The 288,358-nt window shown below is 37.9% G+C and overlaps 1 protein-coding gene across 1 annotated transcript; it reads right to left on the bottom strand.

Annotated features, from left to right (window-relative positions):
• Positions 1–85,570: 85,570 nt before the first annotated feature.
• Positions 85,571–231,696, bottom strand: ZNF804A (zinc finger protein 804A; the record flags this gene model as incomplete). Its single annotated transcript, XM_080347139.1, has 4 exons — positions 231,257–231,696; positions 120,926–121,069; positions 91,269–91,399; positions 85,571–88,856 (listed from the first exon to the last, which is right to left on the bottom strand). Exons 1-4 carry the CDS (start codon positions 231,365–231,367, stop codon positions 85,571–85,573), a joined length of 3,672 nt encoding a protein of 1,223 aa, XP_080203265.1. The 5' UTR covers positions 231,368–231,696.
• Between the last annotated feature and the right edge of the window lie 56,662 nt (positions 231,697–288,358).

The raw sequence follows: 288,358 nt of genomic DNA, 5'->3' as shown, positions 1-288,358 counted from the left end.
GTTTCTGTATTTATAAAAGTTTGAAAGTCATACTGGTGGAAGCATTTAGGTGCTACAATGGTTCTGTACAGTCTTTTTTTGCAATCTGGGAAGAATTAAGGATATGATACAGTGTATTGATTATGTGATTGCTTCTTGAGGGGATGGAATTTTAATTCCTTTAAAAAGCAGCAGACTTATGCTGTGACAATCTCCTTGGGCAAGACGAACTCTCCCTGCAGTATCAGAAAAGCTTGAGTGCAAGCCTGGGTTGCCTGTAGATCTTTCTGACATGCTCGATATCAGAGAGGTTGTTTGGGGAAGCTGCTTGTTTGCTTTCTTTTCCAAGATAAGCAGTGGGTAAATCCTTTCATGGGGTATGTGTATACATGTGCACATACATGTATATATAAATGCACTTATAGGTTTGTCTACAGGGAGTGATAGGAATATAAACCAGTAGATAGATGCATTGACACCTTCAGCAGGCTGTTAATATAAAATGATTTTGAAGCATAGCAACATCAATTTTATTAAGATAGGAGCTGGTATCCTCCTTTGACCAGATACAGCTTTGTAACATTTGGGAAGAACAGACATTTGTAGATACCAGTCTTCATCTGTAGCTAAATAAATGTTAACCCAAATACAAAACATGAATACATTACACAGCATGAAGAAAGAGAAATAAGTATGTTTTATTGTTAATTTAATGTGAGTAGCATAAAGAGAGCTAGAGACAATGTATGTCCTAGCTGCTTAGTCAAAAATTAGAACTGTAGCCCCACTAAGGCCATTAACCTAACCAGTTAGCTATTCTTACATTTAATACATAATATGTTTGAGATTATAACCTTAGACTGAGTGGTGGCACAGGTATAGGTACAGGTATATGACCATTTTGTTCAGCTGATTGTACTGCTAAGCCTTTCCTCTGTGTTCTTAGCCTTTTTCTTTGCTTACTTTTATTCCTATTTATACCTCAAAGGCCTACTAAAGATGTTATTTTCAGCAATATTTATCTTTCCTTACTGTTTAATTCTTCTAAATATTTATAGATGGCTGTATTCTCACTCACTAGGCACTTGGCTAATCTATAGAAATTTATCTCCTTCTGTAATTTATTCCCTCCAGCCTCTTGCCCAGTTACACATAACTTAATACAAATTAAACATGCTTCAAACCTTATCCATCAGCAAACCAAGAACAACAATTCATCTTATTAAAGCGTGGTGGTTTAAGCCAAAAGAATGGAAACCTGAGGTTTTCAAGAGGAATCAGGAGAGGATTTGGCAAAGCAGAACAGTCGCCCGTTCCTGCACTGATCAGCCAGAGCTCACGGCTGCTCGTTTGCCCACATTTCAGTTCTGTTTGAGGCCTGACCGCTAAATCGAACACAGGTCACACAGATGGGCTGTTAAGCATAAGATGCCCCTGAGCCCACAAAACAGTAGATCAGAGGCCCCAAAAACCCTGTGTGGAAGCAAATGTATAACACAGAGATGCATTCGATGACCGTTGCTTATGTGGATAATCTTAGAGAGCTGATGGTGCTCTTCTGCTTGGGGGCAACCTGGAAGCTTTCTAATGATTGAGAGCCTTTAGATTTAAACAAAACAAAACTCATTGCAATGTGAATACAAGTACAGAATTCAAAAGCTTTCCGGAATATTTTATTTATACTCTATTTTGTTTCTTTATCATCAGCAAAAATAACTGTGAAAGGTATTTGAACTTTATGAAATATTTTGTTATTTGTTTGTGTGTTGTTTTTTCATTTGATCGTTTGGTTGGGATTGTTTTGGGTTTGTTTTTTTGTTTTGTGGGGTTTTTTTACGTGGAAAGCTTTGACATATATACGTGGATTTTAAAAGCCCAAACGTTTTCTCATTTAAACAGATTTCCTGAAGGGGGGAAAAGAATAATTCACTGGTTTTTGCTTGCAAATATCCTGTGCAGGAGGATATACGTAACAGAATGATTCATGCTTAATTATTAATACGTAGTGGCTATCAAGCTTACTTCTTGAGATTATCCCTTCTTAGAGTATTTGGGCTTGCTTTGAGTCGGTATCAGTTAACTGTGCTATAAGTAAAAGAAAAGTTAAGCTGCTTCTTGATATTTAGGAGCAATGGAGTAATGTCAATGGTGTAGAAATAACATCTGTGTGCAAAATCCCTGAAATCAACAGAAATATTCCAGAAAGCTTTTGTGGCTTTGGATCAAACCTGTATAAGTTTGGGAGAAAATTTGCATTCACATCCATTTGCCCATGCAGATGTCTGTTCTGTATTCAGAATAAACAATTGCACACATCAGCAACTGTTTTCACTTGCAAATATGAATACTGTGCATATGGATTTTATAGGAGCTTTATGGAAATAGTCCCTTTAATAACATAGCCAGTAGCACCTCCTGTTTCAGTGGTGTCATTCTAGAATGATCGTTGCTGCCACAGTTGCCCAACAGTTGTGAAATCTTATTTCTGAAATTGCATGTTTGTAGCTTACCTAAAGTCGGCTTTGGAATGGAGCAAGACAAAGAAATAGGGGTTCAGTGATGAACACAATGTATGAGGTTAAAATCTTAATGTTTTGTTAGGTTTAATAACTCTTTGGCTTAGCCATCTGAAAAGGGTCACTTAGTCACTCTCAAGTCAACCAAATACGTAAGGTATCCCCAGAAAGACTTTATTGACAGTGGTCTAAGATAGGCCCATAAGACATCTGGTGGGTCATAATTCCTTTCAGAGCTATTTATCCTCCTCTGATTTTCTAGAAGACCCAAGGGACATAAATGCTGCCTTTCATCTGGGGATGAACCTAATAATATTAATTTCCTCTGATATACTTATTTGTATAAAATATTTTTCTAAGATCAGCTGGAATAGACCGAGTAAGAAGGAGCTCAAGAGAGACCTTACTTTGACGTGGCCTTTTGTTATCTTTCGTTGCGATATAGGAAGCTGAGCCTTGCAAAGTTTATAATTGTAGTTTTTTTTGACATTGTCACTTGAAAACAAATTTTGCCTTTTAGATATGGCAATAGAGAAATCCTACACCACTGGGAGATCATTAGAAAGAGACAGCAACTCTCTTGAATGAGCCTTCTCCCCATATCTCCCCGTCAATCCAGGGAATGTGCAGTTTGCTGCTGGCCGGTGCCAGGGAGCAGCTCGGACGCCTTTGTGCACCTGGGTCACTGATGGGGCTGAGTGAGCAGGGAATCACTGCCGCTCTGAGGCTCCGGCACCAGCGTGCCCAGACCAAGTGCTCTTGTTGCTTGCGCTAGTGGCTGGAGGCCAAGTGACAACTGAGCCCCTGTTGTTTATAAATATGTTTAGCTTAGATTCAAATCCATAAATATAAAATAGTGTTTTTTTCTATATCAGCTCGCAGCTGCCATGGTTGAAATCCCCGATCAGCATGCAGAGGTTATATTTTAGTTTGTCTGTGTAATGCCTTCTATCCACAAATCAGAACAAAGAGGGGCTTTATTTATCATTTACTCTCTCTGCTTGCTGGAAGCACAGAGACTGCACTGCATTTGTCACAGAGGCTGACAGAAAGCACACAGATCTAGGTATTGCTTGTTGCAGGCAGACGTGTGCTGCTGACAGCACCTGAGAAAAATCTCCAGGCTGCTCCAATTTTTCATACTAGCCGTGTTCAGCGTTCAGTGGCACAATTGCAGCAATTTGGTTTTGTTATGCAGAATACACAAGGATGTTTAATTTCATAACGCTTGGAATGCCTGATTATTTATATGTCACTGTCGTGGAGACACCCCCAAAGCCAATTTTAGATGGACAATGAGTTCCAAAACAGATTTTATTCTAGCCAGAAAAGTGTAGCCAATAAACTGACGAGGGACAGGGTTTATGCAATTATTTAGCACTCTGACAACATAAAATACAGATTCGGATATCAGTTGAGGAGACTATTGGGGTACAACAACATAATAATAATGAGGATCCACAACGTGCACGCATTCACAATAAACAAAACCAGAGGCGTCTCACTCAAGGGTACCCAGAAGAAATAATCACTTGCCTGGGTTAGGCAAGGGCTCACTCTAGGATATATCCAGCAAACAACCGCTAACCACAGGAGGAGGTGAGGCACTCTCAGTCCCGCAAAGTCTCCTTAAACATTTTCCCAGTCTAAGGGGAGGGCTCCAGTTCACAGACCTGATGCTCCGAGCAGACCACTCCAAGGGGGTCTTTGGCGGGGACCCTGTTTTACAGCCTGGTCAGATCTGGCTGTGGGCATTACAACGTGGTCCAGAAGCTTCTCAGCTTCTCTGGGCACCTCCTTTGTTGAGGACCCTGTCAACTGACCAAGGGTCCCACTCCTCCTGCCACCCCGCCGTAGGTAGGTGAAGTCACCCTGCCCTGGGGTGGGGGAGGATGTGTCTGTCAGCACTTTGGCCCACCCTAGATATGTATGTTGGGACAGGTGACAGGTACAGTGGGGCACAAAAAGTGCTAAAACAGCCATCAACTGCCCTGTTGAAGGCTCCAGTTATCAGGGGGATGTACAACTGCCACAGTAACATCTTGAGGACTGACTGGAAACCTTTTTATTCATCAGGTCTAGCCTAAAATTTATGGAAAACTAATAGGTGCTCTTCAGTGCAAAAGCAACCTGAGCAATTATGTTGTTTCTTTTATACAAGGGGCTCTCAAATGACATATGTTATGCAGTCTTTTATCTCGCCAGTCTGCTCTGATAATAGAGGGTGTTAAGGGGGGAGAGGTGGGGAATCTCTGCTGCCCTCCATTCTCACTTTCTGCAGTGGGTCCTGCTGTTAGTTTTGAAAAAATTGGCAGCTGTTGGTAGAAAGTTACTGGGTTTTCTCATTCTGTTGTATCTGCCTATACCTGTCACTTCCTGAAAAACTGAAAGTTGGTTAAAAAAGCACCAGGGAGACCAGATGCAGAAATTACCACAGATGTGAACACTGAGCATCAGATCGCTTCAGATGGAGGGTTTGGTTCGACACTGGTTGAGAATGAGTAGGCATTGCTAGGCTCGTGTTCTTATGGTGTTTAGTAAATGCTGTGTTAATCTTCTAATCTTTGGGTAATTTTTATTTTTCAGCTTCTTTTTGCTGATAATAGTAATCATAAGAATACTGTAAGTGTTTAGGTCAGATTTCCTTTAATTCTAAATACACTCAGAACTCAGATAAACTTTCCACAGGCCAGTTGCGTACTCAGTTCAAATAAATGGATTATCACCTTATTGCAGTCTTCGGCCTCTCTAATACTTTTTCATTCTCAAATCTATCAAAAAGTAAGTCTGAAATACATGTCACTGTTGTCTTACTCTGAAAATACTTTGCAAGACTACCTATAGTTCTCGTCTCTCTTTGCTAGAGATGTTGATAATGGAAGCACTGAAGGGTAAAATATTTAAGAATGCAAAAACCCTTTGGCAATTCCATTGTGACATTAATTCAAAATTGCCAGTAGCTCAATGGATATGGGGATAAGAGGGACCTCGATCTCCAAGATACATCTCTTTGTAAGGCTAGGAGTGATGCTCTGAGCTTTTCTAGACTAGTTGTAATAATATGCTGAACCCTTCCTAATAGAAATTTGACCAAACTATTTTTGTTTTCCTCCCCTAGAAAATGCTCTCTGATTGTATCTGCAAACGTCCTGTACCAGATGGGAAGCCCACAACAAGAAGCGAAGAGCCATTTTCCTGCATACCCTGTACATTATCTGCCTCTTGAGCGGAACTGAAAAGAATAGGTAAGGAACTCCACCAATGAAAACTGCAAAACAAACTTTGGAAATAGTTACTCTTGTTAGTGGTTCCCATTGATGTAGGAAATCACGTTAAGGACTGTCAGAAACATCAGTGTCAAGGAAAAAACCTTGCCATTCTTCTACTTCTTCTACATTTCATTCCATCCTGTAAAGCTCAGGTGAGGCTTTTTTCCCTTCTTTTTTCCCTTCAGTTTTCTACACTTTTCTGAGCATTTCAGCTTGTGATCATTTTTCCCGCTTTTGTTTTCTTCTGTGTATGCTTTAAAGAAAAAAGATGACGCCTGATTGAAAGCATAAGCTGTTATTAATTACAATACCATATAAACTCAGGGTTTATTTAAGGATTTTCTCTATTAAATTTGAGAATGTTGATGATTTTTTTTAATACCATTTGAACAGCTTAGTTCAAGTAGTGCACAGGATTGCCATATGTATTCTGTTTGTTTTCGGTATGAATTGATACTTATTTTAGGGTAAAAGGTTTTGGATTGATTTCTGTTGTCTCAAGTAGTAGCTGATGGCAATATTATAGGAGTGCCTATATATAGTGACATTAAATTTTCAGGTGTTTCACTGTGTCCATTTCTGACTTTATGAAATACTGCAGTATCTGTTTCTATTACTTTTATGTGATACGTTAAACTTGGCAAAAGAAATAATCTCAAATAGTTGTTTTTTTCATATATATGCTAGTTTTTAAAACCATAAGCTTTTAAAAATCTAGTGGAAAAAAACTTTGAAATCCCTGTGCATTCAGAGGTGAAGTTTTAATATACAGTACAAATTCTGTTGCTCAGTTTTGCATCCAAACCCCAGAGAGAAGTAGGAATTAGATATTCGTACATGAAAAATAGTTTTACCTATGTTTGTTGTCATCGTTGACAGCTCGGATTGGTATTTTAATTTTAGACACTCTATTTCAGTCTTTGAAAAAATGAAAAACACAGAGCAAGCCCACATTTGTAATTCTGTTTCTTTAGCTTTTAGGGATTGTTTTCCTTTGTCTTCCAGGCTGCTTACACCTTATTAAAACTTAAGGCAGTGGTAGTGTCTAATATTGTACAGTAATGTAGAAACGTAAAGTTACAGAATTTTTTGGAGTCTTTGTCTTGCAGTCTACGAATTATTGTCATGTAGCAGCATTATTTCCTTTTGAAGTTACTCGTTTTTCCTTAAAAATATTAAGAAACATCAATTTTGAAAGTATAATAAAGAGAAATTATTATAGGTTAGAAGTTTAGATACTCTTAAATACAGTCAAGTGTTCTGTGAGAACTCTAGACTTACCACTTAATTCTGGAGACGTGAAATTATTCAGTGCAGGTCAATGGTGTTTAACAGTATCACTGAGGTAGATTCGCACAATAATTTAGAGGATGATCACTAATGAAAATTCCAACACAAAAAGTCATCGTTAGTTGTTTGTGGGTAACATACACATTCATTTTTTTTATTCGTTCAAATATGGTGATGATCTTTAAGTGTAGCAACGGTCAGGGTAGTCGTTTGTTGCCAAAGAAAGACTCCCTACATTCTTAATGGATAATTTGTATATAGTGTGGTGTTTGTATCCAGTCAAAGATCATTGCTCTCCTGGGGCTAAAACCTGTGTTAAGTGTGGAGCAAAAGGATAACACCTGTGGCAAAGAGTTTACAGTTTAAATATCTGAGCAGAAATGCAGTACGTTTGCTGCTGCATAAACACAAGATGACACAAAGATCATGCAGTGGCTTTTAGTATTTATATATTATTATATAGCATTATAGCATTTCAATAGGTCTTCTCAACGTGTATATTGTAAAATCACCTAGCTTTCCTTTTGAGGTAAATCTGCAATGTAAACTTTTAGGTCCGTCTGCTGTTTGACTTTGTCTGCTTACAATTCTTGTTTAAAACTCCAAGGCAGAAGCACAGTAGGGGATCTTAAGAGGAAATATTTGGGATGTAATACTGTTTAAAATATTTATTAGTGATTTGGGAAAATCCTCTGTGCATGGGAAATTTTCAACTGATGCTATAAAACAGAAGTCAAGGCTGTGTTTGTTTATAAACAGAGAACCAAATGCCTTTCAAGTGGTATAACAAAAGTAATAGTAACTTAAATTAACTGAATATGATACTAATATCACAAGATGTTCTTTAGAAAGTCATGTCCTCTGGCACTGTGAACAAGAACTTCTGTACATCATCACGTGGATGTGAAAGAAGATCAGGAAGAGCTACTGCAATCGGTCACCTTTATTGGTTTTCTGTTTATGGAAAGGACAGTGTATGTGTTGAGAAGTGGAAAAGATCTGGAAACTTTTCTAGGCTTGTTTAGATAGCCAAATGTAAGGTAAGCAGCTACAGGAATATCTTACAATTACATCAGATTAGAAAATATCAAGATTATTTTTGTTTAAAATACTGGTACAGAATTGAATGGATATAGATTGACTGTGAATAAATTTAAACTTTGTATAAGGAGAACGTTTTTGACTACTCAAAGAGTAAATGACATTGGTAATGCCTTCAGATCTATAATGCATTGGTGTTTTTTTGTTGTATACTGTGGCTTCATTTCCAGTGCTTTGCTTTATTATATTTCAAGCCTGGTCTAGATAACATGTGGCATCTTTGGGCACAGAAAGTAATATGTATATCTGTATGTGGCCTTGTAGGAACTCCAGGACAAGGACATCTGAAAAAAGGTCAGTGGCAGCAACTCCAGGAGATGGTCTGGATTCCTCCACTGAGAACAGCAAAGGAAAGGAAGGACAATAGCAGTTTTGTTTTTCTCAGAAGTGTACTAGTTTTTAAAATGGTAAGCTTTAAAAAAAAAAATCTCTTTTATCAAGAGACGTAGTAGAAAAAAGCTTTTAATATCTGTGTGTTTGGAGGTGATGTTTTAATATAACTACAGTTTCAGTAGCTGCCCTGTGTCATGATAAATTTTTTTGCTGGCCTGAGTGTTCCTTTTTTCTTACAGCTTTTTTTCTTTTCTTTTAGAAGAACTAGTAGTCCAGAGGCAGGCAGTCTCGCAGTGGACTTAGTTACACTTGAAAAACATGTGCCAAGTTCCATACAGGAGAAACAGAAGAAACGAAGATTACCTTCAGCTGCCCGTAAGTACTTGTGCTTTGTTCTATCTCTGGACCAGAGTCTGTATAAAGCAACATACATACATTCAATTTGTACAAATCCAGCCGTTTCTCCCAAATGTATGGATACATTTATGTGGTAGCATCTAGATGCTTTTTAGTTAGCAGCTTTTTGTTTTGTCGTTAGCTCTGACAGACATTGCTAACAATTTGACTGTGATTATGTCTGCCATGTGTACATTTATCAGGTGGCCCTTTTTTTTTAGTGAAACAGAAAGATGTAAAAGCATTCTAAGAATCACTGGCTTACTTGAAATGCTTTGAGTGTATATTGGTTTCACAAGAGTCCAACCGATCTGTTGATTGTGAATATATCGCCCTTCAAAAGCAGCAGCACTGCTTGCCAGGATAGAATGCAGCAGTGATGCGGCTCGTGCTCCTGATCTACCTTCCAAGGAGCTCGCTGTAAAGAGAAATCTGAAGAAGCTGTCTGGCCTGTGAAAACACCTCAGGGGATCTTGTTCTTCTGCAGAGGAGCGTGATTGATGTACGTCTTAGAATGAACATACTGGACATGGTATGTGTTGTCTGATTTGTCAGTAAATCTTCAGATGTTGAGCTGCTGTAGGGTCAGACTGTGAGCCCCAGTTATATCAGAGTTATCATAAAGGCCTTCAGGCAATTTTATTTTCAGGGAACTGTTTGTTAGAAATTATACTGTATGATTCATCACAGGGAATACAAATACCACAATTACATAATTATCTGGTCATTTTAAAATTGGAGGCATTATACCAATAAGATGCATTTAATCAGGCATGGAAATAGGAACCCTCGTAGGCTTGTGCCTACGTTAGAAGCACCAGCTGTAGTGCGTGCTGTGTTTTATGATGGGGTCACATTTCTCCAGTCAGAAAAAGACTAGGATTGACCATGAATTGTCGTTCTGAAATAAATGCTTAAATGGTGCATAAAGACCAATCATCCACCAAAGTTGAACTTTATACTTCATTTCTGCGAACGTGTCTGTCTCATTATTCATACCCAGAGATAGGTTTAATTTAAACATTGAACTTCAAAAAAAAATGCAGGATTTGGCTTCCATGTCTTACAGATGCCACAGGATGCAGTAGCTTATGATCTTACTGGATTTTTTTTTTTCTCCCATCATTTTACGTGTGTTGACATGTTTTGTGAAGTGTCTCCCACCTCAGTTTCTTCTAATAAATGAGATGATACCTTATAAAAGATACCACTGTCCTTCTCAAAAAGTTAATGCAAATCATTCTGTGTGGCTCCTTTATTCCAGGTAATGATTGCTTTAGAAGTCAGGTTGGCTGCAGGTACGCACCAGATGACACACACTGCATTACGCACCGGCAATATACACAGCAACATGGCAGTACAATGAGCCAGAATCAAACTCCACCATGCTATCGTTTGGACTAATCAATGCATATGTAAGTACTGAACCTAATTACAACTTTGGTGCAGGAACTGGAAATGTCAGTGGTGAATTGACAGAAAGAGAGGGAGAGAGAAGAAGAAGAGTGAGTATGAGACTGCAAGACTACCTGCACATAAAGATCAGTTCAATACACACACCACCTTTAACGGAATCCTTACACCATTTTACTTTTACTTTATTTGCATCATTAACTTCTATACATTAATATTTACATAATTTCAATATTCACGGCATTTATATTATATTAAGATACATTAAAATACATTATATATTCATATTGTTTCAATTTAAATACATTTCAAATTCATACTATTTAAATATCCTACTCATAATTCATATTTGTAACTTTTTATAATGCTTTTAGAGTTATGTTTGCTTACATATTGTATTTATTTCATAATAAATTATATATACTTATTACTTATATATTTTATATATTCCATATATATTACTTATATACAAATATAGATATGTAAATATTTATAAATATATAGACATATTATGTAAATTATAAAAGTATATATAAACTACCTATCTTAAGTGATAATAAATATATAATTATATAGATGTTGACAAATTATCATTACATAATTAAAAATCACATACATTAAATAACTACACAATAATAAATGAATTACATAAATTATTACATATTTGGTTTAATTAAATATTATTATTTTTCTGATGCATATTTAAATATTATTTAAATAACAAACTTATTTGATGAAACAGCCGACAATTCCTTCACAATGGCTCATAATCCATATGTGGGTTTTGGCACTACTGTCAGGGTGATAGATTATTTAGTTGTCTTGGCATGTGAGGCTCTAGTGCATCGCAGAGGAAGCACAGACTTAGTTCCTCACGTGCAGAGTCCTACAACATTCTTTTAGGATTTGACATAGTTCCTTTCAAGGCTGTAAGGTGTGCAAATGGTGCTGCATTGCATTTTACATTATCATAATGCAATCCACAACTCTAATTAGCAGTGTTCATCAAGTTCACAGTACTGTGCTTACTGCCTCACTGCCAGCTTTCTTGAGTGCCCACTCTGGTTTCATAATCTCAGCTTCCAGGTCATGCAGCTGACATGCTGTGGTGCCTTTTCCATCACCTCTGGTGCCATCATCTTTGCTCCCTGAAGGAAGGATTGAAACAAAGAAAGAAGAAATAGAAAAGCCTCCTACTCACATCACCATAACTGAATAAAAATTAACAAGGTGAGATTATTTTTTCTTACAGACATACTCTCAGCATGAAAATATGTTTATGCCCTTTGCTCCTAATAGGCACAGTTGCTCAGTTGCACCAAGACACTTCACCACCTAAAGTCAACAAGTACCACTTAAACTTTCTATGAGGTTGTGAGCAAAGACATGTACATCTTTAAATATTCATATTTAACCTGTTATGTTGTTAAAAAAATGGCAAAGTACATACCAAATTATTACTGGATAAAATTTACAGTATTCTGTTACTATCTCTGGACTTTATCTGAGCATAAGTCTACACTTATAAAATAGTATTGCATAAGTTACTTTTTCATGTTTGAGAAGTACTTTGATACTGTAGTGATGAGTACTGCAGAGCAGGGGAAGCACGAGATAGTTAACAGCTCTGCCTTCAGAGAGAATTTCAATAGTGTACAGGAAATGAAGCCTGGAATCACTCAGGAAGCACCCTTCCATGCTTATGTACGAAGAAGGGACTAAATTAAGAATACAGAGAACCATAATTGTGCTTTGTCCAACCTCAATAATCTGTCATCTTTAACAGTATTTGGTTATGTTTTCCTCTATGTAAAGATACACACCTGTATTTTCTATATAGTTTATGTCACAATTCCAGTTAATAAAGCATATATTTTTCAAATTCAACACGGTACTTTATGGGTTGTGTCTCTCTGATTTGCAGTACTTTGAGGTTGATAGTTTCATTAATTGCTCTGGATGTTAACGGTCATTTAATCGTATGCTGTGTAATCCAGCAAGCGCTATTTTGTAAAGGTTAATTAAGCCTTTAGGCAATTACGATCTTTACAAAATTCCCCGACCTTTGTATAATAGCTTGTTCCTCTCAAAATTGCTATTGACAGTAAGTGTTTCACCAAGGGAGGAAAAAAACCTCTGCCTTTGTAACCGTTGAGAGCAGAGATGGGGGCAGACAGCAGAAGAGACTGAAGTAAAAGGCATCATTAAGCTTTTCACAATATATAAGCAGAAAGAGCTATCATTACTTCTTTAAAACTGTCATTTTGAACATATTAAATCCCTTTGGAAAATAATAACAATATACAATAATAATATATATTCATTTCAAACTTTGCTAAATGGAAGCTGGATAGCATTGATAGCTGAGTAGCAATCTAATTTTTCTAGTCCAAAGTTCTTAATGTTTGCATTTCTATTCTGCAATACAATCATAAAATTTATTTACTGCTGCAGCTTCCTGAGTGGTGTTACAGGTGTATGGGACCTCTGTGAAAATATTGTCACAAAATACACTACTAGCTAAAGGAGAGAGTAGTGACTATGGTTTGGTTGCTTAACAGACACTGCTATGAAATGGCTCTTCTTCAGTTAAGAAAATGCCTTTGTGGTGTAATTATCTCCTACCTCACTGGTGTTTCCCAGCTCTGTCAGTCTGCCAGAAAACCGGTTTCCTGTAAAAGCACTTGGAGACCTTTTCATTCTAAACAGCCTTGGGGGCAGCTCAAGTTGGAGTTGGAAGACACTGTATGACAGGAATTCCACTTGGTTAAGGTTTTTTTAGTTTACAGCTGCAAACGAGAAAAAAGAGTGTAAAACAGCCTGCCAAAATGTTCCTAGTAAAAACTCTTCATTAGAATATACTGATTTGACAAAACTATTCAAACACAGGCTATTGAGAAACACGTTATGCCCTCCATTTCCCCCGCCATGCTACTTGGGACAGCAAATGTTTCAAAAATTGGTGATTCTAAGCCAGAAAGCAGTGGAACACACAAAACTTTCTGTGAAAAGGGAAGCCTGAGTCCATCACCCTGTGACACGTGGTGGGGCTGCACAGCTCTGGCTGCCTGGGGAGCTGGATGTCCAACAGCTTCATACCTTGTGAGCAAGCAATCTGGATTTTCATATCCTTATCTCTGTTTGCAAGGCAGAGAAGCTGTAGTTTTAAAATACTACAGTTTCTGCTGTCTTTGCTTCTGTAAAATATATGGTGTGTATGTCCCAGGTTAGCAGAGCTAGCTCATTGCCTTCAGAAGTTGGCTGAGTGTTCCCTCGGTGATCACTGTCAAAGGTAACATTTTCACACCATACACTCCATTCCTGCTGGACAGAGGTTTCTTCCAGAGCTTCCTACACAATAGTTTTCAAAACATATATTTAAACTCTTTTAATTTACAAAGGATCACAATTAGTCAGTAACGCTTCATAAAGAAGCCAAGCATTCTGTAATAGGCAATTCCAGACTCAGTTAATTTCTACTGCTTTTTAGTATTCAAAGTTAGCAGATATTACTGAGTCAATGCCAAGTCATAGGCTCTTCACAGCTTTGAAACAATACAAGATAACAAGCAAACCTGCAAAGATTATTTCTGCTAGAATGCAACTAATAGATTTTGCTTTTTTAGATCTAGTACTGTAGAGATGATAATGCTTTCTTATCTGCCTCAAGACTGACCTGTTCTGACACGTTTCCGAGTTGGAAACGTGACCTCTCTGGACACTCATCAGCTGGTCAGACACCGTGAAGAGGATTTCAGATCCTAAAGCCTTCGGCTCTGTGCTGATTGCAGAGGCATTTCTGGGGAGATTAGTGTGTGAGCTGCAAGAAACAAGAGACTCTCACCCTCTGTAATTTAGGGCTCTGCTCACTGCAGAACAATGTTAAGATTTCTTAAAGAGAATTGCGACTTAAAACAGTTTGGTGGTGGGTTCACTGTTATTTACTACATGGGGGAAATATGCCCAGCCAAACACCGCTTACCTTCTCTCCAGGAGCCTGTACCCATTCACGAAGCAAACTTTCAGGTGCCTTCCCTCTCTGATAGCCATTTGCTCTGGCGTCTATGTTTAAAGCTCCAGCGGCAAACTTTCAGGAGATGCCTGATAACCGTATGCAGAGCATACTCTCGGGAAGCAAAATTCTTGGAAAAAAAAATGAAATTTTAATGGAGTAGAGTAGCAGGAGGGCTGGCTCAAGCTGGGTACCTGTGCAGAGGTTCAGCCCAAGCATAGGAAATCATAGACTCAAAGCGGGCTCATCCAGGCTGTTGTATTTATAGAATAAAGTGGTTGACTTGTAGTCAATTGCATACAGTAGGAAGAGTATGCACGAGACTCCCTGCGCCCACAAGTTACTGGTGTTTATTGTCCGTTCTGCTTACCTGTGGGTCTCCTGGAAGGAGTTCTTGGCCTGGCTGTGGCTCAGGCCCTTCCCTCCTCTGGAGCCTGGACCAAACCGCTGCTGGTTTGGCTGGGGGGGTTGAGTGCATCCACCATACCCTCTATGCTTTATACCTAGAGCAAACATTTTCAAATAACATCACTATTTTTTTCTTATTAAAAAAGACCACTTGTGAATTTTTCCAATAAAACTTACTTCATACACAAGGTGAAATATAATCTTAGAAGATGAAAACATGCAGTTTAATTTCACCATGCAGCTTTTTTGGTAAGATTTTTTTTCCTCGGGAAAAAGGTAACCTCAGGTTGAAGAGACAGTTCATAAATACGTACAGCTGAAAACCTTAAAGCCTTCCACCTTTAAAAGTATTATTTTTGCCTGACGCACTAATCTGCCTCTGGAGAGCTAATCCTGATCTTGGCATGGTCACACACGCATAAGCCATTAGTTTTTTTTTCTTGAGGAGCACAAGTGACGAGTGGCAGCTTCACTTTAATGGTAGAGCTCAGAGTACAGAAGAAACTGGATTCAGAGCTCTGCAGTAAAGATAAGACGACATCCGCTACTGCTCTGTCTTCTTTTTCTGACTTACTGAAAAGTGGCCCTACCTGTGCACTTTTTAAACCACTGTCTCAAAAGATTTCTTGCTGTATTTTGCATTTCTCACGTACCCATGATAATAAAGGCTCGGCTGCAATGAACAGGACACGGTACCTTCACTTGCCATTTCACAATCGCCGAGAAGCTGTCAATGTGGAGCTCACCTTGCTTCAGTGCCCGGTGCCTCTGAAAGAATGGAGATTCCTCAGCTGAGAACTGTTTAATATAGTATTTATTTGGTAGAAAAAGATCTGAAGTCTGTGTAAGCTTCAATACATTTGCCACTTACAGTTTCTCCTTAAAACTCAATTCCACTATGAAAAACAAAATCCACTTTCAGAACGGCTAGGAAATTGTAGCTTTTATAGCCTGCTACTCCACAGAATTTTCATCTGGTTGCCTTATGTCTTCTGTTACGCTGATTTGTTTTAATCATTACATAATAACTGATATTTTCTTTGGAGCAGGTGATATTTTTCTTCTCTCTGGGAGACAAGTTTGTGAAGGGAGTCAATATCTGTTATTAAAGAAACTGACAAAGGTAGGATCAAAAAAGCTTTCAGGCATACAAGCTGGCAGCAGGAACATTTTTCTTGCATGTGCTTTTATAGAGAAAGCCTAAAACTTGAATAGAACCTCAGGAAAGTACTATAAAAATCGATAGAACTATAAACTGTGCATGATTCAAATAACGTCTTATATCTAGACTGCCACTCAAGAGTCTCCTTAGACTATGGATCCTTTTAAGGCAAAGAAACCTACTTGGCACTGATTACCACTTCATGATAACAAGAAATTTACTGCAAGACAGTATCTTATAATGGCATTTAGTAAAACAAGAACATTTTCCATCTAACTGAGCAGAAATGTTCAGAGACCTCACAATTTTATTAATGTATGAGTACACATGTATGTTACAATTTAGAAGAAGTGTTCTGAGGTAGTTTGTGATACTTTACTAGCTTTACTGGATGCCAAAAGTTAAAAAAAACCCCTGGTGATATGCAGACTAGTGCCACAGAAAGCTAAGCAATCGTACCAAACAGTTAATTGATTTTTAAAGAGGATGAAAGAGTGCTACATCTAAGTTAAAGGAGTATTTTTCTTATTGTTGTATAGGACTTTAGCAGATTAAGATATGGTACATAAAAGGCCAAGTTACCTCCTCTAAAAAAAAAAAAGAGCCAAAGTGCTCTCAAATAAACAAATAATGTAACATAAAAATCCCAATTAATTGCAAGATGATGTACTCGAATAGCAGCTAAAGCAAGAGTTGTGTTCAGGTTACTGCCAATCCAGAGGCTGCACCTGTGAGAACAACAGAGGCCGAAATCGAGCAGGCAGAAGAACAGGTGAAAGAGTGAGGGGGTCAAAAGAAATATTGCATAGCCATAAGCTAAATAACAAGATTGCAGTTTTTTGCAGCACTGTGTTAAAAATGCCATTGCTACTTCTCCCTAACGCTTCTGTACTCGCAAATATCAACATCAAAACCAGACCACTCAACTGTCTGACTGTGATCTCTGACTTTCCGTGCTCCTCCTGTTTCAAAGCCCTGTGGATTTTGGTTTGTTTGATCCAGTCACAGAGCAAGCAAATGGAAGCATCAAAGATTTTTGCTTATCTCAGAAAGTAAGAACAAGCAAAAAGAAAAATGATTGATAAATTAATAGCTAATATAAAGGAGAGTATGATAAAGATGTATATGATTTGAAGATTTTAGGGCTTAACTTGTTGTTGCAAAACTTACAGATCACCACCTGCCATGACTAACACTATCATCTTAATAATCCATTGCTAGAACTATCACATCATCATTATTGAACAAACTATAAATATCCATTTGTAACAATTGCTGTGGATTTGTACCTACCTCTGCCGGAGAGTTCATTGTCCAAAGGACTGTATTAAAGTTTGCAAAGGAATGCTGCCTCTTTATTGCCATCAATCAAAGACGAAAAGGGAGAGCTGTAGAAAAGAAATGATTTGAATAAAGAGAACTACACAAATGGCAAAACCAGATTTTTTTTTTTTTTTTTCCCCCAAGAGAGAGTATTACAGATAAACTGAAGGAACAGGAGAAATATACAGTTTATAAAACTGTACACTTCAAGTTTATCTCATGCTGTGTTGCTCTCAGTCTCTGTCACCACCTTTTCCAAGTCCACCCCTCCCTTAGCAGGAATTGTATTGTGCACTGCCTTCCACTTTCTTCTGCCTAAAAATAATTTCAAAGTGAATGCTATTAGCAGAAGACTTTTTCCTCCTCCCTACAGCTATTACAGTTGTTCTGGCCCATGTTAACACAAACTGTGAAAGCCAAGTTCACCAGTTAATGCTAGGTATTAACAGCACTTTCATATTTGAGTTTTAATTTTTTTCCTTTTATGTGGGACATTGGCTTGATCCCATGAAATGACGTGGCTAAATGACAAATGACTGATCACTTCTTTACCACTTTACCTTGAGCTACAAGTAATAAAAGCAATTTATGGACCCGGAGAATTCCTAGGATAAATCTGATACTTCTACAAAGTACCACACATAGTTTCTCAAGAGACAGCTTTTCCGATATAGCACTAGCAATTGTGCTTAGCTTTATGAAACAGTCAAATGGTCTTACATGTTACCTATGTGAAGTTTGCAGTACAAGGAGCTCCAAGGTGGTAGCAACTCTCAAGAGTTTAGTCATCCCATTCATTCCTATTTTAAAGTCTTAATGGAGTTGGTCTTTTTGTTTATTATAGGTTATCTAATGTAAAATACTAACATTAAAACTTTCTAAATGAGGTTCATCTGCTTGACACTTATACTTGCGCATCTGAAGAGTGATCCAAGCTTCTGCCGTGCTGAAAGAAGATGCTTTTAGTCCTTCTCCGTAAGCCCCGATGAATTAATTGCTCTTTCTGCCGTCCCTGCTATTTTTCAGGTGCATGTATTATAGCAAGCCTCCTTCCAGCATGCTGGTCCTGTTACTAATACTAAAGTCTGCTTCCAGAAAACCAGTTCCATGGGGAATTTTGGTAAGAGATCTTGTACTCCATGCTTTCTGTGCTGATTTAGACTGATCAGATTTTGTATCAATTCTCAGGGCATCACAAATGCTTTCTGAATTTTTGGATAACCTTGAAAAGGCTGTTTTCTTTCATCATCAGTGGCAATACTCTTATGCCACCAGAGCCATGCATTTTTCCTGGGCGCCTAAATGTACATTGTGCTTTGTCCGCTTTACAGAGAAACATGAGAAGCAAGAAAGCAATGGCTACACTTAGTGGATGAGGAACCTAAGTTCACAGGAATCCAAAGAAATGTATTTATTAAACTTGGTAGGATGCAGATCACACCCAGACTGATCAATGGAGTAAGTGTGATCACACTAGAAATATTTGCTAAAGATAAAATCTGAAATCAAATTTCTAGAGTGCTAGTCTGTTACTTAGCACAACTTCTATTTAACAGTCACATGAAGTCTGATCACACTAGTTTGCCTCCCCAGTTCATAAGAATTAGGAAATAAGTGGACAGGAAGGGTCACCTCTCCAGGCGCAGTCAGAGGTATAAGAAAACTGTGGCATAAAAAGCAGCCAATGTAATAAGATCTGAATAGGCTGCAAACTACTGTGTATAACTTCTGTTATACTGTATCAAATCCCAAGATCAACAGGGAAAAGACAAAAAAAAAAAAAAAAAAGTCAACACTGAAATAGTTCAATAATACTGAAAGGGCAAGTGGAACGTCGTTATTTTTGTCTTACAAAAGCACTATAGCTGAAAATGATAACTACAATAATGCCAAGAACAGGAGTAACTCTCACAGAGGTGATTGTGGCAATCTCTCCCAATTACAGGTCAGCTATTCCGTTCAGCCCATCTCCACAGAAGATTAAAACCGAAGGCTGGAAGGTAGAAGTAAGAAATCAGACTTCAAATCTCAAAAGTGCATCGCTAACCACTCATACCAGCCTGACTTTGGAAACAGACTTTGACATATTACTTGGAAAATCTGAGTCTCCTACAGCACAAAGGGCGGTTCTTTTAATGCTTTGTTTCAAACGAATATGTATGAGCTTTAGATCTGGGGTCCAAAATTGTTTGTTTGTTTGTTTAGAAATATAATTTGATCAGAAAAATAATGAGAGAGGTTCGAACTGAACACAGCCATAGAGCAACCCCTGGGCAGAGAAATAGTTTCTGTAGCACCATATAATTTGCTCACCAAAAAACCACCATCCACAGCAGTTAGCATAGCACTTTAAAACTGCCATTACAGCAGTCATACCTGAAGAACCAGTTCTTTACCTGAAGCTCACTGTGTAGCTTCATTCAAGATCTCGTTCCATTTATGGCATTTTACAATCAGTTGTGGCCTCTGAACAGTTCAAACCTGTAAGGCAAAAGTACAGACCAACCAGTCAGACACAGATTTCACACTCCTAAAATGACCACAGAGAGCTACATGCTCCTGGACCTGTGTATTACCAGTTCTGACAGCGATTAACAGTGATGGCACGTACAGAATCTCCTTGCTGAGCTAAAGCTAGAGGGGTTGTTTGAATACCTTCCCCCAGCTCCCCACCACTTGCCTGAATGTGCACTTCCTCTGGAACCCAAGAGGAAAGGGAAGAGGGAAGGAGGATTTTCTTGCAAAACAAACCTGTTGGCAAGATGGGGAACAAGATGATTGCGAGCATCATCCTTGCTGTAAATCAGTCCCACTTTTGGAGCCTCTCATGAGAACAGCCGTAAAAGTAAATTCAGGAAAAAAAAAAAAAGTATCACAATATGTCTGTCTAGATTAATTTCAGTTGAAACAGACATATTACATTTAGAAATAACTCCAGCTTCTTAAATAGTAATATAATTCACTACAACTTTTCTGGTATGTGTTTGTACTCTTCAGGAGTCTCATTTCACTTTAGGCCTTACTGAACAGAAGGTATTTTAGTTAGACTTTATTTAACCAGTACTTTAATAACACACCCTATTTTTCTACAGAATACAAATCCTTTTTTCGTGACCACACAATCTGTCTTCACTCCCATCCTCCAAAATCCCACTCAGTCCCTCAGGAGAAAATTCATATGGGATTACGGAGCTGTGTGGAGATGTCACCCTGGCTGCTGTCACAGGAGCGGCAGCAGTACAGTCCCATCCATGGGGGTCTTCCCTACCAGTAGTTGTCGGTGCTTTCCAGCTCATACTGTGGTTCTGTCCCATGGCAACTACTGTGCACATCAAGGGATGTCCTGGGTTGGTAAAGACTGGCAGAACACCTATCTTTGAAAGGCAAGTGATAGCCTCTGCTATTAGAAAGTCACAAAAGGAATCGTGGTCATTTAAATGCACCAAGTGAGTTTTAACTGCAGATTTTTTTTCCTTACTATTTGGATGGACATAAATATTCCAACCACAGCAAATGTGCTAGGTTTGACTTTAGCTCTATTTCCAGAGTGATGAACAATGTTGTATAAATAAGTCCTCCAAATGCTGGAAGAGAGAACACCACAAAGGCACTACCCCCCACACAAATTAGAGACATTTCAAGAAAGCATTCACAGCTCCTAGTTCCCTTGTAGTGAATCAACAAAGATAAAGCACAGTAAACAGATAGACTGAAAGCAAAGTGCTCTTCCAGCTCCCTTTCAAGACAATATTGACTGGCTGAATCTCTCTTGCCATGCTAGATTTCCACCACAGATCAGTACTTTGTCATTTTGTCATCATTTGAAACATTGTCATTTTAAAGTATACCATAGTCACAAAGAAAGTACCTGATATGTCCAAATGATGAAACACCAACTCCTGCCAGAAACAGTAAAGTGGCAACGCTTATTTTCTGCATCATTTCTGTATTACAGAAGACTTATTTGTAGCTGAAAAATGTCATGTTAGCAGCCCAGAAACATTTGCAGCCTTTAAATCCTCCCTTTTCCCGCTCCCCTCCCTGTGCTCTCTCTTGCTCAACCAGGTTTAAAATCTGATGGGAGCGGAAACTGCTGGAAGTTTTATTCTCTGTATTTTTTTCCAGAATTTCCTCCAAGTCATTTGTGACTATTTAGCACATACCTCAAAGAATTATGTAGTGCACCAGCTGCAAAAGCAGTACAGATTATACAGACTGTGAAAACAAACAGGTGTTTGTCTCATCATCCCACTGAACATTTGAGGGATGTCTGGAACAACAGCAGCCCATCATCTGTGGGGAAAAAAATACACCTCATTGCAGACAGACTTGGCACCAATGGCACTTTAAAGCGAGCAACAGGGAACGTGTGCTCTAAGCATAAAACGAGAGCATGATTTTACCCCGGAGCATAAGATCAAATACGCATGCTATTGGGTGACTGAAAACAATCAAATAAAAACAAACATGAATATTCAAATGTTTGTGAGCATAAGTACAAATGGAAGCGAAACACTTGGTAGTGCCAAAGGATTGTATAGGTACTAATGCAGGATTTTGTTTCACCCGGGAGGCTTTCTTTTTTTTCAGTTGTCTGAACTTGCCAAGTTAATGGTTGGACTCGATCTTAAAAGTCTTTTCCAACCTAAATGATTCTATGCACCAAAGTTATTTCAACTGGTTCTTAAAAATGTTGGTAAAAGGCTTTTATTTGTTTACTATGCACTTACAAATCACCCAACACCAAATAACTAGAGATCTGCTACGTGAATTGCAGGAGGCTATTTTTCGCAAATTCCTAAATGTTTACATTTTTAAAAAACTTTGCGAGGTCTGTGAAAAATTTTAGGCATTTGTATGACATTATACACACACACACACACACACACATATATATATATATATAAAAGCAGTTTGGTTCCAAGAGACATCAAACAAGACCTAGTTTAAAAGCATATGCCCAACTTACACTTCCCTCATGAGGTTGCTATTTAGCTCTTAAAAAGATATTTTCTGCCTTAAAAAAAAATTCTCCTTTGTTAACAGGAACATCCCGCTAGTTTTTCAAAGGTGAACATGGCATTTCCCCACTTACCAGCTTAACAAGGTGACAGGCTGGTTACAGGCAACACTGAGACCAGAGAGGCCTCATCTGTCAGGTCACAGTCTGTCCTTAGAGAGAATAAAACTGTGCAGGAGGTTCCTGACTGAATTCATGTTTCAGGCCATCATCTCTGGATTATAGTATAATAAATTCCTCAGCAAAAGGGAAAAGTAGTGCCAAACAAGGGCTGTAATACTCTGCAAGTAGTTTTGCGGCTGGATAGTTTTCTGTGGTAATTTTTGAGAAGTATTGCTACAATGGACATTTGAATACTAGTGAGTGTTCCTTTGTTTTGCTTTTATGTCCCCACCAATCATAGTGATACAGAATAGCCCCTTTAGTGGAAAACTACGAAGGGTTTTGTACTCATCAACACTGTTTTATTTGATTTAGCAGACCCAGAACTAAGGCTATTTGATAAAGACCTCTGTTTTATCACACACTTTGGAATAGCTTGTATGCAGTCAGCACAGATAGTGTTTTTAGAAAACACTACAGCAAGCTATCGAGCAAACCTGTGCTTTGATTTCTGGGTGACATGAAGCCACCAAAGAGACCATCAAGAAAAACATTCTGTATTTCTGAAGAGAACTCATGATGTGAAGCAAGTATTTTGCTTTTTAACAACCATTGCTAGGTAGCAACAGCAGATTTTCTAATTTCCCAGGCTGCAAAGAAGCTTTTTTTGACATCTGCTATTTGTTGAATTCAACTTGCAAAAGTAACTCCTTTAACAGATACCACATCAGGACACTAAACCTTTTTCACTCAGCATTACTCTCATCATGTAACCACTACAGTTACCAAGAGGTCTTCTGCAGTTTTATGCAGCCTTTCAGCATTAGCAATTAAGTGACACACATTAAAAAAAAAAAGGTGTAATATGTTCCATCTCAGTTGTCATCTTGATAAATTAAAAAAAAAGGACTTGAGTTTATCAGTATAAAGAATTTGCTTTAGCTTTGAAAATGTCAGTGTGGTTCTTTTTTGTTCTTGGATTTTTTAACTTTATTTCCAAAATGTGGACGTCAAAGCAGGAGTTACCATTTCAGTATCAAGAGTGTTAAGACATGCATTGATATTAGTTTTTGCCATCTCTCATACATAGCAGAAAGAATGAATACTGCAACAGGTCTGGAAAGAAAATTCCAAGGCTGATTAAGCAGCAGTAAAGCATCACAGAAGCATGTACAGTATTATATATTTAAGGCTCATGTGAATTGCATTTTTAGTGTTGTTTATCTACCTTTCTCACTTATCATCTTTGCTTTAGTTTATGTATCAGAGATCTGCATTCTGAAACGCTTGGTCTGGATTGCTAATTTGTACTATTAATAGGTACTTTTAAGAAAAAAAGCGATAAGCATAGTGATATTTATGTTTCAAATTCTAATTCAGTGCTTGCCAGACAGTCCATTAACATTTGCAAACCTGACAAGGTACTCCCACTTCCACAGAACACTAAGGATTGATTTAAAACTCTGCTGACTGAGCAGCTAGTGCTCAAATCCATTCCAGAGATAGAACTGGCGTGTTAGATTTAGTATCTTCAGATAAAAACACAGAGTAAATGGTTTTATTGTTGGTATAACCATCACACCACTGACATTTTTATTACAACCTTACGTACTTAGCTGAGGAGAAGAACTGACAGAGGAAGAGGGTAATTGAATTCTTGCTTATGACCGAGTAGTCTTGCTTTTAAAGCATTGATATATCTCTACTAAAAAAAAAAACCAACAAAAAAAACCCCACCATCCACTCTAAAACAGAAGTGTCCTCAGTTTTTGTAATGCCTTTGGAACCAAAATATCACAGATATTAAAAAGCTATAAATACGAAGACATTTTAAAAGCCTCAGAAGTAACCAGGGACACCAGTTTAGAGCACTTAGGGTTGGACAGTCACTGCTGGAGGGTCAGCACAGCAGTACAAACTGCCCTTCCCACCCACTTCTTAAACTGCATGGCAAGTCCTTTCTTGCTATAAATTGTCAGTAGGTGTTTACCAGCCATTAACTTAAAAGTCGCTATAATTTCTCAGCGTGTAATTAGCGGTGGTGACTAAACCTGAGCAGGCGTCATCCTGTCAGCTGTCTCAGATCATGGATGCAAGGCACCTCTCCCTCTCTCCCAGTCATGACAATTCATTAGTTCTGCTGCTGGAGAGCAGCTGTACCATTTGAGATTTAATTTATTCAGATTCCCTCAAAATTATTGCTGAAACGTGGGAAGATAAGTGATTTGATGAGGCTATGTATTTACTGTCAGATAACATTATAGGTTGGATGTGTGGCCAGAAGTGATAGAAGATTATGTGTCATGAGAAATATTGCCCTTTTTAAGGTGAAAGATGAAGTTAGATGAGGCAAAAGACAAAATGCTTTAACACGTCAATTATGTCTCATATTGTAATTCATAAAACACGCCTAAAAAGTAAACTGTGAAGAACATTAAAATTTTACCTGTCCCTGCTCATGTATTTAAAAAAAATCTGTTCAAAGGATAAGAACATATAAAATGCTCTGCTTGTTTCATAAGTAGGGTGGAACAGGTAAAATCCAAATAGACTTAAATGCCAAGCTAAAAGCAATGAATCAAGAATTTAGGGATTTAGCTTGTGCTCTGAGAAAAACATCAATATGTATCTTCTGAACAGACCTGGTACTAACCTGAAATACTTAGAAAACTCAACCATGTAACTTGTGTCTGTTTTTTTAACCCCAGTGACAACACCCACTCCTGTATATGGCACCATAAAGCCATTTCAGGGCGGAAGAGCAGACTGCGGGGTACTAAGCAGCTCGGTCCCATGAATTTTCATTTTCTTATTTCATTATTATAATATAAGAGAAGACTGGCCACACTGAGCTAGACCCAAAGCCCAGCTTTTAATTTCAGTAACTGCATGTCTGGGTTCTATTCTGTTTCTTTTACAATATATACATTCAGACTTCCTTCTGGCCCCCAGGACAGACTGTAACTGAGGATGATACTCAATTCCTTATAATGATAAATTTTCCTATAGATGTGACTTAGTCTTCCACCCATCTTCATCATTCAAATATATACAGATATTGAGTACACTGATATTTTTCCAGCAATGAAATGTCATAAACATTGACAACCTCTTCATGGTCTTAAATCCAGCATTCTGTAGCCTGACTTCTGGAGTTTAATTTGCTGTCCCAGTGCACAGTAATTTCTGGTTATCTATGTCTTAGTCTTAAGCGCATCTCAAGATGAAATTTTGGCAGGTTGTCATGTTTGTTAAGAACAGGTGCTCTGACTTTTCTTGTGGTTGTTTTTTTTTCTATCTGCTCTTTAAAACTGGGCACTCCTTGTGGATGTATAATCTCTGGCCATCTGAATATGTAGATCTTTTTATCCCGATTTTTATATATACATGCACAGACATTCATTTTAATCAGGGAAAGCTAAGATGAAATACCAATAAAAGCACAGTTGTTAGGCATGACATTTCATTTATGGATAGAGCTGAGAAGATTAATGTCTGAGCCAGCAGCCTGTCCATTACTACCTTCAGCTCCTGGGGAATGAAACGTCATGTATGACAACTCATTCCTCACTGCTCATGAGAAATTCTTGCTGCCATTTCATTCTATCGCCCTCTATTTATCTATACAATAGCATTAATTAAACCATGAAATCCAGATAATTTTAAAGAAGGAATTCTGCATGATCCCTTTTCAGGGTACATTTGTATGTGTGCATTTGCATATTTGCTTTACATTAATATTTTAAATGTCTTTAATGTGTAACTTACAGGAAGGAAGTTTAGCTCCTCAGGACTCCGCTTATTGAAAAACTTCAAAGCAAATGAATGTACCTGTAACCTGGATCCAACTAAAAAACTGAACTAATTCATTCCCTTTGAGTACTTTATGTGGCAAGGCGTGTTTTTATGTTTGGTTCACAAACAACTAGACGCATTTACTGATGGAGTTTTCCCTTCATATTATGGTAAGCTACCTTTGGCTGGATACACCGGATTTATCAACAGAAACAGCAAGGTGGTACTTCTCATTAGTTCACCTGGCCCAGTTAATAAGAGCAGAAGGGAGAAGCAAATACTAACAGAGTCAGAACAAAGCGAAGATTAAGTAACTGAAAATACTGAATGGATAGCTTTGATAATATATGCTTTTATAAATAAGGCAGAGAATTTATACATCGTCTAAAAAGAGTATAGAATAACATAGTAACAGCTTTGATTGGAATCTATCATGGTTAAAATACCTCCTTTCGTAGCAGCTCTCTTCTTTTGAAACCCATTCTGGAAACTGAGTTAGGATGGATCTGGCCAGAGAGCCCACTGGTTCCAGTTAAAAGCAAGTGCAGCAATGATATCATTCCTTCTCCCTCCAGGTAGGTCCCACAATTTCAGCACAGTATTATCTCCATAACACAGTGATGTTATTCCATTCCACCCTGCCTCCAAACAGCCAAACTGCTCTATGTTCAATCAAAGTAGTTATTAAAAAAAAGTTTTTTACAAGGTCTTTTTGAAAGTTCAGTGCTGCAAAACATGATGTTCTGAACATGCAGCCAATGAACACTGAGCCATCGTTGTTTGTCTGCAATTTCGGATGTCAACAGTACCAAGAAGATTACCCATGTTACAGAGAAAGCTTTCATGAAAAAACAAAAAAACCCCAATCAAACCTAGTAGACTGGGTAGAGAACAACTCTATTGCTCTCCCCACCTCCAAGCACCTAAAAATAAACATGTTTGGGCAGTGTAGAGAGAGAAGGAGAAGAATTAGAGTAAACAGAAGAGAAGGGAGAATATGGGTGAAAGTAAAGGTGAATTTATTTGCAGACATCAATGCCAGAATGATTCTTCTACTACTGAGCTGCGAACTGATTCTAAGTGTCTCAGGTCACTTTTTATTTTAAAATCTCTCTGTTCACACTGTTAAATTAATTTCTTGCTATTAGTATAAAATGAGTAAATATACTTTTTAGAGAAAAAAAAAGTATATATATACACACACATATATATACATGAAGTACAACACCTAGAAAGGAAGAAAAATCCATTTTAATGCCTGTTTAAACAGGACAATGCCTTTTCATTTTACCTTAGCTGAGTATTTAACTGATTAAAAAAATGCATTGCTTTAACTTACCTAGCACATACGGATATTCCTAAGAAGAATATTTATTTGCACAACAGATTAGAAGGAAAACAAAACCTAAGCAAGTTTGTTTGGGACAAAAGTAGAATATAGACATAAAGTAAAATTATTACATGATACCTGAGGTACATGATACCAGAGGTGCTGGGTGTTTTGAATCATTGTCCAGGACTGCATCCCTTATTTGTAGCTATTGTCCAACCAACAGTGACAAAATCCAGCTTGTTCAAAATATATATACTCATTTGCACTATACAGCAATAGGAAAAATATCATCCCTGCCTTTATCAAATGTTATTTCTAGCAATGTTTTGTATATTTTACCTAAATAGTTCACCAAACACTTTCCTGCTGTCTAGCATGCATTAATATGATAAGACAACTTGACATTTTTTAGGTTTTTCAGAATGGGGAGCTTCACATGAGACTGGCTAGACTTTGGAAAGTGTTATTATAGACAATCACTGCAGAATGATTTGTTTACAGTGAGAATGGGCTTTGATCTTTCCTCTTTGAGGAGATGCAGCGGCTTCTACCACACAGCTTTTTTTCCACTCAAGCACATTCTTCCTGCAATGCCGCAATGGAAGACACTTGGCAGACACTTCACATTTGCTTCATTTCTTGTTACTGGAATTGTCTTTGGTAACAAAAGAGAAACTCAATGCCAATTTTTCCACTAGGAGTATTTGTTAACTCCTTGGACTTCATGTTCTATGGATTTGGAAAATTCAGGGTAAGGGTCTGTCTGACATACAGGCATTTCACCATAAAAATCTCATCATTTGCAATTCTTGTCACCTTGAGCAAATAATGAGGTGGTTGTGCTGAAATGGTATGTGGTATGTATTTTGGTGTGTATAGAAGTCAACACATATAACATCTCCCTGGAGAATTAAAGAGAGAAGGAAAATGATAACTCTAGGGAAAAGCTATTAACACAGGGAAATCATAAAACAGCATGTTGAAGAAACTTTTCTTTTTTTTTTTTTTTTTAATAAATTGATGCACTACCTGAATTAAAGAGAGCAAGAAGTCTCTGCTTCCCACCTCACGTCTGCACATCAGAATGAGAATTTTCAGAGGTGGAGTGACTGTGCTGGCAGCCTTCCAATCACAAATGTCAGCACGTACATTCATCATTAAGTTTTCTACTTTTCAGTTAATGTGGCAAAAGCACATGACACAGTGACTCTCTTTAATATCCAGTTTTACTATATAGGGAACACTGTAGAGACAGACCAACGCATTTACAAAAATAAGTCAGACTACCAACAACATCTGATATATCAGATTTTTTTTTTCCTTTTATAGAAATACCTGGAAATTAAATGCAAAAAGTCAGCTAAATAAGGTAAATAAAGGTGGGGTTTTTATTAGTATTCTTTGTTAGAGCTATCATTGAAGGCTGAAGGTTCCTTCCTATAGTTGTAGCACTGCAGCAGTATTTCCAGCTTTTTGCTTCTCCTACTGAAATGCCAAGCCTCAAGAGGGCACATGCAAGTGAAGCAGCTCTGCTTCTCCTCCTGAACAGCAGTGAAAGAGAGACCAGTAGTATGCAAGACAGCTCTTTGCAAAATTGCATGGTTAATGCAATTCCTCTTCCTATCCCCTTGCTCCAAATAACTTTTTCTAACAGCATAATTATCTGTACTTAATATATATGTTCATTGTATGATGACTGTGAATAGCACTATTCTGCCAAATACCACATATAGCTGAGCTTTAAGGATTACGGGGGGGTAGGGGGAAATAGACACATGCAACAAGATTCTCTCTGGTTGCCCCATTATTAGTATTTTTTGGCCAGGCAGGCTGTGTATGTAGCAGTTCCCCATGAAGTTCCAAGTCCAGAACTGTCTCAATGCCCAAGCCGCCAGCAAGAAAACAGTCAGGATGATAGAAAGGGGGGCAAAACCAAGCTCCTGTGATTCTGAGCTACTTCTTCCCGTAAGAAAGATGGATGAGCACAGTCACAGCCTAGATAAACCATCCCACCTCCAGTCAGATGACTGGTGTGCACCTAATTCCAAGACACTTCTGGTCCCACTATTCCAATGGCATCAATCTTAGCATTCCTGCTGCTGCACAGCCAGCACTTCTTCATTGAAGTATCACCCACCTCACCAGCCTAACAGCTGGTGCTGAGCCCACTGCCATCACTGCTGATATTATCTACTGCTATACTTCAACACTGGAAACTTAAAGCCTATTAAGAGTCCTCAGGAATTTGTACTGTTTGTGAAGAAAAATATTTAAAAAAAAAATAAATAATCAAAGCACATGTCACTGATCCCCACAACAATACACTTTTACCTATGCCCATCCACTAGACCAGGGGTGTCAAACTCACTTTCACCGGGGCCCACATGAGCCTCGCAGTTGCCTTCAAAGGGACAAATGTAATTTCAGGACTAAAATTACATTTCTACAGTCCTGTTTTAAAAGGTCTATATAAACTAAATCAAATAGATTTAAGTCTTGCATTTTTGAATGCTACATTTGGGTGTAATTAGCAGAAGTAAATATTTGTAATAATCTACTAGATGTGAAACTGGTTTTGAGAGCAATAGGAAAGTAAAAGGCTTTCAGAATAGAATCAGAAATGGTGTGTGGCTTCTTTCCACTCTATGGGAACACAATAGCACTAGTTTCACCAGTTTCGGTAACACTGGTGGAAACGCAGTAGTTTCCACTCAATAACTGCAATTACATATTAACTAAAAGGGGATAAAACATTCAGATACTCTTACGCAGCCTTTAGCTTTTTTGATACTTCTCTCCTCTCTGACCCTCCAAACTGTTACACATGAACACCTCTTCTCACCAGAAATACCATAGAAATTACAGCATACTACTCCTCCACACTTTGCTTGCGCAACTTGAAATATTCCTGTTAGCACAAGCAGAAGAGGGAAATGCCGGCATCACGTAATAATGCAATATAAAGCTAGTAAAATTATAAATACCTTCCATAAAAACAAACAGAACAAAGTCATTTTAAAAACTATGCTCTGCTCTCTTCTGCAAGGTGCATTTGTTCTGTGTACAGAGAAATCCCAAAAGGCGTTTTCTCTAACCATAACTTCATTGTAATAACTAGACAGTGTGATGCTGTGAGAAGAGTCACTATGCTAGTGTTTTTAAAGAAATCTGGAAGTTATAAAACTGTCAACTTACTCTTTCTCAAAACCATTGCATCAAGACACCCTCACCAAAAACAAACCCACAATTTCTTAGAATTTTTTGGGGTACCCGCTTCCCAGTTGCACAGGACAACCTGCTTGCAAATCTGAGACACTGTTTGTATCACCCTGCAAATCTCTCCTCTCTCTTTCCCAAGCCTGCAATGATTCACCATTCCAGTTTTTTCCCTGACCCAAGATAAGATGCTTTTAAACTTACCTAACTACGAACATTATTATTTCTAAAGCTTCTTCCATGAAATGGGATTTTTTTTGTGGTTAATCAAGCCATCAGGTCTCAGAAGATGCAAGTGTCACTCTCATTCCTGCTATACGTTTTCTGAGAAACTGTAGGGAAATTATTTGTGTTTGTGCTTTTGTTCTTTATTAATTAAAGTGAAATAATAACACTTCCTTTCTCTGACCTTTTGCACATTTCCTCTGAATTCTGTTGCAAGATATACAGTGCACATACTGTCTCTTATTATGTGTAAATTCAGTAGCTATTGAAACCTTTCTTTCAGTTGGGACCTCAAACAACAACTGCAGAAGTGATGATAACCTACAGACGTTTCATGTGGAAAAAATATGTATTTTTAAATACAACATGCTTCAGCTGTGAATTTTTAAGATAAATGAAGTATAAAACAGGTATTTGAATTTGGTGCTTTGCAACGCCACATCATCTTGCAGGCATCCAAGATTAAATTTGGAAATCTCACAGAATATAACATTTTTTCTAGCAACCAAAGTGGCATTGATTAACTTATGCATTCTGCTTAAGTCCTTAGAATTTTTATAGGCTATACACATTATTTCTAAGACATAATCTTGAAGGAAGGGACTTTTAATATATGAATAGCACCGGTCCTCTAAAACAAAGCTCATAGACAACAAATATTTAACATGTGACCTACAATTATATCAGGGCTGATTTGCTAGGAAAAAAAAAATAAAAACGAAGAAGCCCACAGGCAGAAGTATCCTCAACTTAATCCAGAGGCATTAAAAAAAACAAACATAAATCATAGGACATATTAGAAATGAAAGCAAAGACTCACAACTCTTCTGAGAGATGCACAGGACCATTTCAAAGAAAAGGTGATTTTCAAGGATAGGCTGTTAGAGCTAATTTCCTGATTTCTTCCCTCACCAAGTATCTGAGTGCAAATGTTAAGTACTAACATTTCCTAGGATCAGCTGGAGTATTCTCTCAATAGACAGATTTTAACCAGGGAACAACATTTACTATACATCAAGGAATAAGCGAGAGTGGTGGTAAACCCTAGATTAACCCCCTGTCTTTAAGCACTTAGATTTACTGTACTTTAGACCTAGTGTTGTTATACAGAAGGCCACTGGAAAGCTACATGCCCATGAGCATGAACTCTGACAGATTAAATGTTCTTTAGCATTGTCTTGTACTACTGAAGAAATAAAGACAGTCTGTTAGGGAACAGACTGTCTTAGCTTATTGAATAAAAGTGATGTGGTCATAACTTCACCAGTAAGCAGACGAGGAGAAGTCACTGTTTCTGAAGGCAGTCCTTTGCTGCCTTACACTGATAAGCTAAATAAGGAAAACCATTTTTCCCCTCTCCTCATAAAACAGACTCATCATTTCCTTTTTCTTTGTTGCTCCTGCTTTCACCTTTGCTTGGATTCAGTCTCTTTAGATATGAAAGGCATTTCAGAAGCATCCACAGTAGTCAGCAGTGTTCTGCTAGTATAGTGCAAAAACAGCTGCAGTAAACTGATTTTAATATTATCACGTTTTTATTGTTTAATAAGGCAAGTTATTATTTCTTCTAGGTACCCATGAGCAAGAGGCCTCTTGTGAGTGAATGCACGCACAATGTGGATCCTCATTATTCTTATGTTGTCATACCCCAATAATCTCCTCAACTGATATCCGAACCTGTATTTTATGTTGTCAGAGTGCTAAATAATTGTATAAACCCTGTTCCTAGCTTTTGCTAAATGTGAATCCCAGTTTCTAAAGGTTCCACCACCCAGTGCCTTTACTGTAGTTTTCAACAAACCATTGTACCTTTCAATTTTCCCAGAGGCTGGTGCATGATATAGAATATGATACACCCACTCAATACCATGTTCTTTGGCCTGATTGTCTATAAGACTGTTTTTGAAATATATACCATTGTCTGACTCAATTCTTTCTGGCATGCCATGTCACCAAAGGACTGTCTTTTCAAGGCCCAAGATAGTATTTCAAGCTGTAGCATGGGGTACAGCATATGTTTCCAACCATCCGGTGGTTGCTTCCACCATTGTAAGTACATAGTGCTTACCTTGACGCATTTGTGGAAGTATAATCAATCTGTCAAGCCTCTCCATACTTGAACCATCGCCCCCCATACCATACAGGCTTTAACCATTTAGCTTGTTTGATTTTGGCGCAAGTTTCACATTCATTAATAACCTGTGAAACAGTGTTCATAGTTAAGTCCACCCCTCGATCGCGAGCCCATTTACATGTTGCATCTCTGCCTTGATGCCCTGAAGCATCATAGGCCCACCGAGCTAGGAAAAGTTCACCTTTATGTTGCCAGTCCAAGTCCACCTCACCTACTTCAATCTTAGCAGCTTGATCGGCTTGCTGGTTGTTTAGATGTTCCTTGGTGGCTCGACTTTTAGGCACATGAGCATCTACATGATGAACTTTTACACAAGCAGGCTCTCTAGCCGAGCAGCAATGTCTTGCCACAGTGGGGCAGCCCAAATGGGTTTATCCCTGCATTGCCAGCTGTTTTTCTTCCATTGCTGTAGCCACCCCCACAAAGCATTTGCTACCATTCATGAGTCAGTATAGAGATAAAGTATTGGCCACTTTTTTTGTTCAGCAATGTCCAAAGCCAGCTGGATGGCTTTCACTTCTGCAATTTGACTAGATTCACCTTGTCCTTCAGTGGCTTCTGTAACTTGTTGTTGCATTTAATTTCAGCCATAATTTCTTCCCTGTAAAATCACTATAACTAATAATGTATATTTCTAAAAAAAACACCCCTGTAAGTAATAATATACTATGTATACTTAAATACGTATATGTATATGTGTATATGTATGCATGTGTATTTATATGTGTAAAATTTGACTTGACAGTCAAACAACAGTCCTCAACACCTTTCCGTTGGCTTACAGATTTGAACCAGAACCCTGAGAAACTGTAACAGCCAATGACAATTCCAACTTCAAATGTAGTGTTTGTCAGAACACCCTTGAGGAAGTATGGAAGTTTTCATTAATTCCCACAGAGGGTACACAGCCAATTTAGCTGATTCACAAGTGTGTCTGTAGAAAGAAGGCTTCAGGCAACGTGGGTTGCAGCAGTGCATCCTTCTTCATGAATATTAAATTGGTTCAGGTAGATGTTTAGATTTCACTGGACTATGAGGAAGTTTTTGTGATTCATTGTGAGACATAAGAAATCCATATGTAAAGCTAAAATGGTATCAGATGACAATCTTATTTATAACGATGGCTGTAGTATCATGTCAACATTAAGTAACTAATTTCTCACTCTGTTTCCCTCTGAAATTTTTTGAGATTTAACTGATAAGTCCCCAGCTGTAATTTTCAGCTTCACTGGACTGTTATGGATGTTCCATTTAAAAAAGAAAAAAAAAGGAAGTGTAAACTGAAGTCTTTCTCCTGCAGCTAAATGGTGCGACTGATTGCATTCAAACCTTACAAGCAGTCCTCAAATGGTGATCTATCATCTTTGTTGGATAAAGCAACATTAAAAAGCCACCATCATGAGCAGAAAGAATCTGTGTATATGTATATTAATATATGTTTGCATATATTTACATTTTATGTTATACTGCTGTGTCTGCATAATTTGCATTTTAGCTATTCATCCTCTGAATCACATTCTTGGGTGAATGTAATTAAGAACTTAGAATCTGGGAGGAGAAATAACATCTAGTCTTACCTGCTGGAACTGCTTTGTAATCTTACGTAGATGTTTCTTTTTCTGTCCACTTTTCTTAAAAGCTTAGAACAAGCTTAAGTTTGAGATCATTCAAAGTAAGTAGCTACAAAGATCCAAGCTACATCATAAATCACTGTTGATTATTGGTTTTTATATCCCAACCAGTAAATTGAGTTTAGTTACTTGTGAGCAGGGTACTGTTAGAACCAACTCACACCAAATTGCTCATTTAAAAAATACCATTGCAAATTGATAAGGCTAAGGTTAGAAGAAACAAAATTGTTCTGCAGTGGCAATTAACATGTTTTTATACTAAAACCTAATTTTTATATACCTGTATTAATGTTATTTGGCTTTTGTATAAGATTGTTCGAATCTCACCTTAGAAATATACTTATGAAGTATTTCTATGATTATCAGAATAATTTTTAAATCTATAATTTTATACACTTGTAACAGAGCCATACTAATTCCATTAGCTGTATCCCATATTTCTCCAACATCAGCTATTTGTGCCTCTGTTAATTAAATGAATAAACTATTCAGTTCTGAGGCCCTTTTCATTACATATGATTCATTACATTACAGTTTTTAGATGAATGAAACAGCAGCAGAAAGGAAGGGAATTCTACATGTCCTTGCTGATGGTGTACTGTAGAGATTTAGATATTGTGCAACTATCCAAAGCTTCAGCCAATGGTTTTTTCTAAGCAGAAATACCTCCAAGTACTAATATACTAAATTCATCTACCATTGTTTAAAACAATTACTGTTGCTTTTTAGGCCAAGAAAAAACAATGGATGAAACAAAAGCAGTGTAACAGTACAGGATATAATAGAATAATAGTGACAGAATGAGAGGTTTGCAGAAAGGTGAGGAATTTTTAGCTAAGATACAGAAAAGATTACACATAGACATATATTAATTCCTCTGTGGAGCTGTAATAACTCCCAATGTGTAGTTTGGCATTTTTTCCTCTATGAAGTTATATATTGCTTTTCAAGGTCAGGTAGCTGTATTTCTTAAAATACAATTAAAAAATGCCTATATTGTTTATAGCTAATTGGTTCTGGAAAACTAGCAACATTTTAAGCACACCTGGCATGTTCCACTTACTCTCAGCAGAAGGCCTACTACATTTTACATTCCTTCAACATTATAAGTTAATTACTGTGGAAACTCTACATACACAGGCTGCATTTGTTAATAAATATAAAACTAAATGTCTAATGTAAATTACTGATATGCTATATTATCTCAGCTTTCCTGGAGAGGTCCTCAGAAAAATTAGTTTAGTTTTGACAGTCAAACTTCCAGGTTTTTATATCATAGCTCTCAGTTGGACACAATCAGGCATATATATGTTAAGCTTTAAACAAATTTTCCTTAAGCAAATATAATCTCTTTGAAACCAATCCATGCATGTCCATATTTTGATGGTTATATGTTAAATTGCAATTATGTTGCCCATTTTCTTGCAGTGAAAAGGCTAAAGATGTTCACCATTAAAATATATGAATTTATAAAATAACTTATTCTTTAAGCAAACCTATTAATATACCTCTCAGAACTAACTCACTTTGTTGCACATCCTCCACTACCAGTCACACACTTGTTCGAAAACCACATACATTTAAATCTCACTAACCTCTAGGTACGATACGCTGCAGCAAAGTCAGAGTTAGATGCACAGCGGTTGATGTACATACCACAGCATGGCAATATACCTGCATTTATATATGCACACCACAAGGATGGTGCGTGCATATGAGCTTTGAGATACTACACACTTTCCTGCCAGTTGCCTGTACTAAGAATTTCATACTCCTAAAGACACTAGATCCATCATCCTGAAAATTGAGGTCTTAGATGCCCAACATACACATTCCAGTTATTTTTATTTTTTTTAAACAATATTTTCAAATAATTACAGCATCTATCTAAACAGTTCACATCCCAGATTAAGTTAGCTAAACATATCTGTCAAAGATGTTTATGTGCCATCAGCAGTACCCAGTCATTATAATACCTAGCCATTATAGAGAAACAATTACTAGAAAGAATCTAAATCACTATTAGAGCAATCTCAAAGTACAATGTTGTAATTACAATTTGAATCTCAAATACAGAATATAGAGAGTTATATGGCTCTCTGGGACAACTTCTGCTAGTCTTAATGCCTTCAATTTTTGTGGGTTTTTTATTAGAAAATAGCGTTTTCTAATATTTCTTTACCACACTGACATGCTGCAAATGCATTTCTACAGGCTTAATATACAATGCTATTAATATATTTACACTTACTCTACATATTTAGAGAGAAAAGCCCTGGATATAATCACATGAGTGTTATTTCTAAGCTGGTATCTTTTTGTATTTTATCTGTGCATTCCACTGGAGCCAAAAATCAGCAGAGAAATAAATCATCAACACTTTTTGACTACATCTTCAGGCTCTGTCAGTTTGCTTGAAATATATTAGATCATCCTTATTGATAAGAAGTAGTCTATCAAAAGACCTCTTAGCCCTCCTGTCATGTTTCCCTTCCCTCCTTTTGGTACAGCTAAGCTTAATTTTGTCTGCATTTTTCCAAAAAGCCTCACATATAAACTTCATTGTTCACACACTGAAGGCTACTCAGAACTGTGGATCATTACTTTGATATAACAAAACAAATGTTAAGTATGCCAATCTTTGTCGTCTTCTAGAAATATTATATTTTAACTGGTGTTTTATAGTATAAATATCATTGATTCAAATGAGAGATTAACTACTGGTGCACAAATAACAAGGGTTTGATGAAATACCAAGAAATACCCTCTTTATGCCCTGCTCTCCAGGCTGCAGGTTTTAATTTGCTAAAGATAAAATCGATCCTTCTCTGGCTGTCTGGGTAAGAAGCCCTGTGGAAATGTTCTTTATACCAGGTCAGGCTGATGGGGGCGGAGGGGCGAGTTATCCTCCAGCAACCAAACAATTAGAGCAGATATTCTACTAGAGTAGAAGAAGGGGTTTGGGGACTTCCCTGTTTTACCACTAACCCTTGGTTTTGGTGGGCTGAATGTTAGTTAAATTAAAGAGAGTTTTGATGCAGGCTCTTAGCCAAGATGATTTTTAACTTTAGCTCTTAAAACAGGTTGGTGTCCTTTCCTCTCAAATTAAAATTTGTATGGAATACAAATACAAGGAAAAGTTAATATCTAGCTATAACAAAGAATGCTGCAGTAAAACAAACAAACAAAAAAACCACAAACCAACCAAACAACAACAAAAAAGTGCATTTTTCAGCGCATTATTGATAATCTGTTATTCCCTGACTGTTATACAGAAGTACCAAATACAATGGCTACTTTGATGATTAAAACATTTCTTTGGAATCTCAACCTCACACAGGAGTATTTATTTGGGAAAAGTGACTGGTAATCCTCATGACAGGTTTATTATTCACATTTCAGTCTTCTCACAGCAACATACCAGCCTTCCTAATTAACAAGCGAGCAAGCAATTCAATTTCTCCAGTTTAAAACACAGATGTTACCAAGATCTGTTGGGAAACTTCCAAGCATGCTTTGTTCTGCCAGTTTTCCTAAGTTCTTTCTCTAATTTTAAAGGCGTTCCAGTTTTCCAATTGTTTGGTGGGGTTTTTTTATCGTTTGGTTGGTTTTTTGTTCTTGTTGTTTTGGTTTTTTTACGCATGATCAATTGACTGTTCTCTGACCAGCTATATTTACATTTATTTCTTTCATTCTCTTCAAAGAAACTAAAAAAACCCAACAGGTTTGGCTTTTTCTCTACCCATGTATGAACAGATATTCTTTATTTCTGATATATCTGATTTGTCATGAATTAAACTCTGGGGATACTTCCTGATGCTTCCCTCCCATCATTCACCTTACCATATAGTTAATACTGAAGAACATTCTAGCAGTTTCCAAAATTCATTAGAATCAGCTCTAGTATCTTCTAATGACAATACTGCTAGTACTGTTTATTATTCCAGCTATTCTCTTTGAATCAAATTCCACACACAGATGTGGTGAAGGAAACAATAACTTAGTTTTCATTAACATCAAGTGCAGCACATACATTCCTGCACACTCTCAGTAACCCACTCAGAGCTTCAATAGGGAGTTAGTAACTGTGTAATCTATAGCTGTTGAATCCGGTATCTGTTTGATCTTTTACAAGTGTTCCGTAGTCAAACCATACCTGCAGCATGTCTAAGAGATTCAACACAGACTGTTCATGCTTTGCATGTCAAAATGTGTGCACATTAAGTCCAAAACATCCAACACACAGTGCAGCAGGCACAGGCTCAATTTCTGATTTATTTGACATTCGCTGTACATTACACATCAAGGTATTTTTGATCGACAACTAATCAATCCATGCAGCAGTTAAGTCACTTAGAGTCAGTATCCTTCAGATTTGTAGAATTTCTATTAGAAAATACTTTATGGAGCAACAGTGGGAAATACTACATCATTTAGTATTTATGGGTTTATCTCCAAAAACCTTGCAATAAAATAAGATTATCTCTTTCAGAAAATCTGGCTACTGGAGAGAGATTTTTAGTGTAATTTACAAGGAAGTTGCACATTTCTGAAAATCTTGTCCTAACAATTAAATTGTTAAAGATGCAAGCAGGGAAGTCAGAAGAGGGATTTTGCAGCAAAAGCTAAGCGTATAAATAATAAACATTTTGGCAGCTACAGAACATTAAAAAAGGAAAAAAAATGCCACACAACTTCTGAGGCTGGCTTGTCCCCTTCCTTTCATTAACAAGGGTGAAAAATATGCTCCCTAATTGGAGAATTGTGTGATACATGACAGCCTCACGGCATGTGTTGGAATGAATGTGAGCAAGATAGTCTGGGCTCATTGCAAGGACAATTGACAAGGCTGCACACATAAGTAACTGATAAACACTGACCACAAATAAAGCATGGTATATAAAGTATATTAGTTTCCTTCCAGCTGTACGAGCAGTTGTCACTTTGTGTGGATTTGGAAAGACAATCAGGAAGTGTACGTCAGACAGAAATGGCACTTTTGAAATTGAAGCAGTAATAAACTTTGGTATTTGTCACTGTCTTATTCATAAGCACGCAAGACAGATCAATTCTTATAAGTCTACCAAGCTACGAATTGGGAACAATTAGTTTTCTGATGTTATTATTATGTAATATTATTATCAATTATTATATAAATACCCTAGTACCACTGTACAATTAAATATCAACCTAGCCCAGAAAACCTTAAGCAGTACACTAAAGCACAAGAGGCTTTGAAGTATATTTTCTCACATGGAACAGTATTTCTCAATTCCAAATTTTTTTCTATTGTCAATGATCCTATGGCACACTACTTTCACCCCTTCTTTCACAGAAACTCTGGAAATAACAATTTTTCCAGCAATATAGTGAAGATATAATATATGCAAAGTCTTGTGAGACCTTAACGTAGTTTGAGAAACTATATAAAGGAAAAAAAAATGTATCCTAGAAAAATCTGATTTTACATTTGCTTATTAAAAAAACCCAAACACAACACTTTACAGCTATTTAGTACATCTATTATATTTATGGCACTTGAAGTTAATGTTCCAAAAAATACATTTGTACTTTCCCCTGAAAGTGGTTAGTATTGTTCCTGACATTTGCTGTGAGAAAAATTAATTTTAAAACATCAGAAAGCTATTGAAGTTCTTATTTAAACATCCAGTCTAAGATATTTGGACTTTGATAAAAAGACATATGAATCTCACCCCAGTTCCCAGAAGCTAGACAAGGAAGACTATAGGTTGATGAAGGAAGTTTCAGTCACTTAAATACAGAGTTATGGAATCTCTGAAGGAAGAAGAGAGGCTGTCTTCAAGAGGATACAAGCCTGTCTACATGGGTGCAATGGATCCTGAGATCTAGCCATTATGACCTTAACTTGTGCATTCCTAGTTTATGGTACACATACATAAACAGTTGTTCTTCTGGACTGAACAACACCTGTGATTGTCACATTTCCTGTTATTTTCTCTTTCCATCAATATCCTAACAGTAGAGAACAATTTTCCTTAAAGATCAGTTCAGTTGAAACATGTTTCCTTCACTTGAAAGACTATATTTCTTATTTTTTCTATTATTTAGCAGGCATATCTCTTCAAATATTTTTTCCTAATATTCCAGTTTAATGCCTTGCAATGTTCAGTATATTTTCATCCATTTACTACATGATGTGCATCATTTCCATAGCACTACAATAATTCAGGAGGAGCAAAAAAAAAACCCACACAACCTCAAAAACCCAAGGATAACCTTAAACAAACTCCCTTAAAGCCCTTCTGAAATACCCTGAATTTTTGTACTATATGCAATAGACTTTACCTGGTATTAAGGAATGTCAATAAAGCAGGACAAATTAAAAACAAAATGGAAAATGGTAGTTTTAAACTTAAAGGCAGACAATTCTAATGCTTTGAGCTTCAAATAAGCTGTTTACATTTCCCAACCCTACAACCCTTGGTCTTCCACATACCAAAGTGCCTTATTGAAGCTGTTTCATTTATCATTCCTGTGTCCACATCTCTGACCTTATTCCCAACAGTCAGACACAAAACAGCAATCGTGCCCCCTCTAAAATCATTAGAGGCTTGAGTTTAATTATTGCTTGAATAGCTTATCAAGAGTCAAAGACTTCATTATTGTGGAGCACAGGCACTGAGGAGACAACAAGCTACATTCGTATTACCAAGCCCAGTCCCAACTACTTGTTGTGAAAGACTGAGCTACAAGCCTTGACAACTTCAGCTTGACATGAAATCTGTGTAACAGCCAAGTTTGTCATTGATTGAACATCTTTCACAGAATAAAAGGACTCTGATTATCTTGGTTGTGCCAGAGGCCTGAGAAACCATGGCTGTTTGTACTTGCTTCTACTATTATGAGTTTGAGAAGTGTATGTGGAATACACTTTACCTCTAAGTTAATCCCTTCCAGAAACCAATGCTTCGATCCTTTCCACGCTCTGCCAGAAGTTTAGTTTAGCAAGTCTAGACATAGCCTATACCATTTTTGAGCAGGAATGGTTCTGTGCCAGCCTTGGGACAGCAAAATGCCAATTTGCTCATAGCTGAAAAGCCTTAAGCTGAATCAATATAATTTATTCAGACCAGTATAATTTATTCATTACTCAGGAATATGTGATTTTGTGAGTTTGCAAGCCAAAGGAACCCAGGGACGCAGTACATATTCGATTGCTGCCTTTCCTTGTCTTTTGTGTTGCACGAGAGCAAGCCTATCTAAACTACTTGAGGGCACCTCTTAGTGCTTGTGAATAGGTTGATAGGAGAGCATGAATGTGTAGACACAATTTGCTTAGAAAGTTAAATCAAAAACATCTTCCATGCAGTCTCTAAGAGAATTCTGTTGTCTTAATCATGGCATATAGAACAGACCACTAGAGAACTATTTGCCACTCTCACCTTTCCCAAACCCCACCAGCTTACAACTTTTCCCTTATGTGTTTTAACCTCTTCCTGACTGGTGACAGAGCAGATGCTGGTAAGCATGCATCTATCTATACAGAAGTTACAATGGCAATAAATACGGGCCATAGGTCTTTAACTATACTCAAAGTCTCCAAGACCTGGTATAAAGTAAGCCACACCCCTTAACCTTATAAGCCAAGGTTTTAGAAACAAAGTGCCAACACCAGACCTATGGGTTTAGTATCAAAATACATAAACCACTTTGCAGCCCTCAGTTATCCTCAGGACATTATGATTGCACATACCTGCACAGGTGATGTATTTTTTTTTCTTATAATGTACCTACATTTAATCTCTTTCACTAAAAATCTGTATAAGGAGATCACCTCAGGAACTACATCCATTGGCTACCCAATACTTCATTGCAAAGAAAGCTGAAGTTAACACTAGCCGTCTATAGAAATTTTAGTAATGTTCTTAAACATCCCTGCAGATTTAACCAGTTTTATCGCATTTCTAGACAGAACTGCTTTGTCATAGTAGTGACAGTTTGGGGAATAAACCTGGATGCAAGCTTAAATTTCATTTGGTTCTTTAAACACTAGTTGTAAATATAGATGTCATTACATTTTACATCATGGCATAACAGGTAGATAAAATATATTAAAAAAGCTACATCTCAAAACCACAACAGAGCAACCGAAGGAACATCAATAAAACTCCTCAGAAGCAGATTTTTTCCATGTGGGATCTTTGTACCAACTTTGTTTATACAGTAAAACATTCAAGCACACTAATGCAAGCCAAACAACCAGGCAGGACAGTGGCTCTTTCTCTGAGGGAAAGCCAGCCTGGTTAGAAAGGAACTTTCTTCACAGGGCACAACAGTTACCTGTGATTTGAAGTGTAAACAGCCTTCAGCAGAAATAAGTAAGCATTTGCCGGCTTTCAAGATTAACACAATTTCTGTATCTGCATTTTAGAGTTTATTTGCAGGTGTACATCTTCCTAGAATCCTATTGCTAGCCCTCTTTCTGAGCACCCCTTTGCCCCTGAATAACAGTTGAGGTGTACCTGTGGAGACCAAAATATTCATTCTCTTGTACAAGTGGCTGTAAGGCAAAACCTCATTGCAAGAAGCATTACTGCTGTCCTGCCACCTCTTAGAGCATCCAGAACTAACACCGAGCATCTAACACCATCCTGACACTCGGAGTTTTACAATAGATACAAGGCAGCATCTGGAAAATTTATGAGCAGTTTAGTTTCCAAGCAAAAAGCCACACAGTATCTGATAGCACAGTCTGTGCATTTAAAAGCTTTCACTGAAGACTCTGCTCCTCCTTAAGAAAAACCACGCATGTCCTGCTCATTCAGAAATACAAGAATTGCAGCCTCCCAACATTTCATACTCAAACAGCACTCTGAAGAAAAAGCTCATATACTTTCCTACTGAATCAGATTCATTTCAGTGGGTGGGAATTGAACCTGCATATGCAAGGCTTAAAAGTGCTTCAGGAGGGAAAACATTGTGTAACATATCAGATCTTTTGATTTTTCCTATACAAACACAAATTATTTTGAAATACTAAGCCATTAAACCCCTTCCACACTAATACATTACTTAACCACACTTCATTTGAATTCACTACAGGATTCCAAATAATTCATATTTCACCTAAGACAGTGAGCTGTATTACAGAACTTACTGAATTGCCACCAACCATTACCAAGTAAACATCCTGAATTCCAAGTGGAGATTTAAAGTCTAAGCACTTTGGTAAACGCAACACATGTTTGTCTTGATTAGTGCTCAGGAAAACCACAGTATATTAGGTCACCCCATTGTTCTGTTCTTAAAAATAGAGGCACTAACCTCACAGTTGGAGCTCCTGATCCCGGTGAGCAGCATGGTGATGGTGACAGCAACAAGACCCATCAAAACTCCGGTGATCCTCAGCAAAGGCAGGGTTACAAGCCAGACCCAAAGTCAGTCCAGAAAATCCAAACAATAAGTCTGGAACAGGAATGGAAACAGATATACCTAAAACAATGCAGTCTAAGTCTGAGCCTTCAGGCAAAAGCATGAAGGAGCTCCTGGGCTGACGGGCAGCAGGTGTGGGTTGAGGACCAGGTGAAGCTGATCAGGGCAATAAGTGCCTAGTGCTGCCCTAAGGGCAGGCAACACATCACTCCTGATTTTGTCTGACTCCCTTTTGAACCTGATGATTCTTTCCCTCTTCAGCCCCTGCATTTGTCCAGTGTAAAAAGGCCTGTGCAGGGCTGGACAGACTACTGGTCTTGCCATATGTAGTTCTTTTCAAGGTGAGTTTGCTTTTTATAGCTCTGTATGTTGTTTGCATTTGCTCTGTGCCAATTCAAGTGCAGAAGTAAATGCACAAGCACATACTGGGCTCATACTGCACTTGCACCTACACAAAACTGCTTCTTAAATTGCTACTAATGTACAATGTCACCCTCCTACTGCATGCAGGGCAATCATCTGCAGCAGTAATGCACAGACAAGACTTTTGCATCATGTTTATGACTACAGCTCTGTTATTCATGTCCATGAAAGCAAAAATTGATGAAAAATACTAGAGCAAACATATTTCAATTCAGAATCCAGAGTGAGACCTGAATTTCACACCCACTCTCTAGAAAGTAACTTGTGTATCTAGGTAAACTGATGTTCCAAAATAGCTTGAAAGTTCACTTTTTGAAACTCAATTACAACACTACTGTAGCATCTAATAAAAAGAGGTGTAGTAAAATACTCAGCTGTAGAAACCAGAGGGATAAAATACAATTATATTGCATGCAGTGAAACAAATAACTTTAACGTTTTGACTAACACAAAAGATCATATTTCTGTCACACATCTGGGAATTATTATTAAAGAAAGGATCTAATATACACATGTACATTCCCCTACAGAAGAATAAAAACTACCATAAAAAGAATTAAGCCATTATATTCCTTCTGCTCCACCTCAAATGTGTCTAAACAGGAAAAAACTAAATTTGTTCTTTGCCTTAAAAAATAATGAAGAGAGAAAGCAAGTTTTTACTCTGTTGAAAGAAAATAAGCTTTTACAAGGTTTCCTTTTAAGCAGACAGTATTTCAGAAGACAGAAGGTGTATCACTTCCTTTTGTTGTTATACATGAATATATTCTGCAGCCTGTCAAACATCTAAAGCACAAGCTAGGTTTCTTAAAACCCTACAAGGTTTACTGATTTTGAAAATTCTTACAGATATTTTTTTCTGAAGAGATGAAGATCGTGAAAACATGCATCAGAGAAAATAGATCAGCCAGTTTTCCAAATGAAACAGTCACAAGCCATGCGAGTGAAAGGATGAAATAGCATCAAACTTCACTATGGCAATGTTGAAATTCCCATGGTCTTTAAACACGGAGAAATTGGAGACACCTTCCAGACCACACAGTTTGGCCTACTGCATGTGAAGAATGGAAAATACCTCTAGCAAAAATAGCCAAATCATATTATTGGTATTTTAAATTTGTGATGCATGTTTTTCAGCGTACATTTAGTTCTAGAATTACATAATTTAAATATTCAGCTTTAATAACATGTCTGCACCTGCTTCAGTGAACTTCAGATCACATCTTCTGCTTACTAGGGAAGTCTAACAAGTGCTCTCTGTTCATTGACCGAAGGGTTTCCTTTGAGTGTGCGCATGACAGTGTGAGACAGATATCAATTAAATCAGATATGATTCTTGCCAAGCATTGACATAAGTTAGTGATAAAACTGACTTTAATTCCGTTAAAATTATATAAAGGATGCAATCCAATCATTTTAGTGAATCATTTTTATCTTCCCTGAAGAAAATATTATATTATCAAACATGTTATGCATTTATGTGATGACTTGATGCGTTTTAGAATGGACTCTATTCATCAGTAACATCTAACTTCCAAGGGTTTTTATATCCTACTGCACATACTGTAAGTACTGAAAACATTTCTAAAAGCTGCCTGTGTGCTGTACATCAAGCTACAGTCATGGCTACTTAAATTGTTTTATTAAGCTGTCATGGTTTAACCGAAGCTAGCAATACAACCACAATAGCCACTCACTCTCCCTCTCTCCCAGCCGCAATAGGGGAGAGAATCAAAAGGGAAGGGAGAAACTTGGATTGAGATAAACACAGTTTAATAAAATAACAAAATACTAATACACAACTAGTAAATATATAAATATGTAAATATATATATATAATAGAAATAGAATATAAAATATAAAATCAAATATGCTCAACGCAATTCCCCACAAACTCTGTCCACAACGAGCAGCCAGTCCCAGGAAGCAGCACCCTGGTCCTGAACAGCTGATTGTGAAGAGACAAAAAAGTAAAAAGAGCAGAAAGGCCCAGAGTCCTCTGCAAAATGGCAAACGGCTGAACTAAATGTCCCAAACCGAACCCCCCCGGCTCCAACAAAAAGAGCGAATAAAGAATGCTTGAGAGAGACTGGAAGATCCCAACTCTCCTTAAATGTGCAGTATGACACTAATGGGATGGAATACTCTTTTGGTCAGCCTTCCTGGCTGCCTCACACCTGTGGACAGAGTACTCAGAATGTCCTTGGCTCTCAGACCAGAGCAATTAAAAACATTGACTCTGTGCTGGGGTGTTATCTGCTTGTTCTCAAACTAAATCCAAATAATGTCTGTGCTAGCTATGAAAAAGAAAGTTTTCTAACTGCACGAGGAAAATTAACTCATTTTCAGTCAAACCAGCACATAAGCACACCACATACATTAATTAAAAAACAAACAAACTGAAAAAAAGAGCTGCCAAATCAAATGTTTTTATATTTATGTGTTTTCCTGTGTGCACCCTTTGCACATTTGTGTATAGAAAATGTATGTCTGAAAACGTTGCCTGTGTCATTTTTGGCCATAGCATGGCACATTGGCAACCAGTATGGTCTGCTACATGCTTCATTCACTTATATATGGTGTCTTTGCATATTCCAAAGAAAAGTGCTACAGCAAAGATTTCTGTAACTAATCAGTGTTACCAAAACAGTGTGAGAGGCAAAACCACAAACCTCAAATCTTGCTTCGTTGTACATTGTCCTTAAGACATCAGACTAAAGCACTTACCTTGTGTTGGTTCTGAAGCAGCTATAATGCTTGAGATGATATTTCTGTCATCTGTTCATCAGTTAAGACAAACTGGCTGATTTTAAAAGTGCTCCTGCTCTATTTCCATAGAAACAGCAAACAATACATTTGATTCATTGCTGAAATTTTTGAGGGAGTACGTGGGTAAATCATGACTTCAGAAGTGCGAATGAACAGTTTTAGGAAGACAGTCCAATAGCATTTTGGGTTATGCTTGTTATGATACTTTATCACTAAAGCTGTGTAAGGAAGGCTTTGGGGTTTTTTTTTTCAACTATTGAATTAAAAATAGACTTGCTTGAGAGGAGAAAGAGTTGAACTAGTGCAGCTTTCTTTACTCTGATGAAATAATACTAATTTTGTTCAGTTCAATCAGTGGGATGTTTAGCAAAGCTTCTGGCTTTCAGGCTCACGGAAGAAAAGCGGTGAAGGGCAGAAAGTGGATTTTAACCTTGCATTGAGCTCTACTTCCCCGCTAGACTGTACAGGATATCCCTGCGAATGGGTATCCTGCTTTGTTCACGTCACATAAAAAGTCACAGAGGACAAGGGACTGAGACCAACTTCCCAGTACAATACCCAGCGCAATTCAAATGGCTTCTCTGATAACTTGCTCCATACCTTTCAGAGGGACTGAAGTGTGGCTAACTGGCTGGTAGTTCTCCAGATCCTCCTTCCTTCCCTTTTTGAAGGCAGATGTTATATTTGGGTTTTTCAGTCTTTGTGAAGCACCTGCAGCTGTCACAACCTTTCCAACACTGGAGAGCAGCTTTGCTGTGATGTTTCTGTCCTGCATCACCTTCAGATGCACCCCATCTCCTGGGCTTATATAGGTGCAGCTTACTGAAAGAGTAACAGCAGTGAATGATGTTGCCAATTCTGGATATTTTATAATGGGAAGCACATAAAGTGATTCTTACTGTCTGGAAACAGGTTGTCTTCTCAACCACAACCAGCTTCTGGAACTTTTTCAACAGGCGCAGAAATGGAATAGCATCTTTTTTTCTTTTTTTGTTATCTGTTAAATTGCAGCACTTAAAATGTCTCATGATTTGGAAGAAATTTTCAAAGATGAAACCAAAAAAATTAAATAAACATGCACTTCGATGCAACATGCTGGGCGTTATAGATTGCCAGGCTTTACCATATCCCACACAGACATTACCACCCACTGTGGTAATTTCTAGTTATGGAATCTCATTTCTGAGGTTCTGAATCATCAGGTAAATATGAGTCAGAAAAATATTGCTGTTTTAATAGACACAATCCACAAGAGGGTGGGGAGCAGAGGAGGAAACCTTTTATTGTTACAAGTAACATCTTTCTTCATAACTACCGAGATTTATTTGGAAAAAAAAAAAAAAAAAGAAAAAAAAGAAAATTGTTTTCTTTACTGAGTGAATTTATCAGCAATTTGTGTGTAGCTATGGCAACTTTCACAAAGTATGAAAAGGAAAAATGGATAAAGCAGAAAAATAAATTTGCAGGGAGATTTGGAACAAATAAAACTGAAATTTTCCAAAATCAAATGCATTTGCATTTAAAAATTATCCCTCTCAACAGGAAATTAATGCTCTGCCAACATCCTGGTTTTTAGCCTACAGTCTGTTTTTATAACTGGAAACCTGTCAAGGAAAAGTCAGTCTATTTTCTACAGCAAGAGAGAAAGAAGAGCTTCAATAAGATTTTTCAGTGCTTACAAAACCAGGCTTTAGCTGCAGATTTAATCCTATAATCACACACAGTATGCAGACAGAAAATGTTACAGTGTTTACTTGTAGTTGAACTGACTGAGAAAAGTGTTACTGTTAGGCACCTGCCTTATCTTAAGAAGCATTAAATCTACTGGATATGATGAAATCTATTCCAAAGTCTTTATCAAACACTGTGAAAATCAGCAAGATTAGTAACATGGCAATGTCACCATTTCACTAGTCAAGGGTAAAAGGTTCTTGGAAATGGGAGAAGCAGAGAATATTTACTTCAATGAGTAACCTCAGAAAACTTTGACACATTCTGCTGGACAAGCCTGGAATGAAGATGCCGTTCCTACAGCACAATCCTTTTGAATACACTATCTAAAACTTTGCACGGCTTTCAGCGCGCTTTGGCCCAAGTCCCAGATGGTGCAGTCATTCCCGGAGCTTATGCTTTGAAACTACTGCCCTAAACAGGAGCTCAGTCTCACACCATGGTGGGTGCCAGCTAAGGGAGGAGGGAACACCTGCTCACCTGCTGACACAGAGTGGGGACAGGGTGCGCTCCTCCAGCACGGGCAGCTGATGGGAGTGGAAAGAGGTGAAAGTCACCTTGTCACCAGCAAAGACACATGAGTGGCACTCAGTCACTATGGAGGACTTGATGGGTTCTTTATGTGCATCATTATGTGTTGTAGCTGAGTCAGAGATACTTGGTGGTCCAACATCCCCATCACCACCACTCGGTGTTCTCTCATGTTCCAGGATCACCCAGTGTGCTGCACAGAGATTGCTGTTTTCTGCAGCTCATTATTCCCCATTTCCATGCTATACCAGCATAGCTGCTTCTAGGTATAGGTAGTTTGTTTGGGAGTTTGTGTTGGAAACCTACTATGTCTTTTATAACTCCGAAGCAATTTAAGCCAAAACATACATCAAAAAAGCCCAGCTTTTTGTCTTCCTGTTTGGGAGGCAGTGGTGGCATTATATAGTCACCAACATGTTCACGTTAAAAGTCAGGGATCTAGCAATAGAAGAAAATTCTGAAAGCACATAAGGTAGATGTGCTTAAAAACAAAAACAAACAAACAAACAAAAAAACAACACCACAACTAACAGAGATAAAAATAGATACATGTAAGATGTAACTAGGTTTGTCAGGGGAAAAGGTAAGGTAACAGACCTTTGACGGAAAGACTTAATGTGATTTTTTTTTTAAATAAGGAAGGACTGAGCAAGAACAGTATGTAAAATAGAACTCATTTGTCTGAAGTTTAAAAAAACAAAAAAAACAAAAAACAAAAATAAAGGGACTTCAAAAATGAAACAATGCTTTTTGACAAAGAGAAAATTCATGTCCAATATGACTATGTGTCAGACTGGGGGCCTTTTAAAAGCATATTGCATCTGTCTGGCAATGAGCGTATGTCTTCAGAAATCTATAATGTTAGACGTTAACCTTAAAAGCCTAGGCTTTTTAGTGGATACTTTATATTTTCATTCCTTCCAGCCATTGTGTGCTTGTGGAAAATGAGCCAGAAGAATTAAATAAAATTTCCCTTCTTAATAGCAGCTCGAGCGGTAATTATTTCATTAAACAGAGCCCTCCAGGGCTGCTGAAAACACGATGCTGGTTTCAGTTCGAAAAGGCACGGCTGCTCCTCGCCCTGCCGGCTCCACTGCGATGGGGGCACTGTACCCCTCGCGTTGTGCTGCGTGGGATTGATAGCGAAGCAGGCAGCGCAGCCCCCTGCGAAGCCAGAGCTGAGCTGTCATCATGGCTCATTGCCAAGCAGTCTAGTAACGGATAGTGCATCTCCGGCATCTCCCAGTATGGCACAGCGCATCAGCGTGCATTAGATCTGCACTTCACAGGGCTTCAGAGGAATGGAGTTGTGAAGCAGATTGGTAAACTTCTTTTAAACTAATCACAGAGTCTGGCTGTAATCTAATAGCACCCACGAGTAACCTTGCTGGATAATATTCTATGCTGTGGAATGCAAATGGAGTTGGTATCAAATAGCAAGGCCAGATGAGGAGATTTATCGATATCTTTCAAGAGACAGAGAGATTGTCTGTGTTCACAAAGCACCATTTGTAGCATGCAGTCTTCATAGAAGATGTAGGAAACACACTGGTTTGAATCTGTGGGGATTTAATACTACATAAAATCATTCCTCAACTGACTTCAATAGTAATAGCAGTGATGCAATGATTGCACTTCTGGCTAAAAGTGATACCTGCACTTTTGCTTCATTTATGTATAACATTACTGGACTATTTTTTTTTTTCTGAAAAGCTCTTAAGAAAAACTGAAGAAGTTAATCAAGTTAAAAATCAGTATATTGAAAATCTAATGAAATAATAATCACAGTTTTTTTTTTTTTTCTAAAGTGGAATAATTTTGATGTTAAATGTGGAACAAAAACATAAGTAAAATCCACAGCATACGAATAAAATTCCTTACAGCTGCATTGCCTTCTAGCTGTGCAGATCTCTCCACTTCTGTGCCACTGTTGATATTTTTTGTTAAAGACTGCTGCATCCATATCCAATATTCATGTAATTAGGTCTTTTGACTGACTTCTCCTATCCTGGAATTGAATGAACAATTTTATGTCATAAATTCCAGCTGATTCAGTGAGTGGTGAAAAGGCAATGATTTTTTTCCTATTCATCTAGAAAGCTCAGGAGATGACTCTCCTAAAGATATTTGGATTGTCCAATGTTGTATTTTGAGTTTGAGGTACCCACTGCACTACATCTTGGCAGGTACAAGGTCCCCCAAAAGCTGTTTTATTTGCCTCTGTTCCTTTACTTTGACATGTGAGTAGCAACAAATGTCAGCAAACTGAGGATGTTTGTGATGCTATTGCAGTCACGCAGAATGAGGGCTCCTATTAAAAAATACAGCGCGTGTTGAGACATACAGTCTGCTCTTTTCAAGCTATTGCTTCTTGGCACCCATGAAGTCCTAGTGAACTACTCCAACCAACCCAGGAACGGGAATGAGCCATCCAAACAGATGGCTGCAACTGCAGGCAGCCAAGAGACCACATTTTCTTTTTTTTTTTCCATGACATGTGAGTGTTGACAGCATTTCCAGACATAAATCCAAATGGCTGTCAGTTCTGAGCTTCTTGTCTAAAGGGGATATGCCAGCGTTAATCTACCTCTGAGACAGATTACCCTTCACAATAGAAAATCTTCCCCTTATTTATAATTGGTTTACTCTTAACACTTGCAGATCTCTCCTTTCCTGAGCTGTTATGTAGTGGGGTTTTGGATGCCTCTAGCTACAGTTCACCTCTGAGGTGGGTGGATCTCAAGAATGAAACACTAATTTGTATATGATTTGGGGCTTTGATGTTTTGCCTAATACATAGGGCTAATCACTAGCTAGTATACAGGCAGAGGTATTAAAAAAGTTTTTTGGCTTTATGCATGTTTACACACAAAATAAAATACAGACACGTACACTTCTTCTGTGATTACAATGAATGATTTCACATTTGGTGTACCACTGTTACATACTATCAATGTTGTGTAAGGTACTTACGACCAGGAAGATTCTTCATTCTCAGCCAGGTCACAATAGCATTGCTGCACTGGTTTTTCAAAGATGATGCTGATATGTGTAATAGGAGCACATGACCTGTCAAGATTTAGTGATGAACTGTCAACATCAGCAAAGTAAGGCTTAAGGCACAGCCAGTCTACATAGAACATGTGGAAGCTTTCCAACAACACTTAATTAAATAGAGTGGTGAACCAAGTTTTAAAAAGCTGATTTCAGCTAAGTCCACATACCGATAGCTGCTCTGGCATTGCCCTATACAAATAAAACTATTAAGAAAATTAAAGAATGCATGGAGGGAATGGTAGGGGACTATTCCTAGTCTACCTCAATACACAAATACAGTTGGAGGGTGTTTGCAATAAATCAGAGATAGAATGTTTCCATCAGCTTTACTTTGCACTTACCTTCTCTATTAGCTCACATCAGCCTTTAAATAGCCTTTGTTTATGCATTACGTCCTGTGGTACAGTAAATTGCCACAGCCTTCAGCATCTCAGACCTCAGATGAACCCTTGACAAGGCATGGTCATTCCAGAGAAACAGTTCAGCATTAATTAGAGAAATGTGCATTAAAACTCTCAGTACAGTTAGTTCCATCAGATGAAATGAGCTTTCTTTGGATCGCAGGCCAATGGCAGCCCACAACAAAGCATGTTATAAAGCTATCTTAAGATCGATTAAATGAAGATAAAAATCTATACATTGCATTCTAATTTTCTTTTCAACAAAGGACAGGTTGATTTGAGAAGGCCTAAAATGCTTTTATCCCTGTTGCCCACGTGGCTTCCTTCATCCACAGAAATACTTGACAGTTGTTACAGAAACAGAAGGGCAAAGCCTTCTAAAAATTCATGTTGTGTTTCTTCCTCAGCTTCATTCCCTGTTAGTGAAGCCTTTCGTACCTCTTGGGGATGACTAAAGGCTGAGATACTTTAGCTTGAGGTACTATGAAGCATGGAGATGGAGCTTTGGTGTCTTCCTTCATTCCCAGCTAAGCTCATGCACACACAAATAATTCATGTACCTTCCTCTACTCAGGACTGAAGTTATCCCTCTGTTCATTTGCCATATTATCACAGTACTTAAAAAGCTTTATGACTCTGTTTACAGAAAAGACAATCATTAATAAGAGGCCTCCTGGGTTCTCCTTTGGAAAACACTTCTGTCGAGAACCCAGCAGATGTTTTGGCCTGTTTGAAGGACAAGGACTACATGCATTCATTTCCTCATCTCCAGGAGCCCACCTAAGAGCTGGGCTTCTGGCAGAAAAAGCCTTCACCTGCCCAGAGGCACCACGTTTTGAAGTGCCATATTGGTTTCACAAGCTTGCCATGGACAATTATATTTTCTCCTGTGGATGTTGGAAGCTAAGCACATGGTCTGCAAATTCAACATTAAAAAAGAAGTATCTCATATAGGTTATCAGCAGCTGCACATGAGGTACTCATTTGAAATTCTCCCATAATTGTAAAGAGCCCCTTGAGAAGAACAAATAAGCCCTGCCACGTTTCCTAATCTTGCTACACTAGTTACAAAGAGAAATGTTCACTCCTAATGATGACACAAAAGCTGCTGTAAGCTTTTCTCCTGCAACGCTGCTGCTTATATCAGCTATTATTCAGTTATTCCATCCAACAGCGGAGAATCATTTTTGTGCTTTTCATTCTTCCTCCCAGAGGGCAACAGATGTAATAACTTATTCCCTGTCTGGCACATTAAGGCTTGAAAAATTAATGCAGTGCTGCTGAGATTTCCACCAAAGCTTGGAATTTCAGTGAAAAAAATATTAGAGTAATAAAAAGCTTATTTTAAGTTTGTTAATGTACTTGTCTGTTTTAATAGCTTCCTGAGGTTGCCACAAAATAAGAATTCCAGTGACTAATCTTTTAATTTGCTTCTAAACTATTACTCTGCGGTCTCATTGAGACCTCTCTCATTTCATAATTATGATATACCAACTAAAATTTAAACACTATTATCAGCTGTATTATATTGAAAAATAATCAATTAAGAATATCAAATGAATGTAGATACGCTAACTTTCAATGTTTTATCAGGCCTCTCACAAAAAGTCCCTGGTCACATCCCCCAACAACTTAATCAGTCATATATTGCTCAGTACAGGTAGCTTATACTTTATAACCAGGCATATCTATTCCTTCAAAAATGTTGTCCAGTTACAAAGCTTTTGCAAAAGAGTGTAGTTAAAACCAAATTTCACCTGTGTTTTATTGCTTTTTGCTCAAACTGGCCCTTTGGAAGCAGTGTGAAAAGCAAAAATGGCACTTACTACATGAAGCTCACCTGAGGTTCTGATAACCGTGACACAAGGCTTGCAGCATAAAATCAGAGCCCATCTAGTTGAAGATTTCGTCACAGAATGTCCAGGGGATGTTGCAGAGAAAAATGCATCACGTAATCCTTTGGAGAAGTACAGGAGATGGGCTTATGTAAGTAAATGCGTTTTCCTCTAAATTAGCACTATCTAATCATTCATATCATACACCTTCAACAGGCACATCTATCAAACTGGCTACCTTTGCAGATAACAAACAGACCAGTATGAGGTGATTACAGCGAAATAAAAAGCCAAAGAGTAGCAGAGTTTAAGAAGGCTGAGAATGAAATCAGAGCTGTGAAATACTTCTCCCCCAAAACTAATGCAAGTTTTTTTCCTGCTCTCTCCCAGATCTTCACAGTAAAAGAGATGAAAGAAAACCTTCGATTTAGACTTTATCTGTGCAGAAGTCAGCTCTTAGTGTCAGAATTTTTACCCAGAGTGGAAAGCCTCAGATTAAATATACAGGTTCAAAATCTATTAACAGTTACAGGAAGAGAAAGTCCCCGGCATTTTCCCTAGCACAGTAGAGCATTTGGTAATGCTACTACTTCATGTTTTCTAAGTTTGCAAGCATGGGAACTGGCATTAACTACACATCATATCAGGCTGTCCTTTCACTCCTACATACAGCCACTTAGGTCCCTTTACCTTCTTGGATAGAAATCCTCACGTAATTTCTGCTTTGTCCTCCAGGTTGCTGCCTAGTGTTAAAGAGCGCAGATTCATATTTCCAGTCTCTGACAACACGTGTTCCTTTATTCCACAGAGAGGGATCTCTGTTTCCTTAAAAGCTTTGCTGATTCAGGCTTCCTCATCTCGGCAGATTTCAGTTCAGAGTTTGATCTATCAGCATCAAAGCCATCCTTCTGTTCAGACCATGCCTCAGCGATCAGACAATAAGCAGCAGTAAAGTTTCAAAAGAGGCTAGTGGTTCCCCAGGAGACCAAAGGCAATTAATAACATGTTTTTCTGCAAGGAGCAGAGCTAATGAAGCCTGATTTCCTACACATCTGAGCTATTCATCTTCTACCCTGTCTGTAAATTTTTAACTCAGTTTCGACTGTAAACTGAGCTCTTCTGCCTTATGTCCTGCCTGTCTCACCTGCTGATCCCCCCTTCACCCAATTCTTCCTGTGGCAAACAGTCTTCTTTGACAGGCATCCACTTTCCTCTTGTTCCTACCAGAACCTCCATACAGTCCCGAGCTTCCCCTGTGCACATTTCTTCAGTTCATCACCTGCAGGACGACACACACTGTGGCTCGTCCAGAGCTGCGTGGGTACTCAGGGGCCAGCAAACTGCTGCCAGGCAGGATGAGTAATGTTTGCACCTTCAGCAAAAGGCGCATTGAAGCATATGCCAAACTAGCAATTTTAATGAAAACCATAGGCACTTCACAGCTACGAGACCTCAGTTCAGCCAGAGTTGCCAAGTTTGGCTAAAATAGGCAAATAAATGCAGGAATTATCAGGAAGCATTACACAAGCGAGACAGAAGGAGCAAGAAGAAACAGTGTGAGGCATATAATTTCCGCAAAGGGTCTAAAATATACATCCTTATTTTCCATAATCCTCTCAGACATACCACATTTACTAAACAGGACTATGGCTATCCTGTTAATTTCTGCTTTTTGTGATCAACTAAAATTGAGTAAACAGATGTTGCCATTCTGATCAGATCATTTCCACCTTTGTATTTAGTCCTCTAAGTACAAGAATTATGGAATTGCATCTTTCTCTGAGGGGAGAAAACTTCCAGCATGCTCACCATGTAAGCCCTTTTGTTCACACCATTTAGGAGATCTCCTTAGAACCTAATTAGTTAACTTATATTATTCTTTTAACTTGCTATTAAAAAGATGATAATGCCTTAGATTTAAACCAGCTGATTCCAGGACCTGCAGATCGCTATGTTTCTTGAAGATGAATGGAAATACCATTAAAGGGAAAACAGTTTGTTTATTTCAAACTGTGAACTAGTTCTAAACTGAGGGGCAGAAAAAAGATACATCAAATGGCTTCACTAAGAAGGAATTCAACAGTAACTTGGACAAAGAATCAAAAGAAAACCAAGGTGACAGAAGAAAAGAAAGCAAATATTAAATCATTATTTAGTTTATCTCAGTCATATCCTAAATTGACCTCTATCTAGTGCAAAATTGCACTACATTAGTCATTGACTGGTAGCTCTTGTATTAGTAGAAAGTAAATGCCTGAGAAGAGAGAGATTATTTAATTTTCAAGACAGAGAGTTCCTGCAAATGAATTTGTTAAACATCTGCAAAGCGAAGGAGAAATATTTCACAGCAGCAGTGATGGAAAAGCTCTGACTGAGGATTTACAAACCATGTGTGAAACTATTTCATACAGTTCTTAATCACTAGCTTAAAAATCAGCAGGCTCTCTGAATGTCACTGGTATCAAGGTGAATGTCACACATACTGCAAAGGATTTTTTTTTAATTGGCGGTGCTTGCAGTGGATATGAGCGATTTTGCAGGCTATCAGAAAGGTGCAGAAAATGTAGAAGTGATAGAGCGCCAATGTTGCACTCATTGCAGATGTACCTTTCACAAAGCATTTATTGAAACACTTGAAGATCTGCAGAACATTTTGCTTTAACTGGAGGGAGGGAAAAAAATAAATATACTTTCAGAGTTAACCCTCTCCAAATGTGAAGAAAACAAGTCTGCAAAAATGGAGAGGGAAGAGATGACAAAAAGATGAAAAGGAAAAAGGAGATTAAAGCAATTTACAGTGTTCTAAGACAACACAGTGGAGCTGTTTGTGACAGACTCCAAGCAACCCCCTTGCTCAGGCAGGTCTGCCCAGAGCAGATCTCACAGGATGGCATCCAGGCGAGGTTTGAACGTCTCCAGCGACCAGAATGAGGAGTTTCTGTTACAAGGAGTTGCCATTACAACAAGTTGCCGTTACTCCATGTTTAAATCTCCCGCCATTGCCCTGGCAATGCCCAAGGCCCACAACGCCCCCCAACACAATGCCTCCTTCTGACTAAGAATCTCAGCGCCCAAACGTTTCCATAAACCTAAATCAAGCAAGGCCACTTCTGTGCAACACCAGAATATCCCTTAAAACACTCCCGGACCTGGTTTGCTCTGGTTAACCCCCCACGGAGCACAGCGGGTTACAGAGACCCAGCTCGGTTCCTAAATCAAACAGCACTCAGGACCAGCCACTGGAATGAATACCTGTTCAACACAGACTGGCTTTGAAATGAAACCAACGCTGGTTGCTTTTGAAATGGCACCAGCTTGTTTCAAGGACTTCTTACCAAAAATAATAATAATTAAAACCAAACCAAAACAAAAACCCCAAAACAACAAACAAACAAGAAAATATTAACTGCCATTTCAGTTGTTAGGATAAGGTGACTGCAGTTTTCACCTTCTCCTTCTTTTTCCTCTTTAGAATACATAAACCAAAAAATCTTTAATAATGTCTGTTTTCACAATGCAAAACACAAAAATGTTGCCTCAAATACCAAAACGGATATGATTCCCACTTAACATATTTCAGAGGAGACTAAAAGTCTTTGGAAAGAGTAACTAGTTGTACAACCAATCATTTGCAATGTACAGAGCATTAGGATATAATTTATGTTTATTAGACTTTGTAGGGTGCAATAAATCATTGTTTTCATTTGTAGAGCATTATTACAGGAGTGATTTAGCTGAAAAAAATCTTCCTCATGGCCTATAGGAGTGAAAGGTTAATGGCATAATGAATTCATATAAAACAAATAGTAGACTTTCACCATCCTTCAGCCAGCAGGTGGTAAATTAGCAGGTAATAAAGTGTGTATGCAATCTGCATTCACAGGCCAATAAATAATATTCAGGGGCTAGTTTTACCTGCTCTGGTTGATTGTACATTAGTGGGACCATATAGCTCCATAGCATCTAGGAACAGTACAGAGAGCAAAAGGGAGCTGATTTTGCAATAGCCTTATCACTGATATATGTCAGATATTACCAGAGAGGCATACGTAGAATATTAAAGCAATGCTCATAAATTCCACATTGCACTGTAATAAAGTACTGCTTCTATATGTGGCAAATACACACTCCTGTGGTCCCTTCAGCTTGTGACATTTAGTCTGCTACCCTATTAATATTGGTGGCATTTCATTCTGGTAATGGAATAGCTAAGGGGAAAAAAAAACCAACAACTTAATATGCCGCACCACTCCAAAGGCCAAAATAACCCCTGCCTAAAATAATATGCTAGTTCTCACTGTGAAAGTTATACATATTATCAATGTATTTCTATGAATGGGCATTAATTTTCCATTCAGTCTACAAGGCTTGTATAGTGTGTTGATGCTCTCCAGCTACAAGAAATACTGGTACATTGCAGAACAATTAAATCAAAGGGTTGGTTGGTTGGTTGGTTTTTTTTAGCTGTGATTGTATTATTTGATCTAAACACTCTCAGCTTTCCCTTTCCAGTATGAGAGGAGAACAGGCCCCCAGTTAATTCCTTGTTGTTGTCATTGATGGTTCTGTACTACACATATCGAGATGCAAGACTTGTGGTAAGGGGTATTGCAGTGAATCCCAATGCTGAAACTAATTTAAACTGCATTGTTAGAGTTTGTTTTTCTTCTCTATTTCCCAGGGAAAGAAGCATTTTCTGATAGGTAGCTGGAGGTTTGGGATATTTGAAATCCTTTCACCCTAAAGATAAGAAGACTAGTCAGATGTCTGTGGCTACTAGGATGTTGCTCTCTTTGGCCTGAACAGATCATATGGTGACTTTTGATAACTGCATTCTGAATTCCATGTACCTTCTAACGTAATCAGCCTCAGAGGTTTGTTTATACTGTAAAATGGAACTGCTAAATTAAGCCAAGTGGCATCAACCAAACAAGACCCTGGGTCTCCTCAGGGCCCCATTGGTCCCAAAATATAATTACTGTTTGCATTTGATATTTTTTCCTGAAAACTACCTGTAGGATGAAGCCTGCACAGCAGGCAAAGTGGTGTTTTTCTAGCAGGTGGAGGTGGCAGAGGAAACTAAAGCTGCTGGGACAGTGCTGGGACAAGTGGAAAGAATCCTCACCACTGCCAGGCTTCCTGAGGGCACCCCAAATTGCTCCCCAGAGTTATTGCAGAGACTGATACCAGACATCAGTCAAAATTACACGATAATTGCAGAGCTTCCTCTTAAGCCTGTATGTTTATGCTTAATTTTAGTAACTGATTTTATTACATTCAGGGCAGTTACTTCCGTGTTATTTAAGTTTATAGATATCTCCTGAGAGAGGAAAAGTTAATATTTAAGCTCTTACCATTATCCCAAATAACATTCTCATTTGTAAGCTGATGAAAAGAAACAAAGAAGCAAATAAACCAATCAAAAATCATATAAATCAGGCCCCAAGTATGTTATTTCTAGCTTGCATGAAAACTTTGTGTGAATAAAACTTAAAAAACCTGCAACATTACTATTATCCTCCTTATTATGGTACTCGAGTGAGGGTATGAAAAAAAATTTATTTCTTGAAGTAATAGCACACCACAAAAGCAAATAATGCCACTATAGTATTATTGATGTCATTAAATTGCTGTTTCAGTGGGCATAATAACTGCCCTGTGCAACAACTATAGGCAGATCAAGGAATACCATGAGTTAGACCACACCTTGTTTGTTTTCTTTTGATTTTAGTTTGATTTTTCCATCACTCCAGCCTCAGTTTAATGTTAAGCTTATGCTTACAACAGTTTCAGTAAACAAAATGGCTGCGTCCAGAATATGTGGTACCTGTAAATTGGTGATGCTTTTTGTAAAGCAATATTTACTTACCCAAGGAGGTCAGGAGGAATTATTATCTTTCACTCTCTGGCTTTATTGTTGAATGGGTGTCTCATTGCTTCCATACTCAGATCAGTGCAGATGCTGCAATGAATAGTGGCTTTAGAAAGAGTATTTATCACTTTCAAATGGACAACATATGACTCAGCATGGGAGTTCAGGGCTTTTATCAGGTGATAAAAAGGGACGTTCAGGAGCCCTGCTGGGGCACAGACATGGCAACCAGCTTCACAAAATGCTTTGCTCCTGTTCTGCTTTAAAAGCACATAACTGTTGTGACTGGTGTAAAAACCAGATAAGTAATTGCAGATCGCAGTGTTGCTTCAATTTTGAACAATACCTTTTCTACCAAGGCCATGCAATACATTTTGGGTGGATATTTTTGCATGTATTTTGAAATGGTTATAACAACCTTTCCCCTTGCATTTACCTTATGATTTTTTCACACCTCTTTCATGCAGTTACTAATTTTTGTTGCTATTGAATAGTTTCTGCCTGTGTGCAATGTTGGAAAACCATTTTGCAGAAAACAAAAACCCAAAACACTGAACAGAGCACATTCGTTATGGCATCATGCAGATATTAAGATCACATTTCTGTTAGTCCATTGGTTGCAATTCTAAGACCCTCCTGCATATTGCTTTTTGAAACTATGCCTGACATCTTAAAATCAATCACAGAGCCTTTCAAACTAGAGCTGAGGCCAGGGAGGCATTTTGATGCTGCTGGCTGGACACCCTGCCCGCAGACACGTGCACCCACTTGGACAAGGCTTCCCGAATGTCTCCCTGCACTCAGCTCCATCTGCTGCAATGGCAAAGTGCCCGCTCGCCCAGGATGGCGCCAGTTTTGCTCAGTGCCAAGCAAAATGAGTTTAGATGGGCAGTTTGCGAGCGGTATCTCTTCTGTAGAAAGTCCCTCCTCTGTGAGGGCACTGACACACAGGTGCCAAATGCCGCTTTATACTTGATTGCATCTGCTGGTACTTCCATGCCAAGAGCAGAGCACCTAAATGGAGATGGTAGCAGAGAGGAATCTATTTTTATGCTTGCCAAAAGACAGCCCGTGCTCAAACATAAAGCCATTAGAACAACACAGGATATCAAACTCAGTGTTAAACTGGACCACAACCTCAGAAGAGCCTGTTAAGGCTAATTCACAACTGATGATGGCATCAGGACACAAAAAAACATGAGGGAGAAAAGGTCCAAAACAGTTTTGCACCTGCCCGAAGAACTATAAAGCACTTGCAACTGTATTACATTTCTGTGTTCTTTGATATGTTTATAGTGGAAGAATTAAAAATGTTTTGTTAAGTTGAATCCAATTCAAATGAAAAGGTGCATAGAAAAAAAAGAAATCAACAGAAGCCTCACTAGAAATTCCTTAATCTGTTCTCCATTTACCTGCTTCATTCTCTTAATGGGCCAACATGTTAAATAGTTGGCTATTCCAGACCTCATAAGCAGAAAAATGTAACTTTCCTTTCCTTATAAGGCACAAGATTACAAATATTTAAAAAATTGTCTTCAAAATACAATAGGTGTTTACTGATTTTTTTTTTCCTGCAGCTTCCCCCTTGTCTGACCTCACTAACTGATAAGCTTCCAGCAACCATTTTTTTCCCCTCAGAGTCTATAAATCATAATGGATTAAAAGTGTTACTTCATTGTAGTTTTTGTACCGCAAAAAGAGGTTTCTGTTGCATTAGGAACTGTGCACACACACAGAGAAACAAGTTCTCCCATACAGAGCAAACAGTCCTGCCTAGACAAGGGTCAGAAAGGTGTCTTAGGTGCTACTCATCAGCTCTCTATTCCCACCACCTGAGATGGGTAAAAAGACTAAAACAGAGAAACATGTTGCCTCTAGCTTGCTACTTACTTAAAAGGTTGTAAGTTGAGGAAATTCTACTAGTGTTTGTATAAGAACAATACACAAACATTTAATTATTACACTCTAGACCAGCTGATCTCTTTGGGATGGTCTGATTGCAATACTCAATAAACTCTTCACAGTTCTTTCTCTTTCTCCCCTTCTTGTCCATTTCAAGAGGATGGCCATACTGAGTCATGGCAAAGGCTCACTCAGCCCTTGTCTCTCTCCTCTGGCAGGGGGCCCAGGGGACTGTTTCAATAAACACAGATCAAGATGCTTCCTATAGTGCCCTATTGGTGATCATACATCTAAGTATTTTTTTAGTGGTGGTGGTGTTCTTGTTGTCAAGCTTTTCGGTCTAATTTGTCTTTAGCTAAGGTTTTCACAAGTGATTTTTCACAGCAACTCTTTTTTAACCGAGGAAGCATATTATTTTGTTAACACTCCATATTTCAAGAAGAAACCTTAATAACATCTCTTATTTTATTCTAGGTGTCTGTAATATATTTAAAATGTTTACATCTTCTCTGAAAAAAGCATTATCCTATTCATAGATTAGGTGGCAAGAATGTACAGAGGCAGCCAGAGCACAGTACTCATAATTTTCTCACCTAAGCTGCTTATGAAAGTTGTGTCTCAAGGAATCAGACCACAACTCATGATGTTACTGCCAGAACACACCAGGAGCTCCCCAGGCTGAACATCAATAGACCCCCTTGGCAGAAGAGGCCATTCAGGTTCATTAGTGTCTCTTCTGGACTACTTCTGGCTGTGCTTTCTGCTCTGCTCATACTGAATGGCATTAGTTGTTCATTCAGGGAAAACGTTTCTGTCATTTACTGAGACTTCTGTAGTTTCATTGTCTTTTTCAAGAATTGTCCCTGGCTTTTTCTTGTGCTGATCCTGCAAATATGTAAGCAATTTTCGCATATCCAAGTCATTCCCCTGACTCCTAATAAAGTTGTAATTCTTCTTCACTCTGTAATTAGGTAATTTTTACCCCCTCAGCCTCAGATACACCCAACCTGTCTCCAAAACAGCTTTGATCCAGTCCAGTTTTAAAATCTGTTTCTACAACCACATCACATCTGAGTCAACTGCTATTCAACTCAATGGGAATATTAAAAAAGATCTTACTGGTTTTACCAAGAACTGAATCAAGCATATGATCTTGTAACTGCTGAAAATCCTATTGCAAACAGAAAACACATCAGTGCCTGGCAGCCCAGCCATATTTAAGAAATGGTCAAATATTATTTACATTTAAAAAGGTATAGCAGTCCTATTGCTCTCAGAAAGACTTTATCACATACGTAAGTTTGAGGATAAGATGACATATTTTCCTGAGTCACTTATACATATTACAACTGCTTCTAATTACAATAATTTGTAAATATGGCTTTTTACTGTGTACTATTTGTTACAAATGTTGGATTGCCAATAGCTACCAGCATTTTTCTGCTTTCAGTATGCTGCTTATTTCATCAGGACAGACTGTGCTGCTGTTTTTATTCTCCAAAACAGCCTGATTTTATAATTCTATTCATTTCACACCTTGCAACACAGAAAATGCAGAGGTAATAGAGGGGAAATCCTTTAGCAATCAGTAAAACGACTGGAACTGAAGTGATGTGTGTTATTTTCTCAAGCAGCAATAAAGCGCACATGATTTTCTGAGGGAGCTACAAGTCACTGTTTTTTACAGTGACATGCCAGCATATGCTCACGTTATCATTTAATAATATGGAAGACAGCACTCACCATAGCCATCACAGAGCAAAATACCAGGGAGACAGGTGTTACAGTACAAAGTAATTCAATGCAAAATATGTGTAACACACACTGTTGATGTTAGAAAGAGATTTTATGCAGACATACACAAACGCTCATGAATGTACATACACGTACAAACACACAGTCTTCAGAAGAGTGAAAAAGCACGTGGTGTACTTTTACCTGGAACATGATGGAAAGTTTAGGCTCTGAAAAATAATTCCAGTAATGATTTTGTAGAATCTCATCTTTGTGGTTTCATGATGTTTACTTGGTCACAATGTCTACTACCTCAGTATTCACTGGTGGTGATACCAAAAACCACCTGTCATGAATCCTGGTACAACCCATCTTCCTCATCTGTGCATGGCAGAGAAGATATGGAACGAAAGAATGAACAGTGCGTGAGTTCTCCAAACTGAATCCAAGATATCCAGAAGAAAATACCAGAAAAAACATCTGAAACGTGCAGTGGGAGAGAGCTCAGGTCTAGGTAAATTCATGAGTCTTAAACAGCTAGCTGAAAACACAAGGGAAAAAATTCCCCAAGACAGAAGATACAGAGCAAGAAGAGCATCATGAAGGAGAAGGCAAAAGCAACCAAGACTTGGAAACTCTACTCCAAAACTGACCTTATTTTAAATTCCTGACCTTATTTTAAATTATTTTGCTGAACTTTTTTTTCAAATAAATTTCTCTTCATGTTGCACCATACAAATATATTTAAAAAAATCCCTGGAGAACTTCTATAGCTTATAAAAAATAATGTCATTTTCCTACGCAAGCTAACTTTCTCAATGTTTCATTTACTGCTTCAATAAATGCTCAGACTGCAATAGAACAAGAGTTTTTAGAGTAAAATATATGCTAAGGAACTGGTTTACAGTTAGTATAGGAAGTGTCTCCGTAAAATAATATATAAAGAAAGGATGAAGATTAATTGCTTAATAAAGCATAAATGATTAATAAACATTTAATAAATTCAATCATTAAACTAATTATGTTTGCATAAATATTTAATACATGTTTATTAAGATTTAATAAACATTTATTATTTAAATTTATAGTGTTAAATAAATTGATTCCTAAAAGCTCCAAAATGGTCATACAGCAAACATGCAAGAATACAAAACTTTTGGGAGAAAACCTTGTTATTTTAGCAGTATTTTGTAAATAACCATTATCCCATTTTTTCTGGTAAAGGCTCTTGCTTTAAAAATGTCCAAAAATGTCATATGTAGAGAGAAAAAAAGCATATACTCTAATGACTTTGTGCCTTATTTTTTCAGGGAAGGGCAAACGCCTGTAGGGGCCTTAGGGAAGGCAGGAAACAAATGGCATCTTTCTTTTCATATAATTGTATACCCATGTGCTTTATGTAATCAAAATGAATACTTCAATTTGCTACATATTTAGCTGGAGGAATAGAAGGCATATGGAAAAAAAAGCCCCAGGGGCAAATGATCTCACTCACCTGGAAAACAATGTGTGTTAATAGAGTAATTTGTTAATTAAAGATTCTAAGATGTCCACCAAAGCCATTTATTTCTGAATTACCACTTCCTAGAGTTAAACAAGATCCTGAGTAAAATGTAATTAGAAACTTTATTTTTTCCTCTGTCTGGGTTGTTTCTGAGTGCAATCAATTTGACAAGTATCCCAAGAGTTACCTCAGCAGCAGATGGTCTACGTACCAGCCCAATCAGCACAGCACACCAAGAACAAAAAAGATAAAACAATTTCACGCCTGCCGCTAGAGCTCTAAGATACAGTGTTGTATTGAATTATCTTCAAATTAAGCTCCTTACTGGCAGTAGAACACAAAACAGGGATGACTGCAGAAGACAAATAAATACTCATTTATAAGACTCCAAGCACAGTGAAACTTGGTTTTGGGGGAATGCTTAAAACATAGGTGATGTTTTTTCAGCTCACTGAAGCAAATGTGAGAACATGGCCATAAAGATTTATCCAGACGCAGGCTCCCCTGATACCTGGAAATACTTTCCATTTCAACTATGTGGCAGCTCAGCACAAAACCGATAGCTGATTTAAAAAACAAAACAAAACAAAAAACCCAAACAAACCACACCAACCCAAAGAATTACTGTGTTCCTCATTGAGAACACTAGTAACTGTGTTGTTTGGTCTTGTTTCTTTGAAAAGGAACAAATACAAACCACTACCTTGCCTTTGCAGCAGTAATACCAAACAATTGCATAAGTAACCTACAGATGTGTGTTATTCAGGAAAGTCCTAATTTCCAAGGCTTTCCAGAGGGCTTTATAGGCTGCTCTGGCTGGAACAGGGAAGAATTGTTCTGGTAGGAACCAGCCCATTTGGCTCTGACTCAGGTTGCTGCTGTTGGCTGTGCTCCTCGGTTTAGACCCCTGTGTGGTACTTGGTTCTTCGTGCTCCCTGACGGATGAACTAAACTTGTACTGCAGAGTGGTGGGGGACTGGGGGCGATTTCCAAAAGTCCACTTCCAGGGGTAAAATGGAATAGATTATTTCAGTTGGAAGGGACCTATGACAAACACCTAGAGCAACTGCAATGTTGTAGGAAGAAGGAGCTAATAGGCTGCTAAGACAGTGGGGAACGGCATATTGCATGGTACGGTTACTCCTATCCTTAATGGAGGAATTTGGCCAAAAATCTTGGAAGACAATGTTTGAATTATAAGTAATTACAGCAGAGCTTCCTTTTGGCAAGTTGCTAAGAGACGAATTTAAGATTTCAAAAGCTCCATTGTCTGGTGCCCAGGAAAAAAAGGAAAATGTATACCAAAGAAAACACACTGTGTGTATTGTAATTAGTCTTAGCGATTTCTCAGACAAATGCATCAACGACAAGCTATTCTTATTTATGGACTCAAAAATGGTGTAAATATTGTTTATCATGTGTACTCTCTTACAGCAGGTGTTGGTCAGTGGTTCTTCACCAGTTTGTTTACAAGGGATTGTTCCTTTAATTAATTAAAGGTTGTTCCTTTAATTAAACTCACAAATTAAATGTTATCAAATTTTACAATTGTTTTTAAAAACAAAATATTATATTTGTATTAATATGCTCTTTACCATATATTTATAAAATCATATTTGTCTTTAGTGATTAAATCATATAAATACACATTTTAAAACAGAAAAACTTAATCTGCCATTTTAAATTTTTGAATCAAATGCCTGTCATGCATCAGTCAGAGAATGTACTATGAACGTGAATCTTCATCAGCACTAATCCACTGAAAAAACATTTTGCTGTAGTAAGCATTTAAAAGAGAGTAATTGAAGTTGACCTGTAAATAACACAACAGGAAGGTTAGTACTCTAGATGCAGCATGTAAGACATGATAGTCCAGGAAGACGTGGTATATAATGCTGTTCTGTATGCCAGATAATCAGTATTTCTGAACAAAAATGACAAAAGCCTCGGCATTTTGGTAGCAAAATGCTTAATATACGGGTTGATAGTTCATATTCCTTCTGCTACTGATACAGAGGCTTTATCTTTCTGTGTTGGCCATTGTGTCTGAAAGCTCAGCAATTCTGATATTCCCCCTCTCTTTCTGTAGAGCTGCTACATTTACTTTTGTCATTTGGCCTGTTCAGCCATGGGGAACTTTTAATACTGGTTCACTTTGTAGCCCTGAAAAGTGTGGGTTTTTTGCAGAGGAGAGCTTTATTTTTCCTAAATTTCCTGGATATTTTATCATACCTTTCTTGACTTCAAAGAAAAAAATCCACAACACACATCCAAGCCTCATTTTTCTAACACTGGCAGTCAGATAGAGAAGTGATTTAAGAATCCACCAAACCCACCAGCTTCTCTATATCAAAACTGCCAAAGTTATTCTCTGTCTTTTCTTGCACTCTGCCAAGGTGGCTGCCCTAATGCCCATTTGGCTTCTGACCGTGGCTAAACAGAAACTCTTCACCTGTCAATCCCACCACCTCTTTTAACTAGGACAATTTTTCTTAAGCCTGCTGTGGCCAGAGAGAATATATTTAGTGCATAACTGACACATCAAAATAACATGCTGAAGGTTTCAGAGTTTCTTTCCAGAAGGCAGACCAATATGCAAAGAGGAAATATTTTATTTTAATATCTTTCTCTGAATCTTCACAAGGCATTGTCAGCTACAAAATAAATAATTAGGAAATGTGCTTCTGAAAGGTTTTGTGAGTCTGTTTATGTATATGTCCATGTCCCAAGCAAAGACTTGTCTAAAACAGTGTTTATAAACATGATAAAATATATTTTGTCCATTTCTGGGGTTCTCAGAGAAGACTAGAGATATTGATGATATATTGATGAGGTGAGAACACAAATTCACTATTTTTATTGCTCAGCAAAGACCTTGTGGAAGTCTTTGCATTTCAGTTTTTGTTTTGGGAATAAACCCACCATCTGCTGCATTATTTCCTCCCTACAATTGCCAGCTCATGACAAAGTAAATTAATTATTTAGTTTGTATCACCATCAGTGTCTCCCCCTGATACAGATTGCAACCCTCCCTGTCCACAAAGTAGTGAAGAGTTTGCTATAACACGGAGCTGACCAAAAGCTCTGCTGTTATGGGAAGAATAAAAGATTGAAGAAGTGTTCTCGTGCTTATAGAAGTATTCTGTCACTTTGTCAGGACAGGAACAAAGGACAAACTGCTCTAGGAAACAGAGGAGGGCAGAGTTAATGGATTTTCTAGTAATCTGCACATTTCCTTGATAAGGAGTTGCAGGGCCCATTGCTGCAGAGATCTACAGAGAATCCCATCGCATGCTGCCAGCTCAGCAACCTCTGTCTTAGATATTTGTGTTGCAAAGTAATATTTGCAAGTTCAGGCAAAAGTCTAAATGTATTAATTTTGCACCAAAATGAAAAGGCTGAATACAATTACCTCTTCTAGAAAACTGATGTATGTGCAAACTAAAATAAAAAAGGAGAATACATTACCGGGCTAAAATGAATCGGTTAATTCCAATTTCTTTTTCTAAGCTGTTTATCAGAAGGAAATGCACCTAACATTAAATACATTTTCTTTTGTTTCTATGTAGAAATATTTTTAAAGGCAAATCTGACTGAAAACCACAGAGCTTACTCCACAAACGTAATCTGTGAACAGTACTTTGGAACATATTTTAAGGCTACAAACAAACTCTATGTGGCTGCTGGCAGAGCAGTCAGTAAATCAATAGCTGGCAAATCAATAATATAATCTAATGGGACTACGAGAACAACTCAAAACTTGAGATGTTGAACCAAAGTCCAGAATGGATCTGCCACTGTAACTGAACTGCATCTTAAATTACTTGGAGGAATGAAAGAGTTCTGAAAACCTTTGACCCATTCTATTTGAGGGAAAACAACTTAACTGTAAAATAATCAATAAAAGTAATGATTTCCTCAACCTCTACAAGTGAAAAGGTTTCACTTAATGTAGTGAATAAATACATGCCATAATTGTGGGTTGTTAAAAACAAATCAACTCTGGATGAAATCTACAGAGATTAGAAAATGTCGTTCTCAAAAATAAATGTAAAGCATTGTAAGAAAAGGGTAAACAAAAATATGATCTACTCCAACAATGCACACAAGGAAGGCTGCTTAAAGTTACTGGTAACTATCCAAAAAATGAAAATTCTCACATTTTATGTCTTAGATATAGACACCTGTAATTATTTTGCTTCACAGTGCCACAAATAATTTTTATATCAGTGATAAAAGGTGAGAGAAAATACAATTAGAGTTGGATAAAACCTTTTTTAATTTGGAAAATAGTCTAGGATTTGAATGACACCCACCAAAAGTGTGACAGGGCCTAACAGAGATGCTGACTTATCTCTGCTCCAAGCATGAGACTAAGCTGTCCCTTGTAATCTCACTTCTGTTTGGGCTGATTTTTAGCAGTGTGCCCCTAATGAAATCACTTGGATGTAACACTCTTCCATGCAAATTGGTGGGTTGGCCACAGCTCTGCCTGACTCTTGGAAATCTCTAAGGATGAATGCTCCACCACCTCTCTGAATAACTTCTTCTATTGTCCTCTGAATTAAAAGATAAATAAACAAACAGAGCTTCAAGCTTCAATAGAAACTTTCGTTGAAACTGTCAAAATGTTCAGACTTCATTCTCAACATTTATGGTCAATTAAAAATATATAGATTTAAATATTTTTAAAATAAATTATTTAAAATAAAAATTGAATTAATTACAGCTTTACTAAGTAAAATATGTTTTTTTTAAAAAAAACATAGCATTTCAAAAATCAAGTTAACCTTCCTCTCTAAATGATATCATTCTGCACTGCTGAGCAATGATTGTTTACATTCTTGAGTAATGGTTTTACATCACTCCAAAGATAAAGGCAACATGAGGGAAATCTAGTTTTTCTCACATGTTTTGGAACATTTGTGTTGAAAAACACTTACTGATTCACTGGTATTCATCTTCTGATACTTAATTATAAGAAATATATACTATTTACAAATGTTTCTAATATATTCCAAAATCCACCTGACCTATTTTATCAATGACAAATTTTAACAGCTTAAACTAAACCACCACTAGCTATCTAGTACATTACAATTCACATTCTAATATATATAATGACCTGGCTTTTCAAAGAGATTTTTCTTTAAAGTCTTAACAGTAAGTTACTCCATTCAAATAATGTAGAAGATGGGACACAAATGTAACTGCACAGAATCAGTCATCCTATTTAGTTCTATTTTTCTTCATAATTGGAAAATAAAGTGTTACTCTAGTATGAATGCTATTACATTAGGAAACAAGTCAGGCATATATATGCAATTTGCTTTATAGGTATTTCATGTATGTATTCTTTTGAGGTAGTTGTGCTGCTTTTAGCTGAAAGTTTTAATAATTTGTGGATTTAAAAATGATGATCTTTTGATTGAAAAAGTTGTAAAAAATGTGTATCTAAACACAAATCCATACACATATTTTATCTCATTTAGCATTCCATTATCACCACGTAATTCAAGTAGGAGGTAAAGCCCTATCACACAGGTCACCAGATATCTAGAAGGAAGTGTCAGTAATTTGCTTAACAGTCCTGATTGATATGTAAAATAAAAGCCATTTACTAGAGATGCCCATCACTGCTTGTTCAGGCACCAAATCCATGAGCAGCCTCACTAAGTTTGTGACACAATTTATGAAGGAAAGTGCTGCTTATAGAGAACAGAATTATTACACTGTAACCCTAAATAGCTAGGAGGAAACACATGAAATGTTACATAAAATGTTCTTTACTCATACATGAAGTCTACTTACCTAAACGTGCTCGGTACAGAGCTTTGTTAGACTTCAGCCTTGCACAAGTCTTTGGCACCTAGTGAATACAATTTCTAGGCATTATTTCAACTGGGAGTTTTATTATGCTACCGGTATTGTGTCTGTATTATGAAATTCCCAATGTGAAGCTGAATTTTAGGGAAGTCATTTAAATGAAGTTATGCTCCTGGCTACACGGTCTATAATGGGATGGGATTTTGCCTTATGAGCTGCCATGATCGACTGTTGTTTTCCTGGTGGCTTCCCCATTGTATCACCAGGACATAGGTGTGAAGGAATTGCACACAGTACAAGGGGGAAGAAAAAAATAAACCTCTGAAAGTTCAAACAACAAGCAAGACATGAACAGCATGTTACTGTAGTATATGAAACCAAAATTTGGGCAAGGATCAGAAAGGATCTAGACAAAAAAAGTGCAACTAAGAAAGGAGAGAAAGGAGACTATCCACTCAGTTCCTAGAGGGAATGGCATTCCACAGTGAGGATGCGGCCACCTATCCCAGTACTCATTCATTAGTTAAGAGAACATGCACTTGAAACGTTTTTTGTAGATACCCCATCTTTTATATCTGGAGCTCACAATTGCAACTGTGAATGTCTGAATAATAGGCAGTGTGCATAACTAACAGGGGTAGGATCTACCCCCTGGTAAGGCATGTTGCCAGCTAGCGGGTTCTCTGTAACTGAAAACCATTGATTAAAGTGTTCAAAATGAAAACGTTCACTTATAGTGTAGTCTCTTTGCAGACCAGAATTAAATTCATAGCAGATGTGATTATGATCACTCTTCTAACGCTCAAAAACAATTAAGGTTGCTGCAAGGGAAAACATTAATCATGACAGAGCAGAACTGATGGAGAATAGAAGGCAACTGGCATGAAAAGCCTGCTCAGATCTCATCAGCTATGCAGTGTGCACAAGCTGACAAGCTGTATGGATCCTGTAAGAGCAGGTTGTAGCAGAAAGACAATTATGCGTGTCACCTCTGAGCTATGCATTTACATACGGCTAGAAAATACTTGTCTTTTCTCAAGGTAAAGAGGGGTTTATGACTTTTCTGGATAAAGCTTTTGTTTCCAAATATCTGCCTTTTAAATATTGCACAAGAAAGTAATTTGGTAGTGACATCAAAAGCTACTTAGTTAACCTCAAATATTCTATGTTCTGTTTAGAAGCTTCCTTGTATGTACCAGTCCTATGGTAACTGCGTGTACTCCATCTGTCCCATCACACAGCACCCACCTGAGACAGCAAGATAAAGTGAAATTAGGTATCACGTAACTAAACATACTTTCCCATTCTTTCAATAAGACCTGATATAAATGCATTTACAGTTTTTGTTTTCAATCTGAAAGAAATTCCTACACAAGAATAACCTATTGCATATATGTAGAAAATTACTGGTCATCCCACTCACTGTAAACAGAAAGACTTCTTCAAACATGTGCAATTAGTTTCTAGTTTTGTATAGACCACACGACAATTTGAGAAAAAAACACACACAAAAAAAAGGTTGTGTGACATACCAAAAATGAGTGATTGATTTTTTGGTAAGATCATATAGTTTGATATATTGCCTGTTTAGCAGCAAAATCCAGCACAGTATCTCTGAAAATCTGCTGTCAGCCTGTCCTTTCCTACACTGTACCTACAGAAGCAGACTAAAATGAGTTAACAGTTACTGAGATCCATCTCCTACTGATTCAAGGATCCATAAGTTTACTCATAAAATCCAGTTTCATTTAAAAAAAGACAACAACTGATTATTGTGTTCTTAGAACTACTGGCTTGTCACATGACATTGGGTTTACTGCAGCTTTGGTCTATTCTTACTAAACAGAATTTGGGATGAATGGACAACTCATTGTATTTTCTAATTTCTACTAAGCAAGCCCAGACATAATTCAAGAACTGGATTTTGCATGTTTGTTTTCTCATTAAAATATACATATCTATCACATGTGCCTAGGGATCTATTGTTGTTTGATTTTGTTATTTTCTGCGGGTTGTTTTCCCACATCCATTTTTCTTGCTCCATTTAGAAAAAAAACTGACCTGACTGTAAGATAAAGTGAGATATCCATCTATGGAAAAGAGAGTTATTTACAGTTAGTAAGAGTAGAACAGGCTCTTACATAAAAAACAACCTAACATTAAAAATGGTCTTAAATGTCTTCAGACTACATATTAGGTCAAAATCAAGCACTTCCTATTATAAGTGCATAGCCAAAATGATGGTTGAATCACTTACAGACTAACTGAAACACTAAAGAAATATATGGACCCGAATCATTCCCTCAAGTCCCATGAAATGAGGAGCGCTTTCTCAGATGCATCATTTACCTTCTATGCATTTTATTATTCAAGCTGAGCAGAGACAAAGACCCAGGTTGTGAAAAATTGATTTAAAGTTGGACAAGTGGCAGTGGTGTACATTGTCATTCCAAACCTCCACAGTGTTTATGGAGCTTGGCCAGCATTTACAGTCTCGTTAGAATCCGGGACCAAACGGAGCTGCTGCAGAATGCTGCCCTGTTGCTTCAATTACAAGGACTATCCTCTCTATTTCTTTCAGAAATTACTTCAATTTGTGTAAAAAATACACTAAAGATTTATTTATTTATTTTTTCTGAAATAATTTCTGGAATAGAATCAATTTGTTGTTATAGTATTAAAAATATTGTATCTTTTTCTTTTCCTTGCTGGAAAATGTAAGAAAGTCATCAGTTAATGAAATGTATTTCATCTACTGATCAACTATGTTAGAAAGTAAGTGTATTCACTATAATAGAAGGTAATTGCAATTGTTCCAGTCTGCTAAAGGAAGCAGAGAGAAATTATTTCTGTCCTAAGTCACACACCATGTTTGTGACCGAGATAAAAATCGAATCTATGGCCCTTCGTTTCTATCTTCAAGTACATTCTGCTCATCAAAATATCAGGATCACAATATTCAGGATCCTGCACATGTTCCATTGTGAATATCCAGGGCTGTCTGACAGTAACAGAAATTCCTTCCTAACCACCAAAATGCACAGCAAACCTCAGATGTATGCCAATGGGAAGAAGGAAAGTGGTTTTGTTTTTGTTTTCTTTTTTTCTTTCTCCCTCTGCATTCTGCAATGCAAAATGAATCATCAGAAAGAAAGGTAAGGTTTTAGTCTTCCTTTTTGACAGCTCAGGTAGCAACAGCTTTAAAATACACTAATCTGACAGGAAGTGTCACAAGACACAAAGTTGATATGAAACAAGATTTGTATTTAAGCCCCCAAAGAAGCAAAAGTGTTGTTTTTTCTTTTTCTCTCTCAAAAAATATCTCTTGGGATAAAGAGTCATTCTCTTATTGCATAACAGAACAAGCATATTAAAATTTCTGCATGACTTGAAAGAAAAAAATGTTATTGAATATGAAATTAGTTCATTATAACAAAGAGCAAGAAAAAGCCAGCTCTCAAAATTTTCCCTGCTTTCAAAGAGAGAATGAATGTGCAAATTATTGCATAGACTTTAAAATAAAACCAATAGATCCATGTGTTTAAAATTACCAATCTCATTTACTATAAGCAAAATTTGGTATGGTGAGATTTCCCAGGAAAATAATTGGATGAGATCCCATTTATGGTTACTACTATACAAATACTAGCACACAAATACTGGGATGCATATACAAATGCTTAGTATGCTAAAACTCCAAGGAAGTGGCCAAGCCTGTGAGGCATGATTTTCTCTTTGTGGAAAGAGAAACTTCAAAACAGTTCTTATACAGACTCAGAAAGAGCATCCAGAACTGTTTAAGGGCTTCAGAAATTCCCACCAGACTCACAAAACTGTCAAACGCAGGCCCAGCTCTCAAGTTTGCCATGAACATCGTAAATTCATAATCCAGACCTTGGCCTGAGATTTCTGAGCTAAATCTTCATAGAACCAGAAACTTACTGACACAGACTAGTTCAAGCTACAGATATATATTCAGAGCAGCTCAACCAGCTACACATATTGTAGGTGAGCACATGTGAAATTGCGATTTCAAGTCAAACCAGCGCCTACTTAGTACTACTTTAACAGAATATTGAAAAGCAAAAGGCCCCTATCGTAGTATTGTGTAGTTGTTATCACATAATAAGAGAGTCACACATCAATTACTGGAATCATTAATTCAGTTGTAGAGGTAGGATGCATATCATACCTCTGTGAAAGAAAAATGAGCAATAATTTAATAGAACAGGCAAAAACTATTTGAAGCTTAATTATCACAAAGCAAACACAAATATCACTATGAAAAATAATTAGTCTGACACAACGCTAAACCAAAATGGTCTGTGTGTATTGTAGGTACATGAAACTATAGGAAAAATGGAACACATGTAAACCAAAAGCATCCTGGCTCACCTGGTACTTTGATATGTTTGTTTCTGATGACCAGAAGCAACCTGTTGCAGACGAGCACTCACTGGGAGAACATCAGTAGGACACAGAACTACCCAGCTGAGCGAGCTGAGGGATACTTCACTTGCTGAGGTTTGCAAAACAATATTTCAGTCACTATTGAGTCGTCCGTTATTATCCATTTCTAAGCAGGAAAGAAATACCATCTTATATTTTATTCAAAAACATATGAAAATCAGTTGCCTACATTAGCTGAGGCTCGGAGGGTGCAGACAACTTGTACCATCTCTCTGCAAACCTGCTAGAGGTCTCTTTTCACCATACCTCACCATTTTTCCCACCTCTGCCATGCACCACTGCTCCCTCCTTGCCCTGGTTCTCCCCAGCAGGGCTGGTGCTCTGCAGATCCTTTCCTCAGTTCTCAAATCTCAGAAGCCACACTCCATCCTGTCCTGTCACCTAAACCTGCTGAGTCACCCAGCACCTAACCGAGCAATCCCAAACTCCTTTCCATCTATCACCCAGACTCAGACATTTACCACCACAAAGCTGGATTTTGCCTCCCTATAAATATAGGCCAGAACGATAACAGTAAAGGTCAACCAAACCACTTACCTGCACTAGGGCCAGCCTCAAAGGCTATTAAGAACTCCTGATAATGTGAGTTCTTGGCATTATGGCTTTGGGATAAAAATATGGATTTATTTGCACATTATTTGAATATTTTTTATTTCCACTGTTATTAAACTGTAATGAATTTATTTGTTTATGGAAGTGTGCACTGCATGTCTGGTACTGTTTTATAATAGCTGGATTTACAACCAGACTCTGATTTCTATCCTAGACATCATTAAACAATTTATTTTCTGTGATAGGGGAATGTGCTCTTGGGCAAGAGCTCTCCATTAATATGAATTATTAATATTATGTATATAAACACATTATGGATTTAAAAGATGAAAAGAAAGCTTGCCAGTTATTCCATGGGGCTTTCTCCACCTATGAAGCCACTGAATTCCAGAGAGCTGTCTGCTGAGCGGTCACAGAAACAGAATCCCTGATGACCACTAGAATTTTGCTTTCCTGTTGCTAAAATTATATACAATGTTTCGGAGAAATATTATCTGGTTGGCAATATCTGCTTAACCCTCCACTACTTCTTCCTGCTATAAGGTAATGTTATCAACTGGCTGATAGTTCCCCAAATAACCATGCTCCCTGGAATGGGGTCTCAGCACTGTCATCAAAATGCATATAGTTTTATTTTAAAATATATTCCAAGAAGGCTATTTTTGTAACTGCAGCATTTGAGAAAATTGTGTCATTTTTAGATGTTCCTGCTGACGCATCTGCTTGTGATGTGTCAAATCGGATCTATCAGCTATGTTAAGCTTCATAACCCTGCGTGATAATGAAAAACGGTGGGAAGAAGCAGGTTTGATACTGTACATCACACTGTGACACAGCAGCAGAAAAAGTCTAAAACATTTAAATCTCAAAATCTCTAAGCCAGGCAGCTGCAGTGGTCTGCAGTCATGTTTCTGTACAAGTTTGCTCCCCGTGAAAAACACTCTATTAGGTGTTTGCTCCTTAAACCTTTCCAGGTAATTAGTCCCTGTGGTACTGCAGGATCCACATAGGCTAATGCTACACAACGCTGCGTCAGGACATCCCATCACCTGGTATCCAGAGGTTAAAAAGTAAAGGTCTTCCTGAGGAGAAGTGAATACCAGGAGGCAGGGGGGTTTCTAGAGATTAATTACCACTACTCTCTGCAGGCTTGGGTAGAGTTTATCAAAGCTCTCTTCAAAAACCCTTGCAGTAGTGCCCCCTCCCAGCTGGCCTCCCTTCTATCTCTTGGCCTTGCCATCCAGCTCAATTAATATTGCCAGGTTCAGTCCCACCCCTGCTTTTTTTCTCTCTCTCCAAAAGTACCTGCATGTTTTTCCGTAAAAACATTTTCTGTTGTCCTTCAAGGCATTCTTCAGAGCAGCAATTACTGCTGCCCCTCTGCACACCACTCTGTGTCTCATACAGCACCACCTCTCAATAACCTGCCGCCCAGAATACAGTCACATTTCCAGTACTGGACTGGTGACTGATGGGACTGGCTTACATAGATATTGTGTATCTAAGGATATTTTATATTGCATGTAAAGTATTATTAGTATTTGTATTATTGCCTTTACTGCTCATTATCAGTTTCTTACCTGCAAGAATTCCCTCATGATAGCTTTGTGATTGACATCCTTTATCTCATCCCAACACTTAGCTTCTATCTACTCTGCTTTTTACAACCTGAATAGTGTTTTGCCTTTTTTATGAATCAATAATGCATTTATCACCCACATCGTTTAGTGGGAAATAAACCACAAAATACCTGGCACCCTAGATTAGGCTTACTTTTATAGCTCCAAGCCAAACCTAGGCCCACCACATGAAGAGAGTCTTGATCGACCTCTGTCATGGGCAGGCAATTGTGCCTTCATCCAAAGGACCCAAGGAAACACAGTCTGAGATCTCAGTCCTTCTGCTAACTAAACATGAACCCAGCAGACAGCTGGTGGGCATGCACAGAAGCAACACATCTGCATGCTACGGGCTGTACCTGCTCCCCTGTACTGCTGCTGGCTCAGTGACCTTGTGCCTCCCCATTCAGAAACCGGACTAACAGCAACAGAACAAAAGGAAGGTCCTCCACTCTCTTCTACCAAAATATCTAGTCAAATGGGCATCAAATGATATTTGTGTTTACGAGTGAAGCATAATTGACTTCCTTGTCTACCCAATCACTGGCCAATTTCTTAGGAGAGTCCTCACTGCCAGAAGTCTGCAATGCAGAGAACACAGTGCATCCAGGGCTGATGGGCATCTAACGAGACAGTAAGGCATCTCCATTTTTTAAATGTCTTTTTCACTAAAACCACTTTGCCCTAATGTTTCTACTCGCGTGTTTCTTTCAAATTATTTGTATTTCATTCCGAAGTAGATAAGGACTGAAAAATGAATGTCTGGTAATTTTGACACTCCTTCCACTTACGACAATATCTTTGCTGGAAAGAACGTGGTTAATCCTCCTCCATGTTCCTCTATGCCCAGTGGTGGGTCACCTGGTGATGCTAGAAGAAAAGACCTTCCTTTTTAGTTCTTTTGCAGAGTGACAAATTAACAGAAGGCGTGAAGAACACAGTGCAGCTGCACCCAGCGACAGAGAGAGCAATGTACTTACTTTGCACGCTAAAGGTTCATTCTAGTGAGTAATTTCTCCAGAGAGAAAAGTGACTTTATTAAGAGCAAATTGTATGCAAATCTTCTCTCACTATCCTGTCTTTTTTTTGACAATGATGGATTGACAACCCAGCAAGCAAAAGGCATGCTAAGGAAAACAGCACTATTAATTTAAGTGGTAAAAAGATACAAAATGCAGTCAGGCAATAAAAAGCAGGTGAAATAACTTGAAGCAAGTTTCTGCCACCCTAGAGAGAAAAAGATGGGTTTATTATACAATAATAATTTTTTTCTCTTATTCTGTGTCAATATTTCTCTCTCCAATGGTTTCTTCTCTTCTACTACAGACATTTCAGACAAGCTATTCTTAATACTACTTAATTACAAGTGCAAAATTACATCTAGAAAAAAAATAATCCTGTCCCAGTAACCTGGTATGTACATGCCAACATACACATGCACACCTGAGTATGTAGGTATACGGATAAACACTAAAATGCAAAGAAACTTCTTTTTCCAATGACAATTCCACAAGTAAAAAATATTATTTAGGCATTGACAGATTCAGATTCAGGCATTATTAACATGAAAGAAGACACTGGATTTTCCTGTCATTTTTGCCCACACTACAGTGACATAAAAGCCATATATAATAGTTTGTTACAGACAAGGAGGTTTCAGGTCAAATTACCTAAGTTGTTAAATCCAAATTACATTGCAAGAAAAAGTTTAGACCTGAACTGGGCTTCACTTTCTCTATATTCACAGTAGGGCAAACATGGTAATTTAAACGTATCTTTCTTAGATTTATTACAATATAAAAGGAGGATTCTGCTGTCTTGAAGTAGAACTTTCTGAGTTTTAGCCTAATTCTCCCTCCATATTTCACCAGCCTAATCAAGTATATGACTGCTCTAGAAATGCAAGAGATCTCTTTATAACATGTACAATTTTAAATGTGCAATACTTACTTGCTGTTTCTCATCCTTGAGAAAGGTACACAGGTACTATCTACAGTTCATTTAAAGGAAAAAAAAATCCATTTTCAAAAGTACTTTCATGTTTGCTGTTTTTTCTTCAGGAAAAAAAATAAAGAAAATAATTTATCTTTAAAGATCGTATTCATTGCAAACAAACATCACTGCTGATTTAACAGTAGCCTTCTTTAATTAACATAAATGATACTATAGCCATCATGGATTCACATTTGAAGTTTACTTAATTATAATGTTTTTTTTCTCTAGATGTACTTGCACATTTCCACCTTATCCCAGCAAAAATAAAGATCACGGATACATTATTTTACCTAAATATTGTAATGCATGTAGTCCTACTTACTAAAACTTCTAAATGAACCTGTACAGGTAGAAAACTCAATGTTTTCATTAACTTTTTTTCTTTGGTATCAGAATAGAAGGTGCATGTATGTGTTTGTTTCAAAACACTGATGATATATAACAGAAATTTTAAAGATATACCTTTACAGTCATTAATTACACAAATATCCTCACAACAAAAGAGGTAAAAGGCTGATTTAAAATGGATTAACTTTACTGGATTGTGCTCCTTATTGTACCTTATGAAATTATTATTCAACTGAAAACAGCAAGTATTAGAAAGTTTTAATAAATAAAGAGCCCTAATGCTCCGAGTCAAAATAAATCCTCAGTAGTATTAATATTAATGGCAAAGCTTCCTCAGACTTCATTGGTTTCAAAATTTCACCACCAGGTCAAATTTCAGGCTCAAGGTAGAAATTCTCCCAACTTTTTATAAAATCCATAAAATAAAACAGAAACTTCAAGCAAAATAAGATGTCTTATAATTCTTGAAGTTGATACACTATTTTTTCAGCTAAAAGTAATAAAAAAGCCTGATTGTATTCATAAATATATACATTTCAATAAACTCTGATAATCTTACCAACAGAAAAAGAGAAAACTTCATAGTGTTCCTGAAGTAAAGGGGAGAAGAAAAGATGTAAAATAACATACAAAACCATGCCTGTTGCAAACTTTAAATCTAAGTGAACTATAAAATAACACACCCATTTAGATAGTAAGCCATATCAATTTAAAAATATCAAATTATCTTTATACAGTAAAAATGTCTTTACTTTTGATAGAGTTAATATAGCTTTGTAAAATTTTACAAGTAGACATATTGCATAAATATTTGTACTGCTATATATATACAAGTCTTTAGGCTATGTACAGTAATGAATATCAGACAATGAATGTATGGACTTTAGAATGTGTAGACTATGAGCACCATAGTAAAATACTCAGTAAATAAAAATTTACCACCTTAGTTACAAACAAATAACTGTCTTCAAAATACATTCACATGGTCATAATGTATTGCCTTAATCTGGGAAAGTTAACAAAAACCTTAACAATGCAACAGGAACAATTTTTGGTTGGTACAAATAAATGAAATTCCACCAAAGTCAGAAGTTGTACATTGATTTACACCAATTAGGAGTCTGGCCAAATAAACTGGAAGCTGTATTTTAAAGGCAGCATATCAAGTAAATATTATCATAATCCAAAAAACGTATTTTGAGAAAAATACACAATTATAGAAAATTAACTCGACAGAAAAGTCATAGCCATGTTGTATATTGCGTAAGTATATTATCATGTACAGTAATATATTAAAGATAAATGGATGTCCCAGAAGTCTTCAAAAGCTTAGTGTGAATACCATATCCAAGTGAGTTTTTAAGAAAGTAAAAGTTTATTAACTAATAAAAAGTTAAAAATGCAAGTAAAGATGTCCTTTCTTCACAATGATTTCATTGTTGTTTCATTACACCAAACGATAGAAACATTCTGACTTAAAAATATTCCATAAAAGCTGCTTCTTTTACCCATGTTTATGATCGTTCACTCTTGTAGAATTGGAAATCTGGTGTTTTCTCCCCAGCTTGCATAGCTTCTAGTTTGTGAAGGAAACCAAATAAACAATTTGATTTTTTGCTTGTATTAATAGCAGTAAAAAAACTCCTACATACTTACAGACAAGATAAGAGAGTCTGATTACTCCAAACTGCCCGTAACAATGAGAGATAATTATGTTCCTTAATGCCCGAAAGCTCCTCTAGACCATTACTCTATAGTTCACATTACCTGAGAAATGGTACTTCTTCCAGAAAGTCATAGTCTGGACAGACTGCAGCTTTCCAAGGACCAAAAAAAAGATACTCTTCTCATCTCAGCGGAACAGATTAACTTCAAGCATTTCTCTGTGGAGCTGTTCTTAGAAATCACTTAATAAAATCTATAACCTCATTTAGGTTTAGGTCTAAAGATTAAATTCTTGCAATTGAGGTTTATCACTTCTACTGTTTAGACTGGGAAGACAGCCCAATAATTATAAAAACTGGCAAACCGGCCAGGAGTACAGGCACACTAGATATGTGTACATTTGAAATTTCAAAAGTAAATTTATTAATTTTAAAAATTTAGTGGAATTTACCTAGAATGACAAAAATTCTATTACTTAGTGTTTTCAATTATTTTTATTTATAGACTACCAAGTTAATGAATAAAAATACACATTTAATCTAAAATATCAGATAAAAGATAAAAAAAGAAGAATTACCCTTACACAGCTTATTCAAAGTTACATATTTAAGAATAAAGCAGAAACTCAAAAGAGTAGTTTATTCAGTCATTTAATTTAGCGTGTTCAATTTAAAACTAACTTGTGATTTATTTTTATATTGGTTTTGCTTTTACATATGAAGTTACACATACAAACAGTTCTAGCACTAAAGGCAATGTATTAGAAAATTATTACATGTGATGGCTATCAGTATTTTAAGTAGTTTATACACTATCAAAAAGCAATTACAGTAGATAAGAAAAAATTATGCAATGTCTTAAATGTGTTTAACAACTTAAAATAGAAAAAAACGTAATTTAAATTGTAAGAAAAAAGGTAACGTGCAAAGCTGTTTGGACATGTTTTTGAAAAACGTTGACTTCTAAATTAATAGATGGGATTTTTCAATGAACGTTGCAATTGAAAACCTGAGATTGGCAATTTTAAATCTTCTGCCAGATTAAAATGTATGGATATGATCCCATGCAATCATAATTGTTCTACATGGTTTATTTTTTCAAGCATACTGTTCTATAATCAGGTGGATTTTGTCTTTGATAAGATATCAGAACCCTGGTGACCATCTACACTGACTAGCACAAAAATACCAAAGCCAGCACAAGTCAGCTGAGATGGGAGATGAAGGAGCTACCACCCACCTTGCACCTTCAAATAGAGATTTCCACGCTTAGAGCTCGCTTGGCACCTGCGTATTACAGGAGGTAGTGGAGACATACAGATTACGCTCTTGAAATAAAGGAGTATAAAGTCATTTATATGTTGTATTTTTCAGGTACCAGACAAACTGAAATGGGCATTCACCTGAAATAACAACTAGAGAAAAAATGCCTTATTTACGGCATTAGAGGGACAGATGCTCAGCAACATCCCACTCTGTGCCACAGCCTCAGGCAGGGGCTCTCCAGAACCTGACTGCTCATCTGCTCCTTCTTATTGACTTTTTGCTTATTAATGTAGTTTAGCCCTTTGTAACTGCATGACACGGAAAACTCACATCCCTGGAGCAGCTGACACTGTAATCATAATGGCAAGATGCTCTTTGCTATAGTTTTAATGTAATATTACAGTAAAACTTGCAATATTGATATAGGTAAGTTCTAACGCTATAGACGCAGAAAATAATACCCAGATATATATGTTTTAAGATATAGTATTAGTCCTCAAATGGATAATGTCTTTAACTATTAATATGCAACGTATATTAATAATATTCCAAAATTACTATTCTTTTAGTTCAACTGTATATGTTTTTATTATACTATATAAAAATATGGAAAGAAGTAATCAATTGGAGAGCTAGCACCTACCTTTAATTATTGACGGCCTACCTCTAGCACTAACAGTCATGCTGCAAATCCTTAGCTTCACTCACATGATTACATATCATTTTAACTCAAAGAGATGGCTCTGTCTCAGAACCACTTCTGGATTTACTCCAGACCATCACAGGTGTGGGCGTGATCTGTCTCATACTACAGCAAACGGGAAGATTTCCCGGGCTGAAGCTGGGCGAGGTTCAACAGCAAGAAAAAGGTTGCAGAGGTAGGGAGAATTCTCTGAAATACAATTAGAAATAGTGGCAATATATTAGCATTACTTAAATTTCTATTCTATGTTATTCTATTGATTTACGAAAATGCTGCAGAAAAGCAGGGGGTGAAGAGAGGTAAGAATTTGAATAAAACCCTGGTGAGTTCCCCATGTGAAGCTGTTCCTGACCTCCCCTCCATGTCTATGTGCTCTTGCTTTCGTCATGTATTGCACAGGCACCGAGGTCCTTCACCCCGGCAGACCTGTCCCCCACCTATTCACTACAACCAATACCTCCTTCAAGTCAAACTGCTGTTGATATCTTCCTTTCCCGCCCTCCCCCCGCCCCAATCGCTGATGTTATTTTTGTTACATTGTCTTGTTGTGGTTTAGTATAGAAGGGATTAGCTCCAAAAGTCAGCAGTTTGCGCACATACTCTTAAGTAGGTAAAATTTGTCACAATGACATCAAACCGCTAACAGAAACAGATCTGTTACCCTTTCTCTCTTGCTCAGTGTGACAGCTGCCCTCAAGGTATTAGCCTCTCAGCCTCCCTGATAAATCACTGACGCGTAGGAAACCTGATTATCCCAACATAGCAGGGGTTGAGGATGCTATTCAGCTGCAGAAGAACATGGAAGAACAACATCCATGAGGCTTAGAATGAAAGATTTTTTATATACTTAAGTAGTTAACAAAAATTTATTGCAAGAGATAGTTTGTCACTAGATTTACAGTTTCAGATAACATAGTACAAAACATAGTGCATCGGCTTTGTCTAAACATTAAATAGGTGCAAATACACAAAGATAAAAAACAAAAAAGTGAATACTTTACAACATAAGTTATAGAACTATAAATATATTTTATATACATTATACATATTCTAAGACATGATTTTCACTTATATATAGAGTTCATATTAGTATCAGGCTATTCAGTGCTTTAGTTATGGTATAGGTCTGAACTTTACATGAATGTTTGCATCATTATACTTACAGTAAATGCTTCCCAAGAAACAAGGGATTTTAACCAGTTTATCTCACAGAACCGCTTTGCAAAGCTGAGGGGACTGTAGAAACAGCAGGACCAGTTAGCTGAAGGCTCCTTCTCCCATCCCCGAGAACCCGTCCTAAAAGAGGGGCTGCAGGGGGATGACAGCTGGGTGGGGGGACAGCAAGGATGGGAAGACGGTGTGTGGCAGCGGGGGAAACGCCAGCTGGGTCGGGTGCAGGACAGAGGGCGGCAGCAGTGGCAAATGTGGTGGGGCAACGAAAGCCACATGTCCCCCTGGGCAAAGCCTTGGTCCTACTGGTAGATGAGGTAAAGGTGCTCTGGAAAGAGCCGGGACTTGCGAGAGGAACTGCTGGTGTGGCTGGAGAACCTTCAACGTACTGGCGGTGGCGGCGTTCTGCTGAAGGATGGTGTGGTGGATGGTGGTGACAGAGGTAGAACACAGTGGCGGCTGCAAGGGTAAGGGCTGCAGCGGGGAATTCGGGGGCTGGATCGCCAGGGGAGGGAAGGTGAACTTCACTTTGTTGGCCAGCATGTTTTGTGGTATGATCTGCTGATATGCCTCGGATGGGAGATCCTTGAATTTTTCGTGGTTGTCTGGAGGGAGTATCAATGCCTGATCGGGTAGGGTGAAGGGGGCTATTAACTGCTCCGTAGTTAAAAAGGTATGACTGTTTACATGTGCTTCTTTGAATGGCAAGGGTGGTGGGCTGCTGAATATGGCAGGATTACACTGTACCCATTCACTGGTCACCTCATTGATTTTCTCACGTGGTAGAGACTCAGCCAATTCATAATGGCAAAGATAAGATTTAGGAGGAGCTTGTTCCAAATGTCTGTTAGGGAGAGGAACTTTGTAATGAGCTTGGTTTTCAAGACAGTTGCCATTTTCTTTTTTCTTTTCATCTTGCAGAATGTCCTGTGTGCTGGCAGGTGCCGGAGCACCGTGCTCAGGAACAGAAGCAGAAGAACCTGTGATGACATCGGAAAATGTGCTCGGAGAGCTTTCCAATGCTTTGCATGCCATCAGTTTGCCATTTTCCACCACATTTGAACTATCAGTTTCTAGAGATGCCTTGCTCTCCTCCTGCTGCATTGTTTCATCCATACCTTTTGCACCATCAGCTTTAGGATCCACTCTATTTTCCTCTAGGCTTTCTTGAGTCAAGAAGTCCCCCAAAATATTTAATATAGAATTTGCAGAATTTTCTTTGGAAGGTTTGGTCTCACTTCTTGCATTCCTGTCAAGCAACACATGATGGATTCTAGTTTTCCTTCTCCTGCGTTTCCCTCTTGACTTGTGATGTGCATGTAAAGTATGCACTTGCACTTGATACTTCTCTGCTGCTGACTGTCCATACGAGCTTTCATCCGATGAAGAGGAATAGGTATGCTGTCTCCGCTTGCGGTGGGATTTTTCATGTTCCTCTGTCAGAACGTTGTAACCTCTCTTTATGGACTGGTTTTGACTCAGACTCTTCTCCTCACTGCAGTGTCCTAAACATTTATGCTCAGGGCTACAGCTTGACCTCCTGACTTTCCAGCTACAAGACATTTTAGGGCACCTTAAGAGGGGCCTCCTGGAGATTGGAGCCAGCTGCTGGGACTGTCTCCGAGAGCTGGCTTTGCTCTTTCTGTGCGATTGCTTACAACCATGGTGTTGGCTGCTATTTTTTGCACTCCAAATGTCACACCAGCCTCTGTCCCCATGCACACGGTCTGATGCAGACATCACTCTCTTATGACCATTTTCGATGCCGAGTTTTTGATATGACTGCTGTATCTCATCTGTAGTGAGCCAGATATTCCCCACATCATGTCTGCACCTCTCTAGGTTATTCTGGAGGTTCTGATATTTATTTTCGTCTCTGTAACTGATTTCTTCTTCAGTCACTGAGGACATCTCAATTTCTGCCACTGTTGTGTTCCCACAGTGATGATGATGACAATGACATAATTTTCTTCTCCTTTTCCGTTTTCTACTTTTGTGAAGCCATTTTTCATGGTTTTCTTTGATCCAGATTTTGTTATATTTCTCATCTGTCACAGTGTTTTGTTCTAAGTGATTTTTAGATATGTGATACTTCTCTATTTTTCTAATCCTGAATGACTCATCCAAGGACACTTCATTTTGATTTTTTGCAAGATCACAATTTCTGATGAGGGAAACATCGCTTATAAGGGGTATTGTATAGTTGCACACATTTTTATTCATCTCTGTTTCATGATCACCACACTCTGAACTAGGTTTACTTGTAAAATCTGAGGCTATGCTATGGTTGGATTCAGTTTTACGGTGCAAATGAGGTATGTTTGCCTGATTCTTGGGCTTCTCTTGGCTGTCACTCATTCTTGATGACTTGAAATCAAAATATAAAGGGTTACAGCTATAAGAAATCGATGGGTCTGTACTTGTGTAAATTAACATTTCTGATGGCCACTGAAGAATATTTGATCCATGTTTGCTAAGAACAGGAAAAAAGGGTTCACAAGGTCTCTTGCGCATGTCTGGTTTACTTTGTGGGGATCTGGTATTAGCTCCTTCAGGTGGCGATGGAACTAATGCATCTGACCCAAGCTTTTTTATTTCAGGTTCAGTTGTGGATGAGTCACTACTCCCATCTTTATCATTTTCCTCCACAACATCCTGCAGAGATAAACAATCCTCCACAATCTCCTGCACAAGATCTCCGTTCGCCTGCAGCTCGTAACCGCTGCAGTCCAGGGGCAGGACCTGAGCACTGCCCAGAACCGCGGGCAGCGTCTGGTCCGGCAAGTCTGCGGCACCTACATCAATACCACAACCATCCACGTCCGAGGACACCAGTTGCTTTGAATGGGACACAGGAGGAGCTAATACAGGACTCTCTAGCACCTTTTCTTCACCACCCAGGTCTTCTGACTCCTGAGCTTCAGGAGCTTCTGCTGTGTCTATGCATTTTTCCATCAGTGGGTCAAAACAGTTATGTTTCTCCTCAGGGCACAGGACTATTTCTGCTGCTGAAGGAGACTGAAGGTTACATGCTCCTGGAACAAACCTACTTCTTCTGCTAAATCCATGCTCCATAGAGGTTTCGTCATTATATTCATAGAAAACAGCAGCCGAAGACTCCAGTTTGACTACTGCTTTCTTAGGAAAAGCAAAAGAGAACCCAACTCTATGCCCGTGAGCTCCTTGAACCTGATCTCCACATTTGTTAGCGTCAGATTTATCACTACATGCATGTCCAACAGTGGAAGAAATGACAGAAGTTACATCTTTACAATTCTGCGCATCATGCACTAAAGTACAGCTGAAATCCTGCTTGTTGGCAGAATCTATGGCAGCGCTTTGTGGGATATCACTGCAATGATCTCGCACAGTCACTGTAGTGGATTTAAACATAGGGCCACTTCCAGGAGCACTAGGAAGGAAAGCAAAACTCGGAGTCAGTACCTTTCAGAGAACAGCAGACATAACGTTTGGTGTTACATTGGTATCTGAGAGATTTGTTTTAAGGAAAGAGGAAGCATCTGTGGATACATAGATTTAGAATATTAAAAAAATGACATATTTTATAATAAGATGAGGTAACTAGTACAAAAAAAAAAAAAAAAAAAGAAAAGATTAGTGAATACTGTGGCCCCACTTCCTTCATGTGAACTTGTCAGCTGAAGGGCTAATGTTCCTAACAAGACAGTTCACTTTTCTTAAACATACTGGCTGGCCTAAGAAAAGACTGTGTATCTCCCTAGAAATCTTGTTTATCTTCCCAATAGATCATCGTGGTTACAACACTATTACAAACAGCAGAGGTTTTACATTCCTTTGGGCTATATAATATAGTAAAACAGAGAGCACCTCACAGACCACTTCCCTCTCAGTTATCACCTCAATGACTGCTGCTCTGCCCACGGGCAATCACCCAGCAGCTCCCATCCTATTTGTGTTCACAGACCAAACCGCCGCAATCTCAGCAATTTCTTTCATGGAAAAATAATATTAGGGAGAGTATTTCAGCTGACAGTAGTGCAGCAAATGATTCATGCCTCTTGAGAAAAAGTTTATCACTGTCTACTTCTGTTCTTCATTTCATGTCCTCTTCCCATCTGTTCTATTTCACTTAATAGGAAGCAAAGAGAAGAGCAAAACTGTTTAAGCTGCAGATTTTCCAGGATCCACAGGAACTGCTCAGCACTAGGAGTAACAGACCCATGGTAAAACAATTTTTTTTTTGTTTGTTTTAACCAAATTATTCTGTGTTACAGCACTGAACAATACTAGATGATAGGTCATTGGGAAAACTTGCAAATGTCGTTTAGGACCCCCAGATGTGCTGAGATAAAGAACAATGAAGTTAATCTAATGGGTTTAGAAATTAAGGCAGAGGTTTTATGAGAAAGGAATTCCTCAAGAGAATTCCTGCCTTGTCCAGTTCTTCATAAATGTAAAAAATATATTAAAATTCCACACACAAATCCTCTCTTTAACAGAGTAAAATGGTGACTTCTACAAAACCAATCTAGAAAATACCAGTTTAAAATATCCTGTGTGTCTGTCTGTGCCACACCTCTAAGCATCCAAAGTGGTAGTAAACAGCAATTCTTAAATAGAGAATTAAAGCTCAGAGATAAATTCTCCTTTAGGAAGTAGAAGAAGGATATTAAACCAACAACAACAAAAAAACCCAACAATCAGACAGACAAAACAGAAACAACAGAAGCCCACAAAATCTGTGATCACTAGCATGGAAAAAGGGAAACAATAAGCTCCTCTTTCTCCTGAAATATGATACATCCAGATTTTGCAGTATGTTTATGGGGAATAATACCAAATACCCTCAAGTATTAAATGTGGACAGTTAACTGACAGATGAGAAAGAGTCTCTACATGAGTTATCATAAAAAGATACAAAAATTAAAATGAGGTGTCATGTTGCTCATGTCAAACAGACTTCCCCACATTCACATCCCATCCACCTGCTTAGACAGACTTTGTCTCAGCATGCTGCCCACCATCCAAACTATGGAGAAAGAGACTACCACTGAACAAGAGCTACAACTTGGCTGGATTTCTCTGGAAGATCATCTGATGAGATGAAGTCTGGATAAAAACAAAACATTTGTGTTTGAGCATCTACTTCTTTGCTTTTTCCCCCTGAGATTCCACTGTGAAAAGCTGGTATATATATATTTTCAGTGGCTTGTCAGTGTTACAACTGTGTCATATTTAAGTGAGAATACAGTTATAACTAGCAAGCTCAATATTAACTTCAACAATATGCCTAGATGTGATACTAAAATGTATGACTAGCAAGGAATCACTTTTGCAGAGGGAGGTAAACACTCTGTTGAGCTGGCGAAAAGGACCACTTACCTTTTAATATTAAAAAAACAGCTATTGAAATCTAGAACTAGATTTCTGGATGCTTTCCCAGGCGAGCAGTTTGAAAACTAAATTGCAGAGATCTGTTACATCCTAGAAAGACAGACTGTGTTCCTCACCTCATCAATGAAGTAGTGTCAGCCTGCAAATGCATGACCTACTTCACTCAGCTTTCAACCAGTGTGCCTGCTTTTATGAAATATATATGAAACACATCTTTTTAAAACTAAAAATACATGTCATTTTAGCTCCACTGAAAAAGCAACGTTAAACATTCATTTCTGCACACAGTGTGAATCAAATTACTGTACGCGTACTGCTTCAAAATGCCATAAAAACATTTGTGGGGCTCCAGCCAAGGGACTCCAACAGCCCCAGGTCCCACAGCACCAGCTAATAATGGAGGGATTATTTTAAAGCAATTTTAAAGTTTCAGCAGCTAGGCACTTACCACGTTGTCTCTTTCCTTAGCTCGGCTAGCTTGTGCAAACGTTGAAGGGCTTTTTCCTGTTTCCTTTCATCTTTTCGTGACTTAGATGCTACATTTCGAGCGAATTCCCTCTGTTTCAGTTCTTTCAGTCTCTGCAAGACATAGTCATACAACACACACAAAAAACCCAGGGATGATAAACATTTATCATGGCAGTTACTTTCTGGTAAGCACTCATGGCATGAATTATTTTTCAGCCTAACCAAAGTGACCTATTCAATACACTCATACATTTCAAGTGAATAACTGAAATACACAGAGATGCTTGAAACAGGCTGGCTAGGTTAGAGATAACCTAGAAAATTTTACAGTAGCTTTTGTGATTAATGTAGACCAGCCTCAGTAAGATGAGGCAATGTTCATCCAAAATTTTGCTCATGCCTCCCCTCCGAAAACCTCCCCCACAGTCTGACTGCTCTCTGAAATCGTAATAAAAAATAATGAGACCACTTCAGGTATTTTTCTGCACAGCTGCTCTGTAGCCTGTTGATCCCCCAGTCAGTATGAGCCTTGAGTTTTTCTACCCAAGGGCATAGCATTTGCCACTGCTGAACTCCAGTAAGTCCCTGTTAGCCCTTTTCTCCAGCCTACCAAGGTCCCCCTGGACCTGCCCTGCCACGTTATCAGTGTGGTATCACCTGCAAAGCTCCTGAGAGCGCACTGTCCTGCCAACCAGGTCATTTCCGAAGATGTTAAAGGGTCCTGACCCAGCGGCCATCCCCAAGGGATGTCATGGTCTTTGATTTTGCAATGGGAAGATCTTTTGGGGAAGAGCTTGTTTCCTGTTCTTGCTGGTGTCTCACTGAGCAGTTACACAGACACTGAGGTTCGATCCACCATCTCATTCGATTTCATCTCCAGCCTGTTTCTTTAGGGGGAAGTTAAAGTGTACAGCTTTGATTCTCCACATGAAAAGGGGATTTTGTTTTCTTTATATCACAAAAGGACAGTGTGCAGAGACCTTCCTAATCCTTCATGTCAGCAAAAGGTATTCCTGCAAGTTCCAAACCTCATCAGTGTACTGCCCAATTGCTCAGTGTGTCCCCAGTGTGGCTCACAGTCTAGATGACATCAGCCTATGAGATCATAATCTGATGATTCTGGGCAGAACTCAGTAACCTGCCAGTGTTTCAGTGTCTGAGAGCTAACAGCTGGCCATGCACAGGGCCCATGCGGGTTTGTAAAAGCAATAATTCTAACTTTAAATTGCTTGAGTGGTATTGAGAGCTCTCCCTTTACCGGTAGGCACATGTTGGATACACATGTAACGGAGTCAGTAGAACTTTATAAGCATTGTTCTCTTGCTCCTTGTCAATTTTTTATCGTGCCCCTTTCTGTGATTTTTTTTTTTTTCCTATATACAGAAAAATATCTCTCATTTAACATCATTCATGTACGCACTGAATTTGTCTTTGCCATTTTGGGTGATGCTAATGCTACCTTGGCAGTCCATTTTATGCCAAGAAACATACATGTAGAAACATGCTGAGAAAACAAACACATGCTTGAAGAAAAATGAGCACTACTCTCTTTTCAATTTATGCATTATTTTTCCAATGACTGGATATTCCTTTGAAGACATCCTTGATAGATACAGAGAAATAATTTGAAAGATAATCACTTCTTCTATCATTTATATTTCATAGATAGAGTTATCAAAATTTGTGCTAATACACTATAAGGTTATAAATTCACTCAAAAGTACAACAACTTTTTTCCAAGAAAAAAGGCTTGAACGTGAAGCATCATTTTCATTTAACTTTTCTTAAATCTGTGCATCCCTGTTTTCCTAAAGATAGTATGATGCTGACTCTGCTGCCCATCAGCCACTTGTGAAACTCTACGTATTTAATTTCATAGGTGACTTCTGAGTCATCAGAATATCAGAGAAGAAATTAAGTTTCCCTTCCCCTCCCCATCCTCCAGCCCTTGGCATTTAAAGACAGGATTTCTTTCAGTTTTGTAGAGTTCAATAATTCTTCAGTTTTTTTCCCCCTCAAATGTGTAAGGAAAGAAGTACACAACAAAGCCAGAGAAGAGAGAAAAAAGGCTGTTTTTTCACAAGGTTAAAAAGGAGAAGCTGAGCTGTATACAAATTCATAATCATCCTCCAGCAGCAGCACTTTACTGTAATTACTGGGATGATTATGATTACTGATTTGATTCTGACCAGATTTTGACCCCTTTTCTCTTACTGCTGAAAGCTAGCAGGGCTCCACACCATCAGGAGAGCCGAAGTCAACACGACTCCAACGTTTCAGGGTGCAAGCAGGGTCTCTCACTGGGAACAGGGACAATGCTGCTAAACGAGGTTTTATGTGATCTTGGAGGCACAGAAGATGTGTTTCATGTCTATCATTGCCAACCAAACATCATTCTACTGATCTGAGCCTCTCGTCAGCTGGATCAGTCATTATCTGTTTAGCACATACCAGTTCTCGTACAGAAGAACTGCTCACAAATCATAAGCAATATAATTGTTCTCCCTGATTGCTACAAGTGGGTGTCAATGTGTAAGACAGAGGAGTCCAGCGGTTTTGTGTGCGTAGCCTTTGTGTCAAATGGTCTGCTCTTTCTGGTGACTCCCTCTTTCCAGAGCTCCCCTTCTGTCAGAGTTCCTGCCAAATACATCGACCCTTTCTGTACAGAAAACTTTTCTTAACATAATATGAACCAGTTATACAACATTATTTTTTTTTTTCTGTTTACAACTCATATCTCAGTCTTTTTCACTAAGAGCTTTATCATCTTCAAGGATTATACCTAGGTAACTCCTGAGGACTTTATTCAGCACATAACTATGAGCAGAACTTTTCTCAGTTGTAAACCATAAAATCTGTATCTGGTGCAAGCTGGTTTAAGACCTGATTAGGCAGTTTCCAAAAATACTATTTCCTATGCATAAAATTCAACTTAATGGGAAAATGTGTGTCCCCATTTTTGGATACTGTAGTTATTTGTCTTTATTTAGCCATCTGATAAACTATCATCACCTGCATTCCCTTATGGTACTTAGTCGTGATAGTGATTGTTGGCACTATGTATTAATAGTATAGCTAGTACTGTATTTATACAGCCTTATACTTGCATTTTGTTGGTTTTGCTTGTATTATGCAAATGAAAAGGAGTTGTTATATGTAAAATGCCATTAGCCCATGCATTCTGAGTATCACGAAGCCCCCACAAAACCTGCTAGAAGTAAATGACAGGAATAAAGACACAAGTGTACTTTATTCCTAAAAAGTATTTTTTTCTTAAGATTTTAGTATTTCCATGTGGTAGAGCTATTCACCAATGCTAACTTCAGTTGTTAGTTTAATGCCTGTTATGTGTGTTTGCTTCCATGGATCAGTAAGCAAATAATTAGCAGGCAGTCATACAGTTTTTGAATGCGATTCCCTCCTGTATTTTGTTCTCCTTATGAACCAGCTCAAAACATGTTCCTACTAAGCAAGCAGAGTTCAGCAAACAGTTCACAATGAATAATTAAATTGCATTTCTCCAAGAGAATTAAGCACCTTCATCGTTCTCCTGATACACTGTACTGCCAATAGGACTGTGCAGAGCATGGACCACCGAAGTGTCGCAAATGATTTCCTCCAGTCCAGAGCAATGGGAAGCCTGACCCCGGTTCTCCTGCCTTGCGATGGGATCCTGTTTTCACTTGGGCAGAGGCCGGATTATTTTAACAAACCTAACTGTAACACTGGGCCTGAAGCAGAAATATGCCACCTACTTCTAACAAACACAGCCAGGAATCGTACGGCGCACCCATTACATCATGCTGAGCCTTATGAGGTACACAAGTCCAGAAGAAAAGGAAGGCTTTACCAGCTCATATATAGCTATGCATGGATGAAACTATACATGAGTCCAAAGTCAGGTGTGGCTGCATTTCACTCAGAGGCACACAGCTCAGGTATCCTCACGCTTGCTGTGGAAGATTCCCATCAGAAAATAATAAAATAAAATAAAATAAAATAAAATAAAATAAAATAAAATAAAATAAAATAAAATAAAATAAAATAAAATAAAATAAAATAAAATAAAATAAAATAAAATAAAAATAAAATAAAATAAAATAAAATAAATCAGATAAATCCTAAGTGGACTTCCAGTGAGACCCCATTTCTGGTTACTTCACCCTTGTCTACATTTCCCGTTTACCACATTAGACGGTTAATTTCAGCATGCTGCTTTTCAAAAAGTTCATGCAGGGTTTCCTAATTCTTTCATGCGTTTTGTAATACAGGAACCACAAGCCCAGATCCTGCTGCAGGAGCCAGGTGCCTGAATAACGCTGTGGGTCAAAGCCTCTCAAAAGCAAAGATGTGTTAGGGCATTAAGTGTACTTGTTGCATCACTATCATAAGCCTTCTGTCACCTTGCAAAGTGGTAGTGTTTTTTTTTTTCTTTGCTTTAAACTCAAGATTTAATCACTTGAAACACCACCACTTCAAACTAATAGGTCTTCCAAACATAGAGGAAACATCAATTAATAAATACGCCCAGGACAACTAAAGAATGTAAAGGCTGAGCAGTGAAACACAACGTACCTGAATATTATAATATTATAATACCTGCCCCAACCTCCCTCTCCCCCCAATCCCAGCCTCAAATAATTTTATACCTCAAAACATATAATTTAATGTTATCAGAACTGACTCCGATGAAAAACAGTGAAACTTTGTTAAAAGTTTAAGAAACTGAAGGGGAAATCACAACAAGCATTAAGACTGATACAGGCTCTCTCTGTAGCGTTGACATCCCACATAAAAACCAGCCATCCTCCCCAGCACAAAGAAATCATCTAGCGACTGTGTATTCAGAGAAACTCTCATAAACTACCCATGCAAAGCTTATCTCCCTTGTCTAGGAACAACTTTAATAGGGTCAAGAACCAATCGGAACAGTTTCTATAATAGCGGGAGCCAGAAATATGCCTGTCAAGGGATTTCAGGGCAGTACAGTTCAGGTATTATCATGCTAATTTGCTTTTGACTTGAGATTAACAATTAAATTACGTGCAAGTTTATGATGCTGAAAATACGTAGACCATAAATTCATTTTCTGATTAATTGAAGTATAAAACTACAGAATTTAATACCCACATCATTAAATTTTGCTTCTTTATTGTCTTTTTTTATTTTATTTTATCAGGAAAAGTGACCATATTCCCAGCAGTCATTGGATCATAAATTTATGCTATTGTTAGCTTTTAAAAATAACTCATAGCCTTTTATTGCTCTCTATGAAATATCTGAAGCTGCAGCCCAAATAGCATAAGAAGGTTACTGCTACATATATTGAGCATTAAAATAGCAAGTGTTTGTGTTACATCTTGAAACTTTGGTCATAGCCCTTTTTCAAGTTAGTCCCTTCTGAAGCATCAGCTGTAACAGAATCACAGCTAATGTGGGAACCTTTGAGAAAGCAGAGAAGTGATCAAGGAAAGATCCCACTGCATAATTCACTCCTATAACTTTACATAAAGACAACCGACATACTGTCGTGTCTATACCGCGCATACATAGAAAATGCAGCTGCTGCTTAAGTAGCACAAGGACTGTGAGACTGTAAAGGAAGGTGAAACTCAGTGAAGTAATTGGTGAGGAGTTAAACTGCTGAACTGCTGCCAGCAGAAGAGAGAGGACGAGGAGGCTGCAATGCTGTGGCTACAGGCATTGGTGATGGTTTTGGTGAAGAAACTGCCAGAGCAGGAGACCAAGGCACAAGTCTGCTCCTCCTCCACCTTCCCACCCAGCAACAGCAGCATCAGGCTGAGGCCACGATGATGTGGGATATTCAGTTCTACATGCGCCTCCAAAATCCAGCACGAGCTTCTCCAGCTCCTGTGCTGACTATTCTCCTTTTTCACCCTGAAAGAATCTGAAGTCCATTGCAGCTCCCTCCTGCCCTTCAAAAATTTCCTGATTACCTAAACATGGGCAACATAGGTTGGTAGTTCAGTGCTGTTGTGGAAGTGGCATAAAAGTGGCATTTGGATTTATTTAAAACAAATTAAATATTTATGCTCCCTAAATCTGAATATTATATAAAACATATTTTTAATTGTCAATTAAGTTTTTATTTGGCTTGTATTCAGTTTTGTTTTGTTTTTAAATCTAATTACTGTTTAATACAGGGATTAAATATGAGTATTTCTTAGCACCCGGTGATTATTCTTGAAGCTATTCCCCTTTCTCTGAATATTACATGTTGATATACTCCCTGTTAACTGAGATGCTTTATTACTTCTTTATGTGAATTATGGAATGACAAACAGAGCAACAACATACTCGTCAGATAAACACTTGTTACACCAAATAAGATTAGTATCCTTTTGCAAAGAGGATTGAGCTTAATCAATTATAAATAATGAGTGAGTAGATCAGAACTCCTGTAACACCTGTAAACACTCAAATGGGGAATGTAACATGCCATTTGAAGCAGAAAACGTTCGTTACTTAGATGTGAAATACACAGTATTTCCTCTGTCTTTGGTGGTCTGTGCAGGTGTATATATTTTACTGTTCTGCAACTGGAGACCCCTTGACTTTACGCAGCATGACAGGACAGCATCTCTTGTGCTGTGGTCTGCAATTCTACATACTTTTCATGACCATACATTTCATATTATTGAAAAAAAAATTCCATCTGTAAACGTTATTAAAAAAAAATAAAAACCCCAAGAAAAAACTATATATAAGAACTTGCCCTGTTAGTGCTACAGGCCTTCCTTAGCAGAAGTTAAACAAGGCATGATATTTCAACACAAAGGAGAAATGTCAGGGTTTCTCAATGAAATTAGTAATTCAACCACTCAAATAAGTAGACTAAGGAAGACACTAACACACTTTTTTCATGCTGCCAGTATGGAATTAATTGTTATATTATGTTCCTGTAATAGAAGAGGAATGGGGGAATTTTACTAGCAACCTACAACCGCTTGAGGGAGAGTTGCACAGCAGATGGAGTCACTTCTTGCTACTGGTGGGGAAAACTCCCTGCTAGGGTGGTGTGTTACCAAGGGGGCTGTGGCATCTCCAACCCTGCAGAAATTCATGATATGGCTGAAAAGAGCCCTATCTGACTCAGTGATCTCATGTTGGTGACCAGGAAGCCAGTGACTCCTTCCAAACACTGTTATTATGATTTCTGTCTTATGAGCTAGCTCATCTCCTCACTTACCCATGTATAGATGACAGTGGCCACTCACTTTGGCCTTTAATAACACTGATCTCCTGCTGTCTTGTGAATAATTTTCCACTTGTAGCAAATTATAACCTGCTTCTAACTCCCTCTGCCTATAGCACTGTGCATCTCGCTTTAAGCTGCAAAATTTAAACCTTTTCTTAAAAACTGAGCACTCCACAAATTTGCAACAGAACCACTTTTTATATGATCAGATATGGAGCTCTCCAAATGACAAGGAACATGCACATTGTGAACAATCCTTTTCCTCTCCTATTTCTACCATGAATCGCAGCCATACTCTCCTGATGGTCTTTTAATATTAGAAGAATTCTAACACAGAGACACATAGATATTAATACATGCAGGATTTAAAAATAGCAAGTCCTCAGAGCCCACAATATTGCTGAATAGGTAGATTCCGTTGAGGTGAAACTATGCTCTTTTTCCAGCACTGTCAAGAGCATCATCCCAAACTGAGGAGAAAGTGGGGATTACTTACGAAGGAAAGGAAGTTTAGGATTGTTTAACCTGCCCATCATGGACCCAAAGGGAGGTGTGTGATAAGAAGATGAGATTCTTCATGATTAAGGAGTTTTTTATTAACCTTAAATGAATTGATTTATTAAATTGAATTGAATGTCCTGAGTTGGAAGGAACCCACAAGGATCAAGTCCAACTCCTGTCCCTGCATATGACAACCCCACAGTTCACACCATGTGTCTGAGGGTGTTGTCCAGTCTCTTATTGAACACTGTCGGGCTTAGGGCCATGACACCTCCCTGGGGAGCCTGTTCCAGTGATCCAGCACCCTCTGGGTGAAGAACCTTTTCCTGATATCCAACCTAAACCTCCCTGGCACAGCTTCCTGCCATTCCCTTGGATTCTATTGTTGGTCACCAGAGAGAAGAGCTCAGCACCTGTTGTAGCTGCCATGAGGTCTCAGCCTCCTCCAAGCTGAACAAACCAAGTGACTTCAGCTGCTCCTCATACGGCTTCCCCTCCAAACCCTTCACCAACTTCCCAGCCGTCCTCTGGACACTCTCTACTAGCTTAATATCTTTTTTATCCTGTGTTACCCAGCCCTGCACACAGCGCTGCAGGTGAGGCCGCACCAGTGCGGAGCAGAGCGGGACAATCCCCTCCCTGCCCGGCTGGCAGCGCTGTGCTGGATGCACCCAGGACACAGTTGCCCTCTTGGCTGCCAGGGACACTGTTGGCTCATGTTCAACTCGCTGTCGACCAGAACCCCCAGATCTCTCTCCACAGAACTGCTCTCAAGATCTCATTGCCCAGCCTGTATGTACAGCTAGGGTTGCTGTGTCCCAGGATCACCTCAGGGCTCAAAATGGCAGCCGGAAGTGTGGCAGGATCACCTCATGACAAAGACAGATCTTGCCCCAGGTGCAAAATCTGGCACTTGCCCTTGTTAAAAGCAAATGTTCACAAACAACTGTAACTTGCTTGCGAGCACACTTGAGCATTGCACAGTAGTTTAGTTTGTTGTGTAGCCTGCAAAAAAGAACAGCTGAACCAGATTTAACATGCAGTTCCTAAAAAAAATATATGAAATATATGTATTACACTATACAACTGAAAATTCTTCTTGAATTGAAAAGTCTTCTCTACTTTTGTAATACAAAAACTGAAGTTATTTTATCATGAAACATAACTAGTTTTTGAGAAAATTTCATACTCATATATGAAGCATCTTTTGTGTAAAGTGTCTCAATTTCAGTTAGATTTTCCTATGTAAGCTCACGTGGAAAAATTAAATGAAACTTCAGCTTAAAATGAAAATGAAAACAAAATGAAAACTTAATTCTTTCCAAAATCATGAGGAAAATCAGAATGTTAAATACTTTGCACACTTGCACCTGTAAGATACATAAAAGCTAGTTATCTTTGATGAAGTTCTTACTAATTACTCTTGATTAGGTGACTGAAAAAGATATATGCTGGAGCAATAGAAGGAAAAGTAAATCTTTCCTTGCTTTCTACTCTTTATAATGCTTTTCCTTCAGAAATTATCTGCCGGAAGCATTCTTCATTATGTGCTGATTAATGCCCTTCCCAGCACAGCAAACCTCATGTTTCATTTGACATTCTGGTGCCCGTGCATCTTCTGCTCCTTTTCAGCATGCCCTGCTGCAGGATTCAGATAGCATTGTGGCTTACAGTTGAAGAAGGCTCCAGGACTTTGACAAATAACAGGTTATGGAGCATAAATTAAGACTTTTGTTGCTTTTGTTTTAAGATAACTATGTTTTCTGAAGTTGACTAAATGGCTGTGGCGTTGCCTTTGTGCAATAACATTGTTTTAAGCCTACAGAATTGCTGAGCATTGCATACTGAATATTTCACTATGATAGCTACTAACCACATGTATAACAACAGCCTGATCTTATTGCAAGCTGTAGGATATTTTTTGTTAGCTTCAGCAAAAATGAGCTGAATATGCCATAAATATTAAGGCCAAGACCAAAGAAAACAGCACAGAAATACAGAATTAGCATCTCACCTATCAAATTAATTTCACCAGATAATGAAAAGAACATAAAGCTGACACACGCTGTACATCTGGAGAAGTGGCTACATATGCTAATCTCTAAATTAAAGGTATTTATTTTAATGACTCTAGGCCTAATTCTACTTCTCTTGAAGCCGATGGAGAAACTACCACTGAGTTCAGGGACAGCAGATTCACCATGGGAATTTTCAGCAACACTTAAGAGAGTTTCCCCAGTCACAAAGGTTAAAGACAAGACTGGTTCACATCACTTCTTTAAGGTTCACTTTACACCCACTCCTGCACCATTTAGGAATCTAATTAAAAAAAAAACCACATATGTAACATGTTAAATACTGTCAAGAAATGGTTGTTCCAATAGCTGCTGGAGAAAAGGGCAATGCTGTAGGCAAAAGGGCTCAACTCCACTTTCTGGGAAGACAAGAAGGCCACAGGTCCTCTTGGCTGCTCCAGAGGGACAACCCAGCACCGACTGTGTCAGGTAACATGTGTCGTTCTCTGGTCCAACGGCATTATCTGCCACTGTCCTTTTGCTCCAGCAGTGAAGTTTAACCACCCAGAATACTCTTTCTGAGCATAGCACATCAAATATTTTCAAGTCTGACAGTTCTGCTGCAACCAAAATATTCATTCAGTGAGGCACTGCCTCCTGATACTTCAGTCATTGAGGGCTAAATGTTGATGCCTGCTTTATTCTCTGGCCAGTTATGAGAGCTCCACAACATCCCATCTAAACTCTGTCTGGAAAGCTCCAGATTGGAAAAGTCGCTGTTTGAGCAGCATTCATCTTCCACAAATCATTTTATGGGAGCAATGACTTCCTCACCAAGAACTCCTTTCAGAGAAAGGTCATCTCCACACCTCTTTGGAGAGGGAATATTAAATTTCTTTTTAGAATGACTTTCTAGTGGGAGATAAGGCCACAAAATGGATGACTCCATCAACATACAAGTGTTGGATGGTTCAGCTGTTAAAGCTGTCCTCTGATTATTTTGGAGACTGTTCTGATATTTTCTGCATGAATAACATCCTTGGCAGCTCTGAGATCTTGAAGACTTCGTCCAACAATTCTTCACTCCAGTGCCCTCCAACTGGTGTCTGTTGTGATCTACCAGAGTTCCACCTTGGTCAAAACAGTTCACTGGGTCTCCAACACTGAAGTTCTGTAGGATCTCTCTGCTATTCCAATTATTCCTTCTCTTCACTGAAGGAGGACACAACACCCTTTCTACAACACATTATAAGCAGAAATTTTTAGTTTATGTTTTCAGCCTCTTTGGTCACTGACAATTTAGGAAAAAATGCCATGGAGAATGAAAGGAACCTACCAAATCTTAAATCTTTCCAGTCTCTACAATGTGCACAATGACTGAAAAGAAGGAATTAATATTTAGAGTCAGGTTCTCTAAAGGATATTTTCCATAATCCTTGAAGTATACTCTAGTATCTGTGATGGGCTGAAGGAGATACATGAATTCCCTCAAAGTGAACTCTATTTTAATTCTTTATGTCAGAGCTAAATCACAATCACTTTCTTGTATCAGTTTTATAGTGGATCACTGAGCCGTTCAAAGCCTCTATTCACAAACTGCTGCTCAACAGCAGGATCTGGTCCTTGCCAGAGATTATAACAGAACCATGATAAGCTTCTTCAAATAATATATAAAATTTGACCAACAAAAACTGACACAAGAATGGGCTTTCTCAAATTTTGACACATATCTTGCAGCCACGGCTAACTGGCACAGACAAATCCTTAACCGAACCCTTAACACTATTCATACAGCCTCCTCTGAGAAAAACATAAGATTAAAGAAAAAAATTAACATATATGAAGACTGCATCTTGCAAGGGAAGATGAATTAATACTGTAATTTGACCTACATTTTCATCTTCAACTATGCAAATGAAATGCGTTGTAAATTAACTTTGATAACATACAGCTAACATTAACATGAGTAGTAGATGTTGGTAGTAAATGGTTATGAGAACACATGTCTCTATTTATGTGTGTGTTCTATGGCATTATTGCTTTTGCAGACTGAAATATTAGTAACTGTAGAGCAAGGATGTATGTGTCACCACACTGTGTTAATAAAATATTAAGTTATCAGTAGAGCACAGCTTGGAGGCTGCTGGGGGAAACTAGGACTGTAACACAGACTCCAAAAGGCCAATACAAGGTCATAGCAAAGGCCTTGGATGTGGAAGGAATGGGATGATACCACGGTCCCAGGACTATAAACAACTCACTAATGTTTAATTACTGCTTGCTAAAGGAATGCAACTTTATAATATGCAAAAAATTTGGGTTTAAGAGATAAAAAGAAAAATCACCCAGAATACGTAAGACACACTATATATAAAGCAAATTTCACTACAATATGCAATTTGTAACCACTGGAGCACATATTTTTGTTAGTCAATACATTAAAATATGATCCCAAACAGACCTCAGAGCGAGGAGAAAGCATCAAACTTCACCTCCTTCCTGGTTAAAAGGAAGTAGAAAACACCAGTATCACCATCACACTCCCCCACATGAAAAACCTCATCATGCCCTTTTCTTCTCAGGAGGACCATACCTCTGAAAAAGGATCAGACACCAGGAAAGCCTACATGTATCTGTGTCATCAACAGGAATGACCTCCTGTAACTGGATAATTTGGACTATAAGCACGAGCAGCACTGTAATTGACCTAAAGATAACTCTTTCAGTAGGCTGCTAGGACTTCAGCTATACTAACAACAAATTCTTGGCTTTGCACATCAGGTGTGTTTGGTTGGTTGTGTGGTCGAGTGACTCAGCCTGGAGAACTGGCTGAACACATGACAGAGTTGATGGTCAGCATAGCAGGTCCAGCCTCCTGATTTATGTAACCCAGAAGCAGTTCACAGCAATATTCCCCTGCCTCAATCACACACCAGCCTTTCAGGAGATAATTTGCCCTTGATTAAGAATCGTTAGGAAATTAATGAAAACAATAATTAACTAATAATGTAAAGCTTATTATCAAATTGAAACATACCCAAATCTCAGTCCACATTCTTAAAGGCAGAAAGCAGTTCCTAAGGAAAATTGACAATATCCTTTTTAATATTTTCTTTCTGAAAACAACAGCCAGGATAAAAATACATCCACTCTCACAGTATAGGTTCTGATCAACAGGTGAGCATTGCATGAGGAAGACAGCATGAAGCACTACCTATAGTGCTGAACTCTGAAATCTGAACTGCTATATGGTCAGGCTTTGATGAAAAGAAGAAAAAGGAACCCATAAAATTCTGTCTATCTGACACATTAATAACAGGGGCAATTAACTAGGTGGACCTTCTGTATATCTCAGCAGAAGACAGATTTAAAATGTCTATACTCATTGTGAAGGTATTTCTGGATAAAATGCTGTCACAGAAAATGGAAAATAAGAGCAGAAGCTTTATCATCTCAAGGTCAATGTAACTGTTTAAGGAATTTAAAGAAAAAAAAGTGCCTTACTCTCTTTCCCTACAGCAAACCCAAAGAAACGAAACTACTATGCAACTACTGGCAAGAGCTATGCCTCACTTCTCTTAAAAAGACCAGAAAAAATAATCCTATTCTGAGAACTCTCAGCCCTGTAAACAAACTTCTTACCTCAAGCACTACCAAAGCATTGCTACAGCATTCCACAATTAATACCTATTTACAGATTCTCTACTTTTGCATGAGATTTACCCTGTTCCATTGAAAGAGGTATCTTTCGTTGGTCTTTACCTTGGCAGGAGACCCATCTGGGTGATCACCATATTTTTCTGGTTCTGAGTTGTTTTTATAATTTTGTCAGCTACACAAATCTCTTTCTTTCTAAAAAATCTTACATGCGTTTTTAATGAAGAACAGAGGAAAACTTTTCCATAAATTTGGGTTCAAATTTCTTTATCTACCTCTATTCCTATGGATAGCTATAGAAGTACAGAAGCAAATAATTACATTTCCTTCTATCCCACCAAAAATGTGGCTGTTTTCTCCACAAGTTATCTCCCATGGAAACCTAGATATTTCAGATACTTGTCTTCAGCCTTCGCAACTTCCCTAGAAGTAGATTTGCCTTAAAATGTTACTTCTGCCTTAGGATTTCTACACTACTGTTCCAAGGTCTCTTAGCAGTATGCTGTAGTACCATTTGAGCTGGGATAGAAAAAAATAATCTGTAAGAAACTTGTCTTTCCCTGCCTGTCTTTTCCTCTCTACCCGCCTCTCCTTATTTATTTTTTTTCTTCAAAATTGCCACATAAGTTGCTTAGGGAAATTTAGAACAAAACAACTTCATACAAGCAACACTTTTTTCCGTCGTCAGATCTTGGATATATTGTTGGAATTCTCTTTCTTAATGGAATAAAAGTGACTCATCCTTTATGAAAATATTGAATCCATTCATCAAATTATCACCCCACCAAAGTGTTTCTTGCCTGCTTGTGTAGGATGCAACTACATCAGCACAGAAAGACTCAGAAAGCCTTAGAAAATTTCTCAAGTTCCAAAGCTTAGAACACTTCCGAAAAAAAATCACTTTTACCTCTAACACAAATAAACACACATCAAAATGTCTTCTATTTACAATAAAAACATGCAATTCAACAGAGAATGGCATTATTGCTATTATGCAGTATATAAGCTGTGAGACCTACTGTCCTTACCGATGTGCCACAAAACCAGGCTACATCAGCAAATAAATGATGGTACTCCAGGTGGTGAGCACATTTGCAGTTGGGGGAAGGCATCGGCCAAACATGCTTCACACAAAGACAATCAGGAGATCCACACACGATCGCTGGCTCTGGCTCAGATTTACTGTACAGCCCCAGTTGTGAAACAAAATAGCCTATACTTCAAACCCTGCCTGTCAGATCGCGTTAGTGTGAAGCAGCTGCCATGGAAAACATTGAACAGTACCAATACTTGATATCGTTTCTGATTTGAGAATATTTAGAAGGAGCTGCAATCTACATGACATATGTCACGTTGTTTTCTCTTATTGCAGAGGCACAGAGGTGCTTATTAGTGAGGATTAGTTATAGATCAGAAACGTCATAGATCATTGCTAACGTAAGGCAGGAGTATGGTTCAGCTTCATCTCTCAAAACATTTTTGAATGATGTGACAGACAAACACAGAACTTCCTTCAGTACCATTTTCCGTTTTGCCATCCTGCAAAGGCAGCGCCAGAGCTTGGTTTGTGCACCAAAACACACATGTGGACTTGGTAGGACCTTCCCGAATTTTGAGGAATCAGGTCCCCAGAGAAGCTGCTAGCAGGCAACTAAAGCACTTTCTTGATCACTCTGCCCAAATTAGAGCAATTTGCATTAAGAGAAATAAGTTGCTAAAAGATCACTGACGATGGAACTAAAGTAGTATCTACTTACTTTTAATAAGCTGGTTGTAACAGTTATATGGTGTTTTCTATCCTCACCAAATCTTACTAATGTGTAGTACTTTATAGCACAGGGATAAACTGAGCCTTCCTTGAATTAACATCTTATGCTGGGGTTTTAGCACTTTTGTCTCTAAAAATTAAGAGAGGTAATCAGATCCTAGGTAAAAAATTGCAAATAATTATCTTTGTGGAAGAAAACCAGCTTTTATACTGATAGCCTTTCAAAATGTATACTAATGATTGCACTGAAAAATGAACACTAAAAACAAAGTATGAGGACTGCTTAAGTAAAATTGCACATTTTTAGTACCTCTTGTATTAAAATATCAATATTCTGTAGCTTTAAACTTCAAACTCTGATACACTTGTGTTCAACAGGTGAAAGTCGGTGAAGTGTAAGAACAAAATCACCGAACACGTTTGGATACTTAGCTTTCTGTGAGAAATTCAGAGCCTGCCCTGAGATACTGCATACACACAGCTGCATCTAACACAAGCACAAGGTTGGTCTCTTCATCAAACATGTGTACATTTAAGCAATGAAAGTCCACAGCGCTTCATACTAGTGAAACCAGATCTAGTGTTTCCCAAAAGGCAACAAAGAGTCCTCGTACAGGTAGCAGCCTCACACTCTTATAAGCAGATATGTTAGCACAGCTTCACCTTGCTTTCCTCTTTTGACAGATGTTGTGGAACGAATCTCCTGTGCCTACAAAGAGTACACGTCACTTTGATGATGTGAACTCTCACTTCTGCCTGGGGCAGTATCACTAACAATAAATCATTCTGTTTGAAGTTTCTGCTGACCCTCAAGACGCCAGCTGGTGTCCTGTACACAGCACATCTGCAAACTGTGTCCACATTTCTGCTCAATGCCAAGAAAGCGTTGCCTCTCCCTCTTGGGAGGAATTCACAGTGTTACAGAGGAGTTTATCCACCAGCAGCAAATAAATGGCCAATGGGATGTAAAATTAAGGAAAGATTAAGTCATGTTACTTTTCATGCTTATTCACATTTAAATTAGTTGATCCTTCCTCTTGTACAGCTCCTCAACTATTTTTAGTCTTTTATAATGGCCCTCTGAATTGGATTTACGATGGAAATATCTTCCATTTTCTCATTCTTAATCCTAAAGATAATGGGAGAACATGGGGAGATAATAATCTTTTCTAAGAACTGGTCTTTCTAGTCCCTGCTCTTCGGGAAGTCAGAGTTGGCAGCTTGGTTTTCCAGGCTGAGCCCAAATGGAACGTGAAAATGAACCTCTAATTACTACTGATTTTTCACTGTTGAAGATCCTGAACATAATAAAACTGTTAATTACACCATCTTAACAGAGGCTATTATACTTCAGAATCAACAACCTGAAGAGGAACAGTTTATTGGCCTCTCCCAACTACTGTGCATTCTCCACATTATCGTACCTTCACCATCTTGCAGGTCAGGGGGAGAATTCAGATTCAAGGGCACATCAGAGTAGCCATCGGAAAGACAAAACAAAACACCACATCAAACCAAACCACATCAGAGTCTCCCAAATAATATTCTGCTACCACATTTTCAGCAAGCAGAAGCAAAAGCATTGCCTTTACCTTGCATTCCCCCTCAATGGGATCTGATTAGTGCTGAGGTAATTGCACTGTTCATCTGCTGAAATGTAACCCAAATGCAGAAACTGGTGACTCAAGTACTCACATACAGAGAGTAGTATTTTTCCTTACCCAAAAGCTATGTCTCTGACAGCTACGAGTTCTACAGTGTAACAATTGCTTCTTATTCTTTTCCAGGTGCTGGTGTTGAGGACTACAGTCATACCACGCTGTTCATCAATGAAACACAACCCCTCTCTGCCTGACAGTGGACACCGACTACACCGAAGGGTGAGGATGGGAAGAGAAGAAGCCACTATCGTCAGCTGAAGCTGCAGGGGGTATTAATGTAACAAAATCTAATTACCTGCCTGGATTTTGGCCAGTGCATAGCTGGAGTTACCACACTGTCTCCTAAGGAAGCAGTCCTGGAACTGCAATTATCGGGGTGGTCAAGGTCTCGGTTTTATATCTTGAAGGAAGCAACTCTGGCAACGCAATTATATTGCTCCAATACCAACTCAAAGGAAAAAATGTCACCCGTTGAAGCACCATCAAGTCCTCTAGCACATAAATGTTAATTAGTGCTCTTTTTTTAGAAATTACGAGATGCTCTAGTCCTGCACAGTGTGAGATTTGATGAGATGAGAGCACTGGGTGGTAGAGCTAATAAATCAGTTTACTGTACAACCTCATTTCTTTAATGAAGAGCAAATACCTGAGACTTGGTAAAGCAAGTGCCCCAGGCATACACTTGCAAACTGAAATGCTGGATTTAATTTTTTTTTATTCTTTCTGTGACCTACCACTAGTCATTAGAGAACGCTCTCCTGTCAGGGGGCAACGCTAAGCATAAACTTTGATGTCAGAATTAAAAAACAGAGAAGAGATGAGTGGCAAGGCCATTATGGGAGAATAACCAGTAGAAGTACAGTTTTCATAAGGGAAGAACTTTTAAAAGCTGACAAGAGCTGTCAAGGTGTCACGCCAGGAGAAGAGCCAGCACAATTAACATATACTAGGCTTCAATCTACTGGGAGGGAAAAAGCAGGATCTATTTTGGACAATTACAATTTAATAAATGGAAGTGTCAGTTCCTCTGCAGAGCACCCATTAAAGCGTACTAAAGGCCAACACCTTTTATAGTTTCTGTTATGGTAGGCAACACACTGCCATTATTTTATATTTCAAGCAATTTTATTGTCAATGGCAGCAGTTACAAATGTAAAATAAAATATTTTCCTTAGCGGCATACCAGGCAGTTTACTTAGGAGCTCCCAGAAGCGACTAATATTTTAGATTTTCATTATGAATACTGTGTATTCTATTTTATGTTATTTTTGGTTTTCCAAAGCACACAGATGTGAATGAGTGCTTGACGTGAAGCGCTCAGGCGGGCACACCATACCACTTGACATCCCTGCCCTGGGGGGTGAAAGGCACCTATTCGGGGTCCCTGTTGCTGCAGAGCCGAGCACATTCCTGCATGCCTGCAGTCACTTCCCGCGGGAGCGTTAGCTCTCCCTTCAATAACACAAGGGCAGACAGGGCATTGCTGCCTCCCTGACCTCACTGGCTGCTCTGGTTTCCCTCACTTCAACTCCCCACTTAATTCAGACCTTGCACAGCCTGCAGGGCCATTAACTTGTTTGTGTGAGGCTTACAGAAGCTCAGAAATGTCCTTCTGCTTTTTTTTTCCTTTCACTTCAAGAAAAGAACCCAAATCTCAGAACAATGAAGAGCTGGGTTGGTTTCACCTGCAGAATCACTTGCCCTCTGCAGTGGACCAAGAAAAGATATGTACACTGCTTGAACCCTGTTATCCTCAGTTGCCTACTTAACAATGAATTACAGATCAAATATCTCCAATTCAGACAGTAACTCAAGGGACTTGCAAAGGAGTCAAACCTCCCTGTGCATACCCACAAAGGAAGGCACAGAAGCCACTTTGTAGTGCTGAGTCTCCACTGCACAACGAGCAGGTAGAGAAGCTGCACTAAAATGAGGGCACAAACCTTTATTCCCTTTAAGGGAATAAAAAGCTTCCAAACTTAGCACTTTTTAATGCAGTGTTTTCTCCTCACTATCGCTTAATGAAAATGATACGACATTATTTTTGCCTTGCTGATCTTCCTGTAAATAAAGGCAGAGAGATGAGTCATTAGCTATTCCAGCTTCCATTTGTTCATAGCCAGGCAGGTATGCAGAGCCAAAGCAAGACACCCAAACAGTGCTCAAAAAGAAAACTCGCTACCCACAGAGCCATTTGGAAAAGAGTAGCTCTTATTTAAGATGTCATCTACCATTATTTAAGTAAAGTCACCCCTCACTTCATCATTATAAGTGTGGCTATTCAACACCTACCATTATATGGCTGCCCATCTCCCACCATTGTAAATCTTATTGATCTGCTGTTATGAGAACTCTCCTCGGACAGCCACTACTACTGATTTTTTTTGAGTTAACAAAAAAAGAAAAAGAATCCTAAAATAGCCTTGCATATGGCATGTGCCTTGCAGAAATTTTGGCATGGGGTGGATGGACATCTGTTTCAGGCCTGACCTATTTCTAAGCATCTGAACACAAAAATCTCCTTGCAAATATTCCCTGTAGAGTTAGTTAGTTTGTTTGTTTGTTTGTTTTTTAGCTGTTAATACCGCAGTGATTTTGCCTGCCCCTCAGAAACCTTCTTTGCTCTTTGAGATCTGAGTTGAACTCAATTATTAATATATTGGGTCTGGCCATTTGAAGATGCTGGCTAAGGACTAACTCAGACTAGAGTTTCCACTGTGCAAAGCAAACACCAAGTGCTCAATGCCTTTCTAGGCAAAGCAGATGTGAGACAGGTTAGAAGTCAAACATGTTCGTATTTGGTGAGCACATCACGCTCACAGTTAGACTATAATAATTTATCTTAGATGGAATTTTTAATATATTTCTCATTAGATAATACATAACTTTTAACCAACTTTATATAGTAGGCTGATGCCAAGAAAATAGATTAATTGGAGTATTCCTTAGAAATGCAAATCACGTAACTATGAGCAGAAATGAGGGAAGAAGATGAAGTAACCCACATCAGTAGTATGTGTTGTGCTCACATCCAAACAAAGGAAAAAAGAAAGATTCATTAAGCAGGAAAAGAGTCTTGAGATGACACAGAAGAAAAGTCTCCTGCTGGGACAGAGAAGTGGGACTGCAAAGAGAGATGAGACAGGAGAGGTGGCAGCATCATCTATCTTGCAAAACAGAAGAAAAAGAGAACCATTCATGTTAGCTTAATGCTTGCTTAGCAAAAGAGTGAGAACAACTAAGGATGAGTTTGATAAACATAATTTTAATGCTTCATTAACTTATTTTTTAAATATTTTTTCCCATTTATGAGTTCATTTTCAAATCAATATAGCCTTCCATTTTTTATCATACCTAGTGACAGCATGTCCCATACCACAAGGCAAAGACTATTGATAACTGTAACTATCCTGAACCAAGTGCCCTGCTTCTACAACGCTCACTGTAACCCATGTGCCTTCATGAAATCCCCCTTGGCCAGGGGTACAGCTGCTTTTCTCACAGCCAGGAGAAGGACAACACGAACAGTAGAGGAGGAAGATGCACAGAGGTGAGGAGGAGAAGACCTCATCCTCAAGGGAGTCTAAGATATCTATCCCTAACCTCTGGTCCTGCTGTAACCCTTCTCTTCCATGCTGTCACTGTGAGCCTCTTGCTTTGTTTTGAGGTCTCATTGCAAATCATTTGTAGGCAGATACCTCTCTCTGTAGTTACAAACCATGTAACACCATGAGATCCTATACCAGATGTGAATGTCCAGATGCCAGTGCAAGCAAGCATTTAATAGCTATACAAAAATATTTTAAAAGGTGGTTAAAAAGAAATAATAAAAAATCAGCATTAAAGAATGCTGAGGTTTTAATTTATTTTTTTTTTTTTTAAATTTTCTCAAATTTCACTGCTAGAAAAGGGAAGGTGGGCTACAGGTGCAGAGCTACCTTTTTGTGTTCCCTCTTGGTATCATTAGGTGTACCAAGACTGCATGTTAAGACAACAGCAGGAAGTAATATCAGAGAAGGTGGGCATTTAAAAGTAGTACCTTTCACCATGAACGAACTTGAATAAATATTATTTAGTATTTATATTACAGTACACCATGGGCCTGCTGTCAGTCCTAATTTAAAAAAAAAAAGATGTTGTTGGAACAGACAATTCAAGGAAAAAGAATGATGCCTGCAAGATGGATGCACAGACACATAGGCTGCTTTTATTTATATTGTATTCTGTACACTGAATATCTTAAAAAATTAAAATAAATCATTCAACCAGAAGATTTTAATATTTTCAATCTTTTGTTGTTGGACCACTACTCTTCTGCCACACATGGAGACTTCGAGACTTTGTAAGAAACTGAAAGGTCCTTTACAGTATAATAATTCAGTTTGTCACAAGGATGTTTGTCATGAACAGTCACAGGTGGAAGTACAGTGAGAAACTAGAAGGCACTACTGCAATAACAGCATATGGTTTCCTTGAGATGAAGGAAAATACTCACCTGAATCCAAAATACAAACAGGACTGTAGGCAGGGGCACACTCCCAGCTTTCCTGTCCACTGACTTGAAATCTTAAATAAGGGCTACTGCCTGTCTGCCAATAAAGTCCAAAACAAGCCGCACTCCTGCTTGCCTAATCTGTCCCTACAAATGCTCACAGAGCTCTTTTTAAGTCTTTCTTATTTCATTCATTTGCAGTGGGAAGGTAGGGAAAGATTACATTAGGGGCTCACTTAGACCTTTACTGGATAGCTGCGGTTGTAGCCCTAATAAACAAACAAACAAATAAACAAAACAACCCACAACAAATAAAACTCACAAACCCCAAAACAAACAAAACCCAGAACAAAAAACAAATAAAAAAAGGCAAACCAAAAGAAAAGCCAACCAGCTAAGCACTGCAGCTCAAACCCAAGAAGTCAAACACAAGCACAGAAGAGGCTCTGCAGCTAAATTGTTCGAAGACTGCATTGACTGCACGTGGAAAAAAAGAAGAAAAACACAAGTTTGTACTTTAGATTTTGCTGAAGGCTCCTAGAGTGGTTTAGGAACTTGAAGACATTTCTGCATAAGCTGCTACTGAACTGCAATTAGAATATGCAGAACAGTAGGTATAGTTTCTAGTGCAGCATTGGTCTGCCTACAGAAACTGCAGGGCTAGTCATCTGCTCAAGGTACACAGCTGTTCCTTAGATGTCCCGTAAGTTAACCCTGGCTCTGCAGAGGTCCCGATGTCCTCCTGCATGCAGCATGTAGAGTGAGCAGAGCTCGTCACTTAAGGGGAACTATCATTTCCATACAGTTCGTTTTTCTCTTCACATCTCTTCACAATACACTGGCCCAGGTTGCCCAGAGAGGTGGTGGATGCCCCATCCCTGGAGATATCCCAGGCCAGGCTGGACAGGGTTCTGAGCAACCTGAGCTGGGTGAAGATGCCCCTGTTCATGGCAGGGATTGGACTATATGACCTTTGAAGGTCCCTTCCAACCCAAACCATTCTATGGTTCTGTGAAAAGGCAACATTGATTGCATTGCTACATTTTTTTCAACAGGTCAGAACCACCACTGAAAAAAGGACAAGCTCTTACTGAAAGGAATGAAGGATTGATTTTGCACGGATCAGCAAAGACTGCGATAATTATCCTAACATTTACTGTGGCTTATACTGAAAAGGTTGAGCAGTTCTTCCCAATGAAGAATGAACTCTCACATGTAAACCAGCATGTACAAGCTGTAGGGCATAAAATATAATTCTAGCAGAGCTCATAAGGAAAAAAAATATCCCAAATCTTTTTTTTTGGGTAGCAAATGGAAAACTGCAAGTGGCTTCTGCAGTATCAGGCACGGAGTACTAATCATTGACGTGCACCACTTAATTGTTTTAGCAAATTAAATTATGATAACGTCACAAAAAATTATTCACCTTGAGAGGTCAGAATTTAATATATTGCTAGAAACATATTAGTTTCTACTTCATTTAAGAAAATTTAAAACTTCACTGTAAATATCATTTTTCTCTGTGATCACTGACAGCTCAAAACCTGTGAGCTCGAAACCTAACAAAATGCTTTTCATATTATTTATTGCTTACACTTAATCTACATTCTACTTGATTACTTTCAGGACAGCAATGGAATTGTATTTGGAATTTATGAAAATTACAGAAAAGGTATTCTGTTGAACTTTGAACTTTGCAGCCATAATACCATTTAAATTAACTTTGGGAGATTGATTCTGTTAAGAAATGAATGAAAATAAAAAAGAATATTTTTCTTCCTGATAATTGCTTAAGCCGATCTATAGCCTCATACAGCAAAGTAAATGATAGGTAAACTATCATGTGATCTCCAAGTTTGTATAACACAAGTTTTTAATAATTTCTCCCCATCAAAACACTGTAGGCCAAAATACGAGTTACAATATATGTGATGCTTCAGGAATTATGTAGTAGAAAGCTAAGTTATTTCCTATCTTCAAATCCTAATTATTGGTCCATTCTTATCTTAGTGCTGAAGAGAAAAAAAGAATTTTATCTTGCAGCAGTGTTGGCCAAACAGGAGAAACCTGACAGATGCCCATACAGTAAAGCAAAGTTTAAAATTAGCCTCAAGTTCAGCTAATTTACATGCTTTAAAAAGACAAAGCTAAACTGAAATTTAGGAGTACAGTTTTAAATAAAAGAGTGAACCCCACAACAGCAGGAATGCACGTCAGTGAGATAAATATGCAGGATGTACAGAGTGAACCATGTTTCTTCTTGTCTTACTCCCTCTTTGTGTTGGTGCTGTATTCCACAGCCCGCTACCCCCTGCCCCCTGTGAAGTAACTTGCTCAATATAGATTGGGAAAGCATTAATAAATAAGCAATGGGTGGTTGAATTAAATTTGTAATTTTTTTGCATGGAAATATAACATTAGTGATTTATCAGGTTATCAGACTGATCTGGATATTGAAAAGGTCAGAAAGGAAAAGGCTGCATTAATTCAAAATAGGAAAAAAATTAAAGAATTGAGCATAAATACTAAGCTTATAAACTCAGATGGGTAAGACTATTGCTGTGTTAAAGAACAGGACCTTTGTGGGATCAAAAGTGTCAGTGCATGGGGTTAATATTCTGTTTGCAGGCTATTAGTCGGACAAATAGGGTATTTACTCCTCTACTGTAATGATATTTGTTCTAAAAGCACCTTTTCAGAAAAAATAAGTAAACTAGTTAATCAAATATTATTACAGAACAGGATTTCCCCAACATGGAAAACAGAAAATGTTGTGCAGTATCTTTTCTGTTATAATTACTAAGGCAGAAATGTTGTGATAAGTCTTTTTTGGTAATGAGAAAACAGAGTGTTAGTTCGCCACAAAACTGGATTTTTTCACAACCATAAATCCTCACCATGGCCTTCTTGTCTCTTTTGACATCTTAAACATCCCTCCTAGCCAGGCTCAGTGCACAGAAAGGTCCAGCAAAATCATAGAACTATACAATCATTTCAGCTGGAAGAGACCCTCAAGATCATCAAGTCCAACCATATAACCTAAGTCTAGCACTAAACCATGTCCCTAAGAACCTCATCTAAATGCCATTTAAACCCCTTCAGGGATGGTGACTCCAGCACTGCCCTGGGCAGCCTGTTCCAATGCCTGACAACCCTTTCCGTGAAGAATTTTTCCTACTATCCAATCTGAAACTTCCCTGGTCAACTTGAGGCCGTTTCCTCTTGTCCTATCACTTGCTACTTGGCAGAAGAGCCCAACACCCTCCATGCTACAACCTCTTTTCAGGCAGTTGTAGACAGTGAGAAGGTCTCCTGCCAGCCTCCTTTTCTCCAGGTTGAACAGCCATGCAACGTGATGCCAGGTGCATGGAGCTGCAACGGGGCTGCTCATGGGTGCAAGAGGATGGGACCCAGCCAAGAGCAGCAGGACTCGGGCTCTGCCTCCTGCCCCCTCTCCAGCACGTCTCATCACACAGAGCCTGGCAAAGCCAGACACACAACATGGAACAAGCGCTGTCTTGCTCCGCATGGGTCCCCCTCACCATTACTCTATCAGGAAACCAACTCCAGCTTATCCACAGGAAGGGCTACACTTAAAACTTGAGAAGCAGAAGTTTTAATATTCCTGTTTTATGAAACATCCCCAAAACTCTGACTATATATCTTGTTAGTTTTGCTTATTAAGCAAATCTCCAGAACATTTTTGAAGCTTTTAAGGTTTTATTCTGTACTACAATAAAGCTCTTTATTGACATACTGCTCTAGAAGACAGTACTTTCTTTGAGAACCAGTATTTCTATATTTCCGAGATGTTATACAACACGTTGCCTCTGTCTTAGTCTGATTCAAACAGCTCCAGTGGGATCCAACCTGCAAAAAGCAGGTCTGGAAAAAGCAACATAAAATACTGTTTGCTCTGGGTAAATATTTAATTTCTTTCACTTCGCAATTTTCTGAGTATGTGCTGTATTTCCCTTCAAACTGATATAAACTCTTTGGCCATTCCAGAAACTGCAGACAGCAGGTGAGCAGAATCACCACGATGCCCGGAGCTGACCTACTCTGCAGGCATCTAACAACCAGAAGCGATGGCATCTTCTCTTTTTCAAGAGGGAATAACTCTACAATGAGTTTTTTTTTTTTTTTAAAAAGGCTCTAATGATGACTACAAGGATTTGCTGCTTTGCTTCAAAGTTGCAGAAACAAACAACTGGTAACATCCAATTATCTTTCCTGGGAATACTGGCATCTCCAAATGTGCTATACTGCTCTTACTTTATACCTTATATTCTTCATAACTCATAGGAGGTACGCCTTTAGTAAAATTATGGTTTTAATATTATTGTTATGCCTAACTCCACCTTTCCACTTCTAAATTCCTCTTTCTTCATCCATATTCCATGAAATATTTATTTTAACGCATAAAGATGTTCAGAGTTTGGACTTCGGAATGGCTACATATTGATATTTTTTAACCTGTTTGGCACTGATCTCCTAACAAATTTGCAAAGAAGAAAAACATGTAGAGAGGTGAAAAATGTAGACAGGAGAAATCTGTGTCTCCAGTTAGGAAAGAAGACACCTACTAATTTAGTCTTCCTGCATAACTTGTGTTTTAGTACTTCCACACAGTTTAAAATACATTTTTAGAGCAGGGAGATCATTTTCATACAGGGAGACACACTTTGAGAAATGACCTCTGGTGCTGCGGTGAAAAATTCCTACTTATAATTTACTTAAATGATTGTATTTGCATTTCTAGATGCAAATACATTAGGACTGTTAATTTTATTTTTCATCACAGCTTTTTTTTGGTTGTTGTTTGATATTTGGAAGAGCACTCCTGGGGGAGGAAACAGCACCAAGCCCAGGTGCGCTGCCCTCACATTAGGTGATTAATCATAAGTTCTGGGATGGAGAGGAAGACTTTCAAATACAGGAATAAAACTAATTCGTTCTTGTAGCAACAAAAGTCTCTTGAGCAATGACTGATGTGGGGGGCTGAGCTGTGTAATTCAGCCTTCCTCACCAACAAGACAACTCGTTGACTCTGAACAGCCACAAGACAAAGGTCATTTGGAGCCTTAGACTTAATGCTCAGCCACATTTACCAAAACTGCAACGTTGCAAAGAACACAAGCAGAATTTTTTTCATCCTGCATGAATACAGGACTTCAGACAGTTACTCATGAGCCTCCAAATACTTAAAAAATGCTGCATAAAATCATACAGATATTTTAAAGTCCTGGGGTGGGTCTCAAAAGCTGCATTCTGTGATTTTAGACCATCATCACATACCAATTCTCTCATTACTATACTAAATGACAGCAATTCTGCCTTAGTTACATTTATCTATTGATGTCAGAAAAGTTTTTTCCATGAACAACAATCTACATTTATCCTTGAACAAAAAAATCAACTTTTATTAAAATATAGTCACGACATGACATTCTGTCACATCTGTCCTGCTGCATTCTATTGTCAATTAATTTTACTTTTTTACATGCCTGGACACTATTTAAATTGACTTTTTAAATGGGCTATAACTGGGGTTTAATTTTGGAATAGGACTTATGTTTCAAGCATCCTCAAAAGTCCTGAAAAATCATGATAGAGCTTATCTTTGGGGTAGGTCATATTTTCAGGGAAACAGGGTATAAGACACAATATATCAAAACACAACCAAAACCTGACAGTACGAGGCCCCGCGTCCAATGGAGGATAAACCCCACATAATTATAAAATCTCTATTTTAATCCTGTAAATTTTCTGTGGTAGCAACTTCTGAACCAATGGAAAGTAAAAAAGAAAATCTTCTACAATAAAATTGAGGTACAGAAGCTGTTATGACCATTTTCTCTGACAAACCAGCCCATGGCTGAGATGGTGTGATAACAGTGTGCTCAATGAAGATTAAATATGTTTTTTTCAGAACAGCTGGGATGAACTCGGGTTTAGGCAGCAGTTTCATCCATTTGATCATATAGAAACAATTGCCAGGTTCTGGGATCACTGAAACCGAACTGGCTGCATTTGCTTACAATGATTCTTGGATCATGGGAAACTTTTTCAAGTGAGCGCTTTCCCTTGCCCATCCATTACAAGCAGGAAGGTGTGATCAAAGGGAGAACATTAGAGAAAAATTAGAAACTGAATCCAAAAAGAGATCATCCGTTCCTCTCACTGAACTGCTGGAGAATCTCTGCCATTGAGGAAGGACGTTTCAAGACAAAATCACAACATTCCATAGAGCATTCAACACCTGCCAATGGCTCTAACACACTTAGTAAAATTAGACTTCTCCAAAAAGGCACGTAGTATGAAGTTCGATGAAACTTCAGCACATCTGAGTGAGCCTGCACTGCAGCATATGCTGCCTGCTCTCTTTTTCACCCAAAATATGGGAAGAGGAATGGTTTGTCTTTATAACACCAATAGAAACCACCATAAAAATACTCCAGAAGAGTTGAACTTGACGTAATGTTTTAATCTCAGGAATCAATAGTCTTATTTGCCAATGATATTACAGAAAATGATCAGTGTGTCCAAACAAACATCCATAATATTTTTTCTACTGGAAAACTGTAACCTTTTGTCTCATTTCCTGCTAGGGAGATCAGAGTTATGGACGTCTCACAGAGGAAGAGGGTGGTTTTCTGTGTTTCACTGAACACGCACAAAGCCACATGCAAACACTTACACACAAGCCCCGTACACAAAGGAGAGATAGGATCTGCTGTGTTCTGTCAGACACTGGTGCAATGCCCAGCATCTCCTGCCTAAAGCCGCCAGAAAACCAGGACAGCCATGTGAAGCACTGGAAGCAAGTCCCTAATTCAGTCTCACACCTGACCTCAGTTTCAAAATCAGTTTTTCATCAATACTTAGTAGAGAAATGAACACTGCAGCCTCTGGGTTTTCATTATTTAAAGGTGCTTCAGAGCACATTAAAAAAACCAAAACAAAACAACAAAAAACAAAACCAAAGCAAAAACCAAACCAAACCAAACCTCAAAAACCTAAATAGAGTTCAAGAGGGGAAGACTCTGCCCATAGTTTATTTTTTCCTGCCTTCCATCCACACTGTGCTGCTGGGTGACATAATGCCTGAGGAACCAGTTCCAGCTGTGTTTTAACTAAAAATATTCACAACTTCCACAACTCATAATAAATATCTATAGGATGCAATGAAGCTACCTGCTAATTTCTTATCTAATGTATCTTTCTCTCCAGTTTCTCATAAATCGCTATTACTGCTGAGGTCCATTTCTCCATAGTTCTCAAAACTAAATGTAATACTCACAAAATGTAAATCTGACAGTGTAAATGATGCTCTAATTAAAAATAACAGTGAGAGAGAGAGGAAGGTGTTTCAGGGAGAAGTGCTGAAGGAAAGAAAAGCAAATAATTGGCTTACATAATAAAGGTATAAAGCACATATAGCAATTCATCTAAGTTCATCCTGAGCAAAACTACAGGACAAGGGGAGATTTAATTAGAACGAAAAGCAATCAATCCAGATCTACTACCATTTAATTTCACCACATTAAAAAAAAAAAAAAAAAAAAAAAGAAAAGAAAAAGAAAAAAAAGATACAGAATAATTACCAGCTAAGTGGACTAAGTAGAGATTTCCTGTATGGTTATTACATATCTTTAAATTAGCATTACATATCTCTTCGGTGGAGTCAAGGTGCATTGTATTTTCTTTGGAATTATACAGTCCTGACCCCTCCAGAGACCAGGACATTGCACTGGGATGCATTGCCTCACTTACTATGTGGAAGCACTGCTTTTATGTTACCAAAGTAGGACACACAACCTGGAAGTGTGGTGATAAAATCCAGTGGTAAAAATGTAAATACCAAAGTTTTAAAGCTTACACATAGGTTATTGCAATCTGAGCAGTAAATTTTCATTTCCACTTCCTTTTTTATTTTTTTTTTTAAATATATATTCAGTGTGCTTAAGTGAAATTATAGCCCAGTTCAGAACTGTATCTGTGCAACAAAGAAAGTTTACCAAGGAGTATGTCAGGTTTCCTATCTGTTGCAACAAATGCTTCCCAGAAATCTCTTAGGTATACTGCAGTATTTCTTTATGTAGAAAATTAAACTGATAACAAGGAAATCGTACATTTACATTTTTCAACATATTTTTCATCATTCCCTGTTCTTCTTCACAACTGTTCACGTTCACTTTTTTTGCATCTCAGAATTTTTGACTGTAAAATCTCACGTAAATATTTGTGATTCCCAAGCCCGCCTGAAGGATATTTATTTCATTATTCTGCCTGAAATTAAGTTGTGAGCAGATTCCTCTTACCTGTTTGTGAGCATGATCGTAAGAGTTAATGTGATTGTCAAACTCCTGGTGTTTATAGTACTGCTTGTCACAGAGTTCACAGTAGAAGTTGGCTTTAAGGTCTTCCAGAGCTTTCGTTATCGTGTTTTTCTTTTCAGCATAATCCTGGAGGGGAGCAGGAAAGAGTAATTTTAGTTTTGCCTTTGATGCTGCAAATGGATTTTGTGCTCTGCACTTAATCATATTTGTAAACATTTACACACCTCCGTAAGTAAAAGCCTTCACATATTTGCTGTGTTACACTGCACATATTTACTGTTTCTGCTGTGAGGCTGAAGATTTGCACATTTCAATTTGCTCTACAGTTGCCAGCCCCCCTCAGGGACTCCATCAGAGGCTAGAAGGATTGCCCCCAGGTTCAGTCCAAATACAAATATTTATCATGCTGGAGGCTATTTCGAGTTAATTTTGCTCCAAGACTCACTGCTCTAAAGATCTGCTGGGTAATATACCCAAAGAGAATAAGCACAAAAGTACAAACTATCAGGCTTTTACAACAATGTGTGCTTACTAGCAAGAAAAGAAAATAAAAGAAACCCTACTGGGTCCCTCTTGAAGGCGTATACACATGAAAACATGAGGAACATTTTCAGAGCTGAGAGGTAACGAGAATCCTCCATGGCTTTGTTATTTGTCAGCCAGCATTAGAAAGACCGATGCACATCTCCGTTTACCATACATTAGCAAAAGCATTACAAACAACCTGGCTTACCATTTATGAGCAAATTACATACAAGTCATAGTTATTAATTTCCTAAATACACTGATGATAACATGGCCCATTCTGAAACAGCATGGAAATGGTCTGTCATCTCGAATTAGTTTAATAGCAGTTAAACATTGAACATATAGAACTTCAGTGGAACGATTTCTGCTTTTGACTAGACTGTCTGGGATAAAATCACACCATGAAACCCCCAAAACGTCAAATATTGTTTAAGAAAACACACTAATTCGATTTGTTTCACAAAATCTAATAACTGAGCTCTCTGGAACTGACCCAAAACTCGCCTTCTTTCTTTTCCCTTGTTTGGTTAGATTAAGATAGAAGATGATCTCATAATCAGTACACCTAAAACTGAACTAATTTTGGGGAAAATGTCCTTATGTATTAGTAGCTTTCACACCTTAGGACTCATATATTTCCAATATATTTTGGGAGTTTAAAATGGAAAAAATATTTTTATCAGATTAGAATATTTTCATAACAATGTTATTAAAAAAAGAGAGGAACAACAGTCATGCAAAAAGAATAATATCCACAAAGTACTTATTTAAAATAGTACTTCATATGTAATTCAGCATGATTGGACTGCTAGCAAACACTGTTGATTCATACCCAAACTGAAGTACTCCCTCATCAAAATTTTGCCCATTAAAAGAATTGCAAATGTCACTTCAGAGTGGTATTTTGAATACTGGCTGACATGTGAAGAATTCACACATTCCTACCACATTTTCAAAATGATGTTTCATAAAACATGTTTTATTTAAAACCAAAGTGACCTAGCACTTTATTTCAAGAAACAGCAGTATTTTACACTTGGAAATACCGTTATGCTGTATGGAAACTCTGCACTTAATTTTTGGTATCAACTAGTAAGAAACTACAGGTTTTGAACCACTTCAATTATTACCAAGATGCTGATGGAGTGGAGACACCATGTTGAGACCCTAAGGAGAAACACTCCTGAAACACTTTAAAAGTAATTCTCATACCCTACAAAAGGATGCCAACTAATTTTGCTTTTTTAATACACAAAAAAATAAAATTCTGGATTTGGGGAAATTATCAGAATTCTGAAATATTATATATCACATCTGCGATGGACAAGAGTGAATGTGATGGCTTCTAAGACAAAACAGTGATTTAAATAATATTTTTTCTTTATGTAAAGATCTCACACCATGGTGTTGCAAAATTTTGCATGACTTACTAATGTAGAACAGCACCCTGAATAAAGTAATGTAACTTCACCAGTGTTCCTTTTGACATAAAGCATAATTTTTGAACCAATATACTTATTATATAGCAGAACCTAACCTGAATGCAATTACATTCCACATGCCCAAAGCATCCTAATGGAGCAGAGACCCCATGGAAGCCCATGAACAACTTTACTGCAAAGCAATAAAATCTCATCATGATCTTCAGGTTTCTACTACTAAATTCTTTCAGCTAGGGTTCTTTATTGGGTAAGGTTAATTTTAACTCACAACATTACATGACAATTTCAAGGCAATGTAGAGAATGTCATCACATCCTCTAAATTAGACGCAAATAAGTAGAAGCAATAACAGAGTTTGATCATGTCCAACAGAGAGGAAAAACAGGACTTTTAAATGAGAACCACCAAATATATTTGACTTTAGGAACATAGGAATGGCTGTATTGGGTCAGGTCAACCTCTGAACCTGTCTAAGATTTTAGTCTGTACAAGAGACCCTTAACTAAGGACCATTCTCTTTGCATTGCTTTGCAGCTGTGTTCTGCTAGTTCCAGTTGTTGCATATTGGAAAAGGTCATAAACACCCATTTTTTAATTCCCTTTTACTGGGTTATTCACAATTACATCCACCCCCACCATCCCGTCTCTCAGGTATTGCTCTCTGAATTATGTAGCTCTAGTTTATTCAGGCATTCCTTACATCAAGGCCACTCACCACTTCTGCTTGTTCTTTTCACAACCTCTAAAAGAAGTACAGCACTATATTAATATTCTCTACTTTCTACCCTATTCCTTTTTGTAGTAAGTCTTAACATATGAATTTTTAAAAATCATGATAGAACACTAAACCAACACTTTTATAGAACTCCTTTATCACCTACATCCTTCACTGCAGTATAATATTTTGCTGGCAGGAGACATTTCTTTCCAACTACTAAATTTCCCCTGACTCCAGAAACCTCACGCTTCTTCAGTGGCAGCAACAGCCATTAACAAACCTCACAGCTGAGATACCAGCTTTGGGATCCAAGCGTAGGCAATAGCATTAACTATTAATTGTGGGCAGTGAAGTATCTATCTCCAACAGGAATACATTTGCAGAAAAAATTTCTAAAGCAGAAGTAGCATAAGCATTCATTTTTACAAAAATTTGCATTGTGTTGCACCACAAACAACCACGAAACATTAAAAACATGTAGCTTCTTCACATTAGCTCCTAAGACTACCAGATGAGACTTATTAATTTTATTTTGTTAGGAAAGATATTGAATCACTTATCCAAACATCTTTCTCTCCTAGTCCTTTCTAAGACTTCAGCTTATTGTACTGCACAGATACACACAGAAAAATCCTAAATCAAGCCCTTAATGGAGGGTGTTCAGGAGATTCCCTGCAGCCACGGGACTCCCAGGCTGTGTCAGGACTGAGAAGTTGCTGTTGCTGGTTGGCATCGGGAGCCGAGGAAAGTCTGATGTCAAGGATGGATGGATGGGGAGTGGGAACAGAAGAACATCAGCTGCTGCTTCTCTTCCTGCTGGGCCATGTCCATTGATTTTGCAAGAAGAACTGCCTGGGAAGAGGAGGCTTTTGCAAGCTCTGTGGATTTTGATGAGGGATAACTGCCCAAAAACTGACAGTAAAAAAATTTACACTCTCTGGACCTTGACAGTATTGGCCAATGGATTGCAGATAGGAATGACCTGGAACCTTCTTGAGAAGAATATTCCTGCAGTAAATTGGCAGCCAAAAAGCTTACTTAAAATGGTTAAATATGACCAAGCTTAGCCTCAATTTAATCAAGATTTGCAAGCCATCCTGGAAGTGTGAAAAGAACTTTGAATTATGACTCAGTTTGGTAATGAAACTCAGAACCGAGTGTCACTTAGTTTCATTAGGTTTTTTCCTGAAAGGCTTATTATCTGAAAGCCAACAGCTATAATTCACTGTAGCTATTTTTCATAATTTATTTGAAAGATCTCTAATAAGCAATTGCATCTATCGGCTGGCTTTATTTCTCTAAACCCTTCTTCTCCGTCCTCCCAAGCCTTAAACCTGAGCAAATGCTACATCAAAAGTCTGATAAATTGGATTAAGAGGGGGCTTCATCCACAGAGGAGCTACCTGTAACTTACCCAGACAGGACTTTCTGCTCATGTGATAAGAAAGAAAAAGAAGGAAAGCTACAGAAACACTAAACACTTCACATTGATAACTTTGGAGAGCTGAATGGATGCCTCGGTCTAGTGAATATTTTTATGGAGTGCACTTCAGCCTCACACTTCTACTGTCTGCAGAAAGGTCAACTAGAGAAAAAAGCGAGAGTGTGAACTCATAATACATGATCTACTCTATGGTGATCGCCAGTGTGAATATTCTTACTTTACAGTAAATGTGAGCTCCTTTTATTGCAGGAAGCTATTCTGCATTTACTGTAGATTTAAAAGGGTCAGGCCTGTAGTCACTGCAAAGTAAAACATCTTACAGAAATAAATCCCTTCTTCAGGATAATTTACTGGTATAGTCATCCCAGAGAGGATTAAACTGCTCTGGTCTGATCCTCTGGATTAGACCATATTAGACTGGGCAGATGTTCCAGGGTAACTTTGTTTCATAAAAAATATTTAAAGCATTTTTTTTATGTCTCAGTAACTAGGGAGGAAAAAAAAAAAAAAGGAAATTCTGAATATAGGAAAAAACATCAAGCTAATACTCTTGATTCGGCAAAACTACTCTATATAGTAGCTGTATTTACATGAAAGTATCTGCCAAAAACCACGCTGTTACCAAAATAAAAAATCAGCTAGTGCTTAAGAATACACTCTCATATATAGTCAATTAATTGCATTACCTGTGGACACAATGGATTCCTTAATTTCTGGTATATTTACTAGGTATTACAAACACAGCACAAAGAAGCAGATTTTGCTGAATAAAATGTTCAATTTGCTAACATCTCTCCTCTGCTATCAATCTTGGTATGACTTGGTAGATTTAATTCCTTTAGTATCTTCGCGTATCACACTATTACTCATGACAGCAGTCTGTACATCAGCCACTGATGCACTTGAAGGAATAAATAAGAAATAGAATACGTTAACAATATTAATGTTGTCTAGTACCAAACCCTATTATTTATAAGGTTCTTGTCCTTATCAAGGCATTTAGACCAAAGCAAAAGGCAATTAGAGGCATTGATCAAATTGCTCATGGATCTTTACAAATTCATTTCCAAGCATTGTATAGTGAGCTTCAGATTTATACCAAGTTTACAAGGAGACTGGCTGGGAAAATAAATACCAAGAATCTTGTCAGCTCTTTTTGATTACCTCACCTGAAACTTTCCCATTAGCTGGGAGATGTGATGAGACCTAAAACTTACAAGGTCATGAGCACCAGATACTATTTCCTTGATTTCTTGCTCCTTTCTGACATCCTCCTTTCAGCAAAGGAGTTTCCACCAGCAATGACCCCACAGTTTCACTGTCCTGGATGAGGATGGGCCCAAGGAAGAAGCAGTATCCTGAAGACCCCTACGTTAATCAAACATCAAGGGCTGAAAATCTCCCACCTTTACTTTCTTTTTGAGATCACCTGCAGGCAACCAGTTCCAAACAAAACACTCATTACATACAACAGAGCTAATCAGTACTGTGCTATGCGTGTACTTGAAAATGCTATTGAAAGACATGCAAATAATTATAAAACTGCTTTCTCAGCTTCCTAATAAACACACAGACAGTATTTCACATTTAGATAAACACCCTAGCATTAGGATAAATGACACAGTGAAATTAGAAGGAAATAGCAAAATTTATTCCAATTAGTGTTGTTTGCTCCCTAATGCCATCTTCAATTTTGAAACACCAAATTTGTTAACCATGTCCCTAACTAATGCCAACAGCTGAATTCCACAAGCCCTACACTAAAAGGAGTGAGACAGATGTGAACAGGGACCGAGCTGGACTTGGTGGAGAGCAAAGCAACGAAGAACAGCATCATGCAGCATTAAGACTGAATTAACTTGAAAGGAAGCTTGTGATGAGACAGCAATTTGTTATCAGATTTGCCTGTCTCATTAACTTACTTAAAGCACTTATACTGTATAATTACTTTTAACTGTGACTCATAAAATCACTTGATTGTGGGTTTTTTTGCCATTAAAACTAACTGTTGTGCATAGACCCATTTATTTATTCCAGTGCTTTAAAACCAACTTCCAGGCAGAGCATACACTTAGAAGGTGAGAGCACTGGCCACAGATCTTTGCTTGGATACTTGTATTAAGAAGTAACTCTTAATCAGTGCTGATGAGAAAGAATGTGTCTAGTTATAATGGAGAAGAATTTATCTACTCCATCTCTACCACTAGTTTTTTGAAGTCCAAACAAGGTGGAACTGAAGAAGGCTTTGCTGTAGAAAAGGAAGAAGGTTTAACTCTAGATAACATCACCTTCACTGAATGTTCATCACTGTTTAATGATAAGGAAGGGAAGAAGGAGCCTGGCATTAATCTTCTTTACTCCTCTACATTAAATAGTCCAGTCACGCACTTTAATTAGAGCATAATTTTTATTTAAAAACATCCTGGGGTTGATTTTTGGCATTTAATTTCCTTATAGCAGGCATGTAGACATCTAAAGATTTTCATAGCTACTTAATGTAATTTCACTGACAGGTAAGTGTCTAATGTAATTAGGTTCTTTGGGAAAATCAGGTTTTTCTGTTTAATTCTTCCAGTGACACACTAAATGAACTGTCTTTTAACCCTGCTGAACTTGCAGCCCTGTAGATGGACTGAAAAACCCCTCTTGAGCACAAAAAACGTGCACTGGAACAGATGTCAGTGGTTGTGCCCAGCAGCCCTCAACCTGAGGGGGTACAACCATGCCTGGTGTAAGATGTTTCAGGACCCGAGAAAGGGTGAGAGGAGTTGGTTATTTATTTCACCTCAAGATACCTGGCTGCCAATTGACCAGCTGCTATTAATTTGTAAAAGTTAAAGAAAAATTGCCAGTAAAGTTGTCCAGGGCATCAGAAAAACAGAAACTGGACCCCATTTTATAAATATATTTGATTTTGAGCATGTGATTGATCTATGGGACTGACATGCAAAGTCTGCATACCTGTACCTTCAAGATCAGAATTCTTGGTGATTACTGAGTTTAGCTTTCCCAGCTTTGGCTGCTGTGCTTGACTAATAATTTTTTTTCTGCAGGATTTTTATTGACAATGTCTATATTGATTTTTTGTTAAGTTTTTGACTCCCTTTTTTTTTAAAAAAAAAAAAAGGCAACAGGAATATAATAATCTTGGAATTGATATAAAGATGTTTTTGTCCCATTTTGTTCCTCTCAAGAACACAACTTCTACATGACTGGTTAAAATTGCACTCTGTTCTACTTTCTAACAAACCTGAAACTTTGTTATTTAAATGTAAAACAACGTCCCAAAAATGTGAGCATTATATTTGCCCTGCTGAGGAAGTTTCAAAATGTATTTTGAATTTAATAGGTCCATTGCATTTTCACAGCCCATGTGTTTGTTAGGAGCAGCTACTTACTTACTGAAGTAAGTGCTCGGGAAATCCCCATAGCTGGGTCAGTGATTTTTCTTAACAGACTCTTTTACTGATTCCTTTTTACTATGGCTTTCCAGACCATTAAACCTTTTCATGCAAATTTACTATCTTTTTATAGCTTCAGGAACCCAACAGGACTAACCTTACATTATGTGCTTTGAAGTGATATGCCACCAGCACTTAAATCCCCAGCCATTGAAAAAGAGACCTTAGACCTGGGCCAGGTCTGAAATGCTCCCAGGCAGGTTCCCATGCCTACCCAGCAAGTCCTGGACACAGGAAACAATTCCAGCTGCAAAACAGAGGATATTCTATTCTGATATATAGCTGATGGGCCGTATCAGCTTATCCCGCTGGACAGAAGTAACTCCTACACAGACGTGGTTATTAAATGGAACATATCTCGTAGGGCTGGACCAATGGACCAATTTTAGTTAAAAAAATCACCACGACAACAATAACAAACCCCCAAGCACGCTAGGAATTACTCTTCTGAATATGTATGATATCATGATCTGCATTATGGTGCAATACGATGCAGTAAATACTTTCCTAAAATTAACCCTCAGTGTTACCACAATCAGAAAAAGACTTCATCTGAACACCAGAAAAAAAAATGATGAAAAATAAAAAAGCATAATATCTTTTGGGATCTTTACATTATGCAAATAAATCTTTTTACCCAGAAGCCTAGAGAAGAAGCTTGTCTTAACGGAAAATAGAATTAAGTTTAAATTTGTTATAGAGAAAACTCCCTGAAAAAAATCCCTCTAAAATTTTTTTCTATTTTTGGTTAGATTCAAAATACTCTTCACAAGAAGTAATTGAGGGTGATGAAGATGCTCAGTCTAAGTGAAGACTGTTACACTATCTAGACAAAGATAAATGAGACTGTAAGAGCAGGGCTTTGCAAACACACAAACAAGTTTTGACGATCCTGTTCCTTCATTTCTGAGATTGTTTTGAGAGCTGACTAAGTATGAGAAGAGCCTTGCAGGAGCCCTGATTTACCTTGGCAGATCTATGCTAACCAAGTTATGAGTGACCTTATTGCAGTATTAGAACCAGACACAGCATCTCTGAGATGAGATGGGCCTGGTCTTTGTTCTCTCTGAAAAGATGATTTAAAATGTTGCAAACTTCTGAATGACCCTGGGTTAAACAAAACCAAAACAAAACAAAACAAAGGAGATTGGAGTAAGCAGAGCTGCTGCTGAGTCAGCACTCTATATACTAAATCCAGTAATTGATGACCCACAGTGAATATCTTTTTTTCCAATGACTTTTAATGATTTTTTCTTTTTTATTTGTGTAAGAAACAATTGGCAGATGGCGCATTTATGATGCTGTGACCTTCACAGATACAAAAAATTATTTGAATAGATACAACTCGTGAAAAGGGCTACCTTATGTGAATGATAACACACAAGTTTTGAAGACTTTAGGCCATGAAGCTGGATAGATAACAGTCAAAAATTTCAACAACAGGGGAAGACAGTGGAAGCTTAACAAAAACACCGTGTAAGGCTCATAACTGCAGAAAAGCCTGATTTTAACTACACCTCCTGGCCAAAGGAGAGAAGAAAAGATTTCAGTTGGTCTGATACTTTTTACCCTTGTGTTGGAAAATGGGGAGAAAACAAAGGAGGCAGCCAGGTGTCAAGATATACTGTTGGGCAAATGCTTCTGAAATTGAAAGGGTCAGATACAGAAAAGGCACCAGAAAGCATTTTTAATCGATCTCTTCGCTGTCTGCTTACCCAGGCAAGTGTCCAATAACAGCCAGCCCTGCAACAAGGATAAGGAGTCTCAAATGTCTTACGCCCCTTATTTGTACATGAGCTGATGGAAAATACCTAAAAATGACTGGCCATCACCACCAATGACATTTCCAAGGAGACTATTGAGAGTGCGTCAGGACTGCGGCCATGCTCTGCACCACTTTGCTGTGCTGAGTGACACCTTTTGCTGCAAGACAAACGTACAAAGATGAAGCATTTACCCAACATTGCCCATAATCATTAACTGTGCTTAGAGAAACACAGAGAAAATGAGACACGTCCACAAAATAGTCAAAGCTTCCTCAAATATATCATACTGAAACCCACACATTCACATAAACGATACATTTAGATCAATCCTTAGTCACACTATTCCATTTCTCTCCATTTTCTGTCCTGTCGAAAACCCTGAAGTTGAGCAAAAATGCAGAGAATGACATGTTTTCATGCTGTCAGGTAAAGAAATGAGGTTTTAAATACAATTTCAATACACACTCAGAAAAGCTCACAGCCAGACTAGAGACCAAGAAACAACTGCAGATCAATGGACTATTTCTGCCAATCTGTCAGACACTGCAGTGTCATCAGAGAGGGAGATGCTGAACCACAAAACCCACGTGAGCAGTGCTGACACACTCATCTCGACTTTTCCTAATAACAGGGACCTTGCAAAAACCATCAGGTTCAATTTGAAACTCCAGCAGGAAAAGCATTCCACGTATGTCCTGTGCTCTGTCTGATAAATGTGTACTTCTACGTTTCCAAAAGCCAATGGATCCAAAGATATTTATTTAGTCTTCACAAAGTAGTTGCTATAGGATTGTGAACTGCCCATGAGTTACAGGAGCAGCATGACCTTGAGGCTCAAGAATTCTCCAATACAACTAGAAAAGAAAAAAAGATCGGAAGAGAGAAATAATGGCACAGCACGCTAGGTAGAAACATATATCGAGGAGCCGCCAGAAGGCATTCTGTAAAAGAAATAGATTTCTTGCCTACAAGTGCTGTTTGTTTTTTTTTCCAAAGGCTTCATAATCTTGGATTATTCAACTCTTTTAAGCCCTAAGGCATCCCTGCCCAGCCAAGAGTTTTCCCTTTTTAGTTGAAAGGAACTTCAGCTGCCTTGAAGAAACAAGCTGCAGATAAATGCCCTGTGCCACAGAAACTGCTGGATACACAACAGGCTTTTCCAGCAGGAACCGTGAGTGAAACGTAGGCAAAATTAGCATTCCTGAGCACGCTAATTGTTTTTGTTAAAAAGCAACAGTATCTGCAATATTGCTGACATAGGAGTCAAACGAACAGGGTTCCAGCTTATCTACAGTTAACAGTAAACCAACGTAATTTATTATTGCTACTTATAAAAAAATCCTAAGCTGACATTCAGGATACAGAGCTTAGCAAGGCCTACTTAAAAAACTGATCTTGAAGTATCAGTGAGCAGACAAAAAGATAAATATATTCCCAAACCTTAAAGATCTTGGACTTTGTTCTTTAACAAAACAGCTCAGCCAGCAACTGCAGCAGTGGTCTGATTGCTTCTGTACCTGAGTTTTAAGTGTGGATCCTCTAACATTTATGAATAACATGCTCATGTTGTAGTCTTTTCCTCTTCCACTAGATCCTCCATCATTGTAAAACACACAAAACTTTGAGACTATTGCTTCTCTATTAAGTTAGACTGAAATGTGTTTTCCATTTCATATATGCACATATGTACATTAACATGTACACCTATTGAGCACAGCACCATAAATCTAATTTTGGAAACTAGACTTAAGATATGCTACCTAATAGCTAAAGCGATCTACTGTCTTGCTGAATTTCCTGCAGTAATATAAAATGGATTTGGGAAACAATCAGGCCAGGCTCAATTTTACAAAGAAAAATCCCCAAAGGGTATGACCCATAAAAACCAGGGAAATGAGGTAAAATCAGTGTTAGAAAAAAAAAAGTCAGCACAGTGGAAAGCCTCAGGCTGAAGGTGGTTTTAATCCTGACCTCACCAGAGAGAACTGTTAGGGCTGTCAGAGCACAAAAGTGGTGAGAGCTGGAGGTGGTCACGATGATGCCAGTCCCCCTAGTGCTCCGTGGCCCCACCAATATTCAGCCGCTTTCACAGTGGAGGCACAGACAGAACTTTTGGATCAATATTCCTGAGGGATTTTAAAATCCATTAATACAGCACAGGTTTATCACATAGAAATGTCTTGTTTCTTGAAACTGTGCTAACAGTCACAAGGAATTTTCCTATTTATTATATTTATTTGGGGCATTCAGTGAAAAAAAAAATATTTATCCAAACTGAATTCCATCATAAGGTACAATAATTCAAGATGATTAAGTTAGATTGAAGTCTTTCAACCGTTCCAGACAAGCAATTTATTTCTTCCAAGCAGGGTGGAAGGGGACTCAGCAGAGTATGCTCAAGTTGAAGTTTTGTGTTGAGATGCTGCCAGGAGGTGTCAAATGAAGACAAAGCACTTGGGGTTTTCCTTCCAACCTCATCCACAGCAATGCAGATGAAGCTTATATATATATGAGTATTTGTAATGGCTTACTTAATTTTAAGCATTGTTTCATCAATGCTTTTGGTGTATTTTTATCCTTTTGCATGTAATAAATTTTGCAAGCCAAAGTTTAAAATTATATATTTAAGTATACACATACATGTATATAAAAATAAAGCAGAAGGTAACTTCATTTATCATCATTAACCTTGCTTTTATAAACAGTTTTATCTACAGGGGCACACTAAATCAAGTAATGACGATGTCCCTGAGTACAATAAGACTGCACTGAGAGCAAAGGAGCTCGGTCAGCTCTCGTAATATGAATCAGCAATTGTTCTGTGATATCTTTAATTTGTTACAAGCTAAATCCTCTTTAAGAGTGCCTGCTGGAATCCGAAAGGTCAGACAGGAAAGTGGCATAAAATCAATATTGACAGCTTCTGTCACCCTCCACAATCTATATAGCTCTTGCTAAGCTAACTTGCTTCTTTCTAATCTTTCCGATATTTTGCTGCTTCGGTCTCGCTTATGTAACATTAAAAGAAAAAAAATACTTTTCCTGAAGAGAAAGTTGTTACTTTTTAGCACTAAAAATCAGAACATTGAGGTTTGTGCAGATGCTGCCGAGATCAAACTTGCGTTTTTATATGGAGACTATTCAACGCCATGTCAAAAAAACTGCACTCCTTTATCATCTAGAACTCTTTTGAGGTGGGTTAGCCCAAAATTTGAAAGACGGATTAATACCAGTTTGGTCCATTTGACTTTCTTATAGATCTTTAAAAAGTACAGTTCCTCTGTTTACATGCTTACAAGGGTTAATATCAAAATGCAGTGAAGTAGAAATGCCAGAAGGCTTTAGATCAAGCCTCCTTGCCTACTGTACTTTTAATTATGAATAAATACCCACACTAATAATCGATACATGCTACGTGAAGGAAAAGATTAATTTTTCAAGGAATGGATTTTAATATGACACAAATAAAAGGTCATTCTAATCTAAATCACATTAAAAGTCAAATAAATGAAGCAACCCTTTAAGTTCGATATGAGAATTTCACAGGTGTTGCAGCTGTTAGCAATCTTCTCTTATAAAAAAAAGATTGCCTTAACAACAATAATGTGAGAAAAATACAGATTTTAGCAGACAAGGAATGACAATTTTTTGTCCTTGAAAAGAAAGGGAAGGAATAGGAAGGAATCAGTGCTCAGCAGTATCCTGGTGTAATTTAGAGTCTTTCCTTGAGAATGTGAAACATGCCTATTGGTTATATTATTTTTTTCTGCATCTTCAATTTGTGTCAAGCCCCCTGTTGACCAAATGCTTTTCCAACAGGAATGGAAGGTGAAGTTCCTAACAGATGTAAATCACACAGAGCCCTGTAACACAGCATAATATGGGTAGGTTATGTCTTTTCCCTGGCTGGCTTCCTTTAGGAGTTATCAAACAATCAAAAGCATCAGAAGACTCATTAGGAGAATTACCTATATGAGACTGACCAGATCTGACACTTTAAGAGGTTAGCATTGATGGTATATGAACACTTAGATTCTCTACATATAGACCACTTCCATTTTGGAAATAAAGTACCAAAGGAGGTGGATCTAAAATTATTGCTGTAAATAACAGCTCCTGGAAGAGTGGTAGGAAGAAGTAAAGTTATTAATTCTTTCTGTTTCTTAAGCCCAAGTGTTTAACTTGTGCTTTAAATGGCAATTTAGCCACTAAATGTAAGGCTTTTAATGTTGACCTTGCATGCTTAATTTTAAAGGCAATGAGAATAGAGCAATTTAATAGAAATTCATTGACCTTTTAAAAAGCTTTCCTACACCATATTCTCTCAAAAACTGGTAAAATATTTACTAGCATGAAGCTTTTGCTTTTTCCATTAACAAATACTTTTTCCCCTGCCTACTTGATTCTAGTCATAATGTTCTTCTTTTTTATGCAACTAAATGTCACACAAATAATTATGAAACAAAGCATTTTAAAATTGCATTTAAAAGTAATAGAGTCACAAAGAGAAGTAGTAGGCAAAATAGTTCAACAGTACGTAAGTGAAAATGCAACTTAAATGGCTGTTTGCATAGTCTCAGAGCTTCCTGGCTCTGGCATTGCTGCTTCAGATTTTATTCTGGGCACCTGAGCCCTTCAGAAGGATGGACAGAGAGAATGTGACTCCCAATAGATGTCATCCCACATCCAAGTAAGCAACCCCAAACAGCCCACCCACTATCATTCACGGCCTAACCCTTAATGAAATTTTATCTAATCACTTACAAACAATTAGGTCACCACTTATGAGAAGAAGTCATAAGTAGTCACACTAATGGGATTAACAGAAGTTTCTACTGGTGGCAGGGAGCCAAATAAGCCATGCTGGGAGAAGATTCCAGCAGGAAGAAATGACTGGGTTCATTCCCACAGGTCTACAGCTGGTGCCTATACCTACTGACCTTCATAAAATCTTTTTTTTCTGCCTTCTTTTTTTCCTTGATATCTTTTGAAATAATGAAACACAAGTTATAGCATACATACCCAACACATTCTCCAATTTTAGACAGCAGGACCCTCAGACTAATGTTCTTGAAGAAAGACTTAAATAGTATTTACCATCCAAGAAAACATGGCACTTCCTTTCTCAGTTCATACATATATATGAATATATATATATATAAAATTTTTTTTTGGTATCTCTGTTTTTTAATTTCAGTGTTTCTCAGTTTTCCCACACTCAGTCAAAAAGGTTGAGTTTTGATGAGGAACTTTTAAACAGAGGAACACAGCACATACGTGGCATTTATTAGTGCCAGAAGAGACCTTACAACTTCCCTGCACACCTTGCTTACATTAACAGCCCTTGCATATATTAACATATAGCACACTAGCTCTACCACTGCACAGGAGGTCTAGAAGGCAAAGCCACCCTCTTGTACTTATTTTTTCCAGCACAAAGGGAGTAGCTCTTAATCTAAAGCTGAATGTATTGACTTTAGGTGAACAGAAAGGTGACATCAGTATCATCAGCAGGCAAGATCAATGGGAAGGCGAATAAGACAAACAATCCCATCTAAATGCAAGAGGATCACTTTAAAACCACTGTAAAATCAGATAATACTGGTTTGATTGAACAGCACAGAGGAGAAACCATGATGTGTTGGGCTAACACTTAATTTCATTAACCAATTTTAAACTGCGCTTTTCAGATTTGATTATCAACACAACTATTTGGAAACACAGGCCATCACAAAAAGAGGTACAGAAGATCTCTCCAGCACTATGTAATTAAAAGCAAACATGGATCACTTGACTGTTGAAGCCAGAACCCCCGTCAAATACAACTTTATTGAACTATAAATTCAATTTCAAATTTGCTTATTATTTTAAGATTAAAGCATGCTGTATTACACACATGGAGCTACATACTCTGAATGCAAGTGGAAAGTATTCATTACAAAAGCAGTCACGCTTCAGTGACAGTAATTATCATCTCGCACTTGTTAAATGCCACACAAAATGAGACTTGCTTCAGATGATTTTATTTCAACCAACCTGATCTGAATCAAATTAATGAAGTACCGCAAAAGTCACACTTACACAATAGCCAACACCAGCAATTGATTACTGTGTGGTCTAACTATGGCTTTTAGTACAAAAACATCAGAGTGAATACAAAGAACATCTTCAATTTCCTCCTTATTTTAAAAAGAAATTGTCCATGCTTACATTCATCATGGAAAAGCAGTTTTATAGATTTCAACTGAGGTAGCTTAGTGTAACTTTAAAGACTGTTTAAGATAGGACTTGCTCCAGGCTTATAATATTGAATTAAATACATTAATACATTGATTTTAAGTGATATCCCTTGAGATGAAATTTCTTTATTTAAAATGTACTAATATGAACACACAATCTCTAACACTACCTAGAAAAAGGGTTTGAGCCTGAGCATATATAAAGGCAATTAAACTAGCATTCATCAAGCCTCCTCTATTCATGCCGAAGCAATGGTTCTCAATAGGTCCTTTTCATCTGATTTAGCTATTTATGTTACAGGCTGCAAAAAGCTTTTTCCAAAAACAAGGGAGGAGATCTTGAGGATTATCATGCTCAAGACATTTTTTCTGACACATTTTCTGTCAAAGTTTTAAAAGAGCTCCAAGCATCCCTTAAAAAATGACAAATCACCACTATGAAAAGCTGATCAGCTGCTGAAACCCACCTGCAAAACAGCATTTACCTTCCAACTAATTAAAGCACAAAAACTTAATGCTGGATGTGCCCTGACAATCTTCATTCCCTTGCTTCACACACGTTTCTAAAGCCACTGAAGGTCCTTTTTCCTTGCAATGAATATTCAGGTAAGAAGGGGGAACTAAGGAGTGATACTCTCAGCCACAATATGTTTCAATTGCTTAGCAGAGCGCTGTTTTTTGTTCAGTTTGAATGGCAAAGAAAAACTCCTCAGCAGAACAGAATAAACTGTCTGAGGGGAATAAAAGTGATGATGAACTACAGATTCTGTCAACGTGTCTTTTAGGATATTATAACAGATTTGCTCAAAATTGATAAAATCCTTAATACTTGAAAACCCCCCCGCAAACTCACTAACCTCTGTATGAGAAGGATTTGTTGGATTACCAAACTTTTACAATGTTTCCATTTTCTTCTCAGCTCTATGTGTAGCAAATTCTATTTAGGAGTTGATATAAACATTTACGTTGAGAGGGAAATTCTTCCTGAATGGTACAATCTAAACTGAAGAATCACATCTCAGGTGAAACTTGTTCTTTGAAAGTAAAGACAGACATTATTCCCATTTTCAAGTACAATTTGTGGCTTCTTAGTCTACATATGAAGGAAATATCTGGAGAAAAACATTCAATTTCTAAAAGACTGTCCAGCCCAGACAAACAGCATTTTGACCAGTAACACTCCACTGCAACATGATGCTCACAAAACCAGCAAGCAGGTCAAAACTCTTACATGAATTTAGCTTTCTGAAGGCAACCTTAAGACCCAATTCACAGTCCATTCTGTTGTTTAAGATGTGATATTACATATATGGGAAAATAGCTGCAGTTTTGGGAGAGTGAAGATTACACACAAATATAGCACCAGGCTATAATCTGTCAAAAGTAACAACTGATTTTGTTTCAGTAGACTTCTGTGTAAGCTCCCACAGGATCGTGGAACCCTCTCAATAGTCTTCTTTAAAAGATGTGGTTGTGTTAAAATGCTCATATTTTTCTGACATATTTCTGAAAGAGCATTTTATGTTTCCATAAAACTACTGGATGCTTCTATTACTAGATAACCAATATTTCTTTCATAAAACTTGTTATATTAAAAATGTTCTAAAACAGTAAATTCCATCAAGAACTGGCAGAGCTTTGCAATCCATGCCTCCACAGCTCTCCCTGGTTTGGAAGTTTAGATTAATAATCATTTGGCTGAAAACTTGACTATTGTCCGTTTCTTTTTTTCCTCTGCTCCCCTGACACCACATATGTTTTTATACCTTAGCTTCAAGGAAACCAGGAGACTGGATATTAGAGCACAACACAGCTAGAAATTGGGACAGCAAGCAATTCCAATCTGATCATGCTGATGTCCCACTCCATTTGATGTGTTTGACCTTGATAAGAAAGAAGCCGACAGGCCACTCTCCTTAACAAAGGCACTGGTGAAATAAGGAGAACTCACCTGATCCAAAATGTGTCAGAGTCAGGTGGTGGAGAGGAAGTTGATGCACATCACCAGCCTGGGGCTGCTTGCCTCCGACAGCTACACTTGTGCTTCAGAAACTCCTACTCACCTCTGGTCATTTATTCGACATTCATATTTCTAACCAAAGCTTAAGAGAGACTGAGCAAGCATCTTGAAAGCTAAGTCTAAATGAATAATTTACTATAAGAACACTTCTTGCTCCAAAGTAAACAAGTTTTGAGATGCTTCGTGACTATCACATTACGGCTAATACATGGTCAGACTCCAGAATGTAAAATTAACTGGCACAAGGAAATGGAAAATTTGTTATCCCTTTTCTTTCTCCCTTCCCCATTACAAAGAGTAAAGGCAACAGGATCCCACACGCAAACACATTGTCCTTGCTGAGAAAGAACAGCACTGAAAGTCAACAAGCCTTTCCAAACGTAACTAGATTCCTATAAACAAGACCTAGAAAAGCACCAAGGAACCCAGGGACAGATATCCCTCACATGCCCACCCACCAATGCACCTGTCTTACTGTTTTCCAAACTATCAACTCAAAAGGCAATTTGAGCTTCTCAATAACCTCTAAATTCATATTAGCAAACACTCCACAGTAACAAATCTCTCCCTATATCTTTTATTGGTACCGCTGCACCATCTATTGTTTCCTGAGCAACTTCCAACCCCCAGATTTAGCCATCCTCTTCAATTTTGCCTTTATTTCACAGAAACAAGAGGGTAATTTCTGGCTTTAACAGTTTCCGTGATTTCTTAGGTCCAAGCTCATAAATGTCTACTGAATGTATCTGTCAACATGAATTTAACATCAGAAATTGCACCCTGAAAGTATGATACAACAGATAAGGGTGGAATCAGCACTGTGATAATGAATCAATATCATGCTCCTAGCCACGATATTAAAATACATTTAATTTATTCCCCAAAACCATCAGTCGATCAGCATATTTTCATGTCTTTTCCGAACGACTAATAAAAATGTAATTTAAATGTATAGCATGCCTTCAAAACCTCAAATTCCTCTTCACTTCCAGAAAAAGAGGATGGGCAAAATTTTTCAGTTATTCGCTTCTGTATAATTAGAATCTTCATATGATTTTTGCATTAGAATGGAGTTTTGTATCAGCTGAGAGATAAAGGGAAAATTTTATCTCTGGCAGCTACTCACGGAAGCTGTGAATCAGCTTTCTTAAATGGATGTCATACGGCCAACGTTAAAATTCATTGTGGGCTATCTCTGCAATTTTGTAAGAAAAGTCTGCTATGTCAGTCACTTTAAGAACGACAATAATTTACATATATATCGATATAACGTCACAAGGCCAGTAAGGTCCATCTGCTGAACAAATACACAGAAAAGGACAGTTTGCCTTAAAGAGAGAGATCTAAACAAACCATAGAACTTCCAGTGAAAAAGTGACCTGAACCTTCAGATACACAGTGTTGTAATAGTGAAGTAACCAAACAGAAGTTTGTCAAGAAATAAAATACAGAATAAACTTATATGCAATTTCTAACCAAGTTTTTAAAAACCTAGATAAAAACATAATTCTTGAAGAGCTCTGCTCATATTATCAGCAGTTTTTTAATGACATCTCTTTCTTTTTCAAGAGATCAGAGAACTTCTGAAGCATCTGGAGGTGGCCCCAACTATGGGGTTATTAGAGCTCTTCTTACATCATTGCTTAGAACAACATACAGCTTTTCTTACATCAGGGAGTAAAAGGGGAGTATTTTATATTAGAAATGCTATGCTGATCCTGTGGCCAGCAGTTACCACTGCCTCCTGCCTTTAATCAAAAGTTTTTAAAATAGGTTGTGGGATTGTTGCCCAGTTCTGGGATGATAAAGTGGTTTATACTCTGTTTTTTTATCATGGTCCACCAACACTTCTCAGAGCCAAAATACACAAGCAAACTAGACTTTGTCCTGTGAGGTGTTCTCAAAGGTCAAAAATTTGGTATTTGAGGCAAAGTGGTTTAATCCTCAGAAAAACACCAATCACAGATTCCATCTTTGACTCTGTAGAAAACCAGCCTTTGGAGAAAACTAAGGAACATGGAAACCCTCTCTTTGTCCAACTTAGATTACCTACAATCAGACATAAATGGTAATTATTATATTAGAGCTTTGTCATTGGAATACAGGATTTTGGGCAATACAGACTGAGTCTGACAGCCCCTTAATCCAAAGAGAAAATTGCGAACGCATTTGTCATACGCATCAGCAAAGAAAAAACCCCCCAACCCAGCCAGGAGTTCTGCAATACATCTGGGTAGGAAGGACCACATTCAGTCTTGCCAAAAGAGGAGCTAAAAAGCACTTAAGAAAGCAGGACGGAAAGCTCCCAGCCCTCCACCACAGGATGCATGTTATTGGATCAAGTACACTTTCTGTCTAGGGCTTTGGATTTTGACACCATGTGCAAAGTATCTTCATGAAGATGTTTTTAAAATATCTTCACAAAAGAAAGTGAAAAAGTCTTTCACTCTGAAAGTGTGAAGAACCTAAATTCTATACCTAATAGTTATCATAAAGCTAATACTCATCACAGTGTCCACTCTGCCTATTTCTACCTAATAGTCCTTCTGAAACACCCAAAAGCAGGTTGCAACTGGAGTTTTTGAGATAAGCTTTCCCACCCAGCCATCTGAGATCATCCTGGCCCTGCAGATCCTGCAGGCACAAAAAGAAGCAGTAATCCTTTCCCTGCCACATTCCATTTGGAGGAAGCTGGACAACAAGCCCTGAGTACTTAAAATGCAAAGACGTGCCTGTGCTTCCCTAAACATTTTAAGAGAACAGTCAATGAATGGTAAAAAAGGTATGATCAGAATACAGGCTATATGAAAAAATAAAAACAAAAAATAGGTATGTATGTCTGGACAAGGACACATAGAATCATTTCAGTTGGATGAGACCCTCATCGAGTCCAACCGTAACCTAACTCTAGCACTAAACCATGTCCCTAAGAACCTTATCTCAACGCCTTCTGTCACTGAAATGACTACAAGCTTAAGGCTTGAATGTTGTGGTTTTGTTAGGAAGGATTAAGGAAGAATAAAAGCCAATTTCATTTAGTGAGCAAATGTATCAGCCTGGTATTGGGGCTTGACATTTTGAGTGAGGGGTTTTCCTCCTCCTCCCAAAAGATCTTATTTATTTTGGATAAGAACATGAATTTTCTGAATGTAAACATTTGCTTGAATTAATTATGGTAGCATATCACAGTAGGGAGAGTATCCAGAATCATTTTTTTGGATGAGTGGGTATATTAATAATTTCTATCCATATGTGTTAACTGGTTTTAAATAGAGACACCCAAAATTAAATGATAGCTTCATAGAAGGTTGAAATTCTTCTGTGCAAAAAGGGATGTGTGTTGGTACAACAAATTTCCTTGTGGGAGAAGTACAATTAATAATTGCAACAACTCTGCTATAAAATGTTACGGGAAAAATATCTGCTTCAGTGCTGTGGAGGAGTGCAAGTGCAGTCTCATTAGTTACTATTTGGTGAAGTCACTACATCCTAAATGAAGGGTGCCCTTCACAGGTTCTGCATCAACAGCCTCATGTTATGGCTTATGCAGGACAAAAAAAAAAAAAAAAAAACAAAAACCAAACATGACCCATTTTTTCAACAGAGATAAATAATACAACAAAATAAAGTAATTACAACTTCATGGTATTGGGAGAAACTATGTTTTTTCTTCGTTCTTCACCTTTTTTTATGGGGACAACACATAATTTGGGGTAAACTTACTTTTACTACTTAACGGCTGAGCGTTTGGGGTTTTTGGTGTTGGTTTGTGGGGGTTTTTGTTTGTTTTTGTTTTTGTTTTTTTCTCTGAATGGATATTTTGGAAATTGTCCCTTCATTGGCTACTTTATGTAGTTATTGTATCAATGCTCTAAGTTATTGTTTTATCCTACAATCACATATCAGCCTTTTCACGGATAAGTCTCTAATATGATAACCAAGAGTCAAGTTGGTCCTTGTACAAATCTAAATCTGAAGTAAATTCAGCTGAGTTTCTAAAGCTTTGCTCCAACGGGAAATCACATTTTGACACCTGACCCTAAGTATTTTAAACACTGGCTTCGGCTATACCGGTTCATTTTTATCTGATTCCCAAAAGAAAAGCAGCACAAATAACATGATTAGAGCTATGAAGTCATGTCAATATGCATTGTGCTGCATTATTGGAAAACATCAATAAAACCATTTCTAAACAACTTAGACAGACAGGCAGCTGCATTTCTAACGACAAATTCTATTTTCAAACACTAAGGTCTTATTGAAGAACATATACTTAATTTACTCCACAGCCAAATGGCCTTTTAGGGTACCTTGAAAACACACCGTTTCTCTCCACTCCCACCTCCCCTTCTGCCTTTCTTTCACTCACTGCAAAATATTGAGCAATTAAGCAGGTTGCTATATTCAGTGTATCTAAACTTCACAGGTTGATAGCATAATGATTTTAATAACTACTTTAAATGTAACACAGTGACAAGTTGACACCTGAGGTTTGCATTCTGCAGTTTGATTTTTCCAGAATTCTTTTGTTATGCCTCAGGAATAGTAACATGATTAGGAATAATTTCTTGATAGTGTTTCTTATTTTTAACTTATATTCCTCACCCCACCCTCCCTTTTTTTTTTTTTCCCTCCATTATCAACATTACAAATCTACTAAGTACAGACTCTCTGGTAGGTATCAAAACTTGACTCAGCTACAAATACTCTTGCTTTATCAAAAAGAATGCACTAACATTACTAGAGACATACAAATCATCAGGTAGTCATATCCTCTGGGAAAATATGACAAGTAATACAGGTTCAGGTTAACGGTACTACAGTATTTCACCACTATAGTATCACTAAGGACCTCAAAAAGCACTTGCAGATCATGAGTCTGCCTCCATTCAAAACAGCCAGGACCCAGACCTGAGAAGGGAAGGAATCATCGCATAAATACTATTTTATATATTCTTTTTCATTTGGTTATTTTATATGGTACTTTTACCAGTTTTTGTGCATTTTGATACACCTTTGTATTTCAAAACCAGCTCATAAAATTCTGTACATGTACTGAAAACAACTAATTGAAAGTGTAGTCTTCAGAGAATTGGTATTTAGCACATTTCTGTAATCCATAGAGAAGTTTACAAAGAGTGCTTCACTACTGCATTTGAGATAAGACTGAATGGACACGATAAATTCCACATCTTAAGAGTGCATGATAAAACAGGGACTCACTAAATATTCCCACCTTTATGCAAACTTTACGTATCCATCTTTGACATTTCCCTGCCTCTGAATAGTATTTTAAAAGGTCTTAAATCCCACACTCTTTACATTGGCCAACCCAGACATGAATAATTTTGTTTGCTCAAGTAAAGTCAAAGGAAGTTGAGTACTCTGGAGTCACTGAGCACCATCTAATGAAATGTCTGGTTTGCTATGATTTTTATATTATTAATACATTTACAATTAGAAATATTCATCTGTTCATCTACTTTCTTTTCCAATATAGATAAACCCTCATTGAATTTACAACGCCAAACTTCCTCACATACAAGATCAGAATAATTTCAAAATTGTATAATAAAAAATGTAGCAAATTATTGAAGGAATACAAATGATACTCATTGAAAGCATCTTTCCATAACCTTGATTTTCATCATCCTTAATGAACATAAAAATGTAGCTGAGCAATCCTTGGTGATGTATAAGAAGTAGCTTACAAAAAACATTTTAACTCCAGAGTATGTATCAGTGTTTTTCTGTATCCAGCCTTGAAAATATTACGTCTCTGGTAATGCCAGAAGTTATCTGGAAGATACAGAAAAGTGATGAAAAGTACTTGGAAAGTACTTCTATGCCATTTTCATGTTCTAATGATGATTAACCAGGGCTCTTTTAAATGCAGTATGCAATCTGAGAAATCAGTCAAACCCACATTCATTCAAATTACACCAGGAAAAGCACAGTCTCCAAAAAGTAGCATTTGCTAGTTGAATATGATGAAACAGCCCTCTAGTTTAAATTATCTGCTTTCTCATATATTTTTTACATTTTCAAATATTCTTAATGGTATTTCATTGCTGTACTGAAAATAATCAGGCAGGCATGAATTATTGCCTTTTTAACATGTTGTAATCGACAGCTATGGAAAACACTGAAATGGCTCACAGCTTTGAGAGAAACTTGTTATTTTTTATACGATAGGATTCAGTCACCTAAGCCTAAAGATAAGTTGGTATCCTTGATACTCTAGAGTGCTGGTGACATGACAGGACCTACAATACACCTGCACTTGGCTGGAGCAGTAGCTGCTGGCCAGACAAAATATTACAGAGTGCTGAATATGACATTAGATTTTGTATTTATAGACAGTTAAATCCACCCGTATTTTTAATTTTCACTTTTGAAGTCAGTTAAAAATATTTTTGGCTCCACACCAAGTTCTTCACCTACTAAGGCTAAAAAATTTGGAAGACACATTTGTCTCAAAAAACCAACAGTAGCACAATGTCCTGAACCCCCTTGCAGCTAGGGACATTCTCTTTTAACAGACTGCTGAGTCTAGATGAATTTTTCCTGAGACTATAAAATGTCAGGCCTTGCCAGGGAAAAGGTTTAATACCTTTGAAAATTTTGCTTGAACATGCTATACACTAACCATTTATAATAATAATAATATTACCCATATAGAGCAAATATTTGCAGGTGAACCTTCCAGAGATTTTCTGACTTGTATTATATTTATCTTCAGTTATAAATGTAACAATAAACACTTCCAATAACATATTTTTTTACAGGTGAAGTCTCAAGTGTAAACTCACACCCTATGTTTTTATCTCAGAACTGCGAATCTTGGCAGTCAGATGAATTTAGAGTTTTTGCAGTGGTGTTTGCTTAAAAATGCATATGTTCTTCTGTTTAAAACAAGAGTTAGGCAACTCTTAAATTGCTCAATGATTTTGCTCTGCAAAGACTTGACTGACTGACACAAACTTCCCTGTTCCCTGTTCTTCAGAAGCAGGTGCACATCCTAATTCCATGGAAGGATACTCTCTTTCCACCTATCTTTCTACACTCCAAAACTTGAGAGTCAAGTAATATCCACATTTCAAACACTCATTTTTTGGTCTCAATGGCAATCTTCAAGTACCTCCTATTCAGCCAATTCCAGGCTATAAAATTATCAGATGAAATAAAAGTTTCTATTCACATAAATAACTCAGCTAAACACTTAACACTGATTTCTCACCTACTGTATAAGTGCAGTATAATTGTTATTTATATAATTGTATAACTGTTATTTCAAAAGGTTACAAAAACGAATATATTTTGCCTAGCATGGTGGGTAGTGTGCAGTTCATCTTCTCTCAGCTATGGACAAACACATTCAGTATATCTGGTTGCCACTGCCTATGAAAATCAGCAGAAAAAATGACTCTCTATAAGTAAAAGAAATCACCATACTGAGGAAAGAAATAACTACAAGTAAAAGGTCCACCAATTAATTTTCTTCCATCAATAAAACCTCATTTATCTGAGTGCAGTGCAGGCTCTAAGTCACAGAAGCTTGAGCTTCAGCTGCCTGGAGACTACATACCTAAATATACATATATAAAATAAATATATATATATATAACAAGTTTGCACACTTTTCACACGTATTTATTTTCTTCTATGTTTTGATGAGTCTCCAAACCACACCACAGTGTCCAGCTCCAGCACAGCATGATGGAAAGCCTTTTATTTGTACTACATTAGCATGGACCAGTAAATAAGTAGGAAAACACTGAGGACTGCAACATTCCTTGTTCTGCTGTCACATCTTTAATTTCAAGGATTTAGAATTATGCAGGAAATTAAAAAAAAAAAAATCATCACCAAAGACTGGGCCCTTCCCCCAAGCCTGGATTACTTAAATTATGCAAGGGACGAAATTGTGTTTGCTTTGCTGTGGAAAGCTGATTAATTTGTTAAGAATTCAGGCCTTAAAACACAACCTCACAAAGAAACTGTATGGATAAAAAGAAGAGTACTACCACAGTTTATTAAATTCTTCAATTATAATGTTATGCCAAGCAACTAATCATATTAGTAATTTTTAAATAAAGACACTGTATCGAGATGACAATTTCAAATGATGACTCTTTTAAGGTAAGAGTTACATCAAGAGTTTAACTAAACTTTGAAGGAAAATCCCAAGGATTTTATTTAGCCAGATTACACTGCGTTTAAGCTTCCCAGCAAAAACTTTTTGATGTAACAAGTTCTGCCTTCCAGCCTGCAACACATTTTCATTAGAAAACATTGATATCCCCATAACAAACATGAAGGAGTCGTTCAATGTCCAACTCTTGTCCAAAATTATATTTCACTGAATCACACCTGGATTTATTACTGGATCCTAGTATCACTTACAAACACAAAAAAGTATGCAAATTGAAACTAATAGAAACAAAATATGATTCAGGATAGACATTAAAATTGGATTTAAGTTCTAAATGCAGGCTGACAATTACATTTTCTACTCAGAAAAACTTTCTGTGAGGTAGCACAAGAAGATGCTATCTTAGCAAAAAAAAAAAGTGCCATAGATTTCTTCCATATATGAGGAGCTAATGATGGTGTTCCCTTCCTCTTACTGGCTACAACGGACCACTTCACCTACGCTATAATACGCTGTCTGCGCAGACACAAATCCAACGTGTTCAGCTCCTAAGCACTAGGATAACACATAAAATGGCAAGTGTAGCATCAGCCAAATAAAATCTAAATGCCAGGAAATCGCAGAGAGAAAATACATCATTTGTCATAGGTTACCCTCCTTAAATTTTTTTAATAGATTCATATATATATTTATATATATGCAGATTTTACATGAGGCATTTGCACACAAGATTAACCTAAGTCGACAGTTATGCTTTAAATTGTTTAGGCAATCTGCAGGAGGAAAAGACAATACACAGAACAAATGCAGCCTCATATTTCATAATGTCTTTGAAATTGTAGTTATCTCACACAACAAAAGTTTCTTTAACTTCATTCTATCACCTGATCAGTCTCACAAATTGACCTGGCTTCTCTGCTTTTCTTCCTAACAATACTAATATAGAGAAACTTCGGAAACTTCCCTGAGCCAAGTTAATACCTGGGGAATCAGCATATTTAATATGAACAGTTCAGTGAGTTTAGTAAGTCTCTAGATAATTGCCTTCAGCAGTGCTTCTAACTCTTCTCTTCTGAATCTCAAACATTAAGCGTGTAATTTGTATTTTGATTCCTGAAACAGTACATTCGTTTATTCCCACAGTTTCCAGACACACATTCACAATCACTATACTCTCCTGAAACAGATCCCCAAATTATAATACTGGGTTTATCTTATTTTGAAAATACATTAAAATGGAGAGAAGACAAAGGTTGTATCTGCAAACTTTGAGAACTGCATTTTTAATGTATCGGAGTACTTTATCCACTTTACAAACACCTGCAGTATCCTTTGTTGTATGCTGCACTTATGCACACTAAACCTCATCATTTAGCATGATGATGATAATTTATTGCTGATTATAACCGTCGCTAAATCAACTTAGAACTTTATATTGTTTTGACAGAAGCAGATGCCTCTCTTTGCATGAACATCCCAACACCTCTGATGTATTTGTTTTTTAAAATACTTTTGAAACACTTTTCTGAAAAAAACTGTAGACTATTTTAATCCATACTGGTTTTTAGTGTATCTCCCTATTTGGCTGGCAGATTTTTGGTAAATGAATCCCAGAAAAAATATCACTTATTATATTCAGGCTTGTGCCTTAGAAATACTTAACTTTGATCAGATGAACACAGTACTACAATTACACAAACCTAGGAATTTTTAAACTGTCTTGCTATTTGTTTGGACATGCATTCCCAGATTCTGCTTCATAAACGAGATGCAATATGTGTGCAATTTCTATATCTCAATAATCTATATTGGCACTGAGAAACACTGACCAAAATCTGCGAAGTTACATGCAAGTATCCAGTTTTTCTTGGTTGTAATTGCAAATTCTGTGGGTTTTATACACTTTCTGAAAAACTTCTCTTTATCTCTGAAATATAATTTATTAAAGGAAAGAAGAATAACCACATCAAGATGGAATAAAGGTACCTGTAATTTAATATCTTGTCATCAATACTAACACCAATACTAAATACTAATCTTTTCAAATATGTCATGAAAGATGCTGGAAAAATAATCATTTCCTAACAAAATTTATTTATCTTCCTGCCTCCTTTTTCCTTTATCTTTTTTCCTTTTTTTTTTTTTTCTTAGTAAATTTATTTAAAGAATGAGGGATTTTTACTCCCTTCCATTTTTAGATTTCATTTCCTGTAACTGCAGATCTAAAGAAAGAGATGCTCTGATTTTTCTTTAATCATGCTCTTGGCCTCAGTGGTATTCTGTCATACTGAATTATCCATTACTTCAAGTGCCTTCTCTCTCATTTTTACATGTCATGTCCTGCAGTTTCAATGACTGTTAGTTCATTGCTGGTTCTGAACAATTTTAAAACAGCCCTAAGTGCTGTAAATTGGGGGGTGGTGTGGAGTGGGAGCCCTCATTATTTATGGGGAAGGGAGCAGCCTCTTTTAGCCCTTCTACCTTTAATAAAAAACACACAAAAGTCTTTTTACACCTTCCCACCTAAAATTACCTTCAGACTTTTCTCACTTTGCACACATTTTTTTATGGACTAAAAAACCATTTGTGAAAGCCTTCTAGAGAAAACAAGAGTAAAAATATACTTAATATATCTATAAAAATGGGGAATGATAACAAACAGAACAAACTAAAGGAAGTTGATACTGGAGTTAGTACAGTAGTTCCTGCAGTACCATAAATTTTAAATTAACAGAATTTTAAAATCTAGTGTTCTTCTGTTCATCTTAAGCAAAGAATTACCATATTTTCAATAAAAGTCAAACCTTTTTGCATTTCCTTTGCTTATATGTTTTTGAAAAGAAATTAGTGAAATTATAAAAATGTTTTCAACATCATGAACCTCCAGAAGGATATCTAGATATTTTCCACCCCTGGCTTGTGTACACATGTGTGTATACACACCGTATTGTCTGAGAATAAGATACTGACTTCAGGGTAATCAATCTGCCCTGGATGCATTTTATCATGTAATTTTTATTTACTTATGTATAAAACTGCATGTCAATAGATTAGTGTAAATTAAAAAAAGAAAAAAAAATCTAAAAGACGAATAAAGTAAAATCAATTATTAAAAATTCATCATTCAAGCAACTACAATGTGCTCTATAAGCTCTATTTACAGCTCATTAAGACCTGAACCAAAAATTCTTCTTGTGTTTTCCATTTTTGCACAAAGCATTAATAAAACCTGATTCAGGTCACAATGAGAAATTAACTGTCCAAGGGGGTTTTAAGTGATTTTTCTAATGGAGAACACCACCAATGGAAAACTGCTGGATCAGCCACACAAACCTGTGGGAAAAAATATGTATGAAAATTTCTTGCAATATTGTTCAGCAAACTCTCCATCAGTCATGGCTGATGGGAATTTGGAAGTTTTGTTTCTATTCTCTGCTTTCTCCACAAGATATGAATTCTCCTAAGAAAATGTTTCCAGGAAGCCCTAGCAAACAAAAAAGTCTAAAAGAAAACCTCTGATTTACTTTTAATTAATCAATCCTTAGGGAGCAAACCCAACAATTTACATAAGAATAAGAAACTGAGAAAATTGCAGTAGAATTTGATAAAAAGGGTTGTTAACCACAAATTGTTATCTTTTAGCCTTTGTACATTTTTTTTTTCCTGATAGCAGAGGCTGCAGGAAGAAAATGACTTTACCATGCTGTTAAAAAAATAAAATTACAAAGTTCCGATTTCTGGGAAGGATGATGCACTACTTGGCCATGTTAGGTGCTGTGCATGCATATTAACCAGCATAACCAAAGAAATCAACCAAAGGACACAGTTGGTCCAAAAAGCAAAGAGAAACATAGGACAAAAAAAGAATAAAAGAATTACTTTGTTGTCACCTACCATCCTAATACCCTCTTCAGTCTTCACCCTTCTCATTCTTAGCTATCTGCTCCCTTCTTTCTACCTGTAATCTTGATATCAGACAACATTCAAGCGCACTGCTTACAGCTCACCATCTGATCCAGGCTGGGTTCTACCTCTAATTGATCATCTTCATCATTTTTAGAAGAATACTGGGATGTCTCATGCTCTAGGGAGACAGCGCTGTGTAGTAAGTAAGAACGGTCTCTAGTTCATTAGAAAATAAACCATTATCTGTTTTCAAGTTACGTCATTCTGCATTGTAAGAGTTAAAAAAAATATATATATATTATTATGCTGTTAACCATAAAGCTCTGAACTTATTCATTTTCATTCTAAACTGCAAAATAACCACCTAGGTTTTTACAGATTTTCATCAATACTTTGTACCAAGTCAGTGCCCTAAAGAACTTCATTACATCAGGCAATTTTGTAATGTCATAAAAATGATACCAAGCTAATTTGACAAGGTCTGTTTTCCATAAACCCATGCTGATTAGCAATAATTATATTATCCTTGTTTAATTCTTTATTAATTGAGTCCTTTAGAAACCATTCCATTATTTTGCCTGAGATCAATGTCAGGCTGACAGACTTATAATTATCTAGGTCGTCCAATTTAGCCTTTTATTGGCACAACATTAGATTTCTTCCCATCATCTGGAACTTCCCCAATATTCTATGACTTACTAAAAATCAACAGTAATGACTCAGAGAATGACTCAAGCACATTTTTCAGAACTCTCAGAGACTTGTAATTCAAATCTGTTGACTGCAAAATGTCCAGCATTACTATCCATTATTAAGCATCCTTACTTAGAGCTGTAATTAAATTATGCCATGCTCTCCTACCTTTCTTTTCCAAATACAAAACATCAATACTTGCCCAAAAGTTTTGATATTTCTGTATCACCATTTGAAGTTCTTCTACTTTTCACTTCTATGTTGTTACTTTAAAACTTCGATTTTCATTAATAATGAAAAAATCACTCTTTAAAGTTACCTTTACTTATATGTGTTATTTTACTATAGAATATTCTAGTACACTTGAAAAAGAATCTCTTACAATGTTGATTCAACCTCACTGTTGATTTATTTGGGGATATATTTATACACATGCATATGTGTGTATATATAAATACAGACATACACATTCCTCAGTAGCTTTCTACAGTTCCTGGATTCTGATTTATAATCATTAACATCAACTTCCCCCTAAGTTTTGGGGTGTTTATTTATTTCAGCCACTCTCCCTTGTCCTCATTGAGTTCTCTTTTTAACCACAAGTGTCACAATTATCCTCAGAAGCTGGTCTCTTCAGTGCACCAAGCAGACCTATATACACAAACAGATTTTCTAAAGTCATTCCTGCAGCTTAGAATTTAGCTAACTCATGTTCTTTTATATTTTGGTTAATTAATCCCTTTGGTGCCTAAGTCATCACTAATTTTGTCTTTGTGAAGATGAAGCATAATAAAGCATTTTCTCAAAATCAGATTTTGCAGAAGGAAATGAATCATCTACCTTTATATACATTAGATATATATGTTTCTGGAGAAGTTCAAATTGTGCTTTGGAAAGCAGTGTGATTCCAGTAACATCATACAAACTGAAGTCGTCCACAACAGTGTTTTTTTTCCTACACAGTACAGGAGGCTTTTAAGGAGCTGGCCATATTGCTCTCTGCTGGTGGTCTACTGCACAGGGTGAATTAGATCCCCATTTTGCAAATTATGTATTAGGAAAGTGGAGCTGTGAGTTATTCAAGAGAATTACTTCATAAATTATTATGAATACAGAAAAAATCCACATATTTGAGCCACCACTTCTCCTCTTCTTCCCTCTCAGTGCTATTTGAATATGTTTTCAGCCTTTCAATCATTTGAATTTTCCCATTAAGGCTATATTATTAGTAACCTGTTCAAATTTATTATAAATGAGCTATTTCATGATTTTTTATTTATTGCAGGGTCTTAACATTTGCAGAAAGACAAATAATTCCTTTTTTTCATTTCCTTTGATGTATTGATTAGCGTGGTTTTCCAGTATTTTATTGTGTTAAATTAATGTTTTTTTCTTCTTTTTCGTGTGCTCTTTTCACTACACCCTTCGCCACTTTCTCCCTTCTAAAAGATAGTCTCCTCTTTCAATATTGTACAGTAAACCTCCTTCCCCCAGGGACTAGTGCTACAACACACCTCAAATTCCATACTTTAAAATCCTGTCCCAGGTTACCGTTCATGTCAAGAATCTCTCCTGACCCATAAGACAAAAGGTCACTTGGCAGCTTTGCCCTTTTTTCCAGTTCTATCGTAGATTGGCTTAAGTGGGTAATTCACCAACATGGTAAGAGAGAGAACAATCTTGGTATCCTAAAAGCCCAGGGAACACAGAAACCTAGGAAAGGATCAGTTATGAGTTGTGAATGTGACTAATCAAGCAAGACAGATGAGGACAAATCAGATAAACAGGTCACTAAAAGAGTTCATTAAAAATTTCAACAACAGAGTGTAGAGAAGGACCAGCTGATGTCTTGTAAGAGGTGCAAGAACAGTGGTACAAGTGAAAAAACCTAAAGATCAGTTATTCCTATGTGAAGCAGTTAATGGATATGAAATGTAAGTGGAAACTGAAGTTTGATGGAAAAAAGAGTGGAAAGTGGAAGGCCACAGTCTGGGCAAGGAGAAAGTTTAAATAAATTCACAATGAACATTAATTAAAGTTTGTCTGTGCCTGCATTAGTAAATCATGTGGTGCGAGAGGAACAGATTTCAGGAGGCATTGCTTTGTATTAAACACAGTCTTCGCCCACCACTCAAGGCTGCATGGTCCATCGGAGCAGACTAGGAGGCACCCAAGGGGATGTCACTGGAAAACCACTCTGTAATATGAACGAATTCACGTCAAGTGGAGATGACCTAGAGACCAAGTTCCAGACTGCACCCCCGATCCATATGAAAATGCCTGGTCACACTGATCAAGCTAAAGGCTTGATACGCCCTGTGGTACATTGCCAAAATATTCCAAACTTGCTCTGGTCAGACATGTTTAACACCATGACAACATTTGCTTAAATCAATTTGTACTTCATAGATTTAAGTTGCAAGAAGCCTTTGAAAAGAATAATTTGCATTCAAAGAGATGCTGACATTTTCAGTCCGCTACCAAGTCTTCTGTTTTGACACTGAATTCAAGTGAATTATTGGTATTTGTAAGCAAGATACAAATTCCACAAAAAAGTTACAGTGCAGAAAATGCATCAGGTGTACAACACAAATAAAGATGGATAAATCCACAACAGCTCCTATTATATAATGGTCCTAACAAGTACCTTACATGCTTCCCTATACTACCTTCCTCTTCAACAGAGAAATACCCTACAGTATTTCTTTTTCAAAGAGTGCTCCTTTAAGACTGGAAAAATATACATTGACTGGGGAAGAAAGAGCTTCATTTTTATTTAATATCTTTACAAAATAAGGTTTGCAATGTATGCTGAGATCAACACATGTAGACAGTTCCTCCTGAATTTCAGATGCTTTTACAGCATTGTCTGTTAAGCAATATCATTGCTTATTAAGAAGCTCTACTGAATACTGTTGCTCACACTAGCAATTCCTGCTAAGATGTTTCAGTTCTCACCAATTGCATTGATTTAAATGCTGCATCTTTTCATGGAACATTGCACCTTGTGGTGGATGGATGTCCTAAGTGGACAGCAGGATGACCATGAGCCAGCACTGTGCCCTTGTGGCCAGGAAGGCCAATGGCATCCTGGGGTGTATTAGAAGAGGGGTGGTTAGTAGGTCAAGAGAGGTTCTCCTTACCCTCTATTCTGCCCTGGTGAGACCATATCTGGAATATTGTGTCCAGTTCTGGGCCCCTCAGTTCCAGAAGGACAGGGAACTGCTGGAGAGAGTCCAGCACAGGGCAACAAAGATGATGAAGTGGAGCATCTCCCTTATGAGGAAAGGCTGAGGGAGCTGGGGCTCTTTAGCTTGGAGAAAAGGAGACTGAGGGGTGGCTTCATTAATGTTAACAGATATATAAAGGGTGGGTGTCATGAGGATGGAGCCAGACTCTTCTTGGTGACAACCAATGATAGGGCAAGGGGTAATGGGTTCAAACTGGAACACAAGAGGTTCCACTTAAATTTGAGAAGGAACTTCTTCTCAGTGAGGGTGACAGACACTGGAACAGGCTGCCCAGGGGGGTTGTGGAGTCTCCTACTCTGGAGACATTCAAAACCCATCTGGACACCTTCCTGTGCAACCTCATCTGGGTGTTCCTGCTCCAGCAGGGGGATTGGACTAGATGATCTTTCGAGGTCCCTTCCAATCCCTACCATTCTGTGATTCTGTGACAAGCCTCATATTTTCCCTGGATAGAAAAAGAATAATGCATACACATGAATTATTCTATTTTGATACTAATTTGATGCCTGGTAGAAAAAATTGATTTGGACATTCGCATATGGGCACTACACTTCTCTCTTGTTATCAGTGTAGCTACTTCAAGGTTTTTTCAGGTACTCAAAAGTGCAGGGTAAGCATTTTGATACCACAAAATTCCATGTTGTATGATGATAACAAGGGCACAGGCTCAGAAAAAAACAACACTATCTCGTTAGACCACAGATAACCAAAGATAAACCAATTTGCATGCTCCAGAGATAAGCTATGACATGCTGTAAATTATCGCAGAGCAAATCATGATGTTACCAAGCAATTTTAAATTTAGAATGTAGCCAGCATAATTTATTTTGATAAAACCTAAGGCAGGAAAACTGTATTATAAAAAAGAGTACTCCTGAGAATTTGGGGAGTTTATTATTAACATATAGAGAGAGTTAGCCTTCAAGGTACTGCAAAAATGCTTTTTCTTCCTGTATTGCTTTTTTTGCATGCTAGCTAAGGGTGTGCTTTGCTTTTTGATAGCCATTTTCTGAAATGGATCTTCAAAACAACTAAAAAAGTCACCCTATTTCTGGATGGCAGATCCTACATACACTGAGATGAAAAAAACCCACTAATTCATACACAGGTAAGACTTTTGTTACAGACATTGCTTAAATGCACTTGTTTTTCGCCTGTAAATAAAAAAGTCATGAGATTAAACCATTATTTAACTGCAGAAATAGTCTATTCAGCCCCCTGAGATATACAGATCTCAATTGTTTCTTTCTGTTCTATATAAACAATACATTTTGGGCATACATTGAATTCTGCTGTTTTCACATAAAAGATATGTTACCTACAAATTATTATTTACTGTGAATCTTTTGTCTTTTCAGCTGTGAAATATTTTTATATCTTTATTCCCTGCTATTTAGAAGGCCACACATATGCCATGTTCACTTCCACTTTAACCTGCCACTGTTCCTCATGTAAACAACATCTTATTCAGCAGAAGGAGAATCAGAACTACCTTAACAGTTTTCCTGGATAAAAATGTACATGACTACATGCATTACACAACATAGAACAAGGCCTTAAGATGCATAAATCCTGTATGTCTATGCTGTAGTCATTTCAACATTAATCAGGAAGTAACTGTTTTAAAAACATTAATGACGTGGATAGGATGAATGAGGAGCGGTTACTCATTATTCTAACACAGAAACCGGTAATCAATTAAATACATTTCCATTAGACCAGCTTAAGAGCAAAAAAAACTACTCCCAAACAAACCAGGTGGCTCACCAAACAAGGTGTAGCTAAACCATGAACCTCCTGCTACAGGATGCTGTGGATGTAGAAAGTTATAGAGGACAGATTAGAAAAATTAGTGCAAAAGAAATCTGCTAAGGTTTAAAATTTGGTATGAACTGTGCCTGGCTTTGGGAAGCTACCGAGCAGAAAAGGATTAGAGGTTGGAGTTCAGAAACTGTATTTGGCCACTGCTACAGAAGGAATATTGAGCTCTGGCACGACCCAGAGCGCTCTTCCCAGGCTTTTCGGTGTTTATCCACTTTATAAAGCACTTCAGAAAGCTTAAATCATAACGTATTTACAATGTACTATTACTCTTCATAAATAATGAATACCAGCACATCACGGAGTTTTTTCTGATGATGTGTCTAAGCCATATCTTGCTCAAAAAGATGAGCTGCAACAAACCTGAAGAGCTCTCCTTCTTTTCTGATACCACTATAGCACACATCACCTGGGACTTAGAAAGAAATACAGGGCAGTAACTGACCTCCTAAAACACACAAAATTCTCCTCACTTTGACCCAGAGACATGGGCCTTTATAAGCTTTCCCAAACATAACTGACAACTTGCAACACTGACCAGAAGAAACCAAACAACTTCTCGTTTATTTGGACTTTTGGAACAAACTGTTATAATTAATAAATTAATAAAATCTGAACTTCAGCTTAATGCCAAGCTGAGAGTGATCATTCAAAGCCAGAATGTGCACTTGAACATTCACAGAATCACACTGTGTCATGTACCACATATAATGTGCTCTGCTTTGAATAAAATTGATTTAACATTAGGGTTGCCTTTAAAAAAATATAGATTTTAAAAGTCAAAGCCAAAAAATAATTCATTTTAAAATACAAATAGTGGCAAAACTTTACTTTCTCACACTACAAAAAATAAAATTATTTTTGTGATTCTTAAGTGTACTTCATTCTTGTAATGATTTTACAGAATTATTTTTATTCAAGTTGTTTCTTCCACATCGGCAGCAAAACTTCTCCTCACATATTACCTTTATAGAGTGCTGCTGTTTAAACCTCTCCCCCTCCACTGCTCACATGCAAAACCTTTAATGGGATTTAGTTAATACACTTGCATGTACTTGCTATGTGGTCTGATTGAATACAGGTCAGTGTGGAAATGAAGAGTCACAGTCACCAGGGAAGATACCAAACCTCACAAGATACCCATTTCCAGGAAATCTACCTTGCCCCTCACTGTTAGAGGCTTGACAGCTTGCAAATATTGACTTGTTCCTTTGCACCACGCACATTACTTTTTACATCATTTTTATATTTGGCAAAGTTTCTGTTGCAGTCACTCAAAATCTCCACATTTCTCCAGATTAATGCTGCCCAATTAGGAAGAAAGTTTCTACATGACTGTTTAAATCCAAAACCAAACAAGTTTCTTACCCTTCCCATTTCTGAGCCTTCTGTTTCAGTTAACGAAAAAATTGGACAGTGTCAGGGGTCTGAATTCATCTCTTTTTAACACAGACAGCTAAAATGAGAGTGCTGCAGTGTCAACTGAAAGCACATGAGCTAAAATCATCTCCACTTTTTAGATGGCCGAAGATAATTCAGATAAATCACAGTATCACAGTATGTTTGGGATTGGAAGGGACCTCAAAAGATCATCTAGTCCAATCCCCCTGCTGGAGCAGGAACGCCTAGGTGAGGTCTAACCCACTGTTTGCACAGCCCTATATTCATGACACTACGCTGTTTGGGTTTTGTTAGATTTTTTTTTTTCCTTCAGATAGATTTTTGACTTAACTTTGGCTAATTTTGTTTATTACTGAGAAGCAAACAGAACTAAGTTACACTTCTAAATGCAAAGGAAAATCTGATTTAAAGACTAATAAATCATAATAATCTCAGCTCTACTTCTGAACTCAAATGATTTTGGATTTCTTTTGAATGACAGAAAATACTGACATTAATAAGCATAAATAACCTATTATGATCTTACAAAATGGAGCTTCATGGCTTCTGCAGAAGATACAGTTGGATTTGACTCAACACATGTTATATTGCCTCCTCTTTTCCTAAATAATGTGGTGACTAGTGCTCCAATTCCTTTTTCAATCAGATTTGTGACAGTCCCTGCTAGGCACCAAAATGGCAGCTCCCACTGAAACTAAGCAAAATACATGAGGGGATAAAACCAGAACTGGCATAACACAGCAAAGACAAGAAAATACCATCTAAAATTAGATTTTGTAAAATCCAAAGTTTAAAAGGTTTTAGCATTTGCTTTCTATTACTGCATGTCTGCCAGTTTTGGAGAAGGTAAGGCAAAATTTGATACAACATCTGTTGATGCTCCATTGACCCATACAGATATCCATCATGAACTGAATTCCCTGTAATGGAACCTTTTCCTTTCTAACTCTCCAGCGCAAACCCTTCAGCTCAGTGACACTCCTGCCCAGGTTTTCTGTTCTTTTTTTCTTCACCCTCTTTAACAGCGATACCCTTTAAGGCAGCCTGAGTGCTTCCAGCTTCTTTGAGAAAGTGATTTTTTCAAAGCATTGGCCTCACGGGTACTAACATTATCTTACATTCCCTAACCCTAAAGAGTTACTCATAGTATTCTCACATTAAATACTTTTTGTTCTTGTGTTGGCTGGCAGGTCTGAAAAACACCCCACCAGCTCAGTCTCGCCGAAGTCTGGGATGTAAATTGGCAATCAGGGTGAAGAAAGGAAGATGCTCAGCAGGGAATGCTCTTCACAAAGTCCTTCAGCTCCTATCGTCTTCTCAAGAGCAGGCGGTGAACATCCAAAACATCCGACCGCCGCCTTCCAACCTGCCCTCAGCCACAGCAGCACAACAGCACAGGGACAAGGCCATGCTCAAGGTCTCTGTTATCCACAGGAACGCAGGATTTGGCCTCGAGTGAGGATGTAGCTCCTTCAGACTTCTTTTTTTTTTTTAAGTGAAGGGCAAAATAAGGCACCTTCTTGAAATTTGAGATTGTTTGAAGTGGATTGACATTTTTCAATTGAAGACTGTTGTTAGTTTCACAGCAGGCCTAATTTTTAAATTTAATGTTCTAGCGCATATAAAAAGGAAAGCATCCTAGGGGGATAATAACTTTTAGCAATCAATTGATTGCATATAGCTGCTGTTTTTGCAGGTACAAGCTCTTTAAGGAGGCTGTAAAATACAAAAATCATAGCCTTCAGATGTACAGATTATCTGAGTTTGCAAGAAAACACTAATGTCAGGACTATTTTCTGGTATGTTTTAGATTTTTTTCTTTCATAATAAACATGTCCGAGTAGACAAAGCAGCAAATGGTCATCAGGTCAGAGGGCATCACCTATTTTATACTATTACTCCATGAGTTTTGTTGGGGTTTATAGTTCTGTTTTGGTTTAGGTTTTGTTTGTTTGGGGTTTTTTTTGTCTCTGTAGCTATTTCTGAAGAAAACTTGTTTGTAATTTAACTCAGGGGAAAAAAAGTAAAGTTAACCTAGACTATTTTAACTATATAGCTCTACACAGTCAGCTGTAATCATTTAATATCCTATTAATACTACAGCAGTGAACATATCCTTGCACCAACACTTTTTTCCGTTTCCATTAAGTCCCTCACTTTTGCCTTCTTTTTCTTAAACATATATTTATGTTATACACACAGAGTGGTACACAGGGGACAAAATATTATTAAAAGTTAACAGCAGTGTATAATAAACATCTGTATCACATTTTTCATATAAAATACAGCCTCCCAGGTGGAAAAGGGATTCCTGAACCTCATCTGCAGGTTTGTTTTTACATTAAATAAATATCATTTAGAATAGTAAAAAGAAATCAAATGGTCAAAGACACCAACACTAACATTACCATGTAGTTGTAAAATATATGTTGTTATATGCAATGCACGAAATTTGGCCATTAGAAAAAAAAAAAAAAGAAAATAAACTGTCTCCTAAATCCAGATCTATTGCATTCACACAATTTTAGCACTGGTGAAAGCTCAAGTTTCCACATATACATAGATGATGATGCAATCCCCAGACCTTTGGCAAAAATTTGGGGTTTAATACTTCTTTCGGGCACTTTTAGATTCAAATAAGAATCAGTAAGCACTAATCAAAACCAAGAGATACACATATATAGAAGTCACCTGTGATGGATCTAAATCAAAGCCTGCCCCAGTGTCCTGCATTGGAAAAATGGGGAAACATGGGTACCTGCTGTAAGCCACAGATATTGTGAGAGGTGACGCTGTAGCAATGTGGTTACTCTCATTTCTGAAAATTGACTTTCAGCATCATTTCATATTTGTAAACTAGTAATTGTAACGCATATTATCCTGAAAGCTTAATTTTAAATTTGTATTTACATACACTGTGGATTATGCAACATAGACAATATACCATCTTGGGAGTGGCTGAATTCACACGATTTAGAAGCACACCGCAAATATGAGATTTGCAAGTTTATAAGAAGATTCATAAGGTTTAATGTCAGACCAGTTTTTTCCTCTTTCCTTCCTAATGTTTCCAATATTTCTGTCACAACTAGAATGAATAGGTACATTCTCACTTAGCTCTACCTGCTGCTCTTAGGCAGGCTTATAAATAAAAAAAATAAGTGACACTATAGTTCCACCTGAACTGAACTCGATAAGAAGTCTTAAAGTTATTCTAAGCAGTACCCCTGGCATGAGACTGCCAGCAATATTTCAAGATCAAAACAATACATGTATAGGAAATCTCAGCCCAGACTCTAATCACTATCAATCAGGGAGATAACTCTATGCTATTAAAAATATATTGCGTCTTTTTATTCAATTACTTCATCACAAATACATGACATAAGAGATGAACTTGCATTTAAAACCTCAAGGTTCTGGACTGTTTGAGCTTAGTAAGTATGAAATAATCAGTTGCAGATGCTCTCACTTAACATTCAGAAAGATCCCATGGGACAGCAAGATTTAATTTTATGGTCATCTGCCATTTTAATGATGTCCTTGTTATAATGCAGAACGTCTCTGTCTTACTTGCCTGGTTATACAAAACATACTAAACTAAATTGGGAACACATTTAGCTGCACTATTGCTACCTTGTATCATTAACAAGTAATATATGTCCTGGGAATACGAATTACAATTTTTGTTTGCTTGTTTGTTTGTTTTTAAGGAAAAAAAAACATAAGCCTTTGCTATTTAGGCAACATTTAAGTCTGTCAGTGTCACTTTTTTTTTTTTGCTTCCAAACTTGAATTTCATGCAACCTAAATCATCTTGTATATCTGCAATTTTTATCTTTCTGGTGCATTTCTTTCTATTTGGGATGTGATATAATACAGAAATGTTCAGACAGTGCATGTATTTTGGCTGGAAGAGCATAAACTATTTCATTTTCAGTGAGCACATTTACAATGAAGATGATCTTTTCACCTACCATTACCTACAATGAAACATGTGGATATTAAGTAGCTCTGAAAGAAACCATAAAAGAAGAATTATAATCCATTTGCACAGCATGTTACAGGTCAGTTTCTCTGCAGTCCCTATATATAAAAATCCCAACGTCTGCTGAAGATTGTAATGTAACCAAAGAGAATGAGCCAAAAAAGATGCCTCCTAAGGGTCAGTCATACATTCATGGACTGTCTTCTGTTCCCTTGCAAAAGCAAACATAAGACAATATGAAATTTTTATTGTAACATGTAACAGACCAAGGCTATAGACAAAAAGACTTTGATGAGAAGTGAAAAACTGTCATACAAATGAATGTATATTTTGTTAAGACCTAAATACTACTTGCCATACAATAATACTCAATTTGAAACTAAATAGTGGTAGCTCCTCATATTTTTGTCCAGGAAGAAATTAACACAGGAAAGGAGAAGAGAATTTATGTGTATAAAATGTCCATTTACTTCAATTTTCAAAAGTCCATCTGGAATTACTGTTCCAGATGGAATCAATGCAAAGACCAAAACTGTTTATCACCTGAAGCACCATCATTAATATATCTCATTACTACATTTAAAATGTATATAATTTTATATAAATACTTATATTTTTATATATGTATAATTTTTATATATAAATTTATATAATTTAAAATGTGTATCACTGTAAGTACCTTGTATTCTTTTTGTTTTGCTTAACTTTCCAAAAAGAAGTTATTCCTATGAAGATTAAAACTCTTTCCTTAACAGATCTTCTGCAAATAAGAAAGAAATAACCAACAATTACAATAAACTAAAAGTGAATTCTTAATTGTCTGCTTCTTCTACATTAAAGACTGACCTTTAGGATTCAGAGCAGAAAGATATTACAGAGCAGTTAGATCGTAAGTAGAAGAGCGTCCATGTTCTCCAACTACTTAGCAGGTTTTCGGAGCACAATGCCACCTACAAATACTCAAGTGCATTACAGTACACAAAAATTTATTGCAGTGGATACTATTATATCTGGTATCATTACATCCCTTTTCCACAGCCTAAAAAAGAGAGATTAAAAGAGACATACTCAGGTTCATGGACCAAGCCCGCAGGGACAGCACAGTACTCAAGGCCCGATCCTGAGGTCCCTGTTCCAAAGGAACAACTTCAGTAAATATCTCCTTGCAATGCCTCCTCTTCCACCAAGATAAAGGTGTTGTAGCTATTAACACTTCACAGATGTGTCCACATTACTTTGTAGAGCCTCTTAAGACAAACCATGACATAGTGCCTCCCAAGTCCAAACTAACAATACAAGCGGAACTTAACTTGCTCATATCTAGATTATAACAGAAAATCTCATATCACAAATGGTACAACTCACTACAAGAAACTGCCTTAAATCAACATCAGTTCAGACAAGCAGCCGCAATATCATCCAGATGTGAATCTGGGACAAAAGCAAAGGCAGAGAGGCAAGTGCTCAGTCCTCACTGGCAGCCTAGGCTTGCATGCTCCCCTCCTTGCTTCCACTGAATTTCAACACTAATCATTTTGGTTGAAAGAGACCCTAAGGATCATCAAGTACAACCATAACCTAACTCTAGCACTAAACCATGTCCCTAAGAACCTCATCTATACTCCTTTTAAACACTTCCAGCTATGGTGACTTCACCATTTCCCTGGGTAGCCTGTTCCAATGCCTGACAATCCTTTCCATGAATAACTTTTTCCTCATATCCAATCTAAACTTTCCCCTGGCACAACTTGAGGCCATTTCCTCTAGTCCTATCACTTGCTGCTTGGCAGAAGAGACCAAAACCCTCCATGCTACAAGCTCCTTTCAGGTAGCTGTAGACAGCAATAAGGTCTCCCCTCAGCCTCCTTTTCTCCAGGCTGAACCCCCCAGTTCCCTCAGCCCCTCCCATCAGACTTGTGCTCCAGACCCCTCACCAGCTTTCTCGCCTGCTCTGCACTCTCTCCAGTATTTCAATGTCCTTCTTACGATGAGGGGCCCAAAACTGAACACAGCATTCAAGGTGGGACCTCACAAGTGGTGAGTACAGTGGTACGATCACTTCTCTAGTCCTGCTGGCCGCACTATTCCTGATACAAACCAGGATGGTGTTGGCCTTTTTGGCCACCTGGGCACACTGCTGGCTCATGCTCAGCCAGCTGGTCAATCCACAATCCCAGATCCCTTTCTGCCAGGCAGCTTTCCAGCCACTCCTACCCCAGCCTGTAATGCTGCCTGGGGTCGTTGTGACTCAAGTGCAGGACCCAGCACTTGGCCTTGTTAAACCTCATACAGTCGGCCTCAGCCCAATGATCCAGCCAGTCCAGATCTCTCTGTATGGCCATCCTACCCTTCAGTAGATCAACACTCCCACCCAATTTGGTGTCATCTGCAAACTTACTAAGGGTGCACTCAATCCCTTCATCCAGCTCACTGATAAAGAGATTAAACAGAAGTGGCCCCAATACTGAGCCCTGGGGAACACCACTTGTGACCCTCTGCCAACTGGATTTGGCTCCATTCACCACAACTCTTTGGGCCTGGCCATCCAGCCATTTCTCATCCATCACAGAGTACACCCATCCAGGCCATGAGCTGCAGCTTCTCCAGGAGAATGCTGTGGGATACGGTGTCAAAAGTTTTACTGAAGTCTAAGTACACAACATCCACAGCCTTTCCCTCATTTGCTAGTTGGGTCATCTTGGGTCACTCATAGAAGGAAATCAGGTTGGTCAAACATGACCTGCCTTTCATACTTTTCTACTGGAATGAAAATGTAATTTATATACTCCTAGGTAGTAAGACTTTAAATCTATCTTTCTAACTAACATTTCAATTACATCCACATTATGGAATCCTGATCAGTTTTACATCAGTAGCTTCAAACAAACTCACTCACTTCCTGTAAAAAGTGGTAGCAAGTATTATTTACTCTACTACAGCATGTTGTTGCTCCTGAGTTCTCTTTTCACTAGACCTGATGGTAGGCACAACAGAGAATATTTCAACATTGCCATCTGTTTCCTTGGCACTTCATACCAAGTGAGTCGCTGTCACTTTGATGGTAAATTAGGATTTCCCACTAGATATATTAAGCCAGAGGCTGCTGACAGGTTGCCCTACCTCCCTCAATGCCTTCTTCCCTTAAATCTCTTGTTGATATGGAACAGTCTGAGCACTTTAAGAAAAAGCTTCTATGTGACATGTTTTAAATTTCTGATATCATCAATAAAGGAATAATATATGGTCTGAAAAAGTCCTTTTATAAAAGACTTTTAAAGTATCATTAAATTTATGACAATACTTCTACTATGTCTTATGCATTCTCACAAGAGACGTTCACAAGAAGGTTAAGGGTAATGTTTCCGAGGGAGAAGATGGATGTGGTGATTGGAAATACCAGCATGCAGGGAAGTTAGAAACAGGGAAGGGAGGATCAGCCCACAACTGCTGCTAAACCAGCAATACCGTGTTTCATCATGTTCTCCTAAATCTAGCTCCCTTCCAAGATAAATCACTATAGCTACGTTAGGAAAGTTACAGTCCCAGTTCCTCAACACTGATTACGTTCTTGCCCAAGACAATCTAATTCCTTATTTCAGCTTCAATTTTTGTAGTCTAAGATGTATGACTCTACTTGACAGCTGAGCTCAGAGGAGACCTGCAGACCTTCCGCAGTGCTGCAGGAAAGGGATAAGTAGGTACCTCAGGGAACCAGACAACATTGCCGACACATTTTTGTTGTTGTTGCTGCAAGGTGAGAAATAGAAGATCATCCTGAAGGTCTATCCAGTTTAATTCAAATAAAAATATACTTCTCAATAATTTTGGGAAAAACAAACAAACAAAACAACCAACATATATGTCCAAACACCAAAAGCCAGGCTTTTCAGGTCAAATATGTTACTGAAAATAATAAGACCATTTCAACTCCAAACAAAATACAGTGTAAGATTCCAAGTTACTTCAGGGGGATGTAGATTATGTTTAGGGGAAGCAACCAGGAAGCTATTTTAAAAAAATAAATCAACCGTTCAGAACAAGCAAACAAACCAGCACATTGGAAGGACAAGGACACGCTCTCCAGCGAAGTCTCCCAAAACAGCAGTGCTAGACCGTGCAGAGCAAAATGACAGAATCCACATGCTGAACTTTGTCCATGCACAACTGAACTACAAATAATGTTTATTACGTAATACTAAGATACCTGAAGAGAAAACAGAATGCAACACCACTGTCTAGTCTGATGCTGAGATAAATGCAAGGTAAGGATCAAACCAACACTGTTACCGAAGGTTTCTGCTCCTGACAAAACACTTAAATGAAAATGTCATAGTCTTTGACTGAAATACTATTTTCAGTCTTTCAACATATTTTCACAACTTTCTTATACTGAAAGACTCAGGAATATGAAAGTATAATAGATCTGTTTCTGAATATGCAAAATGACACAAACATACCTTAGCATCACATTATTTAACTGATCCTGAATGGAGAATTTATAGTACTTATGAATTTCAGAACACTTAAAAAAAATAAAAATTACAATTTTTTCATCTGATTTCCAATTGATACAGAGGACACTCTGACCAGGTAAAAGCATTCTGTAGTTGTAGCAGGCAGGTAAATGACTCTAGCTACATAAGTAAAAAAACCCAAACAAATGAACAAAACACAAAAACTGCAATACAGCCTTGTCTGGGCTGAGAGGAAGAGAGGGCAGCTCTGTCCTGGCAACTAAAGAAGTGTATTAATGTTTGCCCTTGTTTCCTTAGGGCATAAGGTCCTCTTTGGCCACTTACCTAGATGACAGAGCATCCTTTATGCTTTCAACCTGGAATAAACTCTTCTCAGATTTAAAAAAAAAAAAAAAGTTACAGGGCTCAATTTTTGGGGGTTATATTCCAAATTTCTACCACCAAATTTGATAAACACGCTACCTCTGAAGATTAATTGTTTGGCACTAGGGAGGGATTAAGAAATTAATTATCATGAACTATTATCACTATACCATAAGTATCAGGAGGTCTAAGTCATTAACTTGCCTAATTAAACTTAGAGAAGCTGTGCTTGTTAAAGACAAATGCAAAATATGTTTAACTTTCTGATAGATGCATTCCATCCTTCATCAGGTCTAAACTCTGGACACTAATTCCTGCCCACCTGCTGTCATCCTGCTTAGTGCATCATGTTATCCACCAACACCTCTGCCAGGAGACACATGAGCCCAGAAACATATTAAGCTCTTTCATGTTGTGGGCTAAAACTGCACTGGAAAATACTGGTAAAATGCCTGCATCATCTTTTACAAGATTTGCTTCATTCTGGTTTACAGCATTCATAAACATGAAGTGTTCCTCATAAGAACTTTTCAAGACTCAAAGTTTTTATAGTAAGTTGGGTCAAAATGGCATTTAAATCTGAACGAAAGCAATTTAAAATTTAGAAATCTTGAGTTTGCCTTCCAATAAGTTGGATTTCAGTTAGTCTCTAACACTCAAAACAAAGAAAGAAAATGCTGAGGTGCTAAAGGAGCCAGGAAACAATTCTAAAAGGAAGAGAGAAAAAAATGAAGAGGAGAAAGTTCTCCATGATCCTGTAAAGCAATGAAAAGAAAGTGAAAACAATGTTTATTATAATTCCTCATTAAAAATGTTATTTTCCTCTTTCAATGACAATAAGACATTTTAATATATAACTGAAGTTAAATAACAGTGATGTTTGAATCAGCATGATTTCAATAGTTTGTAATGACTTCAGATTGAATGAATATGATTATTTTCATCTTCACTGCTTATCACATTTTGAAATGTGCATGCATTTTCCAGTTTTCACTGTGTCTTTATCCTCCACAACTGGCAAAAGTACTTCATCATTATTAATTGTTATGTGTTTATACATACGAATGAAAATATCCAAGTTTCTATTAATATAAGGTAGATGAAAATAGCTATGAAACCCCCTTTTCAGCTAAAAATCAGGGATTCACAATAACATAGGGCACTAGGTATCCCAGATGTTTAAGAATGTCAATGTGACTGCTGGTTCATTGTTTTAAAGTTGCTTAAATCAGTATTGGAAACCTCAACATGACTTAGTGTTCTAGGAGCAAATTAATATATTTTTAATTTCTCAATATTTATTGATGAATCAAAAAAGCATCCACGACAACCTGTTTACCATATGCAGTAGGAGTCATGTTAATCTGTCACTCAGTGATTAGAGCTACTCCATGGATACATTTTGGTAAGTCCATTTCCTCAACTGGACACTTCCATCTTACAAATTCAATGCCATGAATATTCATGTCCCTGAATATGAATTAATATTATCATTTCCTTTCCCTCCACTTACAAACATCCTATGTCCTACACTTATTTTGTCTCAATCAAGAACTCTGAGAATCGAGAACTCTAACAATTCACTAACTCAATGGAGAACTCTAGCAATTCACTAATACATTGCATGCACAAATATACAAAAGAAACAATAGTATTTTACTGTGGGATCACTTTTTCCAGACTGAATTCTTACCATGATGCCTTCATACGCTTGCCATTCTCAACCAGTATTGCTATTCACAGCCACTAATATTTGTATTCTTCTTGAAACATTATTTTAAGAAAAGATCTTAACAAAATCGCGATGGTCTCTTATTCTTATTCCTCATTTCATCAAACAAAACTACTTTCTATTTTCCTGTTGCCAGCCACATGCATCGTGCCCATCAGCAGCCAAGATGTGACACAGGGAAGCATTTACCATAGTAAATGTGAACTACACCAAAATCACTAATGTTCAGATAACATTTACAATTATCTTGTGATTGCTCTGGGCATATTTTAGTGTCCAAAGAAATCCTTCCTCCATCTGCTGCTGCTTATCCTTCTTCAGCAGCAGCAGCATTACTGCATTTACTCTACATTGATGCCCCTCTTGTTCATCCTTGCTGTCCTCTGACAGCATTAACATCCCTCGATTGGGATTAAATTGTATTGCCCTATGACATGAGAAGAGAAAAACTGTGACAATAAGCATAAGAAATAGTGAGTATTTGTGGTTGAAAACCATCTAGCAAATCTCATTTTTTTCTGCTCTAAATGGAAGGTTAAGAATATTTATTTTCTAAAAATAAACTCATCTTGGAACAAAACAGATGCTCCCCAAGTTTTGATTCAGATACAGTATCATGAAGTATGTGCAGAAATTAGTTGGATTATTTAACAGACTCTGTGGAGCAATCTCCAGGCCAGGTTCTCTCAAACTGCATCACAACAAAACCATGACACTTATTGCTGCATCTCCCCCTTGTAACCAAGATGAAGACTAAGACTGAATAAGGGCAAAATTTCCACATGGAAGCCAACCTAGTAAGACTGGGAAGCAAAATCTCATTGGGTAAAAAAAAAATAATCTTAAAAAAAACCCCTAACAAACAAAAAACCCCACTTGACTTTTCCTGACTAACAATAATGTTAACTCATTTAATAAGGTTCTGACATTTGCTTTCAGAACCACCAGGGACCTGGAAATAAAGTTTAGTATCTAGCCTGCAGTCAGACCTATTATTACAAAAACCAGAGCCTGTTTCTATATTTCATAGCAGAGTTTTTATATTCAGAGGCTCTCGGTAATCTGTTTTCTCCAGCGTGCTGTTCAATATATGTGACATCCTAGCAAAATCTTTTCTAAACCTCAGTAGAACATAGCAGATATGTCTTTAGATAAGATACAATTATTACTCACAGAAAACAGGAGCAGGCAAATGCCTCTAAGCTACATAATCGCATCAAGAAACAGGACAAAGGTGGAAAAGGGGATCTGCTACTTTCTCTGATTAGAAATAGAAATATTTAGGATGCAAAGACTTATATCAACTTACTTTCTTGGACTGAAACCAACTTGTTTAATGAGGTCCTTTCAAGCCCCAGGTGGCATAAAGAGTAGGATTTAATTTAAATAAAGGTAAATGTTGCACATTTTGCCAGGCTTCTTCCTGACCATAACCACTGGAATTGGGGCAGAAAGCTAGAGTTCTTCTTACTTAAGCAGAAATTAAAGTGTAGGCTAGCAGTTTCCATGTAAGAATTAGATCATACCTTCACCTTATCTTAAAATGACATGAAAAAAGAACCACGGGGTTCAGAAATATTAACTTGGCAGAATTTGTGAAGATCCGCTTTAAAAATAATATTTCTCTATTATTTTATCTACTTCACATACTGCTCCCCAAAAATTCCATTTAGAATAAATCCTGATAATGTATTTTCTTTTATTTTTTTTGCATAACAAACACTGTGCCTCTACTGCTTTCGCCCTTGTCATGCAATTATAGGAATAAAGGTTGATTGCTGGATTTTTATTCTCCAAATATATTGGAACATTAGCTACCTGGTGAACTAAATGCCCGTGTAGTGGTTGGATTTTATAGATCACAGTACAGTTACAATTAGAAGCACATGTGGAAAAAGTCACTGATCACCATCAGATAGCATCATTAGCATTCTAAACTGCTTGCAACAAATTAAAAATGCAGAAATTTTTAAAGACCTCATATAAAGAGCGAAAGACAACATCAGGGTAAGCCTCCTCTCAGTTTCCATCAGCAATTTCCATCTGACCTGCAGCCACCAAAGTCTGCTCTGAAGCCCGAAGCTGCTGAGCTGCAGGTGACTCAATGCCCGAACTCAGGACCTCTGCTTGGAGGGTTTGCAGCTGAGAGGCACCACCGTGATGCAGCTGCGCCACTTTGGGGACCTGATCTGGAGTTCCAACATTTAAACGCTTCAACATTTAAAATTCCCTGTGGATATACCAAGTCCAGATACTGTTTGTCAGTTTGGCACATGTTTCTATAAAGTTGGAACTATTCCTCATATTAAATCTGTATTTATACCATATAATATGTTTGAATTATGGAAAGGTTGAATATACTTGGGCAATTTCTGGTAATAACTTTTAAATAGCTACAAAAGTACATAAAGTAGTATGACAAATGAATATTCTCCAGTTGTCAGATTTAACATGCAGCTACTCACATTCTAGGACAAATTTTGCCCTCAATTAAATCCATGACCTTGCTGATGCCAAAGCAGAACATCCCTCACTCACACCATAAATATTGGTGAGACATCTTGCACATGAACAATTTTCTTCTCTTCCCACCACCATCCATGAGGTGTTGGTTGGGCCTTTCAGTCCAAAACCAACACTTCTCATGTTTTTGTAGAAGTCAAGAATAGTGGACAGTGCCGGTTCAGTTCAACGTTTGCAAACATGACAGATTTTTTTCCCCAAAAGAAATTCTAAGTTTATTCAACTAATTATGTGATGTGCCCAGAAACTATTAATACATACAAATGTGGATACATTTGCCTTGAGTGAGTTTTGGTGTTAGACAATTCTTTCTCGTAATATATACTACTTATATAATGAAAAATACATTATTACATAAAAAAGTACTTTCTGCGTAACACCTAAATGCGTTAGAAAGGTTAATATGGCATTTCATAATGCACAGGCTGATGACAGAAAGTAAAAATGCTATTCTGAAAAGCAGAAATGTCAACACATCTCTAAAGACATAAAATGACAAAATTAAATGTTACCAACTGCTGAGTCTGAAGAAAGGCTTCTTGAAGTTAAAGGATGAAATTAAAAAAAGGCACAAATCATATTTTAAAAGCTTAGTAATCTACTTAATTATAGAAAGCTTTTTACACAACTAAGCTTCCAGAAATACTGTTCATTTCCTTTTTACTGCAAGAATTTCAAAGGGTGCATAAACAGAGGGTCCACAAACACTGATCATCAATCACTCATCAAGTTCTTGTAGCGATTAGTATCTGACCTTCCATACCTTTTGGTGAATTACAAATCATTCAATGGAACCTCATTTTTTGAAAGGATATTTTGTAAAATGAATCATGACTGTACATTTAATTTCATAAATAGGGATATATGTACTTATATGTAGACACACACTTCTTCATGTCCACACTGTGTCACACTATGTATAAACACATATTTTTATAGAGACTATACATCAACATCGCTATGAGTATATATCTGCAGACCAACAGGTTTGCAAACATACTACCAGATATTAAATTACATCCATCAAGTTTGCCTGATGCAATCCTCAAAGCTTCAGGAGGAGGACAGCGAAGGTGGAAAAGAAGGGGAAGAGAGAGTTACAGTTTCCCTTATGTACTAGGATGCAGGAATGGAAAATAGTTGTTTCAAGTAACCACTTCAAAAAAATTAAACATCACCAACTGTAATTAGTCCAAGCAAAAGTAGCAGTTAAATATAAAATGGGATTTGTTAATATTCTGGATTTCTCCAGTCCAGATTACAAATCTACCCCATTAGGAGCGTTTTGCAAAGCTGAGAAGTCTCAAAGGAAAGTCAGTTCTACGCTTCATCAACAGCAATAACTGGCAGTTGCAATAGCACTGTTATCCTTACCACACCACTGATTCCTCAATCACCAGCATCAAATCTCGAGCTCCTCAGGTTTTTCACTTGATGCTTTTAAACTAACTTGTCCAAAGGCTGACATTTGTACACAACAGTGTAGCCCAAGGTGTAAGGCTGCGAGGAAATGCAAAACGGTGGCTTATATTCCCAAATATTCAGACAGAACCCCACTGAGAGGAGAAGCACATTTGTTATCTCTCAGCAAAAGCTGTAGTAAACCTTTGGTACTGGCTCAGCACTGGAGCTTCCAGTCATCAAACTAGCCCTGGGAAAACGTCAGGAGCTGCGCTCTATATGTGTGTCCGAGAGGCAGGAGAGCGGTAACAAGCAGCCTGGGTTTACAAAGGGAATTCTAATGCTGCAGTCTTGAAGCCCTGGGCTACTTTCTGATGCCAACTTTGAATCACAGTTGTCCAAGAAAAGTTATGCTTTGGTTAATTTTCTTAATCATACAGATACTGTTTTCTTCAAACATGATTCATCTAAGGTGGTCAGCGGCGCTTATCAAGCCCACTTTGCAATTTTTGGGTTTTGAGAAAGTATGATGAAACAGGAAAATATGAGCAGTTTCAATTCTTTCCATGCGGCTCCTATACAAAGTACAAAATATGTTCCTTTGCACTATAATTATGACACTATAATTACTATCTTCTTAGCAGACGTTTAGGAAATGTGGAAGCCAATTTGGCACTCTTCCTTTAGGACTTCGAGTTAATCAAACAAAAAATCTCAGCCAAAGGGAACAGCCCAGTGAATAAAGCTCATCTACCTCTCCTTGGAAGCGCTCAACTAAAAATTCATACTCACTTGCTCATTTGAAAGCTCTCATAATGGGCATGGATATGTTTATCACACCGTGACAGAAATGGAGGCAGAAAGGAGGTGAAAAGAAAGAGACAAATGATGAAGGAAACGTCTCCACCTGTATTACTAGTCATTATAATGGAAAATTATAGCAAAACATTTGAAAGACAAATCTATCGTAAGATATTTAATCCAATTTGTCATTATGTTGGACATCAGAGAAAATTTCATTTCTGCAAGACAAATACAGTACGTGATAGTATTTTTAGAGGCAGACAGAATCAATTTGAAGGGATAAAGATGTGTACAAACACAGATGTCTGTGCAAGTGCCAGCATAGGAAAGGTATTTTAATCGCCTCTTTCCTATCAACAGCCATGATGCTGAACAGCTCCAGAGAGTAATAATTTTCTTTCTCCTTCTAGAAAAGCACTATGAGATGGCCCACTAAAGCACGGACAGACTTTTAAAACAACTTTTTTAAAAAAGATTTTTTGCTGTTTTATGTTTCTTCTATCAGCAGTGGCTGGGTCAGACTCTGGGAGAGGGATGCTGGCAGGATTTCAGGCTAATTGTTATTTCCATAGACAATGTTCACATCTGGTTAATATTTTTAACTTAGATTTTTCATGACAACAGTTTTTTCTTCCTAGAAAAGCAATTTCCAAGTGTTGAACTCACACAGCCCATAAGGAAATTGCAAAGGATTGCAAAGTAAGACCAGGAGCCATTCAATACTGCTGATCTAGTTCCTTCACATAACATGAAGACAGGAGGGACCATACATACACAGCCACATTTCTACAAAGACTATAATGAAAACTTGCCTCAAAATTCTCTAATGAACCAGAGATATTGTACACAGACATAAATACATGCTGCAAAGACTAACGCTTTTCTATTCAGAGGTACAGTCAGACAACTACTAGCTTTAACAAAAATTTCCCTTCTAAGTCAATAAATTTAGGGGAAAAGGATCCAGAAGTGTATTACTAACAATACAAAAAGTTTCAAGAGAAACATTTCCAAATATGGCAGAAGAAGGAAAAATTAGTTATTTCTGGGGAAAACCAAGCAACCAAACAAAAACCAAACAAAACAAAAAAACGCAACCCAAACCACTACAAATGTGAAGCAGCTCTCAGGTCACAGACATGCTTCCTGGAAGGCTCAGTGGATAAATGGATTTAGTTTACTAAAAATGTGAGTGCACGTATGATTCCGTCATTACTTAACAACCTACTGCTATTACGGCTGGCATAACTCTTGGAGACTTTTGTATTATGTAGACGAATTTCTCTTAAAAAAATCTCTGAACTGTTCACAAATACATGCATAGGTTTATAAAACAAAGTTAAGACAAAAGTTGTAAATAATACTTCAGCCACCACTATTTTCTGTAGAGAAGATGCATCCCACTTCTTCACAGTCTTTTTGTTCACAGAGATTTTTACTTAGGTCACAGGAAATACTTTTGGAAGAGATCATAGCTTCAGTGTCTGAATCTGTACATTAACAGAACCTGCACGACCTTCAACGGATTAAAGCACTACGGTCTGTTGAATGTCAAAGTGACTCATGTTGCTTCCATGATGTTGAGATGCCCACAAATTCATTCTTACTGCAAACTCCAATAATCTCTAAGCAGCCAGAATAATCCAAATAACTATTCAATCTTTTCTAGTATTTAGATGCTGCCATATGGTCTTCAGCACCTGCACCATCTCCCCATTTACTGGACACATCCCTGTTAAGCTCCGATCAATTCTGCAAAAATTATGCTTTCTGTCACTATGTACCAGCTATGAGCAACTCCAGCCACAGGTAAATCCCTGTTTAACACATTAACACCAAGTTGGGGAATTCCAGCACAGCCATGACAGTTCCTAAGAACAGGACAATGGTCATTCTCCATCTTCCAACATGCCATGACAGCTGGGGAAAGCACAGACTGAATATATTAAAGCCCAAATCAACATCTATTTTCCAAGACCCTTGCAAGCTTTCCAGCTCCTGCAGGGTCGAGAGATGTTCCACATCTACTCAGCAAAGTGGTAGATAGGCAATTGCAACAAAATTATTGCTATTATAATTGACAGAAAATAAAAGCTATACTTTCCTTCCTGCCAAAGATCTCTTGTAATAAAACAACAGACTCTGCCCTATAAATTCATCTTTCATTGGGTTTTTTCCTAGCTCTGTGCTATGGCAGCTGGTTTGCTTAGAGCAATGAGCTGTTGAACATGTTTTTAATAAGTCAGCCTAGTAGAGCAGTTTTGAATGGCTTCACAATGCACAGATGTCTAAATCGTCTGTAGAGCAATATAAATACTAAGTGGTAAAAGCAGGGACTTATGATTCTGTTGAGTCCACAAGTGACAAATATACATTTTCTCAGCATAGCTATCAGCTTTTAATTACTGTTTTAATTAGTCCTAAATAAAATTGCACATTTGTAGAGCATTAGGAATTATTTTAGACAAATTACAGGTTAATGAGAATGAAGCCTCCACCTGAACTCAGAGCTAAACTGAATGCACAATGAGATATGTAATCCCTAGCTAGTGGTGAATATGGAGAATTTGTGCTACAGAAAGTTTCCTAAACTTTCTACTCAGACTTCTACTGATCCCAAGAGAATAATCCATGAAGTTGTAACCCTACGGTACCAGGTAAGCTCAGGAATTCCACGTGCTTCAGGACACCTCTCCAAGAGTCCTACTAGTAAGAGAATAAGACCGCAGGAGGCTCTTGAATAAAAAGACGACTTTATGGCTGCTGGGGCAGCAGGTCCCTGCAGTATAAAGCTCTGGTGATGCCCAGGGGTGCTGCAGAACTGACAACCATTATTCAGGTCTCAGAAAAGAAAGATGCTTGGGGAGCTCTGCGGGACCAGTGTGGCCTCATCAGCCCCCAAAGCAAAGGCTCTTAGCCACTCTGCCAGGCAGCACTTGTGCAGGTTTGCTGGCACAGAAACGCAGCAAATCTCAGTCAAAAGTGGTTCCTGAAAGTAACTGGAGATGCTGCAACTGGCATGGATGCTCTCACAACACAACAGCATAGCAAAATTGTTTTTAAACTATAAAAAGATTTAAAAGAATCAATGAAAATCCAATAAAGAAAAATGCTTTGTTTTCAGAAGCCAAGAAAATATGCATGACTTAGAAATCAATGAAGTATTTATTCATTAAAGTGAGATTTCTTTTATAGCAAAGTACTTAAAAAATAAATGTGAAGCTTGACTAACAAAACACACATCAAAATATAGCAAACTAAATCTTTAGATTAATCAATAACATCTCCATAATATTTTACAGTTCAATAAACGTTAACAAAAGCCAACTTGTTTCCAACAACTGGGCAGGTTTATGGCACTTACTAATCAGTACAAGCAATGCCATTTGAATAATTTAATAAAATAAGAAAATGTTATCAAGCCATGCTAGGTATCATATAGTACACATATAGATTACTTACTAGCTCGTCACATCTTCTAACTGCAAGAAGAATCAACTCCGCAAAGCCTTTCCATCTTTCTTTGTTCTCTTAGCTTTATCAAACTGTGTCATTCCTAAAGCATTTTTACACACGAGCTGTGCAAGCAATCCTCATTTATTTACATCAGCTGGCTCCAGAGAACTCCAAGATCTCTCCAAGCTGTGGTACCCCCCAGCCATTCACTATGATATGCTTTGATAAATGCATTTTTATTCCCTAAAACTTGAGTCTACCTTTATCTCCACTGGTCCAGTATATTGGGCTGTTCTTGCTTTCTGTTGACGGCAGGGAAGAGAGCACTGGTATGTTCTAACATATAGTCCAAATAAAGTCAATGGGAAAATCCTTATGACTTGCCATGAGGGAAGACCTCAAGATCCTGATGGTCACCAAGCTGCCCAGCAGCCAGCAACATGCCCTGAGGGCAAAGGTGGCCAGCAGCATCCTGGGCTAGCAGATCGAGGGATGATCGCACGAGCTCCCTTCCAACCGCAACCATCCTGTCATTCACTTTCAGGACTGATCAGCTTCCAAAAGAACCATTTTTTTAAAAAGCTCAGTGCCCAAGCTGTGAACTCCAAAATGAATTCATCTATTTTAACTAATGGTAAAGCAATTGTGAAATCAAAATCTAGTACATCAGCTGCTGTAAGAGGAAAACTCAGTTCTGGTTTACAGTCTATGATACGAGGATGTTAAGTGAGTACAACCGACAGCTTCACCTCATGAACTTCAGGTGACAGATTATGAAAACAGAGAAGACAAAAATATTCATCAGAAAAGGTGACAGAAAAAAAAAAAAAAAGATTGAATTTTTAAAATAGTATTGAATTCTTTGATTAGAAGATAAATCCTTGCCTTCCTAGATTTGAAGGAAGAATTAAAACTGAAGGTGGTTATTTGTTTTGCAACTGTAATTTCCTCAAGAAAAATTTTCACAAAATATAAAAAAAATACTCCTACGTTATACAACCAACTTAGAACAAATTCCAAGTGCAACAAAACAATTTCAAAGGTTTACAAAAGCCAAAGTAATACAACCTACTGCATTCTTGAAATACCCTTCCTTCTATCGTGTCTAAGAATTTCAATATCAACTGTGTTGATCAAGTATAGACCACAATACAACTCTGCTAAAAGCTTAAAATAACTCTAACCTCAAAGTATTTAATGTATGTTAAAAGTACCAAATGTAACAATCAAGGTAGGAATCAGAAATTTTCTTTAAAGTAGGTTTTATATCAAATGATGAAATTAAATAAACTCAGTCAAGACATTTATTTATTTACTTTCCTCAGGATGCTAAATCTTATGACCAGCTCCTAAGGGAGCTTGGAATTGAAGAAAGGGGAGATGAAGGAATAAACCCATGGTTGAAAGAATAATACCGGAAAGAGAGAAACAGCTTATATTTCCTGTACCTAATGAAAACTCAAATAGAAAATAAACATAACTTCACAGCAGCACAGACTTATTGATCAAACCAAAATACTGTTGAGCTGGGTTAAAGGACTGTCTCAGAAATGTGCTAGTATGGCACAGAAGCTCATAAAACTTCCAAGCAAAAGACAAATAAATCCCTTTTTAAGAGAAGACGGTCTTAGGGAAATAATGGGCTTACTAAATCACAGCCCTTGGATTTGGCTCACACTGACGTCTTTAGCTCCAAAGATATCTAAAATTCAAATACCATGAGGAATTATGTCCTGTGTAATATTTTTCCCTTTCTCGGAAAAGATTTAGTAAGCATGACTTGGAAGATGCTCAGAACTTAAATATTATTAGTAAATTCAACATTTATCAAACTTTATCAACCAATCCTCCAATAACTAAAAGATCACTAAAAGTTTAAATCACCATCCTTAGCCATTACAGCTCATCTAAACCCCATTCATATTTTATTCTAAGCTGTAAAAACATTCAGAAGTATCCAGAAGCATCTGGATTTCAGACTTGTTACAGAAATGGAACCAAACCCACAGGGGTTCTCCACTGCACTAGAAATGGACATTCTATGTGCATTATAAGGGGGGGGGAAAGAATTTTTAATACACTGCTTACAGCAATTTACCTCTATAAATGAACTCACAAAGTAACGTTAAGTATATTAGAAAAAGAATCTCATAGATGTTTCCAAGTCTAGCTTCTAAATCATCTTTGTGGATTGCCATGGATACCAGGTCCAGAAATGCAACACAGATGAAGAGAAGGAATTCTCAAAGAATGAAAGAATCTTTAGTCTGTTGTCAAATTCAGCCTAATCTTTAGAAAAGCAGACGTGCAGACAAGGCGATACCACATTCATTTTTGTTCTGGCTTATCACTAACTTTCAAAGCACACTGTCTAGCAGTTCCACATTATAAATAATTCAGGGAAAGCCAAGTTTCAAAACCCTTGTGTTTTGAGTTCAAAATAGTTGGGTTCAAAAATAGGCTTGCTTTTTAATACTGCCGAGTCCTTACACAGAAACAGCCCGCCACCGATATACTCACATTTCTGCTGGCAAAACCCAACATGTAGCATCCCTAGGTATGCTCTGCATATACAGAGAGTTTTACAGAAGCACTTTGAAATGTGTCCAATTCAATAAAATCGGAAGAGTTTTAATTGTACTTTCAGCTTTGAACTATAATTAAGTTTCTCCTTAAAATTTTTCCACAGGTATTTTAATGTTATGAAGTGATATAAATCTATCAATATCATAATCTATTTTAAATTTCTATTGAAATCTGTTCCACAATAGGAATTGCAATGGAGAACACCCAAACCTACAAAACACTATAACCCCTAAAAACTACTACAAGTGTTGCAATAATACTTGTAATTTTGCTTTTGAAGCATGTAGATGAGCAAGAAACATTTTGGTAATTGTTTCTGGACAACAGGAACAAAGTCATCCAAGTTAAAAATCATGTCTGGCATTTTCATGCAGAAAGACTAACATCAAATGCCACTGTATGGGAACCTAATACAGAAAATAGAAAAATACTCCCTTATTCCCATAGACTCTTGTAGTATATTCTACAGAATAACAATAAACAAGACATATAAGAATTTTATCTCTTAACTAATGCTTTCTTTGCAGACTTCACATAACTTTTTCATTGTTAACCAGTATGTGTGTATATATATATATATATGTTAATAGATATAAGAATTATTATTTTTGAATCTTTGCACGACACCCAAGAGCAAGACACACTTCCTGTTTCACTGTTGCTTTTTGGTGTTTGTGGCAGCTGCCCTGACCAGGGACAGAGAGATTTGGTCCGGGGGATGCAGTCACAAGGCACCGCCGGAAACGGTTGAGCCCAAATGAAGTCCTGTCCAGATCAACTCCTCCTGGTGGCCAGGAAACCCTCAACAAGAAAAGACTGGGTGTTTCAAAAAGCTGGACCCAATTTTGAATCACAATTTCTCTGCAACCACGAACTATCAACTATCGTCTAGATGTTGTCCATAGAACTGGTGGAGGGGATGCAGAGTATTTATAAAAAGGTTACTTGATAACTCGTTAAACCATTTGTAAATTTTTGGTGTAACACATTGTTTCCATTGGGAAACACCCTCTAGTCTAACATTATTAGTGGAAGTTGTCTATCACAACATGAAGTGTTCAGCCTTTAAAAATAAGAAAGTAGGTAAACACTTAGCATGCAGAATTTAGGTAAGCTTTACTTTTAAAATATTGTCAATAAATTTGATGAACTTTGTTGCATTTGAGTGAACCAGACATAAGAAGTCTGAATCATCTCCTCTATCACCCCGATGCTGGGGTTTTTTCAGCCCTCAAATTTCATTTCAAGCTATAAAGAGATCTGAAAAACTTAAGTAGAAGAAATATTTCAATTACATACAACTAAAATAGTGATAACAAAAGTCCACTTATTTTTCAGGGCTTGGATTATATATTTATCACTACCCATAGTTTATATTTCTACAAGCATTCAGTGTGCTACTCAAAACATGTAATTATACACCAGAACTATAATTTGCAGATGTCCTTACTTCATTGAGCACAAAGAAATTAATTGCCCTTTTCTAAAGAGGATAAAAACTTCACATATAGGTCTTTAAGCAACTCTCAGAATGTTAATAATCTTACCAATATAATACGATATTATGCAAAATGATACTAGTGGTAAACTTGGCATTTCACGCTAATTATTACTCAGAAGACTGCCAGTGCAATGAAGTAGTCTCATATATTCAGCCACAGCCACTGTCTTCCCAAAATAAACTAAAACTACCAAAAATATTCAGAATACAGAACTATGTTTCATAGTGGGTCTTAGCAATACTGTAACTCCTACAATGTAATATGAACTTCAAAAACTGAATTTAAGGAGTGTCTGACTACGTAAAATCCTCTGATGGGTGGATTCTGACATCTGAAGCTTTACTTGAAGTGTACCAGAATCCAGGATTCGCCCAGTTTTCAAAAAATAAAAATGGTCATCCTCTGTATTTCAAACTAGTCCATTACAAGTCATTCATACAGGCTCATTGTTGAGCGTGATGAAGATACCTGGAAGTTGGGCAGCAGCGTGGAACATCAACACCTCCATTCCAAAGTCATATCTAAAACCACCAGGACGTGATGTGCGCTGACTCTTGGCGCACCTATGCTCCATCAAGTCTCCTGTCCTTCTAGCTATTCCAGGCACTTAGCAATTGGCTCACTTTTGGGTTTGCAAGGTAAAGTGCACGGTTTGCAGTTTCTCTTTGGCTGCAGTGTATTACTTGGAATAGTTCTCCAAGAGGTGACAGACTCAAGCACTCACAGCTTTTTTGCATTGCCCCTGAGTTTTTCTTGCATCACGAGTCCCTTGTAGAATTCATCTGCTTCCTAGATTCATTGAAGAACCTCGCTGTGTTAGTTCCAGAAGAACTCTGCTGTGGTCATCTCTCCTCTCTTTGTGCAGCCTTCCCTTTTCACCTTAATTTCACTGATATGTTTCATAATGCCTGACCCTCCAGCCAGCCAAATATCATGGCAAATCACATTACAGCCCTAAACTGGGGCTACAGCAACTTTATTTTATTCCACTTCTATTTCTGAATCACAAAGGACAAAGCAATTTTACCTTTTTACACACGTGATGTTCCTAACTCTTCTGTCATCTTAATTAGTCCATCATACACTAAGAAAATAAAACTAATAAAACTATTTAGTGGGGTTTTTGGTGTGTGGTTTGTTTTACTTACGCTATAGCTAGCTACCAAAAACTATACACAGGTTGTGAGACTTTTAATACATATATCTATATATAAAAGGAAGGCCAACTGACCTCTACATGACAGTGGGACATAACGACAGGTACCAATGGTGACATTTGGGCTTTAGCTACAGGCCAGATTAAAAATACATTCATTATTTGGCTCATGAGGACTAATTTGGCAGTGGCTAGGGGTTTTTTTTAAGATGCATCATTTAGCTTTAGTTTATACTCCTGTTCTGAGAAACTAACGCTGACTTTGCACAAACGAGATCAAATGGGAAACACAACGACCAGCCAGAGTTACAGACCTCTTCCCAGCTTCCATTGGTAATGCTTTCCAGGGGGCCCAGGCTCCATCTCTGGGGACAATTATTCAATTCTTATTCAGTCCTGATAGCATTGCACAACTCTGCTTCTCTGTTATGCGAAAAATTATTCAAGAATTAACAAACTCCACTCGCCTCTGGCTCCTCTCGTGCCGGCAGGTATTTTGGTATGTGGTCACATCTGAGGTGTCACAAACTTCTGCTCTCCCTGCTCACATGATGCACCAGGACATGAGGGTCTTTAATCATTACTCTTCCTCCTGGAGGGGATCTGTACCTAAACCCCCTGGTCTCAATGTTTCATAAAGAATCACTCAGGCAACTCCTTTGGCTCGTTGGGATCCTGCTCTGAGGAACCCCACTCTGCCTGTTTAAGAAATCAGAGGCTCCAGGACCAGTCAGGTAACAGGCAAACAGATGAGAAGGCAAAAGAAAATTAGTGTCTGTGATTCTGTTTGTGATGCTGGCCACCTTTTCCTTGGGATCTAATCTTCATGCCTCCATTACCCTCTGCAAGAGGCAAATTACTTCCATAACTCCCAGCCACACTGTAAAACCGATGTTTTCCAGAGCCCTTCAGCGTCTGGCTATGTGAAAACATACTACATTCCCTTATACAATCAGTGATTCCTTATTCTGAAATAAGTTACTACTTTCTATGAGCAGAAGTACCAGGATCTCCTGGCCAGGTTCGCAGCCTGCCAGCACAATTCCTCTCAGGAGGAATCATTATTCATCCCAAGAATGTATTGACTTAAACAGCTCAGACAATTATTTTACCACTTCATACTGTGTAAGGAAATGCTTTCAAATACAGATTTGTGGTGGCAGGAAGGTTGTTAAATGGCCATTTTCCTTTTTGCCACTTTGCTGGAGTGAGCTGAGACTGCAGATGTAGCATTGCAAAGAAAAAGTCTTATTCAACATTTATTAGTTTTGTATCCTCACTCCTTTAAAAGCTTTAGCTCTATTTCTCTGGAAGTGGGTTATAAACACTGTCACTTACACTGAGCTATATGCAAACACTGGAGATTAACCTCACTTTATTCCAGTGACTTGTAGTTTCCAAATAATTTGTTTCCAGTAGCCATGGACAGTAGCATAAACACAAATAAGAACAAGATCATTTGAAAGGAGAAAAGTCCTTTGCAAGAAATGAGAGCTGAACATACTAGGGAGAAAAAGTAAAAAGAAAAATATATTAAAAAAATCAGAGTACAGAACTCCAGTTCAAAACCTCCATTTCCATATAGCAAAACACTTTCTCTTTCAGAAAAAAAATGATTTCCCAAAGAATGAGTCTTGAGCAAGAAATATCCTGTCATTCCTGATATTTAGCCTCCATATATGTGAATCTAGTTGAACACCATGTATGGAAACCAGCTAGCCAAGTGAAAACCAGCAAAATAGATAACAGGAAAAGCTGACTGCAAACTGCCATTTAGTTCCACCAACATTTTCCATTATTTTTCCATCACTCGCAACTTTGTAAAGCCCTGCTCTCAGGAATACCCACACACACACTTTTTCCTTTTAATGCTTAGGACAGAAGAAATTTTATAGAAAGCTGCAGGACAAATGGTTTTGAAAGCTATGTAAAACTATCTTTGCAAACAAAGCTAAGGGGAAATAAGCTATTTTGTCCATATCAAAATAATGATTAGATTTCTTTCATTGGGAAAGCTCTAATCCCTTTACAGTTTAGGACTGTGATTAAAACTTCACAAGCCATTTGCCCTGGTGTTAAGATGCACTTTTTGCCATCCCTTTGGAAGCCACAGAAAAAAACAAAACAAAACAAAACCAGCCAAACAAAAACCTCACATTTCACATATGTTTCTTCCATGCTCATCAATATCAGCAACGAATTATCTGAAGGTGCCTTTTACAGTGCATACATATAGATGGTAATACCAAGAGAAATTTTTTTTTGTTTGAAAAAGAACACTAAAAAGAAAACAAAAATAGCGAGGAAGAATTCAATTAACATGTTAGCTCTTAATTCCCACAACAAAGCGACAAACAACTAAAGAGCTTATTTGAAGAAGGGCTGCTCACAGTCACTGCTGTGTCTGAGCAGGGTGCAGGAAGAAGCAGTGTTTATTCAGGAGCATCCTCCAGCACAAGGCTCGCGGGCTTCAGCAAGACATCTGAGCCCAGCACGCAGAGAGGTCTGAGGTTACCTCAGGTACATCGAGTCTGCAGGGGCCTGTCAATACATCAGGTTTATTTGTCTTATACTTGAAAGCCATGATCTCGCTCAACAGATGGGGCTAACCGGGTAAAAGGATGCTGATGAAAAGGACCCAGGGTTTGTAAGAGAATCTCGTCTGTGATCAGGAAGGCAGCGGGGATTTTCCTGCACATCCAGAGCTGTGGGAAGAAAGAGGCTTTCGTATTTCTGGATGACAGGAAAAGCTGGGCTCCAAATCTGATCCTGCTAACCTTCACTGTCAGGTTAATTGAATACAGTTAATTCTCTTGGCACAAAAACAGGAGAGTAAAAAGTTAGTCTTTACAGCTCATGGCTTAATTTGAGTGCATTCTTTTAATGTATCAAGTTTAAAAACTTTAGAGCTAGACTTTGTTTCTATATCTAGTTATTGCTGTAAAATGTGACCGATTCCCATAATCAAGTTTCTTTAACCTTTATTTTTCTGAAAACAAAGCACTGAGATGCAGAAGACATCCTAGCAGACAGGGTTTCAATTACTACTGCAGTAGCAGAGTGCAGTATCTAATGGTTTCTAGCCCTTACTCAGCAATGAGCTGCTGTGCAATCCAGAGATAATATTGACAGTGCTTGGAGAATATCTAAGGGCAACACAGCATCTCTTCTTACAAGATTTATATTCATTAGTTTTAGCGTGCTCTTAATTGGTTGAAGCAGAGGTGATTGTTGGTTGGATTCATCACCAATCTATGTGTAGTTAAACACATCTCTGGGAAATTCAGTAAAGCTGACATTCACTGCCAGCAATGCAGACAGGAGTCAGAAGCTGTGAATTCCCTCAATTTACTGCAAGATACAAAGGGGAGATCAGGTAGTGCTGATAAATCTCAAGGGCTGCTACAAAACCCCAGTCAGATGTCACAAGCTATAAACTCACAGAGAGGGCAACTCAGAATAATTCTTTCTGGGGTGAGCTGCACGGCCGTGAGTTATTGCTGCTGCAGCATCACCTCCCTGCAGAGCCAGGGGGCTGAGCAGATCCTTTGGGCAAGCAGCCATCGGACCACACCGGGGATGAAGCTCTCCAGGTACCCACTGCGAGGCTGCAGCGCATTCAGACACATGGTGCTCATCCTAAAGATGCTACAAGGCTCAACAGAGCAAAAGGCAAGATGATTCTCAAACAAAAATGAAGAGCTGAGTTGGTATCTGCAACATCCTGCTGCGACTGTCTGCGACGAACAGAATAAAATCATTAATTCAGTGCTCTGCAGTAGTTTTTGTAGTATAACAGTTATTCCCCTTCACATTCTCTCTGCCTTTTTAAACCACATTTTCCCATCCAACTTTATTTAGAAAAAGGACGAAATTAATTACATCTGAAGTAATTAGAAATTCAAAATCCTTTAAATCACTTCTGTCAGACACACAGCTTTAGAACATATTAAGATGATGTTGGGTCTAATACACTCCTCAGAAGCCTGAGAGACTAATTTATTTCAATGGAAGGCACACACGCCTCTGAAAGAAAATATAACCACTAACTCCTTTAATCCCTCCCCATCACAAACAATCTATTTTCTTATTTAACAACTGAATTGTTAAAATGTTGAGAAAGAAAGGTTCCAATGTACTCAGATGCAAGAGACGCAGACTAACAGCCTGTGTGCCATAATGCGCAGTGTTACAGCCCTGCCTAGAAACTCCTCTGCGCTCTGGCTGAGCCCTGTCCCAACAGAACGAGCTCTTCTCTGGCATAAATGTGGCTACAGATCATTAAATCAATGTGCCAAAAGAAATTTGGTACAATGTATTAAAAAACAATAGTCTTGAAACATTTAACTGACCACGAGTCTCCTAAACTCTGCTTACAGAAATATTTTCTTTAAATATTTTGTATGTACTTACTGCTGAAAAAAGGGTACTTCGCAACATGGTGTGCTTATTTTTCAATAGTAAGGATTAAATCACTTGACAAAACCAATAGCAAGTACATGGAAAATTTTATACCATGTTGCTAAAGTAAATTCATAATAAATTCCAGCTTCAGTGCCAAAAAGCAAGTTGACACATCGAGCAAGTTGAAGTTCTACTTTTGTCCCAAGAAGACATATTGATAACGCACAGTGCAGCGCTAGCAGAAAGACACTAGTAACACATGGTTTCACAGCAGATCCATCCTCCCTGCATTCTGCCTGCATGGGATGCTTTGGCCTGAGGGCTTTATACAATCAGTGGTCACAATCTGTGACCCCAGCAGATTAAAAATACATCCCAATGATTAAGGGATCATGGTAATCTTCTCTAATATGGTAAGTGCTTTCTGACATAATAGCCTGCAGCAAGTAACTTGAATTTTAGCAGATTACCTATATAAATATTAAATAATACGGAAATTGATGTTTCTGTGCAAATACACAGGCTGCAAAACAAACAGGAGTTGGACAGGTCAGAAAGAGCATTTTAGAGAGGAAATGTTGGTATATCAGTAAAGTTATCTGTGGAAAGAACTGTATTATTCCCATAACCTAACACTAGATTTCAAAGTAGTACTCTACATATGCCAAAATGGATCAACCCTCACTAAATATTTATTACACAAGTCACCTACAAAAAGCTGATCATGATTTTCTTCTGGAGCTCTAACATGAAAGACTGACAACTGTTTATATATATATCTTTTTTTCTTTTTAAGCAATGCAAAATAAAGTAGCCTAAAGATGATGCAAATCTGAAGGTGTGAGAGGACACTTTTAGAAGCCTGAAGATTAAGGGCTTGTTATGTTGCAGAGCAGTTAACACACTTGAACTTAAGCAGGGGATAATTTCTTCCAAATGAGGAAGGGAGGTGGACAGAGGAATCATGATTAATAATTATCCTAATCTTCTTTCACCAGTCCTGCACTGAGGTTTTTAACCAAATGGGATTCAGTAGCAAAGCAGGATAATTTGAGCCTATGTGCAGGGGATGACGGTAAAGAGGTTTTTGCTACATGGACTCAGACAGGGCTGTCTCGTTAAAGCTCTGAGTCCCTTTCCATATGCATTCTTCATCACCCTGTTAAGAGACTTGCTGGCACCCATCTGCACAGCAGAAATACACCAGGCCCTAAAACCATTTGGCAGAACACTAGAGGATGGTTTTTAAATGTTACATCTAATCCTCAACATCCAGCACTAGCTAGACTCTACTAGTAGGTTACCTTGAAAAGGCTCTAAAACTTGGCCTGTTTCAAAAGCATTCGGAAAAAGGGAGGATATTCACTTACAGCAAAAAAGGCAAGACCTTTTTTTGGGGCCAAGCTTGAGGAGCTTCCTCACGACTAATGAACAAGAGCAGAAGGACATGTGTAGGAAAGGTGGGATGTATAGGGTATATCCTCTTTTGGGACCCTGCATCATACTCCATCCTAAAGGCAGCATACAACAGAGTGGGATTAGGGCTATGTGCTTTGCAGCCTGAATTTCCATATTATATTATATATTGTATTATACTACATTGTATTACCATATTTTTAATCCTTCAACACAAACAGCATTTCTAAGACCTATGTTGGTATTCAAAAGGAAGAACTAAAAATGCCCTGAGGGAAAAGAACTTGTGTGTGTCATGAGCAGCACAATTCTGTGACAAGTAGCAGCAACCCTCTCAGGTACATGTGCTGTAGAAAGACTCTGCCAAAAGCCACATAGGGCTACTGAAAAACAATTTTTCACAGCTGGTCATGACTGGGGGACGGGAGTCAAATTAGAAAAGCCACACTGCATTAAAAGAAAACTGGAAGAAATGAAAAATGAGACGAGTGAACAAATGGCATGTTTCCAAAAGGTTTTGAGTAACATTTGAAAATAATCCAAATACAAGCATTTGACAGAAAAGAGATCCATTTTCGGAAAATACATCCACGAGGATGATTATTTTGAAGGTTTGACGCCTAAATGCCACCGATAACATCCTTCCCCTTCCCACGGCACAGCTTTGAAGAGGACTGACACACAGGCCAGTGACTTTGCTTTACAGCTGTAATGCAGCAGAATACACTTGTCTTAGGGAAGCAGCAAAGAGGGAACTCAGTAAATGAGTTAGATTACAGTAACAAAGACTTCATTTTCCTATATTTGTGTCATTGGACAGATTAAAAAATATTCAGGAAAAACTTACTCATGACCTTTTTGATGGATTATCTACACAGTAATTTCTACTTTAATACTTACATATAAAAAAGCTCATGGCTAAACCAGAAGTCCATATGCAAAGTACAAGAAAGTAAAATATCCAGATATCCCAAGCATACGCATAGTTTAAAAAAAACCCACCAGAATCATACCTCTAAGAGTTACACTGCATGCCTTCTTTCTGTGAGCTGCCTTACTATCATTCCTATTAGCATTCACATCTTGGTTTTTAACATTCACGGAAGTCGACAAGCTTTGCAGATTCTTGGGGCTCTGCACAGTCACCTGCCATGAAAACCAGTTTGCAAATACCTGACATAATTAGTATCTAGAGGGATCTCCACACTTAAATGTGTGAAATCCAGAAGAAATACAAAACCACAACAAGGATAAATAAATACAGAACAGGGTCAAGTCTAAATGTGCTATTTATATGAAGGCTTTCTGATGCTACATAATGGTGGTCTTCCTTCTGTTGCTAAACAGATGTTTTTAACAGAATTATGTTAGAGGTTATTATAATAAAACAGGTAATAGTGAATGTGCGGATAGGAAATGAGGGATAGAAATGCTCTGGAAATGCAGATATTCTACCTCTATCATAAAAAGGAAAAGAAGCAACAGATATAAAATACGAAGGTCACTTGTCTAGAAGAGCAGAGAAACTTGAATAACAGAATGATGCCAGAGATTTTTCAAAGATAAGGACTCCTCAGTCAGGTTTTCTTTTTCTGCAAAGTTGCAGAGAAGGACAGAGACTGCCTTTCTCCCCCTCCCCCCCCACTATAAATCAAATAGCAGGATACGTTTACAACACTCAAAAAGCCAGTACCTGGCTGGTGACTTGTGCAACGTGAATACACCTGGCTGAAAGATAAAAAACCTCCATTGAGAAAACAGTTTGGGTTTCAACTCACGTGCACACTGCTACATAGATCAGGTCCCAGGAATAAGTTAAAATACACAAGGATGCACAGAATTTGCCATGGTCTCTGCTAGTAAAAAAACTTGCAGATCACTAACTTGACTAATTTTCTTGTGATTAAGAGAATTCATTGAGATACTGTGCTTGCCAACTTCAGACTCCTAACTAAAAGGATAAGAATGCATCAAAATAAATTTGGACTAAAAGGTCTTTAAAAAGAGTGTTGAGTTTATACAAGATGCTTCATTTTTGTTATGTTTTCATTGCACTGAAAACATATCTTAAGAAAAAGATTGTAGCAATTAAAAATCTGCATCTTTAAAATCTGTTGTGTCAGTGACTTATTTTCAGACTAGTTTTAATAATTTTCATTTTCATAAAATAGATTCATTCACTTTAAAGTTTAGAAAACTGTAAGGCATCTTATATGGCAAAATTTCATAAGCTTTCTCAATAAATACACAGACACTTGGCGTTATTGTATTAAATTGTTCTTAACAGTTTACCCTTGGAGAATGGGTCAAATTCCCCAAGACTACCAAAAGAAATTTTGCATCCTTAAACAAATGAACAGTACCAAGACACCGTCTTGTTACCAAAAAGGATTTGAGGGGTTTTGTTTCTGTTTGTTTACAAAGCTCATTAATATAATCTACAAACAAGCATGTACTGAAATAAAAAATCATGAGAACTTAATGTACTATTTTTTTTTAAGTTCAATAGTATAAGAACCAGCGTTATAAAATACATAGACAAGAGCTAAGCTGGACCGTGCAAAAGGGCCCGAGATTTGCAACCCAGACTTTAAGTGAGCTGTGGCACAAAAAGAAGTAAAATAAAACTGGAATTGCACACAAACTGAGATTGTGCTATTACTTTCCTCAATGGCTTTTTCATAGTGTTTCATGCCAATACATTAACCCTCACATCATTCCTCAGAGGTGTTCTGTTAATCCCAGTTTGCTGACGAGAAAGTAAAGCACAGAATGATTCAGACCAGCAGCATAAAAACAAAAGAGAAAACACAGGAAAAACAAACAAACAAAAGAAAACAACACAAATAAATAAACAACAATGACAAAAAAAAGGCCACTGGTTATTTGAGGACCCAAACACAGATGCTTAAACATTGATTTTCATTTTTTACCCCCTGGAAGTATAATCTTCTTATGGCACTCATGACTACCATATTTTTACATATTTAGTTAGTATATACAAGCATACTCCTACATAAATGTTTGTTGCCCTTCTTTTTTAATTAAAAAATATGTTTGTCTTTATGCACAGGCACCACTGCTGCAGTCATTCACACATCGTGCCATCAAAACTCGGATTCTCTCTAACACCGGGTAATTATTGAAACAAAGAGCCCAAGATCCACACTGTACACGAGGAACAAGCTCTATGTGTTTAGTCCCTAGTACTACACTTCCAGTTAACTTGCAAAACTCCCTGCTGAAACTAAGAATTCACCATTAAAAAACAACCAACCAACCAATGAAAATGTCATTGTCAAATATAATTTCCACCAAAAGTTTTGGTCTTTCGTAGGACTTCACAGAGAAATCTCGGGAATAACATCTGCAAGCAGTTCACATATAAAGATCGAGATGTTCAAGAGACTGTCTCTGAATTTTTAATTAAATATCCAACTCAGTAATTGTAAGTATCTGCAAGGATTTTCTTTGTGATTTTGCATATTATGAAATGACTTGGAGAAGGTGAAAAGGAAATGACTGTTTAGTTTCTTCCATTATGAAAAATTAATAGGCGTGTAATTAGCAAGCCTGAGGCAGCTGTTTTGAGACCATATGTAAGTACATTGCAGGACTGTTTGTCACAGAACCTTTTGGGTACTACAAGTGGCACAGGTTTAAAAAGAGCTGGAAAATGAAGGGGCTAAGGGGACAGAAAATAAATCAGTTGGAGCTAGTGAATGAAGATCAGTCATGCTTCGAAAGGAAGAGTTAGATACAGATTACCCATCCAAAGAGAACATTTTGTTGATTCAGAATATCTTCATGACATATAACAAGTACGAAATTCAGCATGTATGCATAGAAACCTATACAGCTACTAAAAGCAACAGTAGAGAACACCGATCAATCTGAATCATTATTTTTCCCCAGGTAAATGCATTCATTCTAAAGCTAATCCAAGCAGAATCCAGGTTGCTGAAAAAAGGTCCATCACCTTTCCTATGTGCAAAGAGCGCTTAAACATCTGCCTGCAGGAGACAGCACTAGGGACTACAGACTAAACTGACCCAAACAGAAATCCCTGCAGATTGCAGTTCTTCAGACCAAAAGCCTTTTCCCTGTACTCTCTGTACATGTAGCTATTGATGTTTCTCATTAAAGGAATCCTCCAGGCTGGACCATGTGGGAAAAGGAACAATCTCAAAATTTTGAGCCTTGGGTCTGTTGTTATACCACTAAACCTCCACAGTTTGGTGGTTTGTTGGTCGGCTGGTTTTTTTGTGTATGTGTGGTTGGTGGGTTTTATTTTGTTTTGTTTTTTCTTACATCTACAGAGTTCATTGATTTAATCTTGTTCTATTTAGGGCAGGTTAGAATCAAACTCCGAACCTTTGCTGTCTTTTTCCAAGTCTCTTACACACACAGCATTCTGAAGTGTAAAAGCATCCTTATGAATTTAATATTTCATAAAGGCATATATTCTCTGCAATACATATAATTATAGCACTTCACACAGAACTCCCACTAAGACAACAAGGTCACCTCCCCATTGAGGGCTACAAGATGTGAACATCTGTCACTTAAACAAATGTCACTGAGTATGTGAACCTGAAGACTTCACTTATGCACATAGAATGGAACAAAAAAAGTTATATTTTTGGGTTTATGAGGTGGCATCTATTTCAGTGACAGATGCCTGTGCCACAAGAGTGCTGAACACAGTGTTTTATTGAGAGAGTAATCACCTCCAAAAGACTTTACCCAATACGATAAACTAAGTGCTCTTTCTTTTATGATAAGCTCTTTTCATATTTTTAAAATCTCATTTATCAGGGATTGAAGTTACGAAATTTAAAAGACTTCTTGAAGTGAGGCAGCCCAAAGCATTTAGAGACATCACATTATTTGTGCCTAAGCTTAAATCCTGGTGTTTATACCTCATTATCATGGTTTGACCATAAGACTGCAAACAAGTAATGCAAATTTGTAAAACGTTCAGCATAATTTGTATTAGAATTAAATACTGCTTTGGGTATGTACAGTTTGGGGATATTTATTTTTATTGCTGAATGCTACATTAATCTGCAACTGAATTGATTATTGTTTTGAATTAGCTATTTTTTGATGATTATCTCAAGCAGAACGGAACATCCCCAAACTAGCAGCGAGCCTTTATCTAGAAACAAAATCACACAGATTAAAACTGTGAAAACACAGCTTTATCATTTAGTAATTAATACTTCTTAGTTTGTTTCACTAGAACTTAAATACATGTTGAGGAGGCTGTTCACTATTGGCAGGATGTTGTAATCCCTGTAAAATACTCTATCAAGGCCTTTTTTCTTAATGAAATTATCTGGAATGCTTGAACAAGGGTCTCAACAATCTGGCTTTTTAACATCTTTGTTATTATCTAGTATTTTTCTACAACAGATATGTAAGTAAATTTTACATTCTCTTATTGAAACAACTATTTTTTTTTAAAAAAGCCACAGCCTGAGAAGAAAGATTGGAAGATTTGGCAAAATACAAGCTAAAGCTCTTGAGGCAAAGTACCTATGGGGTAGTTGAGTCAAATCCAGGTTCTCCCTCAGGAGATGCAGCAGAGCTATTAGTGACTTCTCCATCAGATCAAGTCTTCTGGCAGAAAACAAACTCTCTGTAATCTCTATCATATAATCCAAACCATTATATTTTTTATCCTTTGTATTGATCTAGAATGTCTACAAAAAGAATGAAAGCATTTGATTTTTGAAAATATTTTAGCAAAACATTGAAAAGCGCATTTCTGTCTCTCAACACCCTCCAGCCCTCTCCGCTTCTGTAGCTGGGTCTCTCTGGAGAAACGGTGCTGCCATCAGAGAGCTCCATCATCTCTCTTGGCTACACAATACAGCAGATGGGTCACATGCAAAGGAGCTGCAAGTTGGGATATGATACTGCAAAACTAGTTTTCCCAGATGGATTTTAGCAGTTGGTTTGCAACTTTAAGCAAAACATTTCTATTTTGGAAAAATCAAAATACATAATTCCCACCCTCAAACAGGCTCATCAAAGTTATATTTTTTAAAAACGTCATTCAGAGAAGGGGAAAAAAGTGAAATTTCAAACTACTCCGGTGTCTGCGAGAAAAAAGTAATGCTGACATATATATATATATATTTGCCCAACACAGTTTATGAATTCATAGCTCTACAACTTCACAGATATCCAATATATTTGCCATGACTTGTGAACCTTGCCCCCAGGAGCACCGGCTGTTTCTGTGATGGCTACTGGGACCCCCAGGGCCAACCCACCCCTTGGTGCTACCTCTGCGGGAAGGTGAAGGGACATCTCTGAACACCAGGATGAGCAAGGAAACCCCTGCTGCCCAGTAGCTCTGCAGTGAGGGAAAGCTTGTTGGAGAAAAATGGGTGATAGGCACAAGAAGATGAGGAATTTGCAAAGAGTTGGGTGAATGGCACCTTCTGCCTGGGTGAGCAACCTGGCCCCTGCAGAAAGCTGTGGCCAGGGGGTGGCAGGGGTGAGGAGTCATCAGTATGTTGTAGAAGTGAAGCCCTCTACTCAGGCTCCACAGGAGAGACTCCTCCATGATGGTATTTTATCCAGAATAAATTTAGTTCCACAATACTAGGAAAATAAATTTAAAGCAAAACTGGTAACAGCTGCCTTTATCTCAGCTCATTTCCATTCAAAATCCCTTCTTGTTGCAGGGGGGGTGCACTAGATGACTTTTGAAGGTCCCTTGAACCCAAACTATTCTATGATTCTATGATTTTTCAGATGTTTGCAATTTAAGTCTTGTTTTTTTAAAGATAAATTTAGCACATTCATTCTTGCTTTGTAAATCATTTTTAAAGCTTTTAAATGAAAATGATTTGAGGGAAAAAATGCTTCATGCTTATCAGTATATATTTATGTGTAATCACACAGATTTTTTTTTTGTTGTTGTAGATGCTCAAAATGGGAAAATTAACAGAAGTCATCCTTCAGATTACAGCTATGTCTTCTGGTTGACCAAAAATAGCTATAGAACTTTTTAATTCCTTCTTCAGTTCTTTTATAGCATATTTAATGTGTTTTAAAAGATGCATAACTTAACTATGAAAAATATTATCATTGCAATAAGATGTTTAGCATATACAGCAGGTAGGATTTGTTGGACCGGGTCCTTAAGTCAACAGACAAAAACTGTTCCTGTTCCTCTAATCTTTACATCAATGTGCCACAGTTACTTTACTTTCCCAAATATGGAAGGCAAAACAAAAGTAAGTAAGTAAATAAAGGTGGTTTTCTTTTTACAAATAACTGAAGCCAGGCACAGCCCAGGATTTTTGACAGCTATTAATTGTGTTCAGATCTAAATTTTTTTTAACTTCCCTGGTCAATGATAAATTCATGAGCTGCATCCAGATCTCCTGCATCCAAGTTAAGTCACTAAGCCACAGAAGGCAGACAAAATCCTCACTGAAGCACAAAGCAGCCCCTTAAGTGGCCAAAAGCCCCAAGGGGCTGCTAAAATATCAGCATGTTCTTTCATTTTTGGCTATTACAACACAGTCCCCATATGTATCTGTCACGTTAAAAACTGGTACCAGGAGAATTATATTAGAATAAACTTGACTATATGACTTAATGACCAAGTATAGCATTTTAATTCAAAGCCGAATAATAAAGCATAAAAGACACAATAAGAAGTTCAGTAGCATCTTATCAGTAAATCAGCATTACAACCATGATAGGTGCTTTTGATGTTGATAAGGCTATCATAACTTATCAACAAGTAACACTGAAAAAGTATTTTTCTTAATCTCCAACTTTCAATCATCATCCTATAGACTAAGCTGACATATGGGTAAAAGGGAATTAATCATATCTGTGTAGCCCTAAAACAATCAGATTATCTTCAAAACAAAAGTATGTCACTATAAATACTTTACTGTAAAAATGTAGTATGAATTTCAATTAACTTATCTGCTTTACATTTAAATCAGTCCAAACTACTGTGGTTAGAAGAACTATTTTATGTATATAGTTGCTGGAAGTTACTTAAGTAATAATTTTCCTCCCAAAATTGCTCTGCCTTTCTCATTGTTTTCACATTATTTCAAGTTTTTCTCAGTTATGCATGTTTCATATTCTTTCTCAAGTATTGTGACACTAAAGCAACAACTCATACTTCAAAGTATTTAAAATTACTTACATATCAAAATGACTGAAAGCAATCAGCTTATTACTATAAAAAGAAACCTGAATTCAAGCAAACCAAATTAAATTCAATTAAGATCAAACTAATGGGTTTTTAAAAGGTGTATTTCATCTTAATGATTTTGGTTTTTTCATACTGCCTAAATACATCTCAAACACTGTATGACTTGCTAACACCATACCTCACAAAAATAAATTTAACTGATCAAAATTTCACAACTGTGATTGAAAGAATTTTTCCTAAGATGTCTCAATATACCCTAAACCAGCCAGTATTGTGCCAGAGAGCATCCTGCCTGAGCCGCCCGCCAGCAGGCTGCATTCCCGCTACGCTGGGTGCTTCAGCACCAAGACCAAGGAGATTGTCCAAGCTGGACCTACTGCACACAAGCGTCAGGTATTTGTCTTCTTCTTCTCACCCTGGGCAACTTTCTCTCTTGGCCAACAACCAGGTTCACAGAATGGCACACATCAACTGCCTCACCTTGCAAATATCTTAATGTCATGGTCTTTTCATTAACATTAGAGGGAAATGAATTATTTTTCCCCTTGCAAAGTTTATGTTATATCATTTCTCTGCTTCCTTTCTGTGTGCTGTTCCTCTCCTTTTCTTCCTTGTAAGATACCTCCCTTTTCTGCTTTGGGATGGGAAGTCCATATTGCTTTCAATCTGCTTTGCATATAAAGCTCAGCATGGGGTAAGTCACTACTTGGTATTGGTTTTAGTCTTGTACAGAACATACTGTGATGTGGAGATCTTTATCCTAACTCTTTTCACAGTTGTCACAAAATACCACCCAGAGTAGTTTTGCATGTTCAACTCATTGGCATACTCAACCAAAGTCTTTCCCAACTTACAATAAAAATAGCCTGTCAGGAGCTGTGAGGACTTGCTAATATTAGAAAGATTTCCAATAACTATAAAGCAAAAGCAGACCTACTTCATCCAAGCATGGTACTAAAACTATTTTTCTTTTATCTTTCAGAAGTGATTTTTCTTTAGCCAAAGGGATATTAAAAATAAAAGTGGTAATTTCAAAACTTAGAGGAGTTTTAATGTCCATAAGAAAAAAAAAAAAAAATATATATATATATATATATATATATATTAGCCAGATACTTCATTATTAACTTGTTCTCTTTGCATAATCCCTGAAAACTTACAGCTGGAAACAGAAATTGGGATGTGAACTCCATGCTGCTGAGTTTACACAGAGTACCAGGCTCTGAGATTGTCGCATCTTCTACATATTTAGTAAAAAAACCCAAACAAACAAAACCCAAACAAACAAACAAAAACATTCAAAGGATCCACACAGAGAGTTGTAGCCACTTCCACAGTCCAGTGGTCACATTGTTTAATCCTATCAGGAAGACAGCACTGCTTGCAACAAAAAAGAGCTTAGTAAAGAAGTTGGGATAATAACTACAATAAAAATAATTCGCCAAATGAAAACTTCTTGATTTAGCATTTGTGGTTCAAGGAGGGGTTACACAATTTATTCACTTCTGCGTCTACTAATAATTCCAAATTAATCTATATCACACAACTGGAAAGACAGATTTAAGTCTGTTCCAGAAAATCTCCCCTTGTACCTGATCAGCCTTATCCAGTTCATCATTTCTCCACTCTTGAGAGGGGGCTGAAGTCATGTAGTGCACCCCATGGTATCATGTGTTTTAAAGGAAAAATACATTTTAATTCTGTACCCTTGTCATGGTCATCCAAGGAAATCAAGAAAAACATTTCAAAAAGGTGTTTAATGACCTCAATTATTACTATTTTTTAAAATAAATAGCAACTAGAACATAATGTATCAGGTCACTAATTAGAGGCAATGGGAAATATGCATGGGAAGATAATACTATAGCCAATGCTAAAATTGTAAGTGTAAGGAAGAAGAGATTGGGGGGAAAAAACAACTATCAAGAGTCTGGCCAACCACTTCTACAAAACCACTTTGCTTTATGTATTTAGAGTTACTCAGGTAGAAATAGCTCAGCATCGCTGCAGTGAGAAGCCCAGGAGATGCCATTAATGAGGTCATTGTCCACCAGAGAGCTCCTGGCAGGAACTGAGGCTGAGCCTCCTGGCAGGAGAGCTCAGGACCTGCCAGAGGCTGCAGAACTCAGATGAATCAGATCTTCACAGAAATGCTCAAGTGGGGGGAAAAAAAAAAAAGAGAAAGAAAGAAATATCTCACATGCGAAAGCCACCCTGCTCATGTGACCAACCTCGTTAAACTGCATCTTAACAGCCAGTGCCACAGAACATTTTAGTTATATCATTTAAAACAGCTTTACAGCTTTGAAGAACAACATCTATTTCCTAAAGATGCAGTCCAGCTCTTCAGTAGAGCTCTTCACCACTAGATCAGCAAACACTATGCAGAAAGTCAATATCCAGCCCTGAGATTGAGAGGTTGGTAATAGGAGGAGACTTGTGGGAGGACAAGACTTGCCTAATACCAAACAAAATTACATGAAAAGGATACAAAACAAAGACATGTGGGAAGTTTTTACAAGTTAAAAATTTTTCTCGGTGATAAAAATAATACCCTCTCTTCCATAATGGAGCACAGTGGTTCTCTTAATTTGCTAGTCTTATAACAGACAGCCTGATATAGAAATTTTTAATTCCAACCCTTCCTACAGTAGAAATTTCCAAACCTAATCAATGCAATTATGTGATTAAGGAAAATGCCAAGTTTTCTTGGAAAAAAACACAAACTACATTTTTACTACTAGTGCACTTGTGCCACAAACCTTGTCTACTTCCTTGAAAAAGCAAACAAAATAATAGAAAGTGTTTCCTTGCTTACTCAGAATCAGAAGAAACAATCCAAACATGAAAAAAATAAAGCATTGCATTTATGAAGGTATTATTGGCACATATGCAGAGTATGAGGTATGGACTGGTCAAGCAGAATGGACAAGACTAAATTATGTCCACATAAAGCTGGAATTTTAGGTGTTAAGACTTAAAAAAAACCCCTATGGATCTATGTCATGACACAAAATTACAATCATTAGGTGAGTTACCCTACTATAAAATAATTTTCAGATAATCTGTTTAGGTCCTTGAAATTGTCTTTGTAGACAGTCTCCTAGTAAAATATTTTTTGCAATAAAGTAATTTACCAAGAGCCAGATTGCTTTGCTTCTATTAGAGTTTCTCCTTTACCTATTTTATTTTTGCCTTGACAATGTATTTTAAAGGCAGTAAAGCAGAAAGCAGTAAAAGAAGCAATAATGAAGGAAGAGACACACAAAGTGATCCTTAATGGATTGTCAGCTCATGAAGGCAATTCACAGGCTGTAGCAAAATGAGCTCTATGCACAAAAGAAATCAATACTCATTGTAGCATCCTTCCTGCTACATGGCGATTTATCAGCTAAGCAGAACACTGTCACATCTCATCGGGCTCAGAAAACTCGTGCTCTCAGCAACACTATTCGTTCCCATGGGTCCCACCACAGCTGGATGGGATCCATGGCCAGCAGACCCGCCTGCTGACTCACAGGAGACCAGGACAAGGTGCTTCTGCAGCCACCAAGACTATGAAGGTGCCTCCATAACATTAACCCAAGAACCACGCACGACACAAGACATCCTTGGAGGGACGTCTACCACTCTAATTGCTGCAAATATCAGCTGAGTTACCGGATAGGTATTTACACAACTTAATATACCATAACATTCATTATTTAAACTTAAAACGAGGTACATATTCAAACTCCCCGAAGTTTGTGTTATGCAATGTGTTTTGAAGACAGATAGTAAATAAGCAATGTCCAGGAAACATTTTCTTAAAAATTAATAAATAAAAATGAACAAGGAACCACCCACATAAGCATACTTATATTTTTGAATCTCAGCATTTGGAAGTTGTATAGAACAGTAATAAACTAACTTTGGAACAATTAAACACTTCTCAACTCCCAAGTCCTAAAATTTGTCCTCACTCATTCATAAGCCAAATTTTTTAACATGAAAATTTTCACACACAGTTCAAATTCAGTGGCATACAGCCCTGAAAGCCTATTAATGTGGCTGGAATAAATAAGACTACAGAATCAAGTGACACAAAGGTCACAAGCTCACCATTTACCTAATGGAGCATATTTCTGCATTGCAGATTATCCAAAGTCTTTTAATGAAACATAACAACATTAAATAAGATAACCTCCCCATTAAAAATGAGTTCACGTCAACTCACTGCTGTGAGAAGAATCCTCAACCTTCTTAACACACCCATCAGCTTCGACAGGGTGCAACAGCTGCCAGCGATCAGCACAGACACAGACCAGGACTGAGTGGGCAGAAATAGTTACTGGAGAGGTATTTACACAAGTTAATATAACATAACATTTATTATTTAAACTTAAAACTAGCTGTTCCTAGAGAGCAACAATATTGAACCACCTGCTCTGCCATGGGGCAGAACAGAATGCAATTGGAAGTTCTGGATATGTGTTTTGAGATTGATTTTTAATTACTCACAAGTCAATCTAGGAGTTTTCAACTGATAACTTGAAATCCAGGCAGGAAAACTGCCCCAGGGTGGTGTGGGGGGGGGGGGGGCGGTTAGAGTGTCTATTCCCCCTCCTTCCCCTTCCTCCAGACTGCGTGGCCAATATTTAAGATACCTTTGGCGTGGGTACAGCAGGTACCCTTTCCATTTCACTGCTGGCCAAATGGGAAAAACTAGCAGGAAGGAACAAAGCACAACTGAAATAGAAATGGGAACACACCATTATGCTTCATCAGACTCCTTCATTCACACAAAGCACCCTGGAAACTCATCAGACTTCAAAACATATGGGCAGTAATGACAGGATCAGCCCTTGAAGAACTGTTCAGTTCCCTCAAAAGGTAACATTTACAGTTTCCTCTGGAAAAAAACCAAAACAAAACAAAACAAACAAACACAACTTAATGGTAATCACTTAAAACCACAGCCATTCCATACTGCCACACACAGCTGTAAAATTCCAGAGCTGAAAGCTCCAATCTTTACTTTAAATATCCATTATAAATAGTATAACAAACCTATAATTCTGATTGTGTATTTTCAGTGGCATAGGGGAAATTCCAGAAAAAACATATATTAAAAAAAATTCTCAAACTCATCTTGAGAAAGAAAGTCATGAAATTTTTCTTGTCCTTCTTTTTCATGGCAATAACAGTTCTAAGCCCATGAAGCACAACTGAGGAGTAATAGTGAAGCTACAGGTTTTAAAGACTTTCCCCTGAGCAAACAGGCACCTTCAAGAGCAGATCAGTTTTTCTTCTGATACTTTGCCTTTTTCTCTCAAGAAAAGGGGAGATTTCTGTCAGAAGATTCAAGAAACTGCTACAATAGAGCAAATGGGGAAAAAAAAAAATAAAACTTGGGAAGATGTGGCCTGTTGTTCTGGTAATCTTGACAATTTATTTTTCTAGATGTCCCACTAATTACAATGGAAGTACTCAGCGTAAAATATTAGTTCATGCAGGTAAAAGACTAAAATCTGGGTCTAAACAGTCAACATTTCTCAAATACAAACAAGCTGACCACAAAATTTTCTGTTGAGCTTCTACCAACTAAAGCCACCCAGAGCACCATACGCTAGTTAATGTCAGGAGCCACGGAAATTAAATGGTTTGTGAGAAGCAATGCTAGAGCATGAGAAAGAAAAAGGGCATACAAAATGATATTGCCATTAAAATTAGGAGGAAAAACGCTGGGATAAATATTGTTAATATGGTTATGAGAATTTTTTTCCTTTTTTTCTTTTATTTTTTTTTTTTAAGAAGCTTCATCTAAAAATACAGCAGACTTATGCATTTTCCTAAATTATTGATAATCAGTATCACTTCAGTATGCACAGAATCCTGGAGGGTTTGTTCAGCAAAATAGTGAAACCTAACGCACAAAAATCTATTTAATCTAGTGAGGAGGTTAAAAATGGACTTGACTATCATCATAAAAGTGCCGAGCTATGAAAACACCTGGAGAGCCCCAGACACAGAACTGCTAACCTTGTTAAAAGGAAAAAAACAAAAATAACACCATCAGTGGTAACAGACAGCATTTCAAAAATACAGTGAAGATCTCCGACAAAACCTTCAAAAAAATAAAGGAACTTTGCAGAGGAACTTGCTGGAGTTTTGGATTTATTTTGAAGACACTTAAGAGTAATGCAACAAATACAAGGACATCCAGTAAGAATATTATTTTAGTGGTTTAAATAGTAGCCTTTGCTTTGGTCTTAGAAGCAGCTGGATTTGGGAACAACTCTCTGCACATCCTAAGTTTCTACAGGACTCTCTAGTTGCAGAGCACTCAATGGGGGTGTGCAACAGGAGCTGGGTAGGCGGCTTCAGCCAGCACCCAGCTCAATAATGACTGTCTGTAAACGTATTCGATGAGGTTGTGTTCATTATTTGGCACTTCCCACCTACTGCTGGTAAATCTCCACACTAACAATTAAAACAATTAATTGGCAGATTAAGGAAACAAAAGACTTTCCCTTCACGATTAAGTAGTTTTAAAAATAACACTAAACCGTCCATGCACTTCTTCATCCATTTCTCACTAATCTCTACCTCTCTCTCCTTTAAACCACCACATCCTGAAAATATACATTAACCTCAGACCCTTCACACACAACCCCACTTCCAATAAATATAACTCAAAAGAAAAAAAATAATGCAGTACACAGACCATTTCTATGCTCTGTTCATCACACAGCCTGTAGGTCACCATTTAAGACTTAAGGCAGGAGAAAATTAAAGATTTAAATGTATAATTCTTTGTATGGGCAGAGACGTTTTGCTGTCTTACTTCTTCCAATCGGAAACAAAATAAAAAGTTACATTTAGCAGGAAGAACAAATACTTTGTCCATTGGAGTGTAACTGCAGTTTATTGACAGTCTTTGATTTAAAGCAGTAAGAAAGGTTTCCTCCCAGGATTACTATAACATATTTTTTAAGGACATAACACATAGAAAATTAAGCAGGTTGATATGTAGTTAAGCCTATAAAAATACATTTATATGTGCAAATAGTTCAGGTACATGTGGTAAACTATGGAGCTGAATGTTCAAAGTTGAGCAGGAAACCTGTACATATTTAAAAACAGACATACACACCTATACATAGTTTATGTACGTACAAGCCCACACAGAGTACATACAGATGAAGGATAATCAATGGCCAATGTATGTAGCCACTAAACTGAAAAATCATGCTTAAATTCTCTCCATAATTTCTTCAGGAAGCAAAAAGAAAACAGAAATGGATAACTCATCCCTACTTATTACAAGGTTTTAATCAGTCACTTAAAGGATAATACAATATTTAAACAATTTTTAATAGACAGAAGTAGTTGCATCACCTATTAGTAGTCAATTATGTTACATCCTTTTAGATAAAATACTAACCCTACTGAAGGGACTATTTTTAAAAATTACTTCAGCATAACCATTATTCCATCTTCAACACACAGTCTGGTAAAAACACTATACATTCTCAATACTTTGAGACCAAAAGCTATTTAATATGCCAGCCTAATACATAGGTTTACTTAGACAAACATACAAGCTGACAGTTCAAAAGAACTTCCACCTTGAAAAAAATCAAGATTTACCACAAATTAGTTGGGCCTCTTATTAAGACGTGTAGAGATTAATTAGCTTTTGTATATTGCTGCATTTTTTGAATGTTTGCACTGCATTTTTATCAATAATGTTATAGCCAGATGCTTCCGTTCTACCAGGTCAGGCTTTTTACTGGCTCCTAGCCACATACATGACATGCCTGAACAAAAATCAAAACGTTTTATAAGTATGTATGAAATCATCTATTTTCTCAACACAATGGGCCTGAATCAAACAGCATATATACTGGTATTTCTTCTTCAGACACTCCAAGTATACTTAACTTTTTACACATGCATTTTCAGATTTCTATTCATTTTCACTCTTATTTCCTTCTACTGCATGACCAGATCTATCAACTGAGAAATCAGGGATAATTGTGAAGTTTCCAAAAGGAATTATCACAGATTATAATAAAATCATCACCTTCGTGGGTTTTGTCACACAAGATTTTAAATTAACTAATTAGTTCTACAGAGGATAACAATGAGTTTAAAATATAAGGACTCAAACCTGCATCGGTCATTAGGTACATAATGAACTCTCTCAATTCACATGTAAATCCCAGGCAGCATGCTCAAGTGCTCACAGAGCCTGGGTGTGCAATATTCAAGCCAGAAGGCACATGTTGCAAAATACTTCACCTAAACCTTTCACTCTTCTCATGCAATTATTTAAGTAATTTAAATAATATTATAGAAGCTTTGTATTCAGGCATCTACAACACTGTAGAATTGTTATCTACTGTTGGTGTTTTTTTGGGGGAAACTTCATCTCCTTTGTTCCATTTAAAGTCAGTTCTAAATAGATAAAAGTAATTTATTTATCTCAAATAAATAAACATTTTATCAGGTAGACTACCAGAATGTTAAAACTGTTTAAAAATAATAACAAATAGTATAGGCAGCACACTTGCCAATATCCTGGCCCTTTCTCAGCGAGGTTTGGGAGCTGATGAGGATCAAGAGGAATGGAAGGAGCCTTTGGACAGCTCTGGAGACTGGAGCACGTTCACCATCTACCAGGTTCCTGCCCCATTTGTTCTAAATATTCAGTGGCACAGAAGCTCGCAACTCTCATCAAGAGAAGGATTTTTGCATCCATGAAAGCAATATGAACCTCAGGGAGGTAAAAATAAATAGAGCCTGTAATGCCTATAAACCCCTTTTAACCAGAGGTTACAGTGAGAAAAATCACATTTTTTACATCAGAAATCCAAAGAAAGGTGAAAATGGGGAAATTAAAACATAAGGTATCATCAGATAGGCAGACATGGCCAATTTACTATGTGCATGTTCACAAAACGCTTTTCAAAATGTGCATGAGAACAGTAGAGACAGAGATGCTGACAGGAGCATCACGTTGCTGCTTTAACCTTTTTTCCTCTTCATACACACCAACCCAAGCAGGCAGCAACTGCTACTTGATCCAAATCAGACAACTGAGTTTGTCTCAAAAGAAACCACACAAAGGCAACAAAAATCAAGTGCCGCTGTACCCAAGAATGCCAAATCAGTAACACGGGTGACATGAGCCTGGAGCTCAGGCAACCTGTGTTGCTAACTGCTGCCCCAGTGTGGTGTGTGTTTTAACAGACACGAGTATCTGGATTACAAAGAAAAATGATCCTGCTTCATACCTTCTCACATTCCTTCATTCTTTTGGGCTTTCCTTTAAATCTCTACAAGAGTAATAGGGAATCGTGTACTTGATGAAGAGTGTTACATGTCAGATTTCCCCTGCACTGAAAAAGAACCATCCAAGCATGCATTTATTTTATTTCCCAATTAAATTGTTCTTTAGTTTTACCTTAGGTTTGCAAAGCCATATACGCAGCCAGCTTTACATCCCCATCCACCCCCTTAAAGCAAGGACTTGGGAAGAGCTGACTCACACAACAGACTGAAAAAAATAAAAGTAGAAAGTTAAGGGGAACAAACAAATACTGGAGAACATTGGTCTGAAGTCCAGAACGCCTTCATCACTCACAGAGATTAAGCTGCATCTCACATGCATAAGGACACCTGAGCCTGTGATAAACTGGGAACTAAGAGCCTGAATCCTACTGTACATGTCCATTTCTACTTTAAATAAGAGACTAAATCAAATATACTAATCCTTAGCAAACTAAATCAAATACACCAAACTACACTATAAAATAATCAGTCTAGGCTGCTCCAAATCATGGTGTCAATAACAACAAAAAAAGTATAGTGGAATTTCAGTTCCTCAGGAACTCAAGTGTGAACCCTGTAACTACACTGCACTAACACCAGCCTCTGAGCTGTCGGGGCTGCTCTCGGGTGCAGTTCCCTCTCCTTGGGAATCATCCCCAAGGCTAAACCTCTGACCAGACCTTTCCCTCCTTCCTCTCTTAAGGTGCTGTAACTATATTTAATCTCCAGCCAGGTCCCAGTCAGCTCTTCACTGGCATCTCCGCACCCTTCTCCGTAAAACTGACTGGTGTGGCAGTCTCAGACTTTTTAATCCCCCTTTTCAAAAGCTTTAATGAATACCATGTCCCCTTCCTATCTCAATGGAACAATAACAATGACAAAAAAAAATATACAAATGGTTGTAGGTTTTCTTTTAAGTCCCCAACTTGCTGATGACAGTTAACACAGTCAACTCCCTTGATCCATTTTCACCTACCCTATCTTACACCACTAGGTAATACTACTAATAATTATTATTTTCCATTACACTTGTCTCTAATCCAACAGTTTCACAGTACTCAAAGCCTTCATAAGAACTCATTGATAAAAGTTGCAAAAATTATTAACATTGAAAGCATATAAGATAGGGACATAACATCAGAATAATTATGGATCTCTAACACAAAAATCTTTCCCACCTCCCAGAAAAACCCACACCTCATCACATTGGGTACCTGGCCAAAGTACAGATGAATTATAGTGCATGAGAACAAAAGCCCTCAATGACAAAGCTCTGGTTTCCAACCTTCCTCTGTTTCTCAGAAATCAACTCTCTACTTTATTCCCTTGTATACCATGTAGACCAAGGATGGCACCGCAGATCCCATCCAAAGCAAACACCCAAGGTCACATTCACACGTGTTTATGGATGCTGAATCTGCATGATACCAGACTGCTGCTGGAGCTCAGGCCTGGGTCAGGTCAGATACAAAGACATCCGTGAAATGGATTTTATCCTGGATTTGTGCTGTCAGCAGGACCGACAACAGCAGCCCTGGTTTAATGTTAACACAGACAGGCCCTGTGTGATTCAGTGTAAAGTGTACTGGCCAAAGCTACCCTTTCACGTTCAAATAAAGAGCGAGATCTGTGCCACATCCAAACATTTTTCTAAGTTTGGCAGTGAACTCGAAGGAAGGGCACATAAACTAGAAGGAGAGAACTGTGCCATAGTCCTCCCAACAGCAAAACTCTGCATCCTGGTTATTTGCCCAAAGTTAACTAATGCTGAAAGTTAACCTGTCTTCTCCTGCACTGCAAATGTCTATCATCCAGCCCAGTATGTCTAATGTCTATCATCCAGTATTCATCCCCACTGTGCTCCAAAGAAATTGCATTCGACTAGACATATCCACACTCAAAGAAAAAGTCTACATATATAGTCCAACCAGAAGGGCTAGTGATTCTTTACAGCCTACAAAAATCTTGGTAGGAGGTGCACTGCGTCCATGTATTAATTATTTAGTAATAAAAGACGCAAATGTAAACCACAAGCATTTCTTTTAAAGTTCTGTGCCACAGATGAGTGGAACTATACTCACATAGCACGTTTCCTGGAATACTTACTTTAAATTTGCTAAGTACAATTCTAAGATTATCTTACTTTAAAGTCAGTTTCTTTGTAAATTGCCAAACAGGTGTTACAAATGTAAAATATTCACTATTCTCTTAACAATAATTAATGATTAAACTCTTCCTTCCTTAGCAGATCTCCATAAAATCATTGTGATTTTATCTATATTTCTCTTATTAACCTAATTCCCAAGGGGATATATGATGTTAAGAGTTACAAAAACACATTTTTGAACAGGAGCAAAGAGATGACCTTCTTGACTAAACTACTGTGCCTGGAAAAGCTCTAGATAAAATACTCCGTCCTTCTTACAATTACTGAGGGATCTGGGGGGAGGGAAAAAATAGAAAGTGCTGAAATTTTAAGCTAACTTGTATAAATGCTGCATGCCCTAAACTCCACTAGGAGATTTTGAATTAAAAGCATACACTAATTAAAGCAGAAGGAAAAACCAAACCAATCAACCAACCAAGGTCATAGGAGCAACCTGCAAACAGCAGAACCGGTCAGAACCAAGAGAAAGTCCCCAGCAGAAGGGGAGAGCGGCGCTCACACCCAGACAAGCCAGACAATGGAAAATTATTCTCCTACCCCTAAAACCACTGAGACCTGTGTTCCAATGGGACTACAGCTGTGAGCACCTGGGCTGGAGATGTGTCAAGAGTTTGGGACTAAATTGGCAGAGAACAGGAACATTTTCCTTTTCATCTCTAACAAACAGTGAAGCCATAGTTTAGACACAAAGTACAATAATAATTATCTCATCTTAAGCTTTGCAGCTTTTAAAATCATCGTGGAAAATGGCAGATTTCTCCGTGTTTGTTTTTCATACTGAACCACCTGCTTCTGTGCTCTGTTGCTTTTCCATGAGGCCAAAAGGACACAAGGACTGAGCAGCCATTCACAAGAAGAATCTCTGACTCCTTTGCCATGAACTTGCTGCCTAAACCCCCAGCATCAGGTTGCAGAGCACATACCCAGAGCTTCTGATCAGGTCCTGGCAATTCGCATTCTCTCCCATGAATTCCTGGTATTTAAAAGATACTAGAAATTTGTAAGGGGGAACCAGGGGGAGATCCTGTGCCTTTCATATATCTGTATGTCCTAATCAAAACTTGTGTTCAAGAAGATCAGAGTCCAGTCAATTGGTAGAAAATATAAATATTCAGAATTATCTCAAAGTATTAAAAAAAAAATCTCTCCTAAAATCCTTGCATCTTCGAAATGAAATAGAGGACAGCAGGAGAGAAGAGGGCAGCATGGAAGAGTATTTATTATACATTTTTTCCAAAGTAAGAGCCTAACAATATACAAAGCAACAGACTTAATTAGTTCTCCTCTAATTATCTCCTCTACTGCTGCCCCCTCCCCTCTTTTTTTTTTCAAACTGACTATCCAACAGATGTATTCAGGATACAGAGTACGGTTACTTTATTTCAATTAAAAGACTTTTCTAGCTGAATCGCAAGAAACTGCGACACAAAAGTACAAAAAAATACCTGACACTTTTTGGCAAAGAAAACTAGATCAGCTCAAGGTTTCTCCAATGTCAAGCAAGACGGATGCTGCAGCACCCTCCTGCCTTGCCTGGGAGGCATCTGATCCATGCTCCCGCCTGCCTGGCCAGGGCTGATGGCTAATTCAGGGCTTTGGCTCCCCGCTCCCGCACCCAGCTGTGCTGAGCTGCTCTTGTCCTTCTGCTCGTTTTGAGCACGAGCCAGCCAATCTTGCTCGGATGCACCTGGCAGAAGCCAGTCCAGTCACAAGCTTTTTCCATCAGAATCTAAAACTAGAAATGGAAAAGAGGAAAAACAAAAAAGAAAAACCACCACACCAAAAAAACCAACATATCCAGGTTTTCAGAACACCTATATCAGGTGGGAGAAAATAGGGTGAGGAGACACAGTTCCACCAGAATGTTTTGAAATATACAGCACTACTCATGGCTTTGCACTGGGAATGTGCATTTACACTCCACACAACACTTACTGAAGCCAAAAGGAATTAAGAATTGTTTGGTGGTGGGTTTTGTTGTTGTTGTTGTTTGTTTGTTTGTTTTTTTAAGAATGAGCAGGTCCTGCAATTACAGCTCAGGTGACACTCTCAAAACTCAGCATTTCTGCCCCCTCTCCTTTACCTACATTATTGGTTCGTAAATGACTGTCTCTAGCTATGCCACTATTAAATCTCAAGATCAAAATTTGCATCTTATTCTTTGACCTTACACATCTGTTTAAAAATTAACTTGATCACACTTCTTTACAAACTGAGCAAACTCCATTATTTTTTTTCCTTGACTTTAACTATACAGATAATATTATTGAGCCAACAGACAACACTAAATGCTGGAGGTAAAATAAGGAAGGTATGTTGGTAAGGATTTTAAAAACATCACTATGTTGCCATATATTTTACTCAAATTTTATTAAGCAATTTCTAGGTGGGCAAAACGCCAGCTGAACAGAAGGACCCAGCGCAGGCAGGTAGCAGCCACCCCATTTAGGACTATTATGTCGAGTTGTTAAGGGGAACTGTCAATTCAGGTTACACATCAATAACAACAGCAAAATGCATCACTACCAACCTAGTTACCTTGTAATTTAAAATACATACAAGTGAAAATACAAGTGACCTGCCTGTATCTCATTCTATAGGAAAATGGTATCAGTCCAACTCTGTGCAAAATACTTCTATAGCCAAACAATGCCTGGCCACTCACTGTTCCTCTTTGAAAAAGTCAGGAGTATACAGAGATATTAGTCTTCCTCAATTTTAAAAACATAAATCCGTAAGTATAATATAATGCACAAAACCATGAATATTCTAACGATCGTTGTAGCCTTTTACACATATCTCAGCATTTACTCCAGCAATAGTGAGCAATAACGTCCCAAAAGTTCACATAGTACACATTTAATCATCTATTGCAAACATTTGCACATGTTTTACATAATCAGGGAAAAAAGCCTCATACAAACAGTCAACACTATGAGAAAGGAGCTGCAACACTAAACTCAACAGGCATTTTGCCACCAACTTCAATGAGAAACCTTTGCTGTTCTGGTTACCACAGTGAGGAGACTCAGAAACAGCATAGATCACAGAGGTAACAGTCACTCCTCTGGCCACATGAGGATCTCTGCAGAGAAGTCTTGGCTGTGTCCCACCATGGAGGAGTGCCAGGTAACCAGGCACAAGGCAGAGCAAACAAACCTTTCAGACACCCCAAGCTGCCCAACAGAGTCCCCATCCCCGAGAGAAGGAGCAGAACTCTCTCCAATTTTTTCTTTTTGAATCTTCACAGTGAATCAGGTTTCAACCCCATGCTCATTCAGATGTCTGAATCTAAGTGAGGTGATTAGAGAAGGCTGAACAGGAGCGCTCAGTTATTTTGACACAGAGATGTTGGAACAACAGCTGAAGAAATGCAAGGGGGCAGCTCTGCTGCATTGGTGCCAAGCGACTCCTCCGGGTGTGAAGCACAACACCTGATTTGACTTAATTACTGAACTTTTACAACAAATTCTGTCCAGTGTCAGATGAAAAAGCATTCAACATTTTAACCACCTTCAAATAACTTCTCCAAATATTGTGCCTTGTTTTTCTGGCCCAGTTCATACAATCCTAAATTGAAAGAGATGAGGAATTAAACATACGCAGTGCAAGAATGACAAGTTTTACTTTGTGATTCCAGCTCCAAAAAGTGAAATAGGAAGGATAAACTACTTAAAGATGCAATCATTGAGAAAAAAAATGGAGAAGGCAAAGGGAGATAGCAAAGGTATAGTTCCTCGTACTGATGCTATTACCCCTAATGAAGCCAGCAAGACACAGCCTGTGGGCAACACGGATAGGCAGACATGGCACTGATTCTACCCTCAAACACTCAGAAAGAGTTTTAACTTTTCTTAGGTCTCGGGCGTTTACTTAAAATTTCCACTGATTTTAATGATGAGCAGACCAACTAATTTCAAAGGACATGTGAGTATCCTGCTCAAGAAAAAGAAAAACCAACAGCAAATATAAATTAACTTAAATGTTATGTGTTTTCATAAACACAGCATCAATCTCTCCCATACTTTCATCTCTCACCTGAAAAAACAAACCTGCTTCTAGTAAACGTTGTTTGGCAGCACATCTACATGAGCAGATGTGTCTGCATTAGTACTTGACTCCCCAAAGCATGTGCCTCTGGACATCCCAACTGGTTTCATTTACTGTGTTTTGATGTACACCACAGAGAAGTCCAGGAGCACACAGGTCAAACTGGAAGATGTCCTCCAGGACTCCTTACCGCACTCCACCTGCTGACAGCCTTGCAGCCCAGTGAAGCGGATCAGAGCCGGCAGGAGGAAAAAGCCCTCAAGTCCATCCATTGCACACACTGGGGTTTTGATGCTCTTGCTCTACAGACCTGCTTCCCTTGTGCCTCCTTACTTGGTAAAACAGACACTGCCAGCCACGTGGGGAAGAAATTTTGTGTGCATCTGTGCAAGAGGGAGTGTTTGCACACCAGCACATAATACAAAAATTTGAAATATTTTATTTCTGTCTTGCTTTATCACCTCATATACTGCAAAGGAAACAGTATAATTATTATATTATCTAATTGCACTTTGATATTATAGAGTAAAATGCTAATTCTGGAAGTAGCTCAGTCTACATTATATGTAGACATATGGCCATGTCTACATTATAAAGAAATTGCACCAGAGGATGGATCTCTGGATTGATGCAGTTAGTATAAATAAACATGTACCACAAGTAGATCTGGGACTTGACCTCAAACTAGATTTACTCAAACTCCCTTGGCCCGATACATGTGTTTCAAAGCCATTGAAAGGACAGTCATGGGCTTGGATACTTACTGATGGCTTAACATGTATTTTGGTAAATTCAGGGAGACGAGTTTCATTTTTCTCCACAAGGAATCTAGTTCAGCTGTCCCAGCACCACTGCGCAAATCACACCAACTTGTGGTAATGAGTTATAACGCAGGCACTGGCAAAAATAAAAATAAACTTAAGCCACCTACAGCTCAAATGGGCAACCCCAGCTTCTTACAAGGTCTTACGCGCCAGCTGCCCTGATTGCTGCCCTTAACCGTAAGCAATGTACGGCAATTCAAATTAGCTTAGTCTAGGAGGAAAGAAAGCTAAGCTGAATTGATTTACTCATCATTTTCTCAAGCTAAAAGCCTGCTCAGATAACACAGGGTAGCATTTCCAAACCAAGGTAATAAGATCATTCCTACATCCCCACAATTGACTAAAACAGTCTCCAATCATTGCTACAGGAGGCACGAGCAGCTCTCTGCTGATTCCCACTCACCAGCCTGCACTAGGGATGGCCATGTGGAGACAGAAATTCCAGCTGCATTCAGGCTATTCAACAGGTCAGATATGCATAAACTATCCAAAGGCATGTATATGCAAAACACAAACATGAGAATAAATATGTGATTCAGTCACCACCAAAAGCAAAACACGCAAGATATCTCATTTACAGTGTATTGTATTAGTGGAACAGCAAGACATGACCCTATTTTAAAAGCTGTCACTTACTGACAGCTTGTAATATGTTGTTACAAACACTGAAAATGAGTGAGATGGACACTTCCCTGAAGGAAGAATGAGATGAGAACCAGTGGTATGTCTTAGTCTCAACACATGAGACTAAGCAAGTCTGATGATAAATAAATGTTTCAGAGACTAAACCAAACAGTTTGACAGAAGAGTGTGTGTATGAATTTACCATGGGATTAATTTCATTTACCTCTGAAAAGCAAGCAATATTACAGTAAACAGAAAAATCTACCATGTACATTAGAAAACTAAGTATAACAATGAAAACCAACACTTAATTTTAGCAAGCAAAACATACAGTAGGTATCTTTCAAAAAAAATCCTTTTTGTTCATGTGAAGAGAGTCAGGAGTGCTATGTTAAAGTGCTAGAAAGGCTCACGATCCCTGTCTGCCTAGCAATTTGAACATATTAAAATATAATTCTAACATGCTTAACATGGTGTAATGAAGCTAGTTGTCTTCTGATATCCGATGCCTTTGAACAATTAACATATTTCACTTACAGGCTGTATTTCCAGCTACTAAGTGGATCCAAGAATAAAATAATCACGATAAGTTTTTTCTATCAGTTGAGCGATTGTAAAATTAAAAGATAGTAACTTCATTGCAGAAGAACCTCTCAGCTTTCTCCTGAAAGATGCTGGCCTTTGAATATTTCATAAAGTTGCTTTTTCAGGCTTTGAGTGGCACTAAATAATTTTAAAGATGTTACCTCCCCACTGAGTGTCTCGCTAAGTGGCTTTTTTTGAACAAGACGGCTGCTTTCCAGCCATTTAGATTTTCTACACACCCCAAACATCAGCTTGATGAAGGTGCCTGACTCCTCACAGCCAGTGAGCAAATGCTCACGTATGCACTGGAACCATTCAATTACCTGGCATATGTTTATTAGAGTATTTGATTATTGTTGTCATCTGGAGAGACTGTTCTTCTGAGACACAAGTTAGAGAAAAGATAAGGGAAACTGTTCAAGAAAGCTTCAATCAAGGTTTGACAGGAGGAGTCAGGAGTTTCACAATCTTGTTTTAAACATTCATCTGTGCCTTTCAGAAAACATAAAGCTTAAGCAATATTAAATGTTCAATATACAACTTTTTTTAGTATCTTCTTGACTTTTTGACTTTAGGTAGCTCACAAGTACAATAGAAGCAGCAATTCCCGACATAGCCAGAGCAAAGTGACACGCTGCCACAGATCCTTGAGACCTGCTCAAGAAATGGCCAGAGTGTCACAGACTTCTCTGGAAAGTCCATCTTTCTATCAGCACCAATGATGTCCTCTTCCAGCTACCAGCAGCTGAACCCACCTCAGCATTTTAGCAATGCTATTGAAGCAATCCACGCACTTTGTTACCAGCCAAATCCTCCTCCGCTTCATCACCCCACCCCCTATTTCTCCAAAATCACTTTTTCGTTACTTTTTTACGTCTTTTTGTCGTGAACAACAGCTCAGGTCTTTATCTTGCAGACCTGAAAGTGAATTCACATCAGATGAAGTGCTCACCACCATAATGAAGGACAGATGAAAATTACAAACTTCAGTTTTGCCATTGTCTCCTTGTCCAAGAAAAATCTAAAAATATCATTGCAAGGAAATTTTAGGAGAGATCTCTTTATTTTCATGTAATCACACCTTGCTTACTCAAATCTGCCTACATACAGTCTTCAGTGCACTGTTCATATCATAAAAGGAAAAGTGACCCTCAAAATACATTATATATATGTATATATGCTTATGTGTGAGCACACACACTCTCATCCTGGTGTCCCAGTTGGGTTTTTGCAAAACAAATAATAGTAATAAAAGTGTGTTCCGTTAGAAATACAGAATTCTGAGTTCTGTCTAGTCAGGCTTTTTGAGGATTTTTCTCATTTTTAACCGCTCAGAAGAGCAAATGGGGAGTATTACAAGCAGCTAAATACAGTAGCATAAATCAGTTCTACCATTCTCTCATTTGCAATATCTAAATACAAAAATTGCTGTGTTTTTCCAATGAGCTAAATGCCAGCTGCAATGATATCATTAAATCTGTACCAGATCTAACATATTAACAAGCAAACCATTTTAAGCTGTATTACAGACCTTAATCTTACAACATATTCAAAAATGCTTCTTTACGTCAAACAAAAAAAAAGGTCAAAACAAAATCTCAGAGCTTGAATTCTCATTTTCTGATTGACCAAATGCCGTTAATCTAGCTCTACAATGGCATCTGTTTTTGAGACAACTTGCAGTGATTTGGGATATGAAATGGAGCAAAGCTCAAAAAATACAAAAAAGAAAGCAAGCAGCATTAGGGAGGTATAAGCACAAAGGAAAAATACACAAAAAAGAGGATGTGAGAAACAAAAGCAAAGCAGGAGCATAGGACAGACAGATATTAAAAAGGACAGAGGCTATAACAGAGAATTGCATTTAGCAAATCATCTCTTTAATTACAAGTAACATAGTTGTAGGCAGGCCACGTCCCTCTAAATGCTGGATATAAATTATATGGAACAGAGGATTAGGGAAAAGGAAGAAAGAAATATAAAATACTCAAGTTTACTGTATTTTTTTTAAATGAGTGCTGGATGATGTTGAAGAAAGTAATCACACTAAATCTGTTTATTTTCTTCAAGTATTTCTCAAATCCAGAGCTCTGTCATGAAAATGATTGCTCACTAGACAGCCCTGATATCCCAGGATTTTATTTCATTTTTTTTAAGTGTTCAAGCTTGCATATTAACTTATCATATTTGAAAGTTTTATGATGTTTTCCTTCCTTCCTTTCATTACCAAGCTCCGTAGTGTAACCGGAGGGGAGAGGAGGCAGCCGTGCTCCCCGGCTGGAGGGTCAGTCCCGCTGCCCAGCACAGAGAAGGAGGGGACGAAAGAAAACAGCGTGGTTGCCCCACAGCAAAACAACATAAAATCTCAGCAGGACTTCTCTGTGGTGACGAAGGGTGAAAGAGAACAGACAGATGTAAGAGCTAATCCTGTTACGAAAAAGTTGACAATAACAGAATTTCTGCAGCCTGGCAATGTACAGCATCACTGGGAAATAGATATTGCAAATGCAGTATCCTGCTTCAGATTAAATAAATGCACATCTTGACGGCTTTCATGTTCTGCTACAAGTAAAAATTAACTTAGGAGCATTAGTGACTAGCACCTGTCTGCTGTGAAGATCAACTTTATTCAATTTCTGCCTGTCATTTTAAAAATTCAGTCTATGAAGAAACAGCGGTAGATGGCAAGTGACAAGAATGCCAATCTAGTCAGGATGGTAAAACTGAGAAAATTAAATTATACAAGTGTATAAGAATCAACCGTCAAATCTAAGTTTAACACAACATAGGTATTTCCAAATATTTGCAGTGAAAGGAGCAAATTTGATGTTTTCTTCAAAAAAACCTCCCAGTGGATTTGGATCATCCCACTAACCAGAAAAAGCAGGTAAGGACAGTCAGCTACAGTGCACTGGGAGGTCAAAGAGCCGCGACAGAAAATGGACATAGACACCTAGGTGAGGTTTGCACAGAGCAGGACAACAGCAAACTGCTAACCAGGCAAGACAGATTTTCCACAGAGGGGAAAAAAAACCACAACAAAGCAAACAATAAGAAAACTCCAAAACAACAAGAAAACCAAACGAAAACCCCACAACAAACAAAGAACCCCCACAACACAAACATAAACAGACACAAACCCCACAAGGCAAAGACTAAAAACCAAAGAGGTCAGAAATAAAACTTATGTCCCTGTGTAGAAACGCTTCTTGTTCATTTCTAAAGAATAAATATATATGCACACATACACAAGTTTAAGCAATTAATAGTGCAGAAAGAAATACATCTCATCAGCTTCTGGCAAGGATCACATTATTTTTACAAAACACAAACAAGTCTATCTTACAAGTGTTATAATCAGGGATTTATGGAAGCCCCTTCCTGAGAAGCTGAAAATTATTTCAGATATATCGAGGGCAATGGAGAAGTCATAGTGCAACTAAAGACTCCAGAAAGCTAAAAACTCTACCCATAACCAAATACTGCATTTCCTGCAAGGAATTTAAAGAGTGGAGGAGGGAACTGGGGAAGTGATAAAAATAGGATGAAGTGAGTGGTCCCAATGATGCTAGTGAGACTATGTATAGAATAAGCATATGTCACTATAAATAAAGACCACACAATCCACCCCAAAGTATCTATACATCAAGGAACCACTCATAACATCCATGGAATTCTTTTAATTTCATTTTTATATGGACTACTGGGAATCATTTGCATAGATTCACGCTGAAACGTTGGAGCGAGTTCAAAGAAAAAAGTCACAGCATAATCAAGACTACAGGAATTGATGTATGAAAAAAGAAGAAAATAGCCAAGCGTGCCAAGCTTGGAAAAAGATGCAAGTAATGAGGATTCTTACAGCTTACAAATATCTGACGGATAACCATCCGTATAACCATCCATCTAATCATCAAGGAGGGACAGCAATTAGTGAGGACAAAATGAGCTTAACTTCAAATAACAGACAGGAAACACAGTTGCAAAATAATATTAGTATCAGGAAATGCTTCCTGAGAGAAAAGTGCAACAACAGTTATTTTAAAGCACAAAGCATCCTATATAGCTGTGCGCATTAGATCACCTTACATGGAGTGCAGCGGCAATCTGTACCTCCGTAAGTCTAACCATGATCCTGCTAAATGGCTGCGGACACAGGGGTCAACCAAAGAGCCTTTTATTGTTCTTTTTTTTGATGTGAATGATGATGCTTCCCATTCAGAACCAAACTGCACAACAGATTTATATGGAAATATAACTATATCGAGTGCTTATGGCTATTCGTTTAAATGCAAATTTTGGAGTGATTACAGCTAATAAATATGCTATTTCTAAATCCTCGAAGCAATATTACAATTCTGGCAGGCCATATGGTTTCAGTGTATTTATACTGCAAGGAGCTCCCTGGAGCCTCTGTGCCTGTCAGCTGTGACTGAGGAGCTGTGCTGGGGGACACTGCAGGTTTGGAGGGGGGACCTGTGATGGGACTCATGGTGGACCCTGTGCCCATCATGTTCAGTCGTGACACCACTGTGCACCGCCCACCCCCACCCAAGCTTCACCACTGTCAAATTTAAAGAAGTGTTTCCTCAATTTAAGTCTTCTTTCCCAACCCCAATACCCAAATCAGTAATCAAAAGTTGGCATTAATTGGTGATGAATTAAATTAAGCGAAGTTCCCCGTGTTGAGACTGTTTTGCCAGCAACAGGAGCAGATGCTGTTCCTGAGGTCAGTATTTAATTTACTAAAATCCCATTCACTTGCTAATAGTATTGAGCTCAACCAAGACTGTCTGTGTCATCGAGAAAGTCACAGTTGCTCTAAGAGTCCAACATAAGCAAACAAGAAATGTTACCAAATAATAAACAACGTCACTGACTTCTTGCAACATTGGTCCTATTCTTTAGAGAGATGACAGGAGAACCTCTGAAGAAGTGGGGCACTACATTTTTCTTCTTTATAGGTCAGTGACATATATTCTTTACTTCTTTTCACTCTGTTCCCATGGAGTTATGTCATGAGGCAGCAGAAGTACAGTCACATTAACCCTATTGTAATCCTGCCATTGGGTTGAAAATGTGGCCTATTAGGAATTAATCTTAGAAGTGAAGGTAATAATAACGCTCTCCACTTCACTGATAGCACTGCTTATCCTGCATTTATAGCTCATACAAGGACCCTTGACAGGGGAGAGGGAACCAGGGGAATATGTTAGCTACTGCGAAAATAAGATAGAAGCTAAGTACTTTGTAACCTGTAATTCACCAAAAGCCTTTTCTTAATTTTTTCTGCCGTTAAACACATACTTCAAGAGACAAAAGGTCCATTTTTTTTCCTCTTGGTGCAAACATGTGAGACTCCTTAATGGAGGTAATTGCATTTATGAATGCCTGCTGAAAAGAGAAGAAACAGTAAGGTTTTCACATTTGCAGGGAAACAATCAAAGGAACAATTTTTTGTGCACCTCGCTGATGAAGAGATAAGGAAATAATAGATGAGTCACTTGACATTATGATTCAAAATTCTTAAAATAGAAGAGATGAAAACACCGATTTCTGTATGGGTCATATTCATGTAAAGGACGCTTTCTAAGAATCCAATTTGAACCTTCAAGTTTAGTCCTGCTTCCAATTACCTAACTCTCAGAATAAATCATGGTCTCTGAACTGTAATTATACAGATTTGTTACTGTAATTCAATTTGGCAGGTGTAAAATACAAGTGTAATTTCCTCTACCTCCCTGTAGTCTTCAAAGAGACACTGAACTTGAGCCATTTGATAATTTATTCCATACTGTAGCTTTCACATTTACTATGCATCAAACTCCTGACAGATTTTTGTAGAAGGCAATTAAAGATGGCTCTGGTTACTCTACTAACCGATTTGAAAATAAATCCAATATTCATCTCTGGACTATGACATGGTCAGCGCTAGACGCTACCTGGCCTGCAACATCCAGAGCACTTCAAAAAACCCTCAAAATTTCTGCTGCCTGTGATGGGGACCGGGGAGAACACACATACAGTCTTCAGGTGCACAGATTTGCTCTGTAGATACTTGTCCAACATTGGTCTTCTGCTCAGTCCCACTCAATTAATTGGAAACTGTCTCTATCAAATAGCCCCCTTGTATGGAAAACAGAGATTCAGCCATTCATTAAGAGCTTTGGCAACTGCCTTCCCTCAGAATCATAACTAAACCATGAACTACGAGAAATTAGCATGATGCCACTCCACTATGCTAAACAATAGGTCTGAATATATAGAATATCTATTTAAAATATAATATATAAAGATATTTTAAATAATAATATATATTATATAAAATATAATGTATGTAAAACATACAAACTAAGTCAATAAATGTATTAAAAGCAACCAAAATCAACTCAGAAGCACCTAATTTGCTGGAAATACTTGAACTGTGGAAGTGTACACTGTCTATCCCACACTGCAAGAGGTCTGTGGGTTGAAGAAGAGAAGCTCTATGGCTTGTTCCTTATTTTTCCACTTTTTGCAACAATCTGCATCTCCAGGAATGCAGGTGTGCAGCATGCAGTGCCTTTAGAAAATGCGCAGTTTGAGTTTTTCTTGCCTCTGCATAAAGCTGTACTAGTGGCAACAAATCAATTCCTTTATCAGTAGTGCTCTTGAGTACCTTCTAAAGCCTTTCCAAAATTAAGATTATATACTCCAGCAATTTTTAATATGAAAAAGTGCAATCAATAAAATACTGCTGATAATGCATATGATTTGTGGAGAGTGAGAGCTAAATATGAATTGGTTTTGGACAAGTTCCGAGTCCATCATCTTTCTTAATTGCAAATTGGGTCACTATGAATTGCATGACTCAGCTCCGGAATCCCTAAAAAGAAATGGTAAGTAGATTCCACAGTTGCATTTGATGTATTTGTTACTCAGCACTGAAACAAGCACTGTATTTCAGACCCCTGACAGACTGGGAGATACCCAGAGGCGTCAGTGCAAACACCACTCCTGCCAGAGATCCATCACCTGGGCCAGGGTGAGCCACCAGCACCTCGTGGTCCAAAAAGCCATGAGCAGGACATGACAGTGATGTGCCTCACTCCCTGGGGAACCTCGTTACAGAGGATGAAGTTAAAAGCCACTCTCCTATAGATTGATCACAGAATCGTAACATGACCGAGGTTGGAGGGTTGTTCAGTCCTACACCTTGCTTAAAGCACAGCCAAGTAGATAATGCTCTCGGTCAAGTTTTGAGCATTTCCAAGGATGGAGATCCCACAGTCTCTTTGACAATCTCTCACAGAGCTTGACCACCCTCCAGTTTTCTATTTTTCCTTGTACCTGAGCAGATTTCCCGTGTCCCAGCTTATGCCCATTGTCTCTACTGAGCATCTCTGAGAGGAGTCAAAGCCAAAATTCTCTAAGTCTCTCCACTTTCTTAGTGCAAGAACCTGAACACACAAGGCAGACACTGCCACAGCAAACATGCTGACAGCAACAGCCAAACCTTTGTCCCCAAGCTACAGTTATTCTCCTTCTCCAGTTTCATCTTACCATTTATCACTGTAGCTGTTTGCTTTCATTTTGTAACTTTTCTCCGGATAAAAGAATACATACCTAGCTGCAGTTTTCTTTCAAATACAAGGGCACTGGAAAACTCCACTTTTCTTCATTCCTTCTCAGTGATTTCTAAAGCAGCTCCACCTTGGGCACTCTCTCACCACTGGCAGCTGCCAGCACAATGCTATGGCCACCAGGTTTCAGTAGTATTTCTAATTACATTGCCTTGACACTTCGTACCCACAAGCACTCAAAGGTGTTTCATAAAGAAACTCTCAAGTATTTTTTACATCCTGTTAGTATCCAGCTCTTCTCTCTGTGCAACAGGTAATTTGTATATTACAAGTCCATGAAACTTTGGCAGTGGCCCTTTGAAACTGTTTTAATCTCTTTCTAAATCCTTAATTCTACCTGCCAGTTCATGTACCTTCGCTATTTGCCAAGCAAGTGTCAACTGGATTTTCTGGCTCCTTTGCACAGCAGAGGGACAAGCAAATATTACCTTGATTTTTCTCTCTGAGAGAACATTTTACTCAAAAGTATATAAAAAATATGATTATAAAAGAATCAATGCAAAGAACCAGCAAATCCCAAATCTATTCAGCAGTATATTCCACTGCCGATCTGGGAGTATTCTAAAGCATCAACTAACTATATTTTAAGAAGAAGGTATCATAAATAAGCAGCTTAAAATGTGTTTTGCTTTTAATAAAGTCTATAAAAATCCCGGTTGTATTTGTGTGAACAGTTGTTTACTGCTTACGGAAAACAGCATAATGTTCTTTATGTAATTACATCAATTTTCCAGAGTCTCACTTTTAAGCAAACCTAAACTTTGTATCACTTTTTTTTTTTACAACAAATAATATTTTGTAAAAATACAATACTTTAAAAAAAAAACCTGCTGAAGACTATAGTCTAATGTGCTATGCTGCAAGTACATAAGAAGCCCAACAGCTCCGGTATAAAGTTATTTATACCACTTTGTCATTTTTAAAAAATTTAGAAACCAAACCAGGTGATTGCAAAGTCAGTACTTAACATCCAGATAAACATCATCCTGTGCTGTTAAAAACAGCAGCAAAGATCAGTTTTGCATTAGTGAAAGGAGTAAGTCATTCTTGTTATCTCCTGTCAGTTTCTGTTTCCTCAGTGTTAATATTTGGGGGTATAAAGGCAAGTTATCCAAACATACCAAAAAAATGCTAAGACCAAAAAAAAAAAGACTTGACCAATATATAATAATAATTTAAAAAAATACCCATGTGTGGCTCAGGTTGCAAATTGGAAACAGCCCAAAACAGATGTGCTAAAGCGGGGACAGGTAGGCTCAGGCTTCGAGACTGGCAAGGCTTTAGGTGAACATCTCTGTCCCCACTACCCTCTCTCATGATAAAGCCAACTGTGTCCAGTGGAGCAAGACCAAACATCTTAGACAATTAAATATCTTTAAGCAAACTTCTCTAAATAATTATATGTTTAAACAATTACTGGTTTTTAAAAAATTCATAAACAGAATAAAGAAAGGCATTTTGTTTTACAGATTTAGGCTCGGCCAGACCCCTGCAAACATCATAACTCTATACCGACTCAAGAGCATCCCCAGGTTTCAAATCGAGACATTTTCTCCAGGTCCATTTGATAAAGCAGTAGCTGATACTCTGTTCTCTAATGGGTATTGTGGTCTCCTGTTAAAAACACTTTCAGCAGAAATTAAATACTTGGAAATTACAGCTATTTAAACAGGCACACTAAAAGAATAATTACATTCTGCCATGTAAACCAACTTGTAAATCTATTTATTAAAAAAAATCTAGAAACTTTATGGATACCTACACAGTGACTTTTTTTTTTTTTTTAATAGATTACAGTCTTGTAAGTCTCCGATACATTAATTTGTATTTGCTGTGGAAGTACATTATCAATAAGCTGGAAAGGAAGCAGTTTTCCTAGTCTAGAGAACTTATTTCTATAAGGTAAAGAGGCAAATTCTACCAGACATTTTACACCACAAAGTTTTAAAGAAAACAGCCTGACCAAGACTTGACCAATATATAATATGGTTGTATGCTAGCTGTGAGAAATCTAGTTGCTTGGATCTTTGAGTTGAGCTGGGACATATAGGAAGTAGCCTCTGCTATTTGGGGAAAGATTTCCCTCTAAAAATGCCATTTTCACACAAAAAGAATTCATTTTGAAGTAATGCAAATCGGCACAGTCAGACAAAAAAACCTGACAAGTCCTAAATCATTTGTATGAACCAAGAATATTACTGGCATACTGAAAAATAGCTTTCAGTTCCTCAAACTAATTCTACACTTTTTCCAAGATGTTTCAAGATTTTTAAATCAAAACCCTGTTCTTTATCGTACACAGCAAGGAGAACAATGCCAGGCAGGAGATCTGGAGATTACTCTCCAGGCCTGATGTGAGGATTTGCTCTTAGAGCAGTGGGGGAAGCAATCACATCTCCTTGCTTATAACGCTACCTGTGTAACCACTTAAAATTCCTTATGGAAAATATTTGGAAATTTACTAACTGAACTAATTTAAAAGAAAAAAAAAAAAAGGTTCCACAGAAATTCTTGTTTGCACACAACTCAGATATTCAGAACAAACACCCTGTGCCAAGGGAAAAACGAAACCTCTGCCCAATCTGTACCCCTGCCATGGTTAGTTCTCCTTCAGAGGAAGGCAATCATAAACATATTTTAACAAAATAAATTAATTACACTGAGTTCAAAACTCCGGTTTCCTGATGCCTTCAGGCAGTTTCTTGTCTCTATTGAAAAACAAGGTTAAACATGACAAATATGGTGGCTCCTTGTGAGTAAATGTTGTTTTGTTTGCTTTGGGTTTTTTTAAAAACAACATTAAGTCACAGCTCATCACATAACAGTCTCTCAAGAACACTGGAGGAAAAGCATTGGTTCTCGCTCCGAAAATGCGTGGAAAAATAAAAGAGTCTGACTAGTATTTGTCTACAAGGGACTGGCCAGATACGGCTAAATTAGAAAGGCTCACTCCCTCTTCCGTGTTTACATTTGAATCACAAGTGAGCAAACAAAAAAGTCAACTCACTTTTCACCACCACCAGGCAGTGTTAAAGAATCTATGTCATAAATAAGGCCATTATCTTTATTAACTGTATTAAGATATTAAATAGTAGAAAATGTTCTAGATTTTGTGAGATTGTCTTAGTCCATCCCTACATCTCAAGACGCATCTAAATCAGTAGGATTTCTTTTTGCAGATTAATTTTTCCTGTTGGCATGGCTAAGTGCTATTCAGAAAAAGAAATATTTTATTTGTCACCAGTTAGTGGCATCCAAGATCTAGTCAAAAGTCCTACTTGAAAACTCACTGTGCTAAACTGAAAGGCTACTTTTGATGGCAGCATCATCTAGATCTGCTCCTCACAGTTAATTAGTTTGTTCAATGGTGAATTCCTACTGATCAGAAGGTCAGAAAACCCAGATGTTCCCACAGCCCACAGGAAAGATGAGACTTTTAGAATTGCAACCTGCATCTTGAGAAAGTTCAATAAAACTAATGAATCAAAAAATACAAGTAGTTTTGAACATACGAAAGCCAACTTGCTGTTTTCCAGTTAGCATATTTGAGAAACGTGTTAAAATTAATGTTATGTATCCCTGAGCTAGAGATTGCTATGGATATTTGCATCAGAAAATATTCAAAGCAAAGGCTCTCTCTCCTCAGACTTCCTCTTTAAGGCCTTGATCTGAAAAAAACCTAAACAAGTGTACTAATTTAACCATGGTAATAGTCCAATTACATTCAACAGAATACTGATGTTTTGAAGCTTACCATGCATTTAATAAGCTTTCACAGTACAAAAGTCTGCCTCAAAAGCAGCTATGAATCAGAAGCTGTCCCAGTTTAAATCTGCTGCACATCATACTCCAGCTCCTACTTTTTCTGGACCTTACGATGCACTCATACAGGCCTGATGGACATAAGAGTGCCATGTCTCACTGCACGAGACCTGGAACACCTCAGAGTTGCTCTGGAAATACACTTAAATGATGATAAACCTCCTGCTTGCTCAACTCACCAAAACGACCCTGTTGATGATGCTCTGCATCAGTACTTCACCCATAGCCTTACAACCAGAGTCACTTGCATTCACACAAATTGAAATCTAAAAGTTGAATACAGATACAATTTTACTATTACTTCCATTTTACTGAATTATTTTGTTGTCTTCCAAGTGGTTAGTTTTCAATCATTATTTCAATGAGTTAGGGCTGTTCATCTTCTCCCATAGAAAAGATGCAAACCTTTTAAAGTTCAAAACTCAGATCACAAGCATGCTGAACTACCAAAGACATCAGCAGATCCATGGGACGCAAGCAACTGATGAAAGTAATGGGTGATTTCCCTTCTCTCCCTTAACCAACTTTTACTATTTGGCTTGATTTTTTGCAAGTCACAGTGCCATCTTGCTTCTAGTTAAACACTCCTGCTGTTCTAAATCCCCCAGTGATGCAAAGCCTGGCTTTGAATGCAGCCCCCGTACTTCCAAGTCTCTTAAGTTACTCAGATACTTGGTGTTTGTAGCATAGGGACTATATGTAACTCTAGCCTCACAAACTCTGGAACACTAAAGATGGAAAACAAAACATTGCAATGGTTTTATTAAATTCTGCATGTATAAGATACAATTTTAAAATTACCCTCAGCTACTGACAATACACAATACAGCCAATAGAATGTCAGGACTTGTTTTTACTAGTATTTAAAATAAAGCTACAGTAAGTATTGTTTATTTTACATATGTATTAGAAGACTTGAAATCAGCCGCCATTTCCACTTGATCATGCAGAAGTACAACAACAGGAAAGCTGTTTTACAGGTAGTTTACTGCTTTCTTACTGTAGTATGGTATGGACATTTGTAATAGAAATTCTCATATAAATATATTTTTCATGTCCACCACAACATATTTATCTGCAAATACAAAAATATCCTACAAAATGTAAAAGAAATAAAGACAACAGAAAGCCTGAAAAGCAGATGACATTTTCAGAGGACACTAGTGTATAAACATCTGAACACGAAGTTTTTATAAAAGCAGAACTAAGCCATAGGAGATTTTAAAAGAAGTTATAAGTGTTTATATATTTGTATAAACACACACAGAGGTAAATAAATAAAGGTTCAAAGCAGTTTTGTCCTATAAACATAAGAGGCAAGATAACTGTTGGCACAAATAATTAGATCAATAAAAGATGGTCTAAATGGACATCCAACAGCTTTTCAGAAAGACCTGCACCTCTACTGTATTTTAAAGCTCAATTTGTACTCCCTGGACTCATGGCCAAGCTGACTGGGAGGCATAAAGCTGCCTTGCATGGTAGCCACCTGAGGTTCATGTGATCTTCCTCTCCATAGAGCTTCCCTCATGGAGTTCAGTTTGATTCCAGTTTGAAATAACCTGCAAATGCCTCCTTGGAGCAAGGGACCACTACTTCAGTTCTACTCCTGAAGTCGTCTGTGTACATATAAATATATATATACAGAGTTGCAAGAGGCTACTGTTATACACAATAATAGATGTCTGCCTTTAGTACATTTCAAAGTAGGGCCCTTTAACCAATTACTTACCAGGAAACTTTTGATCCTACTCACGTTTCCATCAATATCAACAAGACTGTCTTAAAACTGAGATTACAATGGTAATTTATATCAACTGAACATCTAAGCTTTTCACTGACCTCCTTGGGCAAGTAACAGGACCTTACTCACTCTGATTGCCTACAAAGAAAATGTATTTGTCCAACTGAAAGAAATTAATGAGCCCAAAGTGGCAAATTCTCCATCACTGTGAATCTTGATGAAACAGTCATTTACATGAGTGGAATAGCTAAGGGTGAAAAAGCAAATATCCAGTCATCACCCATGTACCAGTTGCTCAGAAGACCAAGTAAAAAGTCAGTTCTCGTGCTGATAAACCAGAAATCACACACCTAACTAAGATAATAGTTTAAAACGGTTTGGTTTATATTCTGAAAGAAACTTTGAGGATTCACCAAATGACCTGTGGTTGTGACTCCAAACAGCTGATTTGTCCCTCCAGAGAGCTATTCTTTCACACAAGTTTCAACATTTTGTGAGATTATGAGCTGCAAGAGAGCAGCCACAGCAAGGAAGATGAATTATAAAGAAAGACTAGTACAATTTGACATCAGTAACTTAAGTCATTAAAAAAAAAAAAACCACCACAGTAAGTGCATGAAAACTTCAGGAGATCCATGGCCAAAGGAAGAATTTGTAGCAAACAAAGTTCTATAAACTGCTACTGCTAAAAAAAACCAGCCTTAGGAAAAACTTCAAAATCACCAAGTGTGAATGGCCAAGCAATCAGGCCTATATTCATTGGTTAAAATACCAAGGCATAAGGAATATTACATTAAAAAAAAGCCGAAAAGGCATCAGAAATCTGCAACATCTTTGTGTATTAGTGATCAACATGGTAAGTTTTGAGTTTCTTGTTCAAAAACCATCTCCCACACAAAGATCAGACAGCAGTCAGTTCACTCAGACAGTATTCCACCAAAATAGCCATGCACCCCTTCCCAAGAGTTGCCATGGAGTACTTCAGAAGTAGATCAGCTATCATTATAAGATTATACCTATTTGAAGAATATTTCAGACAGCAGAAACTGCAGTGGAAGAGGATAAAGCCTTATGAAATGGCCCAGGTAGCAGCAATTTCTTTTACGGAAACTGCTGCATTTTCTGAAGGAATGTGAAGAGTTTGTATGCTGAGCCCCTTTCCCATCAATTCATAATTCAGATTTATTTTCCTGAGAAGGAGCAGAAGATGACAACTGGGTGAGCGGGCCCTACCCACACTCAATAGGTATGTGGTGGGCCTGAGGGAGCACACGGACACAAAGCTGAGCCATCAGCCAGCCAGAACTGTATGTAGGTACGTGTTCTGTCATTCTTCCCCACCATTTTACTGAAGATTCTTTCACAAACTTTTTTTCTTATTTTATTTAACTTTTAAAAAGTGGGGTTTTTTACAGTAGTGTCTTTTCTCAGTTTGCCTAAATCCACCCTTTGGTTTATTCACTCTCATGCCTTTCACACCTCTCCAAGCTCAGGTCATCTCTATAGGTTTTCCCTTCTCATCCCTCGTCCACTTCTACCTCTCAAGTAACCCCGGCTCAAAGCCCTGCACTCGGTAGGCACTACAGGTAGGCACGACTTCTGGAAAGGCCATGCCTGGGAACCAAGTAACAGAAACACCTCTATTCCATCTTTTTTACCAAAAAGTAACTCTCTGATCCTCTCTGCTAAGAAAGACATTTTTGGAAGAAAAAAGCTTTGTGCTTCACGTTCTCTACTAGGTGAGCTGGGGTTTGTAGCTCTTTCTTCCTGTTACCTGCTAGGAGCTTTGAACCAAAACTTTGTTAAGCTTTAAATGACTTTAATTCTGTGTGAAAGAGGATATGAGCAGAAAATGAACATGTAAGGATCATCTGCAAGGAAAAACAGTCAGGGAAAAGTGTTTTGCAGTGACCTCTCTTGGAGACTAGGTCAAAAAAAGATGAGTTGCAGGTGAATACCAGGTCACTCTGGAGTGGGAAAGCAGACAAAAGCTCTTAGGACCTTCCTCCCCCGAAACCTCATGAGCTCCATGTTTGAAGACACACCACACGAAATCATCTTGAAACAAAATAATTTCATCATTTGACTAGGACCCGCACTTTCCTACTTGCTGTGAAATTCTGCTGTAGCATGTATCTTTCTCTCTAGATTGAATGCGGTGGCAGAACTCTTGAAGAGAAACAAAGCTTAACAAATATCATAAGTTTTGCACAGGAATAATTCTACACTGTAGAAGCAGCGGCTGTTTTCAGTTTCTCCTTAGTTTACAAGGAAGCAGTGATTTTCAAAAGCTCGGAGCACAGGTGAAGACAGACTGAATGCTCTAGAGCAAAATGGGAAAACACCGCATCAGAGCAGCTCCAGGTATTTCTGGTTTTTAGATTTACAAATTGCTGTTTCTTCTAGTCTTGTTCTAGGATGAAAGACACCAAGAGCATATTAAAAGGCTACGTTCTTATCAGAACTTCTACAGACATATTTTACTTTGTATTAATAAAGACTCATCTTTTAAAGTTTGAAAGTCTATTTACAGTGAAAGTGTCTGATCCTCTGAAATAATGTAACATTGGATTTTCACACAGAAGCTGGCTGAAATGTCCTTCAGCACCTCAGAACTCTTAGTCTGAACTATCCAATCACCCTACATTACAACCCAATGGTATCTTTATCTCCTTTAAATTAAAAATCCCTCAAACATAAATAAAAGTCTTGATGTCTGCATACACACTGTTAATTTCATAGTAAAGGACTTCATTTTGCTGTCCACAAAGCCATCCTCAAGAACTCTCCCTTTTTAACACAGTGAAAACTTCAACAGTAACACCGCTCATTGTAACCAAAGCTTTTAAATGCAAGGTTTCCCATGGCAAATCCACAACCAATACTACATTTTTTCCCCTCATATCTATTCTACCTCACTGAAGAGCAGGGCTGAATTAAATTTCTTTCCAGAGTAACAGTGTTTCAAAGCCTACGCATTATGCTTATTGGAATTTTAAGTTAACACCAGTCTTCCCCAACATGTTTTGGCCACTAATGTTTTTACCAGTAGATAAATTAATCAGGAATGTTGAGAACACAAAGCTGGCTTTTTTTGCCATTGGAAAATAAAAGCAAGAATAAAATACTGTTGAAGTAGAATCAATTAATTGCAAGATAATACAGAGTCCAAAAGTTACATCAGAATATTCTCAGTCCTGCCAAATACATCTCTACTGAAATTGCTCAGTAAAAAGAAGGCGATGTATCATGCAATTATTTAAAGCATACCAAACATTTCTACAGTAGGTCTTGGTTTTGCAACTGTAAAAGTGAAATATCACATGCACATTGCCATCTCATGGATACTACAAATACTTGTTTAAAATTCCAAGAATGTAACCTCTAACAGAAAAATATGCAGAATCCACAGCAAATAAAATTGTGGTGAGATTTACAACATGAAAGCAGGAACTTTACATCTGAAACAGTCCAAAAATCTGCCTCAGATTCTCTCGTAGTAGTTACTATTTTTATGACTTGGCTGAGACTGCCTTTAATCTCTTTATTTAGGAAGAAACTGTAAGCTTGCCAACTCTAGCAAATGTTAAGTACTTTAGTAAATTCCCCATCAATATAGGTCGTGCATTCGAGGGAACAAGAATGTAGCAAGTTCTGCTCAGTCTCCTCCAAAAGGGATTTTGTAATAAGAGTGACGGGAGAAAGTGATAAACAACGTGGCTAAGCCCCTCTTTCAGCTCCATCCTTCTCTCCAGACATCTGTCCCTACTTTGTTGTGCTGTGATTGAGATGCTACGTGATGCAGCTCACCCAGCCTGCTGTATCCTACATCCCTTTTATCTGAGCAGGCAGGAGAGCACATGTATTGCCAATACTATTCGATCATAACTCTTCCATTAACTTCAGTGATAGTAGCAAAGTGAGTCCAGACAAGTCAGCAAAAACCACAGGAAACCAAACAGATACAAAGATATCAAAGTATGGCACACATATACAGAAACAGTTCTAACAGCCTATGCAGACTTTCCAGAGTCTCTAGCCTGATCGCCTAAACCCATCAATTCTATTCACAGAGTTTTGCTTTCAAAAAACTTGGCAACCAAAGAACAAAAATGTGTATTGTTTCTGAAGCTATTTTCGAACAAATGATTCTACCCAAACAGCTTAGACCTCAAGTAAGCAAATTTCGGGTCATTTCTTCACTTTATCAAGCAGCACCTTCAACTGTCCCCAGCACCGGGGGTGATGGGAGGTGCCGGGTGATCCAGCCGGAGCCCTCCCCACCCACCCGCCGCCCCAGCGGAGCAGTGGCCGCCTCTCCCCGGGCTGAGGGCGGTGGAGCCCCAGCCCTGCGGCTCCCCGCCGATAAGGGTCTCCGCGCTTTTCCGACACAGCCTCTCTGCGACCAGCCGCCGGCATCAGCAGCACAGAAAGGACACGCAAGCACCGACCCTGCCGCTGCACAGACTGCCCCAAGGAACACGGGGAGAGCCCCCCGGCAAGGAGGGGAGCCCGCTGGGCGGGAGCTGAGGGCACCGCATCCCCGCGGCGGTAAAGGCACCATCGACCGTGCAGAAAACCGGCCAGCACCCCGGTTGCCTGCATCGCTGGCAACGCACACGCAGCGCTTTCCAGCTACCCGGGGACGCTGCTGTAAAGAGGAGGGAAGGAGGGACGGGGGGAAGGCAAAGAGAAGAAGCCATTACCAGAGTTTTGTTCCCGTTCTTGCTGAGGGGGCCTCGGAAAACTCCCTTGATGTTGCGAAAGTGCCCGTTGCTGAGGTGCGCGGAGCTGATGACAATGTAGTAGCACTCCATGGGGCCGGGGATGGGGCCAGGGCCGCCTCCCCGCCACCGCCGGGGCGCTCAGGCCGGCCTGGGCTCGGCGGGGAGGGCCGGGGCTGGCGGGGCCCCGCGACATGTGCGGCACCGCCGGCCGGCTGCGGAAGGGGGGGCTGCAGCCCCTCAGGCTCGGCGCGGCGCTGGCTGCCGGGGGAGGAGCGGCGGCACGGCCGCGGCGGAGCCGTCTGAGCTGCCGCCTCTGGCAGGCATAGTGTTATTATAGCGAGCAGCCTTGCCGGTCGGCTGCACTGAGCCAATGGCAGGGAGCCACTAGGCTGATACCGAGAGCTGTCAGAGGAGGACATCTGTCACACGCCGCCTTCACCGCCACCCACAGCCCCCACGCCCCGCTGCCCCCGCCGCGGACGGGCCGACACCCCCGCCAGGGAGGCGCCGGGACGGGTGGGGCAGCGGCAGGTAAAGGGAGAAAGGATGAAGGGGGGGCAGACCCATCACCCCAACCGCAGCGAGCACCAGAGCAGGTGGGGTGTGTCCCCTAGAGGGGCTCCCCTTTTCTTTTTTTTCGGAGGGGACAATACTGCGGGCGCACGAGTGCGGCTCCCCCAGGATTTGGGGGGGGAAGGGAGAGACGCCTGGGGGTGCGCTGCCCCCAGCCCAAAGCTTCTGCCCTTCCTCCCTCCCGTCCTCCGAGCAGCCTCGGAGCCTCGCCACCACACCCTTTCCTTTTTTGTTATATGTATATTTAATGCATAACTCAGCAGACACCTTAAACCCTTCCAGGGCGGAGCAGTCCCCCTGGCCCCCGTTCCCTCGGCCGCGCTCGTTAGTGGGATCGCCAACCGCCACCCCCCACCCGCCGCTTCCAGCTCTTCTGGCCCGTAACGGCATGATTGGGTGCAATCGGTCATTTCTCAACCCCGCTTAGGGCAGGCTCCATCCCGCCCTTCGCTGGGCTGCTGCAGCCGCCGCAGCTCAGCCCCGGCGCATCCTGCCCGCCAAGCTTGAGAAAAATCAGGAGCGTACTGGCAAAACTTCTGGGTCACGGCGTGTTTTCGGTGAGGATGGGAGGAGCAGCGGGGAAACGCTGCGGCTCCATCCCTCCCAGGGTGCCCGCATCCCTCCCGGGGTGCCCGCCGCCGCTTACCGACCCTCCGGCGGTCACTCCCGGCCCGAGGGAGCCGGCTCGGCCCCACCTGCCCGGCAGGGAAAAGAAGCAGCACCGTGGTTTGTTGCAGGCTTTGACGCTACCCTCTGCGATCCTCACCCTCAGCCTTAATGTACAGATAATGTACTCGCTCTGTTACATAAAACCCCTCAGCAAACTATGGATTAAAAACCATTAGGTACATCAGCATGAGGTAACTATAGACACCATACTCTTTCCCCATGATATGTGTTTCTTTTTGGAGCACACAAATCAGAACTCACTTCCAGAAACAGAATTTGTCACAGTATAAGATGCATTTAACAAAGATGCTCACGTCCTCTTTTCCCCCCCGCTAAGAGATCTAGGATCTGCAACTTTATCACATAAGACTTAAAACACTCTTAGCTGGCTCATCTTCCAACCTGCTTTACCTTTATTCTGGATTGCAAAAATTTATGGGGTGAAATTCTAGTGCCAAAAGAGGGAGCACCTTAGAAAATAAGCCCAGAACCATGATGTAGCATCTGAAAATGTCTCTTAGTCAGCATTTACTGCTTACTGCTTTACCATCCTGTATTTTGTCCTCCAAAATAAAAAAACTGCTTCCAGGAAATTTGTGGGACAAACACTTTCCTGGCAGAAATTCCTGTCTTTGCAGTTTGTATCGATGGTGAAGGAAGCCCCAATTTACGAGAGGTGCCTTCCTCTGATAAGCATTTTCTAACATTACTTCCCTTCGTACACAGTGAACAGTAAATTTTGACAGCTGTCACTCATCCTTCAGCATTTTCAGTACTTAGGAAGGAATCATAGAAATGGCAAAAGAGGAAAGTTTTGACAGCTGAGACACAGGTGAGAGATCAGAATTTGCTGCTTCTTGTTACAGCCAAAAAAAGAGGGTGAAAATGTGCACGCACATAATACCACCTTTTCTGCTTATGAATATGTACTTGTACATCCAAAAATAACCAGCAAGTTTATTACACTGTAAAAATGAAGTTAATTCCATAAGTATTTCATAAATATTTCATAGATTTTAACAATAAAATACATTTAAGGCCCAGTTCCAATTTCAGATGGGATCATGGGTGCAATTCTATTCCAAAAATGTAAGTTTAGGTAGGATAGAGTAATGAAAATATAAAGATTAACAAAAATACAGAAAAAAAATGCAGTTCCTTTTTGGGAATAAATACATTCTGACTTGGACTAGTACAACAACTTTTTCCACCCTCTAAATGTCAGGACTCTTCTGCCTGGCAGCACAACTCCTCACAGGCAGCCTACTCCACACATCCACCATTTCAAAGAATAAGAATATTTTTCTCTGAAATATTTGCACTGACCATTTCATTACACATAACTGGCCCAATTAATTGCACCTACTACACTCATATATGGGCACTTTCAGAGCCATACAGCTGCTCTTTGGCCTTTCAGAGACGTGCCAGAACTGCTTGCTGGCTCTTGTTAGAGTCCGAGGACCTGGGAAACATCTTATTGTAGCAACAAAGAAATAATCTACTCCCATAGCTCAAGTGTGAAAGGATCAATGTGCTTTGTAACAAATGACAGTGCCTGAACCAACTTTAAAAACTGCTATAGCTTCTGCTAATGAAGATTGTTGTCCTCCTCTATTAAATAAAATAAAAAATAAAAAAAAAAAACCACAAAATCAAAAAACTACATCTGAAGACCACTTGATTCCTACAAAGCACTCTACAAAGAAATGGCAAGTTGTACTAAGTAGCACATGATAAGCAAAATGTGCATTTTCTACTCCAGCCTTTTTTGGCTGCATCTCTGATACTTTGCTATTTCCAGGTTGTGTGTCTTCCTTGAATCCTTCACTGTACTTTTCCTGCCTCATTCTGTTTCTCTATTGTGATGACACAGACTCAAGATGCTTCTTCCTTCCCACTTTCTTTAAATCTTAATAAATTGCTTATTTCATCAGTCCCTACCTCCATGGCTCCTATATACTATCAGTCTTACCTACTTCTGTCTCTGTCCTATTCCCCAGGGTATCTGGATTTTACACTATGTGTACCGCTATTTCATTAAACTCTCTGACATATAATCAGTGCTGCTGTTTAACTCATTCTCTTATTCTCCCTGATAATTCCTATTTGGAAAAATATTCAAGGAGTTGTTCCTGTATGAAACTGCAAATATCAACATAAGAAAGAGGCTATAGATTTGAGAGCCTTTCTGGAAAACCTATGAACTAGAGAGCCAGTGAACAAATTACACTAATTCTCATATATTGTACTGTTTTTCTGCCTGTGACAATACTCAGTATTCTACATTTTAATACTTTCTCATTCAAGAAACAATTCTGGCACAATCCAGAAAAAAAAAAATATTCAACAGTATAAACAATCCCCTTTTGTTCAACGGCCTTTATAGCATGGCACAGAGTATGTGAATATATCCTGAGAAATAATTCACTCACTGCTGAAACACATCAATCAAGGATCCAAAGAAATACCTGTGCTGTAAGTCACAAGAAACTCAATTCAGCTCCCATAGCAATTCTTATTGAATTCAATAAAACTCAGTTTATCCTAAGAATATCTTCCTGTAAGTAATCTGCTGTCTGGGACACACCTTTTTACTGTCTCCTACACTTTCAGTCTTCTTTTATTGCTTGCTTTTTTTTTTCTTGTCACACAGCCTTGGATGATTTTCCAAAATTCAGATGTCAGTCATTCTTGCCTTAAATGGAAAGAAAAATGGGAGTATCCTGTGTACCTTTTAAAGGCCATTATAGTGTAGTACACATTAGATGCTATATTACAACTGCATTCACTCATCAGCTATGGAGGTGGAGAAGGTATCCTAATTCTTCCTCAGCACATCCTTCACCGTGTATGAAGAGCATCAGAGCAGGTTCCCCAGTTCAACACATGACACAAGCAGAGCGCTGGTATCACAAAAGCTCAGGAAAGGCAACAGTGACTCTGAGCCCCAGAACCTGCAGTCAGACCGTGGGCTGTAGCCTGCAGGACTCAGAAATCACAGGGAGAGGACTGTGAAGGCTTAAACCAATATTTCTGCTTGATACTCAAAATGGCAACGAAGATAGATTAACAAAGTTATATTAAAACATGCTGGTGTTCCTTTTTTTTTTCCCCTTTGCTCCCTTCAGCTCTCCAAAGCATATTGCTCAATACCACAGCTCCTGCAGAACAGCTCCAGTACCAGCATTGTGATGAGAATTACCCCCTCCCTCTTTTCACATATCCCTAGCATCTCTGTCTATCCCTGAACAAATTCATGTGGGTAAGAAAGGCAAATGCTCTCCTGCTCCTTCTATTCCAAATTACTAATACTACCAATGAGTGCTTAAGGATATTATTCGGGGAAAAAAAAAAAAATAATATAATCTATTGTTGCTGAATCAAAGACACTATTCTCCTTATCTTCCCTTCTTAATGTTTATACTGCAGATTTTTCCCAACAGCTCATATACACTTCCCCCCATCCCCGAATCCCTCCTTAAAAAAAGTTGCAAATGACACTCTGAATATGAGATGACATCAACAAGTAACTGATGTACCACAGAAGAGTTAAATAGCAGGAGACTTTTACAGAGGCTAAAAAACACCTGAAGGTCTGGCCAAGGTGAAAAAAAACCCTGCAAAAGCAGCTGTTGCCCACTTCAAACATAAAAAGTACAATTTATACTGCTACGTTAAATGATACAGCACCGTCTTACAAGCAAATCCTCATTCATACACACTTCAAGAGTGGATCTACATGAAAAGCAAATGGAGCCAGCGACTGGTAAATAAATCCTGAGAACAATCTCTGATGGAATTAGGGTTTCCTGACATCCACTCAAACCAAACATCCAAGTCAAAACCAAAGAGAACAAAGGAAATCAAATTAAAATAGGTAACAAAACCTGAATCATATGATCTCACCAATAGCAATACCTCCATTCTTCACAGTTGACTGCTATACAAAATCCACTTTTCACAATCTAGCACAGCAGCACAAGGAACAATCTTCCAGGGACAGCATTGGAAAACTCATTAAAAAAAAATACATCCCTCCATAAATCAAAAAGCAAATGCAGTAAGACCACAGAATGGGTGCACTTCTGCAGAGTCACCAGCCAAAACTCCCTAAAATCCATCAGACAGGTTACATGGCTAGCACAATATTAAGGCCAACAAGATATTAACTCTGTAAGCAATACCCAAAGAGATTCAAGCAGTCCCGCAGTGTCTTGTACTTTTATGGAAAGAGAGATGACTGCATAATGTGCATGAAGTTGTTTTTTTCGCTTAATTTTAACCAGTTAAAACTTGCTCTGCTACAGAATACAAAAGTTCAAAGGTACTTCAGAAATCAAAGGCTTTTAACAAAAAATAAGCAATGCATAAAGAGAGAACCTGTTAAAAAAATCCATGAATAAATGGGAAAATGTTAAGATCTAGGGCAGCAGATAGGTTATGGCCATTTATCAGAAGAAGATTATTTTCCTTGCTAACATCCACACAGCATTTTTCAGAGTTAAAAGATCTGAAGTCTAAAGAATTGATCAAAAATCTTCCACAGTTAGTTAGGAAACTTCACCTTCAGTGAGCTTGGGCTCATTTACTGAAGCAGCAGGTAGTTCCATAGGAAAGAGTCCTGAAGTTCACCTCAGGACTTGGCATCAGCTCCACTGGGTGGTGGTAAAGAGATCAACAGGTTCAGGAGAACTGATAACAGAAGATCTCAGAACACAACCAGTATTCATTCATCCATTCATTCATGTCTTGATTCCTTCTGTCTCTATACATACATACATATTTTTGTGCATGTGGACATAACTACCTACCTATGTGTCCATACACAACACTAGAAATTTATATATTAATTAGTCTTTATGGCACAGTAATTAAAATGGGCACAAAACAGTTTCTAAGGTCTTTCAAAGAATGAAAGAAAAAAAATTAAATCTTTCTTTTGGAAGGGCTAGCCTCTGTAATTATTCTTACACACTATTTGCTTCTTTAGTATTCAGTTCAACAACGTAATTTTCCCAATGTAAAAGTTGAAGAGAGCTGGGGTGATGATAATGACAGGTCAAAAAGTATCATTGTGTTGTTCCTGAATGAGCCAATATAAATTAAGAGACTATCTGAGGAAAAAAAAAAAAAAATCCAGTGGTTAATATTTCAAAAATTTCATTGAGTTCAATATATGGCACGCTACTACAGTTTCCTTTTTCAGGTGATCTGTAATAGCCACAGAAAAGAATGGAAATTAAATGAAAAAGGATGTGTTTTTTCCCTAATATTACACATTTCAGTGAGATCTAATTTTTAGAATGAGGATGTTTGGCATCATCTGAAAATCAAACCCCTTTGCAATATTTATAGTTGCAACCTCCCAGTTCAAGACACCATAAATCACATCAGACGTTAATTGGTTCACTTGTACAGGGCACTTGTTCTAACAATACCAAAACACAGCAGAATCTTAAGTACACACTGAGGAAGGGCATTTCTAATATTGTATAATATGATGTATTGCCATGTACAACTTAGATCCTACCCCATTATACCACAGCTCATATAAGGAGCAGGTAATAATTAAGTACATTTATAATCAAGAAGTTTGGTTTAAACCCCCAGCAGCAGTGAGGTCAGTGATCACAATTGGGGCAGCCCCAGTTTTACCCTGTGGACCTCGGCGCACCAAACTGCTCTGCACCAAACTCTCATCTCCCCATTTTATCTGAATAGACTTTTATGGTTAATTTACATTTTTTTTTACTGTACAGCTCAAAATGGCTGTAGAACTCACCCCATGAACATGCATGAGCTGCATGATACATCACAATCATAATTTTAAAAGCCCACAATTTTTATGATTTATGATTTAAATACAGGTAGATACATGCGGTAGGGTAATAATCTTGAAGTACTCATTATGGTCTGAGTGGTGCTTAACACTATCAACTTACTGTGTGAAAGGCCCCGTTTACTCATTAGAACAATTTTATTTTTTCCTTAATAACTGACTTACCAACCTGTCTGCTGTAGCTAAAGAATATTACAAATAGGCATATTAAAAATGCTATCAAAATAATTTAATTCAGCCTTCAAAATACTAATAACTTACGTGCTTAATTAAAGATAGCAATATCAAAATAGCTTTGAGCATATTATAGATTACTTGCCTGAAAAATTTCATTATAGGAAAGTCAGTATTGTTCCAAAAATAGAGAGAATTTCCAGAGCCCAGCGTATAATTTTTAGCATTTTGACAATTAAAAGACGTCTACATAATTCATTTAATTAAGTAAAAACGTACTCATTAGCTCAAGCTATATGAATCATGTTCAGTTTTATCTAAATGTACATTTTCTTCAGTATCTGTAGAACTATGTAAACAGAAGACAAGGCAGAATACTATTAATAGCAATATCAAGGCAACTGCCATGGGTAAGCTGAAAATCCATGCCCAAACAGCAACACAAGCAGTTGTTTTTCATCCAATTTTTGAGTTGCCTTGGAGTTAATATTGCTCTTGCATTGCTGAACCCTGAATTAAGAGTCCTTATCTCCAACACGGAAAGGAGGATATATTGTTACTTTTAATGACTACACATTAATTAAAATAATATGCATTCTGACCTTCTTTATTCACTATCTGAGAGGAAAAATGTTCATGTATTTTCAAGATTTTTCTGCTCTACAGCTATGTTCATGCGGCCCTTCAGACCAACAGTTTCAGGTGGTAAGTACATGGACAAGGCCACCAAAAAGAAACCCTTTTCAGTTTTAAAAGGCCATCTTCCACTTCCTTCTTTGCATAATTGTGACACAGTGTATTCATATATGTCTTGTTAGGAGCTTAATCTTCTACTTTCATTATTGCTACATACAGTCCAATGCCACTTGACACACTTCCATAATGGCATGTTACGTTCTCTCCACACAAACCTGAATTTAACGCAGGGTATCTATTAACGATACTACAAACACTCAAAATCATGCATATTTACCTTTACAGAATTCAAACAAAATTTCAACACTGACACCTCCTAAATATAGTAAATTATCCTTAACATTGGTGTTCCCATTAGAACCAATGACCTCAATGCATTTGAAATGGAAGAAGAAGAAAAGAAACTATAAAATATTTCAAAAGTCAAAACAAAAATAAAACTCTACTATTCTCTGAGAACGGGTGTGCTGGAAAATGCCTTTACTGTAAAACAAAAACATTAAAACAAAACATGCAGAAGAAAAACAAAAACCAAACAAACAAAAAACAAAACAAACAAACAAACCAAAACAAAACACAAAAGCCCCCCAACAAAACAAAACAAACAAACCCAAACCAAAACAATGACAGCAGCAAAAAAAATCTGCACTCAAATTCTCATAACTCTAGAACAAATATGGTATGTTTAAACCTGCTGATCTGGAATTAATTTGAAAACAAGAACAAAACCCCAACCCTGCATCTTTTGAAGCAGATCTTGAGATTTGTATCTTGTATTTATTAAGACTGAGCCTGGTAGACTCTGCCACTGTTAGGATGGTCCTTCACCCTTTACATCAGGGGTGGCAAACTCATTTTCAGTAGCAGCAACATCAGCCTTGTGGTTCCCTTCAAAGAGCCAAATGTAACTTTCTATAAATATAAATATAGGAGTAGTTACATTTATACAGTCCTAAAATTACATTCGGCCCTTTGAAGGGAACCGCGAGGCTAATGTGGACCCCGGTGAAAATGAGTATGACACCCCTGCCTTACATTATCTAAACTTGCCACTGCTACACTTTTGTCGGTTCAAAATCCCCATCAATTATGTGACCTAAAATAATCTTTCAGCTTTTCTCTTTTCAAACACTCCTGCAAGACATTGAAGTCCCTGTACCCCCTCCCTCTCCACGCTTCTGCTGGTAAAGCTTTATTGTCATTACTTCAATTCTCCAATATAAATTGATTCCTTGAGCTTCCTAGTCATTTTTTAATATCTTCTCTAAATTCTCACCACTCACCTTCCAAGCAGAAAACTCGCTTATAAAAGTATATTTATATCCAAATGACCAAAAGTGTAATCTACTTGCAGGCAGATTATATTTAAAGATCATCTCTTAAAGACAGCAATTTGAGTTCTTTGGCTGGATATTCACCTCCATTATGTCCTCCATCTCCATTATGTCCTCCACGTTACTTTCAGAAAGCAAAACATGGAGTAGTTTTGTAATAACACCATAAAGGCTGAAAAGCAGGAGTTGTAGCAAAATTATCTCATGGAGAGACTTCAAGAATAAAAATAATGTTCAGGGAATGCCACTGCAAAATGAGATCGAATACAAACATGTGGGGCACACATTTCTTATATTGCTGTTCCTTAATAGTCTCCTTGGTCTTCCTTGTGTGATGCTTGTCGAGGGTGCCTGGAAAGGGCTGAGGGGACGCTCCAGCCTGTCCCCACACTGTCCCTTCAGGGCTGCTGAACCCCTGTGATCCCTTGCATTGGCACCCGACTCCTCACACCCACCATTTGTTTTCCTTATTGCTTAATTTCCAGTAAAATCAATTCTTTGACTGTAACCGATGGTTCATTTTGCAAAATGTTTTGTTATCATTTCTCATCTGCAGTTTACTCACCCTTCATGTGAGGAACTAATGAGAAAGCTGAGAGAAACCCAAATACTATCTCTATTAATTTATTAGCAGGAAGCCAATTTTTGCGCAATATTGCAACCGTGTATTTTGGATTTAACAGCACATTCCTCAAACTGAAGCCTAGCAGCAAAGTAAGTGGATTTTGGACAAAGCACTTTCTGACCTCATGAAAACAGCAGCAGGAAACCCACTCCAGCAGTCAAAATTGGATCATAAAGATGAAAACCCATATATGTTTCTGGTCTTTAAATTGCTACTCTACAGAGTGATAAGAGACATCATATAGAACCTTATCAGGATTTAATTTCCTAACAGAAATGAGAAAGGAATGTGCAAACCCTTTCCTTATGTGATCTAACATTAGATTGCAGTACATGATAAAACTAACTTAACAACAGGCGTATACCTAAGGAAGATAAAATTCCATCTCTTCTTCCTGAAGATGCTTTCTATATACAAACACATTCAAAAATAGCATACTTCTGGTTTGCTGTGCATGACTGTGTTCTCCAGAAAATGGTTTTGGCAAAATCTGCTCACAGTTACTGTATCTTTTTAGTGCTTCTGTAATGATACCTTGTAAAATGCTTGTAGTATACCAGATTTATGAATTAAACCTGTCAAAGTATATGTAGTACAAAAATTTCATTGATAAATTTCTTCGTAATTTAAGTCTTAACTATAGTCTAACTGTATCATAAAAGCTCTATACTACAAGCCGCCACCACCACTATATGAAATATCTCTATTTTGTATGTATTTGTATTTTGCACATGAATCGTTTCTTTGTCATTCTACATCTGCTCACTGACTCCTGTATCTCAAATTATATTCAAAAATTCACTCCTATTTCATTACATTCCTAATCTCTACCAGGTTCTTTCTAGATCAACTTGGATTTTGAAGGGGCTCACTGTGACCAACGCTGTCCTTTCCATCAAGAAAATTAGTAAATTCTATCACAAATCTTATACCTTTCATATTGCCATATGTTTACTGCAGGGACAACATAAAAAGCATTTACAAAGGATTCAGGCATGTTCAGTATCTCTGTGTGGCCTCTGGGAAGAGCAGAGACAAGTAGCAAGTGGAGAATTTGGGAGCACCTCCTCTGCTGTGCAACGGGCAGCACTTTAGGATGGGCGGCTGTAGGAAAAGACGGCTCCCTCCCTCAGCTTCGTCTCTTTCTCTGCTCTGCAGTTTCACCTCCTAGTGTTTCTAATCTAATTCCAAGATCAAAATCTGAAATAGTTGTTATAACAATCAAAACGGGATTATTTACTACTCTAACTATAATGTAACACGTGCTCTTCTCATTTTACAGCACTACTAGTACCATTAAGAGGAATAGTTTTCTATGCTCATATTATTGTTAGGTAATTAAAAACGGCTAATTATTAATAAAATGCAGTAATATATGTATTCCTGAACACTCTAAGGCTGTCTCTACCCTATCTTGTTCTAACAACAACAAAAAAAATCATCCCAAAAAGCATTTATAGTATATACTCATCACATCACTTCCTAAAAATGTCTTAGTGAAGGTGGCGTGTGGTGGTTTGGTGTTTTTTTTCCCCTTCACATCTATCGGATGACGAAGCAGACAGGATTTCCCACATTTATCTACAGTATGTCTTCTGTGTCAGTCTGTTATGTGACTCTGCAAAGCATAGTATATATCTTGGGTGTGTGCCAAGTCTGCTTGGGAATCCAGACTTTCAAACAGCTCTTTCCGCCACAACCAAAATCATCCGACCTCACGAACATACACAGCAGACTATACTGTTAAACACATTTTGGCATGAAAAAGCGTCAGCTAAGAAAGTTTCAGCAAAGCCTGACCTTTCCTTGGACATACTTCAAGACTTACCATAACATTATATTCCAATAATAGAAACTCTCCAAATGAATAAGCTAATATTTAAATTTTACAGATATCACCCTAAGGAAAATTTTTAGCTAAACATTAATAACATGATTGCCTAATGGGCATAAGCAAAATGTTCAGAAAGGGGAGTGTTTGGATAAACCAACTACGATTAATTTTTTAATTTAATTTTTTTCTCAAATAAAACATGCTTCTGGAGATCATACTTAGTGAACATACTCGTGGTTCCAGGCCCACACAGTATTTTAATTCCATAAGGTCCGTGGGAGGCATTTTTAAATCCACATAATTTTGTGTTATTTTTTTTTACATGTTAAATTATTGTCATCAGATGGAGGGGAAATTAAACATTCTGAATATGTTAAAAGCCTCGGTCTTCTTGACTCCTATTACCAACTGCTAACTACTGCTAAAACTCATCCATTTTTGGAACACGAACAACCTTGATAACATCAGATGAAGACAAAATAAAAATAGAGCTTTGGCAAAGCCTGTGAATTGAATTCCGGTATTTCAGAACACCGTGTAAAGCCCTTGATTGCCTTTGCAAATGTATCTCTCTACATTAATATTGCAGCTAACTCATTTCCTAACTTTCCTAAGAGCAGCCAGAACTCTGGTCATGCCAGAAAAGGGAAGTACTAAATAAAATCCAGACTACGTAAATAGCTGTGATTTGGTGTTTTTTTGGTTGTTGGTTTTCTGGTTTTTGTTTTTTCTTTTTTTTTCTTTTTTTCTTCCCCCCCCAATAATAACCAGGAAGACAGTAAGATGACAGGAAAGGTTTCGTGAAAATTATTCCTAAGCAACCTTCTAACTAGTTTTCCTGTTTTTTGGGGCATGTTATATATATACATCAAGTTTCCTCCTCTCTCCTTTTTCTGAAGACGGTAAGAGCAATCTTCATCACCTTAATATTCGGCTTTTAAGATGACTGGACTTAAACCACTTCCTATATGTTATGTTTTCTTTCTTTCTTTCTTTCTTTTTCTTTTATGTGAATATAAAGTCCTTATTTTGACATATAGTCTTACATACAGCATTTGGATTTTATCACTGTTCAGACATGCAGTAAAATAAAGATGGTTAACGAGCAGTAAGCTCAGGTTTTGCTGTGTCCTGTTTACAGGGCATGATCACACATCTGATGCATGGAGAAGAGGTCCCTGGAGCACAGCCTTACACAGCCAGGGAAATTCTGGGCTGTTGAATAGGATGGGGCTGTCTTGACCCTACATGTCTCCACAGGACGTGTTGATACATACAAAGTGGCACCCATGTTTTTCACAATCCCTCCAGCGGTATTCAGAGCAAACGTGTTCTGCACAGACCTTCAGGAGGACGATGTGACTCCCTTCACCTTCACGTCACAGAGTACACAGCTGAAAAACTCCACAAATACGGCTGGCTGAGCACAAAAACCTTCACTCCAAGTGCTCCAGCTCCTGTCCTCCATGCCGACACCTCTGTGTCTGCAGCGCACTGACAAAGGCTCTGCCAGACCTCAAGCTCATGCTCCTGTGAGGCAATGTCACAGGTGTGATGTCACAAGAAGGCAGATTATTACATATGCATGACCACTTCCCCCCGCCTTTTACAGATGGAGAGTTGCCTGAGGTCAGGCAAACAAACTGGGAAAGCTGCAGGGCATGATTGTGTTTCCTGACCATGGTGGGTGCTGGGACAAGTGCTGTCCCTGGGAGGAGTTGTGCTGGGACAGCACTGTGGGCTCCAGCCAGCGAGCAGCGCTGCCAGATACACCACAACCATCTCCACCGTGCAGCCAAGGACATCTGTCCTGCGCCCCAAGGTCCAGCTGAAAAGCCACCGCACAGACGACTGTCCTGCCCTTAGGTCCTAGCTGGCTCTCCTGTAACAGCCATGGCCTGACAATACATACACGATGGTCTCAGCCTACCACAGCTCCTCAGCTGAGTTCTTGTATATCAACATGTTAAAAACAGCGATCAGGAACGTTACTGACGACAACGGGGAGAGGCAGGTGTAGATTTATATGTAGACAAGAGTGATTTATGCTGATGTAGGTACAATAAAAAACATTCTGATATGTCTTATGCAAAATCCTTTACTAGCCAAAATCCTACCAGGTCTAGTAAAGCAGGTACATAGTGTCAGCAGCAGGTCCATCGCTCAAATGTGGTGCTTCGCAGGGCAAAGCTGTAGCCCTGATCCGCAATTAAGGTGGAAAGACACAAAGCAAAATTCTGCTTTCTGCTGCTGTGGAAAATGAGGCAGAGATCCAAAGAGGCATTTGTTAGCCCTTCCTCCCTCCTCTTGGATTATTTTTGCTGATTTATCCTCTCTCCATGGGGTATGGATGTACTAAAGCCTTTCTGCTGATGAAGGGATCTGTGCAACTGTGAGCACAGTCAGTGCAGGACAAAAAACCACAGCAGTGAGGCTCCATATGGAGAACGTACAGGATGGGGTACCGGTGCATGCATACAGCAGATCAGTTGTGACAACGTGCCATCCTACAGGGGACCAAGCATGGACACTAACTGGGAAAGGCACTTGGCCTCAGCCCCCAGGAGCTCAGATCAAATGATACGCAAGAGCCCCAGAAGCTAAAAAAAGGTGAGAGCAAGGGACCGTTTTAACAATCAAAAATGCATCTGAATTCAAATCATACATAACACAGGCTCTTAACCGGCAGAACAGTTTTGTTTTTCCTGCCTTTAAATTTCTATATCACATTAATTTTACAGTGCTGAATCTTGTACCTTGAGAGGAGTCCCTTAGAGAATAGTTGTTCAGTCTTGCTGTAAGTCAGGAAAAATACTAACATAGAAATCAGATTCCTACCTCAATTTACATATTTCTATAAACATAATCCTTGCATGATCAATGTCATTAAGGGCACTTTACTAATAGCTTTTATTTGGTAGAGCTTCAAGGTGAGAAAAGATAACAGATACTTTTAGAAAGCATGGAATGCTTTAAACGATAAGAAGCAAAGACTCTGGATTAATTCAATTTCAGATTAAAAAAAAAAAGTCCCAAATGTCAGGTGATCTCACTGCAGTCATAAATATCTGGAATTTGTGTAATTATTTAATGCTTTCCTCTGTTTGTAAGCCGCTTACAACAGAAGCACATTCTCCAGTGATCACTGGATTACTGTGTACCTAAGGAAATTAAGTTACAGTTAAATTATGGTAAATATATTTCATTTATCCTAGGACTGGGTAGGTGAAATTGCTTAAGTTCAAATGGAAGCTAAATTAATAATAATAATAAAAATGAAGTAATTTAATCCCTAACATATATAGCAAGGTCATTACACAGCGTTGCAGGAACACACCCTTGCAATCAGTATAGAAAATACAGTATATAGAGCATGTTTATTTTTGTTATGGACTTCAAATCCATTTTCAAATCCTAACATTGAACAATCATCTTCCATTCAATAACCATGTATTCTCTTAGTTTCTAAATCTATTATTTAAAGAACTTAAAAAAAATAAGCAATATGAAGTATTGATTGATATCCACCTATATCCTGTATTACCACACAAAGCATAAGGTACAACTAAGCAACAGAAAAGATCTTTCCACTGGAACGGGGTAAACAGAGGGTGCTTTGGCCTTTACCAGTTTCAGTTCACCATAATTTTGATGTCGTTCCCAGATGGGGATGGTGGGGTTTTTGTTTGTTTCATTGTTTGTTTTGTGGTTTTGTTCATTTTTTAATTCTATGAGGACTAACAGGAACTAAATTTTTCATATTTCTTTTAAAGCTCTACAACATTTTGAGTATTACAATAGGAATAGTTTTGCTGTTGCTGATTTTGCCTTCACTATGTTGCAATTTAACAATCCATAAACAAGTTGAGGCTGTACTTCTGGAAAGGGCTCCCACACCCTTAAATGGACATCCCTGAGTGGCCCTAATGAAGTCAATGAGACCATCAATCTACACCAGTTGAGGTAAGTCAGTCTTAAAACCTCAAAGAGGAGTTTGCTGAAACCAAGATACATAAATGCAAATCTATTGGTAATGAACAGGATCAGAATGGCTGTGCTGACTGCTTTAAAAACAAGATTAAATCAGACTTTGTCTAAGAACAAGGGTATCTGCTTAATTGACAGATTATGGCACATCAGAAAGCAATTAAATCAAACTCCTTCGAGTTTATTTTTGTTTAAACTGCAGTCAGTACCAGCCATTAACCAATAACAGTATTTAAATAGCAAGCAAGCAGCATCACTGTTGTGTAAGAAAAATGACCCAGCAAAGATTAGGAAGCACACTGTAGTGAGAAGACAACTGAGCATGGGCATCAGTTCTGTAGGGTTTCTGTCCTGCCTGCTGCCCACAACAACATGCACAAACCCATCCACTCTAGTTTCAGAAATGAGCTATCTGCCAACAATATTTCAGTGGCTTTAAACTTCACCAAAGAATTTAGCTTAATTATTACAGCATTCCTCCTCCTTAGCATGGAGAGCTGGACATAAGCCTTGCCAAGCACTGACCTTATGCCAAAGGACTCATTTGTAGGTCTGTAGCAGGGTGTCCAACACCCTTGTTTCTCTCTAACAAGGCAGGTTAGATGTGAAAAGCCCCATTCAAGCAGCTGAAATGCTTGAAAGCACTGATATTGCTATTCCATCTCCTTCCAGTTCAGATACTCTTTAGGCCATGGACGACAACATGTTGTTTCTTATGGTCTGTGCTGGAACCCTTCAAGTCTGTAAAAAGCCTCTCGCTTAAGCACACTGCCACACGTTTGTTGCGTCCTTCTGCTCTTGGAGTTAATTGGGACTACAGCACATGTTTCTACAATGGAGCTGCCGTTATCCAGCTGAGATAAATATATATATATATATATATATATATATACATAGATACATTTAACACATACATCTGATAGCTATATATAGATCTCTATTGCAGAACTTTCACCCCCAGGGAATACATAAAACATTAATATTTTTATAGTGTATCATTGGACTGTAGTGTATAATTTTATAAAGTATATTATGATTGTCATACTAAAAAGTTATTGACAAAGCATATAAAAAGCATAGTCGCTTGCTTTTATGGAAGAGCTCTCATTTTATACCACACAACAGATCCAAAATAATAGATGGATCCCTACAAATGAAGGCAGAGAAAGAGCAAAGCACTTTTGATCAGCATGGAGATAAGCTGCTGCTCAAGGAACTCCCTTCTCATGCTAGTAATTTCCCCTGCCATATTCCCCATGATTGATTTTCACAAGTAGGAGTAAAATGAAATCACACAAGCTGTGACATGGTCCGAAAAATAAATCTTTGAACTCAACCAGTAAAATGATCCAAACAGCAATATCATCAAGACCATGATACAGCTTAGGTCATCTTACCAAAGAGCAGGATAATCTACTCAGGAGCAACACTCTTAAAGAAAAACATTTACTCTTGGTGAAACGTGTTTTTAATGGCAAATAGTGCCAGGCTGGGTGTGCTGGTACAGCCTCAGTGACATAAGTTAATGTTGTATCAACTTAAACCCCACAAGGTTCTGGAACAATATTTCTGGGTGATGGAGGAATCGTCTGTATAATACTACTGAAATCAAGTGAACGGAAAAAGGAAAAGGAAAGGCAAATAGGTTACAAACACATATGAAAAGGAAGTTTAGTGGGCAAAATTCACTATTTTCCCTCCATCACTTCTTTCCAGTTCATTGTTCACATCTTGCTTAGGGCTATCCTATACACACTGTAAATGGCCTTGGTCTTTTACACCTTCTGAATAAGCCATTTCTCACTGTCACTTCACTGTTTTTGAGTTATTTTTATTGAGTCTTCTTAGTTATCACAAGGCTATTTTCTATACAAAATTAAACTGACTGACCAGTCAATACGTAGAAGTAGCAGAACAACTCTACATGTGAAGAGCAAGGTATCATTCTGACTTCTTCTGTGGTCCAAGCTTTCTTCTTACTCAACAGTAATAGCTTGCAGTGCTCTCCCATGGGGTACCCATGAGCAGGCAACCCCCCGAAGATCATCCACTGCTGTTTAAGTATACAAAGTTTGTTAATTGTAAATAGCTAGACTTAATGGAGTATGCATGGACAATATCCCTGTAGACATCTAAATATGACACTTCATTCCCAGTTCTCAGTTTTATTGTAATAATTGTCATTGCAATTACAGAGTTATAAATGTATGTACAAACAAACGTGCTCCAACTGATCATGTTTGCAATATATGGTGCTACTGGGGTAACGCAACATATTTAACGCTGAAAATTTAAACCAATCTGCCACACACCTAAAAATTCATATAATGCTAAGGCAGAAATAGACGTACAACTTCTCCCCCACCCCCATTTCAATTATGTCCTGTTAATGTAATTCCTTTCTCTATTCCTTCTAACATACAAACCTATTTCTCCAACTCATAGCATCCGTATTTTCATCCCCTGCTGGTCCACGCATTGCAAAAGAGATCACAAATTGCACACACCAAGTTTGCATCATGATGCTTATATGCAAGAGGCATTTAGGAGGAGAACAAAGATAGCTGAAGAGGTGAATGTGCAGTCTTTGTCCCAATTTCATACACTCTGGATGAAATTACTACACAGTAGAGAAACTGCTGAAAACACTATCTGCTGAAAAGGATGAGAAACAAGGGGTGGTTAAATGGTTTTTGTTTGCTGCATATCCAGGTGAACACTTCAAAAAAAGGCAACTGTAAAAGCCAAACCCATACATACAATTTTTCCAGGCAATTCGTTCTCAAATATGCCTTCATTCTTTTCCAGTAATTTCACAGAAAAAATCATGTGCAGCCAGAATGAATAATCAAAAGTTAGAAATATGGTATGGAGTCAGATGAGACTTTTTTTTTTAAGAATTAATGCCACATAAAGAAGCTGCAGAAGCACTCCAAGCAATCAAGTCTCCAGCTTCTGACTTGGAAGCCTACAACTCAAATCTTTCTCCTCCTTTCAATATAAAAGAAACTAGGGAAAATGTGGAGATCTTTTAGTGACAGATTTCTAACCCTTCTCTTGAGCAGGAAAATCTGAATTACTCTGAAACACTATGTAAGAGGTGTGACATACAGAAAGAAACCCCCAGGGCAGGTTGGTTGGACTAGGTGATCTTTAAAGGTCCCTTCCAACCCAAACCATTCCATGATTCTACAAAGCTGCTGTGTAAGTTCTATACAGGAAGCCCTTCTGTATCGTTCTCAGGATCAGCTGGTGAATTTAGATCAGCATATGCATTTTTTTGTCTCTCCTAACAAGACAGAGTCAGGATTGACAGGCTCAGCCTAAACTCATCCACTCTTAGTGCCCCAGGCCCACAGAGCAACTAAGCTATTAGCTGACTGACAGTCACATTTCTGTGAAACCCACATTTCTCCTTGAGGGATTATGTATTTCAGTACAGTTACCCTTTGTCTGTATCTTTATTTTCTCTGCCTGATCAGGTCTGTCTTTGCTAAAACAGGCATCCTTTCTTTGACTTTCCATTGAGTAATATTCAGCAATAACATACAAAGCAAGGCTTATGAAGTGATTGCTTTGACCGTACTATCTCTAACATCAGAAGTTATAACAATTTCCTTTTCCCATTCCCTTTCTTCTCACTATAGAAGTCCAAATTTACATTCTTTACAAAGAGATATTCTCCTACAGAATTATCCAGGAAGAAAAAAATTTTTGTGGAGTTTCCTTCTTGCTGGCAGCCGCTCCACCACCTGAGACTTGCTACGGCCAAACCTCTGCAAGATCTGGTCTCTCTTGCTATCACAGATACCCCACAGTATACAGGTGGGATCCCTTTATTTTTTCAGTCTTTACTTGTCCAGAGTAGGCTTCAAGTAACAACACATACTGTGCAACTACAGTACCTGAATGTCATGTTTGCTCAGTGCAGTGCTCCAATATCATCCAGTAGCACTGCCCCGCTGCAAAGCACTTCAAGATTAAGCCCAAATACAAAATACGGGATTTTTTTAGTAATGATTAACAGCTCTTGTTTCTTATTTGCAACAAAGGCGCATATACTGTATTTCACATTGTACATAGCAGTTTTTCCTTCTGCTCAGTGAATGTATCGTAAGAAATCACCTGCAAACCTTCACAGCCAGCAGATTCAAGTGTGCTTTTTCTCAGATTGAGCTGTATCTGCATGCCATGAAAGTACAACCTGTTCCCCTCTGGTCTCTCACAAATTTTGAAAATAAAGTAGTATCAGCTGCTTTGGAACAAATAACACCAGCACTCATTTTTCCTCAGACAAATATAACTTGTACTCTGCTAATAATGTTTTCTCTCTTTTTTGATCCTTTTGTCTCCTCTCAGCATAGAACAATCTCAAATGTGATATGGATAACGTAGGAGGGAAGAAGTATCCATCACCACTTACCAGTAGTAAGGAGCTAAGGGGAAGAGGATAAGTGATTGAAGGTATGACAAAACAAGCCATATTTAAGTTAAAGAAAAAAATATAATTAACCACCTGACCAGGAGAGGTGGCAGCCAGTGCTTGGCATCGCACTCTGCAGCTGTGAGCACATCCCGAGAACAACAGTGGAAGAATGAATCAGCTGGTTTAGAGTTACAGTGTATCTTGGCCATTAGCAGAATAAAACTACAGGACAAAGTGCTGATTGTGTTCCTCCTTTTTCTGCTTTTCCGCTAAGCTTACAAAGGTTTGCCTGTTAACTCCCATTCTTTTAAATCCTGGCAAACATGGGGTTTCCTAGGATATAATTATCAAAACACAGTTTAAAAAAAAGGTTTTCTTATTCTTCAACACAGTATTTATAGTGGACTTTATAGTTCAGGGAAGAGGGAAAATAATAATAGATCTGTGGCAGGAAGGACAGCATTCAAATATCAGAGTTCTCATAAGCGGTGTTTTATTTTCCTTACTAAGGATGATATAAAGTTGTACTACAGGTATTCAAAGGACCTTGAAGAAAGTGGGAGCAAAGTATTTTTTCTCCCTCTCTTAAATACAAAAGAGGATCAGTGTGGGTTACAGCATGGCTACTGTTCTCTCAGTTCCAACTCTGAATTGGAAAGCACTAGAATACCCATTTATTTCCCCTCCAGTTACACCACCTGGGAGCTGGAGATATGATACACGCTGCAGCCTCTCCTTGTCTTCCAGGCATGACCGAGGCTGGTGACAACCCTCGAAGCAACCAGAGGCCAGGCAGACCTGTAGGGAGGTTTAGAGAGAAGAAACAGGCTTGGTGGCAAGGGGGAATTAGGCATTAAGCTCTGCTGGCTCCGAGTCTGTCGTTAGGATGACTCATGCTGAGGAAGAACTGTGGTTTCTGGTGACTCACATGATGGCTAGTTTGAAGCTTAAGCTCTGTGTTCAATCCTTAGCCTGCAATCCCTTAAATAATCTTTTAATATGAAGTTTAGTTCATATACAAGGCCAGCAGAGCTCCCTTTGCTAAAATTAATCACAAATGGATTGTGAAAAGCCATTCACATTAATCACTGTGAACAGCAAAAAGAAAACATACTTCTTGCAGTGGTGTGGGGTTTTGGGGGGTTTGTTGTTTTTTGGTTTTTTTTTTCATTTTATCTTTCTAAAGCATATCAGAAGGCCTGCTAATCAAAGTCATCACAATTTAGTCAGAACAAGCAAAAGCTTTTTGGAAATCTTCATAAACACACAGCATCCCTGCATCAGCGGAGATAACAGCTATCCCAATTTAGGCTCAGTGGGAAAACGGCCCTTCATGCAACAGCTCCCCTTGCCCCCCACCCCAGCCCTGCCCCCCTTACGTCTTTCAACACAGTCAGATGGCTTCAAAAATGTGTGGAATATGACATTCTAATTATAGATCACCTCCAGATAGACCGTGAGAGGCCTCTCTGAAGAATAAGGAGGAACAATTTAAAAAAAAGATGGAGTGGTTTCTAATTTTCTGTCTCCTCAGATGGCAAGGTGAGAAACAGGAACCAAGAGCAGACCAAACAACAGGCCAATTAAAGTCATTCTTCTGGTCAGGGCAGCACTGGTGCTCAGCCGAAATCTTACACTCCTGGCATCTCCCTTGTGTCTCATGGTCCCCTCCATCCAAGGAAAAACATCTCCCACATCCTTGCCGAGCCAACTTGGTCCTCCAGACCACATGTGTGGATATCAAGTCTGGCATTTGCTTCAGCACCTTGGGGAACTCCAAATCACCCTCCACCATGACCAATGAAAAGTTTTTGGACCAAAGGAGCTGGCTCAAAATATGCAAGCTGCAGCTGATCCCAGAACAATCCCTAGTGCATTAGTAGAGATGGCAAGATTCTGGAGCTTTCTGGGGCCACTGCTGCTCTTAGATATAACAGCTGCCCATCACAGAGGCTGTTAGACCACATCAGATCAAAAGTTTGATCTTCACAGTAGATCTTTGCTGTCCACTTTTACTTACATTGGCATAATCTTATTATTTCAATCCATACGTTTTTTGATATTACCAGTAAATGGTTTCCTCCTTTGTACAACACAGTTATTTTAATTCTTGTTCTGAATTGCTCCCAATCAGTCAGCTTAATTCCATCAATAACAACCTAATAAACGATCTTAAATCTTTCAGTAATGAATACCACTGGCAGCTTACTCTGGAGTAGCCTTTAATTAAAGCAATTTAGCTCAGAACTGGTCACAGCCAAACGATAGCCTGCACCTCTGAGGTTTTACGCTTGAAATCCTGGAGCTCAAGCCTTCAGATCCAGCCATGTAAGCAGAAATAAATTGTATTTGTAGATTGAAGTGGGAAACTGCTCCCAAAGGTTTGTGCATGCCACTTTGCTCCAGATTGCAGCAAAAGCCAGAGAACATTAAGGAGTACAGCCAGATTTTGGGGCTGCCCTGGGGGAGATAACAGCATTGGTGGTTTTGCTTTCAAGCAGCAGTGTTGGACCCTTGGCTGCCTATGTCCCTTCTCTCCATCCTAACCAATATTCCCTGCAGCAGAGAGGCTTTTTCTCCACATACTCTTATGACAATAAAGAGTTTGTTAACATATGACTTGCTAAACATTCCTGAAAGATTTCTTTAGGCTTCAGCAGCAAAAATGTTCAACTTTTTTTTATATACAGAGTTTGTTTTAAACTAATTATTTTTTAAGTGAGGTTTGAGCATCAGAGAAGAAAATAATTCTCTAGCACTGATGGCAGTATAAGAAATAGTACAAGGGAATAAAATGTGTCTGTTCCCTGACTGTTTCCTGGATTTTACCTGTTCTTCAAAAAGGATGGTGCTTTGAAGCAGGTCTGATCTCAAACAAGCTCAAGAATTAAACATTCCCCTTTTTATCTGCCATTTCTCAAGAGTTGTCCATCTAACAGACAATGTCACAGTTTATAATCGTTCTCTTTTAAGGTCCAAGATTTTTTGCTCCCTCATCTTCAAAGTGATTAACTTATCTTTTCATATTATCTATTTTAAAGATCCTTAACTAAATACTACACTGCAAAAGAAGAGGGCAGATTGCAATGGTGGTCTGGGCAGCCTTGAGCAGCCTAAACAACTGACTGCTCTAAGACAACTCAAATGCTGCCAGCACAAATGCTCCGCAAGTCTGGGAGAAGACAGATGCTGCCATTTTATTAATATCTTCTAGAAATGAGGCTTGTCATTAAATCCAGGAAGAAAAACAAGGACTGGTATAATGTCAAAAATTAAAAGACATGAAGTATTATGGGGAAAGCAATTTACAATGAAAGTAGAGCTGTTGTAAAGTCACAAGCTAAGGTAAAACTACAGTTAGACCTAAGACAATGTAGAGAAAAACTTTAATGTTGTCCTCAAAGATGTACATACCACAATTTTTCTTAACTGATGCCACATTTAACCAATGACAAGTGATTAGACTGTAAAATATTTAATCAGTTAACTTATTTGAAACATTTCCTAGCCAGAGAAAAGCAATGCAGAGCTGTAACAACAGCTATCACATTTTTAAACTGATAAATTGAATTTAAAACTGTAGACATTTAAATTTCATAGTATAAGACAAGGACAGAAACGTTAACATCCAGATACTCCTGCCACCAAAGGGTAGTGCTGAATTTTTCAAAGCAATATTCCCATGGCAACTTTGTTGCCATCAACAATGAATATGAGACAATGGCACACATCAAATGTGTAAGATAGGAGTGAGAAAGAGAGTATCTAAATGTTTACAGTTTTTTAATTCACAGAATGTCAGAAGATAATAGATGTACCCCTACAGTGAAGAAAATGCATGCTGTGCAACAGGAACCCCTTTGCATCCATTCACATACCCTGGAAAAGGTTACTCGGAGGTTATAGGATAATCACTTCTATTAGATTTCTAAGTTCGAGAAGAGAGCCATCTATCTGGAATTGTCTGGGAAGAGGGTAATCTCACATGACACTAGCATACGGGCTAGACAATGCATCTCCAATTTTAGGATGCTAAATTACTTGGACCTCTTGCCCTCTTGTTATTCCCACTGACAGTCCTGCCTGTGAGTACAGACTTTAAAATGAAAAAACAATATAAAAAAATTACTCGATGTATTACTCAACTTCTTCATGTATATGGTTTATGGATCTATAAAACTTGCAAGAACATTTTCAGAAATATTAGAAAATAATTAGAATTATATTATTAAAAAAAATCATTTTCAGAATTTTTCTTTGGGTCTAAGATTTCAATTTCTTCCAGTTTTCCAGTCTAAGACATTACCAAGCAGCTAGCAACTTTCTTCTGTTTTAGTAAAAGTCTTTTGATCTTCTGCCCGATAATCAAATTAACTTTCTCTTTCCGACATTACTATAAATCCATTTCCCTAGAGACTCAAATATAATTACCTCATGCTGTAAACTTGAGACATTTCGGCAACAAAATCATTAAGTCAATTAATTGTCTGGGGATAGATGCGTGTACCTACTTCAAAAAATTTAGTACTTTAGCAAATGTACATGTAGGAAAGATAACAACTTGCAGCATTTATTCCCTGTCTTTTGGTATCTGCTTATGTCTCTACATACAACAGATCATTTTTTTGGTTCAGTGAAAGCAGTTTCTTATGTTTATTATTAAAGAACAATAACAAGCCAATAGTAGATTAAATTCAGCTAAGTGTTTGAAGAAGCCTGTTAGAAAATGAGAATCTTCTCTGAAATTTTGGCATGTTTTACATATTGTGTGGGAATAACCTCCCACAAATCCCTGGTTAAAGCAACAAACCCACACATGATGCAGTAAAAAAGTGGCAGCAACCATACAGCATAAACTGTGCCCAAATTATGCCTATTTTCTCCTTGAGTGGAGGGAAAGTGGAGAAATGAATGAAGAAAATTTCCATTTGATGTGCTTCGTTGTGGAGAGGAACTCCCACGAATGTAGATAACCAAGGTTCCTGCTCTGATACCACAGAAATTAAATGAGACTTAGGCTTCTTCTGATCCCTGCAAACTTGCCATCAATGGAGCTCCACCAATGTCCAAGACCACCAGGTATCTTCCATTATCTTTTCACACAAGGAAAAACAAGTTAAAGGAACTTCCACATCAACTTATGAATCACTTCATAAGGATATGTTCAACCTGGCTTTGAATCTCTTTACAGTCACAAGCTAATTAAAAAGAGCCAAGCACTTAATTCTCAGCCACAGTTTCCAGATTTGAGGATACTAGTCAAGATCTACAGGGTTATGAATCACAGCTATTTTCAACAGCTTTCAAACTTCTGGCATATTTGGGCTGTTTCATTACCGGGTACTATTCTTTAGCAAGTCACCACAAAGATCTAGGTGGTTTCAGTCATTGTCAGGGACCACTTCTAGAGCATCCTGGCCTTCCCACCCAAACAAACTCAGCAGCTCTGTACACTGCTAACACAGCATTGGGTTTTCAGGATCCCACCAGTGATGACCACGCAGGGCATGGTCCAGAGGCTTAGTGACACCAGAGGTGGCACTCCTGGGCATTTGCAAAGCTAATCTTCAAGCAAGCACTCAGCCATGCCTGGAGTGTTAACCAGTGTGAACAAACAGCCCCCAAGGCTTTCAGGGTTTTGGCCATTCCATCATGTTCTCGACAGCCAGCAATGAGGTTTACATCAGCAACTACTAGAAGATGATACTCACATCCACCTTAGTGGCTTTACTGTTCATTTACAATCTGTTTCCTCTGAAAAGAACCCAACACATAGTAGTGAAGAAATTTAAACAGAAATAGTAAGAAAGGCACAAAGACCATTTTAGGTCAAAATATACCTTACATATATACAGTTTGAAGTTTTTATATATATATATATATGCACATGTAACATGCATATATGTATATACATATATATATATAATGCCTACATATAGGACATATTATACACTTTTTTTTTTTTTTTGTCTGGCTTTGAAGAAAAGGGGAAGAAAAAGGAATTGGAAGTTGGTTCTTCCTTTAGTAAGTGAGCCTTTCCAATAATCTTTACTCTTCCCTGTAACACTTAAATGCCACCAAGCATGATGTGCTCCTTTAGAGGTAAGGAAGGTGTAATTACAGGAACAAAAGAAAAAAGACTCAGGGAACAGTTTTCTTCTGACCCTTACACACAGCTAAATACCATGCTATGGGCCTTTACTCCCTGATGATGTAAATGAAAGAGTTTTATGATGAACGATATTTAGATGTTTTTCCCCCCACTATGAAATCTTTGATTCTAGGTGGCACCACAGAGTTTGGAGTAAGATATTACCCCATGGTACACTTCTGGATCATCACTTGATCCTCAGATGATGACACAGGCAGGCTGGACCCCAGAACACCTCCAGGCAGTGGTACCCCTGTTCTTACACTGCCCCAAACATCCTCAACCTCTCATTGCTGAGGAGAACTCTCCATCCCCATTCCAATTTGCTATGGAACTGTGATACCCATTTCCCAAGTAATTTCAAGTGAGTTCTCCAAGAGTCAGCTGAAGCAGAGGACAGACACTGTAGTTTACTCAACCTTATAATGATAAAAATCAAACAGCGGATGAAGTCCACAGACACAGAAGACCCCCAGTACAGTGCAGCCTCACACATGGTGGCCTGAAAAATGCAGCCAAACCCAAGGCCCAGTGCTGCTCAAGAGAAGCAGCCTGGAGAGCAGAGCACTTTTTTCAGCATCTGTCGCTTCTGAGGGGGACAGGTTTGGGTTTGTTTTGTTTTGTTTTCACTTAAGTATTTCCCTATCTTTCACTTCAGAAAGTAGGTTGCATGCTCAGGACAGACTACCATGAGTTACAGCTACTGTGGCTAAAGCCACTTTAGAACCAGTAAGACTGCTGAGCTGTGGTTGATTTGCCAGGCATCTCTGGTACAAGACTCAGCACTTCTCAGTTTCTTCCTCTCTCAGATACAGGGGTGGAAAAAATCTAGCATCAACCTCTACTGGTACAAATGAAACCACACTTGTAATAATAGGTATTATCCTTCTCACTAGTTCCTGCACATCCTCCTTTTCTCCTGGACAAAAAGAAATTATATTTGAGTTCTTTTCTCATAGCTTACTCAGTGTTTTGAATCCTGATAGAGTGTATTCATTATGCACCATTGTTATGGTGATAATGGGAGTAGCTACAACAGTGTGCAGCTTACCTGTGAAGGTTTTATATTCATGCACTGGTCAGAGACGTAGTATATTCAAGAAAAGAAGTTATTCCTTGTTGTGGAATATTCCATTCAATAACTTAATGCAACTTCATTCTCTTGATGAAAATCTGGCCGAATTGGTTTTACTCTAAAAATACCCCAAACAGTGATGATCCATTTACAAAGATATTTATTCCACACTCGCCAAAATATTAAGCGGCCTTTATTTGTTCACCTCTCTCCTCTCCACAGAGTTAAATATTATCACATTTCCATATCAGAAAGCTCTAGTTCGTAGTATCCCAGCATCTTATGAAATTCAAATTTTATTGCAAATGCCAGGAAAAGTTCCATATTTATATATAACATTGCACTCCATTGAGAATGTAATTATTTTGGATTTTAAACTATGATATGGGCAGATTATTGCTTTACGATCCAGCTCCTCCCGAAGTTGATAACAGTCCTTCACACTCCCTAGATTACTCCTCACTCTTCCTTACTGACAAGCCAGCTCTGCACACTTTGCAACTTCTCCAGCTGTTTCTGTAGCTATCGGCACATCACCCAGTATTACACTTCCACCATGGGAAGCAATTGGTTTTTAAGCAGTTTTATCTGTGAGGGTATTTGCTAGAAATACTCTGCCTCTGCTAACAAACAGAGTCAACTTTTATCAGAGAACGGACTACAGAAGGGTTGCAGCAACATAAGATATATTTAATCTTTTTCTGTAGTCACATGCCCACATTCTTTTTCCTACACATCCATACAAAAATCACTGAGAGGGATTTTTTGTCAATATTTTTCCTTTTTTGTTTCTCGTGATTTCCACAAAGCACTACACCTCATGTGTGTCTCCACAACCTTTCATCATCAGGAATTTAGAAGGAAAACGTGAACAGAACCAGAAAAATATTTTTGGAGGCAACAATTGCAATTTTGTGTACCAGATGAAGCTAACAGAGAGACAGCAGTTTTCACATTTTCCAGAAGGACAGAATTTGTAATGTTTTTCAGCATTCTACTATAATTAAAATGCTTGCTTTGCTGCACCCACATGCACCCAACAGTTTCTGATACCAACAGAAGAGGGTGTCTATCCTCTGTGCTTAGTAACTTCAGCAAAACAGTGAGAGATCATCTCAATTGCCTTATTTCTTTCTGATATAGTTTCATTGAAAAATAAAAGTTTAAAGGTGGAAAGTAATAGACACCATATAAGCAAAGATCTTTCCTGTTGTTGCATTGTGTAACTTCTTTTTTTTTTAATGCAAGACTTACATGGGTCAAATTAGTATTAAAATATCCTATTTGCAATGATGATTTTGCTAATAACTTCCAAGATTACTTTAATCACTTTGACATCTTCTATATTAGACTTCAGATTTCTTGCATTTATATATTTATCTGTTTTTGCACTTAGGCAGACCTTCTTATTAAGGAGACAGCTTCAGTTTGACTTCTACATTGCTACTTAAAGAAAAGCACCTTTAACATTTAGATTATCTACATTGTAAAATAAAAATTCAAGTTACTGTCGCAAAATCTAATGGAATCTCATTTTTTAAATTCGCTGAAAAACTAAGGTCATACCACATAGCCAATAAAGGTTTAAAGTAGGAACATTAAAAGAAATAAACCAGAATGAAAATGGGCAATAAAACATCCTGAGGAGAAACACGGATTTTCTTTTTTTTTTTTTTTAAATCAGGAGATATAGGTGACAGTAGGGCACACGTGAATGATGCTCAGCATCGGGATAACTCCATGGACTTTGTAATTGGCTTCAGCAGAAGGAAATTACAGTATTGTTGAATGGAGGAAAAAACCTCAATACGTAAGAGCTGCCTTTATTTTCCAACTTCCCTTTGGGGTAGGAAGAGTAAGTGAAGAAAATTACATAGATAAGGAAAATGGAAAACAGGGAAAAAGACTGCCCTCCTATTAGGTCCCTTCCAAATGGCTCAGTCAAGGACTAGAAGTGCTGATTTTGTACTCCAAGGCAAAGCAACACCCATCAGTGCTGGTGAAGGCATAAAATATTGAGCTTGTATCCACCTGCTCTGCTCCATGCATTAGGACCACCCTAAGCACTGTACCCCTGGAACGTCACTTCTGCCACAGCCTGAAAGGTCACCAGCTACTGTCCCACACCTACTGGTCTGAGCCCACAATCCCCAGACCCCACAAGGTCAGAGAATTGTGTCTTGCATTGTTACCCTTGTTTTAATAACCGTGAGGAGGGCACAGGGTTCTCCCCAGGTAGTACCCAATTCCAAGCTGTCAGTTCTCTGCCAGCACTTACAGCAGAAAGGAGCATTGTGTAGCTTGTAAATGATGAAAGATTGCCTAATTCTTCCTTAGTATGCTCGCATACATCTGCAGAATGCAATATATGGGTGACAAGTGACAAAGAATCAAAATGCTTTAAAGTAATAGTTCATCCTGCAGGAAACAGAGCTTCAGCTGCCTGTCTTGGGGGCTAAAGGAATATGCTCCAGAGTATGAAAATAAACTAGAATTATCAACATCTTGGCATGGTAGAGGAAAAAAAAAATAAAGAAAAAAGAAAAAAAAAATTAAAAGAATAAGGGGTATTTAACAGAAATAATAGTTTCAGTCTTTCCTTAAAAGCAACAATAATATTACCACGTATCTTTCCCAAATAGCTACAGTTCTTCCTTTACAAAGACACATAAGGGCTCATTAAATTTTAAACATATTTTATTAATGAGTAATTCCACTGAACGATTTGATAATATCTACTTCTTTCCATGCTTTCAAAGGAAGAACTATCAAGCTATTTTGCAAAGCAACCTCAGCCAATATACTTCCAAGGGTTTCTTAATGTGTCATGTCAGGCAATAAATATCTTTTTTTATCTCCACTAAGTCAGAAAATAAGCCAAGTACTTCAAGGAGACTGTTTGATATTTGCAAACTTTCAAAAATAAATGACAACACATAAATTTTACCTAAATGGAAGAACAAGGCTACACAGATAGAACAGATTGTTTTTAAAGACGTAACACTAAAAAATGCCAAACTTCTATTTTCTGGAAAAAAATAAAGCTTTCTAAGTTCCTAATTACCTTGGTTCATTTTTAGATGGAAATTATTTTATCTAATGTAGTGGACTGTAAACAAATATAATGAGTGGAATTTTTCAGATTATAATATCCCTTTTGCTATTCACAAAATAACTTGGAGACATTAACAAATCAAGAACACAAATAAGAAAAATCTTACAGTAGCTGGAGTATGCCTGTATAATGTAACAGCAAAAATGATGGAGTGTTATATTTTTCACACAGCTGCACAGTCTTGTACAATAATGAATTCTTTAGATACTCTGATTAATGCATGAATATAGCTGAGGAATTGACCAAAATAATTTAAAAGGGATAGAGGAGGGGAAGGGAGTAGAGTATTCATTCAAGCTTAAATTTCTCCTGAGCCATATTTACTTCCCACATTAATTTTTTTTGGGTCACATTATAATCAGCCCTCAAAAAACATACATTAATTTTGAATGAAAGAAGGCTGATGAATTTGAAATATTATGTTTAACAATAATAAGTGAACAATCTAAACTACTAAACCAGTGCATCTAAGGCAGGACAAGGCTAAACTTGTAAACCAACTGCAATACATTCCTACTTTTATCTCCATCATGATTTCATGTTACACTTCTGGCTTCAGTAGAAGTTAAGAGTTGTTATTGGTTTCTCTATAATAGCTGAGCTGAAGTGTAAATTTAAAGCTGGACCACTATTTCTTCAGCTCTCCAGTGATGACCCATATCTCTTTATCATCATCCCCAGAGAAAAGCCTTTCGAATGCACCATACTTGAAAACAATGTGGCCTCGGCTCCATTGTTTGGTTGCAGTGCATCACTGGCTGCCTAATTTCATTACTATGGCTTTCAATAACCACAGCATCACCAAATACAGTAATAGCATTTCTTGAAAACACGTTTCATAATTTATAACTAAATGACTTTGGATTTTTTAATTTTTTTTTTTTTTAATTTTGCAAAGCTCACCTTTTGACTTCCTTGATTTTGTAGTACTCAACATCTTCTTGACTTTTAAACCATGTGTCCTGCAGACTGCAGATAAATTATAGGCTTGGACTGATCAGAGCAGCCTAGTCTTATTCAGATTATGTCAAGAGTAGTCTGAAAAACTGTACACTTTTTCATTAAAAAGTTTGCGTGCTTGTTAAAGAAATTAGTAGGACTAATTAAAATCAATATTTTACTGATCCTTCCCCACAGGCATCTTATTCTTATTCAAGCATTCACATCTCATTGTCAACACTGTTTTTCTGCTACAGTTACAGGCTGCATTGGATGGATTTGCACTGATCCCTTGGATAAATTCACGTCTGCTTTCCACTAACAGAAGTAACGCATGTCTTTGTCAGACAGACATACAACAAAAACCAAGTACTGACAAGAATTTAAATAGCTACACTTCATCTTTAAATACTTCTGTTTATTAAAAAGTGATGCAGAGTGCACTGAACACCAAGCCAATAAAATCCACATGCGTTCTTATCAGTCTGAGACCAGGAAAAACAAAACCACATGTCCAGGTTTTGGCTGAGATAGAGTCAATTTTCTTCCTAGTAGCTGCTATAGTGTTGGGGTTTGATTTAGTATGAGAATAATGTTGATAAGAGAATGATGTTCTAGTTGTTGCCAAGCAGTGCTTACACCAAACCAAGGACTTTTCAGCTCCTCATATTGACAACCAGTGGTAAGACAAGGGGTAGTGGGTTCAAACTGGAACACAAGAGGTTCCACTTAAATTTGAGAAGAAAACTTCTTCTCAGTGAGGGTGACAGACACTGGAAAGGGCTGCCCAGGGAGGTTGTGGGGTCTCCTTCTCTGGAGACATTCAAAACCCGCCTGGACGCCTTCCTGTGTAACCTCATCTGGGTGTTCCTGCTCTGGCATGGGGTTTGGACTAGATGATCTTTTGAGGTCCCTTCCAATCCCTAACATTCCGTGACTCTGTGATATTGCCCTGCTAGCCACAGGGGCTGGAGGTGCACAAGAAGCTGGGAAGGGACACAGTCAGGATAGCTGACCCCAACTGACCAGAGGGATCTTCTAGACCATATGACATCGTGCTCAGTATAGAAATTAGCGGGAAGGTTTGCCTAGGGGGTCACTGCTCAGGAACTAGCTAGGCATCACACAGTTTAAATATAACTAAGGCTTGGGATGTTATATTAAAAGGAAAGAAGCTCATTAACTAGCTATCTTTGTTTACAAAGGCAACCAGACTTGGGAATTCAGCTTGTGGAAGAAGTAAACTTGAAGGTCCTCTCTGGAGTTCCCAACTCGTATTTTCCAAAAATAGCTTAGTTTATAGTATGGGAAGATGTTTCAGACAGAAGTGAATTAATAGCTATGTCAAGAACAAAATAAGGCATAAATAAGAAACAGCTAGTAATAGAAAACATTAGTCACCAGAAATGAAATGCAAGTCACATAAGTCATGCCTTGCAGGGGTAACAGCCAAATGCAGAGACTCACACTGAGCCAGAGGGTATAAAGAAATTTAAAAAAATAATAAAATAAAAGGATAGAGCGAGGGTCTTCAGCTGAATAATTCTCTAAGACAAGATATCAAAGAAAGACAAAACTTTTCCTACCTATTAGGTATAGGATAAATCATGTCAGGAAAATAAAACAAGTAATTTGCTTCAGATTTCAAAAGCATCAAGATGATGATCTCAGGAAAAAAAAAGCAGGTGAAATAATGGAAATGCAAGATGAATAGAAAAGGTTATCGTAACAACTGAAGGATGAAAAAAACACAGAGCATGATAAATCCAAGAATTCAGGCATAAAATTACTGATCCATTAGCATTTTTTTTAAACAAATTATCAAAATCATGGATAGTTTTATGAGTAGACACTAAAAAGGTAAGCATTTACATTTAGGTGGGAAGAGGGATAGGAGAGGCATCTGGACCATCTGCATGGCTGTTTAACTGATGGCTTCAGTATGTCAGAACAGCTTCTCATTTCTCATATCAAGGAGAACTTAACAGATAAATGCTGTACCAAGTACTGTGTGTTTATATTATGACTTTCACTGGGTACTAATATCACAAAATAATTTTACATTGTCAGTTGAGATTTTATTTTGCATAAGCCAATTAAACTGAAATATAAAAGGCAAACTGGCAGAAGTTGATGTTGGTACGTTAAAAGTACTGCACTGGCAAACATTTATGGCTGTACTCAAACTATTGATCAATTTTAGGAAGAAAGTCAGGTACCCAGTTATCAAGTCAGGCTGTTCTGTAAACTGCAAGTAAACCTGGGGCATAATATTGGGGTTTTTTTTGTTGTTGTTCTTTTGGAACTTTTATATATTTTATTTTAGATAGGGTGTAAAGCACCGGGCAAAACCAGGTGTTTCAGGTATTAAAGCAGGGCATGTATTTTAATGCCATAGCTTGCTTGCTTTATTTTCCAATTTGAGTAAAGTAAAAGAAATGTGGCTGCTGGTGCTCACAGTGCTGCTGCCCTCCACCATCCCAAATGAAATGCACTTAAATAACAGAAGGAACGCATATTCACATAAAATTTTACAGGTATAAACTATTTTTGACTCAGAGACAGATGATCCAGTGGCAGATAAACAGTGATTTTTCCAGTCACACCAAGAAAGCAGTTTTAGTAGCTGTTATACATTTAAGTATTCTATATAAGCTTCTGTAAAAGATTTGAAGGTACTGTAGATTTGAAATTTCAATGTGGATGGTTAACAAAAGCAGCCATGGGCTTTTGTTTTGTCTTGAACATAAATTGTCACCTAAAGTTCATGAAAAATATGACAGATCTGCACACTGATATTCAACTGCTGTACTTCATAGCTACTTTTTTCTTAGTGGAATGAAAATACATACACTCATGTGGCTTTTCTACTCAAATATGAGATATTGACTACTCTATACTTTTAATCTGCAAAATTAAATAGTTTAAAGGTATACAAAAATTACCTTGAGTTAAACAAAAATACCAAATTAAGACTCTCTGGGGTTGCACTTCTCAAGTAAGCTTTCCCTCCCCCAAGCCTGAATAAGTAGTGGTGACAGTTTTGCTACAGTGGCATTCGTAACTAGCTCCAGGCACTAAGTTTTTTGATCACTGCAGCTGATGTGATAGATTTAACCTGAGATACGATAAGTTAAAACAAACAGGGTGTGACAGAGCTGACAAAACATGCATCTGGGGAAAAAAACCTAAGATCATGATAAAGAAAAAGGATATTATCCAATATGAATCTTCAAAGAGAAGTGTGTTTAAAAAAACCCAAACAGACAAACAAAAAAAACCCACCAAAGAAACCCAAACCAAACCAAACCAACAACAAACAAACAAAACCCCAACCACCAAAATAATGTTTTGATAGATTATAGCTTTACTGGCTAAACTAATTTACTGGTATTGAAATGGTTTCAATATTTATAGATTAGATTTAGCTATGACTTGTACTCTTTGAATCCAGCATTCCTACCAATGTTTCCTCTGTACAGAATATAACTAGAAGTGAAAAATAAATTAGCAAATACTTCCAATTGCACATAAAAGCCTATAACAGATAAGGCCTTAACTCAGCTTCCTCTCAAATCAGCAAAATGCAACATTAATGTGGGACAATGTATACAGCAGCATGGACAAATCAGGACCAGACAATGCTTTTCTACTTGATTTGTATTTTCCTAACTCAAGGTGTTGTGTTACTGGGACTGATAACTCAAAGATCATATATTTTTTGAGAAATGTGTATTCATGAGGCATAAGATCTAAGCCAAAAAAAAAAAGAAACAAATAAATCTATGAAAATCATATTCAGAGGTATACAGTTACAATCATAGATACTTCTAGTTAGCCACGTTGTTGATTAAATAAAGCTGTGCAAGATCAGTTATGAAATATGCTACAGATGAACAGTTTAAAATTTAATCAGATTAGTATTTCTAATACTGTATGCCAACACCTTGTGCCCATAGTCCCTTCCATGATACTACTGTCACTGTCATAATGCCACTTGATTTATATATAAAGCAGCAGTTGAAAGACAGACACATTAGAGAAGCAACTCTTTCTAATAAGAATTTTAAGAGAACTGGATGTTTTTTCAAATGCATTGTAACATTTCTTAAAGATCTTTTATAGCTTAAGTCTTAGAGCTACAATACAAATGGCAGATTCTTTAGTTAACTTGCTTCATCTGTTAGAGTAAAGGAAGCAATAAAACCAGCAGGAACATGGATAAACCTACCATCTTTCAATATTTGTCTGAATTTATCTGGCATCACCTCTTTAATATTGGATTAAGGTTGGCCTTATGACCATTTAAGATATGAGAGAAAAAGAACTTCCCGTCATGCAGCCCCAGGGGGGTCTCCAGAGCCACATCTGCAGCTCACAAGGAAGCTGTGGCTGGAGAGGGACTTGGCCTTAGCTGGAATGAAAGGGGAGAAAACTGCTGGAGGGTAAATTCCTGCAAAAGGACACAAAGAATCCTTTTATTTCTCAAATGCTGACACAGGGCATTCACCTACCATTCAGACTTTGGATCTTACTCAAGAAAGATAAATCTACATTTCAAGAAAGGGATCCAAGAGCACTGGAATTAATTCCCAAGCCACGTGCCTTCTGTGCAAACCCTCTGATCCACACCCCATACAACAGTAGGGTTTAATACCAACACAAGTACCCAGTAACTACAACAGGCTCCACACTGGAAGGGAGTGTTTCCTTCCAGCCAGATTCAAGTGAAAACAAGCACTTCTGGCCAACGGCACACCTGAGTACTCACAGATAATGCACAGTGTCCGTATGCTGCACTACAAAGAGAGCAGATGTACTCCTTGAGCTGGAAGCTCCAAGGACTTTTTCCAGATTTGCCAGATGTTCTTCCCAGTCTAACTTAGTGGCACCCAAACAAATGCATTCACGTTAATCACACACTTGCCAATACAAAAGACATTGACAATTTTTTAAAATTATAGAAATATTGCATTCTTCTTACTTTTCAATGACTCATCTTCCTCCCTACCCTTAACCACCTACAGAGGTCTGCAGTGTAACTCCCACATTGCACATGGAAATATTACCACCACGTGTAGCTTCAGCAGAGAGAAGATTTACATTTTGTTTTGGCTGAAGGTACTAATCTGCTTCAGTGGTAACAAACAGGCTGCTCAGGCCTGAGCCACAGGATAACAACACAATCCTTGTGAAAAGTGCTGGTTGCAAATGAAAGGGGAAAAAGACATTAATTATCCAATTAACAACCTCAAACAACTCTGGCAAATGAGATTTGTGCATATGTTGTGGTATGTAAGTGAAGAACACCTTCCAGCATTGCTGGTACTTCTATCTCTGAATACCGTGGAGCATCTGCCAGGACAAGAGCACAGCTACAAGAGACACATCTCTCTTCATGGCTTGACTGTTTGTCACAAGTCATCTATAAAATAAGGTGACCTAGAAGAATGAAGCCAGAGAGGGCATTTAGATATCCCTGATATTGACAGATGAAGATTAAAACGTTATTAAAATGACCTAACAAATATTTAACACACCGCCAGCCACTTTGATGATCTCCTCAGCTGACACTGCTCCTACCTGCCCTTCAGATCCCACTTCCACCAGAAACACTTGACTTCAATGTTACAATTTGCTCATATTCAGTCCTAACTCAAAAGGCATAAAAATAAAACCTTCAAGGGAAAAAAAAAAAAAATACAGCAGAAAAGAAAACTTAAAATACTGAGAATTACACCTATAGTCATGGTAACTTTCTTCCCGCCCCCAAGGCAAACCATATTTCTGGCTTCCTTTCCCTTTTACCAACTAAAGGGTTAGTTCACTGGTATCACACCACTTTCATTTAACATGCCTTTAAAAGTAACTCATTTCCCCCCACTAATGCTACATGCTTTCACTATACAATCATATGGCTGTATTTCAACTTTGAGAGAGGTAAAGCTGTTTGTTCTCTAAAGCCTCCATATGGCCTTGGTAGTGTAAACACTCCCTGTGGCATCTGTCTCCACATAGGTTGCTACCCTAGATTAAAAAGAGTATGTTCAGTTTTCTAGTTCTGGGTATTTGTTTCATTCATTCATGCTGGCGAATGCCAAAATTTGTGTTTCCTCATGCAGGATGCTGTTACAGTATCTGTACATACGGATGGATGTTTCAACACCCATCCCTTCCAGTTCTGATTTTCATCCCCAGACCTCAAAGCACCCACCAGGAACATCATCACTGACCTTTTGTCCCTGTTCTATCCTCCAAAATAGCTGTCACCTAGGCAGGAACGTGACCCATTCAACAGTTTAAAGGCTGAGCTAGAAACACGACATCCATCTGTGAGATGGATGCTTTGCCCACATTTCAACAGAGAAAAGAGAGCAGGAGATTTTCCAGGTGTCCCTTTCATGACAGCATATGGATTCAGTGTGGATCTGGCAGATAAATCTGGTAGAAGTGGCTCTGGACTCACAATCCCATCCAACAGCACAGACCTTTTCACCTTGGCAGAGAAATTTCATGAAGGCAGCATATTATAGAAACATGGGTGTTATTAAAAGTAAGTGGATTTGTTTGAGAGTAAGCACATATTTCATGACAACACAGCACTATTTAAAGAACATCTTTCTCTTTACTCTCTATCAGAAGAAGGGTATTATTTGTTCTATAATGTAGCTCAAAATACCTCTTTAAAATCCGTAAGATACTATGGAAGCTGACATGTTCACAATGAATAGCTTCACCTCCAGATTAATTTTTGGTTTATTCTCTAAGTGGAACACACAGCAATAAGCTTTATACAAAAGTGAGTTAAAAGAAGATTCTTACAAAATGAGGATTGTTGTCTTGCACAGCTCTGAAAGAATTGCAAGCCTGCTTTCTAAATACAGACAGGTGGGATATAAAAAAAAAAAAAACAACAAAAACCACACACACACAAAAAAAAAAACCCACAAAACCAACCAACCAAACACAAAACACAACCAACCAACAACAAAAACAAACAAACAAAACACGTGTGTGTGTGTCCCCAAAAAACAACAACAACCCCAACTGTGATGTATCAGAAACATTTATGAAGGATAAATACTATATATAGTTAAATAGGCAAGTGACATCACTCTTTTTCAAACCAAAATAACAGAAGTAATTATGTCAGGTTTTGGACTTACATTCATGCTCTTGAATATTTTTTTAATGAAGGCTGATTTCAAGTCATATTCAGTTAAACATTTTAAAACATAATAATAGAACGGGCACATCACACATTATAAACTGTGTTTTAAGAAAAAAGTTTATCCCCCTTGAAAGGGCCATATTTTAATAATGAGAACAGACAGATCATGCTTTTAATTCGCAGTGAATTTTTGCCATTAAGTGTCATAAGCCTCCTGAAACAGTATAAGGAGAAACGCTGACACCAATATTAGAGAGCTTCCTACACAATATAATACCATTTTATTTACCTGTGTTGCCAAATCCCAAGAAGACAGACTTCAGGACAATTTTAGAAACTCAGTTGTGTTGGTGTGCGAAGCAACTATTTTTAAAGATTTCTTTATTTTTATGATCAAGTGCTCATTATTTTTATTAATCTTGTTTTTAATAACATTATCAATCTTTATCAAGGCTTGTAATTACTGCATCAATAAGATATTCTAAATCATTACTAATGATTTTAAAGGGCTAATGAAGTCTCTAACAAGCTGCATGGATGAAGAGAAACTCCCTGAAAAATCCTTCTCTGAAAAGGTCATCCTTATCAGCAACTCTTCTATATACTTAAAACTGATTGTGGCATTCAGCAAGTTTCATTTTTCATTTAAATTATTCAACACCTGTAGGAAACCATTCTGAAAGCTTTTTGCACAGCATGAGATGAAACATAAGTGGTATATAGATGAATATTTGAAATGGCAAAGTTACTAGGCATCTGAACATCCAGCCAAAATTAGTGCCAAAAAGAAAAACAGCTGGCAAAACTCAAGGAAAAGTCAAGAAAAGCAGGCTTAGTTAGAAGACAAATAGACTTCAAGAAATCTATCAGCTGTAGTATTTTCAAGGGCACCTCTCTTCATGCTGATAAATCACTTACTTCATAGATTTTTGTCCTGTTCACTGCTTATTTTATGCTTATGCATAAAAACCTTTTGGATACTGACCTCCTCCAAGCAACCTGCCTGCCTTGGTCCTGTGCTAATTATTGCTGCTGTACTTATTCACCTCTAGGAATGAGATAACACATCCGTAAAAGTTTCACAGGTAACTCAGCAGCCCATGTGTTGGTGCAAGCCAAGGTTTGATCGAATATTCAATATTCACTAGAGAATGGTTGTGCCAGCAGAGGACAAACACCTCAGAAAAGTAATATTCCCTATCTTCCTAATGGGGAATTTCACTCAAAACAGAAGTTTCCTTAAGAAGTAAGAGGTACGGTTCATATAACTGAAGTAAAATAGAAATACTCGTGAAACAGAATACGTACACATACTATTGTTAACAAATATGAACCCAAAGATGCTGTTAGATATCTACTATAATAAAACAAAATAAAATTGCTTTTCATGGTGAAAACGATAATCTGAATAAATGAGATCCTTTTGGCAAGAAAAAAAGAAACAGTATAATAATTAATAGTTCAATTTCCTTTATATAAGATTTTTAACTAAAGTAATACTACTAAAAAAAAAAATCAAACTTGAAGTAAACATCACCACAAGTGACAAGTATATACAAACACAAAATCAAACTATGTGCCAGCTTATGTTTTGTTATCTGAACAAGGGCGGGAGAGGAAATGATATACCTAGACATAGTAAATCTTTAAATCTCACTAAGCAAGCACAAGAGATTTCTACAGCATTTTAATCTTGTTGTCATATTTGCATTGACTTACTTTTTGAGTTCCTATGAGAAAATGCAGAGATAAAAGATCAACTGGTGGTCTTGTGCAAATCACTCTAGTGCAGATAAGTGAGGATTATCAGACTTACATTTGGCTTTGCAGGGAATAAATACATGAAACTTTAAAAAATACACTTGTTAGCCTGTAAGAGGCAGGCCTATAAATATTCTAGCCACACTTTTAAGGAGTTACCTGATAAAAGTACACCACAATAAAATGTAATACACTATAACAAAATTAATTTCAGTTTATAACTGTCTAAAAAAAAAAACCCAAAAAAAAAGGCAAAACAAAGCCACCACACAAACAAAAACACACAACACCACTAACCCACATCTGGTTTTAGATCCTAAACAATCATAAACTACTCCTACATTTATACAGTCCTAAAATTACATTTGGCCCTTGGAAGGCAACTGTGAGGCTGATGTGGCCCCCAGTGAAAATGAATTTGACACCCCTGTCCTAAACTGTAGGTATTCTGGCTTAAAAATTGGGGGTGGGGGGGAGGACGGGGACGGGGACGAGAAGGTAATTTTACTCAAATGAATAGTACATTTTCCAAATAAATAAATGTGCTGCTTTTGTTCTTATCAGTTGACCTCTCTAAAACCTTCCTATATTCCTTAATACAAGTTTACGCATTAGAAGTAGAAAGATCATTGAATAATTTAACTTTCCAGAAGTAACAAAATAAAGTCACTTTTTCAACTAAATATAGAACTTGATAATTTCAAATTATTTAATTTTAATATCAACTACTATCTGGCATTCTGTCACAATGTCATTTGCTTTTCTCATTTTGCTTATAATAATTTTTATGCTACTTATATTATTAGTAAATAATTAACTGGAACAAAAATAGGCAAACCAGCAAAATTTGAAGTGGAAAATTAGAGATTATTTTACTTTACTTATTGTAAGAAATGCAGTCCAGAAGTAATTTTGCATCGCACTCTCTTTTTAAAGAAAGTTACAAATAGTAATTGTAAATAGAAATTATTTTTTAAAGGATGAAAGCCACACATTCTGAAAAAGCTAAATATTTGAATTCACTTAGATAACTGAGTAAACTTGTCAAGTTTTAGCCCATAGATCAAAAATTAATTTTGTATTCAAGTTTCACCTGTGAAAAATAACAAAGATTTTTTTTTTTTCTTCATTTTTAAATTGATCTTACAGTCTTTCATTTAAAAGACTGTTTTTAAAAGGTGGTGCTGTTTGTTGAATGTGTACATTGAATTTTCATGCATTAACACACATGAGTACTTCTATATTTTGGCTCTGGCAGGGACTGGAGCTATGGGAGGCAAAATATTCTGGAGAAGGACAGCTTGAGGTATTAATGGCACCCCCTGAAGCAGAAGATATTGAGAAGCTCTTTGGGAGTCCCATCTTCGTAAGATTTCTTATAAAATTTTGGAGACTTAAGACTGGCAAAGACCTCAAAAATTTTGCCATCATCTTGGCTTCTTTTAGACTTCAGTAAAGCCTTTGACACCGTATCCTACAGCTTTCTCCTGGAGAAGCTGCATCTCATGGCCTGGATGGGTGTACTCTGCGATGGAAAAAGAACTGCAGGAAAATAAAAATAGATGGAATAAAACTGAAATCTATATATTGCTACCATATGGCCAGAAAGCTAATGAGCATCACTACAAGGAAAAGAAAGGGAGGTTTGCAAAACAGCTGAAACAGGGAAAGTATTCATTAATCATCTTTTCTCCATGACAGGAATACTTTATTATTAAAATACTTACACTCACACAGAGGCTTTTAGAAAATTATTGTCTTTGAGCAAAGAATTGCCCTGTCCTCTAAGGTATAACTGAGAGAACAACATCAATGATCAAAACTTTAAAGCAATTTGTGGTCAGGTGAGAGTCTACAGTAAGAGAAGACTGAGGATGCTAACACAGCTAGCTTGCAATTCCCATGCTTTATGGGAGTTTATTGATTCACTACAAGCTAAGGCATAATTTTACATCACATCACATATTGGCCCTATTTGGAAGAAGATGTAATCAGCAGAGGGAGTATTTGGAAGCTGGTGCTTCATTCGAATGCTTTTTGAAATATCAGCACAACACGACCACTCAAAGAGCAGCACCGCAGCGCACTTGCTCTGGAGTTACTTAAGGTGTGCAAACAACAACTTCAACAGGCTAGTTCCTTCTGAGTCAGTAATAAAAATAAGCTGCCGTTCTACACAACCATTATAGTAGTATCCAAACATCTTGTTATAAATAAGATGAAAGGAGATTTTAGATTAGTTATTTCTCAAGGCCATTGAACCTGAAATGACCCATTGTTCTTAAAAGGAGCCCCAAAGGGGGCTCCTCCTCAGTATTCTTTGACAAGTCAGGACAATGAGTCTGCAAGGCACAGAGCAGCATTATGCTGAACAATCAGAGCTCTGCTGGGTGAGCAGAGCAGAGCTTTGCTGAGAGAGAAGAAAGCCCAGCCTACCACCACAGCCTTCTGAGGGACACCCCAGTCACAGGATGGCACAATCTGGTGTCACCAAAGGACTTAGAAATTGCTCTTTGGCCTCCAGCTCCAGCCAGCAGGTACAATAAGATGGAGGATGCCAGTGGCTCAAACGATGCTATTTTCTTTTCCTTTGTTAAACTATCAAATGCCAATTGTAATCTATCAACTAGTGTTATTTTAGAATGATCTTTCTCTGACATTTTCAGTGAAAGATAGGACTGAGTTTGCAGTTACTGCAGATTGTTATGATTGTAAAATACCATTTTAAGCTAATCTTTCCTTTGACATGTTTATGAAAAGGTAGGCTGCTTATATTCCTTCCCTCCTCTCAGTGCCACCCTCAAAGAATCAAGAAAGGCAAAGGCATGAACTGCAAGCACAACATTAGCTTCCATCATTTAAAATGAAGAAAGATATGGAAATTCAGAATTTTTGAAATCCTTTTAAATGTGCTCCTATTTCTCCATTGAGACAGAACTGTCTGTTAGGTGTATTGACACAAATCCTCTATAGGTATAACATGGAAGTTCCGTGCTGTTATTTCATAAAATTTTAAACACCAGATTATATACTGCAGGAAAAAATGCTTTTATGAATGGTTTTTTGTATATAAAAGCAATTAGTGGATAACATTAATTGCACTACCTGATTCCATAACAAAGAACTTGATCTCACTCCTTTAAATACCTCTGCACAAAGTACCTTCCTATACATAACTGCATGCAAAAATTAAGAGTCATTCCAGGAGTTTAATATTTGCACCTCTAGCCTTTTTGGGGGGTGCACTACAGCTATTACTTTATTCATTATTTCCTATTTTTTTCTGAAGTAACGATATTGACATTTGCATATTACAATGTTTAAATATTAAAACCCACTTTCTATATATAATTGGACAAGTTAGATGACACATGCAAACTGAAGTTATTGAGAATAAAAAATACGCCAACCTCAGAAACGTCTGTCTTGTTCACTGAATGAAACAGAGTCCTCTGGGATGAAGTATAAATGGATAGTTCAGGGTACAGAACTGAGATCCTAACAATAATGTTAAATACTTAGATCTGAAAAAGCAGTGATCTTCTTCAAAGTGCTTTCTGGAATGTAAATGTATAGTTTTTCTGCTTTCTTTTACTAAAAATATTTCCTATTATTATTCTTACAATATAATAATGACAGTGAGCATAATATTCTCAGTGGAAAAAAATGTTTCAGTTTTTAAGGTGTTTGAATCTGTGCATTAATAAAAATAGAATTTTTTCAAACAAAGTGCTTTAATATCAAACATCTCAAGATAATGAAGGAATGAAGAAATTCTACCTCTTTCTTTCATTCCGTCCTAATATAACCACTGAAATTAAGCATTTCATGTATCCTCTGGAAAACTACTAAAAGGTATTACAAGCTACTGTTACTATTATACTGTTGGTACAATAAATAGAAGAGGATAAAGCTTACGCCACATGGCTCAAGATGTATTTATTTAGGAAACATTTACTGCCATATCTAACAGAGCTATTCACATCATCACAGGTATCTCACCTGAGAAGCATCTAGTACTTGGTTAAACCCATGCTCTGGCAGTGGCCGCAGTGCTGACTACAGCGTTCACCCAAGTAAATCCAAGACTACCAGTGGCATTCACATCTTGAACAATGTTTTGGGAGACAAGGCTGAAGATCACAATGACTTACAAGTTTAATATTTCCATTATTTGAGGAAAAAAAATATCTCAGTAAGCATGAAAGCTATGTAACTTGATGTCCTCAAAACCATTCCACCCAGTGGAATAAAACCATATTAATGAGATAAATATACCAAAGCTTCCACCTTTCTTTGAGGAGTTTTTTCTATTAGTTGAGCCACAAAACAGATACTTTCTTGCTTGGTCTTTCATTAGCCTCACAGAATTTGCATTCCTGAGAGTACGTACTTTCAGCAAGAAGGACAGAGGGCATTTCCACCAAATGCTGCTCTACAGCCTGCGAGTCAAAGAAACATCACGCAAAATAACAGTTGCAGAGCCACACACTCAGGCTACCAAGAAACCAGTACCCAAGCAAGCCAGGCTTTGCACAAGATATCCACCATCGAGCCAGGGCACAAAATGCAGCCGTTAACCACCATCACTGGGCAGAGAGGTTCTGAATGCTGATGGGATGCATGTTTTATTCAGGTATTTTTGTTAGCTTTTCAATCATCAGATGAGAACATTGTTTATGTCAGTAATACTACACCAAGTACAGGTTTGCATTCAGACACAAGCAGCTCAAGTGAGTTATAGCTCAGGCAAGAAGAGTTAAAGTAAAACCATCTTTACCTTCTATCTAGTCAGTGAACCAACTGCCTCACTCCAAATTATAGTCACAGTCAACATATGAATCAAGGAGTCTGAGCTTTGCAAGAGACTTTGCAAGAACAGACATGACTCACCTTCTCTGAAGTATTCAAGTGAGCCTCACAACTTCCAGGTAGCTCCAGCAGTAGATAAGATGGGCACCATCATCAAGTTCCTCCTGTCTTATGTGAAAGGTAACACAAGAAGTCCCATCCCTGCAAAAAGAAGGGGGTTGTTTTGTTTTTCTTCCCTTTAACTAGCTAAAAAATAAATCAGCAATTTACTTCCAGCTAGAGAACCAGCTCCACGCATGCTTACATCATCTCTCTAGCAGATACCACTAGCACAACAGCAGCCAGCATAACCACATCACAAATACAAGTGGAAGATGAGGGCTAAGATCCAATGCAGCAGAGAAGAAACTTTAATTCCCAAGCAGCACTGAAATAGTACCTTAGTACTCAATCATGGAGAAGCCTGTGCTGTTGCCAGGGTAAATGAGAGTTGTTGCAAGGTGGCTCCAATCTACATCAAGTGCCGGTGACCTCCAGAGACTGGTGTAATCATTGAAAAAAGGTGGGTAAGGGTATGAGCAGCCACACAAAGCTTGCTTTAGGAGCTTCTCATCACATCAAGATTTTGTGACTTTAAGGCATATCTGCTTAGCTGTCTCACTAGATTTTTGATAGTTTTATGGCAAGATCACACAGAAGCTATTCACAATTATGAGATTAATTGGGGCATTTTAAAGCTATTATTAGGATTGAGATGTTTTGTACAAAGCTGTGTGTTGTAAATACAGATATACCTGCATCATATTCACATTAAAAAATTTAACCTTAAGTAGAAGATGGTATTTTCATCCTGGTGAGCAACAAATACACAAATCCTCTGTATTTTAGCAGGGGCAGCTGATTCCATGCCAGTATCACAATTCTGCAACTTCCACCTATTTTAGCACTGCCATTTACTTCAGGGCTGAAAACAGACTGAATAGCCATTTTCAGTGAAATTACAGTCAAAGGCATGGTAACATCAGCATAGCAAAGCTGCTCTCTGAAAACATTATGCAATCCTTATTCTTATTCATTCATTATTTTTGCAGATCAGCTTCTGGGGACATACTCACACAATATTGTAAAATTCAGAGAAGGGATTTTTGAAAGTTATTTTCTTCACAGGTTTTCTGTCTCTACAAGACGTACATATTTCCTATGTCATTGCCCAATAATGCAAACAGTCAAATAGAGTTGTCGTCTTCTGGGGAAAAGGAAGGCAGATGGATTTTTGGGGGCAACTATAGGGATCACGCCAACAGCTTCTGAAAAGCTAAAGTTCCTTCATAGCATGCAATTTCTAGTCTAGAAGATATGCTTAAGGAACGTGTAGCACCTAGCATCTGAATTCTGCTTTGGAAAAATGATATTGAAAAGAAATTAACAAATCACATCTTACTGGTATTTTTGTTGTAGTTAACTATATATAAAGCTTTTCCTTAAAAACAAACAAACAAAAAAACCCAACCAAACTAAAAAAAAACAAAAACCAAACAAAAACTCTCACAAAAATGACAAACAAAAAAACCCATGACACAAAATCCCCCACAACAACAACAACAAAAACCCCACACATTTTAGACAAAAGAAATAAAACTCATATAATAAAACTCATCTATGGTAAAACTGTGGTTTACTTTTATTGGCATTTACAGAGCCTCAAGACCTATAATGCCTCTTTCTTCAGTAAACAGATTCTGCTCACCTAAGCCAGGTAAATCAGACCCTCAGCACAACTGGGAGAGCCTGCTGAATGTGGACAGCAGGATATTCATCTTATAAGCCAAAATGGAGCTGATTATATTTATTTCTTAAGTCATCAAACATGTCAATATAAATGTATTTGAGTAGTTACTTGGGTTTCTTGACCAAACCTTTTTAAAAGCTTTCTATTCTCCACAGAGAATTCTGGCATGCCTCCTCCCCTTCTCTCCCTGGCTCCCAAGTGGAGCATTTCAGTGTAGGAACGAGGCTGTGGTGTCTAATGAGAGCTGCAAGTTTAGTTTCAGCTTGCTTGAAAAATAAGTCCTAAAATTTCAAAATACTGAAATTAGACCATCACTAACAAAATGTCAAGAAGAGCTAAAAAATTAAGCTACATAAAATTGTCAAGACTAGGATGAAAGTACATATTGATTGAAAAAATTATTTCACTAGGCTCAGTATAGAAGCCAGCATTGTCTTTATCTACAGTGTATAGAAGACTTGCCCATTTCATGTAATACCAGGCAAATATTAAGGTCGCTTGTGCTTGTGTTAGGAAAAACACAGGCAACAAAGTAATGGAAACTCAACATTATATTTCTGCAAGAATGGCCAGAATAATTCAAATTTAAATTTCTTCAGGAGTTAAAATATATATTTGATCTGATTAAAAGCTCAAAGTTAATGTTCAGATAAGTAAGTTCAATGGTAGTTTTAGCTTTCTACTACCATGTGTGTGAAAAAACTGGTTTTCTATATTTTTAGTTTTGAGGATACAGGCACAAACAAAGGTGACATTTAATTTTCCACAAGACTTTAAAATTACATCTCATTACAAGTACCACCGAAATTTATTTAGAGTTGATATTATGTGACTGTGCTTAGGATAGAAAATTTGCCTGAGGAAGATGCAGGAAGTGGAATTTCTAGGTTGTGTGGAAATGGACAAAACAGAGCTGGAAAATATGCCTATCGCTTCAGATTTACACCTTTATTTCTGTATCAAATTAGAACAGATAAGCACCCACACTTCTGAAGCAGTAGCTTTTTTGGAACTGCTTTACCCTCTGAAAATTTCTTCATAACTTTTCCTCCATTAAATATAGTAAAACAGAAATCTATTTCTTGCCAGCAGTTCTCCAGTTCTGAAGGTAAAAGCAAAGGCTGCATACAACGTGGTCAATATTTAAAAAGCTGTTAAGATCCTATACACTATCTTTATAAGAATGCGGTGCTGATAGAAAGGCCTAATTTTTCAAAGCCTTCCCCCTGACCCTCTTCCCCGGTACAACAGATATCATCAAAAATGAGGTGCCATAGAATAATTTAATGACTTAAAGTAAGCAGATTCAAAGATAAACATCAAAGGTGGGGACACTTCCCAAAATGCTGTACTGATTTAAAAACAAAACAAAACAAAACAAAAACCAGGAGAATAGGAAATCAAAGGAAATGAAAAGGTGGGAGAACAGAACATTGCAAGATGCTGAAAAGCAACAAAAAGCAGCAAACTATGCAAATTCTATTTGCTGTAACTTCATATCATGGTACAGTTTACATTTAATCCTCTGAAAGACCCAAGTTAAAGCCCAGTAAAGTGAGGTCAATCTGTATCTCAATTTCTACTGCAAACCATCATACAAGAGCACATGGTATTGGAAAGCTGTTTATCATTAAAACAATGAGCACCAGGATAAACAAAATAGGCCTATATTTCCTATTAAACTCTATTAAATTTTAAAGAGACAACCATTAGTGCAGGAAATCCTTGAGCCATGACTTGCTGTAGGCCAGATTATGGAGGTACCTCTGACAGAACAGCACTGCTTGTCTCAAGTTCGTATCTTTCTTCTAACATCCATCCATTACTGGAGAGTGCTAAAAACAGCGTATGGAGCTAAACGGATCTTTAGTCTGACATGATACAACTTATCTCATGGTCCCAGTATGTACATGGTAAATACCACAAAGAGAAAGTGCGTGCAATAAAGTCGGAAGAACAGAATAACATTAAAAAAATCCCATCTTGTGTTTTTTAGATTTTTTTATTGTAAGTGAACATGATAGAATAGTAGTCAGTGTAATGTAAAGACATGATAATTGTTGTGTAGTTCTGTGTTATTTAGAGAACCTACAGCTTTTAGTATAAAGACTGAAATTTTCCTCCTGAAGTAATAGAACAGCATCTGCGTATTTTACAGCTACAAAAGATTTGACTAAGGTTTTGCTAAGCATGGAGATGTGAGCTTGTAGCCAGCAAGGAAAGTAAACTTACCCTTCTGCACAGCACCTGGAGTGACCAGGCCTCAGACACGCATTTCACTCTGATGTTTATCAGTTATTTCTCTTCACTATTAGAAATGTTCACTTCAGAGTGTGGGTGAGCTATTTCATCTCTCTGGTGGAAATACCATTCCATACCTAAAAGGAACATCGGAAACATGAATCATAGAATCACTGGGTGGAAGGGACCTTTAAAGCTCATCCAGTTCAACCCCTGCCATGAGCTGGGACATCTTCACCCAGACCAGGTTGCTCAGAGCCCCATCCAGCCTGGCCTGGGATGTCTCCAGGGATGGGGCATCCACCACCTCTCTGGGCAGCATGGACCTGGGTCTCACCACCCTCATTTTAAAATATTTCTTCCTCATGTCTAGCTTTAATCTTCCCTCCTTTAGTTTAAAACCATCACACCTTGTCCTATCACAATACATCCTGCTAATAATGTCTCCCCAGAGCCTTCTCTTCTACAGGCTAAACAACCCCAACTCTCTCAGCCTGTCCTCACAGCAGAGCTGTTTCAGCCCTCGAATCACTTTTGTGGTCTTCTCTGGACCCGCTCCAACAGGTCCATGTGTTCCCTGCACTGAGGGCTCCAGAGCTGGATGCAGTACTCCAGGTCCTACACAAAATGTGGGTAAGGCCAAAGGTGATGAGCACAGCTCAGGGAGCACAAACCAGTCTAGATAAGCAAAGTGAGATACCTCCACTCTCCAGCCATCATAGAATTTAAGTTCTAATGTGAGGTAAACTCCTGACACTTACTGTATTACATTCTTTTTCCCTTAAATAATGATCTTTTGACCGATTTTTTTTTCGTTCTTTTATTCCTCACCCCTTTATTTAAACATATATGCTCCCCCTGATGGGAAAACACTATTGAGCTGTGAATCAATGGCAGGCAGTAGAAGCAGTGAACTAAATAAACAGGAAAAATATGCACCTTAATGGGGTAATGTTCTAAATTTTACAGTGTCTTCATGACCAGCACAATCCAATGAAAATGTAAAAGAAATAGGTAAAAAAAACCTGCTTAAAGAACCTTGTCTGCAGCTTCAAGTTTTCTTTTAAAAAACTGAAATAATTTTTCTTATTATAAATCTGAGAGACAACCAAGTAGGTAGAAATATTCTACAGATTTTTTTTTTTATTAAATGCAGGAAATTGGAGAATTAACAGCATTCTGCACTTCACAGTTGCAACTACTGAGTTGCTCAGAAGGACTGTGAGAATGAACCACTTACAAGAGATGGTCACGTTGCTTTGACCCAGCAAGTCATTAAAGCAAACCTATTCCTGTCTTCAGACACTTGATCAATCTCATTGAATGCTTACTATACAAGCTTAATGCTAAGATGTACAATGATACTCATCTTTCATCTATACCTAGTTTTTATTATACCAGAGGTAGTTTTAAGCTCCTTATGCTAGGGCTGGTCCACATCAAAAATACATTAAACTACTTTTACTTCTAGTGTCAACATTTCACTATTGCTTTGACTATTGAGTTTCTAATGAGTGAAATAACAATAAGGTTTGGCCATCAGGTATCAGCCACTAGAATCTGAAGTACCAAAATCCACTCAGAGAGGCATTTCTATTTTTCAGCATCCTTGCTCTGATCTTCGGTTATGAAACAATATTCACTGAAAAGAAACTGATATTTTCTGTTGTTATTGTACTAGCAGGTATTGTAATCCAGGTGAGAGGATCACATTTTACTCTAAAACCCCTTGAACTTTATTAGTGCTTCAGGGAGCTTGAAAGCCAGATGGGATTTAAAAAAAAAAAAGTCAATAAGGTAGACTAGTACATATTTTTCTGGCTTTCTGAAGCAACAGGGGTAATAATATCAATCAGATTGAAAGATTAATTTTGAATTAAATGCTTGAATTACAAGCAAACAGATACAATAATTGCATTTAAAAATACAGTGCTTGTTTTTAAAAGGGACATAGAATCTTGTAATCAAAACAATTTCTAGATATTTTAAGTTACATTATTTTAATTAATCCATTCAAAAAGGAGTTTGCAAATAACTAAGGCAATAATTAAATGGTGCAATTTAATCAGCATTTCATTTGATGTTAAAAAAAGTAAACAAAGAGTTAAAATAAGATTCTTAGGCATTTATTGATCAATAAGCCATGTGAATTATGGTTGTGAAGATTTTCACTGCAACATAGCAAAGGAACTACCTGCTGTATTTTGTTATGCTAAATTTAGGGATCTTCATATTGCTTCTATGTTAAGTAGCTAAACCACTTTCACTAATGTATTTTTATACATATGTATAAACAAATATCTATATGAAATATCTCTTGATCCTGCCAGCAGTTCAAAATGAGTTATATAAATACATATATATGAGAATGTATAACCCATTTTGAACTGCTGGCAGGATCAAGAGTCATTTTTTTAACAAAATAATGCTTTCTACCTAGGAAATTTAAATTTCTTACTAGGCAATTCTGTGAACACCATGCACGCTGTTTCAAATATTTGCTTTTCAGGGAAACTCAAACACAACATATGCATATAATTCTTTTAAGGAGAGTAATTATACCTAGTTGGTGCTAAATTCTTGTACTGATGTTTCCAGGATCACAACCACCCTACTGCTTGGAAAAAATTCCCATCCTATTAGTTCAGCCCATCCTAAGTCCATACAACACATGGCTTTCCTGGGCTATCTGAAGAGAATATAGAACTTTCCCGTGGCTACAATCCAAACTCAAATGACACTCTCTTTTTTTTTTTTACCCCTAAAGTCCTATTTCCAAGTAGAATTACAAATTGTTTTACAGGATTCTTTTTGTTTTACCTCATCCTGGTTGATACTAGCAACCCATTAATGATTCCCTGCTTTAAAAGACTTAACCTCCTAGGAGCTCTTGACTGTACTTGTGGAACAAAGATTTTGGAAGCAGCAGCATTTTTTCAATGAATTACTTAATTTTTAAAGTCAAAACCAAACCACTCTGCTATTATTTTAAAGCCACATCAATAAAGAGAAAGATGTTTGCTAAGGTTAGGTTAATTTAAGACCATATATAAACCCAGGAATTTTTAAAGGCTTTTTCAAGCTTATCCAATGCATTTTGTTTTTAACTAAGCTAGCCAAGTTCTTAATACTCAGAACTATACATTAAATCACAGCTTTATTTAATATCCCTATCCATATTAATCTAATACTCCATGCTTCTACTTGGCTGCAACAGCTTTTTTACAGCTCTTACAAACTGTTTTAATATGCATCTAGTATCTCAGTTTTAGATATTTCTGTGATATGCACTAAATATTTCTGTTAAGAAATGCAAGGAACAGTTCACAGGGTAGTGCATAGAAGTCCAGGTTTTAATTTGGAATTCTGAAGAACATATTAGTTAAAGTTCTTTGGACTTTTAAAAGGGCAGGTGTGGCCTTTTGAGTCTATCTGGGTCTCAAACTATAACAAGCACAAAGATGTATCATCTACGTAATATTAGAATGGAAAAATTTTGTGCAAAATTCATTATTTCTACTAAATTCAAAATTTAATCTGCATTTTACTTTCGTTCAAGCTAGAAGAAAGCACATGTAAAAGGCATGTTGAAAGAATGGCAAAAAATGTTTTTGATTTGATGTGTATTGGGGGAATGATAGCACCCAGTTTGAAAAATACGTACAAATATATGTGTATATATAAACATGGTAAAAGACGTTCTTACTTGCAAAAGTAGTGATTTATAAAGGATCACATTCTATCAACTTCTACATAAAAATCCAGAAACGCAAGATCACTTCTTGTTCCTTTCTATAACTTTTGGACATTAATTGCTTTATTTTTTTTTTTTATTGGTCTCGTTAGAAAGTCTAGTATATGCATGCAAAATAGCAGAAATTTGCATACAAATAAAAGCTGTGTAGTCATATTTTGTTCTAATTTCCCATACATGTCCCTAAGCAGCCTAGGATATATAAATTAAAGTCTCATTTAGCTAACAATCTTTGATGGGTATGTATAATAATATAACATTCCCAGGATTTAATTAAGCAAGTTCAGAACATGGAAATTAGAAGTAAGGAGCCACTAGAGAAGGATAAATTTAAAGAACTGCCCTCCATTTTAAGCTTTTATGATTTTATTACCTTTACTAAGAATGAGGGGAAAATGCAAACAGAGAAGATAAACATTTACTGTTTAACTTATTTTTTTCTTTCCAAGACAGAGAAAAAAGCCTTTGCTCTTAGTGTCCCACCCTTTGTAGTACTTTTGGAAATACCATGAATTTTCATTCCACCACACTCATGCATAAAATCTATCTAGAAAGCATAATGTTAACATTTTCTTTCCTCTCTGTCAGAGTGAGTGGGGACTGTGTATGGACGTATATAGCATGATGATGCCATCTGACAGTGGATGTGATTCTGTAGACTTGTAAACATCAGAAAACTGGAGCTGGACATGCAGAATATTCTCTTCTGCTTACATTTATCTAGCACAAACTCAGCAGAAATGTTCCCTTTAACACTGTAAACACTGTTTTTCAGTGTCTGTATTCTATTTGTCCATAAAAAACACTTAAATGAAAATTAACTTTGCCTTAAAAAGGAATAATGGTATATCCTTTTACTAGTGTAAAACTCGTTTTATTCTGGGACTTGAAGTGTCACAAAGAAATCTTTTGTTCTGATTTTTCATGTGATGTTTTTGATGTTTATTATGTCAGTTCACATTAGCAAGCCACAGGTGACACAGCAAAAATCTGCCTGTATGTGTCCCACAGTAAGACACCTATTTTAGAAACTCAGAGATAAAAATGAAAAAAAATATATTACCTATACTACCATGGTTTTTAATACTAAAAATCTTTCCACCTACTCTACTTAATTAGAGTCTTTTAACAGCTGAAATTTTGTTTGCATTATCAAATAATATATCGGCTGTTTTTTTAAAATTATTTGGGGTCTTGGGGGGTTTGCTTTGGGTTTGCCTCGTATTTTAAATTGAATTTACAGGAAAATTGGGGTGATCTTCCTTTAAGCATTGTACAAGCAAGTGATCAAGGACAATATGCTTTGAAATTCTGTTCACACAGCCAGGACTTCTCATCTGTGTTGTTATAGATATTTAATTCCCTTTCACTATTAGATCAGTTGTCACTAGTTTATGTATCTACCACAACACTGGTAAGTACTTGATGTAAGGTACATCAAGACTCATCTTACATGGGATTTTGCTACAGTGGATAAAGTCATTGATTTTATCCTTTTTTTTTTTTTTTATGATGCGCTTCTGTCAATTATTTGACAGTGAACCTTTCTTAATGCATCACAACAAAATGAAACACAGCATCCATGTTCCAAAACAGGCCATATATATATATATATATGTATATATATATATATATATATATTTTAATCAATATTGAGAGGAGGCTGGAATATCTTTGCCATTGGGAGGACAGCCTTCCTCTCAGGTACTTTCAGAACTTATTTCAACAAAACTGGGGTATCCCTCATGTTACATACTGCTTTCTAGGTATAGGTACATCATCCCCAACACATATGCCTTTAGTATGTGCAAAACAAGTGGGATTATAGATTGTATCTCTGTTAAATTCTCAATATATCAGCCTCAGACTGAGGCTTCTTCTCAGTGTGGGTGACAGAACACTAGAACAGGGCAAATGTTGTGTAAAAGTGTTTACAAATCCCTTCAGGCAAATTTTACACACTGCCTTTAAAATTCACATTCCATATTTTCTTTATTCCCTATCCCATGTTCTATCTCTGTAATACAATAACACAAGACTCTTTTCCTGGACAGTATTTCTGATGATAGAAGGAGACAAGCTTATCAGTAACAAAATCCCACTCAACCAACCAACCCAAAAAACACCACCACAAACACAAAAAGACAAACGCACCAAACCTCACAAGCTTGAGGAATCTCCATTCATTTTTGCATAAATAACACAAAAAGGCCTTGATAAAAATTGCAGAATAATAAATCTCATAAGATTCTAAAAAGAAATATCTAAATGGCTACAAACAACATAATAGTATTACAGTATTAACATACAAAGATCTTTTTAATATTTCCTGCAAGTCATGACTTTCCTTTCCTATTAGAAAATATCTTCCTTGTAAGTTATTCTTTTGAAAGTAATTAAACATACTGCAACTTCAGGAGCACCTACAAATGTCTGGGACTACTGAGCATTTTCATCATTTCAATTTTGCTCAAAAAAACCCCATCCTATCATTTAAACCCTTCAGCATCTGTTTATTGAGTCAGAATTTACTATAATAACTGTTGCCTGATCCACTTGCAATTTCAATGCAAATCTTAAAGGAAACATGAATAAGACACCTGGCATTTAGAGATGTTTATTTTCTTTACTTTCTTAAGTTAAATTTTTGTCCAGATCGAAAAAATCTGATATTTCCAACAGAAGCAGTAAGGAGCTTAAAGAATTTTGGATTTATTTTAGATATAATAACATATGTTTAGTTCACAAGAATATTTCCATATTTATAGCCTGTCCATGTGCTCTTAAGAGGAAATCATCTCAATAATTCTACTGAAAGGTCAAGGAAAAAAAAAATAAATGTATTTCTTCTACCAGAGTTAAGCTTAAATAGCAGAAATGCTAACTTGAGAGTTTATAATGCCAGACTGAATTGCAAGTCAGCAAACTGCATTGGGCTTACCCAAAGTTCTGTTTTTCCCCATTACCAACACAGAGAAGGTCCTTCTTTTTGCCCTGCCCCTATATCTGCTGGCACTTTGAAAGCAGGACGGGTCACCCCAGGACGCTCAGCAGAGCAGGGACAGAGCTCCCTGTAACTCTTCCGCATACCTGCACTCCCTTTCCAAGCACCAAACTCACTCAGGTTTCATGCTCGCTCTGGTGAACCCAGTCAATGGAGATAATCCTATTTGCATTGTTCTTTTCCATTACTTAATAATAAATGTCTCATTCCATAACAGAAACAGGAGCCTATCGATTCCCTTGTTGTTTCATTATTTGTGGAACACTTCACTCAAAGCACTAAATTATATTTATATAGTTCATACAGCTTTATTACTTGTGTATTTTATGACTTAAAAGGAATTATATCAAATATATTCCCAGACAAATAGGAACCACCAGTTTGGCTAATAACAGCTGCTGTTCACCACAAGGACAGTGGATGAAGAGGACACACAGATTTCTTGCACCTCCAAGGGTTGACCCAGCACTCCCAACACAGCCCTTTCCTGCATCCCTTCTGTCTTTCCATTTTGTCTTGAGGCTAGAGCAGGGGCATGGTAATGGCAGGTAAGTGCTCCTGAAGTTAAGGAAACGGCAGTATTACAACATAGCAGGGAAGCAGCCCGTGGCGATATCAAAAAGCTCAAAAAACAACCAGAGCCTTGGGCAGAGCAAGGCCAGGCTTGCCTCACACTTAGCTGTGTTTGCCGCTTTATTTGGAGAGGAACCACGTGTTTTCAAGTGATGTGTCAGAAAAGCAAGAATGCTGGTTTGGGAATTGAATGGTTTATATAAAATAGATTCTAGACATGGTATATATAGGATGTGCCTCAAATTGCATAATGTCACATGTGCACATATGGACGCGTATGTGGCTGACACGGGTCTGTGTTTTAGAGATTTATTCCAAGAAAACTATTAGAATTGATCAGTCACTATTACTTTCAGCTTGCCTTGCTCTCATCTGGATTATTCTAGCCACATCATTATCTCACCAGCATGTAAATTTCTACAGCTTCCCCCTGCCACACGTATTGAGACCGGGGCTATCAATCCCCCTTGATCAGGAAGACAGGGTTGTTCATGACTTGCATATTTGCTCTTCTGCTCCATATTCTTAACCAAAAT

Source organism: Nesoenas mayeri, assembly GCF_963082525.1.
Source record: "Nesoenas mayeri genome assembly, chromosome: 6".
Taxonomy (NCBI): Eukaryota; Metazoa; Chordata; class Aves; order Columbiformes; family Columbidae; genus Nesoenas; species Nesoenas mayeri.
Note: the sequence above shows the minus strand (reverse complement) of the source record. Positions and strands in the feature narration are given on the sequence as shown.